The sequence below is a fragment of the Cyprinodon tularosa genome, unplaced genomic scaffold (genome assembly GCF_016077235.1).
Source record: "Cyprinodon tularosa strain WSP-4 unplaced genomic scaffold, ASM1607723v1 ctg73, whole genome shotgun sequence".
NCBI classification, from domain to species: Eukaryota; Metazoa; Chordata; class Actinopteri; order Cyprinodontiformes; family Cyprinodontidae; genus Cyprinodon; species Cyprinodon tularosa.
The window spans coordinates 1,659,684-1,904,388 of NW_024039485.1; the positions used below are offsets into that span (position 1 = coordinate 1,659,684).

The 244,705-nt window shown below is 38.2% G+C and overlaps 11 protein-coding genes across 21 annotated transcripts; 7 read left to right on the top strand and 4 right to left on the bottom strand.

Moving 5' to 3' along the window:
• Window positions 1-2,324: 2,324 nt before the first annotated feature.
• Window positions 2,325-46,769, bottom strand: nkd2b (NKD inhibitor of WNT signaling pathway 2b). The gene is made up of 10 exons (XM_038269545.1): window positions 46,490-46,769; window positions 46,349-46,375; window positions 46,156-46,247; window positions 9,567-9,627; window positions 8,398-8,525; window positions 6,431-6,526; window positions 6,159-6,300; window positions 5,253-5,310; window positions 5,038-5,165; window positions 2,325-3,651 (listed from the first exon to the last, which is right to left on the bottom strand). The coding sequence occupies exons 1-10, from the start codon at window positions 46,512-46,514 to the stop codon at window positions 3,053-3,055; spliced, it is 1,356 nt and encodes a 451-aa protein (XP_038125473.1). The 5' UTR covers window positions 46,515-46,769; the 3' UTR covers window positions 2,325-3,052.
• A 6,592-nt stretch (window positions 46,770-53,361) lies between these two features.
• trip13 (thyroid hormone receptor interactor 13) lies at window positions 53,362-61,917 on the bottom strand. 2 transcript variants are annotated; one of them, XM_038269423.1, is made up of 13 exons: window positions 61,539-61,917; window positions 59,036-59,195; window positions 58,797-58,923; window positions 57,783-57,838; window positions 57,610-57,700; window positions 57,461-57,533; window positions 57,308-57,371; window positions 57,125-57,211; window positions 56,875-56,981; window positions 56,591-56,744; window positions 54,797-54,909; window positions 54,625-54,694; window positions 53,362-54,551 (listed from the first exon to the last, which is right to left on the bottom strand). In XM_038269423.1, exons 1-13 carry the CDS (start codon window positions 61,607-61,609, stop codon window positions 54,456-54,458), a joined length of 1,269 nt encoding a protein of 422 aa, XP_038125351.1. In that variant the 5' UTR covers window positions 61,610-61,917; the 3' UTR covers window positions 53,362-54,455. The 2 variants fall into 2 exon arrangements, with proteins under 2 accessions (XP_038125351.1, XP_038125352.1); XM_038269424.1 differs by having other exon boundaries at window positions 59,036-59,190; window positions 61,539-61,687.
• Window positions 61,918-61,959: 42 nt separating this feature from the next.
• brd9 (bromodomain containing 9) lies at window positions 61,960-69,310 on the top strand. The gene is made up of 17 exons (XM_038269426.1): window positions 61,960-62,116; window positions 63,301-63,512; window positions 63,585-63,698; window positions 63,775-63,904; window positions 63,999-64,056; window positions 64,922-65,066; window positions 65,178-65,288; window positions 65,779-65,954; window positions 66,072-66,204; window positions 66,335-66,410; window positions 66,536-66,631; window positions 66,740-66,872; window positions 66,975-67,086; window positions 67,185-67,241; window positions 67,333-67,438; window positions 68,811-68,981; window positions 69,047-69,310. The coding sequence occupies exons 1-17, from the start codon at window positions 62,068-62,070 to the stop codon at window positions 69,145-69,147; spliced, it is 1,980 nt and encodes a 659-aa protein (XP_038125354.1). The 5' UTR covers window positions 61,960-62,067; the 3' UTR covers window positions 69,148-69,310.
• A 453-nt stretch (window positions 69,311-69,763) lies between these two features.
• On the top strand, window positions 69,764-78,072 carry zdhhc11 (zinc finger DHHC-type containing 11). Of its 2 annotated transcripts, XM_038269430.1 has the most exons (11): window positions 69,766-70,046; window positions 72,414-72,632; window positions 74,551-74,729; window positions 75,788-75,889; window positions 75,990-76,114; window positions 76,191-76,346; window positions 76,439-76,557; window positions 76,629-76,678; window positions 76,753-76,816; window positions 76,900-76,978; window positions 77,227-78,072. In XM_038269430.1, the coding sequence occupies exons 2-11, from the start codon at window positions 72,414-72,416 to the stop codon at window positions 77,358-77,360; spliced, it is 1,227 nt and encodes a 408-aa protein (XP_038125358.1). In that variant the 5' UTR covers window positions 69,766-70,046; the 3' UTR covers window positions 77,361-78,072. The 2 variants fall into 2 exon arrangements, with proteins under 2 accessions (XP_038125359.1, XP_038125358.1); XM_038269431.1 differs by lacking the exons at window positions 72,414-72,632; window positions 74,551-74,729 and having other exon boundaries at window positions 69,764-70,046.
• Window positions 78,073-82,441: 4,369 nt separating this feature from the next.
• On the top strand, window positions 82,442-105,074 carry LOC119772792 (tubulin polymerization-promoting protein). 3 transcript variants are annotated; one of them, XM_038269433.1, is made up of 5 exons: window positions 82,442-82,627; window positions 97,888-97,959; window positions 98,446-98,781; window positions 104,280-104,433; window positions 104,504-105,074. In XM_038269433.1, exons 2-5 carry the CDS (start codon window positions 97,946-97,948, stop codon window positions 104,711-104,713), a joined length of 714 nt encoding a protein of 237 aa, XP_038125361.1. In that variant the 5' UTR covers window positions 82,442-82,627; window positions 97,888-97,945; the 3' UTR covers window positions 104,714-105,074. The 3 variants fall into 3 exon arrangements, with proteins under 3 accessions (XP_038125361.1, XP_038125362.1, XP_038125360.1); XM_038269434.1 differs by lacking the exon at window positions 82,442-82,627 and adding an exon at window positions 94,764-94,896; XM_038269432.1 differs by lacking the exon at window positions 82,442-82,627 and adding an exon at window positions 94,957-95,094.
• A 1,964-nt stretch (window positions 105,075-107,038) lies between these two features.
• cep72 (centrosomal protein 72) lies at window positions 107,039-117,294 on the bottom strand. 3 transcript variants are annotated; one of them, XM_038269428.1, is made up of 15 exons: window positions 117,160-117,294; window positions 116,837-116,964; window positions 116,487-116,679; window positions 116,289-116,400; window positions 113,937-114,013; window positions 113,796-113,854; window positions 113,034-113,076; window positions 112,563-112,763; window positions 112,276-112,448; window positions 112,081-112,174; window positions 111,816-111,994; window positions 111,606-111,732; window positions 111,431-111,518; window positions 108,850-108,988; window positions 107,039-108,529 (listed from the first exon to the last, which is right to left on the bottom strand). In XM_038269428.1, exons 1-14 carry the CDS (start codon window positions 117,233-117,235, stop codon window positions 108,928-108,930), a joined length of 1,611 nt encoding a protein of 536 aa, XP_038125356.1. In that variant the 5' UTR covers window positions 117,236-117,294; the 3' UTR covers window positions 107,039-108,529; window positions 108,850-108,927. The 3 variants fall into 3 exon arrangements, with proteins under 3 accessions (XP_038125356.1, XP_038125355.1, XP_038125357.1); XM_038269427.1 differs by having other exon boundaries at window positions 108,850-109,009; XM_038269429.1 differs by lacking the exon at window positions 116,837-116,964 and having other exon boundaries at window positions 108,850-109,009; window positions 117,160-117,259.
• Window positions 117,295-119,868: 2,574 nt separating this feature from the next.
• Window positions 119,869-121,374, top strand: LOC119772857. The gene is made up of 2 exons (XM_038269537.1): window positions 119,869-120,158; window positions 120,477-121,374. The coding sequence occupies exons 1-2, from the start codon at window positions 120,069-120,071 to the stop codon at window positions 120,987-120,989; spliced, it is 603 nt and encodes a 200-aa protein (XP_038125465.1). The 5' UTR covers window positions 119,869-120,068; the 3' UTR covers window positions 120,990-121,374.
• A 2,595-nt stretch (window positions 121,375-123,969) lies between these two features.
• si:ch211-257p13.3 (kinesin-like protein KIFC3) lies at window positions 123,970-137,145 on the top strand. Its single transcript, XM_038269538.1, has 20 exons — window positions 123,970-124,169; window positions 124,370-124,490; window positions 124,714-124,804; window positions 125,062-125,213; window positions 125,293-125,545; window positions 128,781-128,953; window positions 129,239-129,304; window positions 130,803-130,940; window positions 131,032-131,229; window positions 131,319-131,492; window positions 132,214-132,361; window positions 132,437-132,567; window positions 132,658-132,769; window positions 132,839-133,020; window positions 133,091-133,195; window positions 134,562-134,692; window positions 134,808-134,928; window positions 135,021-135,150; window positions 135,256-135,485; window positions 135,561-137,145. The coding sequence occupies exons 1-20, from the start codon at window positions 124,165-124,167 to the stop codon at window positions 135,684-135,686; spliced, it is 2,787 nt and encodes a 928-aa protein (XP_038125466.1). The 5' UTR covers window positions 123,970-124,164; the 3' UTR covers window positions 135,687-137,145.
• A 709-nt stretch (window positions 137,146-137,854) lies between these two features.
• Window positions 137,855-149,153, bottom strand: ccdc12 (coiled-coil domain containing 12). Its single transcript, XM_038269539.1, has 7 exons — window positions 148,997-149,153; window positions 144,367-144,440; window positions 140,809-140,888; window positions 140,666-140,727; window positions 140,549-140,583; window positions 139,623-139,699; window positions 137,855-138,207 (listed from the first exon to the last, which is right to left on the bottom strand). The coding sequence occupies exons 1-7, from the start codon at window positions 149,078-149,080 to the stop codon at window positions 138,128-138,130; spliced, it is 492 nt and encodes a 163-aa protein (XP_038125467.1). The 5' UTR covers window positions 149,081-149,153; the 3' UTR covers window positions 137,855-138,127.
• A 1,842-nt stretch (window positions 149,154-150,995) lies between these two features.
• nbeal2 (neurobeachin-like 2) lies at window positions 150,996-212,197 on the top strand. Of its 5 annotated transcripts, none has more exons than XM_038269481.1 (55): window positions 150,996-151,559; window positions 164,216-164,304; window positions 164,449-164,613; window positions 166,743-166,824; window positions 167,108-167,220; window positions 167,472-167,554; window positions 169,107-169,192; window positions 169,296-169,599; window positions 172,230-172,336; window positions 172,615-172,701; window positions 173,403-173,486; window positions 173,680-173,778; window positions 174,955-175,610; window positions 175,693-175,825; window positions 176,106-176,225; window positions 176,314-176,644; window positions 176,747-176,829; window positions 176,924-177,016; window positions 177,280-177,451; window positions 181,011-181,144; window positions 184,199-184,358; window positions 184,619-184,721; window positions 184,838-184,988; window positions 185,205-185,360; window positions 187,703-187,862; window positions 190,535-190,623; window positions 190,726-191,433; window positions 192,142-192,326; window positions 192,417-192,573; window positions 194,304-194,447; window positions 197,053-197,376; window positions 198,074-198,223; window positions 199,342-199,499; window positions 199,595-199,719; window positions 199,796-199,913; window positions 200,014-200,171; window positions 200,268-200,401; window positions 201,587-201,694; window positions 201,782-201,877; window positions 201,984-202,108; window positions 202,228-202,368; window positions 202,450-202,580; window positions 202,655-202,764; window positions 202,856-202,973; window positions 204,114-204,211; window positions 204,487-204,600; window positions 204,680-204,763; window positions 204,843-204,952; window positions 207,761-207,933; window positions 208,016-208,110; window positions 208,195-208,311; window positions 209,532-209,693; window positions 210,226-210,374; window positions 210,740-210,875; window positions 211,059-212,197. In XM_038269481.1, the coding sequence occupies exons 1-55, from the start codon at window positions 151,485-151,487 to the stop codon at window positions 211,164-211,166; spliced, it is 8,451 nt and encodes a 2,816-aa protein (XP_038125409.1). In that variant the 5' UTR covers window positions 150,996-151,484; the 3' UTR covers window positions 211,167-212,197. The 5 variants fall into 5 exon arrangements, with proteins under 5 accessions (XP_038125409.1, XP_038125410.1, XP_038125411.1 ...); XM_038269482.1 differs by having other exon boundaries at window positions 192,145-192,326; XM_038269483.1 differs by having other exon boundaries at window positions 181,014-181,144.
• Window positions 212,198-218,164: 5,967 nt separating this feature from the next.
• On the top strand, window positions 218,165-238,236 carry nradd (neurotrophin receptor associated death domain). Its single transcript, XM_038269547.1, has 6 exons — window positions 218,165-218,597; window positions 228,105-228,237; window positions 230,270-230,623; window positions 231,938-232,142; window positions 232,239-232,381; window positions 237,303-238,236. The coding sequence occupies exons 1-6, from the start codon at window positions 218,559-218,561 to the stop codon at window positions 237,614-237,616; spliced, it is 1,188 nt and encodes a 395-aa protein (XP_038125475.1). The 5' UTR covers window positions 218,165-218,558; the 3' UTR covers window positions 237,617-238,236.
• The last annotated feature ends 6,469 nt before the right edge of the window (window positions 238,237-244,705 follow it).

A 244,705-nucleotide genomic window follows, 5' to 3' on the forward strand; every position in this document is an offset into this window, starting at 1 on the left:
TTGAACCCATAAACTTGTTGCTGCAAGGCAACAGTGCTACAAACTGCACCACCGTGCAGCCCTCAAAGCAACATCTCTAAAAAATAATTTGCTTTATTAAAAGGGCATAGTCACCTTATAGTAAATAACAATGGAACACAATGCTTAATAATTAGAAAAATAAGGTAATATTCACCAATGTTCCGTTCAGATCATTATTTCATTTTTTAGCCTAAATAGATTCCTGCACTGGGTGCCATGAGCTGAGATTAACAGACGTGAAATAATTACTGGCAGTACTGAGCCTGACCTTCCTGTATTCCCTTGAGATTGTAGTATGTAGTTTGTGTGATACAAAATTTGGCAAAAAAACGTTTCATTGGAATGAAAACAAATGAAACCCGCAATAATATTGTTGATGATCCCTGAATTTATCTTAATGGTGTTTGCACTTAGACAGTGGACTATGAAAAGCATTGCTGTGACTAGTATCCATATTAATTGAGAATTTTACTCACCCATCCATCAAATTTGCAGCAACATCCAAATGCCCCAGCAACTTTACTTCCTCTTCAGTGAACAACGCTTGAATAGTACCCAGGACTATTTGCGTCTCATTATTCTGAAAATCAAATATTTTTGTGTGATTTTTACACTTGGAATTTTCTTCTCTCTTTTTGCACCTCCGCTGGAAGGTACTAACCTGCTTAGACTCATTATTTCCTTGTTTACGGCTGCCTCTGGTCCTACAGTGTTGTTATTGTAAATATACACCGAAGGGCTTCATTTACTAAAAAAAATGAGCCAAAGAATAAAATGATAGACAATAATATTAAATAATACACCAGGACAGTTAACCAGAAAAAAAAAAGTATGCAACCGGACAAAGCTGTTATATAAATTTGAAAAGTAATATAACAATACTGTGTCCCTTTAAGTGAAATGCAGAACCAAGGAGTTATTTTTCGGCTTTGGAGACCCCAGATAAAGCAGATCAAAACTATGATCCTGTCTCAAAACGACCAAAGCTAAAAGTGCAATACCTTAATTTGAGGGTTAAAAACGAAGTTTAAAAAATGAAATGGATCCAAGGGACCAATCAGCTACAGGATCACTGGCCCCTGTCTACAACTGCCCAAGCCTCCTGTAACAGTTAGGGTTTAAACCTAGGACCTTTTCTAGTGCAAACTAATGTCACTGACCTGTCCTTTTAATATTTCATTGTATGTCTATTTGCTTTTACCATCTTATTCCTCATCTCCAACTGTGAAATGAGTTCCTTCATAGCTGATTGTCTCATTGTCCTGCTGTACAATAAAATCAATGCACCACCCTCTGAGCAGTATAATGTGGGTTGTTGCATTTTACAACAGACCTCCAGTCTACTTTGCAGGACATCCAAAGTCTCAAAGCATTACCAGCAGTCTGTACCCTCCCATTTACTTTAATTTATTCCAATGACATCACACAGTCCCAAAAACCTGGTTTATCATTTCTTTTACTCTTCTATAGTTAAACTACTATGCTCTGTCAAAGATAAAGCAGCAAATTTTACTGTTTTTAACCCAAAGTGTTAACATTCATTGTAATTTCCCTTGTTTGGCAAACTGTTATTTTTTGAATTTCCTCTGGACGTGTCACAAGTTTCCTTGAATAAAAAGCTTGATTACAGCTGCAAATGAACCTTCAGATTGTTAAGTTGACGATAAAACCAACTGTCTGGGTTAACTTGAGACAGACCATCTTAAAGGCTTGGGAAAATAAGTTTAGATGCCGTTAAGTGACTTTGTTTTATTTATACCCCTTTACAATGCAAATTGGTACTATCCTGTTTACAGGCAATTACATAAGTAGATTCTGTACTGGGGGGGGGGGGGGGGGGGTTAATGCTTCTTCTTAAAGTAATTTAATATTTTGTACAAAACTTCACCGTGGTAAAGAAATATTTCAATCTGAGGCTGAAGAAAGCACAAACTAGGAGTAGTTTAAAATAAAAATATGTTACTACAACTACAGCTTTTAATGGGAATTCTAAAAGCAGAATATCGACATCTAGTGGATCAATAATAGACGTTCCACAATCTAAATAGGAAACTCAAAGAAAAAAAAACATTTTATGTGAGACTAAAGGTTTGAGATGGACAGAAATAATTTTCCCCACATCTGTTGCTGCGACACCTGTATTAATTATTGTTTAATATACAGTGAATAAGATTAATAAAACCAAAGTGTCCCAGAAAACCAAGTTAGTACCAATACTGTTACCGAAGACAAAAAGTGAAAAGAATCACTCATTATAATAAATAGATCAAATAATTTCATGGAAAGGAAAAAAATCCCCTCTACATTCATAAAAAGGAACTACATAATGTTTATTAAAATATATAAAAAGACAAAATACATTTATGCACAATTATATCCATGATGAAATATGCATATAGAGTACAAATATTATACAGTAAAATGTGTTTACATATAAAGTTTTTTATTTTTATACATAGAGGAATATATTTTTGCATTAGAACTGGCAGTGGTGATTTTATGCTCCCCCCCTCCCACAACAAACCCAAACACGAAGCCCCAGGGCCAACACAATTCGTCCCACCTAGAAAGTGGGGCGTCTGTGAAAAGCTCTGGAGCAGCAGCACATTTACACCTGAGATCTGCATTTCTGGAAAAGTCTCACATGGAACAACTATTTAGACATATACCGTAGCTTCATAGGACTATAATTGAGGAAAGTGAATGACACAACAGAAGTCATCAAAGTTTCTTCTTTACTGGTTCCCTTAATAGATATGTGGTAGGAGTGCAGGGTTTCAAGTAGAACATCTAGAGAAAATACTGAAAAATATTAGGTCTGCTTTGTTTTGGGCTTTTGCTGCAATTGAACACCACCGTACTGCTAAGCAGACATCATCCCCATCAGACAACTTGGTTGCTTAGCACAGCTGTTCTCAGGATACTTCTGTAAAGTTTGCCAGAGGATTTAGCGTGCCGTATTTCCATTGGATGAGTCCTTCTAGTGTGGTTGGTCCTGTAATGGTCCAGTTTTCATTCGCATATTAAGCTGTCATGTTTGGTGGTAGTGGTGGTAGTGGTGGTGGTGATGGTGTTCATGGTGATGGTGATGCTCATGGCGCTGCACCATGGGAACCACAAGCCCTGGGCTCCCAGGAGGGCAAGACACCTGCTCCCTCTCCATGTTTGGCAGCACTGAGGGCTGCTGGTGGGACTGAGGAGTCAGAGGGGTTTTGGTCGGGGACAGGGAATCACGAGCTCTGGCCTTTAGCCGTTTGCTGTGGCTATGCTGCAAAGGGTGCTGGTGGTGACCTGAAGGTTGAGACTGGTGTGGTAAGTGGTACACATCCTGACCTCCCTGACCTGCAGCGCTGCCGCCATGCAGTATCGCTTGGCCGGGGGGGTGGTGGCCGTGGCATTTGCTGGATTTGCCTCCACCGTTATTCCCTCCACTTCCCTTGTAGGCACCTTTAGGGGATTTGAGGAACTGTGTGCCTTTGGCTCGAGGCTCTGAGGGGTTGTAGCTTTCACCGATGACCTGTGAACGACGGTGGTGGACAACCTGGTCTTCTGGCTCATGGGAACGAGAGCGACTCTGGCTTTGTGAGCTGCGAACATGAGACTCCTGAGTGGGATAGTCTGGGTTGGTTCCTGAAAGACACCACAGGTGAAGGCTATATAATGTCAAATTGTAAATTAACTATCTATCTTGATCTGTCTATCTATACCCATCAATCTGCAAAATATCTTTGGTAAAATCAAAAGTTACAACGATAAACCAAAAAAGTTGGCTGGTTGGAGTTTCAGTGCAAATAGCATCTGGAGTATGAATATTATGGACTATGCCAAATAAAAAATATGCAACAACATTTTAGTTCTGAATAAAGCTAAGGATGCATTGTATAAATTAACACCACGTAGTTTATATTAGTGATTATGGGAATTTAAAAAATGTGTTTAGTTTTATATAAGGCTAAAAAGGAATTGTTTTGCAGAGACCTTTCATCCAATTGCAATGATGGAAGGAAAATATGAACTACATTATTTAACATTTTGTAGTAAAACTAAGAAAAACTCTTATATTGTGAAAACAAAACATTATTTACAATACAAAAATGATTTAAAAATAACATAGCGATATAATGCCTTATTTTTCAAAGAGAAGGATTAAAGGTATAGTGGAGGATTATTGCGAATTTTTGAAAAGATCGGCCCTCAATACAAAAAAAGACACATGGACAACCCTGTACCCACTCCCGAGAGGGAATGCCTATAAAATGAGTGCGAGAGCATGCATAAGCCCATTTCTCCTCATACATGCTCTGTTTAGAAGTTGCTGTTTGCATCCCTCATACAAGCTTACTTTCCAAAAGAAGATTTGCTATTTTTCCACAATGTCAGACTCACCACCGGTAAGTGAAAATTGGGACGAGCACATAGGACGGCCGTACGTAAACATATCACCAGAATGATTGACAATTAGGAGGACCATTTATTTTGTTGATCCACCCTGAAAAAGAACATCCTCCACTATACCTTTAATGATTATTATTTTTTCTTTTAAGATATAGCTTCAGTTGAGCCTGTGTCTGACTTTGTGGCTTGAAAATTGCTGCCCACTGTAGGGATGTCTTATATAAATATCAGATATCAGTCCGATGTTAGCCAAAAAAAAAGAAATCACAATATATCAGCCTGCATCTAAAATCTCTGATATAAGCACGCTGATAGAAACACTCTATGTAACGCTCTATGTAACGCTCTATGTAACCTATTAGTTAATAATCTGTTGTTCTCATACGTTTTGTTATCGACTATAGTTCTCTTGTGAAAAGTCGTTTGAATGATACAGCTTGATGAAGCCTTTTCAAACATTCCACACTACAAAATAATTCATACAAGTTTTTAGAATCTGTGCTGATACAATATGCTGTCAATATCCATATCAGTGCATACTTAAAGCTGCATTATCTGTATTGTATAAGGAAACATCTACTATATACAGTATGTTTAATTGACAAACCAAAGTGAACTGACCTTCAAATCTGGACGTGTAGTTCTCAATGCCAGCCAGGTCCAGGTAGTGATTCCTCCTCTCTGTGTTCTCATCCACGCAGTAATGCTGGCCCTCAGCGGCTGGAGGCTCGCTGCTCTGAGCCTTACTACTGCAGAGCAGTAAATAAAAATCATCTTCGCTTTTACACTTTTTTTATGAGTGAAAACATCAGACAAGGTTTCAAATAAGGACTAACCTGAAGTAGGAGGAAAGACGCTTGTCAGACGAACGGCCCTCATCATGGTGACAGCGCTCTGAAAAGATTAAAGTTATAGTTGAATAATCAGTGGATTAACACGCCTGTTAAACTACTCACAATTAACTTTGGATACGTAATAATTAGGCCTAGATCATTGTATTTATTAAAATTTCCACAAAAAAGTATCAGATATCCAATTTTAAGTTCACATCTCAGCTGTGCGTAGAGAATTAATCCTCCAAACTGATCTGAAAGACTTCTCTAAAATGAATTTCCAAAAGAACTCTATGAAAATATCTTCAGATGTTTATTTAGAAAATCCATGAGTTTAAATTAAAAAATGTGTTACTTTTCCTCTATGTAACTCTATGTTTCCTCTATTTACTTCTTTTTTCTGCATCTGAACTAACTCAGATTGACTCCGGTTTAAAATCTATAATACTTAGACATCTTCATTCAAAACATGATTATCCTACACTTTTGTGGGATTTATAGATCTTTTATTAAAAAATATATATATATTAAAACAAGTCTTAATACTTTGGTATTTAAATGAGGTCTGTATAAAGAACCACAAACAGCTGGATAACTATGTCTGATATGATTTAAAGGCAAAACAAATTCTTTAAATGACAGTTTCTTCTGACTGGCTCCATTTTCTTTCCCCGTAGCTCAAAAATAAAGATACTGGAGAAAAAAATAAAATAAATAAGAGTACAATATAAACTTACGTAAAATAGTATGTATCTTTTTAGAAATGTTTGTTTTCATATTAGATTGCGGAATAAAGTATTCCTTAAAACACTTTCTCATTCTTGTGCAAACTTGGGGAAAAAATAAAATAAATAAAAACCCAGAATTTTAAAGGCTGAACAGGAAACAGTAGGTTTATTTTTCAGTCACCTGGTCCTGTATCTCTCCTGTGGCTCCTGGGCTCTGGAGTGACAGTCAGCTTCACACGCAGGGTCTTGCTCTTGTTATGACATGAGTGATTCACAGAAGCGTCCACCACATCGTAGATGGTGTGCATCAGACTTGACATGTCCTTTTGAGATCCGAAAAAAAAAAAACAATAGAACTTCAAAATTAAACTATAACCTCATAAATAGATGGTTTATTTAGTTTAGACACTGAGGTTTGGAAGCATTACAAAGACAACAACCCAGCCCACATACTTCTTTGGTGACTTTCCCACTGTTGTCAAAGTCATAAAGAGTGAAGATCCACTCCTGACGGTTGTCATCTTCCACAGAAACGTCACACTCCACATCCTGAAAATAAACAAAAACATTTATTCCACCTTGTTAAACACAAAAAATCCACCTGTAATCACTGTGATTACAGGTGCTGGTCATAAAATTAGAATATCATGAAAAAGTAGATTGATTTCAGTAATTCCATTTAAAAAGTGAAACTTGTATATTATATTCATACATTACATACAAACTCATATATTTCAGATGTTTATTTTGTTTAATTTTGATGATTACAAATGACAACAAATGAAAATCTCAAATTCATCATATCAGAAAATTAGAATATTGTGAAAAGGTTCAAAATTGATGGCCCCTGGTGCCACACTCTAATCAGCTAATTAACTCAAACCACCTGCAAAAGCCTTTAAATGGTCTTTCAGTCTAGTTCTATAGGCTACACAATCATGGGGAAGACTGCTGACTTGACAGTTGTCCAAAAGACGACCATCGACACCTTGCACAAGGAGGGCAAGACACAAAAGGTCATCGCTAAAGAGGCTGGCTGTTCACAGAGCTCAGTGTCCAAGCACATTAATAGAGAGGCGAAGGGAAGGAAAAGATGTGGTCGAAAAAAGTGTACAAGCAAGAGTGATAACCGCACCCTGGAGAGGATTGTGAAACAAAACCCATTCAAAAATGTGGGGGAGATTCACAAAGAGTGGACTGCAGCTGGAGTGAGTGCTTCAAGAACCACCACACACAGACGTATGAAAGACATGGGTTTCCGCTGTCGCATTCCTTGTGTCAAGCCACTCTTGAACCACAGACAGCGTCAGAAGCGTCTTGCCTGGGCTAAAGAGAAACAGGACTGGACTGCTGGTGAGTGGTCCAAAGTCATGTTCTCTGATGAAAGTAAATTTTGCATTTCCTTTGGAAATCAAAGTCCCAGAGTCTGGAGGAAAAGAAGAGAGGCACTTCATCCACGTTGCTTGAAGTCCAGTGTAAAGTTTCCACAGTCAGTGATGGTTTGGGGTGCCATGTCATCTGCTGGTGTTGGTCCATTGTGTTTTCTGAGGTCCAGGGTCAACGCAGCCACATACCAGGAAGTTTTAGAGCACTTCATGCTTCCTGCAGCTGACCAACTTTTTGGAGATGCAGATTTCATTTTCCAACAGGACTTGGCACCTGCACACAGTGCCAAAGCTACCAGTACCTGGTTGAAGGACCATGGTATCCCTGTTCTTAATTGGCCAGCAAACTCTCCTGACCTTAACCCCATAGAAAATCTATGGGGTATTGTGAAGAAGAAGATGCAATACACCAGACCCAACAATTCAGAAGAGCTAAAAGCCACTATTAGAGCAACCTGGGCTATCATAACACCTGAGCAGTGCCACAGACTGATCGACTCCATGCCACGCCGCATTGCTGCAGTAATACAGGCCAAAGGAGGCCCAACTAAATACTGAGTGCTGTACATGCTCATACTTTTCATGTTCATACTTTTCAGTTGGCCAACATTTCTATAAATCCTTTGTTTTTATTGGTCTTCAGTAATATTCTAATTTTCTGATATGATGAATTTGAGATTTTCATTTGTTGTCATTTGTAATCATCAAAATTAAACAAAATAAACATCTGAAATATATGAGTTTGTATGTAATGTATGAATATAATATACAAGTTTCACTTTTTAAATGGAATTACTGAAATCAATCTACTTTTTCATGATATTCTAATTTTATGACCAGCACCTGTATGCTCTCAAGGAATGCCAAGGGCAAGACACGTTTATGTTACAGACAGCAGGGGGCAGCAGACAACAGCTGCAAAGTTCTTTATAGGACAGGATTTTTAGACGGTAAATTAAAAAAAGAGAGCCAGAAATTTCCACATGAGAGCAAAGAGAAATAAAATAAAAACTACATATTGCTACTAGGGCTTACATTGACACTGATGCGTTTCTTTCCAGAGGTTTTAGAGGTGTCTTTGAGAGGGTCCTTCTCTCCATCCTCTGAGTGTATGTAATGCAGGTAGCTCTCACAGCCCTCTGCCTTCTCTTGGGGAAGAGCCACTGTTTAAGAAGGAGAAAGGGAACAAATCAATCAGAAAATAAAAACATCTTGTTTAATGCAAGAGGATCTTAGACCCTCCCAATAAAAAATCTGATACAGTGAGTTATTTTAACGTAAAGTGGTCCTCCTAATTGTCCTTTGTGCTCGTTTACAGTTAGCTGTCTTTTTCTGCACATGTGCACTTTCAGGCATATATATGTTTCAGGCAGTCATTGAAGCCCGCCTTTCTCACTGCAGTTCTTTGAAAATAGCAGATGGTCATAAGAGAAAAAGTGTCAAGGAAGTGTATGAGAAGAATAGAAAGGACTCAGAATAGAGAAACCAGACTAGAGTGTTTTTGGGAGATCCTTTCACGCCATGGTGTACACTGAAAGCACAGGTGGTGCTTCCAGGGAACTTTCCAGGGAAGATAAGTTTATTTATTTTGTAATTTGCATTATTAGTAGTTATACGGTAGCCACAGATCCTTGTTTACCCCACAAACATGTCCAAATTCCCACCGCAGCACACACCCATACAGGCAGGTCTTGATTTTTTTAATGTACCAGTAGTCTTATTTGCGGGGAAACTTTTTATATACAAATATGGAAGGAGTGAGATCCATCTGAGCGACCGTCTTATCATTGCATCCCTGCACCTGGAGAAATGGGCTTGTGCATGCTCTCACCCGCGTTTAATAAGCATTTTTAAAGTGGAGAGTCTTTTTTAAAAATAACTAAAATCCTCCAATATACCTTTGATTTGATCTTTTGGTCTGTAAATGTGGTGTCCAAAAACTTTAAAGCAGAACTATTATGAGAGCAACCTTATTAAGCAGTTATCAACATTCCCTCAAAAAGATTTTTGGAAGAACACCTAAATCAATCCTAATTGTACGATCAATGATTGATTGGCTGCGTCTGTAAGGCTTTTTATTTGTTTTCCAATAATCTCTTTAAGAGTTCAAGTGGTATTTTATACTAATCTCATCGAAAACAGACAAAAATATGATATTACCAACAACTGAGCAAGCTGTCAAACATCTCGTCTTCTCCACTTACCCTCTAGGGGACAGTGTTGGTCTATGAACTGCCCTTCCTTCAGCTCAGCATTTGGAAACTCCTGGGAAAAATGAAAAGAAATACACAGAGGATTGGGGGGTCAGAGATGAAAGTGAATCTACAGTTCAGACCACAGACACAGAGAAAACAAACAGTTCCAGCTAAAGCATTTCCTACTCAGATGAGCAGCAGAGGGCTCCAGGCTCCAGCATGGCCAAACACTTTGAACATCTGCATGCTTATTGTGTTTCACTGTCTGGGACGCAGCGAGCGCGGCCACAGCCAAGCTTTCAAGATTCCTTCGAGCCCTTCAAATGGATCCCTCACATCCATCAAAAAGCCCCCGATGCACTTCATCATCTGAGCTTCCTCTGCCTCTCACTCTCTCAGCCAACCTGTTTATTCTCATCTTCCATGACATGAGAGACCCACTGAGAAGCGTTTGATGGAAACCCAGAGTTTAGGAAAAAAAGTTCTGTTGTATTGCTTTTCTTTTTTCTTTTTTTTTTTTTTTTTTGTAGCTTGACTCTGAAAAGTTTGGCTTATGTGCAACAAGCCACAGAATGGCGTCTGGGTAGCGTTTATGTTGAATGCCAGATGGAAAAATGTCCTTGTAGATAGGATGAAACTCACTAATTACACCAGTGCAGACACAAAAGAGGGATGGAAAGGAAAAATAGTCGACTAACTCATATCTTACATGAAACTGGAGCGCAAAGCATTCTGCACATGGGCTAATTCAAAGGCACACAGAGAGAGATGCAACACACACACACTTGGGGCCTTTTCTAATTACAAGTGCATTGTGGAAACAATGAAAATTAAGTGCAGCACAGGCCCTAAACCACAAATATTTAAACAACAAATGATTCAACTTATTTACGTCATTCCCTGTTCCTCTAAGCTGCTCAGCAGGCTTTGAAATAAAATCGCACCAGTTTGAATCAAGGAGGCCCACTGAATTGAGACAAATAAAAAACAGACAGGGTGCTGGAAAACAAAAGAACTCCGTGTACCTTTTGACGGAGCCGGGGTTCGAGCGAGAACACCAACATCTGCATGTGTTTAGGTGAGGCGAGACCCCTCCCCGTTTACCCCCTCTGCCTCTCAGAATAATCAGAGCGCCAGGCCCTGCTGTGGTTCTGTTTAAAGACGCTGATTATTCTGGATTTCAGCATACCTCAGGACCTTAATCTGGTCGTGACCTTCAGAGCAAAATGGGAGGCTGTCTGATAAGTCTCAGAGGTCTGGGCCCGGATGGCCAATGGAGGCCCTGGGAGACGAACAGGAGGAAGGAGATAGGCAAAGTAGGGATAAAGGGGAAGAAGGAGGGAAGATCAGAGGAAGAAAGAGAAGGGAGCGAGGCTGATAAGAGGAGTGTGGCAGAGGAGGATGCAGTTGGCAGATACGACCAATCTGTTGGTTTCTTTAGACTCGTGAAGCTTAGTGGCAATGATGGGAGGCTGGGAGTAATGGAAGCAGTTTTCGTTTTAGTGTTTTGTTTTTTTCCATCATAAACAAGGATCCCTTAATCATAAAGGACACATTCTTGAAAGAAAAAGAAAGAAAATGTGTATTTATATACACAAAACACACAATATCCATCTTTTGTGGTTTCCCCTGACAAGTTGTTGTTTTCCTTCTGATCTGGAAGCTTTTATCCCCTCCCTTTTATCCTGCAGTCCCCCTAATGAAGGCCAGTATGTAAAGACTCAGAGGAACATCAAAAACAGCCATCGATTCCTCCTCCGCTCATTCCCATAAGGTATTGGAGCAAACGGTGAGCACGGCTAAATTAAAGACATTATCTTTTAAAGGTGGACAGATCACGTTTTTCCTGGCTGAAGAATATTCATTTCCAGAATTCTTTGATCATATCAGATTTCTTCTTATACACATCGTAAAACATAAATTAGGGGGAAAACACGCAGAAGGTTCTTAGATGGAGGCAGTGTTTTTTTTTATCCAACAGAAAATAAAGGAAATACTAGATTATTGCTCTTTATGCATCAGATTTACTGTAGCTTGATTTGAATGCCTTGTTTGCAAATGTAGGAAATGCAGAAGACGTCTTCAGGGTAAACACAATACTGAGGGAACCAGCAGGGCTTGTGCCGACCACATGTCCCTCTTCCAATGGCATGGGCCCCACCTCCATGCTCATTACATCCATTGGTGGAGCTAATGAGAAAGCAGCCTGGACCTAACCGCAGTCTGCAGTTTAACATCTAAACACATCTCCCTCCACATCGCCCACGGTGTTGGGATTAAATCTGCCCTCCACATGTGCAGTTCACTATTCACTCACAATAGCTTTCATTTATCACAATCAGATCATAAACATCTCTCCTGCCTTTATTTTTAGGTCAACCTCCTCTGTAGGTATCTTAGAAAGAAATATTTTTAAATCGAGGGTACAGCTTGAATTCCCTGAGAGTTAAGGTGAAAGAAACGTCTTAAATGTACATATGTTGAGAAAGAAACTTCAAGAAAAAGTTATCAGATCTCCATTAGCTGGAAGTATGCAGTGACAGCGTTCTGTGTAAACACACTGCTTCTGCAACGCCTAACTGTAAGAGAGAAAGAAAAATGTGTGATGTTTGTTCCTGTTTAATGCCGCCTTTCTGCCAAACTTCCCTAAAGCCTTCGTCTTCTGCCAGACTTTTATGTGGGATAGAGTAACCAGGGGAAGCTTTCATAGCTCCCTACCAGGTGACATCAGACATCCCCCAGCAGTCTACACACCCCCCTCACACCTCCACCACCCCCTGCCTGCCTGCCACCCATCCTCCCTCTAGAAAACACTGCACATCTTTGTTCTCACATCCCCTTCTCTGGCTCTCCCCACTAAAAATAAAGTGCTTGCACTTCTTTAGGGCCACGCTCCAGACCTTATGATGCAATTTAAAAAAATCGTGCTTTAAAAAACACGGGAGGCCGACATTAATATTGTTTACACACTTCCTCTGCCCTCGGGTGAGGAAATATGGCAGCTTGATCGGATGTCTCAACGCGTGTCGAAGTACAAACATATGCTGGAAACACGCAAAAAAAGGATGCAACTGTCCTCTGCCTGCGGTTTTGAATTTGTGGATCTTTTTTGTGCTCAGGGTTGAGCAGGAGTAATTGTTATTCTTGATACATTCTGTAAAATGTATGGGAATCTTTATGTTGCTCTAAGAAATCCAGGTCAAGAATCTAGGATATCTTGTATTTAATGTTAAATGGTGCATTAGGAGGTAAATGCTAGGAGGTTATTACATTTCACCGGGCGCCAGCGGGAAACGCCTCGAGACCACCAGCCAGGAGACCAGCATTACCCCTCAACCCCAATATGAACTGCAAATTATCCTGGTGTTTCCCATTTAAGAAAAATCAGGATCCAAATGTTATTACTACAAAGAAGGGAAGATTCGTTTGTAAACAAGCTGGATTTAGTCGCACATTCCTGAGATTAAAACTAGAGGGACGGGGGCCATTCAAAAATAAAAGCCCTCCATTCCAGCTGAAACCAACCTGGCCTCGACTCAAAACCAGATGTGAGCGGTTCAACTGGAAAGAGGCAGAGCAAAGGAGAAGGAGGGGGAAGGGGCTGATGCCTGAAACATTTTGGGGTCTGAAGAGAACGAAGGGAAGATTAACAATCTCTGGCAATTTCTGTCTTCTACTTATCAACCAATAAAGCGTATTGGAAACTGAAATCATTGAAATTCTGAGATTTACATGTCTTTGAATGCTAACCATTTCAAAATGAAAAACAAGGATAATTTTAAATATTATTAGATCTACTTTTTCTTAGGTTAAACTTTGGATCAATGCCTCAAACTTTCAGATATTTCCAGGCAATAATGTCCAATGTTTAAGCTGCTCTTTGAAAAGCTGTTACCTTGGGAGGCTGATTCAGCCGAAAAGTTTGTTTTAAATCAGTGAGCTGCTTGGGAAAAAAAATCAGAGCGAGCACGTTAATGAAAACATTATTTTCTTTGAAGTAATGTCAGTTATATCAGGGATTTTTTTTTTATTCTTTTTCTTTTATTTGACCAGTTTTGCCTGGATGAGATTACAGAGAAGTTTTGCATTTGCAATTTCGGGGAAAAAAAAGAAATTGGACTTTAGCAGATAACAGGAAGGCAGAATGTGTTATAAAGTTTTTGTGTCATCCTCTACTGCACAGAGAATATGCTTAGAATTGAAAGAAACTTCAAATTAAGTCTTTTCGATCATGTTGCCAATGTTTTAAATACCAATGCAATACTGTTCACACACAAACTCATGCCAGCTTTGCTTGAAAATTAATTAATAAATAAATTACATTCTCGAACAGAAAGGACGTATATGGATCCAGTATAGTCATTAAAAATGAATAATGACTTTACAATTTTCTAAATCTAACAGTTCATCTGACCTTTTCCCTTTAAAATATATAATTCCTTATAGCTGCTCTTTAACTAAAATGAATCTTGTGTTGTAAAAAAAAATAAACATGGGAAGGAGCTAATCTTCTAATACAGTAAAAAATCTTTTGGATTATATTGACTCAAATATCTCCTGAATGATTTTAAAGTGGAGGAATGAGCCATAGTCCTGACTTTATTTTGATAGAAAATCTGTGGAGGGAGCTAAAAAACAGGGATGGTGGCAAAAAGCTCAACCACAAAGAAGAAGGGTCAAAACAGGCCTACCAGATGTAACATGCAAAAATCTGCTAAGCAATTAAAAGATGGCTTCAATTTCTTTAAAGCCCAGGAAAGTCTTCTGCCAAGCAGTGAGAAGTAATATATAATTTTTGACCCTTCCTTTTTAATTTAAGGTAAATAAAAAAAGATATTTTATTTTTTAAAGTAGAATTCTTTATCAAGCCTATTATCTGTAGAAAAATGCCCTTCTAAATTTTCTATCAGAAACGCAGTTTCTTGGTTGAGTCATTTGCAATACAAATCTGCCACAGTTACTCAGAGCTTAACTGTGGTTCTTAAAGAGTATCAAATAAAATTGTAATCTCCAGTTCAATACTTGGCAAAAAGAGACAAATCAGTAACAAATCTCTGACTGAATCGCCTCTGGTTTAAAAATAAAGATACCTTTGGCCAAAATGTTAAAGTTAATACCTAAACTAACGAAATAGAAAAATCGCTTCCACAATTTTAAGCTGTTTAATATAAATCTGAAATGGGTTCTACTAGTTTAAGTAGTTTACATGCACATATTTAGATTTTTAACCCAAAATACAATTTGTACAAGTATTTCTTTGTACATAGTAAAATATTCTGTAGATACTTCTACATTTTCACCTGAGGTAATGAGATCAAGGCCATCCTGCCTTCTGATATAGCCTATGCTGTTTTAGATGGACTAGATATGGCCTTGTTTTGAGGACTGCAGGAACCTCTTTGAGGTCAAATAGGAGGCAGAGCCTCTCTCTTGGCAGAACATGAATCACTAAGGCGAAGCCTCTTCAGTCCTACTATAACAACAGCTGTGGTGAGAGATGAACATGCTTGTCTGTCTATGTAAGAGTAACGTGCTCACCGTTAAAAGTCAGCCGCTCCCCTTCAATCAGGGGAGGAATGAGCCTCCACTCTACTCTTTGTCCTGTCACTGATCTTTCTTTCACTTTGATTGTGACCTCCTGAAAGCCCTAAACAAAGATTAGCATCACTGGCTGACAGCCTTGCATCTGTCACCGCTGCTGTAATCAGCCTGCCTTCATTAAAATGGGCTTTGATAGGAGCCTGATGTAATGGGGCACAGGACCCAGCCCTCTGATGTCTCACATTCAGCTACCGAAGGACTCATGCCCTTCATACCAAAGACTCCATAAAACGCATCAATCTGGATGAGGCAAATGGATAAAGTTATGGCAGCATGCAAGATAAGTGATGCTTTTGATCAACTGCTATAAAGAGGAATCTCTGGATGTCTTTGATTGCTGGATTAATTTGAAGAAATGGCTTAACTAAGTATACAGATAGCCACACTGTTACCTTAAAATAAGACACATATGTGATGCATTTGATGAACCGCTCCTTCAAAAGATTGCTGACATGGTTTTATTTAAGTTTGACCAGTTATTTATTTTACATTTAGAGGCTAATTTATGAAAAAAATTAAGAAACAGATTACCTGAATTTCCATTATGGAAACAAGTGGATAATCCCATATATTGTTATTTATGAAATGCTTTATGTAGATGCCTGGATGTCCAGACAGTCAGAAAACAGTGAAATAAAGACAAAAACTTAGTTTGTCTGTTTGTTTTTCAAACTAAAGCCTCTCTCTTATTGAAATTACAATCTGCATTTGGGTCCCTTCCCATTGGTAAAAAAAAGCTTAGACTGACCCCCTGCTGGCAAGCTGCGGCTGAGAGTCTGGTGCCACCATTATGGTAGGTTAGCATTGATGATGCCACCAGTGTGGCAGAAATCAGGAAAATAAACAATAGAGAGCAACATGTAAGGAAACCAGGGCATAGTAAGTATGCTCTATTGTTTCAGTATATTATCTATCTGAATACCTCTCACCAGCGCTGCGCCACGTTTATCGAATGTAAGCAGTTGTTTCAGGTTGTTTGATCAGACGGGACTGGCGTGTGTGTTGACGTCCATATGTTGCTCTGAATGGTATCATCTAAGTTAATAGGTCGAGTCTGTTGTTCCCACTGCATGCCGATCAGAGCCAAGGCGATTTTAACACGCGTTGCTTACCCAGTCGTTTGGCTTGGGTAGAGCTGTTCCCACTGCCACTAAAAGTCAATTGTTCCCTGGTTTAAACTGGCTTTTCGGCCAGTGGGAAAGAGGTATAAGACTGACTTTAGATCACTGTCTGAAAAAAAAAGAAGTTATTTATTAATTTATCAATATGTACTGTGCAGTGCAAAACTTCTATCTTACCTAAACCTAAACAAATTGCTTCTATTTATTGTTTTTGATACACTTTAATTTTGAAGATTCAAGATATATCTCAATATTAGGCAAAAAAAATCTAGCTTAAATTCAAAATTAAAAATGCTTATTTTAAAAAAGCCTTGTTCTATGGGGTCATAGGAAACTCCTAATGACCGGTTATGGCAACTCTGGTGGCAACTACTGCCATCAAGCCATTTTTGTTGCATTGTAAGCAATTAAATTGTGTGTTTGCTGGTCTTCCTTGTCTTATTGCACAACCCATATGTCTTTAAAGTCAAGCATTGATAGGACAGGACTTTCTAGATATTTTAGCCTTCTTTGTGTTGTCTGACAGCTGGTATTCAAGTAATTTCTTCCCCCTGCATCTGTGGTACCAGGCTAGTGCAAAATTCCCAAAAAGAACAGCTATTCACAATTAATTGATGATTCAATGATGGAGGGGAACTGGTGTTTTCAAATGCATTCAGGTTGTTTTTATATATAAAAAATGTTTTGGGATCTGGAACAGTGTGAAAAAAACAATCAAGAAATTTGCAAGGGGCAAATAATTTTCCCTCTCTAAATTATATTTCTTTAGACAGTTTACACCTAAACAAGGCTTCTGTAGCACCACACCAGAAAAAAATCATCAAAATGAAAGAAAAGACATGGCTAACCAGTAAAGTGCACACACACAACATGACGACAAGAAAGGGGCGAGTGATGAGGCGATGGCATATCAAAGTCTGCATGGGACCCAAACAGGATGTTCCTCTTTTTCTGGCCTCCATGTGAAATTCTGTAAGCTCCGGCTTTGGCCCCCGGCTCTCAAGCCCAGCCAATGGGGAGTGCATCCAGGCCGATAAAGCTGAGGGGATTTGTTCCACATTCCACGGGCCCTTTAAACAACATAGAGGATGCCAGACTGCCAAGCTGTGGGTGAGGTGGCTAAAACCCAATCCTGTTATGGTCCAAAGGTAGTTACTTTCTGCACACAACCATCTGAGAATTTTCTGAAAGGGATCATATCGCATGTTGCCGCAGGTTTAGCATAAACCAACTTTTTAAACCGTCACGGTCAACAAGCTTTAGAAACTCTGCTTTGTCGACTTCCATATTGAAAAACAAAACCCTTCAGCATACCACTCTCACCTGTAAGACCGCTTTTTCTCTCTGCTGTAGTCAGTGTCAGGTTTCCTGGAGTTCGTCGAACTTTGAGATGTCAGTTATAATTGTTCTCACCTGTGAGATAACCCCTGACACCACAGTTTTCATTGCTCATTGTGTTGAGCTGCAAAAGATTTTAGTCAGGGCTTTGAAAAGCACCCGTGGTGGATCATAGGGGCGAGGCCCTGTGGTTGGAGGGAGCTAGAGGCGTTACATGGCTCCTGCGGGTGACTGAGAAATGTAAACAAACCATGTTGGGGACGGACAGCTGCACGTCAGTAAAGCAGAGCAGCGACAAGTCTTAGAATTTACATGGAGCGCAGTCTATCACCCATCTTATCTTGCGTACCCTCTCGACAATGACTGACAGGGTCAAGTGGGTCATTTTCAACCCATCATTATGGGTGAGTGTTAGGCAAAGTTTAGTAGACAACACCTTTTCAACAACTTTACCTTTAGTTTTTTTACTTCGCCTTTAAAATAAGAAGTCAGTTTTCTCTTTGAAGGGGGAAAATAATAGGAACGTTTATGAGCATAAAGCAGGAAATTGGTGATGATAACTTGCCAAAAATAATATGCAATATTATGGTTTAATGCGCTGTATGAATTCTATAGATCTATACTTTAGAAACAAGTAATTGAGAGCAAAATACAAATATACATAATTTCATGTCCCTACTTTGAGTAAAACTAGGAGTGTTTGATGTTGATCAGATATTCAGTAGTTATTGTCAAATAGGCAGTTATACTATAATTAATAAAAAAACACTATGTGGCATAGAAAAAAATTATAAAACTGACCCATTTTTTTCCTAGAGGTATATGACTATAGGAACCAATAAGTCATTGTTTCTTAAAATAAGTGGTGATTTGTTCTTGAATTGAGGAGGTTAGTGAGACACTTCGCAGGTGGAACGAGACAATTTACATTCCAAATAACAAAAAAACAATTGCATTATCTTGTTCAAGTCCATTTTATCTAATAATCTTATTTTAAGAGTAGATATACTCATTCCATTGGCAAATCATTATATTCACCTACTCAAGTTAAGGGTAAATAAACTTGATGTAAGAATTTTTTACTTATTTCTAGATCGTTTTTACAGTGTTGTTTCTCTAAACCTCGAAAGATGTTGTCCAAGAATATATACTTTACCCTATTGCAGACTCTTTAAACACGAGAAGCAACTAAAAATCTATTAGCTACTCAGAAATGGTCACAGGGTGGTTTTTCAGTCAGGACCTATTTTGAATCCTGGTCAGCTGACCTAAATAACAAATCCATTTCTGATAGATTATTTAACCATACTGATTTGCAGTGTGTAAGCAATTTCTTTACTAGTGTAATGATGAAATTATAACTGGTTTAGTGGTGATTTTTGTACGAGACAGAGGTGTCGCTGGACACACACATTCAGGTTAATATTAAATCTTAGCAGATTACAATTTTACCTCTTATTCAAGACAGCTATACAAAAACATGTATGCTTTTTTGTTTTGTTTTGTTTTTTTTCTCACAGCATGCATCAAAAAATCCTGGTCTGCTTTCCCATTTGTTCAGCTAGCTAACAACCACAACTATGGCTATTGTTAGGGGCTGAGCAATGTTTTTTAAATTCCAAAATATATGAGCTTTTGTTGCAAAGACATTTTGATGAGGACTGCCTAACTACTTGGTTCTTTGCTGCCAGGAAAAACCCGGCATACCATTTTGTCACATTTGACTGAAGCACTGGCCAGTGGTGAAATTGCTGAACATTCATGTGGTCACAAGCTACTCTTTGAATCATTATTTGCTCAAAAACGAATAACATATCATTGTTTTGTAAATATTTAACTTACCATGTTACATAAACAGTTTCATCTGCCCATGTATGTTCAACATTTAGTCTACTCACTTGAAAAGTATCCATGTTGCTAAAGGACCTTGGTCTGATTTCCTTAACATATCTTAAACAGGAGACGGACTTGTACAGGTTCAAAACCACAACTCTCCAGTCTACTAGTTACTGCTCCCTATGGGTAACAAATGTACGGAAGTGCGGATGCATATAAGTACCCACAAAAAAGGCAGCTTATACAGCCAAAACCAGTGAGCCACCAATGTAGCATTAACTCTCAACACATTCATCCAAGATTTATGGTGGAGAAACAGAAATGAATGACTGTTATAGTGTAATCTCCTTGAAGAAACTCAGGCCTGTAGAACAGAAGCAGCCAAAACACACAGTGGAGTTCAGGAGGATGCAGCACATGGAGCAAGCAGAGCCTCTAATAACTCATCTGCTATAGCCTAACTATATCCAACAACCTCTGCCAAAACCTCAGGTCCCCAGACACTGCTTGTTTGCATAAATGGTACTGTTCCTCTAAATTATGGAAATCTGAGGCTTGCGGCCATCCAGTTCAGGGTAAAAATGTCTCGGCTTTGTAGACTGTAGCATAGTTTTTGACATTAAATATCTAGAGTATGGTGTGAGGGGAAAAAAACAGTGTCTGACCTTTCAAAGCTTCTCTATACCTTTACTCTTACTTCTCTATGTGCTGTTCTACCTGACTGGCAGGTACTGCAGCCTCTTCAAGCCAACAGGCTTCGCCAGTCTTTCAGACCACTGGAACTCCAAACACTGGAGAAATAGGCTTAATTCCAAGCTGTGAAGTTCCTCACAGGCCTGGAACTGGACAGGGGGTCACCATAGGGTCAACACCAAGTGTTTTCCTGAGGAGTCCTATAAATTTGCCCCTGCTGAGCTCAGGAAGCACAGGAGACCTCTTTTTTGAACTAATGTGAAGGCAGTCGGGATATGCAGGATGGACCATGCAATGATTTTTTTCAGATGCAAATCCCCCATTAAACAGTGAGCAAACTGAAGAGGAACAGATGAAGGGGTTAAACAGATGGTGAGCCCTCGACCCCTCTGAAATCTGATTGCATCCCCCCCCAAACCCCTGGTGCACCTCCAGATGATAAACATGTCCTGAAAACAGGCAACTCCTGTTTAGTATTTGATACCAAGTTGTGTCATCGATTTTTTTTTATGGTTGGCATGACTTGGATTACTGAGAATTTACAAGCATGGCCTCCCCAGGCAATAAAATTCTATTTTTTTATTCCAAGTATTGTCTTTCTAACTGTCTTGAGATATTCCTTTCCCTTTAACCATTTGTTGTTCTTATTCAAATGTAGCTTAGTAGGTCCAATAGTTGTATTGCTGGTGAAAGACTGAAGGCTCAGTAACAAAAATCATTATTAAATTAAGCCCATTTCTTATGATGATCATTTTTAGGGGGGCCCGTGAACCAGTCCCTCCAGTAGAAAAGTATGCCATGGCATGATGCTGCCTCCACTGTGTTTCGTGCCTTGGATGGTGTTCTGAGATTTTTAAACTCTCAGCTACTTATTCTTAAAGTAATGATGGCTAAACTTTGGCCAAACAAGGATATTTTAGCAGCATCAAACCGGTCTCCAGAAACTGGGGTCTGATTGCATTGGCAGACTGTAAAATGGCTTTTTGTCATGCATTCGGGTTATTGTCTTCTTCAATTTTAATGGCCTCTCAGCTAATGCAGTTGCATAACTGGCCACTACAGACTATTGCTTAATACTGACACTACCTTTTGTAGCTAGTCTCTCAGTTATCTTTTTTATTGTGTTTTTGACTTTTTTTCTGGGGTCCTTTTCATAATAAAACACGTTAACCTCTTACAGAAAACCCCATTTCTTTCCTACAATAGCCAGACATTTTCATAGTCTTGCATACTTTGGTTAATGCAGCTACATGTGATACTTGAAGGTATGAAGATATACTCAAGAAAAAAATCAGATTTATGGAGGTAAACAATTATCTTCCTGACAATTTGACTGTTTTTGTTTAATAATGTCACTCGGAAAGAAATGTTTAAGGTGTTACTTTAAAATACATGCCTTACACTATTCAAATTAAGTAAAATTAGATTCATAAGCTTACAACGCTATGACACTTTCAACTGGGCTTTCCCAAATAGCTTAAAGGCATAGTGAAATAAATGTATATACATTACTGAATTTAAAGAAAGTAATAAAAACGCATATCTGCATCTTCAACCCAGCGCTCCAATGTGGGCTCTTCCAGTAACCTGACACACTAGCTGTGGGTCTGAAACACTGTTCCCCAGTGTGAAATTCTGAAACGTAATTCATCCATGGCGCAAGCAGAGATCAAAAGGCTACGGCGCAGAGGGCAGCTCATCTCAGCTCCACCTCCAGCTGCAGTTCAGCTTTTTGCAGCAGAGCGAGTAGTAAAAACAGCGGCTTTGGCAGCTATAATCATGAAAACCAAGAATATGCGTCTGGGAATAAGTTCAGGGTTGAACTGTGGGTTGCAATATTTTTATGTTGGTTTCCTTCTGGACTCTATCTTATCTCTTGCACAAAGGAAAAGCCTAACAGAGCCCCAACGCAGAGTATCTCTGAGTGGTCCACTTGTGGGACACTTGACGTCTGATAAAAAGTTCTTAAAGAAGGATTTAGGCTTCAAAAAAAGCAGAGAGTGCTGATGTGCAGCAAGACCATAAACGTTATAAGATAATCAGGTGCTACCAGGAGTTCTCAAAGCAGAGCATGTTACAGCAGGGGTAAAAGTTCAAATACTCTGATACACTGGCATCTTTGAAGTGATAGGATCAGCCAGGCCCCTATAAACACTAAGAGGTAGGTGCCTCTTATAAAGAAAAAACCTTCTAAACAACAATACAAGTGAATTTTGCTGTCATAAGGAAAAGGTTTCAACTTAAAGAGGATTTTTCACCACAGTAACTTTCTTCTCTTTAAAATAAAGAAGTAAAGCCAAGCTTTAGAAGACAGCGTCCTTATTGGGATGTATCTCCTCTAACCATATGGTGTCTCTGAAAGGCTCCCAGTAAGGGGGGAAGGCATCTCAAGGAGAACCGCTGTTTATTTGAAATGAGCCTTTAGGTAAACATGTAACACGGCGCAAAGGGCCAGGTCAGCTTTTTGAAGTGGACGGGGCTCAGGAAAGAAATGGGAGGGTGGAAGAAAAGGGGCTGCCTTCAGAGGAAATGAGAACAGAGGCCTCTTTCAGGAGTGTTTCATCCTCTCCCTCCCTTCCTGTCACATATAGAAAGAACACAAAAGGTGTTGAGCTATATAGCCATCCCAGATTAAGAGAACTTCTTTCTTCTTAGCACAGCTGAAAAAACATTTAAATCATCCTGTAGCCCACCATGTATATCCTCTTCTACCGTAGAGGATACCAGTTTAGGGCTTTGATGGAGAGAACAGGTTTGTTTAACAAAACCTGTTCTAGCTTTTGCAGCCATACCCCAGTGGTGAGGAATGGTTTTGTGCCTAAGGAAGGCTCACTCTGGGCCGTTTGTAGAACTTGGGTCCAAACTTTGAAGCAGCTAGCCGAGTATTTCAACAGCTAACCACTGTCAGATGTAACTATATCATTTTATGAGCTGAGTAACAGCGATACCTACAAACGTACAAGGCATGGGGTCCTAAAGAGGGAAATGATCTGCTCAGAGCAGAACAGAGAGGATAACTCTTCAGGGGTCTGGGTTTGGTTGTCTTTGATATCCCACTCATGCAATGGCATCTTGAATATGAAGAGCAAGAAAATCTTTTCCCTTTTCTCTCATATTTCCATCTCTTAAGCTTATATTTAATATTAAAACAAGCCTGTATAGATAAACTTTTATCAAGCTGCTGACTATATAATGCAAGACTATGCAATAATCAGTGCAACTCTTCTGCATAATATAGTATATGTATATATATACACTATATTGCCAAAAGTATTTGCTCACCCATCCAAATTATTGGAATCAGGTGTTCCAATCACTTCCATGGCCACAGGTGTATAAATTCAAGCACCTAGGCATGCAGACTGTTTTTACAAACATTTGTGAAAGAATGGGTCGCTCTCAGGAGCTCAGTGAATTCCAGCGTGGAACTGTGATAGGATGCCACCTGTGCAACAAATCCAGTCGTGAAATTTCCTCGCTCCTAAATATTCCACAGTCAACTGTCAGCTGTATTATAAGAAAATGGAAGTGTTTGGGAACGACAGCAACTCAGCCACGAAGTGGTAGGCCACGTAAACTGACGGAGCGGGGTCAGCGGATGCTGACGCGCATAGTGCGAAGAGGTCGCCAACTTTCTGCAGAGTCAATCACTACAGACCTCCAAACTTCATGTGGCCTTCAGATTAGCTCAAGAACAGTGCGCAGAGAGCTTCATGGAATGGGTTTCCATGGTCGAGCAGCTGCATCCAAGCCATACATCACCAAGTGCAATGCAAAGCGTCGGATGCGGTGGTGTAAAGCACGCCGCCACTGGACTCTAGAGCAGTGGAGACGCGTTCTCTGGAGTGACGAATCGCGCTTCTCCATCTGGCAATCTGATGGACGGGTCTGGGTTTGGCGGTTGCCAGGAGAACGGTACTTGTCTGACTGCATTGTGCCAAGTGTAAAGTTTGGTGGAGGGGGGATTATGGTGTGGGGTTGTTTTTCAGGAGCTGGGCTTGGCCCCTTAGTTCCAGTGAAAGGAACTCTGAATGCTTCAGCATACCAAGACATTTTGGACAATTCCATGCTCCCAACTTTGTGGGAACAGTTTGGAGCTGGCCCCTTCCTCTTCCAACATGACTGTGCACCAGTGCACAAAGCAAGGTCCATAAAGACATGGATGACAGAGTCTGGTGTGGATGAACTTGACTGGCCTGCACAGAGTCCTGACCTCAACCCGATAGAACACCTTTGGGATGAATTAGAGCGGAGACTGAGAGCCAGGCCTTCTCGTCCAACATCAGTGTGCGACCTCACAAATGCGCTTCTGGAAGAATGGTCAAAAATTCCCATAAACACACTCCTAAACCTTGTGGACAGCCTTCCCAGAAGAGTTGAAGCTGTTCTAGCTGCAAAGGGTGGACCGACGTCATATTGAACCCTATGGATTAGGAACGGGATGTCACTTAAGCTCATATGTGAGTCAAGGCAGGTGAGCAAATACTTTTGGCAATATAGTGTATATATATATATATATATATATATATATATATATATATATATATATATATATATATATATATATATATATATATATATATATATATATATATATATATATATATATATATATATATATAAGAGAGAAGCTAAAATAAAAAGAGACAAAATAATTTGACTAAAACAGCAAAGCATAACAGCTTTGACTAACAATGGCAGGATCTCTCCACAGATCCCCTTTAGCTGACCTTTGTTTTCAGCGTACAGGAAACTATAATCTATCTGTGGTATGTCATGCTTTACAGATACTATCCACTAGGGTGATTTTTTCACTAACTTTCACATACTGATGATTAAAAAAAACAGCTGGGTAATGATGCATGGATTTCTATTGTAGGCTTTTAAACATCTGTTTTAAAGGCACGTTAAGGACAAAACCAGCAAATTCTGCTTTGTTTCTAGTTCACTTGTGGATAAAATTTAAGAACTCCCACCAGTTCTGGTATCAAAACACACCTTATTGGATAGGTTCTGATGCATCCAGATTGCATTAAATTTCAATTCAGTTTCTTTATGTAGCATCAACTCACAACACATCAACTCAAGTTACTTTACAGATCTGTCAAAAACACTTTTACTCTTTAATATTTCTTCATTGATCACACTCATTGTCCCTTTCATAGACTGAACTGTGACAAAGCACTGTACACATAATGGATATGCAGTTTTTTTTTTTTATCAAGTGAAGTAACTGTTTGAAAGGATCAAAAATGTATTTGATTAATATATTAATATTATATATCATAATATCCAACCAAGATCCTGTTAGTACAAGAACATTTTAAACACTTTCTATAGTTTTTAAAACTGACATTTGCTGTGTAGAGAGTCCTTTCCATAGGTTTGGTGTCCTACACTGAAAGTCTCCATTCCCCTCCAGCTTTAGCTGTATGCATGGAACTATATCAGGGGTCTGCAACCTTTCATATACAAAGATGTATTTTGACCGCTGCGAAAAACTTATTTAGAACCACAAAATAGGCTATTACATAACCTTTTAATGAAACACACCTATTATTTTTGTTAAACATATGAAATAGGAAATCTGTTGACATCTTAAAGGTATAGTGGAGGATGTTCTTTTTCCCGGGTGGATTATCAGAATAAGTGGTCCACCTAATTGTCAATCATTCCAGTGATATGTTTACATAAGGCCGTCCTACATGCTTGTCCCCAGTTAGCTATTTTTTTTCTGTGCATGCGCACCTTCAGGCGTATATATGTGGTGAGCTACCGTTAAATGCTTTGCGCAGAGCTCCTCTCGCAATAACAAAGACGGCGCAGGCACCACGCCGTGGAGGAATAGTTACATGACCAGCAGGGAGCAAAAAGCAGTGATCATCTATCTGAACAGTCAGTTAACTGAGTTTTCTATAAAGTCTTTTATATAGTCCTCGCTCTATATAGTAATTGGGATTTAGGGGTTGGGGCGGACATTCGGTCACAGTAAGCTTGAATGATCTATGAGAACAGCAACTTTAAACAGAGTGTGTACGAGGAGAAATGGGCTTGTGCATTCTCTAACACGTGTTTAATTGGCGTTCCCTCTTGGGAGCGGGTTAATGGTTGTGCATGTGTTGTTTTTCTTAAAGTGGAGAGGGTGGGTAGTTCAAAAAAATATATTTAAAAATCCTCCACCATACCTTTAAACAACCAACAGTTTATTTGAATTTTTAGTTTTCAAAATAAGAAAAACATAAATGATCCATTAAGATGAAGTATGGATTTTCTTCTTTAGGATATTTTTTGATGTAAAAAAAAATATCACATTTATAAAACATAAATTTCAAGCTAATTAAAAGAAAAATGGCTCTAAAAATATATTTCTGGTCCTTTTAATGTCATTCTCTTGTGATAACTGAGTTCAAATATTCTTTATTAAAACCACCAAACCTTCTAAGATGGGTATTTGTTATTGTAGTACATTAGCTAGTTCTTTATATTATTTTAAGCCACTATTAAGAGCCATTGTAGAGGTTCCAAAGAGCCACATGTGTCTCCGGAGCAGCAGGTTGTAGACCCCTGATCTAGATTATTTAGAGCATCTGTGAGAACTTTTTGTAAATAATCTGGGGCCTGACTATTAAGTACTCTGTATACTAGAGTAAGAATTTTAAATGATTGATTCAATAATGACCAGTATGAAGTAAAGAATACAGGTTGTGTGAGCTCACTTGCTTTGACGTGTAAGTAGTCTTACCAGAGCATTTTGTAGGGCTTAGATGCTTGAAAGGAATAATTTATTAAAACCAGTAAAGAGGGCATTGAAACAATCTAGATGCGATGAGAGAAATGCATGGATAATTCTTTCCAGTTCTGCTGAAGAGACCATATGCTGCGGCTTAGAAATGTTCTCTAAATGAAAGAATCAAGAAGGAGACAGATGAAAATAAATAAATAGCAGATGAGAAACAAACTCACTGACATCTATCTGTCTGGAAAGGTTAGAAAAGGAAAGGGGTTCACAAAGCCATTCCTACAGATCCAGTAAATCACAGTGAGCCAATATCCACAAAGAAAAAAAAAACAGGCAAAAATGGAAAATCTTCCGAATAGTAATCACATTACCAAGAGAGCATCAACAACTCCTTAATGCTACATTCAGATCGGACGCGATAGAAGCAGCAAATGCAGCTGGTTTACATGCAGTCTATTGTTGACACGCATCAAAAGGTCCTGCAGCGCATTTCGAGCACCAGGAGCAGCGCATCTTGACTCATCTGAGCAGCCGAAGCAGTGCCTCATGAGCTTCTGACGCGCCACATCAACCAATCAGAGAAGCTGGTCTGTTAGCTGGCAGGAAGACAGACACAGCGCTGCTGATGCAGAGCGCTATTATCCCTCCACTGAAACTGTTTATTAACGCCTTAATTAACTTAAAATGTCGAAACCTGCTGCCAAAATATGTTCACTTTTATTATTATGGTGCCTGCAGTTTGGATTATGTACATGAAAACCGCTATCATCTCCTTCAAGGGAGATGTCTTGAAGGAAATGTTAGTGGTTTTCTGCCTGTTCTGTCTGTTCCTGCCTGTTTCTGCATTCCTGTCCAGGATCGGCTTCCTGCAAATCCTTTGGTACTGCTGCACCGGGGACACTCTCAGTGATGCCCGCCGCGCCTGCCTTCAGTCCAGCAGCTGGATTGCGCCCCTTTCCAGGGAGATGGACTGGACTGTTAAACCAGGTAAGTGACTCACTGAGATCATCATCTTCTGTCAGATGACCGTGGTCACTTACCTGTGTTTCTTCCACCAGAGTGTCTGAGATTGGGCGGTGCCCCGCCCCCCTCCTGCAGCATCCGAGAGTCGCAGATCCTAGCAGCTCCACAGTTTGTTTTTGTTTTTATATTAATAAACGTTTTGAACTTTCCTACTGACTGCAGAAATTTCGGCATGTTTGAGTCAAAGCTGATATCAACAGCATGATGGAGAATGACGTAAACAGAGAAGATGACAAAGGTTGTGTTTAAATGTTGTTTTTATGATGACTGGCCTGGGCTTCTAGAGTGAGTAGGTGTCTTTCACATAGATCATCGAGTATTTTGCCAGTGTTCTGCTCCTGCATGCTGTCTGTCAGGATAGACTTATTATAAGCCTTCTGTCTGGTCACCGTTATCAGGAGCACCTGCACTGAAGGAGCTTGGATAAAGAAACCTGTTTTTAATACAACTTGGCACAAAATGATTGCTGAAGATCATTCATAATACAATTTGATAACTTTAAGGGAAGAATTTGATTAAAAGCACAAATAAAGGGAAAAACTAAAAAGTAAAATACTAATGGACTCCCATAAGAGAGCTCTGATCAGTTGCTTTATGCCTTCTGTGGTGCCATATCAGGACGATTAATTTTCTTTGTTTTGGCCAAATAGGTTTAGGTTTTATCTTTTTTTTATACAACAGAATTTAGAAACAGAAAAACTGACCATGACATGTTAAAACATTTTTGAATTAATTAATCTTGTAAACTGTATTGAGACCTCCAGCATATTGAAGTACTAATCATTCCAACAGTTGGATTTAAAGGTTACATTTCTTCTGGTGATTTTCAGTTATATTTACTTTGGTCAACATCTGACCCAACCTCAAGTTTCCACTTGCCATATTCAAAGGATCAGTCATGTGCAAAAGTGGAATCCCCATTTCAATTTGAGCAAACAAGCATAACCTCAGACCTTTTCAGTCTGCAAAAATGTTAAAAATCAGTATCTTGAGAGGCAAGGTATCTGCAGTGTCTCATCTGCTAAAGTTTAATGGATTTAAAAAGCTTCCTTTGTTGTCTCTTTTGCCTACTTCAAGCTTTATTCCCACAGTTTATGAAATTAAAATGAACACATTAATACAATCCCACAACAAACAACTAAGACAGAGAAATTATTTTATTTCCCGGGAAGCTCTAAGGCTTGTGAAATTAAGTGCACTTGGAAAAGGACAGGGGTTTATATGGAAACATACCTGACACACTAAAAAGTAATAACCTTTAAGTCTCCTGGTGTTTTACTTGGCTTCGAGTGCACAAGATCAAACACAGACTTGGATCCAGGAACCTTTGCCAGAAATGTCAGCAATAAGCGCTGAGGTCCAGCTTCAGGTATTTCTTTCTCTTGGCAGGGAGGGAAGAGAAAGCGAGAGCAAAGACACATACTGAAGTTAACCCATGATGTGGTTTGCCTTGGAGAGGCAGCCAATGACACACTGAACCAGAGGTGAGTGGAGGTGAGAACCACCTGCCTTCATCGGTGACCAAGCAGATGTGGGGCATTGAAATGTCACTGAAAGTGCTGGATAGACTCCATTCTGGAAATCGAGCTATTCACACTCTAGTGCTTCAAGACACACTGTCATCTGCTCCGGTGAAGCTGTACAGATCTCTCTGAAGTGTGCAAACAGACATCTCATAAATATCTTGAAAGCAACGACAAGAAGTAAGCGACTTCAAAGCTAAGTTGATGGGGCTGAGATATCTCTAAAGGCAACAGCTCTATTTTCTGCACCTGAAGATAACAGTTATAAATCATGTACCTATTCCTTTTTCTGATTAATCTCTGTTTCAGTTTAAGGTGCAGAGAAAACATGCTATTCATTCCATTAAATAAAACAGGACATACCAGTTCTACGGCATGACAGCTGTTGTCCTAAATATCTTCAAACCAATAGAAATTGTCAGCAAGTGATGTTGAAGCTACCCAGGAAGGCCGGCGTTACATGTTTTATGACAGCTTCATCAAGGCACAAACACACACTTTTAAAGCAAAACATCATAGCATGTTTAAAGCCAAATGATGCTTGTTTTCCAGACTGCCTACTTTCCTACGCACTGGGAATGGAAACACGAGGCCTTAACTGTATGTAATTGACTAACACTGGGGTATTGCACATGAGTGTCAAAGGCTAGGTTCACAATGCAGCCTGAAATGACCCAAATCAGATTTTTTTGTCCATATGCGACCTGTATCTGATCTTTTCATGGCAGTCTGAGCAACACAGATCCGATTTTTTCAAATGCGACCCAGGCCACTTGGCTATGTGGTCCTCAATCCGATACGAATCTGATCTTGTCAAATGTGATCTGTGTCTGAGCAGCTAGCTCACATCCAGTTGACCTGAAATTCATTAATACTCAACAGAGGTCCCAGTTCTGCGTCTTACTATGCAGAAGCAGGAAGAAAAGCAATAACCATGACAGACGATAATGCGGAGAGCAGTCTTTTTTTTAACCATCTTGAAAAGGTTAAGTTTTTAAAGTTAGGAATGATCGCTAGATGAGCTCCAGCACTACCATCCATGTTTACTTTCGTAAACACAGAGCATGCTTGTTTGTGACATTATTTCTGTGCATGCGGGACACTTAAGCTGTATGAATGCAGCTCACACAGGAGATCATATACAAGTCTCATATATTTGGAAATGTGAACGGCCACGCAAAAAAAATCGGATTTCACAAAATATTGGAATTGAGCATTAATGCCTGCAGTGTGACAGTAGCCATAAGGGAGTATAAAGCTGCATTCGCTGTCAAACTACGCATACAATAAATTAATAGCCATGTAGCTTTGAAACAGTATACAACTTTTTCAGTTTAGATGCTTGTAAAGTGAAGCGACCGACCAGCGACTGCTTGAAATGCAAGGTGTGGATCAATTCAAAAGGAATGTGAAGAATGAGCAGGAAAACATGTTAATCCTGCCTAACACATCTTTCTGAAGATGTGAAGCAACATTTTTTGGCTGGGAGCAGCAAAATGATGGTTCAACTGATGAAGAAGTTGGTTTAAATTGCAAAATTAAAAACTAAAGCTACTATTGTCCTACTAACTGATAGTTTAAACATAAGATTTTATTTAAAAAAAAAAATTTATAACAGGTGTAGAGGTGGACTTAAGAGAAAATGTAATATAAACACCTAGTAAATTTAGTAGTTTTTAAAGGGACCGGCCTATTAAATCCCTGCATTATACCTAGCATCAAGGTGTTTGAGAGTTGCATTTGTTTCTCAGGGATGCTGTCCAGACACCAACTTGATAAAAAATGATATGCAACCAATGGCAGCTGGACGATAGAGGGAGCACTCACCCAATGACCTTGATTTAACTTAAAAAACAAATAAAAATGTAATTATTAAATTAAAATATTTCAAAATACATTAATAAATTTCTAGACCCACAAGAGAAATATTTAATCACGAGTCGTCGGATTGGTGACGTATTTCTGCTCTGGGTGCAGTACCTCCTCTTCAATGCAAAAGATAGGACCATTCTGGGGCGCAGCTCTCCTGCACTCAGAGCTGAAATCAACTTTATTTGCACACCCCCTCCCGCCACAGTGCAGACATCACAGTCGTATGTTATAATTTGGGGCTGATTGACAGGTTTATATAATTATTTAGCAGCAAGGCTTGGCTAACTGCATGCAGGAAGGTTTTATTCTGCTTTCCCTGCCTCCTTTTTCAAATTTCAAGATCTGACCCAGCATGGATAAAGACAGGTGGGACTGATTTAAAACACTTTTTTAGACAATTGTATAATGTGTTTTTTTGTTGTTGTTGCCATTCGTGGTGTGATACCTTAGTATACATTTAAATGGTTTTTGATGTACGTCTATTTTGAAGTTACAGCCCCCCCTGAAGAAATCTCTACCAGCCACCACTGTATACAACATAAGCGTCGTTAGACCTATTTAAGGGTGGCTTCAGTCACCCTTTCTTTGGCATTAGCCACCCTATAATTATTTTGCGATTTTAAAATAAAATATATTTTTTTTTCTGTATTTATTTTTTCCTCATATTTTCCCAAAAAAATGCAGTAAAGCACCGAATAAAAGCCATAAAGAAGACAAGTTAATCTGAACAATCATAGGCGTAACTTCCTTAAGGACTGGTGTGGACATGTCCCCAACAATATTTTGTACACGTATTTTGCTTTCGGTGCTGTGTATATCTGATTAAAACCCCATTCATGCCGCTCCTCAGAAAGAAAATAAAAAAGTTCTCCCCGCTGCTCACCGTCCACAAACCCCGACAAAAAACTCAGAAAAAAGAATCTGTTGCCTCTCGCTTTCTCCCCATCATTTTGCATTTATTAAGTGATGGCTGTGGTATATTAGCTTTCACTGCTATAAGCTTTCGTAGCAGTGATTGATTAATTTAAACACCTGCTCTACTGATGGTCTATCGGAGTTGGTGTTTAGGTTGAACATAAAGAACACCTTTTATTTGAAGCTTCTTGTAGCTACTATTTTAATCCCGGCTTTACTTAAAACTTTTTCCTGACTTTGATAGTGTTGCCATTCAGTAGCAAGCACTGCGCCCCTTTTTCTTTTATGTGTACACGTACATTTAAGATTTAGCGTGTTATGTTGACAACTCATGAGCAAGCTGCTTTTTGCAATCTAGCAGGAAGGTAAGGATAGGATCCTGCAGGTGTGACGTCACTCTGCAGGGGGTCCAAAGATAAAAGATTTAAACAATTTTGGCATTGGAATTTCAGATTTAAGGGAGTTAGAAAGTTCACTTAGTAAAAGTGCAAATAATAAATCTGATTACCGATTACTTTTAAGCTGGTTGAACATACTGCGACAGACTGGTGACCTGTCCAGGGTGATCCCACCTCTCACCCAGAACGTGGCTAGAGATATGCACCAGCACCTCCTGATCCCACTGAGGGATAAGGTTAAAGAAAATGGATGGTTGAACATAGTCCGCTCTCCCAGATTCTATCAAATCAGTATTGATATCCTCAGGGGCGGATTTAGGAAATTTGGGTCCCTAGGCAAAGACAGGCAGGGGGCCCCCTGAGAAGAAAACCCATAAAACAGACCCATTCTACAGATAGTGAAATGTTAATAGAATAGACATCCATTATTTGTTCTAGGTTTTGTCCCTTTTTCCTCTCTATTTATCAGCGTTCTGATGGCATTTTAGCCAAAGGATTTTTATCAAAAACATAATTAATGTGCACAAATAAGGATTAGTTGTATTAACCATACATGGAAACAGTTTTATGGGGCCCCCAGAACTTGGGGCCCTAGGCAACTGCCTAGTATTGCCTAATGGTAAATCTCCCCCTGGATACCCTGCTGGTGGATGTTCTTGACAGAAAGACGGAGTTGCTTAATCATATTCTGCTTAAGGTCCCATAAGATCTTGTCCAAGTCCTGGTTTAAAAATAAATTAATTTTAAAAAGTGACCCAAAATTGACTGTCAATAAATGTTCTACAAAATTGCTATATTTATTTTATTTCTTTGATTTGTACTGTCTGTTTAGATTTATTTGATATTTTTTGCACAAAATATATAAGTGAATATTGTAACAGTTATGTTTTCAACTGTAAGCATTAAATTGATAAATGTTATTCGCATTTTTTTGGCTTTATCCTTTCCAACAAAAAAAAAAAGGCGTCACGCAGGTAGCTCCCTTTCCTTATGAGCCGTCCCCAACAACTTTCAACACAAAGTTACACCCTTGTCTTAGACAACGCCTTAGCAGGTGCACTGAAAAAATTTGGCGCGCGCATTATCTTCTAGGGGCTGAGCCACCCTTGTTTCTTAAACGTAGAGACGCCCCAACTAAAGTTAAGCAAATTAACTTCAAATTAGTATTAATATTCTGTTCATTCAGTAGTAGGATAGACCTAATCTCTAAGAACAGAATATGAATATCTTAGATTTTGATTGCAAACATATGAACATGTGAGATGTCACAGGGTATCGTGGTAGAGGGGTCATCTTCTCTACAGAGGTATCATTTTTTTTCTCCTCAGGCCTCCATTGTTTGAAAATCAACTTTTTGGGCCCTGTTTGAATAAGCCATGCAGTCATCAGCAGGTTTACCTACTCCACAGTATGGTTACACTCCATTTTAGGTTCCAGGTTGTCTTTAATAAACTGGACTCTGGAATTTAATCAGTTAAAACTCTCCAAGGGTTTGGTGTGAAATCTCGTTTTACATTATTGCTGCCTTTTACATCTTGTGTACAACCAAATATGATTTTTTTCCACCTATTAACATATAGGGACAACATGCACTAATGCCCTCTCCAAATATGTGAAGAATTCGACACAGAAGGAGCTGCTTCAAGAGTAAAAAAATGAATCCCATAACCATAACTCTACCATGTCAACATGGAAAAAATACTCTATGTCTCTAATCTAAGTTGTAAAAGTAAAAAGAAGCAAAGCATTAACTTTAATAGATCAGGCTGAAAAGCAAGGTCCAGTGATCTGTTCTTGCTTTCATGCACTATTTCATTTCATGGGACATTGAAGAAATAGGATGCGACAGCATATAAGGTGATTGTGCCATCAAATGATAATGATCCTGACTTGTAAATGATGTAGACTGCTTGCAGCATTCATCTTTTTTCCTATCTGGTGGGTTGGAAACTGTTCGCCATCATTGCATCACTGTTGTTTCTGAATTATTTTGCTCATTTAAGTCTGACCTAATTTTCTTTTTTAACCAGCAAAGGTTACGCAGCAATTACTCTGCCTGCCTTTATGCGGAGGCCAAGGTCGAGGCCAGACATCAAAACGAGAAGACAGCAACATCTGTTGTGCTTTTTGTTGCCTCCTTAGAATATTTCTGTCAGGAATTACATTTCATCAAATATGTTGAGAGCATCTGTTAGCAGACCCAGCATGATTAAAAACTAGGTGTCTTTTGTAAGTGCTTTTGCTTTTCTGGACAGAGATACAGGACACCAACTGTAAAATCCCAATAGTTAGACTGATCATTACAGTTCACATAAAAGACTGAACCACGTCTGGAGCTGAAAAAACAGATGAAGCCTTTATAAGTAAGAAAAGTCTGACCTTGTCTAATCAGTTTCTTCTATTTTCCCGAATGTTTTCACATTTTGAATCACAATTTAGCGTTTGATTTTTTTTAAGAGCAAAGACTGTAAAGTGTTGCCTGGATTTATATTCAGCACCCGAAAATACTTCACTCAACATTTTTAACTAATTACAGCTGTAAATCCTTTTCTCTGTAAACTGGCCAGCTTCCCTATCCCATCCATCATCCATTGTCTTCCACTTATTCCAGCAGGGTTGCAGTGGGGTTGATGTCTATCTCCAGCACTCTGGGTGAGAGGCAGGGTACACCCTGGACAGGTTGCCAGTCAGTCATAGGGCAAAACAGAGACATACAAAGACGTACAACCATGCACACACACACTCATAACTAGGGATAATTTAGAGAAGCCAATTAACCTAAGAGTCATGTTTTCAGACTGTGGGAGGAAGCCAGAGTACCCGGAGAGAACCCACACATGCACGAGAAGAACATGCAAACTCAATGCAGAATGACTCCAGGCCGGGAGTCAAACCTGTGTTACAAATTGCGACACCATGCAGCCAACTTCCCTATCCCTTCCCAAATAAAAGGATCCTCACAGCGTAATCCTGCCACCTAGACTTTTTGAAAAAAAAAACTATGGTGTCTTCAGGGTTCTAAGCAAAGTTAGCTTTCTTCAACACATAGTGCTTGGAATGTAGCCAAAAATTACAAATTTGGTCTTATATAACCAAAGCAACTCCTTACACACATTTGCTGTGTGTCTCTGCATGATTTGTGGCAATGAAACTGCATGTCTCATTACTTTCTTTCAATGAGAGTTTTCTTCTTAAAACTCTTCTATAGTTTTTGCACAACTGACATACAACCTATCTACAGATATATCACTATAAGTTGTGGGTTTTTACAGCTTAAAAAAACAGTTCATTAAACTATTAAATTGAGATAATAAATAAATAATTATTAATATTTAGTTGCAATAATAAAAAAGAAAATGATAAAGTATTTAAGCGTACATTGAATTATTTTTTTTTCAAGTACACAGTGACTGAGAACCCCGCGAACACAAATGCTGCTCACATCTCTATTTTACACAAAAAAAATGTAAAACCAATCATCCTGACAAAATATTAATCATGTAGCTCTTAAACCTAATGGTGTATAATTCATTATTTCTAAGATCTGTCTTAATTTCTGTAACAATAATAAAAAAAATACAATACAATATTTGTCCATCCCTTTTGATTTATTATAAGTTCCATTGTCTCCTAAACCTTAGACAATTTTAATTATCATTCAGCAGTACACTTACAATGTGCAAATGTTAAAAATTTGATCAAATTTTTGTTGTAAGGCTTGTAATAAAAACAGAGGACAAGTAAAGAGAAGCATGTGTTAAAAAAACAGCAAAAAGAAATGTAACAGAATGCAAATACTCTGACATATGACTCAAATCTGCCAGCAAAGTATTGATCTGCACAGTAAATACTGTATATCGGTATGACAATATAAATAGTGCAGGTATCTGTGGCCAGGACAAAATAATAGGATAAATAAAATATGCATTTAATTGATAACTTAATTAATAATACCAGAGATAAAAAGTATTCAATTACATAGTTTTTGAATACAAAATTTTTTTTCATTTGATGAATGCATCAGGAGATCCTTTGAAATGTTAACATTTACAAATAGGAATTGTAATATATTGAATATGTGGCACGTTTGGTTTTCCATTCCTGCTGCAGTCCCAGTTGATCCCATTTATAGACATCCACTTGTGTGACATGTTTAGATTTGAACAGAAAATGTTATGGTCAAACTCTTCTAAACAGCTGAGGTTCAACAGCAGGATTGTCAATTTATTCGCCTCCACCGCTGGACCTGCTTGATCCGTACAATGAAGTGTTGGAAGCACCTGTTAGTCACATCAGCCAGATCAGAAACAGCCCAGCCTCTTAGCAATACCTACTTGAACTGTCACAATTATGTACTTCATTATTACTTCATTTAGCAAAGCTACACAACAGATCCTTGACAGAAACTGTTGAGTTCGTTTGGGTCAGTGTGTTAAAAACCTCAGATAACAAGCATCATGGTGAGAGGGCCTTCGTGCTGCACCTGCAGCGTGTTCCTCAGGTGATATTAACTGAGCTGTTTCTGTGTAGAAGTGGTGGAGTTGCCATGTGATACAGGGTGGAGGGTAAAATCCGGGCTCCGTATTCTCCTATCTCTACCAGCAATCCATTTTACCAGAGCAGCTTCAAAAAACTAAAGAACCTGCGTCAGCGGCCAAACCATTTTGAAGGAACGGGAAGTGAGGCAATTTCCTAAAACTGCAAAGGCAAATTGGAATGAAAACTAATTATGGGAACAATTTCATGTATATCAAATAGTAAGCCTATGTGTAGTATTTATTTACAAAAATATAATTTGCTGTATTTTGAGACTGGTTCTGAGGAAAACTGACTTAGCCCAACTGCTAAACAGCTTGGGGGGTTAGCAGTCTTACTGTGTGAGGGATGAAGCTGCTGTGCATTCTGTTTTTTCTGCATTTGAAGCTGCTGAACCTCTTAGCAGACTTTAACTGGGAGAACAGTCCATGGTGGGTGTGGGAGGGTCTATTATGATTGTCTGAGGCCTGGTCGCAGCGTCTGCGAACAGTGTGATGGATGTATGGAGGTGCTGTCCTGATTATTCCCTCTGCGGCCCTCAACACTCTCTCTATACATTTCCAGACTGCCATGTTGCAAGCCCTGAACCAGGCTTTCTATTGTTCCTCTGTAGAAAGTGATGAGGATTGGAGGGATGGGTTTCCTCTTCTTGTCCATTAAAATACTGCACTGGAAAAAATTCAACTCTCATAAAGTAATTTGTTCTTAAAATAAGTGCATTTTTTTCTTGAATTGAGGAGATTTGTGTGATACTTTGCCAATGGAACGAGACAATTTACATGTAAAATAAGAAAAAACAATTGCATTGTCCTATTTCAAGTCTATATTATCTCACTATCTTATTTTAAGAGTAGAAATACTCATTCCACTGGCAAATCATCTTATTTATCTACTCACATTAGGGGAAATACACTTAATTTAGGAAATATTGACTTATTTCCATATCGCTTTTGCTGTGTGCTGTGCTCTCCTCACAAGAGGAACCAGGTAGAGATCTCTCTATTCTGCAGCTCCTAGCAATCTGATGCTGCAGACTCGCTCCACACAGGGCAGAATGTGTACTAATTAGGGGAACTTTGAAGGTTTTTCAGCTGCATTCTTTTAGATATGTCAAAGGAAAAGAGGGGCATACAATTATCAGGTTTTATGTGCCAAAACAACTCAAAAATTATAATTATATACTAGTTTCCTTTTTAATTACATTTACACACCACTTCAGTTTAGTATACCAGTTAAAATCTCAATTGCAGATCAGTTGTTCACAAACTGAAAAATGTTTAAATGTAGGTATGCATGCTTTACTTTCATAGCTACAGGGATTATTTCCAGAGCTAAACAGGAGGGACTGATGTTCATAGTCACACTCATCGTCTTCTGCTTGTGCAGCACCAGGTCACAGGGCCAACATTCTCAGCCAGACTTCCTTCACCCCAGACAGCTCCTCCAGCTCTTTGGGGAAAGCCCGATGCATTCCCAAGCCAGCTGAGAGACATGGTGCTTCCAGCTCCTGGGCTATTCCTCCCAGGGCGATGCATCCAGATCAACTGCCTGAAACATTTCAGTAGAGCTGCTCTTAATAGATTTTGTTTCCACCCAAATGTCATGAGAATTAATAGAGAACTTTAAAATTGTCGAAAAAAAGAAAATACGTATTAGATGTGTTTCCATCCATTGGACCGAATTAACCTGAAGATGCAAAGCTTAATGTTGTCATATGTTTATGTTACACTTGTCTGTAATAAACAAAAAATAGAGGTAGCCACAATCAGGCAAGTTGTACTTAATCATGTCAGCTATTATCAGTGATGTTACAGGTTATCAGAAGAGGGAGTAATGCAATTCTAATAGGAAGCTAGCAGCAAAAACAGTTGATCTGTCATGTGATGTAAAAATTCACGTCAGAAATGAATCAACAAATTTGTTTTCATCTCTTTTTATATGCATTCACTTTTTCCTAGACTCTCCTCTCCAGTGAAAACTGCTTCCAATTCCTTCCTTAGAAATTTAGAGGCAATATATGAAAAAACACTTAAGAACATAAAAAACGTCTATGATGACCCGTCTCAAATAATGTGACAGGTGTCAAACACAAGCAGGAGGTGCTGCTCACACCAACAGACTGTCTGCACCAAAAGAAAAGGGACCAACATGCTGAGAGGATCCTGGATCTAAATTTGCTAACATTCCAGCTGCAGATACATGTAAAACGACTTAAGTGGTCAGTGGATGACTTGATGAAGCTCTTATTCCTTCTACCTTTAAAACTCTTAAATAAGAACATTTAAAAAAAACACCATAACCCTCATAGCCCCCCACTCCCCCCCATTCCCACCACAGCCCCTCTTGCCTGGTCCAGGATTTTGCTGTACAAACCAGAAACAGATGTCTGCTGGGGCCGTGCTGAAAGACCCCGCTGTTCTGGATGCCAGCCACATGCTTTTCATTCAGAGATGAAGGCTCACAGCTCGCCTTCTTGTGAAGCCAAATCCCCCCCTCCCTAAAAAAAAAGGTGGAAAAAAACAAACTCTCCAAATGCCTTCAAGTCTCTTCAAAAGCAGTACATATATGAGCACACCTTTTTGTCTCCACTCCACCATGCATTGTTCCCTGCATCGACTAACAGCTTTTTTCCCCCGACATTTATGGTGAGAGATGAAGCAAAAGTGGAAAAAATAAAAAGTTAGATGTCGCTGACAAAAATATTTCATAAAAGAAACCTTGAAGCACTTGAAGACTGCAAGATTGCATCCTGTGCGTGAATAACTGAAAACTTAAAATTATGATCCCAGTGTTGAACAGGGAAATTATAACCAGGCTGTAGTTTTTTTAGATTGCACAAATATCCCAGCCATAGTTTCAAACCAAGCACAGCTAACTGAAATTTAACATGTTAACTAGAAGATATCTTCTAAAGCCCAGTGGCAAATCTGTCCAAGCAAAACAGCTATTTGAACAGGATCACTGAGAGGGGATTTTATACGCAAGGAAAGTTTTATTCACAGATTCCAAATGAATGCTAAAGAAAACATTAGAGTACAATTAGTTTAGCGAGCTGCATGGGAACTATGCTCCTAAACTTAATTGTATATTAAAGGCTGGGCACCATGTACCTCTCTGTAAGTCAAAATAAATTAGTGTCTTTGAACGTTTGGCATAATATTAAATCCCTTCCTGAGCATTTCTCTAACTTGAAGTGAGATATTATTAACCTTTCAAGGAGGAATAATGCGGGTCTTTGTTGCAGAGCTTAACATCTTGACACAGTCTCGCTTCACCAGCCAACTCTTTGGGAAGATTGGGAACAAAAGGTGGTGCTGAAAAGATGAATTAACTTGTCAATATTTGAGCGCTTGAGGACATTTGCTTTGGCTTTCTACAATACATGGGAATAGCACTTCATTTTTTTCGGTGAAGGAATTTCTGTTAATTCTCATGCCATATTTGTTAAGTGTAAATCCAGATTAGGTGGTCCTGTACACTAAAGTTACAGGCCACTCTAAGAGTAACCAAGACCAGAATGGTCAGCAAGGAAAACATCATACTGACTCATGCAAATCCTGTTTTTGTACTGTGAAACCTATACATTATTTTACTATAAAGCCAAAAATTTCTCCTCTAAAAACAATAAAAATGTAACATTTAACTTTTTTCCTTACTTTCAGTGCATCAATATGTTCAGCTACTACAAAGCTGAAAACCTATACGTGTTTTTTGATTATTTGTTAACAAATGCCATGTTTTGTGTTTTCAGTGTTTTGCTATTTTGTTATGAGAATCCCCCGATTTCTTTACAGTACGGGAAATGTAAAAAAGAAAAAAAATGCAAAATGAATTTGGGATAAGGCTTTTACAGAGCTGAATGGTAAATTAAACTTTTCAATTTTTTGGAGCAATGAGGGTTGTCTTTTTAAAATCTAGTAATCTCCTTTTAACACTTCAGATCCTCTTAACTACTTTAGATTTAAACATATACATATACATATATATATATATATAAACAGGTAAAGGGACCATTTTTTTTTATAATAACTTCCTAATCAGACCTAACTTCAAAAATTCTGTGTTACTGACATCACACCAGGTGTGTAAGCAGGTTAAAGTCATTTTAAACATCTGCACCAAAGTGTCAAAACCTCGAAGACTGCAGCCAGGGTAAGCCAAGTCATCCTGCTAAATCCCACTGGCTTTGTCTCCTTAAACCAAACTTTAAGAAGACGGTAGGATCACACAGAGAGGGCAGACTTCCAGCAGCAATCTTGAATCCTGGTTTGCAGTAATATCAATATTTAAACAGCTAGTTCACTCCTTTGATCTTTTGTTTTTTTTTTCTTCTTTCTTACTGCCCACTGAAGCAGTCATGATCTTCTACATGAAAATTATTACTTTATTTGACATATTGAGGGGAATATTTGACACATGCATGCTATTTCCACCTCTTCTAATTGCTTTGTTTTCTGGAGCCCATCCCCCAAATAAGGGCGTTTGGGGTGGGAGGGGGTCGAGAAGTTAGCAGTGAGGGTTCGGAGCCTGCACTGTTATCAGAGTCCTTTTATAACTCCCAGTTCTCTCTTTGAAGTCAGAGCCAGACAACTCAGGAATCCTGCTACCCCCCCACCCCGCCCCATTTAACGGTGAGAACTAGGGGGATGGTCTGAGCTGAGCCACGTCTTTGGCCGGCTTTCCCTCATATTTATAATCAGAAGTGATTTCAACTCACATTTTTATGAGATCCGTGTGCTGTTCCACACAGGAAGAGAAAACACGTCTGAAGTTAACAGAACAGGAAAAAAAAAGGAAAAATAAAAAAACGCCTGAAGCGTTCCTGCTATTTACTTTTTGACTTGGGGATGTTTTATCACTGTTTCATCTCTAGACATCCGAGATCCTTTAATCCAATAATTATATCCTGAAAATTCAACAAAGTAATTTGATCCAAGTAAATAAATAATTAGCGACGCTTGGAGTCGGTTGATGAAATGGTATAACAGAGTAAAATGCTATCTGTGCCAAAGAAAAAGAATAGATGTGGAAGTAGAAGAAAAACAAAAACACATTAAAGGGAACATTATATAACTTGCATGCAATAATAAGTAGAGCTGTCAATCCAGTTGAATGTGGAAAATGTATTCCTAAAACTTGTCTTATGTTTTTCTCAGAGGAGACTTTGTGAAAAGTTGTATTTTTATGTTGTAGTTTAACGCTCCAAGTGTATAAAAAAAAAAAAAAAAATAGGAGAAGAATTAATCTGCTTCACAAAATCATTTGATCCATGGATATTTACAAGGCCATCGCAAATTATTGAAACCTCTATAGTTTTTACATTTTGTCGAATTTCAAATAATTTTATTGGGATCTTAAGTGATAGATTAAAACATAGGCATGTGTATCTGTGAAGGGAAAGGTAAATAATGTATGATTTGAAGAAAAAAATGTTTTGTGCATTTTTTATTTAACCCCATTTATTCTGATACCCGGAAAACAAATTCACTGCTTTAAACCTATGTTAATGTCAAATAAATTTCACCCATGCTCAATTTAATCTCAGTAGAAACTCAGCAGTTCTTAAAAGGCTTTAGAGGTTTTAGAGGATATTATTGAACAATCAGTATACTGGAAATACAGAAACAGAGCATAAAGGTAAGGGGGGGAAACAATGGTGGTTCTGGGCGAAATTAACCTGGAAGGCCTGCGTGGGGTCTGTGTGTTTTCATGGGGGTATTGAACAAAATAATAACAAACACACACACACACATTTCCCCCATTCTCCATAGATTTTCAGTCATTTTCAACCCTTTCTATGCCCTATGCCTAAAAGACATAGACAGATTTTATTTGTCATTTTGTTTATGGTACACAAGTGTAAAACAAAAAGAAATGTTGTTTGGAACAGCTCTCTGGACAATTTCATCTTTTTTTAAAGTGCAGCCTTGAAAAATTACTGTAAATTTACAGTTCTAAACATTTCTTTAACATATATATAATGATAAAATACAATACAATACAATAACCAATTTTACAAAACATTCAGCAATCTAATGGCAGTGAGGAAGAAACTGTTGTGGAATCTGATGGACCTGCATCCAAAAGCTAACCCTAAACCTAACCATTACCAATGCATACCTCACCCTAGCCCTAACCCAATTCACATCTTAGTCCTAAACCTAACCAATACCAATGCATACCTCACCCTAGCCTTAGGCCCCGTCCACACGAAGCCAAACCCTGGCCTAAACGCACAAATTTTTCACCAAACCAGCCTCTCATCCATACGAAGACGGCGTTTCGGGGGTCTGTAAACGATCTTTTTTTTATTAAGCCTTCAGAGTGGGAAGATTTTGAAACGCCGTTTTCGCGTTTTCATCTTTAAGCTCTAACTGCATTTTTTTTCTTACACGCATGCGTCATAGCGTCGCCTCTAAACACTCATGCGCGACACAGTATCACAACAACAATGGCGCCGTACGGTGTTGAATGGTTGCTGCTCATGCTACTCACCCTGCTGTCGGGCTTACAACAGAATCTTCTTCTTCTGGAATATCTCCAGGAAGAACAGAACAATATCGACGACATAGTTCAGCACCTGAATTTGACTGAACCACGAAAATGGACCCGCAGGGCAACCATGTATAAATATCAGTGCGCATGCCCAACATTTCGTCGCTTATTTTTGCTTTGGCACCACAGCGCCACTTACAGGCCTGGCATACATTTTGCAGCGTTTTCATGTATTCGTGTGGATGATCACATTTATTTTACATCTCCGTCTTTACGACAAACGTTCTGGAAAATATATGCGTTTTGTCTTCGTTTTGACTTCGTGTGGACGGGGCCTTAACCCAATTCACACCTTAGTCCTAAACCTAGCCATTACCAATGCATACCTCACCCTAGCCCTAACCCAATTCACACCTTAGTCCTAAACCTAACCATTAGCAAAACAGCATATGAGGACCGGCAAAATGTCCTCGCTTTGCAACAACTGGTCCTCAATTTAATGGTGAAATTGGAAAAAATGGTCCTCACTCCAATGGCTAGACAGGTACACACACACACACACACACACAACACAACTAGGATAAGAGTGCATTGTTTTGCATAATAAGTGAGCCACAAACTAAGCGTTTCACACTTCTGATCTAACAGATAACAACTATGATCTTGCCAAAGTATGGCTGAAGGTTAAAGGTGACTGTAATTTCTAAATAATTCTTAAAGTAAATTGTCGATGTGAATCAGTAACAGTCTCTTCTGTCAACACCTATCATTGTAAGAAACTGATTTAGAGTTACACTGCAAAAATGTATCTAAAAAAGTTAGATTATTTTTAAAATAAGTCAGTTTACCCCCAATTTGAGCAGGTTAACAAGACGATCCGCCAAAGGAATGAGTATTTATGCTTTTAAAACAAGATAATTAGATAGCATGCACTTGGAATAAGATAAAGGAAATGCTTTTTTTTTCTTACATTAAACGTAAATCACCTTATTCCATCTGCATTTTACCTTAAATAAAGGTAAAATATACTTCAAGAAAAATCTGCCGACTTATATTTATTTATTTATTTATTTATTTATTTATTTTTTGCTGTGTGTTTTAAGTACAGGGGCCATAAAAGGGTTCAGGACCAGTTCTACACAAGACTGGGCAGAATGTTTATCTTCTAGCAAACTACAGTACAACTCTAAGTGTACAACCAAAACTACCACTGAATGGTTTTAATGAAAGCTTATGGAAGGTGATTTAAAAAAAATCTACAGCAGGATTAAATAAAAGCTGCCTAAATATACTTCAAACAGAATAACGAGAATAAATCCCTGCATTAATTCATTGACGGTGGAAAACACCAAAAAAGGCTGCTAATGGAGCAAAGGGTGGTTCTACAAAGCATTGATTGAAGACAAGGCGCACTTTTTGAACTTTTAAGAGAAAATTGTTGACAATCATGAATTCCTCTCCTGCCACTTTAACATAATGCACTATTTTGTGTTGAACGATCCAAACTAATGTCACAGATGTTGGAAGTGTCCTTTTAAAATCACTAAAGATAAACATACTTCTAATTAGAGCCAATAAAATGTATATTGCAATCAGAGTCAAAAAGAAACTTTCACTACAACAGTGTCGAAGAGGTGAATTCTTCTGTTTTGGACATAAATAGGCTCATTATTATAGCACTAATAACGGAAAATAAATTAGTCGCATGACTTAGATTGATGGTAGGGTGGGACCTGCAGTGTAATAAGCGCCAAGGTTATGCCTTTGGTGGTTTTTCCTTCATGGGAGTGTGAAGTCAGACTCCTCTGAAGCAGAGCAAAGTAGTCTTATAATTTGCCCAGTGTGGGCGGTTTACAGCACTGATATAATCCATAACTCTTCTACTATTAAAACTACACATCTCACAGTCTGCATGGCCTTTCTGTATAGATTTCTGCCTTTGAGCTCCTGTCATGTTACTTGAAGTCATGTAATGTTATGCCACAGAGGGCTGCTTTCTGGGAAGCCACTAGAATGGAAGGCACTGGATGAGAAAAACACAACCCTGGGTCGTGATGCCAGGAGCCGCAAAAGCAAACTTATATCTGTCACTCTCAAAAATGACTACATTTCCTTCCAACAGGAGGCTCTGCTGCTGCATCTGTGAGCATCAGGGTCTCTAAGATTCTGGCAAAGATGGAGCAACCGCATCACTTTGGTGCCAGACATAACAGAAAGGACAGCAAGCTGCAATTTTCACAAACACATCACAGAGCACAGTTCACATCCACTGGGGTCAAGGAGTTCTGGAAGTGATCAGCAGAGCAAAGGGGAAGCAGACACATTCATTACCTCTGCAAAATACTAAAATCTCACACATGGATTCACCAAAAAACGCATTTAATTGTTGCAAAAGTCTAAAATTATTTGCAAATGTGAGGGAAAACAAAATTTGTTCAATGTATACTATAAAATGAGAGCTGCAACTATCTATCACAAGGGAAGGAATAAATAAAAGGAAGTCTGTACCTGCATGTTTTTCAGTTTGTGGTCTGTTGCGCTGTACCTCTCGCATTCCTCCATCCCTCTCCGGAGGAAGGCATTCACAACAAAACTGTCTCCTGGAACAAGGAGAAACAAGGATTACTAGCAGTCTCTGATTTAAGGGATGATCACTTTTGACTGTCTCTCATCACTCTGAGTGATCAAAGTTTATCCTCACCTTCAGGGTTTTCTCTGCGCTTAGACGCTTTGGATCCAGACGCGAGGGTTTAAAACAGAACATTTATTAGTTTCACTTGCATTGTAAAGGAAAGAAAAATAGAACAACCTGCGTTTGTTTCAGCTTTAACAGAGATCTTACCATGTTTTGACAAAAGTTTGCCCATCCTTAAAATCCTTTCTTTTCCAGGATCAATGAAGATATTCCGAAATCCGTCACTTTACATGGTCACATTGTTTCTGTTCAGCGAGAAGAAAACTTCATTCACTGAGGAAAGCGCGCTCATTAAAGCATTGGTTTTATTCAGATGTTAGAGGAAACAAAATAAAGAAATCAATAAGGTGATCGGTGAGGGTGACGGGGCGCTATCTGCGTCTGGCTCTAGACTTTCCTGCGCTCGGACTGGTGTGAAACCTCCCCAACGCGGCCAACAGAGGAACATGCGTAAAGTTCAGGCATAAAAGCGCACTTCCTGTTTAGATTACTAAAAGTAAAACTAAACTTTAGGAAATAAATTTCAAACGTCATAGAAATATGTATGTAGCTACTATGCGCTAAATAAGTGTTCAGAACATACATACATATATATATATATATATATATATATATATATATATATATATATATATATATTTATTTTTTATTTTTTGTTTGTTTTGATAAATGCGTCATGAATGGACCCGTGCCATAATATATATAAAAATAATAATAATATAAAAAATAAATAATAATAATAATAAAACATTAATTCATAATTATAATATATAAAACATAATTGTTTTTATTGATCAGCTCAGGATTAGTAAACCATATATTTGAAAATCTGGTTTCCTTTTTTTCACTGGTCATGCGGTAAATAATTTCCATCCTATCCAGTCTCACCTCCCATGAAAATAGGTAGTTTGATGCACTTTTTTTTATTAAATGCAAATCTAAGACAATGCTTTGTTTTTTTTATGCATACTTGGAGATTATCCTGTAATTTCGTAATTTGTCGTCATTTCAAAATGACATGCTCCATCAAAAAACTAGCATATTTGATATTATATGAAATGGTGTTTAGTAAAAAAGAAAAGAAACTTAATCCAAAGGTCAGATTTCAATGCATTGGGGTTTTTCTGTGGCATTATGAGTAAGCCAAGTTTTGTATTATTGCATTTTTTTTTTGTCAATGATACCAATCTTAATCTAATCTTTTACTTTCATTGGATATTTACTGATGAACATTTTTCCAAAACAAAATGACAACAGGAAGAACCTACAGAAATAAATTCAAATATATATATATATATATATTTTACTCCAACTCTGTTTACATTTGATCACTGCTGCAGTTTATGGAATGGAAATGTTAATTTGCTGTCTGAAAGCTGTAAAAAAAAAAAAAAAAAAAAAAAAAAAAAAAAAAAAAAAAAAATCGAAATTTCGTTTTGTAGGCTATAAACTCTGTGTATTCAAAATGACAAAAGTTGTCCAGGTCTAAATACCCTGCTTTTATTTTGAAAAAGAAAAATATTCATTTCCTGTCATTTTCAAAGGCTTCACTGTAATAAATTCGGCAACTCTTGAGGAATTGATGGCCAAATCGCGTCCCCTGTTGGCGCAGCTTTCAATAAGGGTCGATTCATGACGCATTTATCAAACAAATATATATATATATATATATATATATATATATTCATGACGCATTTATCAAATATATATATATATATATATATATATATATATATATTCATGACGCATTTATCAAATATATATATATATATATATATATATATATATATATATATATATATATATATATATATATATATATATATATATATATATATATATATATATATATATATATATATATATCTTTATTTGGATCATTTCATCTTATAAATCTGTAGTAGCCTATTTCTTTGCACATCCAATAGTTTGAGTTTTCTCTTTTTTAATGATCTGCCCACTAAAGTTAATGTTTCTCCACTTGAAATGATAAAAATAAGCTAGAAATCCGAATCAAAGTTCTGTTTGAACTTTTTCAATCCTGGATATTGGTTTACATGCAATACAGATGATATGGTATGCTGGTTAATGATTGAATTATGAATGTAGTAATGATTAATAAAGCAAAGAATGGCACTATGCCCCTGCATCATGTTCACCCTGATAAGCTGGTTGTGAAAAACACCAGGACCTGTCCTTCATAAATGCACCATAGATGTTGCAGATAAAGAGTGCATTGGAAGCAAAACAGGAAGAACAAGTTGTACTTCAACCCTTCAAACATCAAAAGCCTGTCTGCAGTTTTATAGTTTGTTTTCTTTGGCTATGTTAACACGTTGCAGTTAAAATCACAGCTCACAATCTAAGTGGTGTAAAGTTTTATCTACCATTCAAAGCTCTATCTCTTTGAATGCATTCAGTGTATTAAAATATCTCTCCCTTCAGTTCAGTGTGAGATGTGTGTTCACATCATATCCTGTTATTAAGTTTTTTTTTTTAACCTACAAATCAAAGCAGAAAACATTTGGGAATAAAGTGTATTCAATCAGATGACATTGAAATGGAAACTTCTGACCCATGTCTAAAACTCTGTAAGTGGTGAAAAGCTTACCAAATACACCATCAGGTTGAACCATGAGGGTGGCAGCATCATGCTGTGGGAATTCCTCATAAGTAGTCGTATACCCTACAAAACTACAAAGTACTACGAAGGAAAAAAGTTCAACAAGCTATGCAGGGAAACTGTGTATGAAGGAAAATTACCACTGCATCTTTACTTCACTCTTTCATTTCTACGACGAAACAAAACAAAGTGGTGTCATCATGCCTTGGGGATACTTTTCTCCAATAGAACCTGGCTTGAGTTTAGGGATGGAGCAACATGTTGCAGCGCTATTATAAGGGAAAATCCATTAGAGGCTCTAAAAGACTTGAAACCGAGATAAAGGTTTTAACATCCGACAAAAAAAATTACGCCTGAAGACACAAGCAGAGCTACAATAGTTTAGATCAAAACATCTTCACAGGTTGGAGCAGCCAAGACAAACTCCTGACTATTAATCACGATGGCAAAACTTCAAAGACGTGCTAAAACTAAATCTGAGCTTGGGCCTTTTGCAAAAACAATTTACCAGCCTAAATCCAAATGAACACAAGGTGTTTGTGGCATTGACAAACTTCAAAGGTTTTGGTTGGGAAGACATTGGAAATGAAGATGCAGATGCTCTGATTATAAATTTTTTGCAGGATGCTAGTGATGTATGTTGAGAGCCTCCCAATTCCACCATCCCGCCCTAATGAAATTGGAATGATCCTAACCACCTCCCACTGCCAATTTGTTTGCAGCATGAGTCCCAACAAACATGAGCTGCTCAGATAACTTTGTGCAGTTGACAGGATGAGCAGATATTTGCAAAGCTCATTCATGCCAGTCTCCTTTGATCCATCTTGCAGCGCCTAATTATCACCGTTTCTTTTGTGCTCCGACCTCTGAGATTCTGCTTTCCTCACAAGTTACCTTTCTCTCATCCCTCTTCTCTCCTTCACCGTGAAACATCCTGCCTAAATGGCAGACAAACACAAAGCAGATACCTCAGCAGAGATGAGAGACGAAAGCATCAGACAGAACTGTTATGATTGGAAACAGAAACTTTTTTTTATATATATATATATATATATATATATATATATATATATATATATATATATATATATATATATATATATATATATATTTTAGAGGCAATGCTCCTTTGGTTCTAAGCACCCTGCTTTGTGATCAAAGGCTGTTGTACAGATGAAGAATAGGAAAAACCCAGACAATTAGAAGTTTTATGTGTTCCCATTATGTTTTTGGGCAGAGGATGTGCATCATTACAGCAGCAAAAAGTTTAGGGTATTTCTAAACTTGATTGAATCGGTGCGGCTTTAAGCTTTAAAAGCAATAATGCGCACTTTAAACCTCAGAGAAATGAGTGATACTTTCCATCGCTTGTGTGCAACTCTGGTCGGTTTCCTCTCTAACATACCTTCAAGTATGTGTTTAAGTTAATCCACCACCCATTTAAAGCCCCACTGGCACATGCATATATATTTTCCATTGCTCTCAGCAATACCTGAACAAGATTTGAAGGGATAAACACCAGACTGTTTGTCTTGTTTAGGGGTTTTCTGACTTTTCAAACCTGCGATAAAAATTCTGAAACAATGAGGCTTTTGACTTTTGTTACTTCTCCTGCTTGACTGCCTTTTAACTACTGCCTCAATTTTGGAGCCACTACAGACGAAAAGAGAGAGAAAAAATGGCCTCCAGACAGAGCAATTATGGTTTTATTTATCATGGCTCTTCCAACTGCTCTTACTCCACTTGCCCTCTTTTCTCTCCCCAACTTTGAGCGTGCTGATCAAACTTCCCAATTTAATTCATGTCACATTAAAAACAAAAATGTATTTGACAAATAGAATTAGTGGGCCCAAAGCAATTAAATATATCAAGTTAAATGTCTCTAATGAAACAAGTTCTCAGAAAGAGGGGAAATCCATTTGTAAGGTGTGATTAGAGTAAAAATCTTTGGCTTTGATGATAAAGACGTGCGTTTTGACAGTACAGTCCAATGCAGCAATAAAACACTTTACAACCTGTAAAACACCTGAGAGAAGTATTTCAACAAGATGCCATTGATAAGACTGCAGCTACAGGGTGTGACTGCAGACAAATTTAATGTTTGCTTTCCTTTTCTATTATGAATACACCACAGGATCCAGCTTTGAAGTGGAATGAATGAGAGTTGCCAAAAAAACAAAACAAAAGACACATTGTCACAAAACCTGCAACTGACATGCAAGGCAGCAGAGCATTTCCAGAATGCAAATCAGCTTCATGCACACAATGGGGCCTCTGATATTCTCATGTTAACTCAAATTGCACACATTTTTTAAGCACTTTCCAGGTTTAGCTTATCTGAGAACCACTCATGAAGGACTAATGTTGCTGCTTCATAAGAAGCAGTTTACAGTTGACGTCCCACAGGACCTCAGTTCTGTCATCTTCCACCAGCTTGGCAGGTGGCTCCCATTTTGACATGGGGATCTTCAAACTGTATTCTGCCCAGCCATTTGGTTATGTTTCATGTTTTTTTCTTTTTCTGCGAAATTCTTCCATCCTGTTGTGAATTGCCAGATTGTGTTTGGGGCCTTTCTGCATGACCTGCACCAGGGATCTTGCTCGGTATGGTAGACCTGGGCCTTTATTGCTCTGGTGCTCAAGGCCTGCTCCAGTGCTATCCTTCAGCCCGCTCCTCTTTAGCCAAAGGATCTGGTCATATCAGCCATTTCAGCAATTTGTTGGTGGTACATCCCATGCAGGTTTTTTTTTCCTCCTATGATAGTAAAATCATACTGGAATAATATGTTGGCCTAAGGAGGAAATTCAAGCCACTGATGTAAAAACACTAACACTACCCACCATGCATTATGGATTCCACCCAAAATCCTGTATCCACAGACTATTCGCTCAGTGCAAAGGATGAGCATCAGAGCCACCATTAAATCAGGAAGATGGTCCTTCAAACAAGAATTTTTAAGCTCCTTCAGGGTTCATAGAAGGCCACTTCATGATAGTCCAATGCTTTCCTTGTAGCCATTCTTGGATGTTTTTAACTCTGTGTTTTGGATCATTATCCTGTTGAAATCACATGACCAGCAACTGAGCCCAAGCTTTCTGGCACTGGGCAGCAGGGTTCTCTCTACGATCCCCTGACAGTCTTGGGATTTCATTGCACCCTGCTGAGATTTATGACACCCTGTGCCAGATGAAGCAAAGCATTCCCAGAACATAACAGAATTTTTCACAGTAGGGGCAATGTTTTTTCATAATATGATGAATTTTTTACATTTGTGAACATTGAGCCGATATGTCTTTGATACTGTTCATATTATTTGTCATGTTTCCTCCTGCTCCTAGCAACAGTCCCGTGGATCTTAGTTTTCTGAATATGAGCAAATTCAGTCACAGGAACAAGCTGGTTTAGAGATGGTCATATATTTTTCTTCATATCTCATGAGACAACTTTCATGCATTTCCTCTGGTCCAAGTTGAGTGTGGTACACACCATGCCACCCACCAGCACAATGACAACCTGTAGCAATATATACAGTACAGGCTCAGTGACTCATTGCAAGATTGTATACACCGATGATGCTAATCAGTGGACTCACCTTGACTAAAGATGCATTAGTTTTCAGTCTTTTCTAGGGTATAGGGTTGTCAAAAGTATCGATACTCAAAAAAGTATCGATACTGAAACGTTTCCGGATACAATACTCATTTTCAAAAGTATCGATACAGCCATCTAAAGTGCAGAATAGTGGAAAATGCACTTTCTTAACACTGTGTGATTGAATAATTCTGTGCATTTTTCAGTTTCAGACTTTTTTTGTAACAGGTGCAGCTGCTGAGAATTATTTTTGTTTAACTGGTTTGGCCAATGTCATTATGTGTGCAAAACATAGCCAAGGAAGGAACACCTGATTTTGATTTTGCAAGTTTTTTATCAAGCTTGCTTAATATTGTGCACAGCATACAGCCTCAAAATATTATTCTTATTGTTTTTTTATTTATTTCTTGTATTTTTTTAGTAATGAAAATATTTCTGTTGAATTTTAGTCGTTTTTCATTCTTGTGGTATCGAATATTTTACTTAGTATCGGTATCGAGTTGAAAAGTTTAGTATCGTGACAACCCTACTAGGGTATCATCATTTTTGTCCAGGCCTTTCATGGATTTACTTTCCAAAATCATTCCATTGAAACATTCTTTTTCCTGGAATTTGTATTTCTCACTTTGTTAGGGTCAAGTTATTTTTTTGACCACTATGGGTTTTTCTTTCATTTAAAAGAGTTATCAGTTTTGTGTGTGTCACGTGTATGTATATATAAATAAATGTATCTTCCTGTGTAGAATTATACAGCAGTATCTTTGCACCAAGTGGCAACTTCTAGGTCTTCAACATCTTGCACACTAAAGTGTAAACAATATAGTTTATTAGTTACAAAAGAAAAATAAAAAATGTGTCAAACATTGAGATATTTCAGAGACAACTTGAATACAAAACAGCAAAACACACTTCTTATGAAGAAGATACATCCTAAGGAAAACAATTCAAATACAATCCATTAGTAGTTATTAAGCAAACATAACTTGGGTAAAATGGTTATTCTAGGTAAAGGGATGCTATGCATAAATATGACAGCAGCCAGCTCAGTGACATCAATGGAGTAAACAGAACAAAAAACAAACTGACCCCTCCATGACAAATTTAATCATGAACACCATGTTTGATATCCAACAAGTAACTGCTAAATGAGAACCTTACCCTGTCATGAGCCGGTTACAGAGCTTTTTAAAAATGGTTTTCAAATCAATATTTCTCATCACATCCTTACTACAGCTCAAACTTTTATTGATATGTCAAACTGATTGCAACTTTCTCCAGCTGTATCAAGCATAGAGTAATGTTACCCCTCCCCCACTTCTTGTTGAACATTAGTATTTAAATGGGCAGAAAGAACTCCACCCAAAAATGTATTTGAATATAAATCTAAATGCACAAACAAAACACAGAGTCTTAACATGTCACATTGTATCAGCTGCAGGGCTGTTTCTCTCAAACATTTGCATTTAAATGAAAAAACAAAAACAAAACAACATACTGCCCCATGCCTAGTTCCATCTTAGCAACAAGATGACTAACTTTATGACAGCAGCAGGACAGTCTGAGCTCCAGCTTTAAGCACAAATCAACGGCTAGGGCTGTTAAGGTTAAAGCTATCTTTTACCGTTAAAAAAAACATCCAACAGTGGGAGTGGAACAAAGCAAAACATGGATGGAAGAACATCTCATATGGCAAGTCCTGTGCTTGTACACTTTACTTTAGGATGTTAGCACAACGTTACATTAATAAGTAGAATTAAGAGACAAATGGGATTGGTTGGGAATATATTAGATGACAGATTAAATGATGCATAGCCAACTGAACCAAAGATTTAAAAACAAAAAACAAAAGATGGACAGCTTTTGAAGATTCATGTTTCAGCTCTTAGACATGGATGGTTTTAAACACTATTGATTAGATCATCCTTCTCCTCCTTCTGTTTATCCACTGTTCGGCACATCGCCTCCAGGAACCTTTCAAGAGTTACTGTTGGTGTCTGCACACAAACATATTTTTTTAAAACACTATTCTTCATTAATTTTCTGCAAAGCAACTAATGTAATGCTTACCTTCACAAAGAGGGCGTGGGCTAGAAAGGGTAATTTCCTGAGCGCCCTTCCACTCAGACCTTTGCTTTTTCTGGAAAAAGAGGCAAAACATGAGCTTCTGGCTGTTTGAGTTAATGTTATGACAAGCGGAGGAGGTGATTCAATTCCTGCTTCAACTAGATTTGGTACTCACGCAGCAATGTTCTTCAGTTTCAGACTGTACTCAGCCATCTCGGTCTGAGTGAAGCCCATGGTTTCCAGCTCGAACATGGTGAAAAGCTGCTGCCTGGGGTAGATGATCTGGCACTGGAGAGATCAGAGGGAACAGACATTTTTAAGAATAATTTGAGTTCAACTTGAGTTGCTTCTGCAACAGTGTTGTTTACAATACACTGAAAATCACTGCTTGTGTTCCACAGAATCTGTGATTTGCCATTTAAACTTGATTTTGTCTACTTTGCAGGGTAAAAAAATCTATTTATATTAATATACACTATATTGCCAAAAGTATTTGCTCACCCATCCAAATTATTGGAATCAGGTGTTCCAATCACTTCCATGGCCACAGGTGTATAAATTCAAGCACCTAGGCATGCAGACTGTTTTTACAAACATTTGTGAAAGAATGGGTCGCTCTCAGGAGCTCAGTGAATTCCAGCGTGGAACTGTGATAGGATGCCACCTGTGCAACAAATCCAGTCGTGAAATTTCCTCGCTCCTAAATATTCCACAGTCAACTGTCAGCTGTATTATAAGAAAATGGAAGTGTTTGGGAACGACAGCAACTCAGCCACGAAGTGGTAGGCCACGTAAACTGACGGAGCGGGGTCAGCGGATGCTGAAGCGCATAGTGCGAAGAGGTCGCCAACTTTCTGCAGAGTCAATCACTACAGACCTCCAAACTTCATGTGGCCTTCAGATTAGCTCAAGAACAGTGCGCAGAGAGCTTCATGGAATGGGTTTCCATGGTCGAGCAGCTGCATCCAAGCCATACATCACCAAGTGCAATGCAAAGCGTCGGATGCGGTGGTGTAAAGCACGCCGCCACTGGACTCTAGAGCAGTGGAGACGCGTTCTCTGGAGTGACGAATCGCGCTTCTCCATCTGGCAATCTGATGGACGGGTCTGGGTTTGGCGGTTGCCAGGAGAACGGTACTTGTCTGACTGCATTGTGCCAAGTGTAAAGTTTGGTGAAGGGGGGATTATGGTGTGGGGTTGTTTTTCAGGAGCTGGGCTTGGCCCCTTAGTTCCAAGGAAAGGAACTCTGAATGCTTCAGCATACCAAGACATTTTGGACAATTCCATGCTCCCAACTTTGTGGGAACAGTTTGGAGCTGGCCCCTTCCTCTTCCAACATGACTGTGCACCAGTGCACAAAGCAAGGTCCATAAAGACATGGATGACAGAGTCTGGTGTGGATGAACTTGACTGGCCTGCACAGAGTCCTGACCTCAACCCGATAGAACACCTTTGGGATGAATTAGAGCGGAGACTGAGAGCCAGGCCTTCTCGTCCAACATCAGTGTGCGACCTCACAAATGCGCTTCTGGAAGAATGGTCAAAAATTCCCATAAACACACTCCTAAACCTTGTGGACAGCCTTCCCAGAAGAGTTGAAGCTGTTCTAGCTGCAAAGGGTGGACCGACGTCATATTGAACCCTATGGATTAGGAACGGGATGTCACTTAAGCTCATATGTGAGTCAAGGCAGGTGAGCAAATACTTTTGGCAATATAGTGTATATGGCCAAAAAATTTTTATAAAAGAGGCAACATGTATTTTTATTGCCTTTTCTATGAAACCCTTCGTGACCCCACTTGGGATAAGCGTCACAAAAAATGGACGGATGGATGGATGGGTGTTGTACAGCACAGACCATTTACCATCCAGCTGTGAATAATGTGCTACTTTATGTCATCTATAACACAACAGAATTTAAAATACATTATTTGTTAGCTTAAAAAAAATGTTCCCTTTGCTCAATCACCTTCATCAACTCCTCCAAACAAGACAGATAGATGTTATAGATGCCCTTCTCTGACGGAGGTCCGATGTATTGTTTGATGTCGGCTCTGTCCACAAACGCCAAGTCGATCTTCTCTGTCACGTTGGAGGTCGTTAGGATGACCACATTTGGATGCCTGGGGGAGAAATAAATAGATAAAAAAAAAAAAATCAACCTACAAAGTCAATTTTAGGAGTAAACACAGAGAGGTCAGGTTAAATGAAAGACAGCTTTATTGGTTAAATGTTTCAAAACACAGTTTTGACCGTTTGATCTGATCCAGCTGCGTGAGAACGGAGTTGACCACTCGGATGGCATCAGATGGCTCCGTTCCTGCCTGACAGGCGGTCCTGGCTGCTGTCAGACTCTCCACCTTCATCATGAAATTCATCCCGTAACAGGTTCACAGAAAGAAAAGAAAAACATCTGTTGTTACTCTTTGATGTTTTAAGGTTAAAATAGAAGCAACCTGAATAGATTTTAACTTTAGGTAATTTCTCATGAAACAGATTATACCTCATCGATCAAAACAAACACAAGAGCCTCTTTGTCGTCGATCAGTTGTTGGATTTTCTGAAACATCTTTGTGACCAGCTTACCGCTCTAAAACAAAGACCAAGAATTAGTGGAGAGAAAAGAGAATCCGGTTTCAAATACCCTTCGGGTTAACAAATGTTCCAACAAAGAAGCCAGGTGTACCTCTGAGAACCATTTCGAGAACAAACTGTGACTGTTTATCTCCACAAATTGGCCATAGGAATACCTGCAGGGCATGGAGGGTATTGTGAAATGAATAGAAGAGCTGAGGCCACAGTCAAAGTCATTGTTTCACTAGGATGGAAGCTGTCTTACCGACTTGACAGCCTGATTGACAGTTTCTGGGCAAGAGCTTTGCAGAGCGATGTTTTCCCTGTGCCTGGAGGTCCTGAATGTGTTTACAGACAGAGAGGTAAATCAGAGCGATCCAGCAGTTTCAGTCAGTAGGATGTTGAAGTATTTACCATGGAGAAGCACAACCCGGTTCCAGGAAATCAGGTTGCTATCGACGTTTTTATCTGAGAAGTAAATGGTTGTTGTGACGTAATCGAGGAGCTGAAGAAATACATCAGAATTAAGATGTTAAGGCAGAGTAGCTGTGGTTTTCTCAATTCACAGCTCGGATTGTCGACTTTACCCTGGTTTTCACTCCTGTTTCGTATACAAGGCTTTCCCAGATCCCATGGAACTCAGCTGTTGAGACACAGATCAATATGAAGGAATATTTAGATAAGATCAATCCTTAATGATAAAACACAGGTAAACCCTTCCCAGAAAATAAACATTACTGCAATCATGAAAACAGGTTTTAAGCTTAAGCACCAAGATATTTTCTCTTTAAGTTCAAGGGTGATTAAAAGAAAACAATCTACTTTCACTCTTACATTGATTACTTCACTTTAAACCTTGAATATCCAAAGCTTGACAGGACTGCGTATACAAAGTGGGATTTCTAGGATATGTGTAAAACTCCTTATAATGATTAAAAGTCAAAGTGAATAAGGTATAGAACATTAAGTGAGAGAAAAAAAAAAATCACATTAGCAGGTAACAAAATGTATGTGTGCCTAGTCGTTAAGGGGTATAAATGTATCTGATCCTTCCTTCACCATAGGAAGGACAGACAGTGACATGACTGAGGAAAATGACTGCAGGCTTAAGGTTTTCTAATTCTATAGTCCAAAAATATACTTTCTACACACTAGAACTTCATCCATCTGCTTTGGTCGGTTGAAACTGTGCTCAGGGATGCTCTAACATTACACGAAGAATGGAAATAGGAAAAAAAGAGAGCACTTTATGCCCACTGTTAAGTATGGTAAAGGACCCGTAATGCTGCGGGCCTTTCATTGAGAAATCAACGAGAGAATAATAATAACAATAACTGAACTTTGTTGATCTCACATTGGAGAAATTAACCTCTGCATTTAACCCATCCCCTTGGAGAGCACTGGGCTGCCATTGTGCGGCACCTGAGGAGCAGTGTGGGGTTAAGGGTCTTTTGTTCAGAGACCCAGAGTGGCAGTTTGTGGGAGTGGGGCTCAAACTCAGAACCTCAGGGTTTCCAAGTTCTATGCCCTAACCACTAGGGCATACATATGTTTTTTTTTTTTTTTTTTTTTTTTTTTTTTTTTAAGTAAGAGTTCTGCACCTGCTGGCAGCAGCCAATGATTAGCAGCAGAGAGTTCCTCATCCTCCTCCAAACTGAGCATGCTGGGCCCTTCCTCGTTCAGGGTGAAAATGTGAATGGAGACATCACAGTTCTTTAAATCCAGGGGCTGAAGATAAAGCAACACTTACATGTTTAAACAAAACCTTCCAGCTTTATTCTTTTTAAAGAAAAAAACTGCAGCATAAAAAAAAAACAAAAAAATTACTCAGAAAACAAACCTGTGTAATTATTTCCTCAAAATCAACAATGGCCACAGATTCCACGTGCTTATAAAGAAATTCATCATCAAATTCAGTCCATCTGTAGTTTCCAAACACCATACTGTGGCGATTCAGCAGTGCCTGGACGTGCATCTTCACCTCAGAGAGTTTAGCTGTGCTGAAAAAGAAACGAGGAAGGAAATCAAGCAAGTTGCTGTGGAAACAGATTGCATCTAACTACAGTGGTATTCATTACTTTACATGTGATCAATATTGATCCAACATCCAATTGTTTAAACACATCACTAGTTTAGCGTTAAATCTGTTTATTCTTTTCTTTTTTCTTTACTTGTACCATTTGCATCTGCTGTCAGTTCTTTCGTGGCTGTTTTGAGGAAAAAATTTGTTGACTAACTGAGTCCAGTAACAGAATGCTACTGTTGAACTCTAAATATGCTGCAATGAGATATGTAAAGGAAAGCCCTGTGTTTAAACCTTGAAGTTTTCTCTCCCCGGTTCTTTTCCTCTTTAAATAACTACTTAAAACTCTTTAAATAACACTTCATAATGTATATGTGTTAAATAACCATAAGAGCAAATTTGACAGTAATTGTATTCTTACTTAGATCAGAGAATTTGCTTCAGGGTTACAGATAGGGCTGAAACAATAAATTGGATTAACCCTAATAAATTGATTATTGATATAATCATCAACTAATTTAGTAATCGATTAAGTGGTAACTGGAGTATAGAGAATCTAAAACATGCCTTTAGCTGACAGAGCAACCCATGTGGAGTAGTAATTATACCAATTGTGAAGAAAAAAAAACTATTAACATTTGCATTTGAGCTAAAAAAATAAAATAAAAAATGTCTGTCACTATGCTCTATCCAGAAATCCTCACATGGAAAAATAAATTGAGTTTTACCTCGTTTAATTTGATAAAAAAAATCTTCTTTTAGGAATCTTAGGCTATCCGATTATTTGAAAAAAATAATTGACTGATTAATCAACTTGCAAAATAATCGTTAGTTGCAGCAATAGCTACAGAAGGTAGCGCGGGCTCACATCTCGTGAAGTGGACCCGAATCACAGTTAGAGAAGCATTTTATTTAACCCTACTATGCCACATAATCACATCATTACATGATACACGTGTGTAAATGAGGAGACATCCATGGTTCCGGTCTTATAAAAATATTACACTTTGTATTTAGATCAAGGAGACCGTTCTCATTCCATTCCCAAATCTTTGCCACGTACATAATGAAGATGATAAGTGTATATTCGGACAGAGAAACTATGAGTTATGAGTTAAACTACTACTTTGGAAAACATTAGTTCTGACACACCAAAGGCAGGTAATATTGGGGTTTAACAGACTCACACATCCTTAATAAGAATACTAATAAACCACAATTTCTGTGGGACAATAAAGGGATTTTCTTTTGGAAACATTAGTATAACTGCAACCTCAAATATTTGGAGACTTTATTTTATTTTTTCCTTTGTATGTATTTATAAAAGTTTAATTAATCAGTTTCCTTTTTGAATATTTTCCTTGAATTTTTTTGTGATGTGTGATTTTTTGGGATAAAAATACGAAGTCTTGATCTTGTCACCAGTGGACAGAATGTATTGGATATTTCAGACAGCAATAGGCAGTTATAACTTTTCCAGAAAGCAGATGGCCTTATTATGATTAGGCCCTATCAAACATAGTGGCCAGCATGTTAGATATCAATCAAAAGCTGCAATATGGTTATTCTTATTTCCATTTATAAACCCATCATAATCGGTGCTGTTCTATACACTGCCATCTACTGGACAAATGGGCTTAGTGCACCAAAAAACCTCTCTAAACCTACAAGGCCAGAAATAATGAAACACCCTCAGGAATAATTTGCCAGTTCCTTTCCTCCAATGGCATGAAATCAAACCTTAATTTTAACAACTATATTTTTTTTATGTATTGTTTTGAAATACACCAAATGCCAGGGTAGGCTAAGAAGGGCCAATATCTGGGAAATGTTGCATATAGTGAGGGTGGAGCAGATAGAGATAAGCATGGTGAAGAAACTGAAGAACAAAATCAGATACATCAAACTTGCAGATGCACAGAATGAGCAAAAATATTTAATTGTATTCATGAGCTCCAGAATCTCTGCCACTGATGATGTAAATCAAATGTGGGCATGAAAGTCATTTAGTGTCCATCAAAATGCTCATAATAAACACAAAACTATCCTTTCTTTAACGTTTTACATAGATTTGCATATATTAACGAGTTTTTCCTATTTGTTTAAAGGCATGAAAATAAGTGAAATGTATTTTAACTGTTAAAACACATATTCATCAGGGGGAATGAATGAGTGTCAGAGATCAGATAAATGGTAAAATGAGGAAGTGAACCAAACGCGTAGAGATAACCAAAGAAGGTATCCTAGGAAATACCGGGATGTTTAAGTTGAGCATCTTTAGCACCACTTATGTGTTAAAGACTCAACTATTAATACTTACCTCAAAGATTTAACGTGGACCTCTACGTGGATGCTCTGTATGGGTGCCACCTCCATTACTTCACCTTCCATTTGTACAAAGCTCTAAAAACCAGCTTAATCCAGATTCATGTGCAGGCGTTTATAAATTACAACCCTTCAAGAACTAAGTTTTCTACAGGAACGTTTATAACTTGAGTTGGCTATCCGTTCACGCTAATGCTAGCTAAAGCGCACAAAAACCAGTATACTAAAACGACAAATATTCAAAACACATTTAAGAACCTCTTTGTTTTCGAGCTGATGTTGAAGTCGTTTTTAATTTCTAAAAAAACTATCATCAAAGTGAAAATACGCCGAAAATTAAACACAGCGCGCTTGATTTTAACACCGGAAGTAATACACTGTTGCGCAGATTTACTTCCGCCTCATCGTTCTTCTTCTTCTTTTTCTTCTTCTTCTTTTGGCTAACATTAGCTCGCTTCAAGTAGCCAGCTAACACTGGAAGTAAAACGAAAGTAAACATTTTAGCTTAAGCTCTATTACCGGAGATGGGGAAAAAGCACAAGAAACATAAACCGGAATGGATAACAGTTGCTGGTACGCGCTTATATTATTTTCCTTTAGCTTCAGGGTGTTACGCTTTTGTTGCAGCTAGCTTTTTATTAGCCCTCTTCTGTTATTATCAAAAATTGGGGATGCTGCAGTTGTTTACAATGATATTTTTCATGCAGACACCATCTGCAAGAAAAAAACTTGCAGTCTGTAATCATGGTTATAATGTCTGAAACCTGAACAAAAATTGTACTATAATTATTGTAATTATTAAAAGTTATATTTCAAAACATTTTGATAACACGTCAGTATATTATTTTCTGCACTGCTTTTTAATATAGGATAAAAGTTATTATAGTAACAAACGACTGAATGGATTTCTAGGTGTACCTACCAATAATCGTTTTTTCAGAGATGTTGTGATTAAAGTTATGCTTTTTTTAATACAATCTTTTACACTTCTGCAGGTACATAAAGGAAACTAAGTATTTTGTAATTCATGTTGTATAGGCAATTTGCTTTGTTATACTAATTATGCATAAAACTGACATAAGTTTCGGGTATCATCACTGCTCCTTGAATGTGCTGTAAGTTGTAAGAAAAATAGTTTTATTTCTCACTTTTAATGTTCTGTTTTTGATTTGAATTATGCAATACACAACAATTGCACTACTAAGGTGTTAGACTCACATTTAATTCAACATTACACAGCAGAGTAGATTATTCAGTTCACCTAATAAATGAAAAACTTTGGAAATTATCTGTTCTTTCGAACTTCAATGTACTTATACACAAAATACTATATACTTGCGTATTAAACTGAAATGCTAAGCAATAACTATCGTTGCTGATCAATACCTTAGTTATACAGGTATACAATGATGGAAGTAACCCCATAATAAGTTAATTAGAAACATGTATTTCAAAATTCTGCGCTTTTCCATAAAATCCCAGCTACATAAATATAGGAAATTGTGACGTTTGATATTATGTATATGAAAGTTAAAGGGGTTGATTCGTTTTTCAAAGCTTCGAACAGTTATGTTAAACGTCATATCATTGCTTCACCCTAATTAGAAAGCATAACTTTAATAAAGTACTATGTATATTTACAATTTTTTTATTTACTTAGCCTTCTCTATAGGCGTGGTGTAGAGTTCACTATAATGAACAGATTGATATTTCTGGGTCCCATTCTTCCTGCATATTAACGCCTGATTTGGTTGTAGACTTTGAGGACAAGGCTCTTGAGAAGCCCCTCAAGATCAAGCTCAAAGTAGGAGGAAGCGAGGTGACCGAGCTCTCTGGGTCAGGGCTCGACTACGACGACAGGTCGGACCACGAGCGAGAGCGACATAAAGAGAAGAAGAAAAAGAAGAAGAAGAAGTCTGAGAAGGATAAAGACAAGTATGTAGACGAGGAGGAGAGAAGGCGTAGGAAGGTTAGTACGCAGCAGAACAGCACGCCGTCCGTCACCTGGCTGTTGGATAAAATGTATGTTTTATTTTAACAGGAGGAGAAGAGGAAGAAGAGGGAGCGAGAGCAGAACGAATTAGAGGCAGCAGCTGCTGGTGTGGCACCTGTTGAACCATTTACTCTGCCGAAAAGCATAAACATAGGCTCAGAGGTGAGATGACCCAACCTTTTGGAGGATTAATAATCATTTATTTGAAGCCCTGTATATTAAGTTTTTATCTTATCAGCCTGAGGAGAAAAAGAGGAAGAAAGAGAAGTTCGAATTAGAACCTGAAGTGGAGGAGTTTCAGCCCACTGTGAAGGTTGAAGTGGAGCAGCCAGGAGACAGACCTGTTAGATCATGCCGCACACAACAAGGCAGGAGGGAATCCTTATCCAAATTTCAGAAGGGGTTCCTCATACATGGGAAAATCAGTTTCTTAAAAGTATTTCTCTGTTTTTGTCGATGCAGAGAATGAGTCAACCCCTCGCCAACAACTGCTGGAACACTTTTTGAGGCAGCTGCAGAGGTGAGAAACAGTCATTTACTCTAAAGTTTATATCTCTCCAGGGGAGCTATGGTTGAATTCTAATAAAATCAAGCGAAACAAAAGTTCACCCAGGGTGAAAGAAGATGTGAATGACGCCGTGACTGAATATATAATAGTGAGAGGTTCTTATCATGTAGAAGGAATTTCCAATGTAGCAGAAACCCAAACTATGCAAACATTTAGTGAGGAAACAGTGTCAACATACAAACCAATGAGTTCCTGTTAGAAAAACTTTTTTTTATTTTGAGCTTGTTGTTTTTTCCAAATGTATCAGTTTGCATTTAGCGTATTATATGCCAAGCATATTAACAACAGATTAAAATGAGCTAAGATGAAACCTAATACTTTCCTAATGAGACAGACCATTTTGAGTTTTGGACTTCCTTACAGCCTCATTAAGGGCATAAAAATGCATAAATTTGCATTTGTTGAGAGCAACATATGCTTAATAATGTGCTGTGTAATAGTGCTGCCTCCGACATCCAGTTTTATTCTCACAGTACTTATTTTGCCATCAGGGGCCTCATTGGCTTTTGGTGAACACTAGTTGACAGATAGAAACAATGCAGCAGCTCGTTATAAAGCTGTTTTATACAAAAGATGATTAGGGAAGATGAAGGGTGACATCCTCCAAATCTTCATCTTCTCATTAAGTCAAAAACTAGACTTGCTTCTAAAAAAAAACAATTCCAAACACATCTGCTTTTCGGAACAGAATTCACAAAACATGTCTATATTTATTATAATGATCTTCCAGAATTTGGGACAAGATAAGATCAAGGCTTTTCTGTAAGGACATTCTTCCAAGTCAGAAACCTTTCTGCTGTTGCTTGTTTGTTCTCAGGAAAGATCCCCATGGATTCTTTGCATTCCCAGTGACGGATGCAATCGCTCCCGGTTACTCGTCTATCATCAAACATCCCATGGACTTCAGCACGATGAAAGACAAGATCAGGAACAACGACTACAACACAGTGACTGAGTTCAAGGTGACAATACACTGATCAGACCTTGAAAAACAGTGACTATTTAGTTTGTGTCATCAAGAGAAATGAGGCCATATGCAAAGTTTTCTCCATGTGATTTCTTTTAACCTTCAGGCGGACTTTAAACTGATGTGTGACAACGCCATGGTGTATAACCGACCAGAAACTGTCTACTACAAAGCTGCTAAGAAACTACTTCATACAGGGTTCAAAATGATGAGTAAGGTAATAATTTCCACCCAACTGAGAAAGCACAAGTGTTTCTTAACATGTCTCTAAAAATTAGGCCTCTCTGGACCTAACAAGCTACCGTAGCAGTGAACAAATTTCTGAAATCCTACCTGATGGGTCATCTATTGCTAAAAAAATAAAGTGTCTTGAAACTTGCTTTGAATGAACTGCTCTTGAATATTATTTATATATTTCTGGGGTGAATGCAGTATGTATATAGTATGTATGCATATTAAACATATGAGGCCTCACATGAATGATTAAGCTTAATTTTATTCTAAATAAATACATTCAACCAGAATTGTTTTAAAGAAATCTTGATCATTCAAGCAATGTTAGTGATGCAAAGGACAACATTGTGTGGAATATGTACACTTCAGGTCAATTTTTTAAAAACTTGAATGAGAAAGTCCGGGATTTGAAAACAAAAGGATGAAATCATTATACGGTGGTATAATGTTTGCCTTTTGTTTTATTTGTACAGGATCGCCTCCTGGCCCTGAAGCGCAGCATGTCCTTCATGCAGGACATGGATTTCACACAGCAGGCAGCTATTTTAGGAGACGAAGACCTGACCGCTGATCTCCCTCCTCCAGAAACGATCCCCCTCCCTGTGGAATCTGCGAAAAAGTCCAGAAAACAACCGGCTAAAGACATCAAGTCAGTCCCCAGGTTTTTCCCCCCAATTCTAACTGTAATGTCACGCTGACCATTAGAAGAGCTGAAACATTCGGTGAATCTATCTTCAGTATAGCAGCATCACATCTGTCTCCTCAGCTACCTGTTTGAGCCAGAGGGAAACGCATGCAGCCTGACTGACAGCACAGCAGAGGAACATGTTCTGGCTCTGGTGGAGCATTCTGCAGATGAAGCCCGTGATCGCATCAACAGATACATGCCGAGCTCCAAGGTCGGTCACATTTGCTCTTGTTTATGCAGCACATAACTAACGGTTGTCTGTATAAACTCTACTTCTCTCGCCATATGAGATGGCTTAAAACTGTGCCGTTTGAAGAGCGTACATCTTTCTGTGTTTTCAGATGGGTTATTTACGCAAAGAGTCAGACGGCACTCTGCTCTATACGGTCGTAAACCAACTTGACCCTGATGCTGAAGGTTTGCTCTTATTTGAGATGGTTGTTTAAAACCCCCGTGTTTTTGAACACATTGCATCTACAATGATATGATTGGAGATGGTTGGATGAGAAGTTAAATATTAGCTCTTTTGGTTTGTTTTGCAGAAGAGGAGACCCATAAAGTGGATCTGAGTTCTCTATCCAACAAGCTTTTACCAGGACTAACAACTTTAGGGTTCAAAGATGACAGGAGACACAAAGGTACATCTTTTTTTGTTAATTTTAATCATGCAGGGTATTCGTCTCATCTTATAATTTATTAGAATCAAAAATTCAAGTGTCCAAACCTAAGTGTTTGTTTTTGTGTAGTTACGTTTCTGAGCAGCGCTTACAACATCCAGAGCCTTCAGAAAAACTCAGTCTTTCCAGACCTGCAGTCCGACGAGACGGAGATGCTGTATTCAGCATACGGAGATGAGACGGGGGTGCAGTGTGCTCTGAGGTAGAGAGAAACAAATCCAGCTGTGATAATCAACATTTTTAGTTCATACTGTTTGCAGTGAGAGTCAGCCTTGTTCTTTTCTTTTTCTTTTTTTCTAATCAGCATACAGGACTTTGTGAAGGGCTGTGGAGGCGTCACTAAGCGTTGGGTCGATGAACTTCTGGACAAGATGACTGGAGGCGATCATTCAAAAGCTGTCAGTCAGATTCGACAGGTGCAGTGCTTTTTAATCTGCTGCTTTAAAAATGTTGTTTCAGGCAGCTTTGTTGGATCTTTGTTTGCTTTCTGTGTAAAACATATTTTATATTGCAGAAAAGAAACATAATGTTGATAACTGATGAAAACAAGTCAAACATCTGTGACATGCAGGTATCTTCATACTCATCGGTCTCTCATAGATGTTCTCTTAGAATATGAAATATCTGACTAAAACTTTTTTTTTTTAAATGTTGTTATCCAGATGTCAGACAGCACCGGCCTTGGCGAAAGCAGCTCAGTGATGGACTTCATATCAATGAAGAACTACCCAGATATGTCCCTAGATATTTCTATGCTCAACCCATTAGGTGAGTATTTTTCTTCAATAATCTTGTAATGTAGTCACATGTGCAGCAGTGTCGGCGTCCTGATCTCTCCAAATCACCCAGGTTAGCAAAATAGTATTTTTGTAAACATTATCTAATGATATGAGCTGGAAAAGATGAGAGGCAGCAGCAGTGGGGGAGTTACACCCGGATTACACATCCTCTGCTTTTGTACGCGTTCGCTCCATACCAATGCAGACCGTCTCTGTGAGTTGGTAAAAAGCTACACCTCTGGATTCAGAAAGCTGGAAAAGAGCATGCATTAGCGGTCCAACTAGAGCCACGTGGAGTGGAGAGGAACAGAAAGTTGGGGTTGTTTCGTATTGCTGACGGTGGATGTCAGAGTGCGGGAGGGTGGATGGTGAGGTTTGAAGTAGTCACAGAGATTGTTGAACCGTTCTGGTAAATTAACCCAACACCAAAGTTACTGCTTTAGGCGGAGGTGTGAGAAGCAAACAAAGAGGATGTGCAATCAGGATCCCCACTAATTGACTCGGATCAATGGTCCGCAGGCCTTTCAATTTTTTGTGTTTTATTTTTTCTCTTAAGCCAGTTAAACCTGTGGTCCATAGGCCTGCATCTTGAAACTTTTATTTATTTATTTTTTTTAGGTATAATGAAAATTAGAAAAATATTCAGAGTGTGAGTTAGGATAAATCTGTAATGCCTTAATTTTTGTTGGAGACAAAATTTCTGCCTTCATCAGAGAACCTGCAATGTATTATGTTTGTGAAACAAACAAGAGAATAGGTAGTTTAGATCCGTGGCAACCAATCTTTTTTTAACGCTACAGACTGGTTTAATGTTTGACAATATTTTCTGGGATAACCCGATCTTTAGCTATAGTACTCTCTGGTCACAATTTGTTTTAAAATAAGGTGCCACAAAAACAAAGTGCATAAGGAAACAGTCTATTAACTAGTCAAAATAGCAGTGAATTAGTGGGAGCCCTGAGCTTGTTTTGCTGCAATGAGACGTTGGGGCGTTTAAAGCGGGAGGTATCACTTGTTTTTCGCTGTCGTGGCTGACATACGTCAACAGTGAGTCAGAATGTAACACCATTCAGGCTCAGAAAATAAATCAGTTGGAAATAATGAAAGTTATTTATTCTTTTTGTCCAGCCCTGAACCAATTGATAAATGGACCCCTACCAGACAGGGACCCGGGGGTTGGGGCTAACTGGTTTACATAACAGAAAATAAAAAGTGGTACCAGGTTGAAAAATCGTGATCTGTGCTAGCATTTCATTAGTTTCAACAAACGGCAGTAAAATGTCCTCTTCATGATTAACATCCTCCACATCTAGCCTCTTTTCCTTGTGGATTTAAACCTACTATCACATTTACATCAACAGGTAAAAGTGTCAAAAAGGAGCCAGGGAACGAAGAAGGCCACCAGCACTATGATGACGCTGATAAACTCCTGCAGGAGTTCCAGGAGGCTCAGGTTGAAAGAGTTTGCTCCCGACCCTCATCCAACCTCTCCTCGCTTTCAAACGCTTCTGAAAGAGACCAACACCACTTAGGTATTTACAAGACATGCAACATAAATTCTTTAGTCGTTGGAAGTTAAAATTTCCTGCATCCACAGGGAGTCCATCTCACCTGGGTGTTGGAGACCATTCGGAAATGGTTCACGATCCGTACGAGTTCCTGCAGTCTCCAGAGCCAGAGGGCTCCGCCAACAGCTGATCACCCACACAGACCATCTGTTATGAGTTCTCTACTAATGAAAGACAACTGTGGCAGATGGTTCTTCACATTTCTTTAAGACTGAGCATTGGTGTACAGACTGTGTTGTGTTTATATGTTTTTGTAACAAGGCAGCCCTTTGAGAATAAATACTTGCTATGTATGTATGTTGTCATGAATTATTTCAATGTATGTGTTGTGCTAAAGTAAAGTAACATGCAGGGTGTTACTGGTACACAGATAAATATAGTTTATTTACAGTAAAGAAAGCAGATGTAGAGACGCTTGAATGACGTCAAGTTTAATCATTTTAAAGGCTTTAAATAAATAAATAAAAAAAGCTACATTTGTGGGCTATCAATTAAAGGAAGTGAAAGCATGGAGCCGTTTGTGCTGCATATATTTGCATGCCTGTTAGAAAAGAGATTGCACTGAAATGATAAACGAGTTTAAACTTTGAAAGCAGAAAATGTCCTTGTGCCTTTAAGGGGAAACGAAGATATAAAGTATAACAAAAAAATAAATACTGTTAAAAGATCACTATAGCTGTTTTGGATTAGAGAACAGAAATGGAGCTGATGAAAGGAGCCGCCCTGTGCATGCGCACCACGCACGTTACCATAGCGCTCCTGAGACCTGCTGAGGGAGGCGTTTTTAACTTTTGACTGCTCTTCCTACAAGGCAAGGGCTTAAAAACCTTTCAATTGAATCTGAATGTTCTTTTTTATAAATATATTTAAAATCGATTCTGTGTGATTTCACATAATGTGAACGTAAACTGCTGACGTGACGTACCTGCTCAGCCAATAAACAAAAAAAAAACACCTCAAGGATATGCGGTGGAAATCTCCTTTTGCGTTTGTAACTGGACTTTTTATGGTGGTTTTCCCCGGAAAACGGTAAGTTAAAATTTCAATGAATAATTGCGTGTTTTGTTGGCGTTGGTGGATGTTTTTGAGAGGTTCAACAAAGTTGTTTGTGTTAAAAACATTAAAGTTGCAGACAAACAGAGGAAAAAACCCAAATGTTCCTGGATGATGGGGATATGTGAAGGAAAAGGTCAGAATATTTGAATAGGGAAATTTTTACAAGATTAACAAATAGTCTGACCTGGATATGTTTAAAGTGCATTTCTAAATATATCTGTGCAGTTTTATTGAAGACTTTGAGGTGAAAGGTCACGTGGTTTCTGAAAGAGGGACGTTAACTTTGTGCAACTCTTTAGGCCAGCTGTTTCCTGAACGCCTTCCTCAATTATCCCTTATTGTAGATTCTGTTGCTTCTCTTAAATACAGTTTTTATCTTAAAACTTAACCTCCAGTTAGTTCTCAAAGTAAATGCACAGGATACCATAAAAGATGATGTTACTTGTTAACTGTTGGATAGTCTGTTGTTGGTTTGCTTGTTTTGCAATTTTGTTGTAAATTAATCAAGATAAGCAACCCCCCCAACAAACACACACACACCAAAAATAAGCTTTCACACAGATATGCCTCTGATGACATCACCAAAAGCATGAAGCAGTTTCTGCTTGTATTTTATTGTATTTTATTTGTTTTTTTCACCATTTTTAAATTAAAATTAAATTTTAGATGTGTTTACAAGCTAAAAAAAACAAACTATTTTTTTATTTTTGCATAGAGGGTAGCACTGCTGCCTTGCAGCAACATGGTTCCGAGTACAATTCCCAGCCTGGGGTCTTCCTTCATGGAGTTTGCATCTTCTCCCGGAGCATGCGTGGGTTCTCTCTGGGTACTCCGGCTTCCTCCCACAGTCCAAAAGACTTAGGTTAATTGGCTTCTCTAGATTCTCCTTAGGTGTGAGTGTGTGCAAGAATGGTTTTGTGTCCTGTGTTGTCCTGTGATAGACTGGCGACCTGTCTAGGGTGCACCCTGCCTCTCGCCTGTAGACAGCTGCAGATAGGCACCAGTTAAGGAACCCCTTCCGACTCCAGCAGGAATGAAGCGTGACAGAAGATGGATGGATATAAAACATTTCAGTGGTTTGTAAAGATAACTATCACAGACTGGGATACCAGCATTCCACTGTCAAAGATTTAAAGCCATAATTATGAGCATCACAGTGATTGTTGAAATTCAAACCGCTGTTGCATGGTCTGTTACTTGAAAGACCTTTTAAACCCAAGCCTATGTATTCATTAACCCCAAATGTATGCTCCTGCAGTACATGCTGATGGTGCATCAAGGAATTTGCTGTTTAAAAGAATTTGCAAAATTCCTATTTGATCAAGGCCCCTTAGAGCGTCATATCTTAGAGGCCTTTAGATATTAGATAGTCAGAAATTCTAATACTCATCATTTGTGATACAAGACTTTGCAGACAAAAGCATTCTTAGACATGGAGTAAGAAGAATCCATGGATCATTTTTCTTTTACTTCCCGCTGCACCTGATATTTCGCTCAGAAGAACAATAAAGGAATATTCTAAGGAACAGTTATTTTTCTACAGCTGGTCTGTGATCCCAGGCTATTTAACTATCTGTTAAACTGTGTGCCCTGCATGACGTTTCCTCAGTTGGGCAGATTGTTTTTTTCTGAAATGTTGGAAAACATTTAGATATTTGTGGATTTTTCTTAGCAGCAAGAATCAGCTCCCATCCCGGGCTTCTGATTGGTGCCTCTCTAATATTTCTGTCCTGAATCTGAACACGGACCTCCAGATATTGGGGGAGTGACGGCCTAGTGGTTAGTGCATAGAGCTTGAAATCCTTAGGTTCTGAGTTTGAGCCCCACTTCCACAGACAGCCACTCTGGGTCCCTGAACCAGAGTGGCAGAGTGGCCCTTTACCCCACACTGCTCCACTGTCGCTGCACAATGGCAAACCCACTGCTCCCCAAGGGGATGGGTTAAATACAGTGTTCATTTTGTTGCTCTATACTTGTGACAGTGTAATGACAATGAACGCTTGAAAAGGGGAAAAAAAAAAATAAAAAATTTTTCTCTATTTCTGTGTAAGAATACACATCGTTGATATGTCTTTAATTGTACATTACATATTTATGTTGGTTTCCGTTCTTTTTATTCCCATATAAGCTGAACATGGGCTAGTGTGTCATCCATTCCTCTAATAGCCAAAGTAGCAGGCACTGGGCACAGCTCCATTGGTCACTAGTTGAACTGTCGCTGTCCTTATCATCAGCTCATTTTCCTAACTCATTTCCCCAGCAAATAGGCTTATACTCTGCTGTAGAATAGTGTGCGTGTGTATATATATACTACAAGCCTGCTGTTATTCTCCTCTCCAGATGAACTGCTTTGGTCGGAGGTTGAGACGCACAGTTCCTGCACATGGCAGCAGTAAAAGTGAACTGGTCCCTTCCAAGACCCCCAGGATCAATGGCTGGTCGTGGCCTCCTCAGCCCTTACAGGTGGTTGGTTGGCTGGTGTACATCTACCTCACTGTAGTCACCTTTGGGATTTATATCCCTCTCCTGCCTCGGCCGTGGAAGGCTGTGAGCTACACTGTATCCTTAATGCTGTCGCTGCAGCTGTGGGTCTCTGTTATTTGAATATTCAACAAATGTTAGGCTCGGCTAAGAGTTCGGTTGGGCTGCTAGGGAAAAGCAAAACAAGGATTTTGTTGTGTAGCCTGTTTGTATAGCCTTAAGTCATACAAAACTTGACTCTGTCTATTTTTCTGTGCTCGCTGTCATGCTGCAATGGCATGTTCAGTGGTCTTTTTGTTAGGTGATGCTGAACGCTGCATGATGTCAACACACTAGATCATTTTACCCAAACACCGTAAGGCCATGGAAGTGCTGATGTTCGCCGACTGTTTCGCTAACTCTGCAGTAGTGGTGCCTTCTTACTCATTAAGGGCTACAGCTATTATGATTTTGATAGATTTTTTTCCATGGATCAGTCTTAAAAGAGATAGTTTTTTTATATTTTTGAATGACCTGACTATTGGAAGTGGTTGTTTTAAAGCCCAGACACATCTAAAAAGTGTAGGACAATGGTACTGATGAACTGGAAATGAAGATTCTTACTTTATGATGTAGTAGGTCATCACTTCCTTTGGCTATTCTTTAATGCTCTTTACATTTTTTTCCCCCAGATATTTGAATAAAAAGAGTTTATCTGTTAAGAAATTTACCAAGACCCGAAAAGGCTTTGCAGTTGTGGCAAAATCCTGCCACTGGGCATTTTTGCAAAGGTGTTGTATGTCACCCTTGTGAACGCATAGGTGCTCTGTCAGTACTCAAGCTTTGTCACGTTTGCTCACTAGGCCCCTCACTCAACGCTCAACAAAAGGTTCATCGCCAAGGCTGTTATAAGCATATTTCAGCATAGGAGGCCGTTACACTTCATCATACCGTCACCATTACGCTGAAAATAAGGCTGACACGCTCATTTTTATTTATAAGAGTAACGGCTCTGTGACCGACATCTGGGCTTCCTCCCCAGCCCCATTCCAGTACAGATGCTGTTTATCCTGATTCACAACAATCTGTAATCTTATACAAACTAAACTATCTAAACAAGGATACAGTTTATCTAAACAAGGATACTTTTATCAAAAGACATCTCACTTTTTGTTTTTTATGCGGTATTGATGACTGAATTATTAATACTGATAACACACAAAAAGGCGAGTCCAAGAAAGCTCCAGCTGGATGTATGTTATATTTTCCAATCTTGCAAAGGTGTTTCCTTGTTTTAGCTAGTTTTAGACTTTTGTTTACTATTTATTTAATCATCAAAAACAGTTATAATGCTGAATATGTTTATGATAAGCATTTAGAGACATGCATTTTAAGTAAATTTAGCCAATATAGTGTGTGATCACTGATAAGTAGATATTTTTATATATCTATTATTTACTGCAACACCTTTTATTGACCTTCCTCATAGAACTCGAGACACTCCTTTCCCCCGCACTCATGTTTATACATTATAAAGATGATTTGAGAACTGTTATAAAAAGAAAAGAGGACAAAAAGAAACATAGAAAATATTTCTTCCATATCTCTGTATGTATGGACAAATAAAATAAGGAGATGACAAAGTAATGTGTTCTTTCTCCTTTTCATTTTTCCACTTTTCTTTTTTCTGCCCCTATACTTGTGATCCCCCTATCTTTTTTCCCTTAATTGTTTCTTCAATCTGTCCTTCTTACATATAACTTTATTATTATTATTCTTTATTTTATTTCCCTTTTTTTCAGGTTTCCCTTTGACATATCTTTTTCTCATACCTTTTTTCTAGCTTGTGCCATTCCTTGTATCATTTCTTGTGTCCCCTCTGCCTGCCCATTGGAAACACAGAATGAACTTCAGTAATTTGTTAAATACATGTCAAAATCTGTGTATTTTGTTTTTTGATATATTGCTGTAATCCTCTGACAATATTGCTAGCTTCCTTAACTGCTATTATTCTCAGATTTCTGGAATATCATTTCTAATACATTTTTTCACTAACATAGCTACCGTGACTATAGATCCTGCAGATGCGAGTGTTCGGGCTAAAAATGATTATTCCACACCTTTGCCTTTGTTTGACCGGGCAAAACGAGCTCATGTCATCCAGGACCTACACTGTTACCTGTGTGATGTCAACGTGTAAGTATCCCAGTCAGCAGTTTTCTAATTTAATGCATTTACACTTTACTCCATAGCTTGACTTTTCTGTTGGTTTCTGTTTTCTTGGTTAAATAAAATCTGTTTATGTATGCTCAGTTTTTTATTTATTTTTTATTTTTTTGTAATCATAACTTTTTAACTAAACTAAATGGGAAGCCTTTACCTATTGGGTTGGTTTAAGTTTCTCTTGATACTCTTGATATGTATTTTTGCGCAGCATTGGGTGTTTGATTTTGCTCTCTAGAAATACCTCTATAAAATTGTCATTCTCATTTATCTACTTACTTTTCTAACATGAGAGTTGGCTCAGGGCTTGTCTGCCTGGTTGTGTGTTTCCTGGACGGGGCCGCCTTTTACAGCTGCTTTTTGCATCTCTGCTTCTGTCTCTTTGAACCCCAGTTGGCCTCGGCAGATGGCCGCTCACACTGAGCCTGGTTCTGCTGGAGGTTTCTTTCTGTTAAAAGGGAGTTTTTCCTCTCCTCTGTCGCTACAAGCATGCTTACTGTGAGGGATTGCATCAGAGTCAATGAGTCAATGCAATCAGGTGGTTTTCCTTAGATAGAAAACTTTGAATCAATTTGACTGTATGATATGGTGAACTGTAAAGTGCCTTGAGATGACATGTGTTGTGAATTGGCGCTATTGAATTGTGAATTGGCGCTATTAATAAATAAACTGAATTAAGTATTTTTCAACCATTATGGATCCACCTTAGCTGTCCTGGACTGTAGCTATAGCAACAATATTTAGCACCAGTGCACCAATATGCAGATCCCAGATTGCTGATCATTCTAGGCTGCAGATAATAGGAAATTCTTCTTTTTGCATTTTGCAGCCCAGGACGGTTGAGATTGGAGATATTTTTGAAGAAAAGTTGAGCAGCTTTAAAAACCACAATAATCCCAGTGGGAGCAAATATACAGAAGCTAAACATTCAAAACATAATACTGACATATTAGAAAAATCACTTTCAATCTAACATTTTCATTTCCAGGGAGTATTAAGTGAATGTTAACAAGTTAGTCATTTTCTCGTAGGGGCCCCAAAGTCAAACACTGTGGAGTTTGCAACAAATGTGTGGAAGGCTTTGATCATCATTGCAAATGGCTAAACACCTGCGTTGGTCAGAGGAACTACTGGTGAGGCTACAAGCTGGATAAATTGCTAATCTCTAGAGCTTTATTTTCTAGATCAACAGCTGGTCATGCTTTATAAAAAAATGTTTCTATTTTGTTTTAGGTTCTTCTTTGCGGCACTCATCTCTGCCATCCTAGCTGGATTTATGATCACTGTCATCATCTTGTTCATATTTATTCAACATTACCTGGATCCACATGTTTTACGGACAGCGCCACAGTTTGACGGTTAGTTTAACATCTCTTGCATGTTAGCGGCATGATCATTGACGTGTTCTAACCATGTACTTGTTTCTTTCTATAGCATCCCTGGGTAATACAACATGGTTGTTGTTTTTACCAGTAGCTCCCATAAAGACAAGTTCAGCAGGTCTCCTTACATTAGCCTTCATAACGATCATGCTCTGCACTGCCTGTCTGATCCTACTCATTCATTTGCTGGGATTTCACCTTTACCTGTGTAAGTGATTGTTTGGATACTGTCTTCCTCCCTGCACCTGTCAGGAATCCTCACCATTTCTCCATCCCTCTGTTATTCCGGTGGTTTCACAGTTTATAAAGGCATGAGCACATATGATTATGTCAAGAAAAGTCGGCGTAAAGAAACTGGAAAGCAAAATTCCGAAGCAAAAAAGTCCTGTTCCTCCAAACCTCACAGCAGCACTCAAAAGGTAGGAGCTTTATCTTCACTGATCAAATGTATTCCAATCATCATGTGAAAACATCTTCTCTTGTTTAATAGAGCCAAGAAGGAACAAATGATTGTGAGCCAACATTATCAAAGACTCCAAGGTAAGGATCGTAATAGAAGAATCAGTGCATAAACTTTACAAGGATCATTGATGTCTTCACTTATGTTCTTTCAGCTTCTTCAGATATGCCAACAGCAGTCCAATCTCCAGCACACTGTCAGACTCTATATGTACAGAGGTAAAAGTAGGTTTTAAAGAAAACAAAACATAGAGCTCAAGTGTGTTGAAAAAAAAAATGTTTTTTTTATTTCTTCATTTTAGCTGGAAAACTTTAAAAAGTCTGCAGAAAAAGAGAATAGTTTCAACTATGGGACAGAAAATTCAATACAAAAGGAAACAAGTAAGTACCTGGCTTCTGCGTCCGTCAGAAGCTCATAATGCGCTGCTTCAGCTGCTCAGACGCACCTTTCCTGCCGCTCAAAATGTGCACAGACACTGAGAAGCAAACAGCACTGAAGAATATACAGTGTACTTATTGTCTTCTAATATAGTTCTAATATATTTGTCTACAGATTTTAAAAGGAAATTCCTAGCCGGGAGACAGACATTATGTAAAAACTGTTTCCTCTTTTTGTTTATTGTCTTTAGGGGTGATCTCCATGAGTGTCATCACAAGTTTAAAGCTTGAAAAAGAAGAGGACGTTCAGGAAGATAGAGAGAAGTCCATTCCTGTAACACAGGACCCTCTAGGCAGCTCAGTTATGGCTCAGGATCCTGCTTAACGCTTCCTGATGGCAGAAAAGAGATGAACCAAGATCAGATGGGCTCTGGGACAAGTTTCTTCTCCGGTTAGAATTATTGGCTCTGCGATATGCTCTTTATTTTTTTAAGGCATTTCAAATATCAGCATGATTTGATTACAGAACCTCTTATATAAAAGTTTTCTTGTAGACATTTTATACCCATCTGCTTGAAATTGGATCCTTTTGTACGACTGCTGCTTGTATTTTACATTAAGACAGTACCTCTAAGAAAAATGTTTCTGTTAGTATTTTTGTGTGAAATAATTTGTCTTGTAGTATTTAAGACCCTTTTTTTTTTGTTATGAATTAAGTCGAGTGAGTTAAAACTTCATGTTCACTAGAGGATAACTATTCCCCCTTCTTTAGCAGAGGCCCAGACCACCTGATTTTAGGAAAATCTACCTCAGCCTTCAAATTGTTTCTTTCAAAGAACAGCTGCTTATTGGTTAAAAATGTTTTTAAAGCAGCAGTCCTTAATTGTTATTATTATAATTGTATTATTATTATATATTTTTTGGATGTATAATCAAACCTGTTTGGTTCTTTCTGCAGCACTAGCTTCAGACCCAAACAAGTGTTCCAGATTTCTCCAACAGGTTATTTTTTTCATCTGTTATCAGAACTGAACCCAACATCCCAAACTATGTAGTAATAATACAATAAAATCAATATCCATGTGTCTCTTTTTTAATCTCTTAGGTTTGCTTTCAGCTAAGTTCTGATTAACCTAATCAGTGAAGGAAAACTAACAATTCTGTTTGTTTTTTTTGCTCCTTTTTTTAATTACTATTTTGAAATGTTTTGTTTATCCTGTTTTACACAAAAAGGGTTGAATTGTTGTTTTACTGAATGTTTTCAAACATGAAGGGTTACATTTTCAGGGTGCCAATAATTCAAACCAGCACAGGGTTTTTCGAAAATATGTTTCATTAAACTGGAACACAACATTTTCCACACCTAGATGCTTTGGACCTTTAACTTTGATTTCACATGTTGTTCACATGTTGTTTAACAAAATGGATAAAAGTTTTTTGGGTGTTTTTTTTTCTTACCCTAAAATGATATTTTGTATGAATGATTGTATCGTTTTCTTTCACTTGCATTTTATGTGTGTGGGTGTGTGTGCTTTTTTTTTTTTTTTTAAATAAACTATTTAACATTTTTGAGAAATTTAGTTGTAAGTTGCCCTCATGGAGTGTTATATGTCGACTACAGGTAAATTCAACTTGAAGAGATGGAGAGCATATATATAACTTTTATGATCTTCATGCTTTACTCAATTTGAAGGGTATTTGATTGTCTTGTGCAGATTGTTCCCATCTGGCCTGGGATTTTACTGGAATCACCCAGAGGGATGTCTGGGTTCACGTCTTAGAGCTCTACCTTCATCATGACCTGATCTGAGATCAGCAGGGGACAATTCGAGGTGTTGGAGCAGAATCTCAAATGCTACCACCTTTATAAATGCAGATTAAAAATCAAAATTTAAATGAGGGACAATAAACCAGAAATCGATGTGCATTTTGGCACAACTATGTTTTGTGGGCTCATTTAAAACATTGATTTTTTTTTTAAAGCCAAAATGTGACTTTGATTGTATATAATTATGTAAACGTTCTAGCTGAAAGGAGGAGGCAAACTTTTTTGAAATTTTAAGATTTTTGTTTTCAATATTTTTAATTTATATGAAACAAATGCCACTTTAATCAACATAGTAGTTTCCTCCAAACATTGTTGAACCTCAGCACTGTAAGTTATAATTTAATTATTCATATATTTAAGTGATTCACTTGAAGTTAAAAGTTTTGTGAAATAATTTCACAGTGTGCCATGTTTCAATCATTTCTGTTACAGTTCTAGCTTGAAATTACTGACATGTTGGTCTTAGAGGTTCACACAGTGAAAATCAGGAGATGATTTTTACAATCATGATGTGATCCTTCTTGTATATGTAGGGCCAAAATACACCATGCAATAAATAAATGTATAATGAAATATTTAGGTGTAACAACAACTATATATCCGATACATGAGTTAAATATAAAATATTGGAATTCAATTATAAAGTTCACTATTAAATTATCAGAATTACATAAGTCAATTCATTTAAAAATTAATCAAATATCACTTTTATGTATTTTAGGGGTCAGGCAGAAACAGCTATTTCAAAAAGATACACATGCAAGATTAAATAACTGCAACCACGTTTTTTTAAGCAAAGGCTCTTCATAAGCCATGGCCTTTAGCTGGAGTCAGGACTTCAAGACCCCCACACACAAAGACCAGTGTAGTAATTCCTGGAGAAATGCTGAAGATATTAAGTGCATCAGAATTATATTGTATTATTAACTCTAAGCTATAGTCGTCAAAAGGTAAAGAAATCAAAGTTTGAACAGAATCAGACTGCTGCATCCTGAGGGCACAAAAAAGGCGTTATCATTGATCCCTCTTCCCCGCAGCTCTTAGGCTTATAAATTATAATTGCTATAAAAAATGATACAAAGGTTGATCCTGCTATTGTTTGCGCAGTTGTCTAATTTCTTTAATTTTTATGTTTATTTCATGTACAAATATAAAAAGGCAATACATTTTTTTAATATTTATCCAACAATTTAAATACACAAAGTAAATTTGCCCTGTGCTCTACAGTTTCTCTTTCTTGCAATATATTTTTACCCGTGTGTGAATCCGCCTGCTTTCATTTGTCTTTAACTTTGCTGCAGGCAGAAGAAGACAGAGCAGCCAAAATCTGTTCTTAGTATCAGTCACTGTGTCTTCATTTCAGACATACTAATTCAACCCTTGGGGAGAACATGGAAACAAAGGCAAACAGTAAGACGGACATGCATTTTTTTTTCATTTGACTAAATATTTTTTCTCAGAATGCTAGTATTACAACTTCAACAATTTTTTTAACTTAAGTAAAAATAAAAAAGTAGCCAATCAATAAATTACACAGTAAACAAGAATTTGGTTAAAAAAAACAAAACAAAAAACAACGGCTACTTAGTGAGGAAGTGGTCATAGCATCTGATTAATATTTGAAAATAATAGAATAAAACATATATATAGTTAGAATGTATTTAGTTGGAACAAGCCTGTTTTTATTCAGTGATGTCAGTCACAGAAAGACACCCATGCACACAACTAATGACAATTTGGAAGTTCCATTTAGGCTCAAGCTGACGGGTTTTCATTTTAGGACGAAGCCAGAGTACTCAGAGAGAATCAAGACATGCATAGGGAGTACATATAAACAAGACTGGAAATTGAATCAAGGACCATCTATTAACAAAGGAACAGTGGTATTAATTAATCACATGCTACCCTAAATTAACCCTCATTTTGTTTAAAAACGTACTCTAATCAATGTAACTAGCTACTACCCACCTCTGGCTGCTGGTACTCAGTCATTTCCCTCTGAATGATAGTACCATATGGGGGCATTATCGTTGCAATATTATTTTCAAAGGTGTGCGGAGAGTTGTGTGTCTGTATCTCGATTTGTGTGTGTTGTATTTTGTTGCTTCAGATTTAAAGGTACAGTGGCATATGTTCTTTTGCTGGGTGGATCATCAAAATAAGTGGTCCTCCTAATTGTCAATCATTCCAGTGATACGTTTACGTAAGGCCGTCCTACGTGCCCATTTTCACTTTGCGGTGGTGAGTCTGACTTAGTGGAAAAATTGGAAACCTTCTTTTGGAAACTAAGCTTATATGAGCGATGCAAACAGCAACTTTTAAAAAGAGCGTGCACAAGGAGAAATGGGCTCGTGCACGCTCTCGCACTCATTTAATAGGCGTTCCCTGTCAGGAGTGGGTACTGGGTTGTGCATGTGCATTTTTTTTTTTTAAAGCGGAAAGGGCGGGTCTTTTAAAACATTCGCGAAAAATCCTCCACTATACCTTTAAGTGTATGTTTAAAGACTTATCTACACATATGTAGATCTCGGCTACATTTGTAGATCTGAATACATATTTGTGGATTTATTACTCATTTGCAAATCGGATTACACAGAACTTATTTTTACACATTTGCAAATCGGATTACACAGAAGTTATTTTACGCATTTGCAAATCGGATTACACAGAAGTTATTTTACGCATTTGCAGATCGGATTACACAGCAGTTATTTTACGCATTTGCAGATCGGATTAAACAGCAGTTATTTTACACATTTGCAGATCGGATTACACAGCAGTTATTTTACGCATTTGCAGATCGGATTACACAGCAGTTATTTTACACATTTGCAGATGGATTACACAGCAGTTATTTTACACATTTGCAGATTGGATTACACAGAAATTATTTTACACATTTGCAAATCGGATTAAACAGCAGTTATTTTACACATTTTCAGATTCTTGTAGACACACAAATCTCCCCACACATTTTCACATTTCACTGCACACACTCACATCGAGACACAGACACACAACTCTCGACGCAGATTTGCAAATAATATAGCAACAATAATGCCCTCATAATCCCAATCTAATTTGTTTAAATCCACATCTACATGTGTGTTTGTCTTTGACCACACGGTGGCGCAGTTGAATCAATCTGAGCAACCAAATATGTCCTGAGTGATTACAGGAGCTGCTTTAATCAAGACCAAACATACGGCCAATCTGAATGTGTTTTCCTCCGCTTCCTGCTGAAAGTACTTAAGATGTTGATGTAAAACTGCTTGTCCTTCACCCAAAGGACCACAGGGATTACATAACCTCCATCCCTCGATACTATGATTGTATAACGACCTCAGAGCTCTGGGCATTAAAGTTCAATTAAGAGGCTAAATCTGTTTTAGATAGAATAATCCTCACACATGATGGAATATAAATTGAGCAGCATCAGAAAAGTCTGTGCCATCAGAATAAACACCAAGTTTGCGTTACTGTATTGCTTTCCTTCACAGGAAATATGTTTGAATTAAACGCATTATCTCTCTCTCTTTTTTTTTTTTTTTTTTTTTTTTTTTTTTTTTTTTTTTGTGTAGCAGCACAATATAAACAAAAACACAGAAGCAGGCGGAAAAAAGCTCGTGGCGCACGGCGGCAGCCAATCAGCGTCCTGGTTTCTCTTCAGCATCTCGGATGGGATTGAAGCATCGGGCAGATTGGAGCGCACGCAGCGGGGGAGGAAAGAAATTTGCCAGGGCTCCTGATCTACGCGCAAAATTAGGATTTTTCTGAAACAGACGCGGAGAACTGGAGGATTACGTCACCGCCTGATTGAAACGGTATTTGCGATTATATTTTTGTACAAGTGCACCTTGTTTAGGCATTAATTGTTCACCCCCACATGCTGCAGGTTGCAGTTTACTATATGACTATTTTACTCTGATCTTTTTTGCGTCACTGCAAGAAACCTTTCTGGAGCTGCACAGACGGTCATCTCTGTGCATTTTTCCTTTTCTGCACTGGAAGGCTTGTATATGTGGCTGACAATAACAAACGGATCACGTGGACTCTATGTGAATCTGACATTTGCACGTTTATGTAACATGTTTCCCTTGGAAAACACACTCAGACGTTTTTTCTGTCTGCAGCAGCTGCAGCCATATTCAGCCATATAATGAGCTTTTCATGGGTCCTCTAGTAAATATAATTAAGTTTATGAGTAATACCTGGGCTTATAAACCATTGCCTTTATGCCATGGTGTTGTCTTGTGTAGGTTGTTATATAATTATGAGGGGAGAGGGACAAAATGCTTCCCCTCCCTCATATATTAGCTTCCAGAGGATTGGAGAACAAGATGTTCTTCTGTTTATAGGGACTCATGTTGAAGGCGCCTACAAAGGCCTTAAAAACACATTCGTCTTTTATTGCAGTAGGATCATCTGGCTCTGGAAAATGTAGGAAAGTTCTCCTAAGTTGATTGTTTTTATGTATGTTTGGCTGTGTGTTAAAAAAAAAAGTGAGTTTTATTCAAAGTCTGTGGTATTCCAGCTGTTGATATCGTACATCCTAAAAAGGATCCCAGCGCCTTTTTGTAGGGAAACAGGCCCACAGGATCACAGGTCGTTAACCATGCTCAGCTGAAATCCCTTTCCACTTATTCAACTGATGTTTTATATTAAACCCAATCGAGGAGCTTGTTTCTGAAATGACCAATGTTAGACTTATCTGACCAAAGTATGTGGTTCGCAACCAGCCCAGCAGCTACCTTTCTATCTTTACTTTTGTAATAGAAGAGAAAAGGTTTCTGTCCTGGCATGCCACCATAAAACGGCGAATATAAGAATACAGCATCTAATTGTTGTTGTAGTGACTCTCCGGTGTTGATACTTTTCTCTAACATTGAGTTTATTGCACTGTGGCAACATAAATTTATTTGTCAAAGTTCAATCTGGTTAGAACAGTTCTACATGACACAAGTCTGGGTGACTAGATATGTGTTCTCTTATCTTTGCTATGTTTTAAAAAAAAATGCCCATGAGGTATGGACAAAGATCGATATCTGTTACGAACTAAAAGCTTGTGGGTCCTACGGCAGCATGGGTGGTTTAAGATAGGGCCAACAGGGGCCAGTGGCCCTCTGCAAATGTCTCTAGTCCTGTTCAGTAAAGATGATTTGTGCTGACAAAATTGTTTAGTTCATTGGACCAATTTCTTTTTTTAAATTGTTAAAAACCTCTGGTGCCTGCACTACCTAATCCAGACTGATTGAACACACCTGCCCCCAATCATCTCCTCCGGTGTGTTTAAGCAGTCTGTTTCCTTCCTCCCATGAGTTCATCTTTGTTTCTTTCATCAAGTGTTCCAGACCTGTTTTTTTCCCCCCAAGCTTTCTAGCCTATATTGCTTATTTATTTTATTTTTTTTACCTTTTTGTGCTCCGACTCTGACCACTGATCTCTGCACAGTGTTTTTGGTTACCTCTGCCCTCTTAACTGATTGTGTACTGACCTTTGGACTGTCATTATACTACTGAATTTTTGAAACTGAGTTGGCATTTGAGTGCTGTCTGCAGTTTCCTGTCACACTGATAGGAAAGTTTTTATCTGCTAAATCTCTTGGTGCAAGTCCCCCTTTGGCTCATTTGATATTTCAAACATTGAACTATTGCCCTAAATTTTTGTTGCCTGTTGTTTTTTTAGTTTTATTCTTTTGTTTATTGCCCCTATGTAAAAACACTGGCCCTATCTTGGCCCCCTTGGTAAATTTGATCTAGAACTGCCACTGGGGAGTAACAGTCCAAAAAAATCATCTTTCTGTACAGACTTTGGTTTTAAAGTAATTTTTTTGGTACAATTATGGTTTGCATCACTTAAGCAATATAAATGAAAAGTTGCCACTATAGAACTGATTAGCTGGTATGCCAGTGACTAACAGGATTTGATTCTATTTTTTTCTAAAGTCATACAGAAGTTGGGGTTGTTTTTAAAATCTGGTGTAAAAGTGTGTAAACCCCACCTTGACAATGGGCGTCCTCAGGACTGTGTTGTCATGTCTCATATGTTTTGGATCATTTTGGACTGATTGAATACTGCAGGTAGCTGGAATTGGACTTTAGCTGATTATTCTCCTTTGTTTAAATTTAATTGTATGTAGTTTTTAGATGAGTGATTTGATAAACATTTTTTTCTCCAGTGTAGCTTCCCAGTAGCAATAGCTAATGGTGGCTGGGAGTCCTCTTTGCTTTGTGTTGTTCTCCCTTTTCATAGTCGATCTACAGATCACTCTCAGTTATGCCCATGAACATTTTTCACATGTTCAGATCCAAAACAAAGCCACATTTGTTTGGTATATGTTTGTTATGAACTGAAACACTGATATCTTTAGGATGAATCCAAATACCCATATGCATCTACCGGGGACTTAATATACTTAAAGATATATACATTTAAAATGTCACAAGTCAATTTGTCACGAGTCAGTTTTAAAGGCATTGTTGAAGGAAAACATATTTTTTTATTATTTTTGTGATTTATTTTATCTGGTAAGTCAGTGTTTTATTATATTATATATGTATTTCAGCAAACTGGAAGTCATTCAATTTGATAAGAAATATTAAAATCAGGCTTCAGTTACATTATTCAAAGGTATTGATAGGAGAGGAGATTAGAACTGGTGCCCTTTTTGCTCAAAACATTGTTAACAACAATAGATTGATTCAAAACAGAGGTTGAATTTTCCACTTTTGCAAAGTGAGATAATCTGTATTACCAAAGAGGACCCGGGCCTAAAAATGAACCTCTGGATTTTGACTCTAATCTTAGAATTCTGACGTTTTTCTTAGAACTGCCATTTCATTACACAAATGAAGAATGTGAGTAAAGTCCGAACTAGTTCAGTGTCTAAATTTCATTAGAATGGTGACAGTAATTATCTGTCATAACCTTGGCCATTCTGTGGTATATTTGTGGACCCCTCATGCACGTAAAAGGTCACCTAAATCCAAAATGTTCCTCATGAAAGTTTGTTGTTCTCCTGCAGAACTTAAAGCTCTCACTAATACTGGTTACTTCTAGATACATCCAAATGCATAACTGCATTTTTTTCAGTATTATGAAATTTGATTTACAATTCTGTAATGCAAAATTCTCAGAATTCTATTTTTCCATCAGAATTTTATCTTTGAAGTCAGAATTGTATTGATTTTTTTTTCATAATTCTGCCTTTAAAGACAGAATCCTCTTTTTCTTGGAGTTTAAATTCTAAGTTTGAAATCTGGGTTTTAAGATCAGAGTTCACCTTTTTTTAGAACTCTAAAATCTGGAATTCTAAAACAAAGTCAGAATTCAGAGAAAGAAATTTAAATTCTGAGGAAAAAAGTCAGAATTGTGGAAAAAATTTAGAAGTGTGACTTGTTTTCAGTGGAGTATTTTCAGAGGCACTGATTGGTAAATCAATTTTTCATTGCGGTAAAAAAATCTATTTAAGCTTATTATACATTTCCACCATAAATAGTAGCACTTTAATGTGATCACATCATTGTTTTAAAAAGCAGTCTACTAACTAATAAATGATGGTCCAAATAGTCTTGGACTAAACTTCATTTTGGTTAAAATATATTTAGTCAGAAAAAAAAAAATCTATGTCCCTCTTACTGTTTGCCTTCGTTTCTATGTTCTCCCCAAAGGTTGAATTAGTGTGCCTGAAATGAAGACACAGTGACTAAGTTTGTCCCAGATCTCAGCACTCCAGCTTCGTATAGTGCTGCTTCAAGAGCCTCTGGCCTCTGTCACAAGCTGTTAACCTTAGAGCGTGCTGTAAATGATCTCATTTTATTTTATAGAATGAAGGGAATGTTTTCATGAAAACTAAGGACTGCAGATCCATATTCTTTTTCAGGAACTTGGAAAGTTAAACTCTTAAAAAGCATAAAAATATTAAAGAAATAGGATGCATTCTAATCTATGTATCAATGTGCTTCTCCCAACAGATTTTCTTTCATCTTAACCATGTCTGTGTCACCTTTTTCTGTGTTAACTTACATGTTTTTTTTTTTTTAAATGGACCTCTGGGTCTTCTTATTACACTGCCTCTGCTTCTTGGGAAGTGGTTGCCAACAATAACTGCTTTGGTTTGTTTAAAACATCTCTATAGTCCTCTGCCTGCCAAGATCTTTGAGTCACCAAGCAGTTTGGATTACTGAAGAGAGGAAGACTCACAGAGACAGATTGTTGTTCATTCTGGAGTTTGGGACCAACTTTGTGATTTGGTGCTCTTGCCTGCTGTGGAGATGGGACTGTCATCAAATTGAGAGGGTTTAGAGGCTGTATGCCTATTTGGGAAGCTGAAGTTGTGTTTCTTTTCAGCATACTTGTTGAGCGTACTCATTTATCTATGACGAAAAGGGGATATCGGAGCACAAATTCCTATGATAATGACATTTCTGGATTTAAAGTAGGGGCTTTAAAGTTACTTTTTGTAAAACGTCTAGTCAATGGAACCAAAAAGAAGTAAAGGAGTAGTTCAAGATTTTTAACTGAAGTTTCTTTTAAAAATGTGGTAAGCATTAAACATCTAACCTGCAAAAGCTGACATTTTTGGTGTCGTCATTTAGCATACATCCACATTGGTTAGACCTGGAGGTTGAAATCAATGGGTAGTCTGAAAAAGGGTCAAGACCTGTTTTTTTCCAACTATCAGTTTCTGCAAAAGCCCTTTTGTGAACATTTAAAGGATTGTCAGTCTTAAATGAAGTAGTTATTTACAGAGTTATTTACAGCAAGTGTACTATTGATGTTTAACACTGAATTGAAGTACCAAATGAAGCAGTGCAAAAAACAAAAGAAATGCTGCTGCTGTTTAAATAAATGCCACTTTATGGATCTGTACACTGAATTACTTCTTTGTTGGATAGTTAATCTGACCAGAAACATGTTTTGTTTAAAGCTTCTGGTACCTACAGTAAGATCAGTTACAAGGCATCACCTTCTGTTTTTATTTCCTATGAATATAATCATAACCTTCTTCGTAAATAACATCAATTTCTGCTTGATGGTGGTGTGATGGTTTATAAAACAGCATTCACATATCAATATACAACAATTGTTCGCATCAAGAAGGTCATGGTTTCAATCTTTCTGCAGTTTGCAGGTTTTTCCCATTTACTTAACCCACTAAACAATTGTGATATATTAATTACAACTTTCTAATGCTATGTTAAATTTAACACAAAGGCACACATCTAAAAAAAAGAGAAAATAGATGGATTTTAAATGAGTAAACTCAGAGTTGTCTATTTCATGGTACTCCTGAGTTCTTGTAGTGTTGACAGGTAACAAAGGCAGGAATAAAAAAATCCAGCTTAAAAATGCAAGACAAACCAGAACCATGGAGACATCAGGAAAGACATGCACTAGAAGCCAGGGAAAGCTGAGGAACCAGCACTGAGGAACTGTACAGGGAGAGTATTTATGGCTGACTGAACAAAGATAGGACTAACAAGCTAATTGGGAGCAGGTGTGAACAGAGGCTTCTAGAAAGAAGCTAGGGAAAGGGGACCAACACAAGAGGTCAACAGAGGGAAACAAAGAAAAACCCATGAATTGAAATACATTCAAAAAACACAACAAAATAGGAATTAAACCAATAAAACTAGAAAACAAAGAAAAATGAATCAACATCAAACTGAAAACTCAAAGAAATCGTAACAGAGCCATGACAGTTTGGAAGATTTGGATTTTTTTTTGTTATTTTAAATAAACTCTCTCTGAGTTGCTTAGTTATGCAGAATTTCAACCTGAAGAGACTCACACAGAGAAAAGCTGCAATTAGAAAAGTTTTATTAAATTCAATACATTTATACAAGTAACACAGTCAGATTGCTTTTTTTTTTCTATCTAAGGGAAACCAGCTGATTGCATTGACTCTCTGCAACTCCTCACACCGTGCATGCATGTAGTGACAGTGGAAAGGAAAACTCCCTTTTAACAGGAAGAAACCTCCAGCAGAACCAGGCTCAGTGTGAGCGACCATCTGCAGAGGCCGACTGGGGTTCAGCAGATATTGGCATAAATTAAATATGTTCTTTGGAACTCTGGCCCTGGAAAAAGTCTTTGATGCAAAGAACCAACATTTGCTCGGATGAGATAACCTAGAAAACGATTAGATTCTTCCCCTGCGGCCCAGACAGTGGTGGAGGAATGAGCCAAAGGGTGAGTGGGACTGAGAATAGTCTGAGAATGAGGGAGGAGATGGGACGGAGTTGGGTGAACATTCTCTAGTGTGTTTGAGATAGAAACAAGGCTAGGAGCTAAATGAAGGGGAATCCTCTTGAAAGATGATTGGCTTCGGAGGAGGTGCGGTCCGATTGGCTGAGGCTAAACGAGGGACATCGCAGGTGGTTTAGGTGAAGCTGTAAAAGTGCGGAAAGCCTGAGTTCCTTTAAATCAAGACTAAAAACACATTTGTTTAGGATTGCCTTCGACTGTTCTAGTTAAAAAGTTCAACTGAAAAATCATTAGTTCTTTTTTTTCTTTTTTTTTTCTTTAGTCCAACTGCTTTTAATGTTCTTTCTTGTTTCTGCATCTGTTTTATTTTTTATTTTTTATTTTTTCTTCTACTTGCTCTGATTCTGTTTTATTTTCCTATATTTTAATCATGTAAAGCACTTTGCATTGTCTTTGTACTGAATTGTGCTATACAAATAAATTTGCCTTGCCTTGCCAAGAGTCTTCTAGGTAGATTTTTTTGCTTTAGCTTCATACTATCCTTTTTTGTCATTCCGAGAGTGGAAGCCTAACAAAGTGATGTTAGCTGGTTATTTATACAGGCTATTTGCTCTGGTGGCTTAACTCTCATACTGCACTATAGCCCCTTAGTGAGTGATCGTAAAGTAAAACAAGAAAAAGCTTAAAAACAGTAATGGCTGATACTGCTTTAGTCTTCACTCCATGACTTTATAAACAGTCCACTTCTTATACACCACCGACATGTGTAGAAATGACTGTTGTTTTGTGCCAAAACAGGTAAGGGAGGGATGATGGGATGTTCCCCGCAGCTACTCACAAATCTAGTCACTCTTAAAGCTGCAGTCTGTAACATTGAGGAGAGAGCAGACTTTGACTGAAACTTTGAAGAAAAACAGGTTTCACGCCACTCCCCCACCCTCTCTGCTTCACTCATGCCCCACCTCCAAGCTCCACCCCTCTCACAGCATCTGCGCGGCTACCGCATGCGACCAGAAGGGAAGGGGGGGGCGGGATTCAGCGTGTGTGAGCTGTGATTGACACTCCATCAGACGCTCCTCTGGCTGTGATTGGTTGTTTTGACTCGTCCCGAACTATTCTTTCCAGATTGAAATACAGGCAGTAGGCGGTACCAATTGAAGCAGTTTTTTTCACAAGTTACATATCACATGTACTGCTGTCTGGGCATAGGGACAGTTTTAGCCAATATGACAAAAAAGTGATTTTTAAAACTTACAGACTTCAGCTTTAAACGTTCTATTGAACTAATTCAAAATTACTTTCAACACTCTTCTTTTTATATTGACACCGTAACCTTTGCAAACATATTTTATACCATCCCTATATTCTTGTCCTTCTAAAATGAAAAGCTGGACATATCTGGCTGGGTACTTTAAAACTAAACCTATTTTATTCCTGACAGTGAAGACTGATACGTCAGATTCCAGAGCATCTGTCTGGGAAAGATGCTGGTCTGGTTAGGAAGCAGATGGGATCTCTGCATGCCCACTCACCGTGACACCCTGATGGACTTGTGCACTGTCCTCTCTGCTCAGACACTTATACGCATCACTTTGACAATAGTGACATCATTTTGCACGCCAAACACCATCTGCCAAACTAACAGCACAGTCTTTCCCATTCGTTACTTCTATGTGTTTCACTCTGTGCGCTTCGTACAACCTCTAAAGAACAAGTCCAGTGTTTTTTGGTTATAGCAGGCAGTTGCTGCTATGAATAGATGCAGTTCAAATTGGGTCAGTTTATTGTTAAAGCACTCATCTGTGCAGTGGATGGCCAGAAGGCAAGTGTATGTAAGCATGCTGTCATCCAGCCGCAGATTTGTCTCTGGAGATCTTCCTCTTACCAAATGGCGGCTCGTTTGTGTGTGGCAAATTGGAGCAGAAAAAATGGTACAATTGTAAAATGATCATTGTGTTATCAAGCAACCCCCAAACCCTGCAGATCGGTGAAAGGGATGCAGCCCCATGGAAAAATACTGTTAGATCAACATGCATATGTTGTAAAATGCTTCCAAGTGATTAAATGTTGATAGTGGCTTGCCTAATTATTGCAAATTAAGTAGTTTAAAGAGGCTGAATACTCAGGCAGCCGGACTGATTGACAATGAATTGGAGGAGTGGAGTGAAAAGACTGCTTTGTTTGTTGGAAAGCCATGCAATCACAAGGTGAGAACTGTGAACAGTGGCCTCACTGCTTGTTGACAGTGGAGATGCACCCAATTGTGAAGAAACACAGGAAGTTGCTCTTTTCTACGGATGAGCTTTTACGAAACCTTAAAACAGCTTTATCTTTAGCCCTCTTTGTTTTTTCACATTTCTATGAAACAGGTACATACGTACCATTTAGGTCAGATCTGTGCAAATATTAACCATTGGTATGAATTTGAAGCTTAGAATAAATTTCCACCACTCAACTTGGAATGATGGTACAACTACAGCTCTAATGATTTAGTTTTAAACTAGAAATCAGTTCAAAAGTGTGATTTTAATTTTTTTCTGACCTAAAAGGTCTGAAACATATACAGGTTTACATATTTACATACAGCCACAGAGATTTTTGGGTAAATGCATCTCAGCTAAGTACTGAAAAAATAATATGCTTTTTGTTGACTTAGACAAACTTTATTTTCATTTTTTATACACAAAACAAATTTTTTATAGCAAACAGTGAATGAGCAGCTCACAACAGTGAAATGAACATCACCATTTAAAAGTGAAGCAGTGATCAGAAGAATATAGTGCAAATGCAGTAGAAACATTGAGTTGAGTTCTATATAAAAGGATTTTAAAAATTCGCCATGTAGTTAAAGTGTGAACGATACGCAACCAGTGTGATCCTGATATAATTCTAGCTCAACTCCATTCACTTTGATATTAGGTGGGAATTACGGATGTCCCATACAACCTTTTTATTTCATATACAATACCAATACTGCAGCTTTGAGTATTTCCCGATACTGATATTGACACAATATCAGCAGGAATCATGCATACTTTCACTACTTATTGTAGTGAAAGTATGCATAGTGTGGAATGTTAACAACCATTGGTAAGAGAACCATGTGCCATGTGAGAACCACTGATTTATTATCTTGGCTGATATTGATATACGATCGGGACATCATCTCTGGTAGGAATCACAGTCTAGTTGAGCCCAACTTTGAACCATCTAGTTGTCAATTTGGGGTGAAGTTTAAGAATATTATGGGAGTCTGTCATTGTTGTAATTCAGACTGTTTTGTGCACCAGTGCAACTGGATCAGAAACATGCCTTCAGCATATTGCAACGACCACCATGTTAAAAAATGGTACCATGGTGTGAAAAACCGGACCTTGAATCCTAAAATACTTTCTTATCCCTGTGGCCTTAAAGCTGGATCTTAAAAGATGACCATGAAACCTTTCTCCTTTCTATGTGGATACATATAGCTGCAGTTATTCAAGCATTAATGCAATGATGCCCTCTCAGACCATGGTGGTACTATTTTGGACCTGACACCAGTCTTCCTGTGGCTCCTGGTTTCTGGTTACCTTGAGCCTTTAAGGTTCCTGTTGTTCATTTGGCAAGGCCATATCTCAGGTTGCTCACCTTTATAATTGTTTTTGTGGAATAAACAATGGCTCTGACTCAAACCTAAATTATTGTCCTTGACGTACTATATATATAAAATCAAGCAACATTGGTTTACTTTAAAAAAAAACATTGAGGATTTTCTGCAGTTGTGGGGTTTGAACATTTTATTTACTGTCAGATGATGGAGTACTAAACAAGCTCCTTATTTAAGTGATTTTAGCTGACACTTGTTTTAAATAAATAATTGATTATGGCATTTGATTTTTGTAAATAAAGTGTTGTTAAAAGTCAGATTTTGAAAAGAGCTGCGCCCATCTTTGTGTTGTTTGGATTTTATTTAGGAGCAGTTTGAATGATTCAGACTGGATCTTTACTAGCTTTATTATGAGCAATATTGCATTTTTGTCCTTGATTAAAGTTCTTTATGACTAGTTTTTGATGTAAAGTATCCTGATGCTTTCAGAACTACAGAAAAAGTCTTCTAAAACTAAAGAGTTTCTCCATGTCTGAAAAAAAGAAAGAAAAGTCACAATTTAAAGTGTGAACATGACTTTAAGTCTGTAGTTTCAGCAATTCATATGGCTTGGTTGCATATCTTAAAACTACTGATGATCCTTAATACACATGTATGAATGGATTTATTGGAGAAAATAGCAGACATATTTTTCTAAAATTTCTAATTAGGGCTAAAAAAAGATAGATTTATAATAAAGATGGTATTTAATGTTAATGGTGCATGTCAAAAAACATTTTTTTGACTCTCAGGCATGTTTTCATGCTTGCAGACTGATTATTTTTAAAGAATATTCTCAGGTTTATTCTTCTATCTTTACAATTTTTCATTCTGACTTGTCCCTGACTTGACAGTACCAATGATTGTATCTGTGTTGTCTGGGCATCCTATTAAAAACATCTAGTTAACAAACTCCTCTCAATACAAACCTTTTCTTCCCAAATATTTTACTCCCCTCAAGAGTCTTTGTAACATGTTGGAAATTCACAGAGTATGATACCGGTGATGGATCAAATCGCTCTATTCCTTAGCTTTAGTTTTATCGTCCTTATAGTTAAATATAACATATTCAGGGTGAATGATAATTAATGGGTGACAAGCTAAAATGTTTTTAGCACCAGAGGGTCTGGAGCCTTCAGCTGTGTGGTTATAGCTTTAGGTTTCTCCTGCTATGTACACACTGGTAACCAGTTACTGTTTCTAAACACCACTGATGTTTCCCCCGGCTCTGTGGGGCATAGGGGAAGGTTGTTACATCGTAAGATCTAACTAATTCTTCTGTTTAAACCCTGCCTTTTTTTTTTTTACTGGCTCTCTTTCTCCAATTATTTTTGTTCTGGGAAAATCATAGAGAGGCATGTATGGAAGTAAAATAGTCTCCTTGGAATCAGCATTTTTTTCAACACTGAATTTTTCAAAACTCACCTGCAAAAAATCACATGTCATAAATTCATCTGATTTAAATATTTATATCAGGTGAATTTATGACAGGTGATGTTTAAATAGTAAAGAAATTACATACATCATTTTTATTACATTAAATTTCAGTGTAATAAATTTGATGTCTAAACAAATTCAGTGTTTAAAAAAAGGTTGATTCCAATGAGACTATTTTGCTTCCATATACATGCAGAAAAGTAAGTAAATATTAGAGAAATATGATTCACATTAAAGGTTCAGGTTTCAAATAATGGAATTTGAAAATGAATTAAAGCTACCAAGCGGATCTTATGCGGTAAAACTTGTTTCTAGTTTGATCTTCAAACTAGATGAAGAGTACCAAGATGCAGCAGCATCTTGGTACTCATTCATTGTGATTTTACTTTATGTCGGGTTTCATTGCTGACGCATTAAGGGCCTCGGGGGCCTCTGTCTCATTTGTCTTGGCACAAGTGTTCGATGACATATGACAGAGGGCCCTGCCATCAATAGTGTTGCTCTGCGATGTCACCATGTGTGTATGTGTTCAGAAATGGGCATAGGGTCAGACAGAGCAGCCACTCGCAATAGACAATAGGTTCCTAGTGTCCATAGCTCTAAATGCCATTATTCATACACATTAATAATCTCTTCTGTATTCTCCTGTAGTGAGTGGCTTTTTATAAAAGCTTTATGCACTGTCAGTGTGTTGTAGATGCAAATGTGAACCTTTGTGGGTATTTAAGTATCAACCGTCCTTAGTGAGGTCAGAGCTTAGATTGAGGGCCACTTGGTTGAAGAAGACAAAGCCCTTCACTTTTGCCATTACGACTGGGGGTGAGTGAACGCACTTTATTGGTGACTTAAGGGGGAAGATAGTTAAATCCACAGAAAGTTGTTCTTTCTCTGTATTTTTTATCTTTTGGATTACCTTTTTTTTACTCTTGGATTGTGAAAAAAAATAATCTTAGTGGCTTTTGGGTCAAACCTTCATTTCTTTAAGGATGCTAAGCTGAGTATGGGAACAGCGGAAAGGTGAGCAGAGAGCCTTTAAATGCAATTAGATCATCATTATATATTGGTCTAAGACTGCTGCAGGCAGAAGTGATTTTGTTTCCCCCCCCAACTTGTAGGAGTAAGAAAAGCTGATGGTAGAAGGAGACTGGGTGCTGTTTTTATTTATAGATGCAAATCAGGTTGTTGGGTGAAGAAAAAAATATCTCTGTTCAGGCTGAAAAAAGTCATCCAGAGGAAAACAGACAGTATTCAGTCCAGAGCAAACCGTACGTAGGAAAATATGACAAAACATTATTCTAAGCCGTGATTTAGGAATGGACAAGCTTAACCTTATGTGATCTTTTTTAACTTTTTTTTTTTTTTTTTTTTTTTACTTAGAAGCTACTGAATTAACACATCCACTCTATTTCTCTGCAACTTTGTGTTCATGAGATGAAACCATGATTTTTGTGAAAATTCCATTAACTTGTTTCATTAAATGTATCTGTTTGACATCACTTGCCGCCTTTGCATTACCATGTTTAGATTTTTAACTTCAAATTTTTATGAGCAACTCTGGACAATATTGCAGATTCTCCATATTTTTTATTTTCTATGGGATTCCTTGATAGAGTTAGAAGTTTTGAATCCAACAGAAAATGAAATTATCTTTTGATTAACCCATTCTCTGTGTCTTACCTTTATTTATTAGTTACATGCTAAAAAGGTACATCATCACACAAGCTTTTAGTCTGTGTGTTTAATAAATGGTCTGTGTTCTACTTTTTGATGCACAAAGAAATAAAATACTAAATGTAAAGAAAGTGTACATAGACATACTGAGCTATTTTTAAGTTATTATAATATATAAAATAAGGTTGTGTGTTATTTTAAAGTTTTTTTTTCTACATTTTTCCATATATTTTGCATCATAGTGTTGACAGCTCCAGTTTGTGACTTAAATTTAGAAAGGTAATAAAATAAAGGAAACTACAAAGGTGTGTGTGAACCTTTGAGCTTTGGTAGAATACATATTTATGTCCATAAGAAACCATCTGGACTAAAAAGTCCTGAGCATAAATTACCAATCGTTATAGTTTAGGCAAGGCCATGCAAGGCAATTTTATTTGTATAGCACAATTCAGTACATGGACAATTCAAAGTGCTTTACATGAATAAGATAGTAAAAGAAAGGAAAAATTAAAGCGGAATAAAAGCAAAAACATCTATAAAACAAATAAAACAACTGGACTACAAAACAGAAGATAAAACAAATATGATAAAGTAAAACAATTGGACCACAACCTTTAACTAATACCCCAGTTAGCAGTTAAATTTCAAAAGTCAAAGGCAGTTCTAATCAAATGGGTTTTTAACTTTGACATTAAAGAACTCAGACTTTCAGCAGTTTTACAGTCTCCTTGGTGTTTGTTCCAGATAAGTGGAGCATAATGGAACTAAATGCTGCTTCTTTAGCTTTGGTTCTGTTTCTTGGTGTACATAGTGGGCTGGAACTAGAAGACCTGAGTGACCTGGGAGGTTGATACACTGACAACAAATCAGTTATTCATTTAGGTCCTGATTTATAGACTAACAGAAGGATTTTCTCTGAGCTACAGGGAGCCAGTGGAAGGACTTCAGAACAGGGCTGATGTGTCTTTCTTAGTTCGAGTGAGAACAGTAGCACAATGCAGCTGTCTGATGGACTTTATAGGCAAACTTCTGAAGAGACTTGCAGAGATCAATTCTACTAAAGATAAATGAATGAAAGAGTTTTTCTAGATTCTGCCTGGACATTAGTCCTTTAATCCTGGAAATGTTCTTCAGGTGATAATAAGGCTTCCTTTTTGCTTATTTTTAACACTGTGTCCCAGTTTGATTCTTTATGACGGTTCAAGAATAATTTTACATTTGATATACATAATCTATATCAGTATTCATCTCTATGACTGTGTAGCACTTAAAACACTCACAAATTGCTCTATAGTCGCTGCTGTTGCAGCGACAGACTTTGTGTTTCTGCACGGTAACCTCAATGATGATGCTCCAACACAGGTTATCAGTTAGGAAAAATATTTTATTTTTAACAATGCATGACATGGAATGTGCATAGCTTTAGAATTATTGCATAAAGGTTTAAAAGTAGCCTACAGTTTTAATTTTCAATAAACTCCTGCCAAGATATTTTCATGTGGTGCAATTTGCTCAAGTGCCCAGCTAATGCTGACATTGCATCGATATCTATATTGATAGATAAGCTTTTACATCTTCCAGTGCTGTTCCAAGTAATACAGTGAAAGCAAAACCAACATCAACAAAAAAAAGTTGTCCTCATGCTTCATAAACGAATGACTTCTCTTTGAGCGTCATAAAAGTTAATGACTGGTGTTTGGGCTGAACTCTGACTCTCAAACAGCTGTCTGAGGAAACAGAGCAAATTACACGACACTGACAGACAGAAAACTGCAGCAACCAATACAGCGTCTCTCTTTTACGGTGAGAAGTCATTTTGATCCACATAAACCAGTAGATTGTTTGGGAAAACCCAGATATGCTAACCTGCTAAATAATGTGTGCAGCCTAAACAGTTTTGAGAGCTGTACAGAAGTAGGCATTACTCCTTATAAACTGACCATGCACACTGTGGCCACACTTAAAATACCCTTGAAAGGAAACCAAACAGTACATTATTTACATAATTTATGTAAAGAAATGCATCAGAGCTTTTTGCATGGATATTGAAAGAATATAGATTTTTTTTTCTATTCTTCTTTCTGTTTTAACTTATATGCCGCTGTAAATGAACACCTTCCTTTTATTTTCTTTTTACAGCAAAAAGAAAAAATCAGCTACAAGAGCTTCACAGAAGGAATTAAATTCCTGCTCAACCATGGCAGACCAGAAGTAAGTTTTTCATCTATTTTAAATCAATGTAATATTTATTACATGGCTACATCTTTTGTGTTTCGATTTTTTCATCCTTAAGTTAAACAGAAATCCGTTAATGGGTTTCATCTTGGTACTTCAACAGCCTTGCAGCACATCTAAAAACAGTAAATTCTTTAGAAAAAGGGGAAACCAAAAGCAGGTTGTGACTTGACCTCACAGCATGATTGACTTCTTTTATTTTCTGCAGAAATGTTTCAACTTGTCATTAGATCATATCTAGAACAGCTGAAAACCCTCCCTTCCTGTCAGGTTTTCAGGTGTTGGGTTTCATTTCCATCCATCTCTATTATTTTACATTTGACAGCATTGATTTATATAATAATGAATTGTATGGTTGGACTTAATGGAGAATCTGTTTTCTCCAATCCCATATATTCTGTTAAATGCTTATTTTTGTATTCTCATAACAAGTATGCCCAAATATACATTTTCCTCCTACAGAGACAACATAGAGGAGTTTAAAGTCCAAACAGCCAAGCACCCGAACATGAGCTCAGTTGCTTTACGGCCACACAGTGACCATTCTAGGGACCGGACGTCCAAAAGGCTTTCGACTGAGTCTAATGGGACTAGTGACGGAGGTATGGGCTCGTCCACGCCGGTGGAAATCACTGCTTTGGAAGAGTCGTTTCGGCGCTTCGCCATCCACGGTGACACCCGTGCTACGGGCAAAGAGATGCACGGCAAGAACTGGTCCAAACTCTGTAAGGACTGTGGTGTGATTGATGGGAAAAACGTGACCCTCACCGATGTGGACATAGTTTTCACCAAAGTCAAGTGAGTACAGCTCAGATTCTGTCAAAATATTACAAATATCACATTATATCAGCAGGAAATTCCACTGAGATTTTTGCTTTTAAATACATCTGCATGTCATAGCAATATCTTGGTTGGGTCCAGTCTCCAGTAGATTTCTGGGTCCAAATGCCCAAAATTATTATGCAAAAAAAGGCATTAGAAGAAAGTATTGCTTTAGATTACTGTGCTGTAGAAATCTTGTTTAGCTTATTGTAGCCCAAGAAAACATACAACCTTCATTATATGATTAACTATATGATTTGCTTGTCTTCATTTGATTCACATGAAGCTGCCCATTAGAAACAGCAGCTAAAGCTAGAGGCCACATATGCTTCATCTTGTATTTCCTCAGGTTGTGCTGATTCATGCTTCAATGCTTAATTTTACTCATGCAGACCGAATACAGTAATGACTGTAACCTCAATATTGTTTGACAGCCAAGGAGAAAAGGTTTTCATCTGGTCAGCCGTGTTTACCAAGTGCACAGAGCAGACCTAAAACCTTAACATCGGTGTATGGATAAAACACCAGTTTAATGACTTATTTTAGTAAATCCATAAAACAGGATGCATATATTTAAATGTATTAGTGCAGATAATATGTGGGCAAATATTGTCAGAGCCTTTATAAATGAAATATAAAATGAAAGAAAGAAAAGATGATTTTATTCATGTTTATTCATGTGGAGCTGTTTGGATTTTTTAACCTAGTTCTTTTAAATGAAAGGATTATTCTGCATGGCAGACTAACACTGTCATGCATGGCTCAAAGCCATTCATTTTTATGTATTTCTGCTGCAGAGGAAAGACAAAAAAAAAGTGTGCAGGAATCCCTCACTAATTTTGTTATGTTTTAATCAACTGTATATATATTTGACGTTTTAGCATTTCTTAAGACACACATTAAATATTGATTTGCTTCAGGCTTTGTTGTTTTGTAACAACACACTTATTGAATTTAATTACCCTTGATACTTTATCAGTTATCAACCCCTACAGGGACTTAGATTGCTGTGGGAAGACTTATCTCTGGTTCAATCATTAACACAGACAGATTATTCTTTCTTTGAATAGCCTTTTTAAGTCTGCATGAACGATGGGGGAAAGAATTGGTATCATAGCAACTATTAATCACCTTTGGGACATATTTTCGAAATAGTAGACAGAGACATTTATACACAATATTTTTAACTTGCAGCTTTTTAAATCTCCAGTCGGGATAGCTGTGCTGCAGGAATAATATTAGCATGTATGCAAACAAAAACATGCAATGGTTGGATTCAGTTGTCTATATTATTTGTATCCAACCCTAAACGTGCATCAGTTAGCAACATAAATGTGTTATTTACAAATAATTTTCAGGAAAAGAAGTTTACACTTAAAGGTAAAGTTTCTGTTTTGTTTGACATTCAACTCGGACAGTGGTGGTGGTGTTGGCTGTTGCTCTCTGAGTTCACTCCAATATTTTTTTCATTTTTAACCAAACTTTTTTCATTTTATGCTCTTCACATCTAAAGGTCAGTATTAAAGCTGAGAAAAAGTTAAATGCAAATAATAAAATGCCATATAATGTTGTCTTTATTGCTAAAAGGTGCTCATCCAATTGATTGAAATCTATTTTCTGAACATTAATTTATCACCTCATATTACCCTTTATACGTAATCTATTTATTCCTTTACTTAAACGTAAGTTTTTGATTTAAGGTCTTTATCACAATAATCATTAAGATTATTGAAAAACCCACTGTAGATTTTTTGTAAAAAAAAAACTTTTTAGCTGGAACTAAAATCAAGAAGTGCAATTTTATCACTAAGCAGTCTATAATAGACTATATGTCATATTTTTTTTTTAGGTGCATATATGTTTATGATCTCATAGAACTACCGGTAGTAGTGAAATGAAAAAGTAAATCTAACTGTACTATTAATTTTTATAGATGTAAAAACATCATAATCTCGCAATAAAATCTAAATCCTGTTTTTTGTATGCATTAGAGGAATAATTCTGTGATGTTAAAAGAAACATATTTCATTTGTGTCAATTTGCATATGTATAAAATTTGAGCTTTTCCTCTCCTGACTCTTACATTGGTTCCTTGCAACAATATATAAACTGCGGTGAGCCGTCTGCGTTTAAACCCTTACAGTTGGCATGGTAATGATTTACTTGGCAAGTCCAACAAGGAATATTGTGCATGACTGTGCAGCCTTGTTTACACCCTGATCTACTGTTGGCCAATACCCAGAATGAGGCAATAAAATTCTGCAGAAATATATGGATCTAAAGACATGTTCTATGTCATTTTAGTCTTTCTCAACTCAGTGGGTTTGTTCTATTCTGTGTACATTAGGCCTTGCTTTACATATATTTTGCAGACTCTGTAAAACCTCAAGCGTTGAGGATTATCAGTTCGGCCCACTGTATATATTGAGGGATAGTGTCAGAGCCTCCCACATGATGAGAAGAGCTGCAGTATAAAATAAGGAGCCAGCTTTAGAGCAGTTTTTCAGATCTAAGCAGTGCAAACAGGGCTTCCATTCCTGAAGATACATTATAAGTTTATTTTGAACTAGTGCCAAAGCTTTTTTTTTTTTTTTTTATCTCAAATGCACTTTAATTAGCACTGGCTAATCACAGCATGCTCGAATGAGAGACAACATGCATGTGGTTCAGGCCAGAATAATAAACAGTGAATGAGGAAGAAGTAATTTACAATGAAGTATCAGCAGGTTACTTGGGCTTTATTTGCTTTACATTTACTCCCCTGGTGCCTGTGCCTTTTTATTGCAAGGGTCTCTTTATACTCAGCCTAAAACATTTGATCACTTCTTTTCTCTTTTATTTTATAGAAAAGACACAAGTGCCCACTTCCTTTCTGACCGCAAACAACTTAAAAACAGGTCTCAGATGTTCTAAAAAGATCTCCAAAACAAAAACCGCTGTCAGTCACCGAAAAAGTCAAACTGATAGTAAAACCCAAACATCTCTTGTTTTTCTGTAGCTTGTTGCTATGGCAGCAGAGTTGCCTGGGGAAACTGTAAGCTTTATAGGCTGTTGTTTGGGTGATTTATCTCCACAGCAATGGATGTTTGTGTTGGTGTTACTAAGGGCTTTAAACTGTGGAGGTGAAACGGGCAAAAGGAGAGTTTAACAGCTGAAGCCCTCTAAGAGCACAAATGATTGATGGGCTGTGATATTTCCAAGGTGTGATTTGTTACATGGGAATTCAACACCTTCACAGGTACAGGTGCTGGTCATAAAATTAGAATATCATGAAAAAGTAGATTGATTTCAGTAATTCCATTTAAAAAGTGAAACTTGTATATTATATTCATACATTACATACAAACTCATATATTTCAGATGTTTATTTTGTTTAATTTTGATGATTACAAATGACAACAAATGAAAATCTCAAATTCATCATATCAGAAAATTAGAATATTACTGAAGACCAATAAAAACAAAGGATTTATAGAAATGTTGGCCAACTGAAAAGTATGAACATGAAAAGTATGAGCATGTACAGCACTCAGTATTTAGTTGGGCCTCCTTTGGCCTGTATTACTGCAGCAATGCGGCGTGGCATGGAGTCGATCAGTCTGTGGCACTGCTCAGGTGTTATGATAGCCCAGGTTGCTCTAATAGTGGCTTTTAGCTCTTCTGAATTGTTGGGTCTGGTGTATTGCATCTTCTTCTTCACAATACCCCATAGATTTTCTATGGGGTTAAGGTCAGGAGAGTTTGCTGGCCAATTAAGAACAGGGATACCATGGTCCTTCAACCAGGTACTGGTAGCTTTGGCACTGTGTGCAGGTGCCAAGTCCTGTTGGAAAATGAAATCTGCATCTCCAAAAAGTTGGTCAGCTGCAGGAAGCATGAAGTGCTCTAAAACTTCCTGGTATGTGGCTGCGTTGACCCTGGACCTCAGAAAACACAATGGACCAACACCAGCAGATGACATGGCACCCCAAACCATCACTGACTGTGGAAACTTTACACTGGACTTCAAGCAACGTGGATGAAGTGCCTCTCTTCTTTTCCTCCAGACTCTGGGACCTTGATTTCCAAAGGAAATGCAAAATTTACTTTCATCAGAGAACATGACTTTGGACCACTCACCAGCAGTCCAGTCCTGTTTCTCTTTAGCCCAGGCAAGACGCTTCTGACGCTGTCTGTGGTTCAAGAGTGGCTTGACACAAGGAATGCGACAGCAGAAACCCATGTCTTTCATACGTCTGTGTGTGGTGGTTCTTGAAGCACTCACTCCAGCTGCAGTCCACTCTTTGTCAATCTCCCCCACATTTTTGAATGGGTTTTGTTTCACAATCCTCTCCAGGGTGCGGTTATCTCTCTTGCTTGTACACTTTTTTCGACCACATCTTTTCCTTCCCTTCGCCTCTCTATTAATGTGCTTGGACACTGAGCTCTGTGAACAGCAAGCCTCTTTAGCGATGACCTTTTGTGTCTTGCCCTCCTTGTGCAAGGTGTCGATGGTCGTCTTTTGGACAACTGTCAAGTCAGCAGTCTTCCCCATGATTGTGTAGCCTATAGAACTAGACTGAAAGACCATTTAAAGGCTTTTGCAGGTGGTTTGAGTTAATTTGTGTGGCACCAGGGGCCATCAATTTTGAACCTTTTCACAATATTCTAATTTTCTGATATGATGAATTTGAGATTTTCATTTGTTGTCATTTGTAATCATCAAAATTAAACAAAATAAACATCTGAAATATATGAGTTTGTATGTAATGTATGAATATAATATACAAGTTTCACTTTTTAAATGGAATTACTGAAATCAATCTACTTTTTCATGATATTCTAATTTTATGACCAGCACCTGTACTTGGCGCCGAAGGCAGATTGAAGTTAGAGACAGTCTCAGCCAACTAATGCAAACATCTCCATATTCTGTTTGTAAACGGTTGAAAATTTTCCTTTTTTAAAATCACTGGTTTGCTAAACTTTGTTCTGATCATCTCATTAAACATTAAATCACTCTTGCTACATTACAAAAGTTTTCATTTTAATGCAAGAACCACAAAATTCGATGTTCTTTTTTAGAGGGGTATTTTTTATAGGAAGCTTTCTCAATTCAAAATTCAATTTTTGAATTGAGAAAGCTTCCTGGAGAAGTTGCGAAACGTCTTCAAATCTTGGAAACCAAGTCCAGTGGATTTTTTTTTTTTACTTTTACGGAATAACCTGGAAAAGCACTTTGGTCACCCAGCCTGATCCTATTGGACATTCAGAAATCTCAACTAAGACAGACGGAGGTCAAGATTTTGCTGTGGAATAGTTTAGTCCACAACTCAGATTATAAATAAACTCAGATTACAGCATTATTTCTTTGTTTGAGATACTTCACTTCCTTTTGAGGAGTGTAAAAATCACATTAAGGTTTAAGGCAAAATACAGAATATATATATTTACATTGGAATGAAAAGGGTAACAAGTAGCTTCTTCCTTTTCAGGAAGAAATCCTGTCGAACCATTACGTTTGATGAATTCAAAGTGGCGCTAGGAGAGCTGGCTCGGAAGAAATACAAAGAAAAGAGCGGAGAAGACGCAGAGGCCGAGGTCTTCAAGCTGATTGAGGGGAAAGGGCCGATCATCGCAGGGGTCACGGTGAGCTCTGATCAGTCACTCACAACATTCAGCTGTTTCACAATGACTAAAATGCTGTATTGTTTCACAGAGAGCCGTGGCCTCGCCAACGGTGAGCCGCCTTACAGACACCACCAAGTTCACAGGGTCCCACAAGGAGCGCTTCGACGAGACCGGCCGAGGAAAGGGGAAGGCTGGCCGGGTGGACATAGTCGACACTTCAGGATACGTATCAGGATACAAACATCGAGGGACGTACGAAAAGAAAGTGAACAAACCCACTGAGGGTAGACCCCTGTGAAGTCAAAACATTTCATTATGAGCTAAGATGATTTTCTACAGAGTACTCCTAGAAAGCACAACAGAATACAAGGTCATACATTACCCTACAGCTTTATTTTTATGTGTATGTCTGTGTGAGAGAAATGCTAAAAAAAATCTTTTAAACTCCTCTCTTTGTGTGAGAACTGGAAAACTGTTTACATGTATTTTTTTACTAAGTCATCACCAGCTGGTACATTCCTGTCTGATAGCGAGTTACTGCCAAGAACCAATGAGAGGAACTGCTAGAGCCTTGCTTTGAAAGGGCCCCAGAATATTTAACAAGCACAACAAACAACGCACCAAGAACAGAAACAGAAAAACAATATGATGGGGGGGGGGGGGGGGGGGGGGGGGGGGGAATAGTTGCACTTTTTTTTAAATTAGAAGTCTTTCTGTTACGTTGTTTGGTAAAAGAAAGGTGCGGATTTTAAAGACTGGCTCAATTTTATTTGACACGGTTATAACTGATGTTGGCTATGCATCTTCAGCGGGTTTTTCCACCTTAAACCTGTTGTGTATAGGGAAATTAAGTTTCTTTCATAAACTATTAATCATTTGTACAGAAGCCCCTAAATCTGATTAAATAATAAAAATGTAATGTTACACTTTACAAAAACAAGAAATCTCATTGAGCAATAATTATCTTTTTCAGTCATCACCAAAACAAAAATGTATTCCAGAAAAAGTAATAATATGGATGTCTTTTTTTATTTAAAGGAGCATAATTTCACTTTGAAATTTTTATTTGAGTATTTAATCAGTGATGTAGGCAAAAAAATATATATATAAATAAAAAAAATCACAAATAATGACACAACTGGTGTCCTTTGATTATGGTTATATGGATGGCATTAGTTTGGGTGGGTGAGCACAAGTTGCATTAAGCATGTAGTCTAGGAGATTGAAGCACAGAATACGCAGAACATTTTACATTGTTTCTGTGGAAACCGTACCACTTTAAAAAGCCCAGAATCTCATCCTTAGTGTAAGGGCAGCAAAAAGATGGACTCCCCAAGAATGCAGTTTATGCAAGAACTGCCTATTTTACCCCAATTTCTAAATAAAAAAGCATCTAAAATAAATTTTACATACTTATTTGTATGTACTTTTTGTGTTGTTCAGTGTTCATGCACAGTTATAACGTATTCATCTTTCCTTGCCGTATAAATTCGACATAAAGAACCCCAATTCTCCTCACCTCTTTAAAAAGGTAAAGGACCATTCCTTTAAAGACAGACGTTATTTTTTTGTTTTTATTCTCACTATTCACTAGACTTTCCCATATCTACAATTTAAATAATTCATATAAGTTAAAACTGGAACTAGATAAACAGGCCTGGGTGAAGAGGACCCTAGCTTAAAGGAGAAGTTCGGTTTTTTACACTTTAAGCCCATTTTCTGTAGTGTCCAGGATGAAATCGAATGATCGACACCAAAAGTTTGACAATTGGTCCTGTCTCTGCTTTTTGGCTCATTTAGAATCCACCCCTGGCTGCTTTAGAATGGCTAGCATAGAGCATGTCCGATAATGTCCTTAAAACAACCATAAACGTTCTTTTTTTAAAATATGCTACTCACCGTGTCGTCAGCACTGTTCAATGACGTTCCAAAAAAAGTTTCGTGAAGAAAAAACGTTCCTGTAGTGTTTTATTTAGCATTTTGTAAATCCCATTGAGTTCTGTTGGAATAGTCAATATTCCGCTGCCACCGGAAACGGAAATGGAGCCTGTTTACACAGTTGTAGTCTTTTCGCTTCACTCTGTGTACTCCGACGTCGAGAATAAAGAATCCACCTTTCGTATTCCATTTTCAGAGTTTTTTAAAGTGTTTAACAGAGACGTTAGCACCTCGACGTCGGAGTACACAGAGTGAAGCGAAAAGACTACAACTGTGTAAACAGGCTCCATTTCCGTTTCCGGTGGCAGCGGAATATTGACTATTCCTACAGAACTCAATGGGATTTACAAAATGCTAAATAAAACACTACAGGAACGTTTTTTCTTCACGAAACTTTTTTTGGAACGTCATTGAACAGCGCTGACGACACGGTGAGTAGCATATTTTTAAAAAAGAACGTTTATGGTTGTTTTAAGGACATTATCGGACATGCTCTATGCTAGCCATTCTAAAGCAGCCAGGGGTGGATTCTAAATGAGCCAAAAAGCAGAGACAGGACCAATTGTCAAACTTTTGGTGTCGATCATTCGATTTCATCCTGGACACTACAGAAAATGGGCTTAAAGTGTAAAAAACCGAACTTCTCCTTTAATAAACCATCAAAAAGATGAACTAAAGCTTGCCGTTTTAATTTCAGAATAGGTTCTGCTATTTTTTTTGTTTTTTCTTATCTTTGATATGCCTGTAAACAGATGTGAAGGAAACTGTGTTTTCAGCCCTAAAAGTATCTAGTATCTTCAATCTAATTTTTATATCTGGCCTTTCGGGGTTTCCGTACATTTGATAATTAGTCTACAGCTGAAACCAAGGAAGTATATTAGTGGTGTCGCCATGCATGGAATATTTTTGGTACAACTTTGCTTCTTCATGATACATAAAGCACAAAAAGGCCTGTTCTTTAAATAGTAGTTTCTAAACATAATCATGTGTCTAACAGCCAATCTTTAGATCCTTTGGTATTTAGTCAGCATTTAAGGCAAATAATCTTTTTCCACTTGCCAAGCTGAGATTGTACCATCAACATTTTACTTACATTATCTCCTCATCCAATTTGTACACAGTAGTTCTATTATATTGCTTTAAGGTTGTGTGTATATTCTATACAGTTTCTGCTAATTCACCTAATTTAAAACACTGACTTTTATGGATTTCGTTTTTCTGTATTGCTGTTCTTTGTGCATGTTCTGTATAATGCATTTGATTCAGAAGCATATTGATGACAGTTTGCTTCTTTATTTTCCCTAAACTGCTGTGCCTGGTGTGATTACAGACTACTGGTCAGACTTAAGTATTTTATTGGTTAAAAATAAGATAAAAGTAAATAAGTATTGTGGCATCATGATCAAATCGTGTATTTGCCTGCAATGACTGTATTTGTACTTGTAGAAAGTGAGCTGTCCTCTTATGCTAGCCTTGTTGTCTTTACCTTTTTATGTAAGCTACTGTCATCTAAGGCACAGTAATGGACTGACAAAAGCAGGGGTTTAATGTTTACTTACATACTCGACCAGATAAAAGGGAAAACTGCATACAATATTTTTTTGTAGAATATTTTTACAAGATGACAGTATTGTGTGCAGCACACTACCTGCAGCCTGAGCTGATGAAGAATCATGCATCGAGTGCGAAACTAGCAGCTTTCGGTGTTAGCTTGACTATTTTTCTGTCTTTGATGCCAAATACTGTGCACCTTTAAAGTAGGGATGGTTTGTTTTTCTAATAACTTTGAAAGTATTATTGTGCCCCTGTGCATGCAGTGCTATTTTCCTCTTGTTCTCAATGCTTCTTAAAGTGTGTTCTTGATTTTTAGTGCATTATTGAAAATAAATACACTGAAAAGAGATATCTGTTTTATGGCCTTTTCAAGATTGCTTCTGCAGTGGGGTCGCACCATCCGCCCAGTGACCTGTAAAATTCAGATGAAAGCAGGAGCTACATTCAGCTTGATTCCAAGATGCTCAGCCAAGTCTTGTTTGAGTGTTTGCAGGAGGAAAGTGTGCGTGTGTGAGCAGCTTTCCAGGCCTGAGGCAGACATATAAATAAAGTCACAGTGCAGCTGCAGTCCTGATACATTCAATCCACGGCAGAGTAGAACGCAGATGGATATACTGCTGACCTAACAAAAAAAAAAAAGAGAGAGAATATAGACACAATCTTGCCATGGATCCAGGAAACGCATCACAACCATCGTAGTTTCACCCTAAAATCATTTGTTATCATAACAGCTCTGACACCTACTTATATACAAGGTTTCATGAATGAATTGCTGTTCTCGTTAAACTGTTTATATCAAGAGGACAGCCCATATATAACCCTACAGAATAAAAGACCCCTCATCAAAATGCAGACTTTACACAGTTTAGAATAAGCCGGGAAGTGGTGTGTTTCAAATAAAGACGAAGGAAAAAAAAAAAACAGGACAAAGGAATAACCGACCTTGTGCTTATATGAAGCTTAGCACGATTCTGCTTTGATGCTCAATCCGCCTGTACTCGACTTTGTTCCACTTTGGCTTTATTGTTCAACGCTCGCTGGAAGCTCAGCAAGCAAGCATTCGTTTGTAGCCACCAGGGACCTGGAGTATAAACACACACGCCTAAAAATGGAGTTATTAAAAAATGACGAGGACCACAATACAATAAATAAATAACTTGAGAAATTATTATTGAAATAGTTTATTTGTTTAATGAGGAAATAAACACTTCAATTATTTAAAAAAATATACAAGTAATTATATGGGCCTCAGTTAAATAAACATATTTATTTTATGGATTGAATAAATAATTTATTTCCTGTTCCTTTGCTGAAACACTTTAAATTGAACTGTCATACATATATATTCTGGTAGTGCTGCAATTTGTCCCAATTTTGGGAAGATGTTGCCAAAGAAATAGATAAGATACTAGGTAACAACACACCAAAAACAATACTGATATTATATTGTAGTTATGTAAAGGGACCAGAGATTGAGAACAATCTTTACTTATTTAAATTCTATTGGTAGCAGCAAAGAAGGCCATCATATATAAAAGGTCCAAACAAGAACCCCCTACAGTCAAAAACTGAATGAACATCAGAGAAGAAATTCACAGCATGGAAAAACTCACTTTTATAATAAGGTTGCATCAGGCAAAATATGGAAATCTTTGGAAAAAATGAACACATACCGGTATTAATGATCACTGACCACCTGTTCTCTGTAAATTCTTCCGTTTCATATTATTTTTTTCCTTAAAAAAAAAAATACAAGTGGAAAAAAAATATATTTTATACATTTATCAAAGTCAAGGAGGCGGGACTAGGGATGCTTCATTAGAAACCCTGACATCTGATTGGTTTCTTCTTGCTAAGCAATACAATGAAACTTCTCAGTGGTTTTCTTTTATGCTCAAGTCAATATTAGCACTGAAAAAGGGTGAAATAACTTCAAAATTTACAGCACTTTGGGTGAGCAGCTCCGGCCTCAATATCCCTCATGAGAATGCCGGCTGTGGTCCATAGTGGTGGGAGCTGCAGAATCAAAATTAGCCCCGCCCACTGCCTAATGCCAGCTAATGTTCTCTGATCAATGGCACAATGTGCAACTTATTTGGCATTAAATTAGCAAAACTCAAGTATTGCTTTCATAAATATGTTTTTCTAAAGACATAACATCCCATACTAAAATCTAATTCAAAAGCAAGTTGTAGCTTTGAATTAGGAGTTAATAGATACATATGTCCAGGTGCAGACATCGCAGGGCGTCATATTGGGTCGTCTCTATGTAGTTACAGTTTCTGAAACGGGACAAACATGTCAGCCAATGCGTTACACATCTATGTGAAGATGTCCTGCTTCTAGAGGCTGTGCATAAACCAGCATCAGTGGATCATTCTCTTTGACATTTCATACTGTTTGTCCAGTAGGGGAGAGAAAGATCTCCAAAGATCAGCTACTAGCTCTAACAATCCGGTCAGAGAAACTGCAGCTAGCAGGGAGTAAACGGGAGTCAACAGATTGAATCCCGGATATAAACATGGATGGCTTCGATCCGATCAGTACCCACAGGACAAGTGATAGTAGTGAGAGGAGAGAGGGTGATTTTTTTATTAATAACCACTGGTGTAGCTGAGACCACGCTACGGTTACAGAGATTTACACAAAGTACACTGAGCTGCTACCTGTTGTAATGCAGCTGCACATGGTACCAAATGGAGGAAACTTATTGCCATCAATAGCGACATCATTCTGTATCTAATCTCCTGACAGGACACTTGAACCTGTGCAGTGGGTTGACATCATCACTACTGACACACCACCTCTTCCATCGTAGGCTGATTGTGACTAATGTAAATAAATGGCGACAGATTATAGAACAATATTTACAACTTTTTCAGTAAAAGTGACTCAAAATGTTGTAAAAGAAAACCAGGAGGATATTTTTCTCATCTTCTCTATGGAGGCGGGCCAAGTTATGCCTCTTTGACTTCGATGGATGTGTGACAGTTTATCATGAATTCATGATGCGTCTCAATGCAGGAAGATTAAATTATTTATTAAATCATGAAATAATCATATCCACTTCTTAAGATAAAAATCTATATATTTAACTGAGGCCCATATAATATTTAGTAGATAAACTCTATTACCAGTGATAATAAATTAATGACACATTTAGATATCTATTTCATAAATCATTTATTTATTGTATTGCTCCACTCATCACCTTCTTCAGAGTTTAACCATTTTTGACTTCAATTAATCTTAACAGAGTATTGTGTGGTGCAAAATTGCTTAGTGAACAGGAAACTACATATTTTTCAGGTTTTTGTTTTATTTTGTCTTCAGTTCAGTTTTCTGTAATAAATATAAATACATCCAGAGTAACAATTACCTTCTGAAGTCACACATTTTTATCCAAGTATTATTTCAGCTGTTCTGTCAAGGCCTCAGAAGTGTATATAAATGAACAGAGAAAATCAAGAAGAGGAACATGCATTACAAGTGTTAGCATTGATTCCGGCAATGATCTCCGTACCTGTGTTCTTGGACTTTCTCTGCCTCTTGCACCTTTTTCCTCAGGCCCTCAATCTCTTTCCTCAGCTTCTCCACTTCTGTCTGAGCCTCTAAGGATGAGAAAACAAAGTATTTTTGTTAGTTCGGTGGACAGCTGAGTTATCGTTCCATGCATCTCTGGTGCTGATCACACCCACCCCTGATCTGAGTAACCGGTGAACTTTTCATCATCGACTTGAGATACTGACGCTCTAGCTTGATGAGCTGTTTTTGCAGAGCGACATTCTCCTCCAACACGATCCTCAGCTGCTCGTTTAATTTGCCCTGTATTAAAAAGCATCACTCCATCACCATCAAAGAGCTCTCTAAACGATGAAGTTTGGTTTTTGACAGTGGAGGAGATTTACCGCCTCTCTACGAGCTTCCTCCAGCTGGGCAGACAGGTTTGTGACTTCAGTTTTGTGTTCATCCTCCCGTGCGAGCGCTTGAGATCGAAGAGAGCTCACATCCTGTCTTAAGGTCCTGACCTCGGCCTCCCGACTGGAAATATCGCTCTCCATCATGGAGAGGATCTGCACTGCCTGAGCTACGGCCAGAAATAGAACAGATGAGAACTCATTTATCATCTTAGAATCCTGAGATCGGATGCCGAAAATATTTTGGCCAGCTCACACAGGAAGCTGTTGTAATGATGCAGCGATCTCTCCCCCCTCCAGTGCTTGTCCACTAAATTGAGGAGCATCTCCAGGGGTTTCCGATAACTACCCTGAGATGGGAAGGCAGAGACGTACAGAAAAATGAAGGAACCTTAAATAAACAATGAACAATACATGATACAAGGTGCAAATGAGGACAAGTACTGCCAACCTTTTTTTTCTTTTCAGCTTGCTGCTGTGGGCTGGGTGTTTTGTTAAAGCTAGAGTAGGTCAGCCTCGTTGGATGTAATATAGGGTTAGAGGGGTCCGAGAGGCTGAAACCAGGATTCAGAGGACTAGGAGGGCGAATGTCACCAAACGCAGAGCTGGGGTGGTCACTTTGAGCTAAACAAAGTATAGTCAGTACACAATAACTAACATATCAAAAGATAAACCATGGCAAGGATTGATCTGTGTATGTCCAATATAAAATGTTAAAAAAATAAAATACAAACTCACCAGGATTTGGAGTAAAATATCCCTTGGCTTTATGCCTGGTTAGGTTGGGGAAGTTATTTTGCTTTTCTCTTCCAGAAAGAGTTTTGTGCTTCTCAAATACAGGGCCAAAGGACACTTTGGGTCTTTCTTCTCCTTTAGGTAATGCAGAGCTTTTATTGAAAGGAAGTGTGTTCATCTGTGGCTCTTTAGACTCAGTGATATCTGGAAAATTAGAAATAAGTTAACCAAGGTACTCTATTTACAATAAAACCAGCTGGCTTTGGTCTCCCCCTAGTGGCAAAATGAAACCTAGACTAAACTTAGAACAAAGTAGACATTCAAATAGTTGTTGGATAAGTATAACTTTCTTCCTCCAAGAGATGAGATAACAGGAGATAAAAATCAAACATTTACAGATGCTGTAATCTGATATGGCGTATAAACACTAAGAGTCTTTCCCTGTAAATATAAAGCATGAGTTTGGAAACTTACGTTTTCTAGAGGATGGATAACGAAGGATGGACCTGGACAACTCCTGCAATAAAAAAAAAAAAAGAAAGAAAAAAGAGTTTTCATTAACAGGCACATTTTCAAGGATTTTTGAGAATATTTAAACCTGGAAAGCTACCATAAGATTTATTAGAATAAACATTCTACCATGCAACATCATATTTTGGCAAACTTTCATTCAATCATAGAAAAATGTTTATCATAGATAACACAGTTTAAAACATCATGTTTCAACAGGATTGTTTTTTTGCTACGATACTGAATTATAATAATTTATCGGACAATGAATATACTAATTAAATACAGGAATGTTGAATAATAAATAATCCTCAGATTCTCTGGGCAGCAGGAGTAACACATGTGAGGTCAGTCAGAGCTTGCATTAAATCTGTGTTATTAGAAATACTCGTTTAGAGGCAATTCTTTAATATATAAAATTCCAGGTTCGCCTTTGCAAATTCTCACTCATTTGAGTCATAGTAGAATAACAAGAGGCAACCAGACTTTTTGTGTTTTTCTGAAAACATTAGGCACATATCCAGTAGTCTGCTGCTGCAGAACTTCAACAACAGACTGCACTAGTGAGAGCCTCTAAATGTCTTAAGTCTATGTTGAAACATGTTTATAGCCATAAATTCCCTTTAACCCACATTGAAAGTTAAAATTCCAGATTTTTTTTATTTTTTTTTTACCCAAATAATAATAGTTTGTTGTTCTTAGAAAAAATATATATAAAGAAATCACCAGCTTTGGAGTTGAACTCTTCTGCTCCACAAAGCCTTCTGAAACATCCCTGGTCGGCTCTGCAAAAAGAAGTGAGTTTGACCTTTAAAAATATCTGTAAAGAAATAGATAAAACTTTGCCTCAAATGTTTAAAATGTTACCTTCCACTTCCTTCTGAACAGAGTCTGTTTCCTCTTGGTCTCTAGAAGTTGTTTCAACATAATTCAACACATCGTTGCTGTAGGTGAGAAGATAAAGGCTAAATTAAATCTGGCTGATTACTTTCTCTCACTATTGCAAGTTAAACTACAGACATGCAACTCTGGTGATTAAAAATCAGGAAAATAACAAACATCAAATGTATATATATATATACACACACACATACATATATATACACATATGTATATACACTATATTGCCAAAAGTATTTGCTCACCTGCCTTGACTCACATATGAGCTTAAGTGACATCCCGTTCCTAATCCATAGGGTTCAATATGACGTCGGTCCACCCTTTGCAGCTAGAACAGCTTCAACTCTTCTGGGAAGGCTGTCCACAAGGTTTAGGAGTGTGTTTATGGGAATTTTTGACCATTCTTCCAGAAGCGCATTTGTGAGGTCGCACACTGATGTTGGACGAGAAGGCCTGGCTCTCAGTCTCCGCTCTAATTCATCCCAAAGGTGTTCTATCGGGTTGAGGTCAGGACTCTGTGCAGGCCAGTCAAGTTCATCCACACCAGACTCTGTCATCCATGTCTTTATGGACCTTGCTTTGTGCACTGGTGCACAGTCATGTTGGAAGAGGAAGGGGCCAGCTCCAAACTGTTCCCACAAAGTTGGGAGCATGGAATTGTCCAAAATGTCTTGGTATGCTGAAGCATTCAGAGTTCCTTTCACTGGAACTAAGGGGCCAAGCCCAGCTCCTGAAAAACAACCCCACACCATAATCCCCCCTCCACCAAACTTTACACTTGGCACAATGCAGTCAGACAAGTACCGTTCTCCTGGCAACCACCAAACCCAGACCCGTCCATCAGATTGCCAGATGGAGAAGCGCGATTCGTCACTCCAGAGAACGCGTCTCCACTGCTCTAGAGTCCAGTGGCGGCGTGCTTTACACCACCGCATCCGACGCTTTGCATTGCACTTGGTGATGTATGGCTTGGATGCAGCTGCTCGACCATGGAAACCCATTCCATGAAGCTCTCTGCGCACTGTTCTTGAGCTAATCTGAAGGCCACATGAAGTTTGGAGGTCTGTAGTGATTGACTCTGCAGAAAGTTGGCGACCTCTTCGCACTATGCGCGTCAGCATCCGCTGACCCCGCTCCGTCAGTTTACGTGGCCTACCACTTCGTGGCTGAGTTGCTGTCGTTCCCAAACACTTCCATTTTCTTATAATACAGCTGACAGTTGACTGTGGAATATTTAGGAGCGAGGAAATTTCACGACTGGATTTGTTGCACAGGTGGCATCCTATCACAGTTCCACGCTGGAATTCACTGAGCTCCTGAGAGCGACCCATTCTTTCACAAATGTTTGTAAAAACAGTCTGCATGCCTAGGTGCTTGAATTTATACACCTGTGGCCATGGAAGTGATTGGAACACCTGATTCCAATAATTTGGATGGGTGAGCAAATACTTTTGGCAATATAGTGTATATACATATATAAAATCAAGATCTTAATTGTAAATTCAGGAAAGTCAATTTATTCACTGTGGAAAATATACTAAAATATCTGTTTTTAATGTTTCTGAAGCAAAACTCACCATCTTGCTGTCAGCAAATCCACCTGACCACCGTTAAATTAATACTTCATGTATTTTCACGGTGGTTCAAGACCAAATTTACCAAGGAGGAAAAAATGAGAACAGTGTTTTTTTTGTTTTTTTTTATGGGGTAGAGAAGCAAAAAACAGATGACTGATAACTGAGGTCCTTTCTTATTCTTTTTTATTATCATTGTTGAACTAAACATGAAAAAAAGGGTACTAAACAAATTGTATCCAACTGCTCAGCAAGAGTTTCTGTGCCAGTGCTTGCATCATGAGAACATAACTTGGTATTATATCTTCAGTAGAGGGTCCAGGACCATGGAACCTGTATAGAACCTCCCATGCAAGAGTTTTATCCCTCAGACTTTAAGCTGGAATAACATCCTCCAAATCACCTCAGAAATAATTCACCTGCACATCTGAGTCTCCAGACCTACATCCTATAGAACCCCTGAGAAGTGATCTGATTAGAGGAGAGCATTTTGGGAGATTAAAAGATTGGGCAAAAAGGACTGGTCAAAGATGGCAATGAGAATTTATACAGGAAGACTGAATGCTGTGAAGAGATTTCTGTATTAACAGCGGAGCTGCTGTCAATTCATTATTATTAAATAACTAGACAAATGTTGGAACTGGGTGAGATCATTAACAAATATCAGATAGTAGAAGTAATGTGAGACATGCATTTGTTCTGTGTACGATTAGGACATAATTTCAGGGGATTGTGCTCAGCCCACCTTAGGTCCTGATGCACATTCAGAGAGAAGCTGCTGTGCAGCAGAGAAGGACGTTCAAAGGAGAACTGAAGGATTCCAGCTTTACGCTCCGTGTCTCTGACTGGACAATTATCTGAGGGAAGAAGGAGGAAATAAATCCCCAACTCAGCAACAAAACCCAGACTAAAATAAGCAGAATGTGGATGACTAACACATTACCAAGTTTTCGCAGGTTGGGCATGGCGTAGACCAGATGTTGACGGTAGTTTGGGCAATTCTTAGTGAGAGGGTTAAGCCTGAGGTCCAACTCTCTTAACACTGGAAGCTCAAAGAGAACCTGTACTTTTTCTAGAGATGGTATGCAGTTATGGTAAAGAATCAGCCTCTCCAGCATCTTCAGGTGTTGCACCCCCTGCTCAGATAAAACAGCAAAATTTTGTTTTGTTTTTTCCTTTCACCAAAAAGTACAAATATTGACATAGCCAGCAAGAAAGATAATACAGCTCTTAATATGATATAAAGCGGTTGTCAAAGAGAAAAATCCGATCATTAGCTACAGATGAACAAACCTCAACTGAGACGATAGCATTGTATGACAAATCCAGAGATTTTAGACGGACAAAGTTATTCAGAGCGTTTCCGAGATGTCTGATTTTCTCCTCATGTGTCCCTGGGAGACTCAACGTCCGAACATCACCTGTTTAACATTATAAATGCAGGAGGCAGATGAATGATGCTATGTTAGCTTTGATTAGCTTCTCACCGAATATAAGGCCTGGGGGGGGGAAGTATTTCTTGCGTATGTTTCAAGCAATAAAAAGTTAACATTTAATCGTTTACAAAACGTTTACTCGGTTTCCTAGAGAACATTATTAAGGTGAAATTGTCTTACAGAGTAAAGGGTGTTTTAACTGAAGTCTGTCACGTATCCATTGCTCTGTTAGTCTGGTCAAACAAACCGCCGCCATATTTTTCGAACTTTTGATACGTTCAGGTTCCGTCGGAGAACAAGAACCAAACAGGGAAGCTTAAAAATTAATCAAAAAAAGAACGCAAACACACAAAAAGATATATATATATATATTTTTACCATTTTACATATTTAAACATAAAGTCCAACTGATGTGTTTATAACATGTTTAAATAACGCGTGAAAATCAGTAATGTGCAATGAGTGGGATTTTTGACTTCTTTTGCTTCTTTTTCTCTTTGCTAGATAGGCGGATTGCATACAACTTATACCGCCACCTACTGTGCACGAGTGTGTAGCTCTATAGTTACACCTACTATATTCTATTTTTTATTTTTGTTTTATTTAAAAATAAAAACAATGTTTTATTAATTATTTTTGACTCCTAAAATCGAACTTTGTATTTAGCTTTTAATAGATGGGAATCCTTAACCGTAACCGTGGTCCTGAAAGGACAGCAAGAATATATGTCTGTTTCTATTTGGCTTTATTCGTCAGTATTAATGAGGATCATAAATATCCAATGTGTTATTTTAGGCTTGAACATGAAACGTTTGGGAACATATAATCTGAGCAAAATTCCAATAAACTTTTAAATATTTCTAGGGATTCTTAAAAACAGCAACGCAAAAGAAAACTAGATGGAATAAATGTATTTTTTATTAAAATGTTTTTTATTGATAATTTCACATTATAACAAATATGCAGTGCTGAATAGTCGCTACAGAGATATGAGATGGATGCATGTCAATCACACCATGCACAAATGAAATGTATCAAATGAACAGGAAAAAAAAAAAAGAAAGAAAGAAAGAAATACAAGAAAGGGAAGACAGGAAATCGAACCGTGTGCAAAATAATCCCTTCCATGTCACTGCCAGGTTACTAGTCATAGTTAAAAAAAAAATAAAATAAAATCCCTGTTAGACCAAAACCTAAGAGTGTGTAATAAAGCATGGCTGAGCTGTATTCAAGGGCCAAACTTTTAAAGGGTCTGGAATTCTTTTAAAAAAGGGGCCCCTAGATGGAATACATTTATTATAGGCCAGAGGTTGGATCTTGCAGTTTAACAGCTGTTTAATGCTTCCCTTGTCTATATATTAACTTAGCAGCTGTAACCAATCAGATTATCATATAGACAGAGTTCAATGCATATAACCCCCCAGACTTGTTTAGTTCAAATAGCACATTGAAAACATTTGTTCATCATTTATTACATTGTTGTTAGTGATACACATGGTTATTCAATTTCAATTCAGTTTATTTATATAGTGCCAATTCACAACACATGCCATCTCAAGACACTTTACAGAGACAATTCAACCAGATCATAAAGTCAGACTGATTCAAAGTTTTCTATCTAAGGAAAACCAGCTGATTGCATCGACTCATTGTCTTATTTGCAATCCCTCACACTAAGCATGCTGGTAGAGACAGTGAAGAAGAAAAACTCCCTTTTAACAGTAATAAACCTCCAGCAGAAACAGGCTCAGTGTGAGCGGCCATCTGCCGAGGCCGACTGGGAGACAGAAGCAGAGATACAAAAAACAGCTGTAAAAGGCGGCCCCGTCCAGGAAAAAAAACAGCCAGGCGGACTAGCTCTGAGCCAACTCCCATGTCAGAGGATGAAGAGAGCACATCCAGCCAGTCACAGTCAGAGAAACAGGACTACACTGGAAAACAGGTTGATCTCCAACATCTATAAACAAAGGTGTTGATGACAGCAGTACAGCTGATATTTCTCTCCAGGATGGATTCACAGCCAAACAGGAACATACAAGGCAAAGCTACTATGAGAAAAAGCAGAGAGAGCATAACGTTAGAGATTGAACTAATAGATGCTGGAGATTTGGAGAATAGAGATATAATTAAGCAGAATGATGAAATAGGGGTCCCTATGTCCTCCAGAAGTCTAAGCCTATAGCAGCATAACTATAGAGGTAGCTCAGGATAACCTGAGCATCTCTAACCATAAGCTTTTATCAAAAATGAAAGCTCGTAGATGATGATAAATAACATAGTTATGTATAATATATTACATTTCTGACTGTATATCCCTGTAATTATTACACACTGTAGCTTTAAGCCTACCCTTATATCTTATCCCTTCATATTGCAAGAAGTGGGCTGAAAAAGTGAAGATATCCAACAAATGGCAGTTGTGGGGGAAACAACTCCTCATTTAAGTGAAAGCTGAGACAATAAAAGGTTTAATTCCATTGCTGAATGAACAACACTGCAACAAATTACCACACCAGGGCCACAGCCCACAATTCACACAGGCTCCTCTGTAATAGATTGTGAAATTTTGGCTTTTCTGAAGAATTTGAATTCATTTTACAACATTCAAGATCCGAATTTTTTTTAAACAACATGGCTGCACCTTTTTTTTTTTTGTATCATCGGTTCAGGCTGGTGGTAGTGGTGTAATGGTGTGGGATATTTTCTTTGCTCACTTAGGGTCCTTTCGTACCAAATACATGTTTAAAAGTACAGAGTTATTATAATTACCAAGTGTGCATTCCCTCCTATGCCAAAAAGTCCAAATTACTATTAGAGTTTCGCGTTTACCAGTTACTTTAAACGCATTCTTTCTGCGCATGCGCACTAAGCATAATACCTGGTCACGTGTAACAACAAACGGTCGATTGTCCCTCCCTCATGATTCTCCTTACGTCCTCTCTTATTTAAAGTAGGGAATCCCTGTTTGTCACCATGTTGATACATATTGATATCTGAAGTTAGATGTAGAAGTTTATATTTCCTTTGATCTTGCTTGTGTTGCTGCGCCTTCGCCGATTAACGGATGTTTTCAAACTGTGTCAGGATTAATGGCGTCCTCTGAAACGGACTGGATCACATCTGGTTCCAACATTATTTTGTGTGCAACAGCTTTGTACTCCTCCTATAAACTCTTCAAGGTGCGTATCATTTAATGAACTAAAAGGAAGAAAACATAGGATGGCTTCAAACGCACACATTTAGGCTAATGCCCCTCTACAAAATGATAACTACAGTAGTTATTTGAAATCAGATTTTAATTTATAGGTGGGGCCTGCTTTCTAAACTGAATACCTGGTTGCTGCTAGTAGCTAGTATCTAAACACACACACACTATATATATATATATATATATATATATATATATATATATATATATATATATATATATATATATATATATATATATCCCCAGTATTTACCATGAATGTATGCTAACTGTCTATTTCTCCATGAAGAACCATAGGGGGCCCTCAGTTGGTTTCTTCCTGCTGGGGTTCTCTGCTGCACTTTGCCTCCTGTGGACCTCCACCTCATCCCTTCAGAAAGAAGCAGAGTGGACGGCAGAGGTTCTGGCCCCAGCTCTGCTCTCCTTTGACCTCCTCTGGCTCAGTCAGGACCACAATACGGCTCGTGTTCTCCTGTGTGGCTCCTGTTTGCTGCTTGGACTCTCAGACCAGCTCTCAGCAGACACACTAACCATCCTGACTCGCTGCCTCGGTCTGTCTTCTCTGTCCTGCTGCCTGACTGTCTGCCTGTTTGCAGGGAACGCCTTAGGGGCCGCAGGTGGCGTGGCCCTCAGCCTGCCCTTACTTCTGGCACAGAGGGCAGACACATATACTTTTGCACCTCTGGTTTCTCCACCTATTACTGAACTAGTGAAATGTCTTTTAAAAGTGTTGTCGTCAATAGGCTGTTGGCTTTCAGTTCCAGCTCTCGACAAGTTTCTGTTGGATGTGACTGAACAATAAATGTGTAAAATAGTAAAACAAATGTTGTTTTAGCTATGATGGTGCGTTCAATGCAGAATTTATAAGAACTTGTTTTTCTTTCTGTTGCTTTTATCTTCTATTATAATCCATATTTTACCTTGCTTTTAGACCTTTACATTTTTCAGAGGGATCCCAATAAGGGGGGTGTATGGTAATCTATGGGATGCCATTATTCAGTTATCCCTCACTGTTATACTAGAGAGCAGACTCAGTCCACTGGTTTAAAGTCTGATAAAGAACCAATCCTAATATTCTATTCAATTCAGTTTATTTATATAGACCCAATTCACAACACATTACCTCGAGGCACTTTACAGAGACAGATCATCCAGTCAGATTGGTTCAAAATTTTCTATCTAATGAAAACCAGTTGATTGCATCAACTCATTGACTCAAAGGCAATCCCTCACACCAAGCATGCATGTAGTGACAGTGGAGAGAAAAAACTCCCTTTTAACAGGAAGAAACCTCCAGCAGAACCAGAGACAGTGTGAGCTGCCATCTGCTGAACCCAACTAATACTCTGCTACTTATTTATTTACAGGATCTTTTACATCTCAGAGTTTCATGTAGAGCACAAGGAACCAGTTTCAGATGTTCTTAGATGCAAATACTGATAAAAGACAGGTTATTGCTGCTCTGCAGACCTTGCCTGAATATTTAAAGATTTGCAGTGTTTTGTTTGTTTGTTTAGTTTTCATTGGCGTTTTTATACTTCTGAATTTCACTGTGTCGTTTTAAAATTACATACTTTATTCCTTATATATACTTTATATACTTTATTAACTGAATTCTCAGTTTTATTATTTCAAGTACAATTGATTTGCTTTTTATCTTTTTGGACACATTTTTATACCTTAAGTGCCATATAAATAAAACATTTACACATAAATAGAAATAAGGAATTTATAATTTAAGAAAAAGTAGAAAGATCTTTTAAAAGTCTTAAAATATACTAATCAATACCACTTTAAGAGATCAGAAGCTGCACCAAATATGTAAAACCAATGTTCTTATTGTTTTCCCTAATAGAGAGATGGTGATAAGTCTATATTTCTTGGCATTAAATATTTTACTGAAATTTGCAAACACTAAATCTGACTTTATTTGAAGTTCAGTTGAGCTGTAATTCAATAAAAACACAATTAGATAGTGTTATGACATTTTCACTAACTGAATTTGATTTGGTGCAACAATAAAAAATAAAAATGTGATTAAGTAAAAGTAATTCTGTTTTTATTAACATGTTCAAATTGTGATTTCTGTTTTGAAAAGGTCTATATTTTGTTTTGCTTGATTCTTATTGGACGTTTTGTTTTGTTAAAGTGCTTGTTTTAGATGGACTGGGGTAAATGAAAAGACCCTTTGCATTGAGAGTTTAGGAAATCTTTGCATTTTGCAGGCTCAGCAGTGTCCCTTTTAAAAATATCTGCAGTGGCCACAGCTCCTGGCTCTGCTCAAACTTTCACCTGCTCAGAGTTTGTTGCATTCCCATCTCTCTTGCTGCAAACTGTAGCAGATGATGCTGCAGATCCCCTGCCTGGGTTTCAGGAGAGAGGGCTGCTGTCTCAACTGGTTCACTGCAGTAAATGTTAAACAACATGGCAGCAATCCAACCTCTGAAAGATGTGATGCATAAAGATATTATTAGAAGAACATTTAGTACCATATGGGTCCTAAAGATTATTAATATTAAAAGTTTTTGTTTCCATTCTTCTTTTTACTTTTTAAAAAGTATTTTTACTTTCTTATTACTATATTTATAAATCATTATACAACACCATGTTTTTCCCTTTCCATGTTCTCACATCTTTTAGGTATTTTCCATTGTAGCTCTGTTTGTACGTTTAGGGTCATTGTCATACTTCAAAGTTAGCATTTGCTTGGCCCTAAGTTTTCTGCATATATTTCCTTCTAGAATCGACCTGAAATTAGATTCCTCATCCCTGCTGAAGAAAGGTATTACCGCAGCATAATGCTGCCACCATCATATCTTATGGGGATGTTGTTTTCAGAGGTACCATGTCAGTTTTCTACCACTCCAAACTGTGGCTTTCATCTGATTGGAGCATCTTCCTCCACATGTTTCCAGTACCAATATAGGGCCTTTTAAAAACTAGAATCATGATTTATTTCTTATTTTTATAATGGCTTTATTAGTGACTCTTGCATAAAGATGATATTTGTAAAGCAACCAATTATTCTGTAAAAGCATTCTTCAGCTTTGCCTGTGGATCTTTTTAGTTTCTCCAGGAAAGATAAAAAAAAAAAAAATTATTTGTCCCCGCAGTTTTTAACTTAATATGTCTTTCTGCCTGGTGTATGTATGACACTGGGTCACCTCAGACTGTTTCATCTTTACATGGGCTTGTTTTCTTTCTGGGCTTCACAAAAGTTGCCCTTCAAAGATAATAAAGATGATTGAATTGAATTGAACTGAAGTGGCTCCTTGTTGCCCATCTTCTTTTTTTTTTTAGGGAATTTGTATTTTTAGTAGTTTTATAGTTGTACATATAAACTTTTCTTTTTCAGATTATGGATTGATGAGTTCTCAATTAGATATATGACATAAAGGGGGGAAAAATTCATATGAATACCATGCTGTGAGGATTATTACTTTTTTTAGTACAATTCGAAGTCATGTTGGTCTGTGATACAAAGAAAACACATTGAAGTTGGAAAAGATTCAGTAGGTATGGGTGCTCTCCCAGCCTGTCTAATATGCATTCTCAAAGATGCATTTTATCAATTTGTTTTGCAACTTTAAGTGTTCAGTCTTTAAAATTATTTTTTTTTTTCAAGTGACCTACTAATCTACATCATTTATTCAGAAGAAAACAACCACCAACCATCTTCTCTACCCCTAACCCTGGCCAGCAGCACTCTCATCAGCTCCATCACCTTAATCTCAACAAAAAAAAAAATCTGTCTGCAGCTGCACCACTGCAGCGCCTCAGGAAGCCTTACTGAGCATGCTCCATGGATGGAGCAGAGTGAGAAAGGATGAGGAGAACTGAAGGAGCCAAGCAGTGCAGGGAAGCCAAAGCAGCTCCAGAGGAAAGAAGCTGGGACTGACGACACAGATGGAGCGTGACTCTGGAATACAAAGGGCTGGATTTACAGGCCCCTATTATCAGGAGGGAGACGTCGTTTGATGAGGTACAAAAGATGAGGAATTCATTTGGATGGAGTGGAATGAAAACTGGAAAAATGCTGGAGAGATTTGGGTGCATCAAGGGAAATACCTTTTATATTTAATTGATCAGTTTCCCTGCATGTTAGAGTAAAACCTAGATTTTTCATGCGTTTGGACAGTTTACCAATGACTGCAAATCGCTGGATTCATTTGTCATTTGCAGGAGCTGTCACAGCGTGGAGATGTACGCTTTTTATTCCCTTTTAGTCTACATCTTCTACACTGTCTTCAGGAAGGAGGACGAGGAAGATGCCTTAGAGGGGGCCTCTAGAGCTTCCCCAGATGTAAGTCTGGACACATTATTTGTACCCATAAATCTTTTCTTTTCAGAAATGTTTAGAATCATCAACCCTGCCACAGGTTTCCAGAGCAGATCGGATTGTTACTGGATGTAGTCCTTCTCATGTCTCGGTTTGGAATACAGATTTCCCTTCTAAATACATTTGTGTGTCTTTAAATCACTTGAATCTGTTATTGTTTGACCCTTGAATATGATGCTGTGCATAGGAGCCAGGACCTGTTTCCATGGAAACAAGGAGAAGAGATGGCCACGCCCCCAGAACAGGAGAGAAATCTTTTGCTGGATTAAGTGAATCAAGTGAGTTTCTGAGAGAGAAACTCTGCATGTTCTACGTGAAGATTTCCTTCTAAATGTTTGGTGCAAACATATGGAGCTAGAAGAGTCTCAGTATCAACAAATGCACAGCACAAGATCCATGCATGCGCAGGACAAGATCCACACATGCACATCAAACTCACACATGCACATGATGATTCAAACAAGCAAGGATATTGAGACTCTTCTAGATCCATGCAAACAGTTCCTTATTCTGTTTTCTTGTGATGTTTGACCAGGCAGCAGCAGTGAAAGTGATGAGCTGAGTGAAGAAGATGAGGATGATGGAACAGATATCCCTGCATGCACACCACTGGCGGCATTTTTGTCCTTTAAACAGGAGGCTGAGAAGAGGAGAGTCTCCCAAGTTCAGATGGAGGCAACAGCCAAGGTAGACTTGGTGCAGCAGGCTGACATGAATTAAATATTCCCTGATGATAAACTTTGATGCTGTACGTCCATCTCTACAGCTGGCGGAGTCTCCCCTTGTGGCAGTGATGTCCCACTTGCTAAGCTTTCTGGAGCAGTACTCCCACTTCCAGCAGCTGCAGCAGCAGGCCGACCAGTACAGGGTTCAGCTGAAGAGGCACCGCGTCCAGCACCGCCGTCAGATGAAGGCTCTGCGGGCCTCCTACCGCCAGCGCATCAGGGACAAGAACAGCATCATAAGTAGCCTGGAGGAGGCCATCAGTCAGCAGCAGAGTCTGAGCCCAATGAGTGAGGGTAAGATGGGGGAGGGGAAAACAAGGTGGCTTATTACTTCCATACTGTGAAGGCCTAAAGAAAAACAGATCCGTACAAAAGGTACTGGGCTTTGATCAATATATGATCTCATGTTGTTGGCAAACCAATGAGAGATGGTTAATAAAATGTGGATTTTATTGCAAGATTTCACCAAATACATCAAAAATAAAGGAAATAAATAAATAAAATGATCCTTTTTGGGTTTTTTTGGTTGCTGCCAAGGCAGATGAATCAGCTGGACTTGAACGTAAATGTCAGCATTTAATGCTTTTTATTATAAGATAATAAAATTTGATTTATATCTACAGTCCTTTGGCAGGTGGAGGTAGGACAAGGAGAATTAAAAACAATTCAAATAAAGATAAGAATAGAACACAATCCAGTTTATAAAACCTATGGTCAAAAAAGTGATCACTGGCAGATTAGCATTCAAGGTTTACTTGAGCCAGAATTGGACTCGGAGAATCCATGTGGAATGCTGCTGATCCAAGCAGTGGTAATTATAAATAATGATTATGTTCTTCGTAACTTAGCCAGTATAACTCTTTTAACTCTCATTTGAATTTTCTTGATTAAATTTGTTCCTGCCCCTAATAACTGGAACAATGGTGATGGAACAAGCTGCACTGCTGGTGGATTCATAGTGGAGTTCACTGGGATGACTGGAATCATAGGCCTAACAGTAATTTTCAGTAGAGCAGGTCTTATAGTTTTGTTAGATAGATCATCTTAATGTATCTTATCCACGTTTTATAACTCCTCAGCGAAATGTACATTTCACACAAGGAAGAGCTAATAACTAGATTGCCAAACAATTAAAAATTGACAATGATACACTGCTGTGACATATTGTCATGTTAAATCTTCAAAATATAATCTAAAAAATATCCTAACTAAAATAATTCCATTCTGATTTTAATAAGAATGTCACCGTTTTAAAAAGATCAGCTGCATATCAGGCTTTCCATTTCCTCTTCCCTATTTTAGAGCAAGGAACATTTCTATAGAACACCTGATCCACCAGCAGCAAAGCAACATTATTAGATTTGCCGGATGTTTCTCCGTAGCTGTGTCACCACAAAGACCAGGCAGACGCTCTGCCCCTCAGAGTTCTGCTTTTCTACAACCGCTGTGTTTTAGATGTAACCTCAGGTTAGTTCTTTTACCTCAGCAGAAACCATAAACAGTAAAACCCATACGGTTTCCTTAATTGCTGTGCACCTTGTTAACAGGTGCATTAAAATATGGGTAGCTCATTGACTGATCAAATTCTCCTCAGTTTGAAGGAAATGTAAAAATAGAGGATCTTAGGACTCCCTCAGGTTACAGGATTAAGGCTGCTTTGACGTTAATAAAACATGTCTGATGGCTGTTTAAAGCGGTGCAAATGCAGTTACAGGGTCTGGCACATGCTGGGGCAGCACGTGGAAATGTGTTGGGCTAAAAATAGCCGGAGTTCCCAATGCTTAAAATGCTTTAGTCTTTGTTTCTCTCCCTGTTTTTAGGTGTAATGCAAAATGCAGCTCTATGCAATACTGCACATCATGAATATTCACGATGTCATTAATTGTGCAGTGTCATTTTGCTTTAGATCTCTGCGTTTTCTTAAATTCATTTTCTATTCATCAAGTTTAGATTTTTATTTAACATCATTTTAGGCTTCCACTTTAAAAATGTGCCTAGTTCCAGTTTAGCGTCCTTCTGCAGACTGCAACTTTCACCCTTCACCAATGCTCTATTTTTCTTTTAAAAAACTAGGGCAAACTTAACATGCAGTGCTAATTAAATGAGCATAAAGTCCTGGTATGAAAATAGTAGGTGACAGAGCTTTGTAAATCATTGAGAGGACAGAAAAACTGATAAAAACATTATTTGGCATTCTGCTCCAGGTCAGGTACAAGATGGTTTTTGGAGTTTCAGTAATTCTATTTATGTTTTTGAATACAAGTCTTGGAATTGAGAGAACACAGGAACATGAATTTTAATGGTACTGCTGATGAATACATGACGACAACCTGTGTGCTGCGTGACATTTAGCTTCACATAATGCTGTGAAATATGCTTATAAAAGAAGGATACTTTAATGAGTAAACACAAGAGTTTTTGCTTTTTGGCACAAATATTTTAGCTCATCAATCACATCTTAATACAAAAGGATCACCAGGTAAACAAAAAAACCTCAGCTCCATTTAGATCTATAATTAAACTTAATTATTTAGCGCATTAGTGGTGATGCCAGTCTTTGCATAATGCTGCTGTTAGATGTTACTGAATGCTGTCAGTGGGTCCTTTGGGGGGGATTTATCAACATATTTTTGGTAGAGTTGTTTTTAATTCAGCCTCATTCCAGGGTTTTCAAACAGGTGTTGCTGCAGCTTCTCTGTCAGATTAACCTAATCCATTCAATCCAAAACCTTCTCTTTTCTAACCACTCAGAGGTAGACCCAGTGATGCACTTTGGTTTAATGTCCTGCTGCATACTGTAAGCCTAACGAGTGGAGCTTAGTAGACTGGTAGATTTGGGTCTTTTCCTTAAAGATTCACTGGTAGAGAGCAGACTTTGTGGTTAGTCCGTCACAATATAACCCTAAAGTCAAACTGCTGGTACGCGCTTGTTTTTCTTAAAACTTCCTCCATAGTTGTTAGCTTTACTTTGTGGCCATTTTCTTCTTGAAACCCATAGAGGCAGTTTTCCCTCAACTTTGTTTCATGTTGCATTATAAACTCTGACCTTAACTGAACCAAAGTCAGGTATTTATATGTTTGCTTTGGTACGCCTGCGCTGCTGGGAAGGTTCACCACCGTTCCATGTTTTCTCCATTAATGGATAACAGTTCTTAACGTGGTTCACTGGAGAACAAACACATTAGAAGGCTTATTTGTAACACTTTAGACCAATATTTTCAGCCCTTGATCTGTTTCATTTTGAGATATTTTAGCCTATTTTATATTACCAGTTCACTTCAGTTGAATAAGTGTTTTTTTCACAGAATTCAGGATGTAGGAAGAAATACATTAATCTATTTGTACACAATGCAAACTTGATTTGGATAGTTATCTCCCTTAATCAATTATGCCATCATTGAAAAATGTATCTAATGTAACAAAAAAACTAGTCTTCCCTTGCACTTTTGTCTAAAAAGGTGTGTGAAGACCTCTGAAGACTTGACTGTGATTCGAGTCCTCATAGTCCGTTTCTTTTGTCATTTTCCAGGTGAGTCCAGCTGTGACGTAGCGACTCCTTCTGGTGTGCACAGTCTGGTGGAGTCTCTCTGTGGGCTGCAGGGTGAGAGGAGTAAACTAAGAGGAGAGCTCCGCCTCCTGCACTCACAGCTGGAGCAAAAAGAAAGAGACAGACATACCAGAATCGAGGCCTTTCAGCACCAGGTACACGGCTAGTTTAAATACATATCAATAAAACCTTTATTGAACATGTAAATCCTGTATTATAAGCTTGAATTTCTATCATGGATTCATGCATTGCAAAAGCAAATCTTGAAAAATTTATTTTATTTTTGCAGAAGTGATACTTCTACCTAATTTAATCAGGAAAAATATCTTATAAGAAAAATATTTTGACACTGAAAGAAGTTTGTTGAGAAAAAATATATTTTATTATTTTAATTTTTTGCTACATCTAATCAAATTTTCTGTATATATATATTTTTTTAGATTGATGAACTAAAGAGCTGCATAGAGGAGCGTGAAGAGGAGCTGTCGAGACTGAGAACAGCCACTGTGAGTCCTGCTGACCAAGCTGAGTCATTCATCAAGTGTTTGTCACTTTTCAAGCAATCAGCACATCTGCCCCACCTATTGGATTAAAAATAGCTCTCTAAATGTCAAGCAGCACCCAGGTTACCTTGTACAGCAATAAGGTTACAATTAATAGAAGTAGAAAAACTCAAATTCAAAGACGTATATTTTACGACTGGAACACATGCTGATGAAGGTGTATGGATAGAAAATCAAACACTAATAACTCAAACATTTACTTTTGATGCAGTTTTGCTCTTCTTTTTAAACTCATGACTTTTAACTGAGAGATTTATTTCACACATTATTATTAACAACACAGCAGCGCACTGTGAATAGTCCAGCTTTGATTCCAGTATACAAACACTATTCAGAGTGGAAGAAGGTCAGACACTAAACACAGGACAGGTTTTATTTTCACAGATGAATTTCCCTTGTTTAGATCTGACTAACATTGTTTTAAATATATTAGCAGACAGCGAGCAAAGTGGCAGATACGGCAGGTGAAATAAGTATCAAACACATCAAGAAACATTAAACAGATGAAACTAAAAAGAAGTAAAGTTAAAGCAATGCACATTTTTTTCTACCTTTTATCGAATTGTTTTTCAAATTTAGTAGAGAAAAACTTTACTTTTGTAGGTTTTTTATTTTGTATTTCACCAAAATAAGAAACAGAAAATCATCAGTGAAAGTCATACATTTTTAAAGTTATTATTTTTTAATTAGTTTTCCCATAAACAAACCTTTTCTTTGTAACTTAACATGTTTTCAATAGATTATTTTCATGATTTACACAGATTAATCCCTGCAAATAAAAATAACTTTTTAATTAATCTGGACACACCTTTGAGGCACTTTTTTTTTTTTGCACCTTAATTTTCATTATAGCAACATACACGCATCAAAATCCTGAAAACCTAAATATGTTTATCTATTTTAGTATATAAGTTATTTGTTAAAATTTATCGACTTCTGCCAACAGATCTTTTGAATTACGAAAAGTGGTTCTGTTATTTATTTATTTTTTTTGTATGCATTTCACCAAAGTTCTGGACAGGATGTGATGTAAGAAACTATTATTGTATAAAGAACATATTTTTAAAAATCAGAGTACTTTTGTAAAGTACTGCAATATGTGACTGACATTTGTAAGATTTCCAACATAATTTAGATATCATAACTAAGACCTACAATCTTGTTCATATAATATTTGCTCCAACCTCAGAATCGATCTTCTTTTACTTAAATCATTATACAGTTTATTTTAATCAAACATCTTATTTATTTTTTCAGTTCTAACAATGTCTAGGACAAGTTGGATCCAATTTTTTAAACATACTGAAATAATTTTTTCTTATTACCAAGGTGTCAAATAAACATGTTTCATCATAATCCAAATAATATAGCTTTACATTTTTGCCAGCTTTTGTTTATTTCATGTCATGTCAGAGTTCCATCTTATGTTTTTTCTCCTCAGGGGGCCACAGACTCAGAGAAGCGTGTGCTCTGTCTGTCAGCTGAGAACGAGAGCCTGAAACAGAACCTGAGCATTACCCAAGGCCTCCTGCAGCAGCTCTCCGCCATCCCATCTCAGTCCAGCAACATGCTCATCAAGGTAAGGACCTTGAGCTCAGCTTCGAACTCATGAGTGCTCATCAGCGCCTTGTTAACACCCACCTGCACCATGGTTTGTTTTAACTTGACAGGAGAATGAGAACCTTCGTGGCAGAGTTCAACAGCTGGAGCTCTCCCTGCAGCAGCGGGCGGAGCAGCTCACACATCTGGAGAGAAAAAGTGAACAGAGAGAGTGGAGGAGAGGAGAGGAGCTGAGAAAACGTGAAGACAGGGTGCGAGAGCTGGAGCTGGAGCTTAATAAAGAAAGAGGCAAGGAGCCAGTTGTAAAGGTAAAGCATCCTTACAGACATTTGATGGATTCTCGAAGGACTCTAATTTATTTATACCATTCTGAAAAGATGTCTGTCTTCTCTGCCAGTATGTCACCCAGACAGTGGAGGTGGAATCTCCAGCCACAGTCAAACAGCTGACCAAAGCCAGGCAGAAGAATGAGGTTCTGTCTGAAAGGCTGTCCAATCAGAATGAGAGGTGCAAACAGCTGGAGGAACAGATCAGGAAGTCAGATGAATATAGCTGCAACTTGCAGCACAAGGTGAGCACTATATAGTTACTGCACAAACCTAAAGGAGAAATCACACACTTTTATTTTAGTTTGAGGGTTATAAGCAACAATTTGTGAACAAACCGCTTCATAAACGCCCTTAAATAAAGGACAACTTTTGAAATAATATTCTATGCGTACATGGAGCATGGTTTAATGCAACATTAAAAAAAATAAAAGAAGGTTCTGAAAGACCTGAGAGAGCTAGTGCTACAGTTTAGATTAAAGCATTCTCATATTTCAGAATGGCCTAGTCAAAGGCCCAATTTAAATCACAAATCATTTGACAGTTAGCCAAGACTTGATCCATCCATACATCCATTTTCTGTCACGCTTATCCCTGCTAGGGTCGAGAAAGGTGCTGGTGCCTATCCCCAGCTGTCTACGGGAAAGAGGCGGGGTACACCCTGGACAGGTCGCCAATCTATCACCACAACTAAATATGCAATCATTAAAAAAAATCCAGTTTAAAAATCCAGTTTAAAGTTAAAAAAAAAGGTTTTTTTTTTGTATTATCAAAAGAGTCAAACGTTAACCAGATCGCTGCATGTTGCAAGTTTCTTAAAAAACTTTGTTAGGAACAAATTGAAGGCAAGTGAACAAATGAGGAAACAAAATAAAATTTCCACATTCCCTCCAGAAATAATGCAGAGCTGAAATTAATACTCTGTAATTGTAAAGCAGAGAGACTGAAAAACTGAACCGTTTACAGATTGCAGCATATGAACGGGAGATTTGTAAGCTGCGAGAGGAACTGCTGAAGGAGATTGGCCACTTGGAGGAGAGGAAAGAGGAGGCTGTGAAGGCTGCTGCCAGCTGCTCTGCTGAACACTTCCAGAACCTTCAGGACCAATTCTTCAGTGAGTTATTACTAAATATGCCGAACGTTTCATTCACTCAGAGATTATTTCTTCAAAGTTTATTTCCTCGATCAGCTTTGCAGAAGCGTCTTACAGCTCTCCCTCCAACCCTGCGCTCCATGAAAACAGACTACGCCAGTCTAAGGAGTCAGGTTCGAAACTTCTCTGACTTTTATGGTGCAGCGATCAATGAAGCCAAGAAGCAGGTAAATTAAATCTTTAATCCTGGATGTTGGTTTAAAAAAAAACAACCTTTGGATTCTTAAAGGTTTGAAACTGTAATTTGTCTTTGGTAGATTTCAGCAGCTATCAGTGAGATGTCTGAAGCCAACAAGGATCTTCTGGAGAAATACAGGAAAGAGGTGGCCCTGCGCAGGAAGTTACACGAGCAGCTGGTGGAGCTGAAAGGTGTAAATAGGTCACCTTTGCTGTAAATCTGGTAAAAAGTTCCCTTACTGAGCCATCTCTCTGTTCTAGGCAACATCCGTGTGCTCTGCCGGGTGAAGCCTGTGCTGAAGGAGGACCAGCACGAGGAAGGTCAGTCTGTTGTTGTGACGACGGACCCCAACAACGAGTCCTCCGTCACTGTGATGAGCAAGGGAAAGAGTCGCAGCTTTGAGCTGGACAAGGTCTTCCAGCCTCATGCCACACAGGAAGAGGTAGGGGCTGAAGGACATGTTGTCATAGCAACCCCTGAAGCTCCACCTCACTCTTGACTTGTTTGAACAGGTCTTTCAGGAGATTGAACCTCTTGTGACGTCCTGCATTGATGGCTACCATGTCTGCATATTTGCATATGGGCAGACAGGCTCTGGAAAAACCTACACCATGGAGGTAAACATTACTACTGTATTATAGCACCGTTCCCACTACATGCAGACCAAGATAATTTATTTGTCTGAATAATCATAGTAATACCAGCACATTTTCTCCTTTAAATACAATATTTTCCTTGGCTGTTTCTTTTTTTTTTTGCCTCACCAGTCATTAAAGAAGTTAATAACAGAGTAATATATGAGAAATACTATTAAAGTGAGAAAAAGTGTATCAGGATAATTAGATTTAAACTTTTATATTTATTTGGCAACAATCTAATATCTTTAAACAGATATTTTCTATCAATATATCAGTGTTTTTCTTTGTAAGTTAGGGCAGATTCTCTTGTTTAAAAAAAAACAACAAATCTCTCTAAATATGAAACCCAACAGCTCAGATTTATTTACCTTATTACCGGTATTAATTTTTTTCCCATATCTTGTTTTGATGATAAACACTATAGGCAACAAGTAGTTTCCTTTTGAGGACAAAAGTATATTTTTAGTTTGATGGAAAATTAAAAGGCTTTTAACCTGTGAGTTGAATAATGCTGCACTGTAATATATTTTTGAAGCATTTACTTTTTTATATTTTTTTATACTAGTTTAAATGAAGTCTGATCAATTCTTGGTCAAATATAGTGTGGAGTGAGTTTTGTTCCATTATTGCCGAAGAAAAAGAACATGTTTTCTCTATAGAAATTTAAATTATTAAATTTAAATAATTTTAAAAAATCCAGAAATTTATACTTTATTAATCCCAGAAGGAAACTGAATTTCTCTTTGGGATTAATAAAGTATTATTGAATTGGATTGAACTTATTTGAAATGCCAAATGGGCCAGCTTTCTGGCTATTATAAATCTTATTTTTTTGTAACACAATAGAAAATGCACACAAAGGATGATTATTTTGGGGGTTAGTTTTAAAAAATATGCAGAGCTATAAGTAGGTACGTAGCGTTTTGGTGTGAATGGTGTTGATTGATTATTATCATCCATCCATTTTCTGTCACACTTATCCCAAGCGGAGTGCTGGTGTCTATCTCCAGCTGTCCACTGTCAAGAGGCAGGGTACACCCTGGGCAGGTCGCCAGTCTATCGCAGGGCAACACAGAGACAAACAACCATTCACACACTCACACTTAAGTAGAATTTAGAGAAGCCAATTAACCTAACTGTGGGAGGAAGCCAGAGTACCCGGAGAGAAACCAGGCACGCTAAGGGAGACCATGCAAACTCCATGCAAAAAGACCCTGGGCTGGGAATTGAACCCAGAATCTTCTTGCTGCAAGGCAGCAGTGCTACCCACTGTTCCACTGAGCAGCCCTAAATATTATCATATCCCCATCAAATACCACAATTTGGTGTCCTTTTTGTTTTCCAGGGCACTGTGGAAAACCCAGGAATTAACCAGCGAGCTCTGAAACATCTCTTTAGTGAGATCGATGAGAGAAAGGACATGTGGTCTTACACAGTCACAGTCAGCTCTGTGGAGATTTACAATGAGGTGCTGAGGTACAGATGGAGTCTTTGGTTTGGTTTTATTTACTTTTTTGTATTACTTGGTTTTACCTATTCAGGACAAATTAATCTTATTTCTAAGTGATTTGAAGATTCAATTGTTTTACAGAGATCTGCTGAGTAAGGATGGGGAGAAGTTGGACATAAAAATTAACCCAGATGGAACCGGACAGCTGCATGTACCAGGCCTCAGGGTTATAGAAGTCAGGAGCTTTCATCATATTAAGAAGGTGATACCATTCTCTTACTGCTTTTAATCACTATTCTTTGAACCATTACTGATGCTAATAGTTGTTTGTTTTTTGGTTGTTGTTGTTGTAAGATTTTAGCTACAGCTCGAAGGAATAGGATCACCTTTGGGACCCAGATGAACCAGCACAGCTCACGTTCCCACGCTCTGCTGTGCGTCACTGTCCAGGGTACTGACCTCGCCTCTGGATCTAAAACCACAGGTCGGTCATGGATAATCTACTCCTCTGTGTAACCATCAGCAGGTTTTAAAGGGTCCCTTTAATGTTATGGTTACACGATTTCTGTGAATCCCCCCCCTCCCCCAGGTAAGATGAACCTAGTGGACCTGGCTGGCTCTGAGAGAGTGTGGAAGTCTGGTGCTGAAGGAGAGAGGCTGAAGGAGGCCCAGAACATCAACCGCTCTCTGCTGTCGCTCGGGGACGTCATTCAGGCTCTTCGGGGTCGGCACACTCACATCCCCTTCAGGAACTCGCGTCTCACGTACTTATTACAGGACTCCCTGGGTAAAGGCAGCAAGACTGTCATGGTGGTGCAGGTAAGATGAATCGTTCAGTCAAGGAATGCCAATTTCTCCCGCTGATACTAATCATGCTGAATTGTTCCTCTGAAGGTTTCCGCTCTGGAGAGCAATGTGGGAGAGACGTTATGCTCTCTGAAGTTTGCTCAGAAGGTGTGCAAAGTGGAGCTGGGACCAGCAGCCAGGAAAATCGAATCAGGTGTAGGGCCATGTGATTGAGGATCCTTGAATGCATCACAGATTCCCGTTACAGTACTTGAGAAAAAGTATTCACAGCCCTTCAGATCTTAACGTCGTCATGTTACAGCCCAAATATATTATGCATTTTATTAGGGTTTTTTTTTTAATAGACAGTATAATTTTATGCATTGTTGTGGAAGTTGGTGAAAAAAAGGTTTTTATTTTTATTTTCTTTAACAGGTAGAAATGTGGGTCAGTTTTCTTCCCTTCTATAAAGTTCTACACTATAAAGAACCAGTTTCCATTAAATTAACGGTGCAAGTCTCACTCAAGTGGAGAATATTTATGAACATCAGTTTTTTAAATAATATACAGAAGTTAAATTAAACCATTTGGCTACTGATTATGAGACTTCTAAAGGAAAAAAATCAGTACAAGGTTTTATTTTATAAAAGTTGGTTGAATACAAATGCTTGGCACCTGTTTGAGATGATTTAAAGCTTTAACCCCCCCCCCATTTCTAAAGCTATTTGCTTCTATGGGTTTGTCACCTAAAGACCTCATAGACTATGTTAAAGTTCATGGTGCTAGTATTAAAAACTTTAAAGGGTGTAAATACTTTTCCAAGTCCCTATCAGCTTTACCCTACAGGCCAATGTCAACTGTAAAGTATCAACAGGATCAGAAGTGAACTCGACCAAGGGCTAATTCTATGGAGGTCTGCGTTTTAAGGTCAACTAGTGATCCTGTCCATCATGTTTAATTAATAATCCTTTATCATTAGTTTACCTGCATGCAGTCAGGAATAGTTGTTCTGGCTCCCTGAAGGCCAAGGCATCCTCCGAGTCTGGGATGAAAAACCTGTTGCTTCCTTGAACCGCTGTGTAATCCCATGATATTGAAGATTCTGGGATTAATCACAACCTCAGTGATCATCACACTGTTTAGATTTAGTCACAAAGCCAGCACTTTAGTTCATGTACCCTTCATCAGCCGTTCTGCTAATACTCTGTAGTTTGTGAACATCGTGCTGATGAGTCCCGAGGTCGTAGATTTGTAGAAGCTCAGCTATGAGCTGCAGCTGCTTTAACATTCATTTATGTTGTTTTTGTGAATTTACCAAACAGCAGTGACTGAATGCTTTGATTTGCCTTGATCATTTGCCTTTGCAGACAAGAGCAAATGTGTTGTTTTTTTTTTTTGAGGGGAGCTAGAACCGTTTACCGTCTCCCCGCAGAGATGCTGTGGGCCTAAGTAGATAGAAGATGCACTTTATTGTGAAAGAGCAGCATTTCAGTTCAGCTGGCATCTGAGATCACGCGTGAAAATTGCAGTTTTTTTCTGTATGTCCTCTTTAGTTCTTTCATGCACAGAATCAAACTTTGTTTTTGATTCTAACGTAGCAAAACATTATGTAGCAGTTCCTATCAGGAGCCTTTAGAGGTCATCAGATAGAGTGAATCTTCAGGTAATTTTCTGAATAAATGTGTAACTTAAATGTGTTGTTTGTCTTTATATGAAAAAAAAAATATATTTGTGCCTGTAAAGTTTTTAAAATAACACTCTTATCCTATTGTATAGCTCCTTTTACACCAGAGCTTCTGTCATTAATAATTCCTGAAACTTCATAATTCAATTATTCATGATTTTATTTATAAAAAGGGATCATTTTATAAAAAGGCATTTCTGCATGAGTCAGGCTTTAAATTTGGAGCATTAAAAATGTAAGAATAGAATACTGAAAGGGGGAATGGCTGAAGGGACAAACAGGATATGGTTGAGATCAATTATGCTGGTCTATTTGCTGAATGAAAGGACAGATAGATGAATGATGGAAGGCTAGATGGGGAAATGGAAGAATAAAAGGGACAGAAAAGGGAAGGGGTGGAGAAAATAATGAATGAATACATAGACAGATTTAATTAATGACTATAATGGTGTATAGTTGGATAACTAACACTTTCCAATGTATATATTTAAAATAGGTCAGGTTGGAGTGAATCCATTGCATACTTTAGACACCCGACAAGCAAAGGAAGCAACTGAGAGAAAAAAAAAATGTAAGAAATATAATTTTCTAATCTTAAATTAATCCAGGTCCAGAAAGCAGCATAAATCCTAGACTTTAAGGAGGAACTCTGCTTCTAAACCATGTTTTATATAATAATTTTAAAAAATTGACATAAAACTTTACATTGTTTTTGTTTAATGTTCATTTTATTTTACATTTTAATATAAAATATTGTTGGTAAGATGAAAATGCACCTTCCAAAATCAAAAAAAAAAAAACAAAAAAAAAAAAAAAAAAATAACGCACATATACAAAATATGACTCATGGGAAGGCCTGACAAAAAATAGAAATGTAACCCTCTCCTCTTCAGGATGAAACCTCTTCAGTATCTTCAGCTCACATCTGACAGCAAATCGCCATTCCTGTCCCGTTTTACCCCCAACACACACCCTCTGTTACATCACTAATTTAGTCAGAGTCTCCCTCTTCCACACCAACGGCTCCCACCGCCCCGGCCAACTCCTCCTCACTGCCTCGCAGGCGATCACCTGGACAGAGAGACACAATCAAACCCCCACAATTAGTCTGCTCCATCCATTCATCCATTGCACACATATCTAATTTATATCTGGTTCCTTCAGCATTTTTACATAATAAAGTATCTAGACTGACTTTCAGCATTCATGAAATCTGCTGGCAGGCAGCAGAATTTAACTGATGCAGAACTAAATGTGAAAAAAAGAGAGTTTTAAGCAAAAAAAATCATTATTTACATCATTATAACTAGGGATGGGAATCGAAAACCGGTTCCTGTTAAGAACCGGTTCCGTATTTTCCGATTCCATGGCATCGTTTGGCAGCTCACTGAACGATTCTTTTTTCGATTCCCGCAGCACCAGAGCCTAGAGCGCCGGCTCTGGGGAGCACGACTTACGTCACGTTTTTTACGTAAGTTACGTAAGTTACGCAAGTTACGCAAGTTACGCAAGTTGGAAGAACTATTCGAGGAGGAAGACAACGAGCTGCGGTCACTTTGTGAATCAAAGCCCCGTCTTTCCTTAGCCCAGAGGGTAGATCAGGAAATCCAGCTCTGTAAAAGCTTGCCCTCCATCCCCTGCAGGGATAGCGCCACACTGTGGTGGTGGAACAAGCAAGATACGCTGCCCTTGCTATCTGACTGGCTGAAAACTACCTCTGTGTGCAGGCTTCCTCCACCCCATCTGAGAGGGTGTTCTCCACGGCTGGAGACACCATAAGCCCTGAAAGATCCTGTATCCTTCCAGAAAAAGCAGATATGCTCATCTTTCTGCAAAATAACTGTTAATTTTCCCTACTACTGTTTTATAATTAGTATTTTTTGTTATTTAAAATAGGTTATTATCCCATCATTTGTTATTAGACATTGTTGGTTATTAAGTTTGTTCTTGTATATTTATTTTTCATTTAAACACAGATGTTACTCCAGTTTCACATTTCCTGTGGACATCTTGATCTTGTTGAGTTTGTAAGATTGTGCAATAGTTAAGTAAACAAAGTTGATTCTGATAATCAAACTGTTTGTTCTCCTTTTTCCCCCAAATTGGAATCGAAAAAAGAATCGATAAAGAATCGAATCGTTTCATAGAATCGAAAAGGGAATCGGAATCGTGAAAATCTTTTCAATTCCCAACCCTAATTATAACACAAGTAAATTCTGCTACATCACATCCAGTTCTCTGAAAGCTTTACTATTATCTCCAAAATAAGGAAATATTCTTATAAGTTTCATGTTTCCCTTAAATAATCCATCTGTTTTAAGCAGCTGTTCATCCATCAGCTGTAGCATCAGTCATCTGAGAGGCCTTCAAGCTACCATAGTCTCCAGGAGTCACAAAGCAATTAGCCTACTAATTTACAACCCTGTCCAAACATGGCTCTCTCTTCATCCTGATGAAAACCTCATAATAAAGGGGTTGATACTAACGGATGAGCTCGGCGATGGCTCTCTGTGTTCGTCTTTCCAGCTTTTCCAGTTTCTTTGCCACATCACGTTTCAGATCCCTGACAATTAACGAAAATGAAAGACATTTTTAAGTTCCATAACATCCAATACAAACACATCAGACTATACACAATAGAACTTGGCCATAAACGTCAATGCATTTTATTGGCATTTTTTGTAATAGATAAACAGAAAGTAATTATGCAAAACAAATATTATACGCCTATCTCAATGAAACAATAAAAAGAAATAAATGGGGGAAAAAAAAGAAAACTGAGGTACGCATCTCTCTTGGTATACATTTATTTGCATAATAAGTTTATTCTAGTCAGAAGAGACCAAAATAGCATTTATGCAAAATGGCATTTATGGTGGAAAACTAACATTAAACACTGGGAGCATTATGCAGTAGGGATGCGTTTTATGAACAGACAATGGGTGGCTGTTCAGACTTGAGGAATAGATGGATGGAGCCTTACAAAGGAAAATACTGGGGGAAAGGTTAAAGTCTGCAAAAAATCAAAGTATGGGGTGTAGGATCGTCTAGCAAGAAAACAACCTTTAACACACAGCCAGACCTCCCATGAAACAGTTCTGATCAAAATATATACATTAGCATGAGTCAGACAAAGATAAATCCTAAAAGCATATAAAATCAGCGAAAAGGGCTGAAAATTGACATGGATACAGTCTCTTCATATGGCTGAACTTGGCCTTTCAGCTCATTGCAGGTATAACTGCAGAAAAATGAGCTTTATAGGGACTAAACAAGGGGCTAGGCTTAAATGGTTGATCAATATTTTTTCATTTAATTTACAATTACTCTCATCTTTGCCTGGTACCAGCACATAAAATGACAAAAGGTTAAAAGCTACAATTGTTATTGACTACTTTTAAACATGCCTCACCAGTCTGGTTTTCTTGGAGCAAGGTTTGCTAAATCCTACAGACAAAAAAAAACAAGTTAAACTTGGACATCTAATAATGAATTAATAAGAAAAACAGAGCTTAACAAAAGTATTTACCACTTCTTCTATTATGGGCTCAGGATTAGCTGCCTCCAACTGATCCTTTACTTTATCTTCCACTGCAACCAAATAATATGATCAGTATTAAATCATTTCTAAATTATAAAGTTTTTGTTTTTTTCTAAATCTACATATCTCACCTGAAGCTGGTTTGGCTTTGGGTACCTGTCTCTCCTTTAGCTCTTCATCCTCTGGAGTGTAATTCCTCAATTTCAGCTCTCTGGACACAGAAAAAACAAACAAAACAAAAAACAAAGGAAGGTTTAAAGAACATCCTCAAAAACTCACCAATCCAGCAGGTGGCAGTGTAGGCAAATTAAAGGACATAAACGATCATCTGAAATCCCTGCACAGCTGCACAACTAATGCCTGAAAAGGAGGCCTTAAGAGCATAAAGTCCCCATTTATACCAGCAAGTATTTCTGATTAACATGTTCCACCTGCTCCTGGGCACCGACTTTAAGGAGAACAGAAAACAGCTGAGGGATTCTTTCCTTGAAGCCGAATCGCTTAGCCTTTCACCACACTGAGGAATTCTTGGCGAGCTCAGCCATCGTCTCTGCAGATCACACAGAGGGTCCAGAGGATGGAGGTTAACTGTTGTCATTACAAGCACAGCACTGCAGTCTTATCAGCTGTTCAGAGCTTAGAAAAGATTTGGGATGAAGCTTGACATTCTACGCTCCTGATAGATTCATCACACTCCTTCTGCCTGACGGTCCACTGCCTTGTATGGGTACAGGCAGGACAGCTAGTTGGGATCTGGAGCTCTTTGCTGACAGCAGATCATGTCTTTATGCAGATATCTTTCTTTTAATGTGCAAATTAAATGTTTATGAGGCTGGTTCAAATATGACTGCGTGAAGCATGGCTATGTTTTATATTTTCAAAATGATCAAACACGCCTTGAATTCAACAGGCGAGTCGTCTTTATACTTTTGTCTCAAATCTCTGTACAACTGACCAGGAACGGGTTGGTAACCCGTATTAAAATATGCCAAGGTTTTAAAGTCCAATGGCTTCAGAACAGCTAACATTTTCAATCATACAAGGCTTTCAATAAAATACCATGTTTTTTGAAGCTTCTGGAAATGCATGATGTTCCTTCTCTCTGTAAGCATAAAACTATCATCCCAGCTCCCAAGAAACACACCATCAACTGACTACAGGTCCCACCCCACCAGGGGTGTGTTCTCCACACAAATGACCGTACCTCAGCTAACCTACCTGTAGAACTCCAAAGGTTTGTAGAGGAAACCACTTTCACTGGTCTGATTGACAGTAGAGTCTTGATACAAACGGGAAGTTGATAATCTGGCTACTGAAGGGGTCAGAAACACCTGGAGATCAACAAGCCTGAAACCTTGGAAATGAGGAAGGAAAACTTCATCAAACAATCACGTCTTCGAGGATTATCAGAGGGAGGTACCTGGTGGTGTCAGAAAAAGGACTGAGCACAAAATCCCTTTTCCAGGTTGGCGCTAAAGATCACTATTTGCAAAAACAGGCTGCCACAGGCCCAGTTTCTCTCACCAGGCCATCTCTCTAATGAATGCTTAATAGTCAGTGTGCTCGGATCCATACCATGTGTACTTGAGCTAATTGTACCTTTTCTTCCTACATAAAAACATAATAAACATAGTATGCATGCACAAACTTGACACAACAAGCCGACTCAATTTAAACCTGTACAACCGTGCAGAGAAACCCTAATGAAAATGATAAATGAGACACAGTTTTATAATCAGACATTGTTACCTTGAAAATCACTGCAAAAACCTGGTTTTCAACGCCAAGATCACCTCAAATGACTCCTTTAGTTGTGAAACTCCAGCAGCTCTATTCCACCTGAGGTTCCCCATCCTACAGATAAGGCTCCTTTCAGCTGCTTGATCTAGAATCTTGCCCTTTCAGTCCTAATCCATATTTAATGACCACAGTCCAAGTTATTTCCTCAACTTTTTTAATTGGTTTATTCTTCGCCCATTTCTAGTATTTTTATTTCCATATACAGACTAAACACTGACCAGGATAAGATTCTTATGGTTTGAAAATGATGGTTAAAAAAAAGTTAGAATAATGGATCAACACAGAAGTTTAAAAAGAAAACATAAAACATACCAAGAGTGTTTTTTTTAAATGGAAAAAGGCAACAATTATTATGACAGCTGCTTAAGCTAATTTTGGGTGTTTCTGTTAAAATCCAGTTGACTATCACAAACAATATTTGCATTTGGATTTGGATGAAGAGTTCAGCAGCAATACAGAAAAATATGAAAACTTCAAATGATAAAATAGAAAAAGAGAAGATCTCAGAAAACTAAAATCTTTGCATCTTTAATGAGGCACAAAAAGAAACTGGATTCTTTCAGTGTAACGATGGGGAGCAGGTCATCAACATGGTTAAGAATCCCCGTCTTGTGTCCATTAATATTTAAACCCACCACCTCAATCACATATTAAGCCTCTCCCCCCACACCAAAAAAAGACAGACAAAGAGAACTTGAGAAAAAAAGTTTCAACTGCCTCCATTAGCAGAACACAGTAGGTGTGCAAATCTGCCCTTGAAGACTTTTTGTTATTAGCCGTCTCAAAGTTTAATGCTTCCAAGCGCAGAGGGGTGTGTTTATGCATTTCCATTACAAGCAGACCGTTGCATCGAAGTGAAACTGTGATAAATTCGGAGCATAGGCCCTCTCTAAATGTTTAGAGAGAACTCTTGCTGAGGAGGAGGGGCAGCAAGGCTGTTCAAATATTCCTACTGATATCTAGCTAGAAGACAGTCAAGAGCAGCAGAAATTACTTTATACACCCCAGACATCAAGGAGGAGCATGAAACAGGGATATCTCAAAGGCTTTCAAAGTTATTTGAATCTTATTTGTCAATCCGAGGAACTTGGAATCTGTTCGCCCATGTGTCGGAATAAAGAACTGAAGTCTGAGCCACACCTAACATGATGAAACAGGAAGAGCTGCAAGGCATACTTTGTGCATCTTTTGGATCAGACTTGGAACAAAATGTTAGAAGAGAAGAGCTTAAACAGCACTTTAAAAACCTTAAAGGGAGTAGAAGAAAAAAAATTTTTAACAGCCTGCTTTCGCAACCTGATCTCTTATTAAACTTTAATGCCCATTGCAGGGTACATTACACCCACAGCATACTGCAGACCAGTGTCACTGTTTGCAAAACACAGATCAGAAACCACAGACTGCATTTGACACTCTTTACATCCACACTCTAAAGATGTTTGTGAGCCCTGAAGCTATTTTCACCCTGGGAGAGATCTGTCCTGTTGGACTGGAGGAAACGGAGCGCCACTCCCTCAGGTGCTTTTAGAGCAAAGTCATTAAATATAAACAATGGGAAAAAAAAGGTCCTGTAGGACAGGAAAGATGGCTGCTCCCTCCTACCAACTGCTAACAAGAAGTCGGGCGAGCTGTGGAATATTTGAGCAGCTAATGGCAACAGGCTGACGGTCCAACCCATTGTAAACACCCATTCTCACAACCTGCACACACACACGTACACACACACACTGGTGAGGAGATAAAGAGCAGATAAATGCTCTGACTGTGCACATCAAGATCAGTTTCAGTTCCGTTTGTGTGTAAACTGAGGACCAAGCCAACACTGAACAGCAATGTGCACCCAAACAAACAAATTCTAAGTATTTCTACAGACTGTGATGAGAACTAACCTGTGCTTTTCTTCAGGGGTTTCCTCTAATGCCGGCTTTTTGCTCTCTGGTTCCTCATCTTCCTGCTCTCGTCCCTAGAAACAAGTCAACGCGAGACAATTTTAGCATCCAGCATTCTAACAGATGAAATCTGAAATTAAAAGTTCTGAATTAAACTGTGAAAAACAGAAAAAAACCTTATTTTTCAAAAAGAGGATATGAATCAGCTCAATTTAGATCTGGTACAGTGGAGGCAGAGGCCAAAATTTGCATTGTTAAACACAATCATGGGTGCTTGTCATCTTGTTCTCCAATTTGGGAATCAAAACAACACATTTTTATAGTGAACTCCACTGATTCTGCTGCTGACCTATTCTGAGGTGCTATTTAAAAATGTGAGAGTTTGAACTGATTGATCTGGAAGTTAGGGTAAAAATGTTCAGTTTGGAAAACGCAAGAAAAAAAAAAAAGGTTTCATGCACAAAAACTTTCCAGGTATAAACAAGAAACTGGAATTCCAAAAGTTATTCACAGTAACTAAGATACATTTGGATTCAAATTTCTAAATTTGTAAGAAAGGAAATCAAACCCCTCCCAGAATGCATTTTCCTGAAGAGGCTTCCTGTCCACCTGCTAGAACAATTCAGGGCAGTGACTCGTTATTGAAGTGCAGCACAGAACGGCAACAACTTAGGCCTGGAGGAATGTCAACAAACGTTTATCAACAATTGCTATTTCTCTGAGTGCATAATGGCCAGGACAGGGGGTTCTGCTTTGAATAAGGTTCACTTTAGGCAAATGTCCCTTTGCAGAACAGTTAGAGACCACCGCAGACGAGCAGAATATTGCAAGTGTCAAATTTGTGGACACAGACTGTGAGCCCTAGTAGGGACTGATGAGCCCTGCCCTCTGACATCAAGTCCAACAGACAATCTCCCCATATATATGTGATGCTGAATATGCTCCATCAAGCTACAAAGAACCCCCCACCCCGCCCCTCTAAAGACAGTTCATAAAATGTATCCTGCCTCAAGTTACAGGTTGAGAGAAAACAGTAGCACTAACCAGATGCTGTGCTACTCAACCAGGATGATTACAGATTAAGAGGACAAATAAATGGAATGTACTAGCCGCTTTCAAACTACCAAGCGACATGTTCTCTAAAATAAGTCAGACATGTTTTCATAATTAGACAGGGCGATACATATTACTAGAAATTATTGCACATCGTTTACTACTACAGCTTTCACTATGTTTTAAAAACCTTATTTCTTTTTCAAATATGCAAAAAATATTGATATATTTTTGTGAAGAAATAAAAAGATGCAAAAAGTTAAACTCCTGTTGTGCTATCTTTTTGAAATGTATTGACTGTTTAACAATATTTAGTGAGGTGGAGCCTGCATTAATTGTAAACTCTGAGGCAGATCTTCTTTCCCCCCAACGTTTCAGGTGGCTAAAAAGACATTTAGTTTAATAAACCAGCATAGAAATAAAAAAAGGAAACTGCTAAAGTATTGTTTCCGTCATTCATGTGACTTACAGCTTGTTTTAATATTCACGATCATGCTTAATGAGTATTGAAGCATTTCTTGTTATTTTGTGGGTTAAAGGTTTGAAAGTCAGGAACCTAAAGGCATCATCAGAAACCCAGCCAGAACTAAAATTGTTTATGAAACACTATCGCATTATCATTATTAACAGACAGGAACTACCTGGGCTGTTTTGTTTTGGTGTCACATGCCTAAACTGTACAGCCTAACATGGCTGTACTGTAGATATTTGGTACAACTATTTGTACCCTTAGATCCCTAATTTGAAAGGTTTTGGTGTGCCATGGTCTTTATCTTCCACTACAACAAGATTGAGAATCAAAACACAAGAAACATACATGCGATATTCAAATTCAATTTGAATATTCAAGGAATACTTCCTAAGATGTACACCTCAGACTGTAGAGGAGCTCGGCAGCTTCTTTAGTGAAAGACTTTTACACTCCGTCCGTAAAAAGGAACACTACCGCAGGTCATTCTTCCCTGCTTAAATAACAATAATAATAATTTAACATTATTGATCTGACATTGGAGCTTTAGCTCTGCATTTAACCCATTCCCTTGGGGAGCAGTGGGCTGCCATTGTGCAGCGCCAGGGGACCAGTGTGGGGTTAATGGTCTTTGCTCAGGAACCCAGAGTGGCAGTCTGTGGGAGTGGGGCCTGAACTCAGAACCTCTGGATTCCAAGCTCTATACCCTAGGTATAGAGCTTGGAATCCTGAGGTTCATTGTTAGGTACAATATTATGTTTAATAGGTTATTTAAACAAACAATCACACTGCACGCGCTTTGAGCATCAAAAATGAAGGAGCATATGGTTTTATGATTCTTGTCCACATAAAGGTCAGACACACCTCAGGAGCATCTTTGAAACTCCTGATGAGCGCTCAGTAAAGTGTGCCCAGATGCGTCTGATGATTCTGCTGCTGCTGTGTTATTTCATGTTATTAAGAGAGGAAGTCCACCTCAAAACATCGTCTGTGCAGGCAGTACATCAAGATTACAATCCTGCCGCAAAATATTACTTTGCAGTCAGAACCGCCCAGACCCAAATATACTGGAGTTGTGCTGTCACTGGGTATCCAGCAACAGCTGCCTAAGGCCCGGTTGCCCCTTGTGGGTTTTCCCATATTGGTTGTGGTGACTGGAAGTAGATGTTAGGGTTTTTCAGATATTTGGTACAAACTGCAAGCACCAGAATAATAAACGCAAACATATTTTGCTTACAGGTTCTGATATTTTAAGTACATTTTGGCATTAATAAACTATTTCTAAAGGGGGGGGTTCATAGCGATCTGCATCAGCAGTCCGTCTCCCCGCCAGCTCGCCAATATGCTTCTCTGATTGGTTGATTTGGTGCATCAAGCAGCAAAACTTAGATTTTTTTCTAACTTTAGCATCTGCTATTTCTGAAATTTGGAACATTTGAGCAAAGTTTCTAGGGGAAACATGTCCCTTTGGTCAAATTTTTTCAGTCTTTTCTAGGGGTACCATAATTTTTGTCCAGGTCTGTTTAATAATAACAACAACAGGCTATTAGGCTCACCTAAACAATGTCTGACTTACAGTTCTCTATTAGAATTACAACGGTCCTATTGACAGCTTCTCTAGTTTAGGTAAGTAATCATATGAACCTGGGTTTGTGGTTGTTTAACTGGTTGGTGACCGCATAATCAATCACATCATGTATGCAGATGATTTGGTAATCCTATGCCCATATAGTGCTGGCCTTCAACAACTACTAAGGGTCTGTTCCCAATATGGTTATGACTTTGACATCAAATATAACGCTAAGAAAAGCAATGTTATGATTGTTAGAAGTAAGGCAGATAAGCACCTGATAACCCATGACTTCTCTTTATCTGGCAATGTCCTCAATATATGCAATGAAATTAAATATTTGAATTGGGACACTACATAACTGATGACCTGTCTGATGACCGAGACATTTTTAGGCAGTATCGTATGATGTATGCACAAGTTAATGCTCTGATCAGAAAGTTTGGTATGTGTTCATCCGCTGTGAAGATAGCTCTTTTTAATGCTTTTTGTACTTCATTTTACACAGCCCATCTGTGGCGAAGATACAAAAAAAGTAGCCTGCAGAAACTCTATGTAGCATACAATGACGGCATGAGGCTACTACACAAAGTGCCTAGATGGAGCAGTGCTAGCCATATGTTTGTACATAATGCTGTTCCCACATGTGCAGCTGTGCTCAGGAATCTCATGTATAAATGCGTGTGTAGAGTATCTGTGTCATGCAATAATATAATTGCAATTTTAGTAAATCCTATTTTTAGTACGGTGAGACTCTACTCAAGATTGTGGAATCATTGGCGTCATCATTTATTTGTGACTCGGTGAATATGTCATGTTTATTTTATTTTTCTCTTTTTTACATATATATATTGTTAACTTTGTTTTCTTTTTCTCTATGGACCTTTTTGTCTCTGGAATAAAGATTGATTGATTGATTGATTATTCCTGTGATGGTAAAAGCTTAGCTAATCCTTGTACAACTGTATTTATAGAAAGATTACACCAAATGGAGTCAGTTCAATAAGATTACTTCTGAACTGATAATTGGTAGCACTGGTACAGCAAATTTTAACAATTTCTGCAGTAAACGTTAGTATGAAAGTATAAAGCAAGTCGTTGATTTATGATTTCTCTCAAACAGGGTTGGTGTTGGACGTTGAGTTCATAAAAGAAAAAAAAAATAGAATACAGATATATCTACAACCTTTAAGAATGCAGATGACCTTAACCTGTGCAGTCATGGACAGATCGATAAATAAAGATTTCAGCATTTAGCTTAGCAAATCAGCACTACATTATTGACAATTACAAAATCAGAACAACTTGTAATTAAACTTGAACTCTTCTCAATTTAATATCGAATAACTTGTACATACCAATGTACACCAGTGTATCTAAATAAAAGCGGATAATATTGCTCTTACTTTCTTTAATGTATTTGCTAATGTTAGCTAAAAGCTAACTGTGCTAATCTAACCTCTAACCTCGCAAATAAAAGGTTGTTTTCTTAACTATGTTGCTCCAACAGATTATACCAAACTAGAAGAGACACTTACGTGAAGCTTTTTATCTCTTAGCGCTTTAAGCCTCTCTTTTCTCTTTAACGCCTGCTCCTGCAGCGACCCAACGTTTCTCTCCATGTTTATCTCCACACGCCGCTCGATTCGGTCTGTGATCCATTAACTGGCCTGAGAGAGGAGGCCGTACAATCGATTGTCAAGCACATCGATAGAGATGGCCTTTTGCCTTCTCATGTGATTGTTTTGAAAACTAATGTTTCCAATCAACAAATAGACCGTTGTATCTCTTTAAATGAACAAATAAGACGGTGCATTAAAAATAAAATCAAATAAGTGTATTTCTAATACCATATTTTATACTAATACTATAATAGAATTAGTATTATATATAGTACTATATTAATGCTATATTTATACCCTATTTTATACTGTATTTAATACTATATTTTTTTGTCTTTATTTAGAAAATGTAGATGGTTAATACTACTAATATTTTAATTCCACGTTTTTTACATTTATTTATTTTTTAGTAGTAATTACATGCTTTCTGATTTTATATATATATATATATATATATATATATATATATATATATATATATATATATATATATATATATATATATATATATATATATATATATATATATTTATATATATACACTGCCACCACCTGCTCTTAAGGTAAATTTTATGGTAGAATGCGTACTGTTAGTTCTATCACTCATTTTACATGTTTAAAAAATAAATATTTTAAATTAAATAAATAATTAAATTTAAATAGTTTAAGTCTATCTGACCAAAAATACTCTATTCCATATGGTTGCAGAAGTGTTCTATATATTATTTGTGACAGTTCACAGGTTCTCCAATCTGCATTGTGGATCTCTGAGTTGGTCAAGCCAGTATCTGACAATCCTCTCATCTTATTGCAATGAAATAATTTTTTCATCATGATTTTTGCATCATTTCCAAATTCAACCCCTGCTTTGATTACAGTCCAGTTTATTACAACATAATAATAAGTAATAATGGTCTATTATATAATGGAGTCTAAAGCAGAGGCGGAGCTAGATGGGGGGCCAAGGGTCGACCATGGCCACCCTTAGCCAGTAATTGGCCACCCCTACCACTTATTTCCCTCTAATACAGACAGTGGCAACAGTAATACTCTCAAGTGGATAATCCAAAATATTTAAATTATCATATATTAACAATTACTTGATGACAAAAACACGGTGGTTAATTATGCACATCAATATACTAACATTAAAGATGATGAGTACAGAATTCATGCTCTTTTCAGAAATAGATTTAGTGTTTAATGGGTAAAGAGAAAATGATGCGTCTGTGCAAGTCATCTAGGAGTCTTCAGTGAAATCATGGATAAACAACTATTTTAATAAAAGATTAATTAATCATTTTATGTAGATATAAGTACTTGTTAATGTCAATTTTATGCAGAATGATTACTTATAAAAGTAGATAAGTACTGACAATGGAAAAGATGTTCACCCAAAACTCAAACCTGAAAGAATTTTATCCACTATACCTTTTATCTAGAAAGCACAGATTTATGAATATATGCATCTATATGTTAGCAAAGGCTGTGGGAAAGTATAGTTTGTCTTTATTTAGAAAATATAGATGTTTTGCTCGTTAATTTTCCTGTAGGAACAGTGTAGATTGACCGTGAGCTTTTGGTGCCTATCTGCTTTTGGCCACCCCTCAGTGTACATTAGTTATTGCCTGGCCACCCTTATAACAATTTTCTGGCTATGCCTCTGGTCTAAAGTTCGACATTTGATTGTTTATCTTTATATTATGAGCTGTAGCTGTTGAAAAAAAATAAAAAAGGTCTAAATTCTTAGTCTGTAAAGATGTTTATTTTTTTTTTTTTATGTGAATAATTAGCTCCTCTGTGTCTGTTTTCCTTTTTCTAACTTCCTGCTAATATCAGGCGGTGTTGCTTATTAGTGCATGTGTCTTTAAGAATATCAGCCTACCTGTGATCATGATCTCCAGTGAACTTCCCATTGAACTGCTGCTCTTGTCAACAGTAGTTGATGATCAGTCGCTCCTTTGAAAGCTCTGGACCCACACGGGCAGCGCTGTGCTTTCTGAGCCCTAAACGGATGGCATCTGTCGCTTCTCCCGTGGGGGATTCACTCCAATAAAAACACAGCAACAAGCTCTCGGTAACTGCGGACATACATGGGTGTTTCTCCGCGCGTGCATTTCCACGCATTTTCCTCCTCTGTCTGCTTGCACAGTTTCGGCAAGTGTTCGGAGCGGCGGCTTGTTTGTTTTTGGCGTTTTCAGACAACTTTGCGCGTCGATACAGAGATAACTTTTTAATATTTATTTCATCATTCGGATTTTTTTTTTGTGTGTGTGTGTGTGCGTCTGTTGGATATTTGCAGGAATGGTTGGCAGGAGCGCCCCGCGCGCCCCTGCCTTTAGGAGACAACTTCAGACAGACGGCGCTCGTATGAATCTTTAAAAGAATAAAGAGATCCAAACAGATGAGCAACCATAGAGGCGGAGGGATGGCATCGAAGGAAAGGCTCTATGAGCTGTGGATGTTGTACTACACAAAGGTGAGTGCGAGTGCGGAAGAGCCGATGGTGACACCTGTTGTTGCTCCTCTGCCTAAACTTATATTATGAGCCGATAACACTCAGATGGTTGGTAAATTAGACTTATATGAGGAAATCGCCTCAGTTTTAGCAGCTTACACACAATCTGCGTTATTTTACCTTAAATATGTGGCTGCTTTTTGTAAACGCAAAGAGAATTCGTTTGTCTTTTACATATATTTGTGAACATTTCTGCCTTTGAGTAAAGCAGCTTTCTGTTTAAGCACTTATTAGGTCATTTACCTGCGATGCAGGTGTTTCTGGGTCTACTTCCTGTTCCTGCTCCTGCCTGTCATCCTCATTCAAACAGAGGCGTAGCCAGAAAATTTTAATAAGGGTGGCCAGGCAATAATAATAGGTGCCTGAACCTCAGGGTCAATCCTCATTGTTCTAAAAGGAAAATGAACAATCACAACATCCATATTTTCTAAATACTTTCTGACAGCCTTTGCTAACAAATAGATGCATATATTTAAACATCTGTGCTTTCTAGATAAAAAGTATAGTGGATAAAATTATTTCAGTTTTGCGTTCCGTCATTACTTACATGGGCGTAGGTTTGCATAGGGACCATAGGGACATGTCCCTACAAAAATGTTGGATCAATCTACTTGTCGCTACCAATAATTCGATGTGAACAACATGTTTATAATTTATAATACAGCATTGATGCATACGGAGCTATTTAAACAGACAGTAAGCAATATAAGATGATGATAAAAGATTGAGTTACATTTAATTCTTTACTATTAAAAATGCACTTGTATAATAGAAACGTTATATGATTGTAGGAAACGCAGATATAATGATGCAGGGCAGCCTCAAGGTGAAGCAGCTGCCTTTCAGTGCTGTATTATGGAAGAAATGTGTTTGGAATGTTACCATAAAATTATGGCTGCAATTAATGTTTATATTGCAAATTGATCATTTTTAACCAAAGTTTCCTCATAGAAGATTTTTTACTAAATGAAACTAGGTGACACAGAAACTTTTCCTCTTGAGTAGTTCTGGATTGTATTAATGTAGCAAAAATCCTGCTGTTCTCTTTAAACAAAATGTGCCCTGATGCTCACATTAAGAGTAAAAATAGAGCATGCATATTTTTGCATAGGACCAGTGACCTCAGACCAATGAAACTGAAGACCAATAGTGTCCCTACCAAAGTTGAAATCAAACCTACGCCCTTGATTTCTTACATACTTTTATTAATAATCATTCTGCATAAAATTTATATTTAAGTGACCCTTTTTCAAATGTTTGATCCAGCTGAAATTTTGTATGTGAAGTTATTTAAATCTCTATAGATTAAATAGCAAATTACAGCCCTGAACTACTTGTGGTTTCTGACTTACAGGTGTTTCAACTGAGTAAAGTCTGAAATGAAATAAGTCACACGCAAAATTTCAACTCGATTAAACATCTGGAAGTGGGCCATGGGCATTACTTATTGAACACCCCTTGTATCTACATTCAATGAATTACTTGTTATTAAAGTAGTTATTCATCTCTGATTTCAGTGAAGATCCCTAGATGACTTGCAGAGACATAATTTTCTCCTTACCCTATATAAGACAAAATCTAGTTCTGAAAAGAGCATTAATTCTGTATTTATCATCTTTAATGTTATTATATTGATATGCATAATTAACAGCAATGTTTTTGTTGTCAGCTAACTGTTGTTGTATTAGAGGTAAAAATGGTAGAGGTGGTCACAGGGGTGGCCATTAATTGGTTAAGGGTAGCCATGGCCACCCCTGGCCCCCCATCTAGCTCTGCCCTGGCCTGTTTATTATGGATGTGGTTTTGTAAATGTGTTGGAAGGGCCACTGGTGGTCTTTGGTATTACTAGGGTGCAACCCAGAGGATATGTTGCTACCGACTAATAACTAGTTTCAGAGTTGGCTACATCAGTTACCATTTTTTGATCTTTTTGTGTTTGATCATTTGAAAATTAAAATATTTGCCAAAAGTTATACTTTTATTTGTTAGAACTTTCCTTTGACCAACTGATTGGCATTGTCTAGCAATAGCTGGGACGGGGCAACACTGCCTCTTTCTGTGCTCCATACAATTAGAGAACACTTAAGTCACCCTCACTTGTTCTTGCTTCATATTAACCAGGACCAAATACAGGTAGAACCTTAAACTTCTAACAACGTTGTATGGTTTTGAATTAAAAAACAAAATACTTTTATTTTTTTTAATTTGTGCTACATAGTGGTGCAGTTGTTTGTTCAGAGACATGGGTTCAAAGGTCATCATGGGTTCTAATCCCTCACTGGGGCCTCCTTATAGAGTTCTCCTAATGGATGTTGGGATCATTGCTTTCTCTAAATAGGTGTGAGTGTATACCTGCATGATGTTATTTATTTTTTTGCCGTGTGATGCGGACTGCTAGTTATCAGCACTTACCATCCCCTGGCCCTTTGGAGGGTATAGAAAATAAATTGAGAATATAGCTTGATGTGGGTAAATAGCTCACAGGGATCAAATATTGAAGGTATTTACCATTAAATGTAGAACTTAAATGCATTTATTCTCCATCTAAAATTGTAAACAAATTGGATTTTAAAATTGGAAGGGCTGAAACAATTACTTGTATTAATTGCGATTAATCAGTTAATTAAAATAATGGTCAATTCATTTAGTCATTGCATGTTTACTACAGTATAGACTCTACAAAATGTCACACAGAGCACTTAGAGTTTAATTAAGCTAAACTCAGCACCATTCTTTCTCTTTAAATATGCTACATACAGAACTACTCAAACTCCTCAAGTACTATTTTAAAACCTTAAGTGGACTTTTGAACTGTTTTAGCCATTTTTAATGCAGTTAAAATGTGAATATGTTTTCAGTTAAACCCCCTACTGAGCATACTTTGATTTAGATAATAAAATTTCATTGGAAGTACAATGGCTTCATTAATTGATTTGTAAAATAATTAATTGATGGAAAAGCTCTGCTATCTGTACTGTCAAATGCTATAGCAGCTTGTTCATCATACCGCTTCGAAGAAAGAATTAATGAGACAACAATCTTGAACAGTTCAAATAAAGTGTTTTACTCCTTCTTAATTTTTAAGGTCAGGATTTGTGGAAAGCTTTCGACTTTCCCCGATCCAAATTACAGCTTCAGGGAATTTTCTCTGATCATTTTCTCTAGATAAAGGCTTGAAATTAAAACTGAATTTAAACGCAAGGCTTAGTATTTATTGATCCAGTTATCAAAATATCCAGTGATTGAGAGCTGTCTTTTTCCTAGTCCTGATGTACTACAGCAAAAAAAAAAAGAAGAAGTCTGAAATTACAGAAAAATAACTTTTATTTCATTGGTACTTAGTGATAAAATTTTAGATCCCCTGGATTAGGGAATTGGGAGATAAATAAGCCATAGAACCTGTTTAACTCAACAGTAGATCATCATGTCTTATTTTAACTCTATGTTTATATTTTATCCTGCAGCTAAGATTTGGAATAATAATTGCATTCTTGCTTAGTTTGACCCTGAATGTTGCACACAGAGGGCTCAAACGTGTCACAGATGAAAATTAAAACCAAATCACACGATTATTGTGACTAGTGAAAATTCCCATCTTGTTTTATCCTTTAAAAAAACAAGAAGGAAAAAAAAAAAAAACACAACAGCAAGAAAAATAGGCCCTTGGCAGTGACTCATTAATTATTATTTAATGTCTGCAATCTGCTTCTTCGCCCGAAGACAAACACCCCACCTCCATTTTGCAATGAATAATCAGCCTCTCCTCTCAACAGATCTGCAGGTTTGAGGATTAATACATTTCATAAAAAAAATATTTCATTATCTATGTTGTTTCACCTGGTGGTGTTCCAGTCTAAGCAACATCAGATATTTAAGATGTTGGTAGCCAAATGTGGAAAATCAGAATGTAGGTGTGGTCCGTATGAGACGCACTACAAACACAAACAAAACTTCACCCTATTATAACATTAACACAAAGATTCCTAATAAAACCCTTAATTTACTAATCAATTAATCGTTAACTTGAGTGAAGATACACTAAAACATGCCTTTAGCTGACAGAGCGACCCACTTAGAGCAGTAATTATACCAAAATTATTTAACAAAATATGTTAACATTTTGTATATAAGATAAAAAATCTTTTTCGTCTGTCAATATGCCGTATCCAGAACACCTTAAAATGGAAACATTTTAGTTTCACCTTGTTTAATTTAGCAAAAATTCTTCTTTTAGGAACCTTTTGCAATCCGATTATTAATCGATTAATCGAAAAAATAATCAACAGATTAATCGATTTGCAAAAAAATCGTTAGTTGCAGCCCTCATATATATGTATATATACATATTTGTAAATATATATTTGTTTTAGACTGACTTTGCACACTTACATTTTTCATGCACCTTTTCCTTCTTTTGCACCTCCTGTTGTTTATTAGAGCTGATGTCACAACTGAATTTCTCTGTTGTGAGATCAATAAAGTCTTATTTTATCTTTAATATCAAATCAGCCATTTTTTTGCAGATCCCAGAGGATTTTTTTTATCCTTTAGTTTTTTCTGCTGCATGTTGATTTCCTGAATTTTTCTGGTTGTGCAACAAACCAACAGGTTGTAACCAGCGCTTGTCTATTGCTAGAAAGAATCACAGAGTCAAATTGTGTGTTTGTGGTGTTTGGTAACAAGAAGTTACCCTGAAACCATCTGCGAGGGCTGTCTAGCATCTTTCTGTGTGAGACCACTTCCTTATCAAGGTGTCTCTTAGCTCTTTGTCATGTTCTTCTCTGATTCATAGAAAATAAAAAAGGTATTAACTTCTTTAACTAAAGGTCAACCCATCTCCTGATGTTTCTTGAGTTTTTCAGTTATTTCGCTCTACAGTGACTGTGCATAGAGGACTAGGGTGTAGCTCAGCTCTGACGCCACTTCTCTATATGATTCACACAATATATGAACAGCAGAACCGATTCGGCAGCCTCTCCTACTACTCTCATTGTGTTTGATGCTTTTGTTATGTGCCTGTTAGGTGTGTTAGTATATGCAACCATTTTTCAGCTGGAGACATCCCGTTTGTGACGAGTGGATCTGGTTGGTCACACATCAAGGAGAGATTTGACTGTTGTAAATAGGTTGAGCTGCACAGCAAAACCAGGCTTTGTTGAGCCTTTTATCAAAGCTAAAGGCAAGCCCTCAGCCGCTTTAAGCAAATTCCCTTCTGATGACACATGCATTATTTTTGTTTTTAATGCATTATTTTAGCTGTTTATCCATTCAGGTTTTCAGTAAACCCTCTCTGTAGCAGTTTTAGGACTAAGGTGCTCTCAGCCATCATGTGCTTGCAATAAAACAGCACAACTTGTGCAGGCTTGTCATTGAAAAAAAAATGCTACGCTTCCTTTGATTGTGCAAGAAATCACACACGCCTCTAAGGACTTTCTAGATCACCAGCTTTTGTGAATTGTCTGAAAGATGCTGAAAAGCAACATGGGACATTTTCCATAAAATTGAGTTAGACTTGCACTGAATAATAAGTCATCTGTTGAGGATTTCCTGTATCGCTGCTTTTTCTTTTTGTGTAACCTTCCAATTCCTTTATCACCCCCTGCATCCTTCTCATACTTTAGTCCAATAAATACCTCATGGGACATTTTAGAGATGTGAGGTTTACACAAAATGCTTCTTGAGTCTTTTTTTAGGTTTTGCAGTTAAGTGCTATACAAACCTTTTGGTCCTATTAACAGATCCTCATAGCGGAGGGAGGATTTCAGTTCTTCTTCGACTTGTAGGTTTATAAATAGCCTTGCTAGCATTGTTTCATCTGGGATTTTCTTCATTTATGAGGCTCGTTCTCAAACCTCATAGATATAGGGAAGTCAGATCGAATTATAGCTAACTAAAGTTGTAGTTAAGGAGTGTAAAATGGTATGAGTTTGGAAGCCTTGTTTATTTTTTTCTCCTCTAAATTGCATCCAGTTATATAGTTTGTGATCCCTTTCTAGGTCTATGGCACCTGAATATTTAAATTTCAAATTAACCAACTATTTATACAGAACTGTGTGGCCACTTTGAGTGCTGGGATTAAAATAACTCTCTCCTATGAATAAATATTGTATTCTGATTGAATCCAAATTATTTACTTAAAGTTTCTATCTTCAACTAGCAACATGACACCATTAGATAGGATAGGGTTTTGAATTGTTCAAGCAGATTTTAGAATACTCTTTTTATAAACAGGTTTTGTCATATTTTAAACCTCTGTTTTAATCAAAATTATCTTTATGGACTACATTTCCTGAAGCATGTTAATAATTGAAAAGATAGCTGTCGGTACAGTGCCTTTGTGTCCATACCGACACAAATACAAATCTTGAATATTTCTGATTTGTGCTTTGGAGAGCCTATTTTTAGAGTGCAGTTGTCTTTGGGGTTACATTTTTTAGAAAAGTCTCAGCTTTTGCACATCTAAAGATTAAAATTTTTCTTAATCCTTTACTAATCAACTACAGCTCTGTCAGACTGGCCTGGAAATGTCTGTTAACATGAACTTTAAGTCGTTGGTTGTTCTCTGTTGGTTTCAGAACTGGACATTGATTTTAATTGTTCCACAATTTTAACTTTTAACTTTAACCTAGCTAGATGCAGCATTTTTCCCTTTCTACCGTTACCATATTTCACTGTAGAGATGGTGTGTTCAGGATTATTTTTAAGGCACATATTATTTTCTGAAGTAAGTTAATTTTATTTAAGAGTAACAGGACATAGAGTGGAGAAAACAAATGCACAACTGATTCCCTTTTTCCAAAGGATTTACTCTACCTCACCAATTTAAAGTGTTTTCAATCACTGTTCAATGAGTTGGGCCAAAAAAAAGCCAGCAAAACTAGATGTGGAGTAGAACCAGGCCAAGTGGAGCCAATGGAAAACATTCTCAGATTTGTACAGATAAAAGATGCAAAACAGTATGGGGTTTTTCTTGTACTTAAGGAGTATTATGTAAAATTAACTTCAAGTTTGTGCTTGTAACGTCAACATCTAAAACAGGTTCAATGAGGATTCACTGCTAATGACAATTGCACTTATTCTAAAAAGGAAATTAATTATTTTCATCAAAGTAGTAGTCACTTAGGAAATTAATAGATCTATTTTAAAGCTGAAACGATTAACCAGATTAATCATGGTTAATAGGTTATAGAAATAACTGTCAACTAATTTGGTAATCAAGTTATTCTCAAGGTTAATGGGACACAGACTCTAAATATGCTATTGGGTTAAAGAATAACCTACTTGCAGCTGTAAATAAGACAAAGGTCTACAAAAATGACAAACATTTTCAACTTAACATGATACGTATCTATCTATCTATCTATCTATCTATCTATCTATCTATCTATCTATCTATCTATCTATCTATCTATCTATCTATCTATCTATCTATCTATCTATCTATCTATCTATAGATATATATATATCTATCTAAAGATATATATCTATCTACCTTATATATATATATATATATAGAACAGAGAATAAATAAGAAATGAGCATCTTTCCTAATGATTAGTGTTGATCCAGAAAATGTCCTGCTTGCAGCAAAACAATCTGAGATTATACTGTGATCTCTTACTTGAGGGGACTAATTAAAGCCCTGAGGCAGAGCCACAGCACAGCTGTGAAACCACTCCCCCTCACATTCTACTGAATGCTTAACAAATCACTTTACTAAGCTTATGTCGCTGCGTTCACCTGATTTTAAATTAAACCTTCAGCGACTGCTGTTTCCGCAGCTCTTGATGAAAGTTGTGTGATCCAGACTCAATAACCCCTTTCCATGTGCCACGGCCTCCTCTGTTTACCAACAGAGCCGCCAACCAGGAAAATCAAAGTCCTCTTTGCTTTCACTTGTGCAGGAAGCTGGAGCAAAGCAGAATGCCAAGCAGCACAGAGAAGCACAGCTGCTGGGCCATGTGCAAAAAAAAAAAAGGGCTCTAGATAACATATTTTGCTGGGCTAGCTTCTAATTCTTGTTTTGGGCAGCAGCATTAATGGAAGCTTTAAATATATAATTTTTTATAAATTAAATGCTTTCTGCTCTTGGTGACGTTCAGGGAAAAGAATGGATACAAAGGCTGTCAGCTTTCTTGCAGGAGGTTAATCAATGAAAACCTTGTAAAGGATTTCTGAGACAGTTTTGTTTTACTTCTCACTAGCAAACTAGTCTCACTTCCTAGCTGGAGTCTCATTTCTTTAAAAAAAAAAAAAAAATCAGATTCAAAACTATACCTACAGAGATCCATATTCACATTGACCACCTCCTCAGTCTGGTGTAGAAATGTTATATTCACATAAAAATGGAAAGCAAAACATGCCACATTTGGTTATTTAGGTTTCTGTTATGTCCCACAGAGTTGTAAGTAAATATTTTCCTAATTGTTTAGCTTAATTAACTATGTTGTATTTGAAACCTTTAATTCCAGTAAGTAGATCAGAAATGTTGCCTTAAAATAAAAAGTCAAACTGTTGAAGCATGAATCATGGAGCCAGCCGCTGTCCTTGCTGTTTTCCTCCTCAGGTCACAGATACCTATTCTTCCAGATGCTGGAAAGAAAAAAAATAGGTAGTTTAACAGTTTCCTGTTTTCAAGGGTTGCCAGCAATGTTAAATTGCAGTCATATCCAACAGAATAAGAGGGTTTATTTCTTTTGGTACTTTTACCTTTTGTTTTGTAATCAGCTTTTTCCTTTTATTTATCAAGCTAAATAAACAGTTGAAAGATTTGTTTACGATGTGTTTTTTTATTATTATTATTTTGATGTTTGGTTTTGTTATTCATCTTCTATTTTCTCTTTATTGTTTGTAAAAGAAGTGAGAGTAAAATTTGATTGGTTGAGTGGTAGCAGCTGTATTGGTGTGGCGCATTATTTGTTAGATCTGACACTGGTTGTTAATTCAGTTATGACCCCTGTGTGTCTACATATTATCTATATATAAATAGATCGAGTGCTGATCTCATAGCCTGCAGCCATGTTGTTTGTACCTTTAACAATTATATTTAATTAATCATTATATTTTATAGTAACAATAAATGAATAGATACTGTGTTTATACTGGTTCTATCCAGCTTACATCCAAAATCAAATCCATGTCCTATATTTTGTTAATGCAATGTTTATGCTTGACTCAGTAGCCAAGTCACAAGTGAGGTTCCAGATGCTGAAATCTCTCCAATCTTCTTTTTCTAGATGACAGATATCCCATCCTAAACACAATTTCTGCTGTAATATGCTGACCCAGCACATTTGGTTAATGAAGCTTCTTTAATTTCAATGAAAATTGCCAAAGCCTTGTTTGTTTTTAATCCTATATCTGACTCAACACATAAAAGTGCAGGCTTTTCTGTGTGTACAACTTTTTTCTTTACAGCAGTTAGCTTCACTGCTAAAGTGTTAGCGTATTTAATGCCTATTATGATATGACTTTTTCGCTGAATGGGTCTGTTCTCTACGGTTTTGAATTAGGGTGCACCAACCAAACAAGTTATTTTCATGCTTTATTGCTGTGTTCACAACTAAAGCGATTTCAGCGGCAAAAAAGCTTCTGCTGCTTTATTTGTGATGCTTGTACAAACTTCAAGGTCGGACGCGCCTCAAGACCATCTTTAATGCTCCTGAAGCGCGTCCAGTAAAGCGTGTACAGATGCGTCTAATGCTTCTGCTCCTCCTGTGTTCAGTAGCAGAGAGCGGCTCTCCTATATTAGCTGTGATCAGTGGGTAAAAAGTATTTTTATAGATTTTTTAGCAAGAAAGTTCACTTCAAAACATTGTAGGTGCAGTCAATTCATCAAGATTATGATCCTCCCTTAAAATGTAATTTTGCTGTCGGAACGGTGTAGACCCCCGCATACCGGGGGTGCTCTGTCACTGGGATTACCCAGCAGCAGCTGCCTCAGGCCGGGTCGCCTTTTGGGGGGTTTTCCCCTACTATTAGTGGCAGCTGGGAGTAGATGTTAGCGTTTTTCAGGTATGTGGTAAAAACTGCAAGCACCAGAATGATAACGAACATATTTTGCCAGCAGATTTTGACATTTTAAATTAATTCAAGCATTAATAAAAAGTTTCAGGTGGGTGATCATCTGTATCAGCATTGCTGTGTCTGTCTCCCTGCCCGCTCCCATATCAGCTTCTCTGATTGGTTGATGTGATGTGTCAAGCAGAAATGGTTTTCCAACTCCAGCTGCTGCTTGTGAAGCGTGTCATGCACCGCAAAAGCTCACTAGGTGCTTCTCTAGCTGCTCCGATGTGTCAAGATGCGCAGATTCTGCTGCTCGATACACGCTGGGTGAACCATTGATGCGCCTTGATGCACGTTAACCATAGTCTTTGCATGTAAACCGGCTGCTTCTGCTGCTCAAAGTGCATACGGTGTGAACGTAGCATTAACCTGATGGACATTCAAGGTTCAAAGTGGGTGGCCGGTGCAAACATTTCTTGCATGCATTCCTTTATAATGTGCAGCTTTTAAATTAATGGGTGAAATGAATGTGTGGAGAACATGCAAACGAAATAGTTAGCCTTCACAAAGCCTGAAAGTGATTGCAAACAGAGTTTTTGTGTCTATTTTTACCACATTTTACAGTTGAATGCTTTTACACTCATGGATTTTATAGATCACCTGCAACACAGCAGGTGTATTTACTTTCTAATTTTTACTACTGTGTCCACACAATTTAGTGTTTCTTACTTGGACTCTTTACAGATCAGATCCTTAGTCCTGTTACATAATTCAACGCTGCTCAAGTTGATTTAATTGTCTGCAGAGCAGAGAAAGTTTAAGAGGTAAAAAAAATCTAGTCATGATTGACTAGTGAGGCTGTTCTTTGTCCAAGTCACCGTTACAGTCTCTCTTTCACCATTAGCATCACTGTGGTGTAAAACCCAGAGTATTTTGATCAACCACATATTGTGCAAAGCTTCTAATACAGCTTTGGAGGCCAATTAAATAAGTAGCCTTTAATATATATTTTTTGACATTTATGTTTTTTTTGTTATGTTTTTATTCTTATATGAACACTCCCTCTGTTTGTTGACCTAGAGTGGTGTCCTATAGCCAATTTTTAAAAATGCAAAAGAATTAAAAACCTTACAAGTATTTACCAGCACACACTATAGTTCAGTTAATATAAACTGAAACTACTTAAGAAGCTTGGAAAAATTCCCCTGTTTGTCCCACGACATGTTTTTGATGTTATATTTAGAAAAAAAGCATGAAGTAGGCCCAATTCTTTGTTGTTGCTGTGGGAAGTTTTTACAGAGACCTACCTCCTTTGCTGCTAGCTGCTTGCAAACCAGAAGAGGAAGGGGTTTGACTAGGAGGCCGAGTATAAAGGAAATGAGCTTCACTTAAAGTGACATGTAATTTCCTGGCTGCTTGCTTGACGTTAGCAGACGAGAGGCGATTGAGTTAGACGCCTGCGTTAGGTTGAGAAGTGATGTGCAGCTACAAAGCTGCCTGCTGTTGTCCACTCTAAAGGTTTCACCAGAGACTGGGTTCGCAGGAACCTGGCACCCTGCTCAGACTTAAACAATGAGAGATGGACTGGCACCCAAATCAATGCCAGTTGGTAAGGCTGATTTTAAACTAATGCAGCAATTGAGAATTTAATAGAGAGTGATGTGTCTGACTTATAGTATGACTTATATTAGTTGTTTTCCTGTAGCTCAGTATTTCTAGCCAAAGGTATATACTGTATATGTCTTATTTGCTTGCCATATTAGTGGAAATGCTAGACAAATTGTTGCACTTCGGATTGAGTTCCACATTTTATTTATAAACTGTGAGTAAGTACGTGTGAAACAACTCATCATCCTTCTGATAGCCTGCTTTTAATAGGTGTCCCAGTCTCAAATCAGCAACAATGGTAGCTGTTATACTCATCCAATGGACAGGTTTAGGTTGCTCTGTTTCAGCAGCTGTTGTTGAGTAATTTCACTTTGAAAAGCAGAGTTATTACGAATCATTAATCTTCACATCAGTCTAATATGGAGGTCTTTTTAACAAATGAATGCCGAGGGTCGTGCAGTTTGTTTGTTGAACTGTGTTGTTAGTTTCTGATGTGAAATAGAAGCTGTTGTAATAAAGGAAGAGTGGCAGGATATGTTGCACTGCAGAGACTGATTGAAGACACGATAACAAGCGTCAATAAACATCCTTGACTCACATGACTTTCAAAGGACCCAGCAACATAGGAGTCATCTCTACCAGACAATGACTTTGTCTACCTTGGGGGAAAAAAAAAAAGTTTTTGATAGAGACTTTGCAGCTTTATTCTGACTTATGGGAGACGTGGACATTGAAATATTGGAAGGATTTTGCTTGTCTTTTGAAAAAAAAGATTGGCTCATGTGTTCCTGTGTTGCATTTCTTTGCAACATCCTGTTTCAAAACAGGTCAAAACATTCAGTCCCCGCTATCATTTCAGCCGCAGGTTATCAAACATTTAATGCTCAGTCTAGTCACTTACAGTCGCATATCTCAGACGTGATTTTTGTCTCTGAATTTGTTTTGAACTAATTCTCAGAATGTGCCAGGGGTCATACTTTGTTCTCTTTTTTAATGTCCTACAGAAAGATTTAAGCTACTTACAGCAGTGGCTTGAGGCATTTGTGGCATCCTTTGAGCGGCTCATCGATGTGCAATCTCTGGAGCCCCGGAGGTGGGTAGTAACAGTTGTAGATCTTAACACACTAAACATTCGCTGATTTGCATTCCTCCGAGGCAGGTCTATTGACATGTTTATGAAGCACAGTGTCGTCCCAGTGCACATTGCACCTTACGTTATCCCCCTCCTTTCTTCCAGGCTGGAGGAAAGCAGCTCAGAAGTGCCCCTGCTCCCCAGGGAGGTCCTGGTGTTCCTCAGCACCCAACTATGGCACAGCGCGCTCCACCTCTCCAGCACCACTGAGCACAACGGGAGCACTCCTCACCCGCTGCTCCTCATTAAGTTCTTTATCATTGTCTGCAGGTGAGATCTCTTAGCCTTCACTGCTGCATCATCTTAGATTTGCTTGAAAGCTTTTGTAATTGAAGTGACCAAAATTAAGCACGTCTTTAGATGTAATTGCTTAGGACTTTGATGTTTGGCTTCAATTGTGGTATTTTTGTTTACTTTTTAAAAGTTTTGTACTCGTTGTCTTCTGAGCCTCAGCACTTCGCTCTCAGGCGACGCCTCCTCCAGCTCTGCTGTGGGAAGCCAGAGGCACTCCCAGGCCAACTGAGAGACATAGTCCCTACAGTGTGTCTGGGGTTTTGTTTTACTTCTAAAAAGAAAAAGCGAGACACGCCTTATTAAAAGTAAAACAAAGAACTGACCACTCTAATTTATACAGGGTCATTATACACATCAACGTGAAGATATACTTACAGCCCATATTTATTGTGCAGCCAGGATTATACTCCACAGTTGCTACTGTTCAGTAAATAGAGTTAGGATCAGATCTTTAAGAATAGGCCAATCTGAAGTGCTTTTAAGATAAAGTAGTGGATTCAATATCTCCACATCCTGAACTTTTAAGGTGCGTTCGAATGCGATTTTCCTGCTCAGATTTACATGTTATCCTTATGTAGAGGGTGGCTCAGGAGCACCTGTGAAATGCAGGAGTTGGAAAAACTAAGCTTTTGTGTATTTTTTGCTTTGAGATAACCAATCAGGGACTAGATTTCTGTGATGTGTGGCTAAGGAGTACAGCGGAGATGAGCTTTTTTCAATCAAACTGGAAGATGGAGAAATAATGTTAAGAAAGGATGAAGCAGGGAATGTTCTTAAGAGGTTTGTTGTTGGCTTTTAAGAAATCCAGTTTAATGTCAACCCAAGAAGGGCTTTTAAATCATTTATTATTGGTCGTCCTCCCTTAGCTCCAGCACAGATACCTGCTGCCACCTCTCGCCGCTTTGGTGGTCTCTCTACCCAGCTGACTTGTTTGATTTAACTTGTATCCAGCTGTACATCCTTAGCTTCAGAGGAGGCACAGCTGGCCGCCTTGTCCTGGCTATAGTGCTCTCCCTGCTCGAGTTCTGGCTTTGATTTCAAGCTATTCCTGTCTGAAATCCGTTTGAATTTACCTTAAGCTCCACAAAAGATGGCCGCGATCCAGGCATAGCTTCTGGACTTCTGATCTGGGAGCATTTCTATTGGATCAATTGAACCCAGAAATACTGGAGGCTTAGTTTGGCTTTCCAAAGTAAATAAAGCACCACTACTCTGTGCTTTATTGAGCAGCTGCGTCAAATCCAGCGTTGCTTTATTGAGATGAAACTGATAACAAGCAGAGTCAATGAGGCAGTCGAGCCTTTCCAGAACTGCTGTCAATCCCAAGGTGAATTTCTGGCAAAATGGCATGCAAACAACATTTTTTTGGTTTTTGTTATGAAGATTTAGTGTTATGTGTGTAGCAGCATTATTGTAGTCAGGGCTCACATAGAGCCGTCCAACACAAAATAAAAAGGTTAACAGTGGCCATAACCATCAGAATCAGAAAAAAAAATTGGAATTTGCTTTAGTGATAAGATGCCACACCTAGACAAACAAACTGTCGATATGAATTTGGAAATATATGAGTAAAAACAGAAAGCCTTATAGGGATTTGCAGAAGTAAATGATTTTAAAAAATCACACATTGTGATTTTTATTGAATTTTGTCTCTCACAGTGGACATGTATCTAAGATGAAAATGTCAGACCCTTCCATGATTTGTAAGTGGGAGACTTTCCAAATAAGCAGGGTGTTTAAATACTTATTTTCTTCTCTTTGTTTAAATAGCCAGTTTTTTACATTCGTAGTTTTGTGTCGAACAGTATCAAAACTACAACACTGTGGTTCCGTTTGCATTTCAAAACATTCCCAGACTTTTTTGGTACTTAAAGAGGGTATTCAATCAAACTCCTCCTCCCTATTTTATTTCGTTTTTGCAAATAAGTAAAAGACAATGGGATTTAGAGGGAGCTTTTCATTTTAGTGCAATAAAAAGCTAAATAACCTCTTTGTTTAGAGCTTGACTAATGATTGTTTCTTGTACATTATATATATTTTTTTATAGCTCCGTTTATGATTGTTTAGTCATTATCATAAATGCATGTCTTTTTGTTTTCCTCTAGAAATCTTGAGAACATCGATCCCGAAAAGACTCCCAGCTTTGTTTTTGAAACAATCAAGCTTTTAAATTTCTGTTTGGACCAGGTAAGCTCCTTGTTTGTTAGTTTTATAATTGGCCTTGCATGCAGGCTTGCTGGTTATATTGAGCATGCAAACCCCAGAAAAGTCAAAGCAAAGAGAGAATAAAGTCTCACCCGAGTTGATCATAGGTGTTCTGTGACAGATCTGGCTCAGAGTGAGAGACAAGTGGGTGTGTGGTTGACCTTCTATTCAAAGGACTGGAATTGTTGCCTTTACAACAGGTCTATCTGTGAAATGCGGTTGAATGGAAAATGAATGCCTGTGCCCAAACCTTTTATTTGCACAGCTCAAGAAGGGAGAAGGGGAGAAGTCATCCTTGGAGTCGGTTGTGCAGTATGGACTAGTACTCTGTGAGAGTCTTTTTGACCCTTATCAGACGTGGAGGAGGCGTCTGGCAGGGTGAGTTAGCTGCCTTACCCTTTAGAATGTATGAACATGGGGAAGGTGGGACTCCCTTACACAAAAACTCCAAAAGATTATCACGTGAACATAATGGCTTGCCCAACCTTCTGCAATGTGTAACACCTCAACTTGTTGCTCCCTACGCCTTGAAGACAAACCAAGCTCTGTACGATCAGCATTAGCGAAAATCACAAGTTGATTATTAGGCGTGATATGAGGGTGATGACTCAAGGCTTTGTGTTTTGCAGGGAGGAGGTGAGCTTGCTGGAAAGAAACAAGTATAAGTTCTCGCCGTTGGCCTTGCCAGAGGAGCTGCCTGCTCTGTTCCATGGTGAGACACTCCCTCTCTGCCGTTCTGCTCTATCTCAGGCATTCGTATCACATCATTCTCTATGTATATAACAATATTAAGCCTATTCCTGTCCGGTCTAAACTATTATTGCTCTGGTATGATTAGAACTCAATTACTAGATTTTTCATTACATATTTCTATTTGATCAGCGGGTGCTGATCTATAAGCCATGTGGGAAAGCTCATTCTTGGCCAGTTTAAGTATACGCAAATCTTTAAGAGGATTATGCTGTAATTACAAAGTTTGATTGCAAATGTTAAGGACCACTTGTGTAACGTTTTGAGAAGTTGTTCTTTTTTTTTTTTTTTTTAGAAAAAAGCCGAAGCAGGGAACATTTATCAGAGAAACTTTAAAGAACATACTAGCATAGGCTAAGCAGGGTCCATTTCTCTGAGGATTTACTGATCGGAAGCTTCAAAAACAGATAATTTTCTGATTAGGGAATAAGTAAATCTAAACCACTAGCATAAAACTCCAATAGCTTTCTGTGGAATATTTTAAAGCAGAAGGGATCCAAGTTGACTAGTTTTAATAATCGTTTTACATACAGTATTTCATAAGCTGTTTAAAATCAAGTCAGGGCAAGCCCAAACATGATTTGCCATAGAGGTGCACCAATTATTTTAAAGAAACAATTTTTTAACTTGCATTTTGATGCAATACATGTGCATTTATTCAGCTTGTAAGAGAGTGTGAGAAAGCAGGAATTAAAGCAGATAACATCAAGTAATGTCACTCTGCTCATACTGATAGCTGCTTAGGAACCTTGAAGTTGGACTTGTTTCCATTTACTGCCACGTTTATTATACTAATAATTCATATAAGATGCTATAAGATGGTGAAGAAAAAAAGGGATACAACAAAGTGCTTATGACCCCACTGGGGTGAATCTTAATTTTTGTTTTGCAAATGAAGTCTGCAACAGTTTTGTTGAACAAATGTCATTAAGTATATCTATATTGTATGCATGCTGCATCTTTTGAAATGTTGACAATTCAGATGGAAGAGCTGATCTACATATCCTGACTGGCTACAGTATCATTTCAGTATATCTTTTTTTTTATCTGCCTAACAATGATTTTTAATTTTCATTTGTGTTTATTTATAATATATAAAATAAGCTAAGATTAATATATTGGCCCTTTACTAAATTCGTACCAAAGCTAACATAAACATTCTTTAGATGCTTGAGCCGCTTCTTTACATTGATCGAATATGGGACTGCAATGGCTTCCATTGTACAATCAGCAATCAGTGCCGCAGCGAAAGTACTTTCAGTTCATTAGCATATCTGGAAACTCTTTGTTCAAATCATTTCATCTAACTTCAAAAAGTATCATCTGAAAATGCCTTTAATGATTAAATAAAAAGTAAGTACCTCGTCTTTAAGTATGTAGTATTTCCTTAACTTTAAAGATGTGAGTTCCAGATTGCATTATCTACACTAACCTTTAATATGACAGTAAGATTCCTGGTGCTAGTATTTGTGGCTGTCCTCAAGTACATTGTCTTGCCTTCCTTCCTTTTCCAGAGAGTCTCCAGGACAGTGAAAACATCCCAGAATTCCTTACACTCAGACTGGTTCATCTCCAAGGTGCTGTCATCAGTGGAGGAAAGGTTTGTAAGCAAATCTGTCCTGGTTACTTTCCACTTAAAAATAATTAGTTTTGTATGGGGCGCAGAGTTAATCCAACAGACTTTTTGTTTGATTTTTTTCTAGAAAAATGGCCTCCTCTCCATCAGCCCTCAGTCTGTCGAGGACCTGTTCTCTGTTTTACGGGTGTGGTGCTGCCGGATCTCTGCTGAACCTAAAAGCACCAGGCTGCCGCGGTTGATTCTGCAGTGCCTGACGGCGATGATCCACCTCCTCCATTCCAGCAGCCCTGCCGAGCGGCAGGTGGAGATCAAGACCATACTAGAAAGCTACTTTCAACTGCTCAACTGGAACCGTCCACTCAGCAGCGACCAGGAAGACAGGCGGAGCTGGGAGGACAGCCTGATATTGCTTCAGAGCCAGATGCTAAGTAAGAACATAATCTCCACTAAAGATAAAAATCTGTGGTTGTACCAAGTACTGATGCATCAAAACACATTTAAACATCACCAAAATGCTAATTTATATTAGCGATCTGATTAAAAAACACAATGTGATTTTGGTTCAAATATTTCCATTTATTGATTTTGATGATTATAACCTAATCAACTATTAAAACTCCCTAAATTCAGTTGCTCATAAAAGTAGAATATTAAATAAAACAAAAGTCAAATGTCACTGGGAGGTCTACAGATTTGGCACCAATCCTTTCATTAACTAAGCAAAAAAAGTCATTGCTGTATGAGGTGGCGGTTAAAATGGTGAATTTTAGGATTTTAATGGAAAGCTGAGTGGAGGAAAAAATTATGCTAGGGAAGGATTACAAACCAAAAGCTTAAAGGATGGTGCATTCAAAAGAAACAGACTATTGCTGGAGTCAGGAGTTCAAGTACCAACACACACACACAGACATATTCTGGAAATGGACTACAGCTGTTGCATGTCTTTGGTTCGGGCGTGTTAACCATCCAGACTCATGCCATCTCTCACAATGTTGTAATTCTTTTCTTGTTTTTTTACATTGTTTACTTAGGGACACTTTTCATAGGGCCATGAGCCTATATTAAAATACAGTTGTTTTTTTCCGTTGGTTTAGGGTAAACTATTTGGAGAAGTAGGGTTTTGTGGTATTTATTTATTAGATCTAAACAATATTCCTAAACGTGTGCAGAATCATTTTATATACCTTTCACTTTGGGCTCAGTGTAGCTGTGTTTCTCCTAGACCAATCCATTAGAGGGGCTACTTTGGCATGTAACCTTTTAGTTTAACTCCTAGCTAGCCTTGGCAGACAAGTCCTTACTAGGGACACACATTATCTATTAAAGAATTCATCTAAAACTGATCGATCTTATTGATCAGCTAAGGATTCATTAATTAGTGGCCATTTTCTTTAAAACCTGAGTTTTCTCTTCTATCAAGAGCATCTTTACATTAACATTTTTGTTTCCAGAACTGCTTTCAATCCCCAGGTGAAAGTAGTACACCATTATATTCTAACTGTTAATTGTGAGAGCTTTTTTTAATTACAGTTGGAATAAACAAAGAAAATTGAAGATATAACAATATAGGAACATGTTAGGGTCACTGAGTAAAAAAATGTAAACTGCACAGAGATGTAAAATTGCCCTTAAAAAACATAGAACATAGCTATTACCACTTCCTTTCAATAATGTGCACGGTAACTGTAAAGTAGCTCTCTGCTTTTAGCGTAATGCGGCAATCAGTGCTGGGAGACACTTTGCTCTGTTAGCAGCACCTTTAAGCTGGTAGCTTGGTTGCTCTCAGAGGAATGTAAAACGCACGGCACACGGCAGCCTTTCCCATCAACCGTGTTTATTGCTAGTCTTTTCTATCACTTTACAAACGTTTTGCGTACTGTCCCCCACTTTTCCGTCATCACATCTTCGAGAAAAGCAACAGTGCCACTTCATGCTGAATGGCTAAATGGGCGCTATTTAGGTGATAACTTAATACATTTATCGAGTGTTCATATTTCCAAATGGAACCGCATTAAGTGCATTCTGAATCCTTCCGCCATTAAACAGTATAAATAATCCCGGATCAGATTGTGGATTGACTCATGCTATAGCATGTCTTAGTCACTTAATAAATGGCACTGCCTACTAGGGGACGGTGCAGGCGCTACATTACAACACTGAAAAAAAAATCCCTTCAAAGTGGACTATATCGATGAATAAATTGATGATAGAACCCAGTTTAATCGAATTAAGCATTATTCAACAATTCATTGTAAGTCCATTATTTGTTTACATCCCTAGTTCTTAGACTAAGCTTTGTTCTGTTGGAAGCTTTTCCTTTCCACTGTCGCCACATGCATTCTCAGTATGAGAAACCTCACTTAATTTATAACTGGGGATCAAATAGAAATGAATGGGACTAATTTTGATTATGATTGCGTTGCATTGACCATACAGTGTATTTCTGTATAATGTTGGATCTAGGGCTGAAACATTTAATCAGATTAATCGCGATTAATCGATTAATGAAATATTCACCAACTAATTTAATAATCGATTCATCGTTAACTGGAGTATAGAGACTGTAAAACATGTTTTTAGCTGACAGAGAAACCCACTCAGAGCAGTAATTATATCAAAATTGTAAAAAAAATATGTAAACATTTTGCATTTCAGATTTAAAAAATAATTTTCGGCTCTCAATATGCTCTATCCAGAACTCCTCAAGTGGAAAAGTTTTAGTTTCCCCTGGTTTTATTTCGTAAACAATATTCTTTAAGGAACGTTTTTTTATCCAATTATTAATCAATTAATTAAAAAAGTAATCGACAGATTAATCTATTTGCAAAATGAGTTTTAGTTGCAGCCTTAGTTGGATATGTTTAATTGCTTTGAGGTGGCATCTGCTGTGAATCAGCTTATATATGTAGACTTGTTTTAAATAAACACTGTTATAAATATGTGAATTTTCTCTCTTATGTTGCTTAAATGTCACTTTTATTTTTTAATGATTTGTTGGTGTACACCGGTATCTGTGCAAAAGGCAAACTAATTTTTTTTAATGATTTTTTTTTCTTAGCTGCTGTTCCTGAGATCCTGCAGTGTGCTGACAGACCTGTCCTACAAGCCATCTTCCTCAACAACAACTGCTTTGAGCACATCCTCAGGCTGATCCAGAACAGCAAGGTTAGACTCTTGGCCATCAAACATCTGTCTTTATTTTTAAATCAGCCTGCCCACCTGTGTCATTCTCTCACTGTTCTTATTATATCATCCCCCACTTCCTCTTTCAGCGGCACTGCTGCTTTTAAATTACTGTCTGTACTTTTTAAATTGTCACAATCATACATGCATTTTCCTGCCTGGCAAGTCTGCAGCCTCTCTCGGCTGATTTTGTTATTGGGTCTAATGGTCTGACTCTTGTATGTTTGCTGCGTGCTTGTTTTTTTTTTTGCGTTCTGAAGCTCTTTCAGAGCAGCAGGTGTAGGCCGGAGAGTGAGGTTGTGTGTGACCTCGCCACACATTTACTCACAGATGTCAAAGTGGACCAGGTACTCCCCGCTTCCCTTGTGTGCTTGGTGTTGTTCTTGATCTTGTCAGCAGGAAACTCAGCCCTCTCTGTGTTCTATTTAAACAGGAAGTTAAAGGCAGGAAGTCAGGCTTTTACTAATTTGTAAATAAAACAGGTATTGCTGGATATGATAACCGCCATCTGGTTATCTGCCTTGCTTTAACTAACTTGAGTTCAATTTATTGATGTAAATCTCTAAAGTTATTGGCTGAATTCCCTGCTGGCAAAATGGACTGAGTAGGACTTTTGGTGCTCCTCTTTGTGCATGAAATGGATGGTTTCTGTTTAGGTCTCTTTTACCTCCTGCTTTTCCATGGTACTGCTGCAGGTTGTGCAAAAACACCTGGCTTAGTGTTGACTAATATCCAGCAGTAGCTTAGGATTGCCTCCCTTCTTTTTCTCTTTTTTTGATGGTTAGCTTTGGATTTTTCTTTTTTTGCTTCTTATTGCATGCCGGGACCTGTATTAAACAAAGAGGTGATTGAATGGTGGTTGGTAGAAAAAAATTCTCCTGATTTTCTCTCGGCCTGCTTCAGCATCATGGTTTTCATCCTTTAAACAGCTAATCAGGCTGGAGAATGGTTTCGGTGAAAGATATTACTAAATTCACTTTTTGTGATCGTGTCATGTCGCCATTTTTTATACAGTGTCCTACAATGAGCTGGCTTTATTTTCATGTAGGTGTTGGAAAAAGGAGCAGACAGCATAACAGTCCATGCCTTGGGGGTCCTTACAGCTATAATGAGCAACTCCCAATCTGCTAAGGTACTGATATTGTTATCAAAATAATCCAAACGCATACTTTTAATGCACATTTTCATTCAAACTCTAATGAGATCAAAATGCTTTCTGTTCATGCACGATGGTTTTCCTTTCCTTCCAGTAATGGAAGTGTGCCAGATAATTGTCTCTGTCGAGCAGTTTTCCTCTAACCTATTTCTGTCTCTCGTGATCTCAGGAGGTTTTCAAGGAGAGGATTGGCTACTCCCAGCTGTTTGATGTACTGAAAAGTCAAGGTCAACCCACCAAGCGACTGCTGCAGGAGCTGATGAACATGGTGAAGCCTGAATTCTTTCAGCATAGAGTCACGACCTTTTGTCTCAATACTGATCCGAATAACTTAAGATAAGACACTCCCTGATATTGAGTCATAAATTGCTTCTTAGAAGTTTGTCTATGTCTAGGTTCTACACTAACCTAAATAAAACCAAATACATTTTTTTTCTAAACCCCAGTAGCTGTATATACGGTTAAAACTCACTCTTTTATTTACATTAGTATTGTGTTTGTATTCCACTATATTGACTCTTGGTGATGCAGAAGTTGTGCTTTTTTTTTTTTTTTTTTTGCAATTTTTCTGAAAAATTCTCCACATAAAAATAAGTTAGCTGAATTGCTGGGCTAAAATTTGCATGTCTCCTCTGCTTTGATATGGCTGCTTAAACGTTGTGTTGAATCAGATAATTGTGTTCTTTGAGAAAACGTGCAGAAAAAGCTCTTCTTTGTTCTTACAAACCCTAGAGCTTGAACTGCTGTGAAGTTTTTGTAAGATGACTTTGTAAAGACGCTGTTCTCCGCTTCAAGTTGGAATGCCTAACAATTTGCTAAAGTGCTATGTTAACATTAGTGTGCTTCTTCTCTGTTTATCATAGCCTTTTTAGTGTAGCTCAAGTTAATTGTGTGCCTTCAGATCTTACAAATCAGTTTGCCTGTGTAGTCCTAGACCATCATGGCAACCACAAAACAGGATTAAATTGGAAGGCAACTGGAGTTTTGACCAGTTTTTGAAGTTTTTTCAACACAACAACCCTAATTTGTAACTTGAATAGGTGTTGAAATGTCTTCAAAAAAAATCTGAGCGAAAAGTTAATCCCATTTCCAATTGAAGTCTGTTTCGTGGTTACAAATCAGCCGCTCTCCTGGGGAATTGCTGTGGATTTTATAATTTATTTTGAATAATAATTCAGCTGCCTCCTGTAGATCTCTGCCTCACATTTAGAGCTGTCTGTGCAGGTCTCTATCTTTTTATCTTGGGGAGATTGTTGCTCAGATGGAGAAGTGGTTGTCTTGAAAGCTAAATGTTTTGGATTGAATTCCAGCCATCTCCTGCCATATGTTGATGTGCCCCTGGTAGGGGACTCTGATTCCCTCATTTGGATTGGTTGTAGACATTTCTCTTTGGGCAAACTTGACTATTTCTTTTCTTTGATCGTCTTTCTTTTTGTCACCTCAGGCGGTGGAGGGCGAGCATGCCCACGCTCATCACCTTGGCATTAGCAACGACCAGCCCTTGCTGCTGCTTCTGCAGTGGCTGCCTGACCTGGCGGGTCAGAGGGACCTCCAGCTGCTAGTAGCCCAGTGGCTGGCAGCTGTGTCCGGAGGCTCCCGGTCGTGCCGCACTGTGGCTGTGGAAGCTGGGATGGTGGGGGCTTTGCTGCAGGTGCTCTCCCAGCCCCAAAGTCTGGACAGACAGTGTGCAGACGCCCTGCTTGGCCTCCTGCAGGATCTGGGTTCCTTGTGTCTCAGACCAGAGGAGATGAAGAGCCTACTAAGACTTCTCAGGACTGATCAGGACAATGCTGCAGTGGGAGGGAGGATGCACCCTTATTGCATCCGAATGATATGTGTGATTTCAGCCATGGCGGCCAGAGAGGGCCGGGATAGTGCGCTGCAATATTTTGATCTCACGCCCCCTATGGCAGGTATTATGGTCCCGACGGTCCAACGCTGGCCAGGCAGCGGGTTTGCATTTCATGCCTGGCTCTGCCTCAACATGGACTTCCCACCTTATCACACAGAGTTTTTTAATAACAACAAACATCCCGCCAACACTGACAAGGGACCTCAGTATGAAATGGGAAAGGGGCCACGCAGAAAGCAACTCTACAGGTAATGATGACAATGTTTAGAGGTCAAATTGGACCGCTTGTTTTTTTTATGGTTTTGACTAATTCTATTTTTTTCTGTAAAGTTTTTTCACAGCAAGTGGAACCGGCCTAGAAGCGTTTTTTACCATGGAGGGTGTCCTGGTAGTAGCTGTTTGCACTAAGAAAGACTACATGGCCGTTGCTGTTCCTGAATACCCACTAGTTGACTCATGTTGGGTGAGTAGCTTTTTTTTTTTTATTATGTTGTATATTAAATGTATATTAACCCATCCCTCTAAGGGGATGGGTTAATATACATTTATATATATATATATATATATATATATATATATATATATATATATATATATATATATATATATATATATATATATATATATATATATATATATATATATATATGGAATAACTTTTTTAATTTACTGCACCATTAATTTCATAATGTGGCAAAAGTTAATTTGACATGTATGACTTTTTTATTTTATCTTTATCCCAGCATTCGGTGGCTATAGTGCATATCCCAGGTCGTCGTCCTTTCGGACAGAACCTGGTAACAGTCTACATCGATGGAGAGCAACAGAAAACTGCACAGCTTCGTTTCCCATCTTTCAATGAGGTAAATCCATTTTAATTTTTTTTTTGACTTCAGACTGGATGTCTTTCATAGTCTAATTTTCTCTGTTTCACCTTATCTGATCCTAAAGCCGTTTATCTACTGCGGCATCGGCTCCGCAGGCCACCGCACCACTACCACCACCACGTCTCCAAACCTTCCCTCATCTTTCACCTCCTGCCCGTCACCAGAGTTTGCCTTCCCATCCCATGCTCCTTCCCTCCTTCGATCCCAGTCCTTCCCAGCATCCTTTGCAGGCGGCCGATGGGGGCCTACGGCGGACTCCCCGGTGCACACCATCTCAGCAGGACTGCAGGACACAGAGTGGGGATCGCCAACCTCTCTAGATGGGCTGCTGGGCACCGCCTTCATCTGCCATGAGGCTCTGCAGCCTGCCCAGGCTCGCGCTCTGCACGCTGCAGGTACGGCACACTCTTTTGCCCATTCAGCAGAAGGATTCAACACTTATATCAAGTTAAGTTTGCATGGCTTTTAAACTCTTCACATCCCCCTCTCCATCACAGGCCCTAATCACGTGCCCTTATTCAAAGCGGACGGAGAGTTATCTGAACTCAACAGCAAGCTGGTGCTGTACTACACTCCACAGGTAAATGAGGCTTATTAAAACACACACTGCATTATTACTCTGCCACCACCAGCTTCACTTCCTCATGTATTTTTTCCCTCATGGGGTTTTTAAGGCTTTCAAGAGTCAGATATGTCTGGATCTGGCACCTCATCACCAGCATGATGGTAGACTAACAGGACACAGAGTGGTCAGCTGGGACACCAAGGTTAGATGTCAGCCCTTTTTGATTAAAATCAGAGATTTTTCATTTTTTCCTGTTATTTGATATAAATAATGGTAATTGTTAAACCTTCAAATAGATGTATAGTTTGGTTTTTTAATTTGAAGCTCTACAGAATTCATGCTTTCATTTTTTTTTTCATTTTTTTGTTTTTGTGATTTTTTTCGTATTTTCTCTCTTTTTTTGCTACCTTCCTTTAGAAAGAGTTCATTCAAAGCTTTTAAAATGTATTTGTTCTATCATTACAGGATGTTTTGAATGTGGTAGGGGGAATGGGGGTTTTGTTGCCCCTGCTAGAGCAGGTGTGTGAGGCGGAGCAGGTGTGCAATGGTGGTCAGGAGACTTCAGACCTGCTGGGACCAGAGATCACCTCCTCTAGAGGCCCGGCCGCCATGCTGCTGCCTCTTAATAAATCTGCAGGTCAGTGTCTTCTCCGTTTTTAAACATTACATTATTTTTAGACATTATTTTGCCTCGAAACACTGCAATCTCTCAAACTGCTAAAACTAATCAGTTAGACAAGCAAGATATTAACCTTAGGGTTTGATGGAATTTATTTCATTTTTACATTCCCCTATTGCAGTGGTTCTCAAACTTTTTCTGTCATTCCCCACTTTGGACAAAGGGGAATTTTCAAGCCCCGCCTGTCCCCATCGCCCCAACACAATGCTAATGAAATATGAAACAATCTTAAAATGTTCCAATTTTATTGAAGTAACAAGTAGTATCTAAATACAAACTATCTACATCAAATAACAGCAAGCTCAAAAATAAAGAAAATAAAAATGCAGCTGTGTCAAAATTTGTATCAAGCTCAAAGATAGAAAAAATTAAAGTGCCACTCTGCAATCTGTTAATAAAAGAAAAGAAGTGAAATCCATCTGGCAAGACAGGTCTATTTATCCCTGCATTAGTGGCTGCAATGAGCCTGTTTTGCATTGCACAGTTTCTCAAAACGGGGATGCAGGCTTGATACTGCCACTCTCAAGTCATGCTTTGTTTTCAGTGAAGCAACAGCTGAAAAGCCCATCTCACAGAGATATGATGTGGCAAAGGGAAGAAGAATGCACACAGCTCTCTGCCCAATGAGTGGATACTCCCTCTCCACTCCAAACCAGAAACATGAACATGTGGCTGTGTGAATCAAACGCTGTTATTCATTTAAGATAAAAATTTAAAATTCAGTTATTTATGGTCAACCTGCGTCGTCAATCCCGGCGCATGTGCGCTTTATTTGCAGTCTGGACGCTGAGGGTAAACATGCTGTGTCCCTTACTGCAGCGCTGAGAGGGACTCCTGCAATAGCGGGGGAGAACGGGGTGGGGACGGAGGAGGCGCCCCACGGCAGCACCTGCCGCTGGAGGACAAGAAAAGGAACGATACGTGCTTTCCCGTAAGAGTCTCCAAAAGTCGCTAGATTTGTCGCTAGTCGCTTTTTTGAAAAAGAGTCGCTGGAGGGGTCTGAAATATAGCGACAAAGTCGCTGAGTTGGCAACACTGGGGCGAGAAAGTTTATTCCGTTACTAATAATATGCCGACGTCACGTCAATCATTATTTTGGCACTTCAGTTCCAGGTGAAATTTTTCTCATATCTAATGTTCTTTTAATTAGACTGCATGTAGGCTAGTAATAATTACTTTGTGGGTTTGATTGGTCTAAAAAGCGGCATCATACAGCTATAAGGACAGTTTGCTCTCACAAGTTCTACATTTATAGTCACACAACACACACACACACACCGGAACTTGGCGCGCCCCACCTGTCACGTCTCAATTCCCCACCAGTGGGTCGCGCCACACACTTTGAGAACCGCGGCCCTATTGTAAGTATTATCCTACATACGACCTCAATTATTTTCTCATGGATTATTTATTTCTCAGGATTCAGATCTCAGAATGTAAACACACAGTCCTAGTTTAATGTAACAAGTTGTAAAAAAGAAAAAAAAAAGAACTTTTTTGAACATTGACAGACTTCAAACTCCATTCTAGTTAGATATTTGAGCACTTCTCTTGTAACCTCTTTGCACAAAGCACTAAAAAGAATGATGCTACCACCACCATGCTAACCAGTTGATGCAACATCCTTAGATTTCAAAGGCTCTACAGTCATTGTACCTTAATAACCAATTGGAAAGTATTGTCTAATTTAGAAATAATTTTGTACTTGTGTGTTTAAGTAGTAAATTTTTCATGCTGCTGGCATGTATACAAGCAACAAATACTCTAAGCTGTGGCATCAGAAGCTACACCAAAGTTTTACAGGCAGATCCAAGATCTTTGGATTATCTAGTTTAGACTCAGATAATCAACATTGGTTTGTATGCTTCTCAATTGCTCCAATCCTGTGGAACAAAAGTGGTTCTAAAGTGTATATTGTACTGAGATTGGAGTTATAGTGGACGTTTTGTTGGCTTCTATGGGAATCATATTATCAGTGTTTATCTAGCCAGTGAGGTTTCAGGCTTACAATGACGAAGAAGAGGAAGGCCTCAGATGAAAAATTTGACTTTATTTGGGATATTCCTTCAAATTATGGAGGAAAAGCAGGTAGGATGGTTAACCAGAAAGTGACTTTGGCGTTTCTTTCCAAAAAATATCCACTATACCTTTAAATCAAAATAGACATTCCCTATTTTACTTAAACTAAAATTACATACTTACAGTTTTCATTTGCTTAATCCCTTAGTATAAAAAAATTAACATCTTTATAGACTGTAGCTTTTTAAACTTTCTCCAAAATAAAGAAAATGATATAGCAATTATATAGCAAATTATATAGCAATCTCAGTATTTAGACATTTACACTTAAATAATTGAACAAAGCCTTTGGATTATCTTCCCACCAATAGATCTGGTGTAACTATCTAGAGTAATTTGTCAATGTGCTGACACACATCTTTTTATCTCGTGGTTATAAATTTTGCTATTGGACTGAGACGAGGAGTTTCTAATGGTCCCTCCTATATATCAACTTTGTTGATCTCAAGCCATTTTGTACCTTTTTGGTGTGGAAGGATGATTGCCCCTTCAGAAGATGCATTTTGGTGAAAGCATTAGCTTTCTGGCTGATGTCTTGAGATGCTGCTACAATAATTCAGCTGTCACCATGATATTTTGCAAAGTGCACCAGTCCCTCCAACAGCAAAACAACCACTCAACATGAAGCTGCCACCAGGGAACTTTACAGCCAGGGAACTTTACAGTTCCCAACTTTACACACAGGAACTTTACAGCAGCCAATGATTTGGCTTTCAGGATTGCAAGCTTCTCCAATGGTTATTAAATTTAAAAAAAACTTACCTTTACATTTAATGACATCCAAGAAAATATTTCCTAAATTAAGGATTTTTTTCCCTGAATGCATTTGTACACTTTTACTCTAACCTTTTTATCATGTTTCTTCTCTCCTTGTGTGGCCTTTCAAGCAATGCCAATACAGAACTGTTTACATAGTGAATAATAACACCCTCCTACCAGTTTCATCCTGAATCTTCACAAGATCTGTTACTCATTATTACTATAGCAGATAAATGTGTCACCTTTAGGCATGTTCTTGACAAACCACACACTGTCTAAATGTTCATCCTTGATACACGGCTTTGTGTTTATCTAGTTCATTTTACTGCATCATTTTTAAGACTCTAACCTACTTTCATGGAAGGTTGAGCATTGTGAAATGAGTAGGCTTAAGTCTGCACACAACCACATGATGTAATGGCAAACAGGAAATGATTGACAAATATAGTTAATAGCTCAAAGCTAGGGTGTTGAATGAGGGGGAAAAAGTGAGGCGGCAATCTATGCTCATAAAGATTTTCAGCAAGTCAAAAACATCACAGAAATATAGCATATTATCAGTGAGGTAACTGGGATGTGATCTTTGTGAAGTGCCTTGTAAAGCAGAAATATTTCAGTGGCTTACACAGGAAATCTTAAACCCCATTTTGCCCTATTTTTTTTTTTATTTTTTCCTCAGAAGGCAGACTTGAAAGAAACAGCATTGCTGCCTTCCTGCTGATGGTGAAAAACCTGATTCGTCACCACCCTGTCAATCAGGAGAGTCTGCTGCAGTGCCATGGGCCCAGCATCATCGGTGCCATGCTCAGCAAAGTAGGTCCCACACATGACAATTATTTCCAGAAACTTAAAAACACAAAGGGCTGATTAGCATCTAAGAATCAAAATCTGACCTTTTCCACCTCACTGTTGCTGAATAATGGAATCTGGCATTGCTGAAACAGCAGCGCTGTGTCAGAATGACTGGAATGAATGTGTGGGACAAAACATACAGACATTATATTGTTTCAATGTGAATAATAACAAATGATGCAAACTAAGACAGGTGAGAAAAAAAGGCTTTTGTTGATAAAGCTGTTCACTCTAAGAATATAAGTCAAGGCAATTCAGCGTGCTGTATGCTGAGAGAATAAAATGGTTGAGAATAAAATTTTATTATCAACATTTTATTCTCTTAAATCTTAAAGTCGTAGGTAAGATATATTTAAAATGCAAATCATTCTGGCTTTAACATGTATATAAATGTACTCTTTATCAGACCATATTGTCCCAAAATTTTTAAAATTTCCATAAAAATAAAAAATCCTGTCTTAAAATCTGCAGGGTTTTTTTTTTCGTTATTTTATGCAGGCCAGTTAGTTATACGTCAGCTTGTACACCTAAATTGGGCCAATCATATATCAACGGTCATCTGTCAATCAAATGTTTTCGGTCATAGCATCTTGATTCATATGTCGCAGCTGATATACGCAACGGTTGAAATAAGAATAATTTACTTTACCATTGAGTTCCGTCCCAGTGTTCACGGGGATGGATGTCTGTTTCTTCAGCAGGCGTAGAGCTAACAGAACTGGCAGTGTTGCGAGGCAAGGGCTTAAACATGTACGGCTGTAAGCCTTCTACACCAAACGAAGCTTCTGCCGCCCTGGCGTACTCTTCCACAACAACTTTATATGACGGAGGAGACTCATCCATGACCTCCGACACAAAACTCTCCTCCTCTTGCATGTTTCTGCTGTCCACAGCATTCCTTGACAGTGTCGTTTCTAAGTCACCAATTTAGTGCTACTTGATCCCAATGTAATTTCCCATTGGGAACCTACTAGCACTAAGCTGCTAACTGGTTAGCAAGATGCTTCCGATAAACCGGCCAAAACCAAACTTGCCTGCCACAAAAATTCCCGCCCCCTTGATAAACAACCAATCACATTCACTTTATTCCCTCATGTAAAGTCGGGCACCACTTGGGAGAATTTGGAAATTCAAGAGTTGGAACAGCCGTTTTCCAACGACTTTAAAGGAATTTGCAAGAGGGACCTGGACAGAAAATCTAAGGACTAAAAGCTGTTTCTCTGTGTTTAGTTCTGGTTCTGGGTATGTAGAATCCAGAACCAGAAAGCCTAAGAGATCCGGAAGGTTGATCCACTGGCAATTAGTCTGTAATATATTTTGTTCCTAACCCATTTAATGATTTATAGACTAACACAAGTATTTAAAGTCTATTCTCTGACATATGGGAAGCCATTGGAAAGAGTGTAGAACTAAAGTTATGTGCTCTACTTTCTAAGTTTAGTGAGGATGTGGAAGGCAGCATTATGAATCACTTGTAGCTGTCTGATCGACTTTTAATTTGGCCGGGTTGATCTTGCAGAAATGTCAATCATAAACCAAGCTTTAGGGAGACCTGTGAAGACTGTTGCAGTTAATATTTCTACAGAAGATGAACGCATTAACTAGTTGTTCAAAGTCCTGCTGGGACATTAGTCCTTTAATCTTGGATATGTTCTCTAGCTGATAGAAGGCCGACTCTTACTGTCTTTATGTGCCTGTGGAGGTTTTAGGTCTGAGTCCATCATTATGCCTAGATTTCCAAACTGATTGGTGCTTTCTAGCTAACTTTTAAACTGTCTTCCTTTGGTCCAAGCATTATTACTTCGGGTTTGTTATGATTCAGCTGAAGACACTTTTGGCACATCCATGCTTTGATTTCTATGCATTGATGTCCCCTTTTACACTTTCATAATTGGACAAATCCTTTGGATTATCTTCCCACCATATTCTCCGAATAATTTGCTAGACTTTTGTCCCATTCCTCCCAATAGATGTGGTGTAACTGATTAGAGTAATTAGTCAACATGCTGCCTCACATCTTTTTATCTCTTGGTTATAAATTTTGCTATTGGACTGTATGTATTTATCCAGGACTTTGATGGGTTCATACACGGGATCCCAAGCAGACTTGACTGTAATGCTTTGTGTTTTTTTTTAATCTTTTTACATCTCTGCCGTTATTTATATAGAATTATGCCCCACTCCCCAAAAAAACAAGTCCAAAAACAAAACTGCAAATATCAGCTGAGCTTAGGCATGGTAAAAGCTTGTTTGCGATCAATCAAAGTGCAGGGTCAGACTTAAGTCCTTGTTTGGATTTGACTCATTAATGAGCACAGCTGATCCTAGAATTGGTGCAGCAGAGCTGTGGATACAGGCTGACAGGATATGTTGAAATCCATGTTGAGAAGTTGGATCATCTTGTATGGAAACTATTTTGTATCTTTAGAGGCATTAGTTGTTTCCATATTTGGCTGTGGAGAAGATTCACACAAACACTGACACTCAATCTTATGAACAAACGGTACAGTTTCAGTAAAGCTATTGGCATGAAAAGGTTCCTTTTGTAAATGTCTCCCATACTAACCTTGGGCAGGTAGATGATGCCTAGTGGTTTTTTTTGGAGGGTTGATGATTCCATGAATCTACTTTTTGCTGCAGCTTCTTGCTGATCTTTTTCTTTAAGGCTCCAGTTGCTTTAAACTATTTATGTATTGCTCAGACTGTGGATACAAGCCCATTTTAGTGATTTTTTTTTAAATGGCTTCTTCTCTTATATTCCTTTTAAGGATTAGCAATAGACTTTAGTCTTTTGAAGACAAACCAAGAATTGATAGATTACTAAATTCAGGTCAAAGAATAAAATTGTTTTATTTTAGCACTGATTCCACTGAATAAACACAAAAGATAAAGGTCATTTTTTTTCTTCTTTTACTGGTGGATTTAGCCATGCACAGATATGTAAGGGACTGTATTCTACTGTAACATTAAACCCTTTAAAAGTGTTAAATGAGGCCCCCTTTTGGTATGCTGCAGGTTCCAGGCACTATGATGGACATGAACGTTCTCTTGGCATGCCAGCTTCTCCTGGAGCAGGTTTTCAACGAGGGAAACAGCCAGCTCCTGCAGCAGCTCTACCAACATCTGTTATTTAACTTCCGCATCTGGACAAAAAGCCATTTTGCTGTTTGTTTAGGTAAGGCATCAGTAACCTCCCTACTGCTGACCAAATCATCTGTGAAGCTTGCATTGCATCTTAAAGCTGCCTACAGCTGGAGCAAAAGAGGATGATGGTGGATTTAGATCTCTTTAAACTCTGGAGGTGTTGGTTAGGATTTAGGGTGCATCCTTTAAATTACAGCTCTTTTTCAACACAACCTTACATCTTGATTTGACATTTCTAAATGTCAGCCGGAGGAGGGATGACTGTGTTTCTTTTTGTTTCCCACTCTGAAGCCCATGTGCAATATCTGTCATCTGTGATAAACAAGAGCAAGCAGCGTATGAAGAGAAAGTATGGGGTGCAATACATTCTGGACACTATTCGGACATACTACAGGTGAGCAGGGCACGATGAAGCACCAGCATAAAATGTTTAAATTCAGCTCATTATTCTCTCACCTTCATATATGAAACCTGATCCTAGAGTCTTACCCCTCATCTGTTTGGTTGCAGTGTGGAGCAGGATGGCAGCCCTCTCTCTGATGAGAAACAGACGATTCAGACGGCCCTCTTCTCGCTGCTGAAAGATTTCCTCAAGTCTCCGACACAAGAGGAGCTGCACAGCGTGCTCGCCTACATCCTGACAGTCGGAGAGGAGCAGCAGGTAATGCTGAAATGTTTTATTGCTGTTTTTCTTCCAGAAGTTTGATATTGCAATCTTTTGACCTTTTCATGTCCGCAATGTACTCCCAGTTAAACACTCATCCTGAGTCATCCATCTGAGTGCTCTTTCTTTGGCTCTCTACCTTATATTTTTGTTTCTTATCTTTTCCTTCGTACTCCTTTTTTGTTACTCAACTTCACTCCCCCTGTCTGTCAGGTGGTGAAGGCGCTGGATGTGCTGTATGAGCTCCTAAGGAGCAGCCCGCCTCGGGAGCAGGTGCAGACTGTGCTCCTGGAGTGGGGCGTGGAGCAGCTGTATAGCCTCCTGCTCACCCAGAGCTTTGGAGATGAGGCCAGAGAGAGGGTGTTCAGGGTAAGGACAACTGAAACCACCTCTTTTTATGACTTTTCATGAGCACCCATTCTGATTATAGGTGCATCTCGGGAGTGTTATTTAAAGGGTTTGTCTCAATTATTGGATTAAATAAGTAATAACTTTATACAGATTCATCACATACACAATGACATAGTATTTCAGATGATTTTTCTGTTAATTTTAATTATGTTGTTGCCCATCTTATAAAAAGCAGACATTTTCTCAAAAACTCAAATTCTCTGAAAACAACAACTACAAAAATAATACCAGTAAAATTAGTTTTTGTTTATGTTTACACAAGTATGAGGAAGACTGAGGAGCTGACCATCAAAAATAGAACTGTCCTTCAAAAAGTGCTGCATCCCAGAATGTTAATGGAAATTAAGTGGAAGAAGAAAGTGCAGGGTTTCCGCGGGTCATTAAAAATCATTAAAAGTCATTAAATTTGTTATTTTTTAAATAAAGGCCTTAAATAGCATTAAAATTCATTAAATGTGTTTATTGTGGCATTTAAAATGCTTTCTTTAAAAAAAAAAAATTATAAAAACAATTTCGTCAGACATATTATATCACGATATACACTATATTGCCAAAAGTATTTGCTCACCCATCCAAATTATTGGAATCAGGTGTTCCAATCACTTCCATGGCCACAGGTGTATAAATTCAAGCACCTAGGCATGCAGACTGTTTTTACAAACATTTGTGAAAGAATGGGTCGCTCTCAGGAGCTCAGTGAATTCCAGCGTGGAACTGTGATAGGATGCCACCTGTGCAACAAATCCAGTCGTGAAATTTCCTCGCTCCTAAATATTCCACGGTCAACTGTCAGCTGTATTATAAGAAAATGGAAGTGTTTGGGAACGACAGCAACTCAGCCACGAAGTGGTAGGCCACGTAAACTGACGGAGCGGGGTCAGCGGATGCTGAAGCGCATAGTGCGAAGAGGTCGCCAACTTTCTGCAGAGTCAATCACTACAGACCTCCAAACTTCATGTGGCCTTCAGATTAGCTCAAGAACAGTGCGCAGAGAGCTTCATGGAATGGGTTTCCATGGTCGAGCAGCTGCATCCAAGCCATACATCACCAAGTGCAATGCAAAGCGTCGGATGCGGTGGTGTAAAGCACGCCGCCACTGGACTCTAGAGCAGTGGAGACGCGTTCTCTGGAGTGACGAATCGCGCTTCTCCATCTGGCAATCTGATGGACGGGTCTGGGTTTGGCGGTTGCCAGGAGAACGGTACTTGTCTGACTGCATTGTGCCAAGTGTAAAGTTTGGTGGAGGGGGGATTATGGTGTGAGGTTGTTTTTCAGGAGCTGGGCTTGGCCCCTTAGTTCCAGTGAAAGGAACTCTGAATGCTTCAGCATACCAAGACATTTTGGACAATTCCATGCTCCCAACTTTGTGGGAACAGTTTGGAGCTGGCCCCTTCCTCATCCAACATGACTGTGCACCAGTGCACAAAGCAAGGTCCATAAAGACATGGATGACAGAGTCTGGTGTGGATGAACTTGACTGGCCTGCACAGAGTCCTGACCTCAACCCGATAGAACACCTTTGGGATGAATTAGAGCGGAGACTGAGAGCCAGGCCTTCTCGTCCAACATCAGTGTGCGACCTCACAAATGCGCTTCTGGAAGAATGGTCAAAAATTCCCATAAACACACTCCTAAACCTTGTGGACAGCCTTCCCAGAAGAGTTGAAGCTGTTCTAGCTGCAAAGGGTGGACCGACGTCATATTGAACCCTATGGATTAGGAACGGGATGTCACTTAAGCTCATATGTGAGTCAAGGCAGGTGAGCAAATACTTTTGGCAATATAGTGTATTTGCGTGGAACTGCTTCCGGTTGATCGCAAAGACGTATGTTCGGAAAAGAAGCTAGAGTCGGAGAAAAAGCTAGAGAATGGGGAAGAATGCCAATTTCAACAAAAGTGGTTGGAAAACGAGGAATTCGGGGCATGGCTGCAGCCTGTTGACGGGTACCTGTTGGTGGCATTAAAATTATTTCTAAGAGCATTAAAAGCATTAAATTAGAGTTATTCATTCCTGTATAAACCCTGAAAGTGTCACCACACATTGACATATTCAAGATGTTTGCTCTGCATATCAATTTATTTATTTTTCAGTTTTATCAACATATTTTATGTAGTTCTTAATTTGGGGTTTGCAATAGCAGCCATAATCACTGAAATCTCCAGAACAAAGGAAGAAAAACACATTATGCATGTTAAATCTAGGTGTTTAAACCCTTAAATAGAGCTGCCAGGATGTTGGATGTTATTGACGTGTGTTTAGATGTAACCAGGCATAAACTGATGCTTTTTTGTTCTTGCAGGTTTTGTACAAAATTCTGAAAAGTGAGAAAGTGTCGGAGCGTAACAAGCAACGAATCAAGCTAAAGGATTTTGGTTATCTCGGAATGGTTTGCTTTCTGGAAGATATTCCTGTGACCATGACAACCGTCCGCTGTTTGTACGAGCAGGTCCTCGCCACAGGTAATACATGAGATTTTTGGATGTATTCACTTCACGTTTTTCAGCAAAAGTGGTTTAAATTAGAAAGTTACAAAAGGACATAAAAAAAGGGGATAATTTAAGGTTGAGGTTCCTTTTTTTTGTGTTCTTTTTTGTACGATTAAGGTAAAGTTTAAACCAGCTTAGACTTGCTGATTTCTGTGGTCAGTCATTATAAATTTTGATAGCAGAAGGGAAGCCCCTGTAAGACAGAGTTTTAACTTTATATTGAAACAAAGATATTATGATTACACCTTTGAAATTATGCACTCTTTAGCTTTTCTTGTTAGAAATTAGCATGGCAATGCCTTCTAGGAATATTATACAAGCAGCAGAGAACAATCTTATTTTTTAACATTATGTCTATAATGTTCAACAGGCTGGCATGCTTCGTAATCCAGAATGAAAGTTCAAGAAAACAAAAATGGAGCTACTGTGCTGTCCGCTGCGCTCAGCCTCTGCAGCAAACATTTTTCACTTACCTTAGGAAATAGTTTACCTTTTAAATCATCTTATACATCTTTGTGCTTCTTTGACTTTATTTTAAACATCTGTCAAGTAAGCTACATCTAGCCTTGTTTTTTTTGTTCCTTCCTCTGTTTTTCCTCACAATGAACACTTCCACAGCACAGGGTGTTGTCCTGGTAGAGCTTAGTGTGCTGCCTTTATCGCTTGGAAAAAGATTGAGCATTCAATTTTCCAAACCGATGGTCACCAGCCATGGACTGATTTCCATCTGTATCCTAGCCAAAGTTGAACAGCTCATTATGCTGGTTTGTTGATGCTTAGAGCAAAAATGACCACGTCAACTCTGTTTAAGGAATTTGGACTAACATAATCAAATCAATCCTGTTCTGTACAAAAGAATAATACGTCAATTTGTAAGCAGCTAAATCTCCATGGACACGTAAGTGGTTTTGCTGAGTGTCAGAAAATACTGAATAGCCCAGCACAGTTGCAGAAAATTGGTAAAGGTCATTTTCCTCACTGTGTCATATCTCTAAGGGGTTTCTAACATTTTTTTTTACTCGTCTGCTGTATGGAGATTGAGTCATGTGTCTCCTTTAAATAGATTCCATTCATGCCTGGTATTTAGGTTAAATTCAGGTTGTAATCTGTCATATTTAATATTTAAATATGTAAATGTGATGTGAGGTTAAGTAAAATGTAAAGTAAATCCCTTTATTGTCCTACAATTGGGAAATTCACTCTCTGCATTTTGTCCGATCCCCTTGGGGAGCAGTGGGCTGCCATTGTGTGGCACCCAGGTAGCAGTGTGGGGTTGGGTTTTGCTCAGGAACCCAGAGTGGAGGCTGTGGGGATCAAACTGGGTATGTGCAACCTTTGCAGAGCACAAGCATGCTGCCTTAACTGCTAGGCCAACATTCCCCTATTATTTACATCTAAAGCAATAAAAGTTAGAATTTAACTTTGGTTAGATGTAGATCTGGCCATTTTCTGATTATTATTTCTCATCAATAATCTTAACAAACAGAAGAATTAAGCAGATAGGCAGTGATTATCCACATGGTTAAGAAATATTTCTTTTACAGAAACCAAATTGAATCTAATTGTCTTGAAGGGACAAAAGATGTTACAAAGCAGGTTGTATAATTTTTTAATGGGGCTAAATGATGCAGAGTCAGAAACAAGACATAGATTTGTCACTAACCGCCATTGATCAGACTGTATTAATATTTAATTATATTTGTGAAATAATTGAAAAAGTACATCTAAGCCTTTAACTTTTAAACCATCAGAAATGGATTAATGTCACTTTTTTTTATATAAAACCACATTAATAAAATGTGAAATAATGATCTGAATTTATTTCCCAGTTTGATTGATTTGTTAAGGTTTTGTTTCCATCATCCCCCGTCTAAAAGGATATGAACCCTGTTTAGTATTTTTTACTTATGAAAAGTCAATCTGTTAAAACAATATTAACACCTACTGAAAGATTTAAGTGACCATAATCACTCATTAGCATCACTGTAAGAAGTTTTTTTTTTTTTTTTTTTTTTTTTTTTTTTTTTAAGATTTCACACCTCTAGGTAGAAATGGTTTGGGAAGAATGAGGTAAAACGGTCTTTTGATTGTAAAGGTTTGCCTCTAGAGCCCTGGTTTAAGAACAACTAACCCACTGACCTGAGCCCGCCTGGTTAAAGTCCAGATCTTTACCGGTAACGTTATTAAATTGTCAGATGTGAGGATTTTAGAGAAACTCAACCACAACAGATTCTAACTAAGTAGAAGTTCCATCAGCCTTACTAGAGGAACTTCTCATATATAAAACAGCATTTACTATACATAGAGGTCCAAGCAAGTCTTGAAAGCAGAAATTCCATCACTTATTATAACCAGGGGCCAAAGATTAGTAGTTCTGCAAATAAATCTTTATCTAGTGTAAGAGTGTTGCGTGTTTAAAACATTCTTGCACAACTATGATTGAATACATTTCCATTACTTTGAGCTTTTTGCTCAAACCTTTTTAACTTTGCTGAACTGTTAAAGTATCTTAAATCATACACTAATGAAAAAGCTTTTTCTAACAATGCATTTTTTCCCCTGCTAATTTAAATTAAAGCAAATAATTACGTCCTGTAAGGAAATAATTTATAAACAAAGAAATATTGCTTTTTTTTTTCCTACAGATGCCAGTCCTAATTTTAGAGACCTCCTTGCTGTGGTCTGTCTGTCCCATCGGGCTGAACTAACCGTCCGATTGGACGTTTGCCGCAAGGTCTGTTCCCTCGCACCTTAATATGCATGTGGCCTTTTATCATATGCAAATCTGTTTCCAACAAATCCATCTTAATTTTCTGTTTCTTTAAATCCTCTCCAGCTCTTTCATCTGATCTACTCCAACGAGGATTATGTGAAGCAACTCGCCAAACAGCCCGGCTGGCAGGACGTTCTGACCAAACTCTATGTGAAGGAGTCCTACGAAGCTCATGTTGGGAGCATCACAGATTCTGATAACCACAGCGGCTTTGCACCCAGCTTTCGGCCCCCACTGCGCAGAGACCAGTCCGTGGTGGAGGACTCCCGCACCGACATCTACTTAAACTACCGTAACTCCCAGGACATTGAGGACGAGGAGGAGGACGAATGTGGTCACCGGGACATCTCTGAGGGCTTCTCTGATTTATCCCAGTCGCCTCCTAGTGGAGACAGAGGACCGCTGAAGAACTATGATGGCGGCCTTCATTTTAAGTCGTTTGATTCTGTGGATCAGGGGAGCCACTCGTCCTCCACCTCCAATCCGGTTGACATTTCATCAACTCGACCAGATGACGAAGGAAGGGACTACCAGCCGCTCTCTCCGTTTGGCACATCTCCCTTTGATTTGGAGTTGGGAGGCATGGGGGACACCGGCAGCCACACCCCTGCAGGCAGTTTGACCAACACGCCGTCTCCTCTGGAACACTCAAAGCCATTTCCACCACTAAGGCCGAGGAAGAGCTCCAGTTTGTCAAACGTGCTGGATGACACCAGCTATGGGACAGACCCTCCAACTGGAGACACCATCTCCAACACGTCCAACCCTCAGGTATAGCACCTTGATTTTCTCACATTGTTGAAGGTGCTGTTAGAGGTTTATATGATAGACCATCCATGGGTTCTGTCTAAAGTGGAAGGAAAAGAGACGATGGTTTGAATTTTTTGTTGTCACAAGTAATCTTAAAATTGCTCTCTTCTCAGGGGGTTTTCTTCCAGGATTGTCCTGTTTTCAGTCCCTTCTTTTCCGTCTTTCCTTCCAACTCTGACCAGCTCCCGTGTTCTTGCTAACAAGGAACGTCCCTGCAGCATGATGCAGCCACCACCATGTTTCACTGTGGTTTATGAGGTTTCACTGTGGTGAAACATGGTGGTGACCAAAGGGTTACATTTATCTCTCGTCTTGACAGATTTGTAGAGTAGAATTCAACTGTATTGTCATAACATTGTCATAACTACAAAGCAACTAAATTAACTCTCTAGATTTTACCCATCCCTTTGGGGAGCAGTGGGCTGCCATTGTTGAGCAGTGTGGGGTTGAGGGTCTTGCGCTATGACCCAAGCGCAGTGCCCTAACCACTAGGCCACCACTCCACCACTAGCATGCTAAACTAATAGTTCTTCTGCCATACAGATTCCATCACCAGAGATGTGGGTCTGTGCAGTTCCTCCACTATGACTGTAGCACTCACGGAAGCTTCACTGGTTTCAGCTGTCTTTGGGAGTTTTTCCTTTCCAAATGTATCTGTTTGTACTCCAGCAGACCCCCGAGGAGGAGCTGTGCAACCTGCTAACCAACATCGTCTTCTCCGTACTGTGGAGTGGCAGTGGGGCTGAGGGGGCAGAAGACGTGGTGTGGAGGGAGAGGGGGCAGGTGTTTTCTGTCCTCACCAAACTGGGCTCCTCCTGCCAACTGGTTCGTCCTCCTGATGAGATAAAACGCAGGTCTGTTCTACAGATTTTAACACGGAATGTGTTTCTTCACAACTACCTGGATGTTATGCGATGGCATGCTGAATGTGTTTCCATTGACAGTCTTTTGGAAATGATGCTGGAGTCCTCCCTGTCAGACCTGAGGGATGCACAGGGCGTGTCTCTGCCCTTCTGTCCCAGTCTGGTGCGGCTCCTCAGGCTGCTGCAGGACTTCCTGTTTGCTGAGGGCACAGACAACAGAACCCTGTGGAGTGAGAAGGTAATTTATGTTGGAATCTTACAATAAAATATTCCCGTTTTTGTTTTCTTTTTTTTATTACTACTCAATTAACTAAGGTATGGCAAATAATAATCTGTCTAAAAATATTATTAGCTACTCTAAAGATGCCACCTTTACTCTAAATAAGTGGACCTACACATTGATGGACAGATGAGGTTTATTCACTTTTTAATATCAGGTCAAGTCCTTAGTAAATACTCAGTGTGCTTTTCAAATTATTCTGTTTTATCAAAAAAAAAAGGATGTCATCCAGGCAAATCTGGTGCTTTGTAAAATATGTTTCCAGACACAAATGTTTAATAATGAAGCTGATAAGCCATTTTTTTTTCGTATCAGCTTAGCTAGCTGCACCCAGATTTGATTAGTGCAAGCCCTTTATTATTTGAGATTTACATAACCCTTGGATGAGCCCATTTTGGTTCTTTGTCTGGATATCATTTACCAGACTTCTCTGGCTGTACAGCTAAGCAATTATACATTATAGTTAAAATATTTAAAGGCTCAGTGTGGCCTACCCATTCAGGCCTGTTTCTCAGCAACATCCCCTTTAGAAATAGTTTTAAAGGCCTTTAAATCCACCTTACCTTTTATTGGATGTAATTAGTAAAGTGTTTCATAATACTGACTAGGGCTGAAACAATTAATCGGATAATCTTGATTAATCGATTATTGAAATAATCATTGACTAATTTAGTAATCGATTAATCCAAAGCATGCCTTTAGCTAACAGAGCGGCCCACGTTGAGCACCAATTATACCAAAATAGTGAACAAAATATGAAAACATTTTGCATTTAAGATAGTAATCATTTTCATCTGTCAACATGCTCTGTCAAATCTCCTCAAATGGAAAAGTTTTAGCTTCACCTGATTTCATTTCGCAAAAAGTCTTCTTTAAGGAATCTTTAGCTATGCAATTATTAATAAAAAAAACACTCGACAGATGAATCGATTTGCAAAATAGTTGTCAGTTGCAGCCCTAATACTGATCTGTTTTTAATGCATCAATCATGGTGTACACCAGCACAATTATCGAATAAAAGGAGCAGAATCAGGGTGCTAAAGCGGTCTAGTCAAAGCCCGGATTTCAATCTGATCCACATTCTGTCAAATGGCTTTAAACAGGCTTTTCAGGCCCTTCCTCATTAATGTTAAATCATTTCCAATTATTGGAAACAAAACCTTGGGGGTAGGTGTTTCCACCAAAGTTGGCTCAACCAGTTTTAAGGTTGAAGGGTAATGTTAGGTTACCTTGTATAGATGTTTTACTCCTAATAAATGCATTTATTCTGGTTAACTTTGTCTGAAATAAGTTTAATGATCAGACACATGGAATACTTCTAGTTATATTAAAATGCTGTCTTTGGGTTTTGTGTTTAAACCAATGAAGTTGAAATTAATATTTTCTATGATAATCATGGGTTAGTTTTTGTTTGATAACTGTGTTGCATGAAATTAACAAATAATTTCTTTTTTTTTGTTTCTTCAAAGACTAAAGCAGTAAAATACAACACACCATCGGATGGGTGGTGTCCTTGTTAACCTTTAGGTCAAATGCTTCTTCTGTTTTGTGTTACAGAAAGGCTTAGAGAGTCAAGGTTGGGTTTTAAATGCAGCTCAGGGTATACTTAAGGTTTACTGCAAGGTGTGGAAACAGGTCTGGCCTTCTTTTGCCGAGGCATTCTGTTGACACCTGTTGTTTTGCTGCAGATCTTCGAAGGGGTGGTGAACCTGCTGGACAGGTTACAGGCCTGGCACAGCACCCCCGGCAGCCCTGGAAACACTGAACTGAAGGAGATGGCCCAGATTGGCCTGCGTATCATTCTGGGATACATCCAACAGCAGAACTCACAGGTCAGCTGCACTCATCTGTTGAGCACATAAAACTATAAAATGACTCTACTTGACTTTTACAACCCAAGATCCTCTAAGATATAATATCTACAGAAGGTAGTTTTGAAAAATGTCTCAAGGGACTTAGAGTATTTAACTTGATAAGTGAGCTCAGATAAAGAAACCGTTTAAATACCAAACCTTCTATGGTTCTCTTTGCAAAGACATTGCAGTCATTCCTGTTAGGGAGTGTTCAGAATGAAAGGGCAGCTCCACTCTGAGTTATGACATCTACTGTTATATGACTTTGAAATAAAGGGAGTGCTCATAAATTAAGCTTACCATCTGGATTTCCATCACGTGCTGCTGTTTTGTTTGTCTATTAACTAATTAGTTATTCTTGAACCTTTAAAAAGATCTATTAAAATTTTCCTAAACATCATAACTGTGTGTCTTTTGAAGATGATGGAGGAGTTGGAAGAGAGTTTAATTAATTAAGAATAGTACTCATAATATGTCCCCTTTAGATCTATTGATGAGAGGTAAATCTGCTTGTTTAGGCTTTTCAGTTCAATTTTTTTTTTTGCAACTTTAATTCAATTCGGTCTATTGATATATAGCAACGATTCATAACATGCCATCTCAAGGCACTTTACAGAAAAAAATTCCACCAGATCATAGTCAGATTAGTTCAAAGTTTTCTATCTAAGTAAAACCAGCTGATTGCATCGACTCATTCACTCAAAGGCAATCACTCACACAAGGCATGCTTATGGCAACAGTGGAGAGGGAAAATGTCCTTTTAACAGGCAGAAACCTCCAGCAGAACCAGGCTCAGTGTGGGCGGCCATCTGCCAAGGCCAAAAGGGGTTCAAGGAGACAGAAGCAGACATGAAAAAGCAGAGATACAAAAGGCAACTGTAAACCAGCTCCACAGGCGGCCCCATCCGGGAAACACACAGCCAGGCAGACAAGCTACATGCAAGAACCCATGTCAGTGGATGAAAGGGAGCACATCACAGTCAGAGAAACAGGACTACACTGAAAAACAGGCCAAGCTCCAACATCCACAAACAATGGCATTAATGGCAGCAGCACAGCTGATATTTCTCTCAAGGATGGAGTCACAGCCAAACAGGAACAGACCAGATGAAGCTACTATGAGAAAAAGCAGAGATAGAATAACATTAGATTGAACAAATTCTGCAGAGTGGGAGAATAGAGAAAGGATGAAGCAGAATGATGAAAAAGGGTCCCTATGTCCTCCAGCAGTTTAAGCCTATTGCAGCATAACTATAGAGATAGCACTGGATGACCTGAGCCACTCTAACAATAAGCTTTATCAAAAAGGAATGTTTTAAGTCAACCCTTAGTATGTCTGTGTGTCTGTCTCATGGACTAAAACTGGTAGTTGGTTCCACCGGAGAGGAGCCTGATAACTTTTAGAAATTCTAGGAACCATGGGTAAACCTGCAGATTGAGTGCAAAGTGCTCTGTTAGGAACATAAGGAACAATCAGATCTCTGATATAAGATGGAGCTTGGCCATTTAAAGCTTTATATCTGAGAAGGAGGATTTGAATTCTTCTGCTCTGAAATAATTGTATATTTGCTCTGCTACTTCATGGATTCCATAAAAAAAAGCTAATAAAATACAGCAAAATGCTAGAAATCAATATATATTGACAGTCTCAATTCCCTTATGTGCAGACATTTGTATTTGACAATCACACTGAAATAACCTCAAATCCTTTTGAAGCTGGGGGCATTATTACCAAAAATAAGAGTTTAACTGTTGTTGTTTTCTTCTTTTACTAATATTTCAATATTATGTGATTCAAACTAGACTAGATATGTTTTATTTGATTTTAATCTGCTGATTATTGGACGTAAAACAAACCGAATCATTACATGGATACATTTAATCAGATTATATTAAAGCAGGCAAATGTAGTTTTGTTCATTCATTCTTTGTTTAAATAACCAGTTTTTCCTGAATCAAAGGTCAGGGAGATAACTATTTTTGCTACAGTTGAACTGATAAATGACTCATTCAAGGTGTTGCAGGTAGAACGCTTAAGCTGGAGTTACGAAAAAAAAATGATTGGAAATGTTGTTTGTCTCAAATCAAAGCTATTGCTTTAGCTGAGGCAGTTGACCAGGCTTTGTAGACCTTGATCAAAAGTGTTAACTTCATATGAAATACAGAAGAAGAAAGAAATAAGAGTGAACTTGGACTTAGACTTTATACTTAGACTTAAAAAACTTTATTGTCATTTTGTATACACAGAGTCTTGTACAGCTTTCAGACAGTAAATCAGCAGCAGCTTAGCAGTGAAATTAAAATTTCCATTCCATAAAGTGCAGTACTGATCAAATGTAAACAGTGTGGGAGAAAAAAGTGAAACTCACAAATTGTTATTTTTTGATATGTTTTAGATTGTCAAATATCAGAGTATACTTTTTTCCTTATGCATTTATATTCTTTTTTTTTATAATGTGTAATTTGAATTGTTATTATTAGTAGTATATTAAATAAAGTAATCTTGTTTTATTTGTAGTTTTCCAAGATGTGCATTTTTTTTTTCTGTCCTTGACTAAAATAATTTTTCTTTGTTGGTCTTTAGGTGTGTGAGATGGCCTATTTGAAGCTTCACAGTCTCCTCCAGACAGTTCTCTGTCTGAGCTGGGAGGAGGTCTGCTTCCTGCTGGGAAAGCTTGGCGCCCCCTTGTGGCCGGATGGTATAATGGATGACACAAACAGCAGTCATTCAGAGACCTTCTCCCAGTTGGTACCCATTATGAGGACTCTGCTGGATCAACACGCAGACCCCATTACCCTCCAGAACCACTTGCCCAACCTGCCCATCACCAACGGCAGCACCACGTTCGCCGAGGACCTGAAGGTTTACTGTAACGCGCTGGAGTGGCAGAGCTTTTACCAGCAGAAGGTCTGTATCTGGACGTGCTTTGTATATTTTAGCAATGGCTGACCTTTGTCTAGTGTTTAGGGAGTCTGTCCTCCAGTTACTACGCTCTCTGTTCTTTGTCAAATTCCTGTATTCTGGTCTGACCTGTTACCTCCCAGATTGTTCCTCTGATATTTACTGCAAAGTTTAAAATTTTTCAAATGCTTTTGAAAAATGTTAAACTGCTTTACATCAAATTACTTAAACTTTCCTTCTGTGTGTGTTGGTTATGGAGAGGTTTATATTCCAACCTGAGGCACACTGCTGCCAAAAAATCTCAATCCGCTACAGCTGAGCTCAGATTCATTGTGGCTCCGTGTGACTTGGCTGCTCATAAATCTGCTTTGTTTAGTTTTCCTCTGTATACGGATCTTCCATTTCATTTTACATTGTGGCAGAGCTTTGGCTGCTAATAAATGTTTAAAATACATTTTAAAGAGAAAGTGGTCTCAGACACTGCAAGCATGTAAACTCAGGAATTTATTTATAGAGAGTGTGTTTGTTTTAGATGTATGTAAGTGTGTGTATTTTTATTAGCTTGATAGAAACACAGCAGCCGAGCAGGATAAATAATGAATTGGAGATGACAGCGACTGCTGGCGCCTACCCAGAACATCACATAGTGTGACTGATCTGTCTGAGTTTTCTCCTTACGGCTCTGGAACTGTCTTTTTCTCAGGTTCAGCCCACCATGGAGCAGTACGAGTTGGACACGTTTGGACGGAGTCATGACATCATGTCCAATTTCTGGAACTCCTGCTTTGATGATCTGATGAGCACTGCGTTTAAACGAGACAAAGACAGGTCTGACAGCAAGTCCAAGTTTCAGGTACTTTTCTGAACTTACTGGATGCAAAAGCATTTCTTCATGAATGACCCACAGCATTACAGATCCTCCACTGTGTTAATTCCTTACTTTGTTGCAACCACATACATAAATCAATTTTTTTTCAGGGGTTTTATGTGATCAAGCAATACAAATAAGATTAATTAGAAGTGACATTATCTATTTTTTTTATTTCTAATAAAAACCTCTTAAGTGCAGACTGTTCCACCCCCTTTACTCTGATACCTAGCTAGATAGTCCACCTTGTTTGGTGTTTAATCTTAGTATGAAGAGAGCATAGCTGTGAAGGCCTCAGGGGTTTGTTGCAATGAAGACAAGAAATGGCCTACCACCTAACAGGAACATTTTTCAGAGACGTAGTCAAGTGGTTCATGTTCTGAAGGAGCTCCAACACTCAGGTGGGTGAATCTGTCAACAGTAAAACTTGTAGTCATACCAACCAATCAGGCTTTTATGGAGGAGTGGAGAAAAGAATGTTAATGTTGAATAAAGGCGGTAAAAAGTCTGTATTGTAGTTTACCATGAGCCATGTAGGGCTGGAAGAAGGTCCTCTATTCAAATGACAACAAATGTTTATTTGAAATGTTGAAGAAAACTAACACTGCACATCACCTTGAATGCAGAAACCTCCATGGTGAAACATGGAAATGGAAGAGTCATTCTGTGGGGATGGTTTTCCTGAGCATTGAATGCAAAACTTGACACATAAATACCTTGAAATCCTGTGCGAAAATCTCTTAATAAATCAGGGCTTATTAATGCGTTAGAATGAAATCCAATTGAAGAGTTGTGGTAAGCCAAAAAAACTGATTGTCACAGATACTCCCTGACAAACGCTGGTAGTGATGTCTGATACACGACATACAAAAGAAAGTGTGGGGAACCTATTTCAATACAAAATGTTAACTCAGTTGGCTAAATTTAAAATATGTCCTGTGGTTTTCAAAAAAAAAAAAAAATGAAAATCCTGGTTTAATTTTCACTAACATGCCACTTTGTGTTGACAAATTAAAAAGCATAAAATTTTCCAGTTGTAACATGACAAAATGGGAACATCTCCCCTCAGAAGACTGATTTGATGTGTCTCACTGTGCAAACAGGAGGTGATTGTGGACCCCTACATGAAGCGAGTACGCAGTGAGAACAACCGGTACACTATTTGGCAGAAGCAGAACTCCAGCCAGCTGGGCATGGTGTGGCAGCACTGGAGAGCGCTCCGCCGGCTCTTCACCTGTGAGAGGGGAGCCTGGGCTAACGGGTAGGACTGACACTAACACCTCCCTCTGTTCTTTCTTTGACCCTTTGTAAAGTCAGAAAGGACTAAGTTTCATTTTTTCTCACGCTTGATGTCAGAGTTCAGCCAGAGGTGAAGTGGAAATTGTCCGGCGCTGAAACTTATTCAAAGATGCGACTCAAACTTGTGCCCAATTATAGCTATGATCCACACTGTGAAGCCAGCGCCTTGAGGGATAACATGGGTATGAAACATAATATATTTAAATTTCTTTGAATCTTTTCTGACAAAATAAAAATAAGTTATGTTGTGATCATCAGGAGCTGAAAGTCCCCGCAGCTCTGAACCACTCCCACTGGCTGTTGCTAAGGAAGCCAAAGTTAGCGACATGGAGGACGATCATTTGGAAGATGAGGACCTAGTCTTTTCAGATAACAAGTAAGTCCACAATGTCCGTAGCAACAATGTTGGTCTCTGTTGTGCGTGATTCAAACAAGAGCTGCAGATTTAGGAGTCTCTCTGTCTATGTTGCTTTCAGAGGGGAAGGAGAGGATGAGAGTCAGAAAGAAAAGCTGGTTCTGTCAGAAGACTGTGAGCTCATCACCATTGTGGCCGTGGTTCCAGGTCGGCTGGAGGTCACCACGCATCATCTCTACTTCTATGACGGCAGCAGTGATAAAGAGGAAACCGAAGAGGGTGAGAAATGTGTGCAGCTATGGTTTGCACCTATGTGCTTTATGGTTCCTCGGAGTGCTCTAGGCGACTCATAGCTGTGGCGCCTTTCTCCTGCAGGAATTGGGTTTGATTTCAAGAGACCTCTGTCTCAGCTTCGGGAGGTCCATCTGAGGAGGTACAACCTGCGGCGATCTGCGCTTGAGCTTTTCTTCATCGACCAAGCTCATTACTTCATCAACTTCAGAAAGAAGGTGATATAGATATTACATTTAGGGATTTAGATACATACACATACATTATGTGTGTAAAAAAACAAGCTTGTTATTCTGTTTATAAGTAAGATTTTTCTTAATAACCTTTTTTTAGGGTTGCATAATAGATTTAATTGCAGTCAGGATGAGCTCAAATCCCCTGAGGTCCTTTATCCAAACACATTTCTGCATGTTTGGAAGAGCAGTGCCAGGTTTTTAAGCCAAAGCACCTTAAACGGTACAACAATGGTGCTGCTTTAGTCTGATTTGACTGTTTTAATTGAATTCTTGATGTGAGGTAGACCAACAGCAGCTCCACATACACAATACTGCTGTTGGTAGAGTCATCCTCTTGCTATAGGAGTCAGGGAAATTATTCGGTATCAACAATCCAGGTTTCAGTGTTCAGGTCTAGAGGGGAAAAATCATTCAGGAACCCATAGTGGATGCAGAATTTTTAAGAATGAGCTTTTAAGTCGGAGAAAGTCGTGGTGATTCTAGTGTGAAACAAAGAGTGAATATACAGTAAAAAACTTCATCTCCACTGTTGGGTATGGTGGAGAATCTGTAATGCTGAGGGTCTTGTTCTTTTCCACAAACCCTAAAAGCCTTTTTTAAGAGTCCATGTTGGTCTCAACAACTGGAACTTTTAATTAAATGGGTAAGCCATGCCATGACGTTCAAGATGTGGGTTGGTTTTCTCTTTCAGCATCATAAGACCCAATCACACAGGAAAGTGTTTCTCTAAAGCCAAAATTATCCTTCCTATCTACTATAGAAAACAAATAATCAAGAGAAGGACTACCAGTAATAATCACACCCACCTGATTCTGTTAAAAACAGCTTTTAATTAAGGTTTTTCTTTTCATAATGTTTCTTTAAACAAATGCCTTTAAATTGAAATCAAAAATAAAACAAACATTCTGCTGTAATAAAATGTTAACTCACTCTATAATCTTTTTCATGGTTTATATATATAAATATATATATATATATATATATATATATATATATATATATATATATATATATATATATATATATATATATATATATATATATATATATATATATATATATATACATATATATATATATACATATGTGTGTGTGTGTATGGCCATTATACGTTATGTGAAATTAGCTTTTAAAGTGCTAAAATGAAGATAATTTCTTACCCTGCAGGTGCGAAACAAGGTGTACTCAAGGATTCTGGGTCTGCGACCTCCAAACCTGTTTTATTTCGGCTCCCGTTCCCCTCAAGAGCTGCTGAAAGCATCAGGCCTTACTCAGGTATTCATCATCTCTACATATGGCTTTGCTTTATTTAGAGTGAAATGGCTCTAATGCTTCCCATTTGTGATATGTTGAATTTTCTAGAAATGGGTGTACAGAGAAATCTCAAACTTTGAGTACCTAATGCAGCTGAACACCATCGCTGGGCGGACTTACAACGACCTGTCCCAGTACCCTGTGGTGCGTACCGCAGTGCTTCTGGAGCTTTCTCTCTGCCGCCAAATGCACACTCACTGTCAAAGAAAGCATTATTGTACACCTCTGTGTGTGTTTTGCTTCTCCTTAGTTCCCCTGGGTTTTGTGTGACTACACTTCTCCTGTTCTGGATCTGGAGGACCCCTCGGTTTTCAGAGATTTATCCAAGCCTATAGGTGTGGTCAACCCACGTCATGCACAGAACGTCAAAGAAAAGTAATCAGCTCTTATAATTTGGAAAAATACAACGTATCAGGAATTTCTTTATTTAAAAAAAGTGCCAAAATGTATCCTTTTAACATAATAAAGTCCAACAAATAGATTTGTTTCTTCAGGTACGAGAGCTTTGAAGACCCGACAGGCACCATCGACAAATTCCACTATGGGACACACTACTCTAATGCAGCAGGAGTCATGCACTACATGATCCGGATGGAGCCGTTCACCACCCTGCATATCCAGCTGCAGAGTGGCAGGTGAGAACCTGCAGAATATCTTTTTTTTGCATGATTTTTGGTATTGGACTGGTCTCACCTTACAGTTTTGGCATCTTTCAGGTTTGACGTCGCAGACAGACAGTTCCACTCAGTGGCGGCAGCTTGGCAAACTCGCATGGAGAGCCCGGCTGATGTCAAAGAGCTCATCCCTGAGTTCTTTTACTTCCCAGAGTTCCTGCAGAACATGAACGGTGAGCTGCTCTGCAAACGCTGGCAGAACCTGTGCTCTTGGACCCAAGGCTAATCAATCCACATTTTGTGCTAGGCTTCGACCTGGGTCGCTTGCAGATGTCTCAGGACCTGGTTACAGATGTTGTGCTCCCTCGCTGGGCAACATCAAGGGAAGACTTTATCAGGAAACACCGGAAAGCTCTGGTGAGCCATCAGTATAATGAAACTCAGTTATGCATCTGTTGCCTTGGTTACAGTGAATAGCCATGAAAAAACAAGTACTTTGAACCTACAGGAGTCCGAGTACGTGTCCTCCCACCTCCATGAATGGATCGACCTCATCTTTGGATGCAAACAGAGAGGAGAGGAGGCAGTGAAAGCTCTCAATGTATTCTACTACTGCACTTATGAGGGTGAGGCTGCAATGGGAACCTTTGTGAGAAAACTCATTAGAAAACTGACAGTTTTTTTGTGGTGATCCTTTGAAGTCATTTTTTTGTTCTGTAGACCCCCAAAAGATGGGCTAGGGTAATCTTTTCTGTTGTAATTTTTGCGTTATTGAACAAAATTGTCAAATTTTCCGCCATGCATGACGTGGAAAACAGAAAATATTCTGAGCTAAATGAACAAATTTTTCTTCTACTTTCAGTGGTTATGGGTTTTATTATCTGCTTTTTTTTGTTCGTTTGTGAGAATCTTTTTGTTCTTTGACAAATATGCTGATGAGTGAGAAACAAGTGGAATTGTTGTACTCGTTAATCTTTGGCAACAGGGAAACTCCTGAAATTCCTGGTTTATCGTCCTTATAGGCTTAAAACAAAAAATTAGATCTTCTTTAGACAACTGTTTTTTTTTTTTGCTTTTGTTTTTTTTTTTTTTTTCTATGTTTTCACCCAAAGTTTTAAAATAACTTTCTAAGGGTTTTATCCAGTTTTCAGGCTGGGGAGCAGTCACTTTAATATCTTTAAGAATCCATTTATTTATTTTTTTTATTTTATTTTTTTGCTACTTATTGGTAGCAAACATTTAAAAAGTGTAAAAAAAAACCTTCATAAAAGTTTGTTACTTTATTACTCCACTTTTTCTACTTTAAACTCCTGCTAACTGTGCATGGGGAAAAATAAAGCTGCAAATGAACTGAGTTGCTTTAATCTCCCTGAACATTACTAACACTCCAGATAGATATAATTTTTATGTCATCAGCTCCTCACCTCTTATGATCAACCCACATCTGACTTGCTTGTGTTGGAAGTTTTCTAGTCTTTTCCATTTTGAAGGGTAGCTAAGCTTATTGTATCTCTCTCCTTTATTTCATGCCCAGCGATATCGAAAGACTGATACCTGCTTTAGTTTCCTTGATACTCTGAAATTAAACTTAATTAATGTGAGCTACTCAACAGCAATACTATACAAGAAATTCATAGAAATTTCGATTTGTTTTAAGGCTTGCTGTCTAATATTTGCTTTATGTGAACCTGAGTCTAAAGTTTTTAACAGATTTTTTAATATCTCACTCTTTGCTTGATTTTTGTCTCTTTTATTTATTGTTTCAGGTGCTGTGGATCTGGATGCAATTGCCAATGAGACTGAGCGAAAAGCATTGGAAGGCATCATCAGCAACTTTGGACAGACTCCCTGTCAGCTTCTTAAGGTACAAAAAATGATCTTCAGGAAAATACAAAATGAACCTTCATCTGCCATATAAAAATTAATTATGTTTTTTTAATTGCCACAAAATTTAACATGACAGTCCAGTCACATTTAACCAATCAAATAAATTTCCTTTTAAGCTGCTGTTTTGCAGCTTTTCATGGATACAAATTTCAGCTCTTTGAAAAACACGCTGAGATTTGTAATGCTGTAATGATTCAATGCTGGTTTTAATAGCTTCAAAACATCCTAATGTTTGTCTTTGTCTCTGAGCAGGAGCCTCACCCTCCCAGAATGACAGCCCAGAACGCATCCCGGCGGCAGGCCCGCCTGGACACTCTACCTGCAAACATCTTCGAGCATCTTGGCAAACTCAGACCATTTGTGGAGGTGAGGTGTCGTGTGAATGCTCAGATCAGCTCATCTCTGATATGATATTTATTTACATGTAAAACTGGGTTTGCATCAGGTTGTCAGTGATGGGCTTCCTCTGGTTCAAGCACTGGTGCCAAAGAACCAGAATCACTCCATCATGCATGGCTCAGATACACTGGTAATGTCAAAACACTTCAATGTCAGATCACTTTGCATATATAGATTACATTTTTAAATTTCCCTTTTTTTCTGCACAGGTTACTGTAAGCTCTAGTGGTTTGATTGGGACTCACAGCTGGCTTCCATATGACAAAAACATCACAAACTACTTCACCTTCACTAAAGACCCCACCATGACCAATCCCAAGTGAGTGAGTTTATATATTTGGCTTTTTGCCCTAGCAGGTTAAGCAAACAGTATGGTGGGTCTGGTTGCCATGCAGTGTATTTAATATTTCTTATTGTAGCCAGCCTGCAGTCAAATCAGTTAGTTCACTCTTTTTTATGTGGTTGCTGCAATGCCATGGAGGAGCTTTACTTCATGCAAGAGCTGGACAGGCCAACAACCTGAGAGCAATTGTGACCAAGTTGTCATTTAAATACAGAGAAATATGGAGGATAACAGCTCATGGAGTTTTGAAAAGATACAATCAAAGAGCTAGTTTTAAAGATCTTCCTTTATGTATGCAACGTCAAGTCAAGATTATCTCTGATCCAGTTTTTTGGGGCTATTCATGACAGAGCAAGTGGAGGTCCCCTAGTAAAGATCCACTCGAAGTTCAACAGAGTCATAGGTACCAGCTTTGCCACTGCTGCTACCGTTGGATATAACTGTTGATCCCAGTCTCACACTCTGGAGGAGTGTTTTAAAGCTGAGGAAAATGAAGCATCAAAATAAAATAAAATTTCTGAAGGAGAAAGGATGTGCTTTGGCTGCCTGTGCAGTGGACAGATTATTAAAGATCAATATATACAGGTGCTGGTCATAAAATTAGAATATCATGAAAAAGTAGATTGATTTCAGTAATTCCATTTAAAAAGTGAAACTTGTATATTATATTCATACATTACATACAAACTCATATATTTCAGATGTTTATTTTGTTTAATTTTGATGATTACAAATGACAACAAATGAAAATCTCAAATTCATCATATCAGAAAATTAGAATATTACTGAAGACCAATAAAAACAAAGGATTTATAGAAATGTTGGCCAACTGAAAAATATGAACATGAAAAGTATGAGCATGTACAGCACTCAGTATTTAGTTGGGCCTCCTTTGGCCTGTATTACTGCAGCAATGCGGCGTGGCATGGAGTCGATCAGTCTGTGGCACTGCTCAGGTGTTATGATAGCCCAGGTTGCTCTAATAGTGGCTTTTAGCTCTTCTGAATTGTTGGGTCTGGTGTATTGCATCTTCTTCTTCACAATACCCCATAGATTTTCTATGGGGTTAAGGTCAGGAGAGTTTGCTGGCCAATTAAGAACAGGGATACCATGGTCCTTCAACCAGGTACTGGTAGCTTTGGCACTGTGTGCAGGTGCCAAGTCCTGTTGGAAAATGAAATCTGCATCTCCAAAAAGTTGGTCAGCTGCAGGAAGCATGAAGTGCTCTAAAACTTCCTGGTATGTGGCTGCGTTGACCCTGGACCTCAGAAAACACAATGGACCAACACCAGCAGATGACATGGCACCCCAAACCATCACTGACTGTGGAAACTTTACACTGGACTTCAAGCAACGTGGATGAAGTGCCTCTCTTCTTTTCCTCCAGACTCTGGGACTTTGATTTCCAAAGGAAATGCAAAATTTACTTTCATCAGAGAACATGACTTTGGACCACTCACCAGCAGTCCAGTCCTGTTTCTCTTTAGCCCAGGCAAGACGCTTCTGACGCTGTCTGTGGTTCAAGAGTGGCTTGACACAAGGAATGCGACAGCAGAAACCCATGTCTTTCATACGTCTATGTGTGGTGGTTCTTGAAGCACTCACTCCAGCTGCAGTCCACTCTTTGTGAATCTCCCCCACATTTTTGAATGGGTTTTGTTTCACAATCCTCTCCAGGGTGCGGTTATCTATCTTGCTTGTACACTTTTTTCGACCACATCTTTTCCTTCCCTTCGCCTCTCTATTAATGTGCTTGGACACTGAGCTCTGTGAACAGCCAGCCTCCTTAGCGATGACCTTTTGTGTCTTGCCCTCCTTGTGCAAGGTGTCGATGGTCGTCTTTTGGACAACTGTCAAGTCAGCAGTCTTCCCCATGATTGTGTAGCCTATAGAACTAGACTGAAAGACCATTTAAAGGCTTTTGCAGGTGGTTTGAGTTAATTAGCTGATTAGAGTGTGGCACCAGGGGCCATCAATTTTGAACCTTTTCACAATATTCTAATTTTCTGATATGATGAATTTGAGATTTTCATTTGTTGTCATTTGTAATCATCAAAATTAAACAAAATAAACATCTGAAATATATGAGTTTGTATGTAATGTATGAATATAATATACAAGTTTCACTTTTTAAATGGAATTACTGAAATCAATCTACTTTTTCATGATATTCTAATTTTATGACCAGCACCTGTATATATATATTTGTTTTTTTTTTAATCACAATCAAGTTTATTGCAAAGTAGGTTTGCATTTACAAAGGAATTTGAGTTGGTGTTGACGGTGCAGACAAATTAGATAGATACAGAATATAGAATCTATAGCTATATACAATATAAAAAAATAAAATATACTATATACAATATATAGTTTATAGCTATATACTATATAAACAGTAGACTGTGCGTTAATGTAATGCAGGAGGTCTGGAGATGCTTTGTTGGTGTAGCTTCTAGGTCCTGAATAGGGGAGGGAGAGAGGCAGTGTCAGTGTCACGGGGTCTCTGGGCCTTGTTGATAAGGCTGGTAGCGGATGGAAAGAAACTGTTCTTGTGGTTTGAATTTTTCGTCGTGATGGACTGCAGTCTATGGCCAGAATGAAGTGACTGAAATGTTTTGTGGCTGGGGTGCGAGGGATCAGCAACAATCGTTCCCTTAGCCTGAGAATCATGGAGGCTTACAGATCCTCAAAAGATGCAAGATTGCCGCCAATCACCTTCTCTGCAGACCGGATGAGACACTGCTTAAGATAGAATCACATTTTAATCTTCTCATCATGTTGCAGGACTCAGCGTTTCCTGGCAGGACCTTTCTCACCTGGAGTGGAGCTCAGCGCCCAGGTGCTGGTGGTGTCCAACGACGGCCGTCTGCTGTTCAGCGGCGGACACTGGGACTGCAGCCTCCGCGTCACTCAGCTGGGGAAAGGAAAGCTGGTGGGCAGGATCTGCCGACACATTGGTGAGCTCTTTCATCATGAATGGGGGAAAGTTCAATTTTCTTCTCCATGGCATGAGATAATTGTTTGTGTATATTTCTACAGATGTCGTAACCTGCTTGGCTCTGGATCTGTGTGGCATCTACCTCATCTCTGGTTCAAGGGACACCTCCTGTATAGTGTGGCAGGTTTTACAACAGGTGAGACTCTTTACATCCTCTGTGCCACCTCCATTTTCTGGCTGGAACTAAAAAATTTTTTTTTTTCTTTAAATCATTTTGCAGGGCGGATTCTCCAGCGGCCTGTCTCCTCGGCCAGTGCAGATCCTCAGTGGACACGACCAGGAGGTGACCTGTGTGGCCATCAGCACTGAACTGGACTTGGCTGTATCTGGGTCAAAGGTCAGATAAGCTACTGCTCACCACTAGAAGATACCTGTTTTTTTTTTTAAAGCAACAGAAAATACTTGTTTTTTCACCAAAAAAACAAAACAGTACTGTTTAAGTTTACAGCTGCGTGTGTTTAGGAGGGAGAACTGCTATTAAATCTAAATATTTACAGTATCCCTCCTCCTTCCTGGAAGATCACTGACAAAGCGGGTGGCAGTTGTTTAGGCTTCGGAGGCCCTCTGTAACGCAGCTAAAACTGATGTGGGGAACATTTCCTCTCTGTCAAAATATAGAATATGCTGTTTGGAAAAGGATCTTCAACCAATACGCATACTTTCTCTCCCTGCACTGTCTGCAGCGCCTTTAGAAAAACTGTGGAAGAACCACAGAAACTGTCCCTTTTCCCCTGTGTAAGCTGCAGCTTCAGGAAATCAGATCTTCACTAGATGTTTCTATACTTCTTTGTTAAAAACACTCATTTTCAGCTCGTCAATTTGGGACTAAAGCAGTATATGGTTAGGTTGCATTAAATTAGATGTCATTAATTGAGAAAAAAAAAGATAAATCTGCATGCAAAAGTTTGATTATTATCTATTAGCTCTGGGAAATGTGAAAGCTGAGGAATTTTATGATTTAACAATACATAATAGGAACCCTGGCCTACAGATAAACAGCTTGGAAGATACTTTTCCACTGAAATTCGCTAAATTAGACACATGCAGCTGATAGCAGAGTCAGCAGTTATGGCTGATCTCATGACTGGGGGCACAGTAGAAAAATCCAACGCTAAAGCATTTTCTTAACCGATTTAATCTGATCTCAGAGGGCTGCATATTAATGCCGTAACCATGACATCACATTTCGGTTTCCCAGCTGCTTCTTATCTTATTTCTGAATGGTTAGAAAGGACCAAATTTGGAAAAAGAAAGTGGTGCCTGAAAGATTTAAAAGACTGATTTAACAAAAATGTGTGTCTTTGAAATTTAAGACGAATTATGAAGTGGAGGAAAGAAACCTTATAAGGTTGTTTTTTTTTTTACCACTGTATTCCTAACTCTTTTAACGACCAGATTATCCATTATTTGCCTCGTTAAATCTAAAGTTATAGTGAAAAATCTAATTAGTCACACAGCATGTGTTATTTTTTTTAGGTAGTTTTTGAAAACTCGTTATGTTCCATGTTGAGCCTTCGCCTATCTCCTGACTCTCTGCTGCTGTTGCTTGGTTATCAGGATGGTACAGTGATTGTGCACACGATCCGACGGGGCCAGTTCCTGAGGTCACTGCGGCCCACCGGCGAAGGCAACGTACGTGCTCCGATCGCTGCCCTCCAGGTGGGGATGGAGGGCCACATCGTGGTGCAGACGTCTCAGGAGGAGAGAGCTAACTGGAAGGTATGCAGAGTAATACACACCAGTTCCTCACACGGGTAATCAAAAACTTTTTCTGATCTTACGACCTTGAACTTTAATGTTATTGAGTTCATAGACAAACACAGAGGAGCTTGTAAAAGAAAAGTGCTATAAAGCTTTTCTTTTACCAGGAAGTTAGCCAGCTCTGTTGGGAAGATACTGATAAAGAGCGGTACTGGAGAAAAACTTGTTAGAGGATGAGGTTAAATAAAGACCGAAGTGGAGGTTAATCTAAACGTAGCTACAGCCATCAAAGCAGAAGAATGTAGAGATTTTCATTAAAAGTCCAAGGAATCTATTTAAAACTCATTAAGCAGATTTTTAACAAACCTTTTGTTATTTTCACTGCTTTATGTTGATCGATCCCATACATTTTTTTTTTTTTGTGACCCATTGTGAAAAGCTCCTAGGATACACTTGCCTTTAGCAATGCCTTGTGTACACCACTCCGTAGGGAACAGCAGGCAGTTTCCTGTTTCTGATGCTGGTATCCGTGTTGGGCTCATTCCCACAGGGCAAGCACTCCATCCATGTTTACTCTGTGAACGGCTGTCTGCTGTCCTCTTTCACCATGGAGGAGCAGATGACTGCACTTCACCTGGTGTCTGAATATGTGATCGTGGGAACCCTGCAGGGCGGCCTCCACATCCGGGATTTATTCAGGTGAAGACCTCAAGTCATTTTCAGTCCTCACAAAAGGAGTCAAAGTCCCATTTTACATCCTTTCACTGAATTTGGATGTTTGGATGATTTTAACGTCTAATTCTAAAATTATTTAAAAAAAAGTGACAATTTGTCACCCATGAATAATTTTGTTGAATTGAAACTAAGTATTTTAAAGGTTTACGTCCACTATATGAGCCTATTATGGTTCCCTTATCTTATTTGCTGTCTCTATTAAAGGGAAACATCCCCATGATGGATAAAATATCAACAAGTTCCGGATTTTTTTATACTTTTTTTTTTTACTTTTGAAGAGCTCTGTATGAGAAAGGTCTAACTCTCCTAATTTCCCTTCTGTTTTGCAGCCTGGATTCCCTGACAACACCCCTGGCCTTGAGGGTTCCTGTGAGGAGTGTGTCTGTCACTAAGGAGTTCAGCCACATACTAGTGGGCCTGGAGGACGGGAAGTTAATAGTGGTGGGGGCAGGGAAGCCTGAAGAGGTGAGAAACCAAACTTTATAGAGAGAGTGTGAAATGGGTGGAAGGCAAAGGGGGAAGAGGATAATTATATTCAGAGTATTTCTAGAGAAACGGGTTTTTCAGACGATGATGTTTGCACTGTAACTGATCCGTTTAGCCTTTATGTGAGGAAAAAAAATGAACACATTCATTTTCTCGTCTCAGGTTCGCTCAGGACAGTTCTCCCGTCGCCTTTGGGGCTCCACGCGCCGAATCTCTCAGGTGTCATCGGGTGAAACTGAGTACAATCCTGCTGAAAACACCACGAAATGAGAGGACCAGCGATATTTGGACTCGATAAATGCCTTAAAGAAAAAAAAAAATGGGGAAACTTTATTCATAAGCCTCTGATATCTCTCTGGGAGAGAAATTATACACTGAGCACTTTTACGAAAATAAATCCTAAATGTTTTTTTTATATTTTGTTTCAGATTTCTTTAGAAGGTGTGCAGTTTTTAATCAGCATCAATCCAAAGAGTCATCTTGTTTCTCTTATTTCTGGCGGAAGAGCATGGTGATGGGAGTATCTTTGGGCTGTAAACTCATGATGGACTGCATGAACTCAAGTCACATTTCCGACAAATGACTCAGTCCGTCCCCATCCTAAACACCAAGCACAACTCCTTGGTGCTGTCAGAGTCATAGATGGGATCTCGGCACTCGTAAAAAAACAAACAAAAAAAAACTCCTAAAGCCATTGAATGGCAACGGGATCTTCTTAAAACTCCTGGAAACTTGAAAGACGCAAAAAAAAAAAGAAGAAAAAAAGATTTTTCCTGCTGCAATACTGGGGAACTCCACAAGAGGGCGAAACTTGTACAGAGAGTTTAGGAGATGGGTGGAAGAAGCTTGTGCTGTGTTGTGGGTTTAACAGATGTATGGACTTGCAGTTTATGGGTCTGCATTCCTTTTAAGGCTCAGAGAAATTAAAAACTGTTACAATTAAAGCAGCCCTGCTTTGATAGTCAAGTATGTGAAATGTATTCACTGTTTTAAAAATGAGCTTACATGTGATGAACCTCAGAGGAAGCCTTCTGTTGCCTTACACCAACAAACGACCTTTATGAACAGCTTAATTTAATTGTTTGGTTTTTTTTTGCTTCTTTCCACATTCCTATATCCTTGTTTGATTTTTATCAGATAAGTGCCTAATTTTCCCTCCACTCCTGGGCCTTGTAATAAACACTGAATATTAATTGATGGTTTTACTGTAAAATGTGACACTTTACTGCTCCTTTGTGACCTGGATGTGATGGAGATGTTCTGAAGGAAAACCATCAGTAAACTATCATCTGTTTGATCTACTCTTCTCTGCTGCTTTTGTGGTTGGACATCTCTAAAAGGTATATGAGGGAGCTTAGAAGGATTCGCTTCTATTAAAATATTATTTGGATGCAAATAACCGGAGCTTGGTTTAGGGTGACCTTGACCTTCATCTAATGATAAATCTGAGGCAGTACTGAAAAGAAATTAATCTACACAAATGGAGATAATTTACTAAAATTAAATGAATGGAGGAAAAACCAATTACAGATGTATAATTGGTTTGTAATCAGCTATGTGTTTATTTGTGCTGACCCGTTAAATTCAATCTATCTGAAACACCCTGAGGTCCGTGCTACTCATGATGTAAAATAATATATGAAAAGTTAAGCGGGAGTGAAAACTTTAACATTGCTGTGTGTGGGTGTGTGTGTGTTGCGCCATTATTTCTTACCTTTTATATAATAGTGTAAGGCCAATTTCCTAGAGATCTACTACTTTTGGGACTTCTCTTCTCGTTTGTTTGTTTTAGAGAACATCCACAAATAAAAATTACTCTGTTATCTAACATTTCTAATGTTCTAGGAACATACAGTTCATTTGTTTAAACCTATAAACTGCCTGATCATATTTATTTACAGATATATTATCAATTCCATCTTTTTTATACCTAAAGCTGCCTAATTCTGTGAAAACTCCTTCAAAGAAAAGACTGTAATTGTGCGATTGATACTTAATATACCCTTTCTCTAAGGAAGACCACATATTACTTGGATTTTATGCAACAGTAGAACATGGAAGCTGATCCTGCTGCCATAATTGTACATCATCCTGCTCCTCTACTGTAATCTTAGGTCGCATGTGTCTGTGATTTTTAACCCTCACCGGAGTTGAAAAGGTCACAGCGAGCAGCCATACATGGGGTGGACGTGGGGGGCTTTGATCTCCTGATGGGCCGAACATCCTGTCAGCCTCCCTATAAACACCTCCATAGGGGAACAATTTACAGGGGGTGGGGTGGGGGAGTAGGCTGAAGTGGGTGGTAAAACTAGACCCCCAATCAAGCAGAAACCACAGGAATCCCTCTCTCTGCTGAGCTCACCCTGACTGAGAAGGAAAGGGTTAACACGTCCCTCTCTGTTATGGCCCAATTTTTTCATTGATCCAGACCTGAGGGCAGACTGGGGCGGGGGGGGGGCATAAAATGCTTTAATTTTGGTGTCTACAACAGCCCACCCCCTCTTATCTCTGTGTGAGCCACTTCCATGGGGCCTGTGGACACAGAGGCCAGTTTTAATAGTTTAGTAATGTTATTGTTCACAGGAGAAAAAAAATCACCATGTAGCTGTAGGTTTATTCATACAGAAATATTTGGTCAAGCAAATAACAGAGCGTTTAACTTTTGTAGCTGATAGAAGAATGATTATCTAAATACAAACTCCTGTAGATCAACAAATGTTGAATAAACTTTCAATTTCATCCATTCATTCTCTGTCACGCTTATCCCTGCTGGGATTGCCAGAGGTACTGGTGCCTATCTCTGGCTGTCAAAGGGTGAGAGGTGGGGTACACCGGAATATGTTGCATTAGAGCTAGATTTTAGTCTGATTTAACGTTTGGATACAGTGATCTGCATCTAAATTTTTTCTAATCCTAACATACTTAGTTTTTTTTTTTTTTTTTTTACCTCTGGCAAGATAAACCTTTGTGTTCATCCAGCATGTTCCCGTTTTCAGTTGCTTTAAACCTTTAAATGATGTAAAGGTTCATACCGGTACAAGCTGTCGACATGTTTTAGCCATTACATGTTTTCTGGCTTATGGGAAAAACCTCCTCATTAAAAGGGATTTTTTTTCTTGTATTTCCCATTTTAAAGAGTTAAAAGAATTGTCTGTATATGTCAAGATTAATCATATCCTGGAGAGGCATTATAATTAATTAAATTCAATTAAATCTACTTTGCTCTTCAGTACAAAAGTAAAATATTTGTATTTTAAATGATAGGAAATCCCTTTTAAAAATGCTATTCTTAAAAAAAAAAAAAAAAAAACAGTTCTGTTAAAGAAAATGGGTAAATTTTCCTCTTTTGCCAATTGTTTTGGTAGAGAGAACAAAAAGTTTCTTACTCAATCTAGTTTTGTTCTAAATAAAAATTTCATACAGGATAACATAGATTGTACTGAACAAACTTTCTGGGTGAGCAGATTAATACTTTTAGAGTTTTGGTTTTCACAACCTTAGATTTACAAAAAGAACCCAAAAAAATAATGTGAAACATAATCAACATGTATATTCATAATCTAATCAGGGGGAATAGATAGGAAACGTCTTTCCTCTTAAAATCTGATCCACTATCTGTAATGTTTCCCAGCCCCTGTCTCTATTCATGCCAGTAACTGTTGAATACTAGAGGTTTTTAAAAAGAACAAAGCATTTGGCAATAAGGTGTTTTTTTTAGTTTTCTTTTTTAGGAAAAATGGGACATTAGTTTACTAAAAGTATTTAATTTCTTCAACGAAGGACAAAACTGTCTTAAAACCTCTCAAATAGTTTTTTTTTCAACAGCTATCCTAGCTCTCTTTCAACTTTATCTGCTTTTTCATCATAATACTCATTGTACCAGATCATAAAATCATATAATGGGGTTATTTGTCAAAGTACACTAAAAGCAGAAGCACAAATTAAGATATAGCAGACCTAGAAACGTATGTCTTGGAGTTTATCACCATCTTACAGTTACATCTCAAAGTAATACAGCAAAAACCTGCAGGACGTGAGTATGAATATAGTTAGAGCTGAACAAAGATACAAAGGAACTATAAAACCATGTGTGAAATTCAACAGTGAGCCAGCAGAACATAATCTATTATATAAATAGAAAAATTACAATGAAAAAGAAAGTAATCCTTAAAACGATAAGCTAATGAAGCAGCACCTAGAGAAAATTAATAACGGGGAATAATAACAAAAAAACATATTAAAAAGGAAAAAATCAAACTATCAAGGATTCTGACTAACCAATACAGGTTTTTCAGCTTAACAGGTCAAACTCCATTGATATGGGGGGGGGGGTTAGTTAGTATAAAAGCAGCCAGAACAAAACTTCAATAGCATCATTTAATTTATTCATGTCCTCTAAAATCCACCTGTAGAAGAACTTGCCAACATCAATAAGCACAATAACAAAGGAAAAAAAATCTAAATGTTCAAGTCTTAGTTTAACTCTGAATATGAGCTCATATTTCTTAGATTTTACTTTTTAACATTCTATAACATTAGCCTTGCTAGACTCTCTGACCTCGGGGAAACATACCAGAGTCTCTGTTCAGCATGTTTTTCCATTTTGCTCTCCATCAAACGTTATCTGTAGAAACATTCTGCAGTTTGTCTTGGTCAAAGACTACCATTGCATCACATCGCTCTAAATGTTTTCTGCTTTCTTTTGTTGTTATTTTCAGTTAATTTTAATTGAGCTTTTTCTTCTAATGCACATTTTTCTGGCATAGAAGGTTTCATTGCATTGAGGCTTTAAAGTCAAGTAAAACAGAAAATAACACAAAATTATTATACAAAAATCTGTACTTTGTACAATTTTTAAGATAAAAAATATAAATAAATGCACTAAATTAGTTAGCATTATAGAAACTAGCTCACTTTGGTGACTTGGCTAAGAGTTTTAATGCAATCAGGAACATCTTCCTGCTCTCCTCTCAGCACTCTATAGACTTTGAAGTGCAGGTCATATTGTGTCTGAGAGATCTCCCCCTCATTTGTTTTCCTCTGAAGTTCCTGGACCCCCTGTGAAGCACTTGCCAGAATTTACAAGGTATGTAACTCACCCTGCTGTTGGTTTCTAATCTTTTGAATTGCTAAGATCAAACACAGAGGCACTCCTCAGGAGCATCTTGTGTAATTCACGTGGTCCTCTTTGTGTCAGATAACAGCCGGTCACAGCTGTGTGCAAGAACGCCTAAAGGGGCTGTAAAATCACGTCCCCACCCCATCCTTGCACCCAAAGAGAGGGTTAACCAGCAGTAGGAGATTTACAAGCTGATAGGAGGAACACTGAGAGTCTTAGATTCCTGAACGTCTTTAAAAACTAGAGAACTGTATTCACTTTATGTAACACTTTGGCAACCTTGATAAGCAGTGTTTAATTTTGAGGATGAAGGTAAAGATTCAATTATCTAGTATATTCTTCCCAGCTTTGCACAACTACAGATGGAACTTGTTGACCATCGCCTTTCCAGTCTGGCAAATAATCCTGATCGGTGTGAAGTCGGGACTTTGACTAATATCTAATATTAAGGCCTTTTAATCTGATCTATTGTTGCTCTGGCTGCATGTTTAGAGTGACGATGCCCCTGCAGCTGTTAACAGATTTTATTTCAGGATTACACTTTATCTATTTTCCTCCATATTTCCATCACTTCTGCTTAAACATCCCCACGGCATAATGCTGCCTTCAACATGTTTTACTGCTGGTGCGCTCAGGGTGTCAGAACAGTGTAAAGTTTCCAGCACATATGGCGTTTAAGTGTTGGCTAAAGATTAATATAAAACAAGAGCAAGGTTTTCCTTTTGTTTGCATTCAAACTTCTAACAAGGTTTTTTTTTTATGGATTTCTTCCAATGACATAAAATAAAAATAAATCACGGTTCAGCTGTGTTTCTGCTGTGATTCAATTATACACATATCAACTGTTTTTATTTAAATATTTGTGTATTTTGATGGATTTTTTGTAAAAAAAAAAATCTTGTATCCTTTGTATTAATTCCATTGGTCAGATTGCTTTGTGTTGACCTGCTAAATCTGGATAAAAAAATGGATAAAGGCTGTGGTTTTAAAGGAACAGCACATGAAAAAGTAAGCATGAATACTAAAGAGAACTGCACATTATTCATTTGCAGCTTTTTTTTTATAAATAAAAGCAAAATCAATAGCTATAAATCTCTTATGTTTTGTAGCAGCTTATTTCTCACTTAACAAATTTTTAATTAAATCTATTTTCAATCCCGGACATACGGAAGAGGATTAGGGCCACTGAAACAATAAAAAAAAGTTAACTGATTTTTAGATTTTATTTCATTATAATATGAGAGCAAAAGTCAGAATTCTGACTTTAATCTCAGAATTCTAACTTTTTTCACAGAATTCTGACTTTAATCTCGGATTTCTGTCTTTTTTCTCAGAATTCTGACTTTTTTCCCAGAATTCTGACTTTGATCTCAAAATTCTGACTGAATTCTAACAGCTAGCAAACATGTTAGCATCAAGCCATAGCCATGTCTGTTATAAAGACTAAACTAGCTCTCTTGTTTTATTCACTTTCTGCTCTTCGAATAATGAAATAGCATCACAGGGGACCCCTCGGGCACGTAAAAAGTTGCCTAATTCCGTAATTTCCCACCAAAGTGTCACTTGCCCTCTCAAACAACTCACATCTTTGTCAGTGAAGCCGAGTGGTTCCGAGTGGTCCCACATCTACTCCTTAATGGTGCCCATCTAGATTAAGATCCAAAATGTTGAGATTAAAATCAGAATTCTGACTTTTTCTGTCAGAATTCTGAGAGGAAAAGGTCAGAATTCTGAGATTAAAGTCAGTATTCTGAGAAAAAATTCAGAAATCTGAGATTAAAGTCAGTATTCTGAGAAAAAAAGTCAGAAATCTGAGATTTTTGTCAGAATTCTGATATTAAAGTCATAATTCTGAGAAATAAAAGTCATAATTCTGAGATTAAAGTCAGAATTCTGACTATTTTTCATATAATACTAAAATCTAAAAATATGCTAACTTTTTTTAATTTTCAGTGGCCCTAATCCTCTTCCATACGGACACTTTTGGTGTGTACTGCATATTTATTTTTGTTTTAACCATTTACATGAAGACATAATTTGCTGCAGACTGGAATCCCTTTTCTGCTTCTCTGTGATGCAGCCAATCACAGAGCAGGGCTGAAAGCTGAGGAGATGGGAGGAGAAAACTTAGAGCATTCAGGAGATTTTTTTTTTTTTTCCTTTGCCTCATCTGTTCAGAACATGTTATAGGAAAAGAAAGAGAAAAGGGTCCTGCAGTACATCCTGAGACAGAGGGAACTGTGTTGTCACTTGTTACATGGCGGAATGAGCTGAAAAAAGCCTTCACTGGTTTTCACTGGAATTCATTTACGGATTTTACGCATCTGGAAGTCGCCTTTTTTGCGTAAAAAACAACAATCACCGAGCTATGAAGGGAGAGAGGAAGGAGTGATTTTACGTGGTTTGATTATATTTGATGCTGTGGAGGTTTCTGGCTGGTTTAAGCCGATTATTGCGAGCTGAGGACGGGAAAGGAACGCTGAGAGAGACGGAGAGACGCACCGCGGTGACTGGAGGGACAGAGGGCTGTAAAGAGTGGAAACATGAGATTGATCACCATCTCTGCGCTTCTGCTGTTAAAAGTAAGTAAAATAGAAAATATTCTTATCTTTCCTGGTCCCTGCTGTCTGAAAAAAAATGTTTTCGATCCCTCTTATTTCTTAGTTCAGGTAATTATCCTCAGATGAGCCTGAGGAGTTTTTCTGTACGTCACTGATTCTTGAAACTTTGGCAAAAACATGTCCCACTAAGAAAAGTGCTAATTCTGTTGGAAAGAAATAAAATTTTCATGAATAAAAACAATCAAGGTTATAATCAGGGGGTCGTTTGCACAAATGCAAGGTTCTTTTAAAGTTTTTTTTATTTTATTGTTAATTTAATGATTATATGCTGGCCCATTGCCTATAAAATCAGTTGTCCTTGGATAGGAGATAATCATTTCAACTTGATTAAAAAAACAAAAAGTAATAATTGAATTGAATAATATCTTTACCAAATGAAAGGGTACATTTTAATATGTATTTAAAACTACAAACAGTGAGTTTTGAACAATAATAACCATTATTTTGTGATTGTTCAAAATGTGTCCCACATATTTGTCACCACCGTCAGATATTTATAAAAAGCAATAAAATCAGGCAACTAAAAGGTCAACTACATGCCTGAGGACCCCATTTTCAAATCTACAGCTCTACTGGATGCCTTAAGGTCACTCAAGCTCCTGTAGGTTTGCTATTTTCTCTTAAACTTGTTCATATTTTTTGGACACTGCTAATGTCACAACCATAACATGTCAACACCGTCTCTTTTGTATAAAAAATATTAGATTAGATTATGACATAAATGTTTACTTTTTAAGAAGAGGTCTAAAGTAGCTAGCAACAGAGGGGAAACAAGATGGCTAATGTGAACAACTCATGCATATCATGTGAAAGAGTAGGATTTTGTCACCACCGTCAGACGTCACCACCGTCAGATTTTCTGTCTGACGGTGGTGACGCACAGTCTGACGGTGGTGACAAAAAACTACAAATGGTTCTCAATGGAGGCTAGAAAATAATTGTTGATCTGTAATGTTTCATTAACCTCTTTTATATTTTTATTTATGTAATTCCGCCTAGATTTCTTACATATTGTATAACCCTAGGGGATGGGGTGTGCCTTCCCTGTCTCTCAATTCACTATTATGCCATGTTCATTTGGTTTACATCATTTGGGATGCACATAGTGCACCTACTACCTACCTACATAGCACATAGTATACAATATTCCTTGTAAGCTATGGCAGGGCAACATTTAACCAAATCTAACATTTACTGTAATTCCCCCCAATTTCATAGTCATTACACTCAACTTTGACTTTATGTATTTTAGGAAGTTATGGCTAGGAAGCAGCTATCTGTGAAGGAAAGAAGGAAAAGAAACAGGGAATATCAAAAGAAGTGTGAAGGCCTACTGACAAAAAACCTACATATATTCAAGCAATTACTCAGAAGGTTCAAAATTTCTACCATAATGCAGCACGAATGACAACTGACAAACAGGACACAATCACACGCAAGAAAATAAAGCATCAGAGAATGATTCTGACTGATAATGATATTTCTTAATTGTACCTTATATTCCTTGAAAAATATTTGTCACAGTGCTCATGATTGTTATTTTTTGGACCAAATAGTTAAATAAAGTTAATAAGCAAGAAACCATTGACTTGAATTGTATACAGTTTGGAATTGTATGTTGAAATGAGGCCACTGTCACCACCGTCAGTTCTAAAGTCACCACCGTCAGAGGGCTTTTTATTCGTTTTAAATTAATATGCTTGCAATATGTTTCTTCAGTGCTGTTCTCTCATTAAAGTAATGGTCTCTTTTAATACAAAAATATGTTTGTTAAATAAAAAAACATGACTTTTTCTATTTAGGCTTAAAGTAAACGTTATCTGATGTTAGATATTTTAAAGGACTACACATGATACAGTTAAAAAAAATTAACAAAAATGATTATTCAACATTTAACAGCATAAATGTGTGCTAACAATGCCAGATAAAGATTTAAAAACTCTAAATACTTATTAGACCAAATAAATAAAAAATAATTAGCTTTTTATTGTGTCTGATGGTGTTGACAAAAACAAAGTAATAACTGGAAAAATGCCTATTTTATGAAAGAAATACAAAATGAGGAGGTTGCACCTGTACACTGCTGAACAGCCAAGACCTTGGTCTATAGCAATATACCTTCAGATTTTGTAATCCAACTAACTTTTTATTTTCAAAATTAAAACCTGTTTTATCCAAATTCCCAAGAATCAGTGACACCCATCCCGCTGAGATTAGAGCGCACCATTGTTCCCAGAGGATTTCTGTTTCACACCACAACCATATGGATCACACCAGTCCTCTCCGATGGTGTGCTTGTTGCCAAATAGTAATAGCAGGATGAAAGTCATGTGTTGTATTTGGTTTCCTAAGGAACCAGCTACATTTTGCTTTATGTCTGCATGCAGAGGCGATTCAAGATTATTTGGGGCCTGAAACAAGCGTTGATCTGGAGGGTCCTCCTAACTTCTATCACTTAGATAAAAAATCACATCAAAATCAAAGTTAATTCTGTAATAGTAGATAAGCAATAAGGATTGTTCACCCCTCACCTTTATGCCTCAGTGTGTAAATCTAAAACCATCTCAAATGTATGAAATAATTGCATGTTTTTTTTTTTGTTTTTTTTTTGTGATGAATGATAGTAAGAAAGAAGAAATTTTATTGCAAGAGAAAGAATAAATAAATAATAAATATATGTTCTTTTTTATTTTATATGATTTAGTTGAGTCTGTTTTAATAGGCAGATTATGATTCCTTTTTACACAATAATACCTTTGCTTTTGGACATTATTTCCCGGCCTGCCATCAGACTGTTGAACTGTTGAAACTCTAATCAAGTCAAAAATTGAGACTCTGCATCACACTTGTAAACATGGTGCTTGCTCTACATGGCGATTTTTTAAATCCCACTAAATAGAACTCAACTCAATGTTTCTACTGCATTTTGCACCATATTCTTCGGATCACCGCTGCACTTTAAAAATGGGAATGTTCATTTCACTCTTGTAGGCTGCTCGTTCACTGTCGAAAAGCTGTATGCATTTAAATGTCCTTTTGTATACACTCAACAGCTCATCTAAGAATCAAATTCATGTTTAAATAAATGCATTATTTGTGACTAACCATTATAACAGAGGTTTATCCTTCTGCACTTTGTGGAGAAATGCAAGCTGGGATACTTCTAAAATGCAAACCTACTCTAAAACAAAACATGTTGTAGAAAAAGGGGAGGGCACTGCTTTGAATAATAATAACTGATAGCTCTGGGTCAGTTCAACCTTTTGGCTACTGTACCTGCAGTTTGTATCAGTAAAAAGAAACTTTTCACGGCCATGAATTCAAACCATTACTCCTCTCTTTTATTTTCCTTATGAAGTGTAATACTCTCATGACTCATGGAGAAAAATAATCCTAACATTCTGGAAGCTTCCTTTTCCCATTCGTTTGATCCCTGATCTCCCTGTGAACCAGTTGGCTCTTATATGACATAATATGAGCCCCCTGATCAAGCTAAACTACTTTAGATCGCAGAAACCCTCTGCTGGTAGATTTGATTCATGTGTCTGAAAACCACATTTCCTTACCAGACTATGAGGAGATTATAGAAAATTGCTTTAAATCGTTGGTTGTCAAAGCGGGTATGAAATTTGCTTTTGGTTAGTAGGAAACGACTCACGGCACATGGCTCCATGTTGTACTCTGAAACCTTCGGTATGAAATCAGATGAAAGCAGTAAAATAACGAAGGAAGAAAAGACCCTGTGCAGATCTTGTACTTGGGCTTAAAATCAAAACTAAAATCTTGTTGCTCTATTGATGCCTATGTTTGTTTCTTTTAGGCTCCAAACACCTGTGTTTGTTTGCTAATACAATAGACCCAAGTCTGAAGACCCCCATGGCTACAGATCGTCCTGGAAATGTGTGAAAATACCTCTGATGAAGTTTTTACTCCCAATCCTATCAAACCCACAGAGCCCACCATTATGTGCTGAGGGTCTAGCCAAAACACAAGGGCAATTAAGCACCATTATCCACCACATACAAAGTAAATGATCTATTTTATGATGAAATTATAGTTTGGTTGATGTTTTAATTGCATACTTTATCAGGGTGAAAAAAAAATCCCTTCCTTCTCTGTAAAAGAAAAAAAAATGGACTCTGGTTTTTCTCCCAAAGCTGGCAGCGTTGGAGCTCCTGTCTAGACTTGCTCTTCCCAGTCAGAGCACTTTACTCAGATTTAAGTATTTAGAAAACACCTCTCCTTTTTTAAAGATGGATATCTCTTGGAAAGGGTAATCTGCAATCTATGAAACCCAAGATGTTGCTTCTTATCTGTCAGATGTTCTTCACTTTCTTACCGGATGATTGGTGGTAATGCATCTCTCTTTATTCTAAGAATCATATTTCTTTTCACTCACCTGTAAATTATCACTGTTCCTTTTGAAAATACAGCTCATCAGGGTGTTTCAATCTGGAACAAAGCAGTATTTCTCATTCTTTGTTCTGTGTTATGGTGTTCTTTATTTATTTAATCATGAATCATTTGTCATCAGAATGGTTAAAGCTGACAATTTCTCCTTATCTTTAATTAAAAGTAGGGTTTTTTTTCTCCAGAAACTTAAAAACATTCATGTTCTAAAGTTTCTACCCATCCAAGATGGATGTGGAGCTTAAAATCTACGTCGGCCCCTGCTGTCTTGGCTTCAGAAGCTTCAGTCAGATGTTAAATTCTGATGGATCAGCATTTTATCACGGGGGGGCATCCTGTTGTGAGTCTATTTTTCCGTGGATCAGATCATGCCTTGGAACTCGTCACTTCCGAGAAGGGCATGAAATGTTTAACGTTCTGGGAAAGTTAAAGTGAACAGTGTGTCTGTGTGTGGGTCTGATCCGTGTTGAGTGAATGACTCGGGCAGTCGTGGCGTTGAGAGGCCCATTGAAAGCAGCTCTCCGCGGTGGTCCGCCTGGTCTCACTGGGGAATCCCTTTAGATCGCAGCTTTCTGCTTTAATGGAAGAGGCAACTGCAGTTCTTTCCTTCAGATTTAGAGCCCAGATACAACAGACAGGAAAAACTACTAAGAGGAATCATAAGCATTTAGGAATTAAATGATAAAAGGCTTTACTTTAAAACTTTATCAGAGGAAAAATAATTTTGTTACAACTAGAGCCAACCTAAACAATACCCCTGCTAAGGCCCTCCACATAATAATGCGGAAAATGTTTGAATAGTTTTTTTTTTTTATTAAAATGTTTAATTTGATGAAATTTAACAAAAACTGTAGATTTTAAACACATATTTTTGTGAATAATGATATTTCTATTAGTTTGGTGTATTTTTAAATCGGAGGGTTTGTGATTATCAAGATTTTACAGGTGAAAAAATTTATATTTATGGCTCTTTTAACATACAATCTGATGCTACAAGTTTCCATTTTCTTTATGTTTGTTCACAAATGTATTTCAGCAAAAAGGAAAGACAGTTAACTCTGATTGTCGTAAGCTAAGCCAGGTAAGCCCCCCTCTCCTAGATTTTAGCAGGTCTGAATAGAAGGGCTGTTATTGGAGGTTATGAGCTTATCAAAAATGATTTACTAATTTCCACCCACACACCCTGAACGGGTTGATGTTATACTTAGAAAACTTAATAAAATCTATACAGAATAATACATATAAAGTCAGTTCATTCACATCATAAAAGCACTTTCCACACTCACTCACAGTGTACTGCGGTCATATTAGTCATTCAGTGTGTACAGGTTTGCTTTGATTTGCACTGTTTGGTCAGGCGTGTAAATAGACTATAGTTTGTGCTTGAAATGATTTCATTTACCGGTAGTTAGATCTCACTGCTAGTGATGTTTTTTACAGGAAAACGGGCCTCATCCTTGGTTTTACACTATGACACTATAACTATTTTCTCGATTCTTTAATATGCTCTTGTATTTGCCAAATATTTTCTTTTTATGGTTAAATGGATAAGTTAACCAAATTCAAGGCAAAAGTGTTAAAACAACTCCTAATCTTTTCTTGACACTTTGCATCCCTGAAAACAGATATAAAAATGCTTTTATAATTAATTTTCCCTTAAAGGTTTAGCTGCTTTTTACTTTTAGTTTTGCCCAAATGTATGTACCTGACTACGTTTGCAAGCAACAAGTGTTTAGAATATAGAAGCAGGACACGTGAAGCGGAAAAGATAAACAGTTCTGGAAAAAAAGATCTACTGGAGATGAGATATATGTCTGAAAGTCATGTCTTGAATAAAAAGGGCAAATCATTTCGCAACTAGGTGACAAAGGACCGTAGGGATTCATCATTCTTCGTCTGATCTGCTACTATGTGCCTCTGCTGTTTCCATAGAGTTAACTATAGAGAAAGATTCCTTCAATTATAATACCTGTTTGACAGATCAAGCCTTGTAGCCAAAAAAGCTCTCATGAAAATAGCTAAAAAGCAGATGCATCTATTATAGTTTCCCATATCTTTTGATAAAAGAAAAAAAAAAATGTATTCATATTGAGACATGAGAAAAATCTCAAATGTTTGAAGATGTCGGTTAAGGCAATTAATCAGATTGCAACATTATTGAAATGAATGTGGTTAGCTCAGAGGGAAAGGGAAAAGAAGTTTTGTTTGTACATGATGACATGACTGCGGCTTCTGTGCTTTAAATGCAACAAATTAAATGTTTACATCGTTTTAATCGATATTTAAAAAGCACCAACTGTGTAGTTTAACTCGTGAGATTGAGATAAAAAAACAACAACTAAATATTCCTGCGAAATTGGACGTATAAGGCAGAAGATTATTATTAAAATGAAAAGGTTTGGTAATTAGAAAAGCAAATCAAGCTAGGACATGAAAAAGACATTAGAAACGGAAAGCTGTTGCAGTTTGTGGTACATTCGGTGTGCTAGAAGTTTATTTTATCAGACAAAAATGTTTCTGTCTCACAATCTAAGGTTCTCTGCCATTAAATATAAAGACTAATGTTTATTTTCTGTTTTTTAATTTCTCCTTTGTCTAAAAAACTGAATTCCTTTTGTGAATCATGATTTAGGATTTAAAATGTCCCTTTTTTGTCAATTATGCAAATATATAACTGTAAGTTGTTCATTTGACAGAAAGTTTATTTGCAGCTCTGCAGTTTTTATTTTTTGGTCCATGATTACAGGAACTAATTTAGGAATATTATTTCATGCATCCATTAGATGCCTTTGGGCTCCACCCAGAAGGTACTGTATGTCTTGTTATTCTTAGCATGTAAATACCCAGCAGGTATGACTTGTTGTAAATGATGCATAAAACAAATTATGTTGAACAAAATGAGGCTGACTTTCTTCTTTTATAACTAAGCCTCACTTGGAGGCTGACTGACTCGTTTTTATAGATGAAAGTCGTTTCCTGTTTCATGTGAAATGTTGGTATTTCAACATATCTTATCTAGTGATAAGTCATTTAAGAAAAACAAAGCAGAAAAAACTTTAGATTTTTGCGAGTAAATGAGTCCAAGTTCATTTTTGTCTAATTCCTTTATGGCATTTCCTCTTTCTTTTCTTATAACTTCAAACTTGCAATATTGTCCTCATATGGTAATGCTAAATCTCGTACATATTATAAATTCTACCGTTTTCCTCCAGGGGGGCATGCATTCAATCTGTAATTCCAGTGTCAAACTTTTAGGCGGTTCCTTCTCTTAACTGAGCTGCTTTTTCTAAAAATCCAGGCTGTAGGTAAATATAAAAAAGCGCCATCGCCAAATATTTACCAAAGCAGATTTTAGTAGCTAAAGATGTTGGCAAGTGTTTGAAGAAGAGCCTCATCTGTCACATGAAAGAGGACCAGCTGTGATGCTTTTTTTAATTCGTTTTGCTCCCGCGTCCCTCTGCAGTGAGCTAACTTCAGACTGGTTTGTTCCTGCCTGATCCAGCCGCCCTGATACCATAATTCCTCTGATCCAGGATCTGTGGCGGCAGTTCAGATATCACCGACTCCTCATTGATGCACAGCAGTCGGACTGACTGTTGTTGTTGGAACGATGTGAACCTCGTTTCAAAGCTGTCGTATAAGCTTGGAACATTTTAGTGTTTTGTGACCAGGGGCATTGCTCAGTGTGTGTGCATCACTGGTGGGGTTTTAATGGAGGCTCTACAGGTCCACACATGTTCCCTGGAGCTTCCTGGCAGACTTCAGAGACAAAGAGAGACATCATCATCATCCCTGAGCTGTTTAGATGCTGTGTTACCCCTCAGCAGGAGGTTAGTTGTTAGACATCTGTTTGCTGAGGTCAGGCCCCCAGGCAGAGGGGGCCAATCACCTTTTTAATGTTTGCATATTTAAAATACCATTGCACTGAGGCTGCAGGCTGTTGGTGAAAAACTGATTTTCATAGACACACCTGGAGGGCTTACTGCCTTCAAAGGAGGGGCCTCTTTTTCCAGACGCATCAGTATTGCCCTAAGAAACCTGTTAGAGGCTACAGAATGCTGGGCCAGATGTTCGTCACCTTACAGCAGAACAGCAACCTCAAGTATCCAGTAAGAGCTTCAATGACATTCATGACTTATTAGATATTTTATTGCCATGATGTATACGATGAAACTCAGTTTGGCATATCTAGAGAGAGCTGGGAGTGCTGCGGTCTTAGGTTAACTGTCTAAAGTATATTGAAATGTTGTAATGGCCCTGTCACTGCATTCCATGTTCCAAAACCAACATTTTCCTGAAGTCTGTGGGTGGCAACAGGTGGTTTATTTTTTTATAACCACTTCTGACTTGAAAATTATGTTTTTTATTTTTTCAAGCAAAAAATAAAGAATTGAAAAAATATAACTAAACATATCGCACAGCTTAGATAAACATGAAAGTCAACTTAATCTGATGTTGGAGCCTTCAAACATGATCAAAAGTAGTCAAAAAATCTTTTTACACCCTCTCATCCTCACAGCAGAAATATAAACAAGAAAAAAAACATCTTCACTGCCCCTGCCGTGTGTTCCTGATCTCTAGATTTAATGGACGGGTCTAAAATTAATCAAAACAATTCCAAATATAAAAATTGTAGATCTTGGATTCAAACTATCTTAAACATTTTCGGTCAACAAAATAAGACAAAACAAACATGAAGCTGTGGTAAACATTTAAACTAAACAGCTGCCTGTGTCATATCTCAGGCTGGCCCTCTCCAGTACCCACTTGCAGATAAAGCCTCAGAGCACTTGTGTAAACTGAAGCAGATGGAAAGATTAGAAAAAGGGTTTTCTGTTTTCAATGTGCCTTTGATCACGATGGGGTGGGAAGGCTGGGACTTCTCCCTAAAAAGCTGATGTCATTGTTTTTTAACTTTACAGGATGTACTAAAGCAGGGTTTCTGTGATCTGATCACACAGAAATAGACTAGAAAATGGGCTGAAATATACAGTTTTATATGTATTGTTCTTTCCTTAAAAGCAGCAAGCTTATCTTACTAATTTGTGTCTTCCCTAGGTTGCTCTTGGAGAGGCTTGTGCCAGTGGCAAGTTCACTGAATCGGGACACTGCTGCAGATTGTGTCCTGCTGGTTATGAAGTGGAGGTAGAGTGTGGGAAGGAGGATACCAAATGCAAACCGTGTCCAAAGGGTAGGCACTAACAAACGCTCTCTTTTTACAGCATGCTGCCACCATATCCCAGCTGTTTTTTTTACTTTGTATATAGTTTTTTTGCTTATCTGTCTTCTTTTAAATGTAATTACCATCAAATACCACCTTTATAAGCACTTTAAATAGCAGTAATACAATAGCAGTAAAGTAGACAAGTGAAAAAAGATAAGTTAAATTTACATATGACAAAAAAACACATACATTAATTAAAAGTAATACATAGAAAATAATTAAAAAAATTATTGGACTAGAGGAACTTTAAAGCAGATCCTAAAACGTACAGTCAGCCAAAGAAGAGAATATTTTACCTCAAACAAAATGGTCAGACCATTTTGTTTCAGGTAAAAGTCATCCTTTTGCACAACCTGCATGTGCCTAATAAATGCATCACTAACTGCAAAATATAGAGATTTACAGATTTAGAGATTAGAGATTTACAAATGCATGGATCCCTGTTTCAAAATGCTGCCTCGGAGTAAAAGGCTTTATTTTAGCTACTTGCCTGAAATAGGGAAAATTACCCTCCTAATCATTTTTCCCCCCAAGTTTAAGTTTTGCGTCCATCTTTAATTCGAGATTTTTTAAGGTATTAAGCCAGAAAAACAAGATCTACAAGGGGCACAACACTGAACCCCGTGGGACCCCCGACTGAAGGCAGAGGACACAAAATCCAAAGTTTGATTGAGAAAGTTTGCTCTGCCAGATAAAACCTAAATCACTGCAATGCAGCAGCCCAGGGGCCCACACACTGCTTCAAAGGAGAAATTCAAATACTAGGATCAACTGTTTGAAAGGCAGCAGTTAAATCTAGGAGCACAATGATAGCACTGTCAGCTAATTAAAGCACATTTTATGTTTAGTCTGTTTCTCTTCTTTAGGTTTTACTAAGTCAAAAGCAATTTGCTCCAGTGGACAGAGTCTTTGAAAAGGCTTCAGTTTTCTTAGTCTCAATTTATAACTTAAAACGTCTTAAAACCAAACACTCTTTTGTGGGTCTTAAATGTAATATTGTCACATCCTTAATTTGTATATTTATTTTTTTAAAGCCAGTCTTCGCTGAAACTTGTTTTGTTTTACGCTAAGTGAAGAATAGCATCTGTGCTCTTGTTGTGTTATCCACTATTGATCTTAAAAGGTTAATATTCATACAATACTAATAACACATTGATTTGGGTTAGAGCTGAAGAAATGCAAGCTTAAGTTTAAGAGGCTTGATTTAACGTGCTTATTGTAAAAAATACTTTTATTTCACGTTTATCTTTCACATATTTTATATAAAAAAGAGCAATATGCTATCCATTGACAGTTTAAAAGTAGAGATGCACCGATCCAGTTTGGTCCAATCCCATTTGATACCGATACCTGAGCGTATCGGCCGATATCTGATACCGATATGATTCAACTGTTGAATGAGTAAACCATATATCTTGCTATGTTTGTAAAGTTTTAGCCTTAAAATAAACATGGTTGAAAATGAAGGCAGATATAAATGTACTTTATATTATTTTGTTAACAAATAAGCAGCAAAAATAAAGAAGTAACATTTGGAGGTAAGGTGCACTGGATCGGATCCTCGATATCTAATATCAAATGAATGAAATCCAATCAAAGTATCAGATTAGTGCACCTTTGTTTAAAATACCTTTCTTTCATATACTGGCATTTAATTTTTATTTCTATTTTCTTCTTTTTCTGCTGGATAATGTTCAAATATTTCCAGTGTTGCGTGTATTGTTGGTTTCCACTTGGCAGGAATATATTTATCAACTACAAATCCCTTGTTGAAAAGATTAAACTTTTGTAAGACATTAAATGAAAATAAAAATCTATTTGAAGTTGAAAGGCTGCCATTTTTTTGTCATTCCCCAGGACAGATGATATCTCCCCATATTTGCATTTACAGCATTTAGGGAAGATGAATCAACTTTTTTCATCTTAGAATAGTATAAATTACCATTAGTGTCTTTAAGATGACAGTCCACTGATTATTCTTTTAAACTTGTCTGTCCAGGAACCTTTTCCCCATCTGAAGGCCTTGAAGCTTGCCGTCCTTGCAGCACGTGTCCACGTGGTGTCCCCATGTTGGCTTCTTGCTCAGCATCCCAGGACATCCAATGCGACTGTGACACTGGCTATTACTTTTTGAGTTCCTTATCTCTGTGCGCGCCCTGCTCCAAATGTGGGCGGGGTCAGGGGGTGGTTCGGGAGTGCGACCATCAAGGAAACAGGGTTTGCCAGAAGTGTGGCCCGGGAACCTTTATGGAGGATGATTTCCATACCAAAGTGTGCCAGCTTTGCACTCAGTGCTCTGAAGAAGAGGTGGAGATCCGAGCCTGTTTGTTCTTTTCTGACACTGTCTGCTTGGGTGAGTGATATAAAGAGAATAACCTCTGTGAGGAAACGTGACTCTTGAGATTTAATTCTGATATTGGTGTAACAAAAACTCTTGGAAAAAAAGTTGACTTTGTATCCAGTTAGGATAAAATTGTAGATAATCTTTGCAATTAAAACTAGACTATTAATATAACAATACGTTTTTTTCTGGTGTTTAGCAAAAACTCACTAAAAAAGTCAATTTTCTTAAAAGAAATTGTTATTTTTTTATTTCATTCTGTGGAACATTTGAGTTGAGAATTTTACCCACAATAGAAAACCACATTAACTATAAATAACTTTACTTTTAGGTAAAGCTTTTCCAATAAAACATGCATCCAGGTTAGCATGGTTACCAGTACTTGTACCTATAAATAAAGAAATGCATAACTGTAAAGAAATGCTTAAAACTTAAGTTTTTTTAATCCCATAAAACTACTCTTTGGCTTTAAACCCAGCTGAATGCTTTAGACTTTTTTTTTCTGTTGACTGACATTGTAAATGATAAAGAATCGACATCAGGGAAGATTTTTAATCCTGACAACTCCACAGGACCCATCCAGACATCCCCAGTAGATTTGGTTCCAGCTGGATAAAACCTGTTACACTCTCTTGCTTTGATGACCTACTGTTTACCACACTGGCCTCTAATAGAGATTTAATGTGTTTGGAAGCTTTGTAAAATACAAGACCTGCACTACAAAGAGTGCCATCTTTCAAGGTATGATGCTGGAGGTCACAGCAGTGGGAAATAAAAGATAAAACATCAGTGTAATGTAGAGAAGATGAGGCAGACCAGGGCATGTGGTCAGCGCCTGCATCGACAGCTCAACTCTAATGGAGAAATTACATGTAGCCTGCGCCGCTTTAGTTAAGTTTGTATTTGCAGATTAAGCACCAAGAAACATGAGACCTTGCAAAAGCCCTTTTTATTGTTGCAGTCCAATTGATTGAAGGTCTTTAGGTCAAATGCTCCTGAAGGCCAAGAAAAGCAGCTGACCTTGACAGCTTGTGATTAGACCCCCGAATGGCTACATTGCTCCCTTAGACAGGAGTTATCTGCACTTACTTAGAGTCTGTGTCATGACCCTTTGACCCCACTCAGGTTGGCCAAGTATCCTCTACTGTTTGATCCAGAAATAGCAATACAGCAGGAGGGTGGATGCAGCTTAAAAACAGGGGCAATGGAAGGTTAAAAAGCCCAGGGGATCAACCAGCATGACAGAAGCTATCTTCACATCTGGTCCAAATATGTTCTGTTGAGCATGTGTGCCGCTGATCCTTGATGTGTCTTCTTTTCGAACAGATAAGCAACTGCACATTTTGTCTCGCCCTGCCTTGAACATCCCAAACGGGACATTGCTGATGGAGGAGGGGGAAGGTGGTAACCCCACACTCGTACCGTCCAAGCTGACCCCTCAGGACGAGGGGGACAGCAACAACATTCTGGCCTATGTGTCTGTTCCTGCTGCTGTGGTGCTCGGCTTGTTGGTTTACGTGGCTTATAAATGGTGAGTTTGTCACTCTGTTTATGTCCTGTAATAAGGAGGGCATGACTGGCCATGGGACATGCGCTAGCTTAAACTGCTTTCGTACACTTCTCTCAGTTGGCAGTCGTGCAAACAGAAGAAGGCTCTCTCCAAGGCCCGAGTGGCAGAGCTGGGAACATCTCCAGAAGCAGAAAAGCTCCAAAGTGACAGTGGTGTTTTTCTAGACACATACAGCCTGCAGGATAACCAGCCTAGCAAAGGTAAGCAGATCTGGGTACACCTTCTAACTGCAAATCCTCGCAGCTAATGTCTCCCTCTGGAATACTCTTAGCGCTAAACAGAACAAGACCAAATGAGCTATTATGACAAAAAAAAAAAAAAAAGAGAACATTATAGTTTGGTTGAAGTAACAAATAATAGTGAAAGTGAAAGCCCTTTGGGAAACTCCTCCAACTCCCATTGTCATTGTGACATAGCGCACACAAGTGAACACTGCACACTATGAAATTGCATTTATGCCTCACCCGTGCAAGGGGGCAGCCCTCAATGGCGCCCCAAGGGAGCAGTGTGGCAGGACGGTACCATGCTCAGGGTACCTCAGTCATGGAGGAGGATGGGGGAGAGCGCTGGTTAATTACTCCCCCCACCAACCTGGCGGGTCGGGAGTGGAACCGGTAACCTTTGGGATCCAAGTCTGACACCCTAACCGCTCACCCACGACTGCCTCCGCTCACCCACGTAGGAGAATAGAGATATGACATAGCAAAGAGAGGAAATGTGGTCCTTCACATTCTAAGGTTATAGCAGCACAACTTTAGATGTAGCTCAGGATAACCCGAGTCATTCAAACCATAAGCTTCTTTTTCTAGGATTTCTTTTGTAAAGCAGCTGGAAAATAATCTTTTTGAAGAATATATAATTATTATCATATGGAAATGTTTGAAGAATTTAATTTCAAACCATTTAAATATTAGGATTTTCCCCCAAATATATCAGTTTCTAAAGACAGTGGATATAATGTACCTTTGACAATCTGGGGCGACAGCTGTGTCTTTACCAGAGCTTTTAGTTTAAGGATAGATAGAGTGGTGGGTTGGAACTCATGTGGTTGTGAGCTCAAACCTCAGATCTTTGATTTTCTATTGGTTACAATCTGTGTCTGATGGTACAGAAAAAAAAATCTATGACAAAAGTTGTAATCCCCTTTCTAAAGATCTGCTGACTTTACCAGATAGGGTGTTAGAATAGCCAATTTCTATCTGTTACCATATGAATATGTTTGGCTCTAAATCAGAAGGCATGATCTGATTTGCTTTAATCTGGATGACCAATTGCTGGGTCATTATTAAGAACTCCTAATTTAGACTTTCATTAAGTGTGCCCCTTTGATTGATCGAACTGGTATATCTTCCTGATTCATCATCATCATATTTGTCTACCCACAGACTGCTGATCACTTTAGTCACACCAACTCAATCAGGAAGTGACAACATCTGCTTGAAACGTAAAATTTGCTAGATTTTATCTTTAAACTGTAGTTCAACCTTTCCCGACCAAAGGTTAGGTTGTGACATTCTCATACAATTGTCTAGTGGTAAAGTGTGGAACAGGGCTGAGCTGCAAGGGCCGTCCAAGGCCACTTGTGGCTTTAATTTTTTTTCTTCATCTGTTTTAAGTATCAATATAAATTGTCTCTACAATTATGTAACAACATTCATTTTTAGACATTTTATCTATTGTGTCATGAAAGTGTTGAACTTTCAATTATAATTGTAGTACCATATCTTGATCAGCTTGATACCTCTTAAAAATGAAATTTTGCATGTCTGCAGTACTTTAATTTGAAATCTCCATAAAGATTTTCAGTTTTATGGTTGGCTCTGGACAGTAAACACCATTCCAGTAGCTATTGCTGCAACGCACTGCTGATTTGGGTCATGTGCTTGAGATGATTTACTGATGTAGATGGTGTTGATCAGATTTATCTTTATATCGTTACATTCCTCAGCTAAACTGTGCTGTTTTCTTAGTCGTCCAAATTCCTCTGATAAAAATGTCTCCCCAATGCCCCCCTCTGTTCTATCTATCAGATGTTTTCTAATAGGTGCATCAAAATAACACATTTTGTTGTAAGCCCCTATTTTCCTCTCATACTTTGTGCGGAGTTTTTCTGGCATTTTGAAAACTTTTGAGTTTATTTTTTATGCAAGTAATTAATGAAATAAATATAATAACAGTGCATATAACCATGTAAAAGTTTTATGTAATAAAAACAAAACAAACTATGATATACGGTAGGTACTTAGAAATACAGGCATTTTCAGGTCCACACTGATTTACAGTCAGAGCCTTTAAAAGAAATGCAAGTAAATGGCAAATAATAGATAGTCTGACAAATAAACAATGCGAGCAGTGCATCATTACGCACAAAAATGAAATAAAGTTTTTTTTATAGTGAATAAGATAAAACCTCTGCAGGTTACTGGCATAAAGATCTACTGGGGTTTTAAAGGGAGAAAATACTAAACCACTAACAAGTCTTTTTATTGAGGCACCAATTCTTCCGTAAAAGCTTTTTCTCCTTCGGTTCCTAAAACCAACAAGCTGCACAACTGATCTCCCCCTGGGTAAAAATAAAGGAAAAAGCTTTCAATTAATACTTGCTTTATTTTCTGACTGTGATGGTAACTGTTTATGCTGTTTAAAGCTTTTCAGTTTTTGCTGTTGCTTTAGGCATTGGGATAATCAAAGGAGTTAATATTTCCTAACTTACTTGAACGTTTCACTGTCTTTCTCACTTTAGAGAGTGGTCAGGAGAAATTAGCTTCTGTGCCACATTTTTAATGGAAGCAGTTACATGTTATAGGAACTGTTAGTTGTAACATTGTGTTCACTAATTTTGAACTAATACAGGTTACATTAAGGCAACTCTGTGATTTGACCCAAGTATTAGTTCAATTTGAAATTAAAGTGTATTTTTAGGTATCTATAAAGCAATTGTTAGTCTGCTGGTCCGAAGTGGTCTGGTATCATATTTTAAGACTGTTTCATTTTGCAACAGTGCTGTGTTGCTTGTTGCTTTCAGGGGCTCTAAACCTGGAAGTTACAGGTCTAGCATTCAATGTTGTTTTAAAAGAATAGTGCAAAATGAATATCATGTTTTTTGAACTAATACAGGTGCTGGTCATAAAATTAGAATATCATGAAAAAGTAGATTGATTTCAGTAATTCCATTTAAAAAGTGAAACTTGTATATTATATTCATACATTACATACAAACTCATATATTTCAGATGTTTATTTTGTTTAATTTTGATGATTACAAATGACAGCAAATGAAAATCTCAAATTCATCATATCAGAAAATTAGAATATTACTGAAGACCAATAAAAACAAAGGATTTATAGAAATGTTGGCCAACTGAAAAGTATGAACATGAAAAGTATGAGCATGTACAGCACTCAGTATTTAGTTGGGCCTCCTTTGGCCTGTATTACTGCAGCAATGCGGCGTGGCATGGAGTCGATCAGTCTGTGGCACTGCTCAGGTGTTATGATAGCCCAGGTTGCTCTAATAGTGGCTTTTAGCTCTTCTGAATTGTTGGGTCTGGTGTATTGCATCTTCTTCTTCACAATACCCCATAGATTTTCTATGGGGTTAAGGTCAGAAGAGTTTGCTGGCCAATTAAGAACAGGGATACCATGGTCCTTCAACCAGGTACTGGTAGCTTTGGCACTGTGTGCAGGTGCCAAGTCCTGTTGGAAAATGAAATCTGCATCTCCAAAAAGTTGGTCAGCTGCAGGAAGCATGAAGTGCTCTAAAACTTCCTGGTATGTGGCTGCGTTGACCCTGGACCTCAGAAAACACAATGGACCAACACCAGCAGATGACATGGCACCCCAAACCATCACTGACTGTGGAAACTTTACACTGGACTTCAAGCAACGTGGATGAAGTGCCTCTCTTTTTTTCCTCCAGACTCTGGGACCTTGATTTCCAAAGGAAATGCAAAATTTACTTTCATCAGAGAACATGACTTTGGACCACTCACCAGCAGTCCAGTCCTGTTTCTCTTTAGCCCAGGCAAGACGCTTCTGACGCTGTCTGTGGTTCAAGAGTGGCTTGACACAAGGAATGCGACAGCAGAAACCCATGTCTTTCATACGTCTGTGTGTGGTGGTTCTTGAAGCACTCACTCCAGCTGCAGTCCACTCTTTGTGAATCTCCCCCACATTTTTGAATGGGTTTTGTTTCACAATCCTCTCCAGGGTGCGGTTATCTCTCTTGCTTGTACACTTTTTTCGACCACATCTTTTCCTTCCCTTCGCCTCTCTATTAATGTGCTTGGACACTGAGCTCTGTGAACAGCCAGCCTCTTTAGCGATGACCTTTTGTGTCTTGCCCTCCTTGTGCAAGGTGTCGATGGTCGTCTTTTGGACAACTGTCAAGTCAGCAGTCTTCCCCATGATTGTGTAGCCTATAGAACTAGACTGAAAGACCATTTAAAGGCTTTTGCAGGTGGTTTGAGTTAATTAGCTGATTAGAGTGTGGCACCAGGGGCCATCAATTTTGAACCTTTTCACAATATTCTAATTTTCTGATATGATGAATTTGAGATTTTCATTTGTTGTCATTTGTAATCATCAAAATTAAACAAAATAAACATCTGAAATATATGAGTTTGTATGTAATGTATGAATATAATATACAAGTTTCACTTTTTAAATGGAATTACTGAAATCAATCTACTTTTTCATGATATTCTAATTTTATGACCAGCACCTGTATTTCCCAGAGCAGTTGATAACTGTACACCAAGGTCCAGGACCCAAGTTCTGTTTCTGAGGAAATAGTGCGACCCTTCTGAAGTCACTGAGGAGTTATGTATATACAAGTTCCAACCAAAGTAAAGCTAAACAAGTAGGCAGGCAAACATCAGCAGGCAGAGTGATGTAAACAAGGGAGAAAGAAATGACTGTGCCCACAGATAAACACTGGTGTGCAGTGAAAGAAAACAACAGTGGGTTAAAGCATAGCTTGATGATATACGTTTCAAAGTGAAATCTAAATATTAAAAATAAACACCTTGACATCAGACACTCTTTCTTTTTCATTATTCATCCTGATTAGTGAAGCAGTAAATGCAACATTATGCTAAGAAATGCTTGTTTTTCACACAGGTACTAAGAGAGACAGCAAGTACGACAACCGCCTTTACATCAACCTGCCACCGAACAAGCAGGAGGAGGTGGATCGCCTTCTGCAGGAGGCGAGCGGCCGCGGATGGAGGCACCTTGGTGCTGCGCTGGGCTATGAACCCGAACAGCTGGACCTGTTCGGACGTGGCGAGGCCCCGACACACACACTCCTGTCTAACTGGGCCCAGAAAGAGGGCTCTACTCTGGGACTGCTGAGCTCGGCGCTGGCCCGCATAGAGAGATCCGATGTGGTGACGGCGCTTAACAGCAGCCAGCAGGGTGCCTCTGTCGTCTGACACACTAGAAGGCCCTGCAGTGACAATCACAGACTCAAGTGAGGGATTTAAAGAGGAAAAGGAAGGCACTCGGTTTTCAGATCTTCTGTCATGGTTAAATGGAGTCTCTTTTAACTATGTTGACAGATCTTTTTTTGTTTTTCACTAGAATACCAGCAATACTCTAAAAAATATATCTTTTTTTTTTTTGCTTTATTTGAACTGTAGGAGAGAAAGCCATGCTGCGTGGAAACAGAATATTTGTCTTGTATTGCAGGGCTCATTTCACTGAATATACAGTGCTGTAAAAAGAATTCCTACCATAAGGTTTTTTTTCTTTTTGTTGGTTATATTGAAATGTTTTTAGATCATCAAATACATTTTAATATCAGACAAAGATAAACCTTAGTAAATACAAAAGCAGCTTTAAAGAGAGGCTTCGGTTGATTAAATGAAAGTATTTTAAATCTGGCCTATTCAGAAAATGTAAATGCCCCCTTAATCTAAAATATGGTTTTTCAGCGTTTGACCAAAACACATACATGATCCCAGGATTTATTTTATTTCATTTTTCAGGAATGTTGTGTTAGTTTACACCTTAACAAGATGTACAACTTATAAAAGCTACCAGAGGAAACTGACCTTAAAGGAATAGTACACCCAAAACATGATTAGCCTTCATTTTCTACTCACCCCCATGCTGAACAACACTCTGGAGTACTTTTTTGATATCTCAAATGCATCTGGAGATCTGGGAGGCTTCTTGCTGTCTGCTGACATTCAAATAATGGAGGTCTATGGCGCCCGAGACAGAAAGGTCCATAAAAGTCCATAAAAACATGTCAATATTCCTCCATACTGCTCGTCCAATGTATTCCAAGTGTCCTGAGTGGGTAGCGTCCATAATTTACTCGAAACGAAGTCATTTAGAATGTTTTTAGAGCATAAACAGTAGTGTATAGGATTTCCTAATAGCGCCCCCATGCGCGCTCACGGCGCTACGGAAGCCGGCAGACCAAACCAGCGCATTCAGCTCGGCAAAGAACTCATGCTCTTCCTCAACACTGAAGTCCTCAGACATTTTTCTTTCGTTGTTTCTTTCTTTGCACAGGTAAACAGCACATTTCTTCTTCTACGCTTGCATTATCGGCAGAGCAGACGCTGAATGCGCACTTCCTTCCGGTTTGGTCTGCCGGCTTCCGTAGAATCGTGAGCGCGCATGGGGGCGCTATTAGGAAATCCTATACACTACTGTTTAGGCTCTAAAACGTTCTAAATGACTTCGTTTCGAGTAAATTCTGGATGCTACCCACTCAGGACACTTGGATTACATTGGACGAGCAGTATGGAGGAATATTGACACGTTTTTGTGGACTTTTGTGGACCTTTCTGTCTCGGGCGCCATAGACCTCCATTATTTGAATGTCAGCAGACAGCAAGAAGCCTCCCAGATCTCCAGATGCATTTGAGATATCAAAAAAGTACTCCAGAGTTTTGTTCAGCATGGGGGTGAGTAGAAAATGAAGGCTAATCATGTTTTGGGTGTACTATTCCTTTAACTGAGGTAAATGAGGTCTGCAGTGCTTTACATGGTGTTTTGTGACGTCTTAGATGAGTCAGGTACACACTATGGTTTGCCACCCTGTCCTGTCAAAGTTTATCTCTGTTCACTATGCTTAACAGGAGACAAAATAAATTAGACTGAAAGTTGTCAGTTGATCAGTTGATGTAAAAAATACTTACATCCTCCCACTTCTGAAATCAAAATTTCGTCCATAGTTGTTAGGGAGGTTTGGGTTATTAAAACTGACCCAAAAATTAAATTAACCATATTTGATTCAAATGTGAAAATGCATATTTTCACATGCAGCCAGGTTGTTTGGGATGGGTTATTTTTTCCTATTGAGAGGTCAAATCTGCATTTAAAAACAGAAAGTTGTATTAACTCTAGTTATCTTTTTTGATAACAAAATTTATTGGATGATATTTAATATTTGAGTGGGACCACAGGTAAAAAACTGCAAAGAGTTCAGGTCAAAATACCCGAACAAGCTGCTCACTACGCCCACAGTGTACGAATGTCACTCCTAGCCATATAAGGGTACTACGAGACCGTTAACAAAAGGCACCCAAATACTGTAAATACTCAGTAAATAAAGGTGCTCCATGTGTTATTATTATAAGGCATCTGCATTACCTGAACAAAAAAATCTGATCATTTCCAATGTCAACACAAATGATTTCTCTTGAAGTTGTTGTATATTGAACCCCTTAGCTAAACATGTTCATCTTTGGTAACCTTTTTTTAATTAAAAACTTTTTAAATGAATCCTTTTCTGCTCTTAATTTTACTGAAAAAGCTACCTTTTATGCTGATGAAGGTTCTTTTTGCATCAAGGATCCAGCAATGATGTAGACATTTGAATTGAGAAAGCTTCCTGGAGAGGTGGCGAAACGTCTTCAAACCTTGAAAACCAAGTCCAGTGGATATTTTTTGAATTTTTACGGGACTACCTTTTATGGTTTCTTTTCTGTGCATATACATTTACTAACAGAGGAACGTTCAGTCAATAAGTTAAGAGATTCAAACAAGTACTTGCATATATATATATATATATATATATATATATATATATATATATATATATATATATGCAAGCAACACAATGTAAGATTTGCAACAAGGTGCTGCTTTCGGTGGTGCTTTTGTTCCTACTGCAGCCAACGAGTAAGGTCTGCAAGTTTTTTCTTTTTTGCATCAAGGATCCAGCAATGATGTAGGCCCTCTAAGATTTTTGTTTCTTAAGCTTAGCTCAGAGGTCACATTATCTAACAACTTGAGAGTAGAATACAATAGAAAATCCAGCCATCCTTTTATCCTTTTATTTATTTTTACAGCAGTAAAGGTTAGATAGTGGAAGTGGTTACACAATGTGCACCTTAGAAAAGTGAATAAAAATAACAGATAGGAAAATACAACCAATATTGTACTGTACAGTGTTTTACAATATAATACTCTGTATCTGGACAATACAGCTGCTGGGAGGAAGGAACTGTGATAACGCTCCCTGGTGCATTCAGGGTGCAGTTGTCTGTCAATGAAGGAGCCCTCCAGTTCAGCAACAGCTTCATGCATGAGGTGGGAGACATTATCCAACAGAGATATTAATTAAAGTTAAACTTTTTCCTGAAAAAAGGGCCACTTCTAGACTCTGATGTTGCTCCAAGCAACCTCTCAGATTACATCAATTAGTGGTAAACAAATAGCTCAGAAAGGAAGGAAATGTTGTCCCACAGGGGGGGGAATTCAGAATAGGCTCCACTCTAATCACATTTAAGAGGGAAGCTGTTAGAGAAAACATTTTTATCTCCATTTAATTCTAATCTAAATGTATCTAATTGTCTGCATTTTTCTTGAGAGCAGAAGCTTCTTGGCTTATGCTACCTATCAGAGAAACATTGCTTAAGTTTCTTAAAATACATACGAAAGCTGATCACCTTAAAATATGTCTACAATTAAAAATAAAAAATGATATATCATATAGTATCCTCACTATTTAAGCAGACTGTTCAGATCCTACAGTCAGTGAACTCGTTAGCTTCCAAACCTGCTCTAAAAAATACCTGAGAAATGTTTATTTAAAAAAAACATCTAGTTATTTACCATGTGAACCTAATTTAAAGGGAAAGTTCTTAAACACTTCCCAGGTTACGACACTGATGTGATTTTACCGTATTTTAGTTTTGTGTAAAGCCTGAGCTTAGGCCCAGCTTGGCACGTTTACTGCTGTTTTTGGAACAGATTTTTTTTTCTAACTCATATTCCTCAGTACCTCCCTTCTGTTTCATCCTACTATTGTTTAAAGATTCCCATTTCCCATATTCTGGATTAAGGTGTGGAAGTTTGAACCTGCTTGGAATGTCAAACGTCTTTATAAAGGGATTTACAAAATTAAATCTCCTCCTGTCCAACACCCTCCGGAGAATTCTTTTTTAAACAGATATGTAATAACTTGAGTGTGAACTTGAAATAACGGCTTTACCCAAACCCTCTCTGAGGAGCGTCTCCTGTCTCTCACTGAACCCAGATCTGTTAATGAACACTCTGCCTTCGGTTTTAAGTGGGAGCAGGCATCTAGCATGGCCCGAGGCAGCGTTACATGCCATCACACACTCCAGAAGGGACTGTTTAACTGCGGTCTGGAGCACACAGGCATGGGACTGGTGGAATGTGCACACACTTTAGAAAAAAAAAAAAAAAAAAGAGGGGGATGGGATTGAGGAAGAGTAGCAGAGGGAACAGCTCTCCAGTCATCAACAGGTCTACATGTTTAGAACAAGCAGATATCTCTAATTAAGGCAATTAATCAATTTGTTCCCCTTTGTGGGAGCCAAACATCTGGGGATTGTGCGAATGTGCCAGAGTTGTTTTCATGCCATGTGCGCCACAGGCCTTAGGCAATTTTAAACAGGACTGGCTGTGCATTGAAATGCTAATAATGTGGCAAAACTTGCATTTCTTAAAAATAAAAAAGAGAAAATATTCTAACTCCAACTGATATCTAACTGCAGTAATTTGTATATGTATTTATTTTTTATTTTGCGAAAGTTTTATTGTCATTACACTGTCACAAGTAAAGAGCAACAAATTGAACTCTCTGCATTTAACCCATCCCGTTGGGGAGCAGTGGGAGGCCATTGTGCAGCGCCCGGGGAGCAGTGTGGGGGTTAAGGGTCTTTGCTCCTGGACCCAGAGTGGCAGTCCGTGGGAGTGGGGCCTCAGAATTCCAAACACAAAGCCCCAACCACTAGGCCACCACTCCCCAAAGCAGGCATTAGCATGAAGGGTCTTGCCTAAGGACCCACACTGGCAGATCATTCCTCCCAGCCGGGATACGAACCAAGGCTTCTTGTTTGCAGGATGGGTGACTTAACACTTGAGTTAGCCAGCTACTATTTAAACCAGTCTTCACTTTTCAACAAATTATCAAAAGACAAACTTCTGTTTGTTTTACTGGGATTTTAAGAGAGTGCCACATGGAGTGGGATGTGGTTGTGAAAATCATTTGTCTGTAGAAATGACCTTACTAGTAAACGGTCCAATTTTTGTTCTTTCCTCAGGTTTGTCTTAAAACATTAGCAAACAAAGAGCAAAGCGGAAATCCCAGAAGTATGGTTCAATCCATCATTTGAAAAAATATTCAAAGATGTAGAGGAAGGGTATCCGTCTAGATGAGAACTGGGGTTATAAACTAAAGTCCAATAGGTTGTTGAAATAAACACCCTAAAAACACCATCCTTTTTATGGAACATAACGGTGACAGAGCCACGCTTTAGGAATGCAATACAAAGACAAGAACTGCTTCAAGTCAATGAAAAGATGAGTAGATCTCAGCTGAAATCAAATCTCCTTACTGGGGTTCAAGGAGACAGAAGCAGACATTCAGAAAGAAGCACAGATACAAAGGAACTTGTCAACCAGATCCACAGGCAGCCCTGTCCAAGAAACACAGAGCCAGGCAGACGAGCTCCGAGCCAGCTCCCACGTCAGAGGACGAAGAGAGCACATCCAGCCTGTCACAGTCAGAGAAACAGGACTAGACTGAAAGATAGGCCAAGCTCAAACATCTTTAAAGAAAGCTGTTGATGGCAGCAGCACGGCTGATATTCCTCTCCAGGATGGAGTCACAGCCAAATAGGAACAGGCCAGATGAATCTACTATGAGAAAAGGCAGAGAGGGTATAACATTAGAGATTCAAATAACAAATTCTGCAGAGTGGGAGTATTGAGACAGAATGATGAAATAGGGGTCTCTATGTCCTCCAGAAGTCTAAGCCTATAGCAGCATAACTACAGATAGCTCAGGATAATATGAGCCCCTCTAACAATAAGCTTTATTAAAAAGGAACATTTTAAGCCCACCCTTAAAAGTAGACAGGATGTCTTCCTGATGGACTAAAACTGGTAGTTGGTTCCACAGGAGAGGAGCCTGATAACCAAAAGATCTGCCTCCCATTCTACTTTTAGAAATTCTATGAACCACTAGTAAACCTGCTGATTGAGAGCGAAGTGCTCTGTTAGGAACATAAGGAACAATCAGATCTCTGATGTAAGATGGAGCTTGGCCATTTAAGGCTTTATTTGTAAGGAGGATTTTAAATTCTATTCTGGATTTAACAGGAAGCCAATGAAGAGAAGCCAGGATAGGAGGTATATGATCTTTCTTTTTTAATTTTCATCAGAACTCTGGCTGCAGCATATGGATCAGCTGAAGGCTTTTAACTACAGTTTGTGGACTTCCTGATAGTAAAGAATTACAATAGTCCAGCCTTGAAGTAACAAATGCATGGACTAGATACTCAGCATCCTGCCTGGACAGAATATTTCTAATCTTTGCAATATTATGCAGATGTAAGAATGAAATTAAAGAAACCTCTTTGATATGGGATTTAAATGAGTTCCTGATCAAAAATAACACCAAGATGTTTTACTTTGTTATCTAATCTCAATTAAAGTGACTTACTAATCAGCTCCTTTTTCAGACTCTGGTCCAAAGACTATAACTTCTGTTTTGTCTGCATTCATGAGGAGCAGGAGGTTAAGAATCATCAAGGTCTTCAAGACACGCCTCTTATCTATGAAATAGATTAGCTTAATCTGGATTTATGGACAGATATAGCTGGGTATCATCTTCATACCAGATTAAATTAATCCCATGATGTCTAATAATTCTACTGATTGAAAGTATATGAATGTAAAATAAAAGAGCATTGGTCCTAGGACTGATCCCTGTGGTACTCTACAGGTAGCCCTGGAGCATAAGGAAGATTTTTTATTAATGTGAACAAACTGAAAACTGTCAGATAAGATTTAAACCAGTCTAGTGCTGTTCCTTTAATTCATACAAAATATTCAAGTCTTTCTAAAAGAATATTATGGTCAACTGTATCAAATGCAGCACTGAGATCCAACAGGACGAGCAAAGATACAAGTCCATTATCTGAGGCCATGAGAATATCATTAGCAACTTTCACCAGAGCTGTTTCAGTGATATGATGAGCTCTAAAGCCAGACTGAAACTCTTCAAAAAGTTCACTATTGTGTAAGTG

Bases quoted from the DNA above. Each gene is read 5' to 3' on its own strand.
- LOC119772857 (XM_038269537.1), top strand. From the start codon at position 120,069: ATGGCGTCCTCTGAAACGGACTGGATCACATCTGGTTCCAACATTATT. The intron at 120,159-120,476 runs GTGCGTATCATT...TTCTCCATGAAG, and splicing joins CCTCCTATAAACTCTTCAAG to AACCATAGGGGGCCCTCAGT.
- cep72 (XM_038269427.1), bottom strand. From the start codon at position 117,235: ATGGCGGCGGTTTGTTTGACCAGACTAACAGAGCAATGGATACGTGAC. The intron at 116,965-117,159 runs GTAAGACAATTT...AATGTTAAACAG, and splicing joins GTTAAAACACCCTTTACTCT to GTGATGTTCGGACGTTGAGT. The intron at 116,680-116,836 runs GTTTGTTCATCT...TTATCTGAGCAG, and splicing joins ATGCTATCGTCTCAGTTGAG to GGGGTGCAACACCTGAAGAT.
- nradd (XM_038269547.1), top strand. From the start codon at position 218,559: ATGAGATTGATCACCATCTCTGCGCTTCTGCTGTTAAAA. The intron at 218,598-228,104 runs GTAAGTAAAATA...TGTCTTCCCTAG, and splicing joins CTGCGCTTCTGCTGTTAAAA to GTTGCTCTTGGAGAGGCTTG. The intron at 232,143-232,238 runs GTGAGTTTGTCA...CACTTCTCTCAG, and splicing joins GTTTACGTGGCTTATAAATG to TTGGCAGTCGTGCAAACAGA.
- trip13 (XM_038269423.1), bottom strand. From the start codon at position 61,609: ATGGAAGGTGAAGTAATGGAGGTGGCACCCATACAGAGCATCCACGTA. The intron at 58,924-59,035 runs GTTTGTTTTCTG...CTTTATCTTCAG, and splicing joins TTGAGGAAATAATTACACAG to CCCCTGGATTTAAAGAACTG. The intron at 54,910-56,590 runs GTGATTGAGCAA...TGATCTCTCCAG, and splicing joins GTTTGGAGGAGTTGATGAAG to TGCCAGATCATCTACCCCAG.
- nkd2b (XM_038269545.1), bottom strand. From the start codon at position 46,514: ATGGGCAAACTTTTGTCAAAACATG. The intron at 46,376-46,489 runs GTAAGATCTCTG...CTGGATCCAAAG, and splicing joins CAAACTTTTGTCAAAACATG to CGTCTAAGCGCAGAGAAAAC. The intron at 9,628-46,155 runs GTACAGACTTCC...CATTTTTCCCAG, and splicing joins ACAAACTGAAAAACATGCAG to GAGTTTCCAAATGCTGAGCT.
- zdhhc11 (XM_038269430.1), top strand. From the start codon at position 72,414: ATGAACTGCTTTGGTCGGAGGTTGAGACGCACAGTTCCTGCACATGGC. The intron at 76,347-76,438 runs GTAAGTGATTGT...GTGGTTTCACAG, and splicing joins GGGATTTCACCTTTACCTGT to TTTATAAAGGCATGAGCACA. The intron at 76,817-76,899 runs GTAAAAGTAGGT...TCTTCATTTTAG, and splicing joins CAGACTCTATATGTACAGAG to CTGGAAAACTTTAAAAAGTC.
- ccdc12 (XM_038269539.1), bottom strand. From the start codon at position 149,080: ATGGAGAGAAACGTTGGGTCGCTGCAGGAGCAGGCGTTAAAGAGAAAA. The intron at 140,584-140,665 runs GTAAATACTTTT...TTTTGTCTGTAG, and splicing joins AGCCCATAATAGAAGAAGTG to GATTTAGCAAACCTTGCTCC. The intron at 138,208-139,622 runs GTTAGTATCAAC...CTCTCTGTCCAG, and splicing joins AGCCATCGCCGAGCTCATCC to GTGATCGCCTGCGAGGCAGT.
- LOC119772792 (XM_038269432.1), top strand. The intron at 97,960-98,445 runs GTAAGTTTTTCA...TTCCTCCTACAG, and splicing joins TCAACCATGGCAGACCAGAA to AGACAACATAGAGGAGTTTA. The intron at 104,434-104,503 runs GTGAGCTCTGAT...ATTGTTTCACAG, and splicing joins CGATCATCGCAGGGGTCACG to AGAGCCGTGGCCTCGCCAAC.
- si:ch211-257p13.3 (XM_038269538.1), top strand. The intron at 125,214-125,292 runs GTAGACTTGGTG...CCATCTCTACAG, and splicing joins AGATGGAGGCAACAGCCAAG to CTGGCGGAGTCTCCCCTTGT. The intron at 131,493-132,213 runs GTGAGCACTATA...AACCGTTTACAG, and splicing joins GCTGCAACTTGCAGCACAAG to ATTGCAGCATATGAACGGGA.
- brd9 (XM_038269426.1), top strand. From the start codon at position 62,068: ATGGGGAAAAAGCACAAGAAACATAAACCGGAATGGATAACAGTTGCT. The intron at 65,955-66,071 runs GTCAGTCCCCAG...CTGTCTCCTCAG, and splicing joins CAACCGGCTAAAGACATCAA to CTACCTGTTTGAGCCAGAGG. The intron at 66,411-66,535 runs GTTTGCTCTTAT...TTTGTTTTGCAG, and splicing joins ACTTGACCCTGATGCTGAAG to AAGAGGAGACCCATAAAGTG.
- nbeal2 (XM_038269481.1), top strand. From the start codon at position 151,485: ATGAGCAACCATAGAGGCGGAGGGATGGCATCGAAGGAAAGGCTCTAT. The intron at 172,337-172,614 runs GTTAGACTCTTG...TGCGTTCTGAAG, and splicing joins GGCTGATCCAGAACAGCAAG to CTCTTTCAGAGCAGCAGGTG. The intron at 176,830-176,923 runs GTAAATGAGGCT...GGGGTTTTTAAG, and splicing joins TGCTGTACTACACTCCACAG to GCTTTCAAGAGTCAGATATG.